The sequence below is a fragment of the Rhinolophus sinicus genome, chromosome X, assembly GCF_036562045.2.
Source record: "Rhinolophus sinicus isolate RSC01 chromosome X, ASM3656204v1, whole genome shotgun sequence".
Taxonomy (NCBI): domain Eukaryota; kingdom Metazoa; phylum Chordata; class Mammalia; order Chiroptera; family Rhinolophidae; genus Rhinolophus; species Rhinolophus sinicus.
The window spans coordinates 49,415,688-49,704,045 of NC_133768.1; the positions used below are offsets into that span (position 1 = coordinate 49,415,688).

Consider the following 288,358-nt stretch of genomic DNA (forward strand, 5'->3'; position numbering starts at 1 on the left):
AAGTCTCTGACACTCAATCATTCTTCCTCAGCATACTGCTCTCCTCTTAAGAGGGAAGCATATATTTAAATAGAAGTGTCTGAGGACACGATACTCCTGAGACCAATCCAGACATGAAATCACAAGAGTTTATTGTTCTTGTAAGAAGGGAAAGACTGAGATCACAATTGGGAAATTCAGTTGACTAAAGGGGCTGTATAAAGTCAAGCACTCTTTGAATATTAACTACCTAGTTCCTGAAATGTAACTGTTCAAATGGCCCTTGAGGAAATAAAAATCAATTAGAGTTATAAAAGTCTTCTGTTGCTACTCATCTGACTGAAATAATAGACAAAGATAAAAACCAGTCAAAAGTTAACACGTGTCTTTTGCCCAAAGACACATTATAGCTGTACAGTGTCATAAAATCCCTTTCTTTGAGTGTCTACTGCTTTCTCTAAATTCATAGACTATCAGAAACATCGCTGTTCGAACCTGTAACAGGAAGAATGAAATACCCCAATTCTGCCTGGAGGATTTGTTTCCGAGTCAAGGTTTGTGTGCCTGATGCTTCAAAGACCAATATTCAAGTGTCAGAGTTTGGAGTAAAGAAAAGGTTTATTGATTGATAAGGCATCAGCTCAAGAAGATGGTGATAGGGCAGTTAGAAAGGTAGAAATGAACAGGAAAAAGAGGGAACTAGCCCAGTGTCATGAGCAGGATGTGGTTATTAAAGTAGTAGTCTCACACACATTTGTGTCTTTCCACAATGTCAGACTTTATTAGAATAAAGCCATGGATCTAGTCCTACTGACTCATTTTACCACAGGCATTAACCAAGGCTCCAGCCAGAGGATAGTCTCCAATAGTCAAGATAGAGTGGTTTCACACAAGAAGGTCACATAGGTTTGCAAGCAATAGGGTAGGTAAGTGTAACAGAGTCTTACAAAAGAAGGATGAGGGAGAGTCTGGTGCTCAGCAAGAGTCCCTTTGGCACTGCAGTGAGTAGCATGGGGCATCAGGCCAGGCCGGTGAGATGGTCAGGAGGTAAGTCTTCAAGTGCTCCATCTGGGATGAGAGCCGATGCGTCTGTCAGCTCATCAGTTGAGGCTTGAGCGATAAACCTCAGAGAGCTCTGATTTTATGCTCAAGACTGTGTGCACTAGTCCAATAAAGCAGTCCAAATGGTCACACTCCACCCTCGGTTTGGAGTTATTTGGTTAGAGCATTCACTGTGTATGCCTTTCGTGTGATGCTCTGGCATGACTGTTACTTTGTGACTGACAGCTATCAGAATTATCAGAGTCCATTTTCTGTTCATAATTAATGCTCTTACAATCCGTCCCCTGATTCCTTCGTTGCCATATCACAGATGGTACCAAGGAATCACATTAGAAAGTGGAAATAATATCATGTAATAACACAAGAATATTACATGATTACATACCTATTATTACTTAGACCTGGCTTTGCAAAACCGGTGGTTACACATCAATCTGAATACAAGTTTCATAGAAAAAATTAAAAGAAAGATGCAGAATACAAATATTGCAAGTCCCTGAGTATATTTCCAAAGAATGTTTGTAATATTGTGCCAACCAGATTTGATTCAATTAATAGGGTTTCAATCAGACCAAGAGCCTTTACAAACAATATGTGTAAAAGATCTAGAAATAAGTTGCCAGAAAGAGCATGGTTGGTTTAAATCATCAAGATTGTGTTTGATTAACATGTTGGTATTAAATACTAATTGGGATTTGTGGATGTCAGTAGTTTGTTTGCCTCATTGTATTGTGTTTATTTGCTGTCATCTTTTCTGTGTGCAGAGACATGTGTGACTAATATTTTTATATGATGACTATCTTCATCTAATTCTTTCCAATATTCTGCTGACCATAGTTCCTTTCCATTTATCTTCCAATTAGCCTTTTTCCATTTGCCTGACCATATAGCAATGCCATTAGTGATTGCCCATTAATCAGTAAATATGTATATAACCTTCTGTTTTTCTCTAAGCGATTGTCTAACAGTGAGAACAATAGCAATTAATTGAGCATGTTTTGCATATTTAGACTTACTCATTTCCCTCAGGGTCATATGGTCCTTGGGTCTCAATGCTGCAGCAGTCCATTGTGTACTACCAGAGGTCACAGAGGCTGATTCATCTGTAAACCAGGCATTGGTAAGATCTTTGGACCATGAGGGACCCCATTTCCCAATGTTATGAGTATGGATTTGTTCCTCCCTCACCAATTTCTGTCCTATCAAGCTCCTTGATGAGGGCTCCTGGTTGACCCTGGGGCTTCATGTCTCTACCTTGAATGTACCATTTCCAGAATCAATTTGAATACCTGTAAATTCTTCTGGCATCATTTTGACCCATTGTTGGACTGGTAAGTGACACCTGATGGTCATGGGTGCATCACCTGTTAGTAGTTCAGTATGTCTAAAGGCTTCACAAGTGAGCCAAATGTGTTTTTCAAATGGAGAATACTTATTGAAACAGTAAGGGAACTTAATGGTCCAAAAACCAACTGGCATAAATGAGACGTTCATAGAATCTTTTTTCTATAGAGCCCAAGTACCATAGTCTTGGGTAAATAAGATGTTTAATCTCAATTTTGAGTTCTTTGTGGGATATTGAAGAGTGCTAAAGGTTTGTATGTATTCTTTGACTAGGTTAAGGACTTCCTGTTGGGGAGTGCCCCCTTCAAAATTTTCTGCTTTTCTGGTAACTGCATAAATGGGTTTTAAGATTACTGTAAGAAATGGAATGTGTTTTCTCAAGTAACCAAGAGTCCAGTCTTGCTTACTTATTGGGGTGGAAATATGTTGAATCTTATCTAAAACTTTCTGGGGTATTTTTCTGCCTTCACATGACCATGTAATGCCTAAAAATTTAACTTCAGTAGGTAAGCCTGTAGTTTTATCATAATTTACTGTCCATCCCCTGGACTTCAAGTCCTGGATTAGTTGGTCTTTTTCTTTTTCTAAAATGTCTTTATGATTATCATGAGCAGTACAGATGTCATATCTATGAGAGGATGAGACTAGAATATTTAGCTGTATAAATATGGGTTGTAAGAATAGAATGAGCTATTACTGGGATATTGAAGTAACCCTGAGGCAGTCTTTTAAATCTATATTTTTTTACCTTCCCAAGAGAAAGTATGTTCCCTAGATTTCATATGTAGGGTTATGGCAAAGAATATGTCAGACATGTCTATAGTAACATAGTATTTCTCATTGGCTTGAGTAATTTCATTAATAGCTTCCTCAGTGTCAGGTAGAGCTCCTTCTAATTTAGGTGATTCTTTGTTTAGGTTTCTATAATCTATAGGAAGTCTATAGTGTCCATGGGTTTTAATACTGGCCATATAGGGCTATAACATAAATTAGATCTAGTAGGTTCGATAATGTCTTCTTTAAGTAAATCCTGTATTTTGGAGATTTTCCTTATGTCCTCCTTTAAGAGAGTACTGCTTAATGAATGTGGTCTAGGTAATATGACTGGGTCAATCTGTACTTGTACTAGATTGCAAATTTTTTAATTCTTTAATTTCTTCAAAGGCCACCAATAATTAAAAATTTGGGGTATCAAGTCCATTCCAATTATGTTTTCCAGAATAGTATTAACATAGAATGTGAGCATTAATGGTTCTTTATTATATAGTAAGATAGAAGCTTTAATAGGTTGTGCCTGTGAAATTTCATTTCCTAATCCTATAATTCCGATACTATGGTGGTTTATATTGGGTGTAATATGATATTTAATTATTGATATTTGTGATGCAGTGTCTACTAAGAATGTTTAGTGTAATAAGTGTTGTCCTATGTGAATAGCAACATTTATGAATGGTTTGTTGTCACCGAGCAGCTTGACCAAGGCTGTCTGGGTCTGTGTTAGTTTTTTGAAAAAGATCTTCAGGTGAAGTTGGTAGTTGCCCTTTGTTGTTGTTTTGAATTGAATCTGTTACTGTTTTGGAATTGTGGTGTGTCCTGCTTTTATCTAGGATTAGCTTTGTGGCTACTGAGTATTCCTTCTGTTCTTACATCTCACAACTTCTGGTGGGTATCTAAAAAGTTTTCCATTCCCATTCGGTAAAATGAATGGGTCCCTTGGTTTGAAGTTGTAAAATGTTGGTCTAAATGGTCTAAAATGTGGTCTGTTCATAGCTCTAGGATTTTGAGGGTTTTTTTTTTTTTAAATAAATCTGGGTTTAAAGTTTTGTCTAAAATTGTTGAATTTTTGTGCATTAAAAGTAAATTTTGTTGTATTGAATGTTACTTTGTGGGTCCCTTGTAATTCTGCATTTAATCTGAAGACATTTAGCATGTCCTGCATGGTTTGTGCTGTTGCTAAAGCATTTACATAAAGCAATCTAAGATGTTCTGTCTCCTATTAGAACTGCTCTTTTTAAATCATTAGTTGCAGTTACCTGAAAGGTGTAGTATATTTTCTCTGTGTATCATATGCTAGTGCTAGAATGGCTAATTTTCCAGTGACTTTCTGTCCTTGTTGTAAATCTTTCCATTTTAAAATGTCACCAAACTTAGTAGGGTGTAAGTATGGGTGAACTCTTCTCCAAGCAATAGTTATCCAATCCCAGAGTGTCTCTACTCTGGCTGGATTGGCTTGTGTTAATATCATGATGTGTTCATTTAATTGTGGATTTTCAGTCATAGAATTAATCTGAAGCATTTTAGATCCAGATAATTGTATAGTTTTGGCTCCCAGTTTCCATATCTTGAGTAGCCATTCTAAATCTGGCATTTCTTTCTGACTATAATGAATTCTCATATTTTGTAATTCTTCCCTGGAGTATTCTGTTCCTTCAATTAATTGTGTGGGCGGCCCTTGTCCATGTCCATGTCCATGTCTATTACTGTTTTCCTGAGTACAGGTGGTCTGGTGGGGCTACCCCCCCCCCCCACAGATAAATCATAATCACTTTTTTTCCTCAGGATGAGAGTCCTAGAGTCAAATATCAGGATCTATATTTTCTATAGGCCTATTTCTTTCCTTTTTTTTTTTAACTTTTATTTATTTAAGTGTGTTTTTCCAGGACCCATCAGCTCCAAGTCAAGTAGTTGCTTCAATCTAGTTGTAGAGGGTGCAGCTCACAGTAGCCCATGTGGGGATCAAACCAGCAACCTTGTTGCTAAGAGCACAGCGCTTTAACCAACTGAGCTAATCGGCCGCCCAGTAGGCCTATTTCTTAATGACTTGAGTCCTCCTTGTGCCAGGGACTTTCCATTTTGTCTATCATTATCTATCTGAGAAATGGTGTTCAGCAATATAGCTGGAATCTAATTTTTCTCAGCCCTTGTCAATATTGGATTTACATTCCTAGGATTTTTAAAGTCTAGACTGACATCATCAATGATCTTAATAGGTACCTTCTTTTTAACAATTTCCTCAGTCGGGTACCAAGGGTCCTCTACTGGGAGATTGGCCTCAGGTTTTTTAGTTATTTTAAGTTTCTTGAATGCCTTAAACATTTTCAAGGAAGTTTAGTTGCAAGTTTATACCAGCAAATAACCTCCTGTTTTTTTCCACTTCCAGAACAGCCAGTGATATTTATAGATGTTTTGTCTTAATTTTTCTTCCTTTTTCTCAGATATTTCAAAAATTAATCTGTTCAGACTCATGTAATTGCTTTAACCAGATTGCTAAACGAATGAATTTTAATTGTAAGATTCTTAGTTTTAATGGAAGTATAGATTAGTACCTTCGTTAACTTGTCTTGTGTGAAACCTTCAGTAATGATTGAATAGTGAAAGAAAATTTTCAAAGTTAGGAATCAATAAAAGTAATTTTTTCATGGCAGAATCTTGCAGACTGCACCAATTGTCAAGAGCAGGGGATAGCTATCAAAGTAGCAATCTCAAAAATGTTCATGTCTTTCCACAATGTCAGACTTGATTAGAATAAAGCCATGGATCTAGTCCTACCAACTCAGTTTACCATGGGCATTAACTAAGGCTCTGGCCAGAGAACAGTCTACAATAGTCAAGTAGAGTGGTTTCACACAAGAGGGTCACACAGGTTTGCAAGCAATAGGGTTAGGCAAGGGAAACATAGTCTTACAAAAGAAGGATGGGAGAGTCCAGTGTTCAGCGAGAGTCCCTTCAGTGTTGGGGTGTGTAGCGTGAGCCAGCTGGTGAGACAGTCAGGAGGTGAGGCTTCAAGAACTCCATCTGGAACTGATATGGGAGCCCCCTCACTATAGAAATTATAATTCTCCTTTTCCCTAGTTTCTTAGCTCCTTAGCCCCTGGCTTTGATTATGTTTCTAATCAGTTTCTGAATCCTAGACTAAAGATTGCTCCTAGTCTGAATCACAGAATGTTTCTCACCCTTGTTTCAGATAACTACTTAAAAGCCTGTGACTTCCCAACATCCCCCAAGCCATTCTGGACCCCCAGACCAGTATACTTGTTTATTGTAAGCCTAATGTTCTTTCCAACCCATTCTTGGCCAGCTCCTGGGCAATTGATGCCACCTAAATGACTGGTTGAATGGTCACAGGCTCTATACAGCTAACGGATTTATTAATTAAAATCTACTTTTCCTCATTCAGGGGTCTTGGGGATACAGAGGATACCCCAGCAAGATTGCCAGTCGCAACCAAAGAAGCCAACATGGTCTTCCAGGCAGATCTCGAGATCCCTTCCTCTCATCTAAGATCAGATAGGGCAAGAGTGCCATGAATCCCCCAATAGGTAGGGACAGCTCTACCCCCCTGCCCAGCAGGAAGCAGATACAGAAGACAAGACCTTCTCTCCCTCAACTTCCCATTTTTTATGGGGATCATGTCTCTCAAGGGGAAAACAAGGTAGGCAGTTAGAGATAGGCATCGGGTCTCTGCATTCCTGCACGTCCAACAAAACCCACAGAATGCAACTGCCCGAAAGACCTCCCTTCTCCACCGAAAACTTCCCCTTTTCATTGTAATTATCTATCCCTATGAAAAACAAATGGGTACAAGATACCCAACTAGATTAAACCGGCCACTCACACCTGCACAGTTTTAAAAAGATGAGTTAATAGCCTCTTGTCAATCCAGGTGTCAATGAAGTGGTCCCATGCCCAAAAAGGAACAGCCATTGTAGAGAAAAACAGGATAAAAACTTCAAGTCCTTGCCAGTCAGGCCCTTTCTTGAGCCGGGACCATTGGCCCTTTGGGCCTTATTGCCTTTTGAGCCTCTCCCTTTGTTCCACCTTGAGCCCCTGGACTTTTTTGCCTTTGAGCCCCTTCTTTTGTTCCTAATAATGCCACCTTGGGCCCTTGAGCCATTCTCTACTGCTCGGGTCCATTCCTATTTCCTTGAAGTACACTATATCTTCTAATAAACTGCTTTTTCACTACTTTACCTCAGTATCTCATTGGATTCTTTGCTCAAGACACCAAGAACCTGGACACCATGCCGAGAAGGGCCCACCCTCTGGTAACAGGATGAGTGCAGGTACAGCTGTCAGCTAGTCAGTTGAGGCCTGAGCAGTGAACTGTCAGAGAGCTCTGATTTTATGCTCAAGACTGGGTGCAGTGCACCCATCTGCAGTCCAATAAAGCTCATCTGTAGTCAGATAAAGTGGTCCAGATGGCCACACTCCAACCTGGGTCTGGAGTTATCTAGTTAGGGCGTTCACTGAGTATGCCTTTCATGTGATGCTCTGGCTTCGTAACTGACAGCTATCAGAATTATTAGAGTCCATTTTGTGTTCATAATTAATGCTCTCTACACCCTAGTTAGGGGGCACCTGGCAGCTGCTTCTACTTATCAAGAAGGTATGTCGTCAAAAGAATAAGAAAAGAAAAATGCCCAAGAAGGAGGGGAAACATCCCATTTATCAGAATGTACATCCTGCTTCCCAGAACCATACATTATAGTTTTGCCCCCTTTTTAATAGGCTTCTCAAATAAATCACTGGAAATTGATGGGTTCACACTTATGCCCTAGGAAACAACCTTGGGAATAAGAAGGGAGGACTGGACACGCCAGCAGAAAAAGAGAGATGTACTACTGGAGAGGAAGAGGGGGAGACAATTCTACCCATAGAAATAAAAACCTTCACAAAACTTAAGGAGGCTGCTTCCATCAGCCTGTCTTGGAGTGTACTTGCTTACTAATATACCTTGCTTTTCTGCAACTTGCTTAATTCTGTCTCTTGACTGAATTGTTTCCTTTAAGAAGACAAGAACTGAAGGAAAATGTCGCTAACAGTAACAATTGGGGGTGCCTTCAAGCTTCCGCAAATCCATCTTAAGAGAGCCCCAAATTCTGGCTTCTTTTTGTCAAGGGAAGGGAGGAGGGTCGAAGCAAGATGTAGGTGAGGACTCTAGACAGCTAGGCACCAACAGGGATGCAAAAAATAGCACAAAATGTCTAAATCTCTTTGTTTCAGTCTGTTAACCTCCACTGCTCTGAGTTCGGTCTTGAGACTCCTACAAATGAATCTTTGATAAACAGTCATTATTTTGTACATATTTCCTCACCTCTTCAGGAGAGGCACCTTCTGACAAGGGGCTGTTTTTGCAAAATACTCAAACCTCAAGCAGAACTCCTCTAGTTAATTAGCATATCTATAGCAGGGGTTATTAGCCTGAACACCATGGGAGAAATACAGGCTGGAATTAAGGTGGAGTCATAGAGAGGAGCATTTCATTCTATTACAGATCTAAATCACATTGAGCCAGAGAAGATACTTTGTTTTCCAACTAAGGTACAGAGATTCTGATGAAGGGCTTCTGGATATAACATTCCATATTTATATTAACTTCCTTTTTTCCAAGGAAACAGTATCCTGAGTCCCCTTTGAAATTCAGACCTGATATTGATTCCTTTACACACAGTCCTGCTTTCTTTGCTCATGAAAACACTGACTCATTTGAATTTCATTTAAACTGTACCTTTCTCTCAAATCCTACAGTAATTCTATATTTTCCCTTGTGTGGTGAGATGCTCCATGATTCCTCTGGTGTATAATCTTCCTCATTTCAATGGGTCAGTAAACCTGATTTTGTCAAACTACAAGTTTGTTCTCAGTGATTCTAGACTGATTGAGCTAGAACACCCTCCATTCAATTCTTTTTTTTTTTAATTAAAGTTTATAGGGGTGACAATTGTTAGTAAAGTTACGTAGATTTCAGGTGTACAATTCTGTATTACATCATCTATAAATCAACATTGTGTGTTCCCGTTCCCATCCAGAGTCAGTTTTCTCCATTGTAGGCAAGAGAGAGTGTTTTCCCCCAACTTATAAGGACATCAGTTGGGTGATTTCCTAACTCTAAGTAGCACCAGTTTTCCACTTTATTCTTACTGACTAAAGGTCAAATTTAACTTAATCCCATTGTATAAATGCTGCTCACAGCAATCAAACTGGAGATGCTGGTAAAATGTCAAAGATCAGCACTAATCTAAAGTATTTAATCAGAATTCAGTGAGCTCTGTGTTGAGAGATAAGGCCAACATCTTAAGGACAAGGGTTTAGAAAAAGAAACGGAGAAGAGCAGTGAGAAATAATTGTTTCTCATCTTAGAGTTTTACCTTTCTTTATGAAGGTTGTCTGATCCTGAAAAACTCCCATCCCCCAACCTTCACCCCTATCAATACTGAAACTTCTCTCAATTTCCCTGATTTGTACTTCTCCATCTTCTATGTTCTCTAGTTCCATACAATGTATTTATTGTGCTCCAAAGAGTTGAAGTAAAAAATGTATTCCATTTATTTCACTTTATTTTAAAACCATCTTTTGAGATTATACTTTGTTCCTGACACTATTTCTGGAAGTATTGGATGGGAAGTAGATATGGATAACTATGATAGCTTACATTTTTGAGTACTTACTATGAGCCAGGCATATGATTCTAAAATCACTTTATGGAAATTGTTTTATTTAATCATATCACACCTGTGAGATGGGTCTATTATATACCCTATTTTATTTATGAAGAAATTAAGTAACAGAGAGTAACTTGCCAAACAGTGCACAGCCAGCAAGTAAAAATCAGGATTTAATACCAGGCACTCTGGCTCCAAACCGCATACAAACCACTACAAACACTATTTCAGCACATTATGCATTCACATAGCATAAAACTTGAATAGAATTTCCATTTTTCAAAACTGACTGGCCATATTTCAATTACTTCACCAACCAATAATTGTTGTCAAAATATTAGTTCTCAACTCTGTTCAGTTTTGAGCATTATGCAGTAAGAGGCATTAAAAAAGCCAAGGGTTTGATATTCCTGTTTAGATTATAGGTGCTTACAATATAGCTTCAAAAACGAGAATACACATGAATCAAATAATTTATTTGAATCAGTATAGGACTGTGTTACTGAAAAGCAGGCCCTTCTCGGAGCAATGTTCAGGTTGGTTTTCACACCAGGGGGTCGAACCGGTGGTGTCTGGGCAAGATTCCCAGACTGGGGGTTGAACCCAGCTCTCGTGCAAAACTGGGAATCTTAGCCACTCCAGCTTGGCTCTCACATTGGGGGTTGAACCCGGTGGAGCCTAGGTTAGATTCCCAGACCAGGGGTCGAACCCAAACCTTCGAGCAAAACTGGGAATGTTAGCCATTCTGGCTACAGGAGGATAGGCCCTCCTCGGCATGGTGTCCAGGTTCTTGGCGTCTCGAGCAAAGAATTGAATGAGACACAGAGGTAAAGTGGTGAAAGAACAGTTTATTAGAAGAAAAAGTACACTTCAAAGAGGTAGAAGCGGGCCAGAGTAGAAGGCAGTGGCTCAACGGCCATAATTAGAACAGCAAGTACACTCCAAAGAGTTTGGAGCAGGCCAAGCTCAAGAATGGGCTCAAAAGCCTCAAAGGCGCTGACTGGCAAGGACTTGGAGTTATTATCCCTTTTTTTCCTCTAGAATGAGCTGTTCCCCCAGGCATGGGACCACTTGATTGACACCTGTGATTGACAAGGGGCTATTACCTTACCTTTTTAGACTGTGCGTGTTCCTTCCCAGAATTCAGTCTGTTATAATGATATAAATGATTTCTGGGCATATGCATGATATTATAATGATGGTATAATGAAGCCCAGGTGAAATGAAGGTCGTTGTGGCCTTTACTGTACAGGTGTGAGTGACTGGTTTAATCTAGTTGGGTATTTTGTACCCATTTGTTTCCTCATAGGGGTAGATAATTACAGTGAAAAGGAAAAATTTTGGGCGGAGACGGGAGGTCTTTTGGGCAGTCGCATTCTGTGGGTTGTGTCGGACGTGCAGGAATGCAGAGACCTGATGCCTATCTCTAACTGCCTGCCTTGTTTTCTCCTTGAGAGACGTGATCCTCATAAAATATCTGTGGGAAGTTGAGGGACAGGAGGTCTCTTTCTTCTGTATCTGCTTCCTGCTGGGCAGGGACATAGAGCTGTCCCTACCTATTAGGGATTCACAGAACTCTCGCTATATCTGATCTTAGATGAGAGGAAGGGGTCTGGAGACCCACCTGAAAGACTGTGCTGGCTTCTTTGGTTGGGACTGGTAATCTTGCTGGGTTATCATCTGTATCCCCAAGGCCCCTGAATGAGGAAAAATAGATTTTAATTAATAAATTTAAAAGTGTTGGCTTAAAGAGCAGAGCTCAAAGCTATTATTGATGCAAGGTGGCTACGTAATGGAAAATCCGTCTGCTCTATGGAGCCTGTGGCCACTTAACCCGTTATTCTGGTGATGTTAATTGTCCAGGAGCTGGGCCCAGAATGGGTTGGAAAGAACATTAGTCTTCAATGATTACAATCCACAAGTATAAATCACAAGTTTTAGGATAATTATCTAAAGCAGGGGGTAGGAGATTTCTATGAGTTGGGTTAAAAACAATCTATTATTTATGATTAAGAAACTGATTTGAAAAATTATTATAACAAGGGGCTATGGGGCCAAGACACTAGGGAAAAGAAAACCCAGAGTCTCTATAGTTAGAGGCCCTCTCATCTGGCCCATATCAACAGCACCAAAACTAGGTGTACTAATGATAATCTTTATATTCTTTGTGTAGTAAGTGGTCAGATCACAGGGAAATGAGTATGATCTGAAGGAGGTAGCTAGGCTAAGTAAAAGGATCATTGAGAGGATGTGGAAGAAGGTCAATATGAGGGACTTTCTACTTTACATTTTTAAATCTGGAAATTTCTTAAGAAGTAGCTATTCACTTAGGAACTAAAGTTGTAATTAAATTTACCTATGGCTCCATTAGTTATGTTATTCTTACTATTAACAATTCTATTAATTTGCAGATCCCTTAATATATGATAGAATATTTTCAACCTTATTTCATGTGATTTAATCCTTACAATATTGTGAGGAATGTAAAGAGATGATGATGATAATTATGATCATGATCATGATGATTATCTTTTCCATTTCAAAAATAGAGTGTCTTGGGCTTCAAGAGGGCACATGGCTTTTCAAAGGCCATGTGGTCAGGAACTGGAAGAATTAGGATTTGAACCTTGGCCATTTGCCTCCAAAATATGTATCCTTTATTTTTCCCCCTATTTTTAGTCCACCAATCCAAGTATCATCATGATAGATATTAAAAAGTCTTCTATCCTATGAAAGAACTTGTCTTTATCCATTCATTCAACTATGAAATATTATCCAAAAATTGAAATTAAAGTAAACATATGGGCGGTATATCTTTTAATGTCATATAGGGCAAAGGACACCCAAGAATTACTTAGAAAAAATGAACCTAGTTTGATTCACTGTTATTGATTAAAAGCCCCAGACTTAGTAAAGTTACATGGTAACTTATAAATTTTTGTGTAGTAGAAATGCAAATAATTTCTGTGTATTAGATCAGATAATTTCAAAGGTTTTTAGTTTGATGTAGCACCACTTATTTATTTAAAAAAAAATACTGCCAAGACTGATGTCAAAGAGCTTACCAGTGTTTTCTTCTAGGACTTTTATAGTTTCAGGTCTACACTCAAGTCTTTTATCTATTTGAGTTAATTTTGTGTATGATGTAAGATAGTGGTCCAGTTTCATTCCTTTGGATGTGGCTGTGCAGTTTTCCCAACATCATTTATTGAAGAAATAGTCCTTTCCCCATTGTGTGTTAAAATGATTGGCCATATATGTGTGCATTTATTTCTGGGCTCATGTACCTTATTTTCAACCTTGCCTTAAATCTAGGTTGTTTCTCAAACATTTATGATTGTTGAAGCATCCTATTTTATTTTTAATAGCTTCCAGTAGTTGAGGGTGTGTCATAATTTGTTAGTGTCCCAAAGGGGAGAATCTCAATCAACACCTAGATTCAGGCTGATTGGAAGCCAGATCCTCGGGTAGCAACTTATGATGTATGCAAATATATACAGTCCTGTGGGACTGCAAGTGTCAGCCCTATGGCCACCAGTAGTAGGTGATCTAGAGGTGCTCACTTGGTGGCAGTTGCAAACATCAGGGATCTAAATGAGTGTATAAGCTTCTGTCTAGGAGATACCTGTGAGCTGTAGTGAGGCAGAAGGAGAGCACAAAGATGGTTTGCACCAGCCTATGTTCCCTGAGAGCACATCCCTGAGAGCACAGCCACAGATCTCTGGATGTGTGCCAAACTTAAAGCCTACTTCTTAGGCCAAAATTCCAGGACAAGCAAATAGGCTTCTTTCACAAAAATACTGGGGTATGTTTCAGTCTGCTGTCTGTGCAGAGCCCTTGGGATAGTATTCTGCCAAGAACTATCTCTATGATTGTTATAGTCCCATGGGACCCAGGAATACAAGCCCCTTTGACCACCAGACCTAGGAGATCCAGAAACATTCCCTGGAAACAGCCACAAAACCAGAGCACCAGAAGTAAAAACAGGGGCACCAAACATGTGTAAAGTTCCTCTCAGGAGGTCTCTGGGAAAGATTGCAGTCATCCGTTTGATGTGTGTTTAACTAGAAGCCTGCCCTTCAGGCTTCAGCTATGAAGATGTTAATAGGCTTATTGCACAGGAAGACTGAGCTCCTAGGTCTGTTGCCTCTTCTAGTGCACTGAAAGTGGCAGCCATTTATGAACTCTTTCCCTGTTGTTTACAGCCCTGTGGGACCAATGAGTAAATAATCCCACTGGGCACTAAAGCCAGGCAACATAGAGGTGTCCCCTGGCAGCAGCCACAAAAGCTGGGACACCAGATGTGTGTAAAAGCTTCCCTCTGGGAGTTACTTGTACTCTGGAGTGCAGAAGAGGGAGAGCAAAAATATGGTGTCCACCCTCTGGAGAAAGGTAGAGGGAGAGCACAAAGATGGTACCCATCAGTTTTTGTCCAGGACAGCATCCAAGCAAGCCCCCAAAAGTGTGTCAAATCAGATGCCTGCCCCTCAGGCCAATGCTCTAAACAAGCAAATGAGCCACTCCCACACAAAATCTGGGTGCCCATTGATTGGCTACTTCCACAATGGGCCCTGGGATGGGTGAGTCTGAGTTTGTAAGTCCTTTAAGGGCCATTTCTCAGATCACTATAGTCTTGTGGGTCTCATGGGTATGAGCCCTCTTGGTTTTTAAAGCTAGATGTTTTGGGGACTTGTTTCTCAAGTGCAGGTCTTAAAAGTTGGGGGTGAACAATGTGGCGTTCAAACCCTTCACTCCTCAGTGAGAAGATCCAGGTTTTTGAGTTATCTCCTGACTGTGGGTCACCTTGCTGGGGGTGGGATTTGTATTGAGATTGTGTCTCAGTCTCTCCTACCTGCTTTGATGTGGGTGTTCTCTTGTTTGCCTGATATGTAGGAGTCAGTCAGTCAGTTTCTAGAGTATTTTTTTCTTTCTTTTTTTTCAGAGGAAGTTGTTTCATATGTAGCTGTAGATTTGGTGGGTTCATGGGAAGTTAGTTCAGGATGTTCTTTCTTTGCCATCTTGAACCAGAACCCCATTTCTATTTATCCTTCTTCACATACATTTTGCTTCCAATCTCTATAGGTACATCTTTTATGAGGTTTAGAAAATTCTTGGTCATTATCTTTTCAAATATTGCCTCTCTTCCATTTTCGTTATTCTCTTCTTCTGAGATAATATATTACAGCTTCTTATTCACTTATCAATATCTATGAACTCCTCCGTTAAATTTTTCATTTCTTTTCTGTGTTGCATTATGTGTAATTTCATTAGATTGATCAAGTTTGCTCATACTTTAACTCTGTCTAATCTGCTTTTTATCACATACATTTATTTTTTAGCAATTAATTTTTTTCAATGTTCTAAGTTCCATTTGGTTTCAAATTTGCCTGGGTATATATATAATGGGGTTGCCAAAAATATGTATACACATGATTTGTATTCATCTTTTGTTATCGGTTATATATTGAGTACTACAATTTTAATACAGTTTTTTTTTCTTTCTTAAAATATGTATAATTTTTTGGCACCCTTTGTGTGTGTGTGTGTGTGTGTGTGTGTATGAGGTCAGACAATTAGATTTGCGAATCCATCCTAGAAAAAGTGCTACAAGCCTCATTGCTGAATATCACTATGGTCACCTCTGAAGTACTCCCCTTGGGAAGCTGTGCATTGACACCAGTGCCTAGTCTACCCTTCAGAGAAATTTTGGAACTCTTTTTCTGGAATGGCCATCAGAGCTGTCATCGTATTACCCTTGATATCCTGAATGCCATCAAAATGTCTTCCTTTCAATATTTCCTTTATCTTCAGGTAAAGAAAGAAGTCATTGGGGGCCAGATCAGGTGAGTAGGGAAAGTGTTCCAATACAGTTATTTGTTTACTGGCTAAAAACTCCATGAAAGACAGTGCCATGTAAGTTGGTGCACTGTCATGATGCAAGAGCCATGAATTGTTGGCAAAAGTTCAGGTCATCTAACTTTTTCACGTAGCCTTTTCAGCACTTCCAAATGGTAAACTTGGTTAATTTTTTGTCAAGTTGGTACAAATTCATAATGAATACTCCCTCTGATATCAAAAAAGTTTAGCCACATTGTTGCAAGACATTCACAAACTTAATTATCAGACCTCGTGTGTGTGTGTGTCTGTGTGTGTAATACATATAATTTTGTTGCTTACCCATTTTTAGATATCATTTCATCTTGCATTTCATGAAACAGTTCATACACAGGTATTTTATAATGTGTATTGACTTCCAACAACTGAAGGAAATCTTTGGGACCCTGTATCTGTTGTTTGCTTTTTATTTGTTGACACTCATTCATAATGGTTTTGTCTTTGTGTGTTTGTGACCTTCTATTGTGAGCTCATATTTTATTCGTCTTTATCTGTGAGGCTCCAAGGAGTTTAAATTGAAAATACTTTCCTCCTTCAAAGATTTGCTTTTGTCTCTTTGCGTGCCAGAATACACTATTAACCTGGGACCACGTTAGCTCCTTTTTGGGTATGCGTCTTAGCTTAATGCCCATAGCCTCAAATTCAGCTCCTCTGTTTGATGCTAACCCAGAGTTGGTCTCCTGATCTATTTCAGTGCTGATAATGATATTTGCCATCATATTTAAGCCACCTTTCTTCTTGCTTGTTTTTATCTGCTCTAGTTTCAGCTTACCCTCATTTTAGCTAGCGGGGAGTGTGCCTCAAATTTTTCTCTTATTTTCTAAGTCCAGCAATACATTAAATCTCTGTTTTATTTAAGATCTAGCTGATGCATTGTGAGAAAGCCCCTCAATGTATCTAGTCCATTATTGTATTGGAAAGTCTTTTCCCATTCTTTCTTCAACTCACTAGAATCTGGCTTTCTGCTCTCACCTTTTATCTGAAGCCAAATTTAACAAACATTTGTCCTTGTCAGCATTTTATGTTCTATCCACCCTTGATTCTGTCTTAGTTTCCTTTGCAGGTTCTTCTTACATAATCCGTCCCTTAAATGTTGATGTTCCTTGGGGTTTTGATCTTAACCTTTTCCTTTTAAGCCCACACACTTTCTAAGATCAATCTGATGCATTTATGTGATTCCAGCTACCACCTATGTATTGATGACCCCCAGATAAAATCTATATATCCAACTACCTGCTGTACTTGAATATTTCATAATTATATTCAACATGTTAAAACTGAATTTATCATCCTGCCTTTATACTCTGAACTATTCCTCTCTTCTGCATTCTTTATCCAAGCTGCACAAATCAGAAACTAGGCCATCATTCACAATGACTTTCTCTTGAAGCTTCCACATTCAATAAATCACCAAGTCTGACTGTTTGTACATCTCTGGATCCATTTACTTTTCTCTAGCTTCAATGACACTGTTCTAGTACAGACAAATCATTCTCATTTTTTGCTTAGAGTATGGTGACAGCCTATTAACTGGTTTTTCTGCCTATCCTCTTGAACCCTCTCTTCCCCACTACCCAACTCGGCCTCCATACTATGGAGAGAAATCTTTCTAAAACCTTATCATGCCATTTTGCTTAGCAATGAGTAGACATTGATTATAGGGTAAAGTTCAAACTTTTCCAAGGTCCTTCAACATCTGGTCTCTGCCTATCATCCATGCTCATCTCTCTGTCACACTACATTCCCCTTCCCTGGCTGCCATAATACTTGAGGAATATTAAATTACTTTGCATTTGCTCAAACATGATCTCTTAACAGAAGTGCCTTTGTACTTTTCCTCTCTCTCTATGGTCCCTTTACTTGCTTTCTCCAATTGCTTGGGGAAGGTGCTCCCATAACACCTGGTATTTATCTTTAGTAGTGTATATCTTATTGCACTGTACATGTTCTCTGTCTTCTTCATTAATGTGAGCTCCTTGAGGATGGTCTATGTCTTATTTTTCAGGACCTAAACATACTAGACATTCAATAAATGTTTGCATGAAGAAAGCAGAACAAAGCTAACCTGCAGCCTTACCTTTATTTCCACACTGTACCGAGAAAGGGGGAAAAAAAGAATGTACAAACAGTTCAAAGCCCTCTGGCAAGCTATCAATTCTACTTCCAACCTAAATGCATGAATTTGTGTGGTATATATTAATCTCAGTACATTGCTCCTCTCTAATTAGCTACAAAGAGTTCAATTAACATTATCCTGGAGTGCCAAGAATACTAAAGGTATGGAACTATAGACCTTGTCCAACTCTTATCAGTATTGGAAAGGAACAGAGTTTTGACAACTGTTTACTTAAGAGGTTCTGGTCCAATCTTTTAGTTTCTACTTTAATTTGTTTCTTCTGATTATAAAATAGAGAGGGGTTATTAAAGTTGCTTAAATGTGAATTTTGTAGACCTAAAATTTAACCTAGTGAATTTTCTAATAATGAATATTGTTTTATTATGAAAGCAAGGTGACAATTTATACCATGAGGGAGGGAAAGGGTGGTCAGTGGCCCCCTCTTTTTTTCTGCTTTTCAATCTTTCTACTGCTTCCATCTACTGTTCTGTCTGTACTGTTTGTATTTGCATTTTAGCATTAACTAATATCCCTTTGTATCCCCAAATGCCACACTGCAGGAAGGGATCTGGATATTCCGACTTCCCTGTCCAATATTCTTTCCACTACATGACATTTGTTGTCAAGTAGGGCATAATCTTCACAACTGTAGATCCCATTATTGCTTATCTTTGCAGCATTTCAATATTTAGAGATTATAAATTCTCTAAGGCAAATAATAATAGACTGTCAGAACTGAAAAGGCTGTGGGAGCACAGCTAACCCAGTGGTTTTCAAATCATGTTATTCCCTATCTTAGCATTCCAGGGAAGTGACTTGGTGGTAAGGGTAGAGGTAATGGGACTTCCTCCTCACCCCACCCCCACAAATGCTCTCACCTCCTTTATATATATAACCTGTTTAATTGCTTTTATAAATTTTAATTATTTAGGTTCTAAGCAAGATTCTTTTCATATGAGATTTTGCTGACAGCAAAGATTCTACTCCTTAAAAGTTCAAAATCTACTTTGCAGATGAGAAAACTAAAGCTCAGAGAAGTTTAGCCATGAGCCAAAGATCACACAGCTAGTAAGTAGCAGAGAAAGTTCTGCCTGATTCCAAGGCCCAAGTTGGCTTCTCAGAATATGAAGTTCCTTATAATGAAAGAATAAATCCAGCTAGTTAACACTAATGAAAGATCAGAGGACTTTTTTTAAAATTGTGGTAAAAAAAGAGGACTTTTAAAAAATTGTGGTAAAATATTCATAACATAAAATGTACCATTTTAACCATTTTTAAGTGTACAACTCTGTCATTAAGTACATTTACAATGTGGTGTATCCACTTTGTATCCATCATTATTTCCAGAACTTTTTCATCATCCTAAATAGAAAATCCATATTCATTAAACAGTAACTCCCCATTCTCCCCTCTATCCAACCCCTGGAAACCAACATTTATTCTCTATGTCCATGAATTTGACTGTTCTAGGTACTTCATATAAGTGGAATCATACAATATTTGTCCTTTTGTGACATGACTAGTTTATTTCATTTATTTATAGCATAATGTCTTTAAGGTTCATCCATGTGGTAGGATGTGTCAGAATTCTCTTCTTTTCTAAGGTTGAATAATATTACATTGTGTAAATACATATATACATATACATATAATACATATAACATATATTTACACACATATAATACAATATGTATACACACACACTGGGGGTGCCAAAACAATGTATGCACATGATTTGTATTCATCTTTTGTTATCGGTATATATTGAGTATTACAATTTTAATACAGTTTTTTCTTTTCTTAAAATGTGTATACATTTTTTGGCATGGTATGTGTGTGTGTGTGTGTGTGTGTGTATCACGTGTTGTTTATCCATTGATCCACCAATGGACATTGGATTGTTCTCACTTTTTGATTATTGTCAATAATGCTGTTATGAGTGTTATGAGTACAAATATGAGTCCCTGCCTTCAATTCTTTTCGGTATACACCTCAGACTGGAATTGCTGAATCATATGGTATTTGTATTTAAATTTTTGAGGAACTACCATACTTCTTTCCACACTGAAGTCTTTTTAAAGCAATGGATTTTAAATTCAAACAATATGTTTTCCAAATAATTTATTTACCACTACCAAAAAGATTTTCCTTCTATGTTAAAATGTTTTTTCATAAAACCTTGTCTATAATCAAGAACACCTTATGAGGTTTTATCACTGCTTATACTGAAAATTATGTTGCTCTCCATAGAGTTTCAATGAGTTGAATTTCTTGCTGACAGTTAATGCTGAGATTTAGAAGTCCTGTGTTGTCTATGAAGGCATGTTTCTTTGGAATCTCTTCCTTTTTATCTACTTTCCCTAATTTATTTTGACAAGTCCCTAATGTAACAGCAATTCTGACACTTATTTAAGTGTATTTGCCTCCAAGAGGTGGATGAATAAAACTAATTTATCATGCTATTTCCTTGGAGTTGCTCCTGATCAATTAAATGCCCTCTTCTCAGTGTTAAGTCCTCAGGCTTCCTGAAGCATAATTTTCAACATCTAAAATATTTCACTTGATCTATTAATAAATTGAACTGAATGATCAACTTATAGTATCATGTCACAATGTCTCTTTTACCTGAAGTGAATCTGTGGTACAGATAAAATGTTGTCCATATTTTTTTTTAATTAAAGTTTATTGGGATGACAATTGTTAGTAAAGTTACATAGATTTCAGGTGTACAATTCTATATTACATCATCTATAAATCCCATTGTGTGTTCACCCAGAATCAGTTCTCCTTCCATCACCATATATTTGATCCCCCATACCCTCATTTCCCACCCCCCCACCCCTTTACCCTCTGGTAACCACTAAACTATTGTCTGTGTCTATGAGTTTTTGTTTCTCATTTGTTTGTCTTGTTCTTTTGCTGTTTTTGGTTTATATACCACATATCAGTGAAATCACATGGTTCTCTGCTTTTTCTGTCTGACTTATTTCGCTTAGAGTCATACTCTCAAGATCCATCCATGTTGTCACAAAGTTCCTATATCATCTTTTCTTACCGCTGAATAGCATTCTATTGTGTATATATACCACAACTTCTTTACCCATTCATCTATCCAAGGACATTTTGGTTGTTTCCATGTCTTGGCCACCATAAACAAAGCTGCAATGAACAATGGAGCACATGTGTCTTTATGTATAAATGTTTTCAGATTTTTGGGGTAGATACCCAGGAGAGGGATTGCTGGGTCATATGGTAATTCTATTCGTAATTTTTTGAGGAACCTCCACACTGCCTTCCATAACGGCTGCACCAGTCTGCATTGCCACCAACAGTGTATGAGGGTTCATTTTTCTCCACAGCCTCTCCAACACTTGTTACTATTTGTCTTGTTGATGATAGCCATTCTGACTGGGGTGAGGGGATATCTCATTGTGGTTTTTATTTGCATTTCTCTGATGATTAGTGATGTTGAGCATTTTTTCATGTGTCTATTTGCCATTTGTATGTCCTCTTTGGAGAAATGTCTCTTCAGGTCCTCTGCCCATTTTTCAATTGGGTTGTTTGTTTTTTTGTTGTCGAGTTTCATGAGTTCCTTGTATATTTTGGATATTAGCCCCGTATCGGAGGCACTGTTTGCAAAAACCTTCTCCCATTCAGTTGGTTGCCTCTTTATTTTGTCCATGGTTTCTTTTGCTGTGCAGAAGCTTTTAAGTTTCATATAGTCCCATTCGTTTATTTTAGCTTTTACTTCCATTGCCTTTGGAGTCAAATTCATAAAATGCTCTTTGAACCCAAGGTCCATAAGTTTAGTACCTATATTTTCTTCTATACAGTTTACTGTGTCAGGTCTTATGCTTAAGTCTTTGATCCATTTTGAATTAATTTTGGTACATGGTGACAGATAGCAGTCCAGGTTCATTATTTTGCACATTCTCCCAGCTATCCAATTCTCCCAGCACCATTTATTAAAGAGGCTCTCTTTCCTCCATTGTATGTTTTTAGCTTCTTTGTCAAAAACTATCTGTCCATATTAATGTGGTTTTTTTTTCTGGGATCTTAATTCTATTCCATTGGTCTACGTGTCTGTTTTTCTGCCAATACCATGCTGTTTTGATTATTGTAGCCCTGTAGTACATGCTGAAGTCAGGGAGTGTGATACCTCCAGTATTGTTCTTTTTCCTTAAGATTGCTTTGGCTATTCGGGGTCTTTTGTGGTTCCAAACAAATCTGATGATTTTTTGTTCTATTTCTTTTAAAAATGCCATTGGGATTTTGATGGGGATTGCATTAAATCTCTATATTGCTTTGGGTAATATGGCCATTTTAAGTATGTTGATACTTCCAATCCATGAACACGGAATGTCTTTCCATTTCTTTGTCTTCAATTTCTTTCAAAAATGTCTTATAGTTTTTAGCATATAAGTCCTTCACATCCTTGGTTAAGTTTATTTCTAGGTATTTTATTATTTTTGCTGTAATTGCAAAAGGAATTATTTTTTGTATTTCTTTTTCTGAGATTTTATTGTTAGTATATAGTAATGCAATGGACTTTTGTACGTTGATTTTGTAGCCAGCAACTTTACTGTATTCGTTGATTGTTTCTAATAGCTTTTTGGTGGAGTCTTTAGGGTTTTCTATATATATAGCACCATGTAGTCTGCAAAGAGTGATAATTTAACTTCTTCTTTCCCAATTTGGATACCTTTTATTTCTTTCTCTTGCCTAATTGCTCTGGCAAGCACTTCCAACACTATGTTGAAAAGCAGAGGTGATAGGGGACAGGAGTATTACAATTTTAATAGTTGTTTTTTTCTTAAAATGTGTATGCATTTTTTAGCATCCTCTGTACATTGATTTTTGTATCCTGCAACTTTACTGTACTTGTTTATTGTTTCTAATAGTTTTTGTTTTGGTGGAATCTTTCGGATTTCTATGTAATGAATCACGGCATCTGCAAAAAGTGACAATTTAACTTCTTCATTCTCAATTTGGATGCCTTTTTTTTTCTTTCTCTTGCCTGACTGCTCTGGCTAGGACTTCCAATACTATGTTGAACAACAGTGGTGACGAGTGCATCCCTTTCTTGTTCCTGATTAAAAGAAAAGCTTTCAGTTTTTCACAATTAAGTATGATATTAGCTGAGGTTTTGTCATGTATGGCCTTTATTATGTTTAGGTACTTTCTTTCTATACCCGTTTTATTAAGTGTTTTATTCATAAATCAGTGTTGTATTTTGTCAAATGCTTTTTCTGCATCTAGTGATATAATCAGATGATTTTTTATCTTTTGTTTATGTGGTGTATTATACTAATCAATTTGCATATGAGTATGTTGAACCATCCTTATGTCCCTGGAATGAACCCCACCTGATTGTGATGTGTAATCTTTTTAATGCATTGTTGTATTCAATTTGCTATAATTTTGTTTAGGATTTACCCATCTGTATTCATCATAGATATTGGTCTGTAATTTTCTTTTTTTGTGTTATCCTTACTAAGTTTTGGTATCAGGGTAATTTTGCCCTCATAAAGTGAGTTAGGGAATATTGTTTCTTGTTCAATTTTTTGAAGAGTTTGAAGAGGACAGGTATTAAATCATCTTTGAATGTTTAGTAGAATTCTCTAGTGAAGCCATCTGCCTGGTCTTATTCTTTTGGGAAGGTTTTAAATGATTCTTTCAATTTCCTTACTGTTGATAGGTCTATTTAGATTTTCCTGTTCTTTGTCATTTAGTTTAGGAATGCTATGTATTTCTAAAAACTTTTCCATTTCTTCTAGGTTATTGAATTTGGTGGCATATTCTCCTTCATAGTATTCTCGTATGATCCTTTGTATTTCTGTGTTATCCATCGTAAGTTCTTCTCTTCCATTTCTTATTTTGATTATTTGTGTCTTTTCTCTTTCTACCTTAGTGACTGTAGGCAAAGGTTTGTCAATTTTATTAATCTTTTCAAATAACCAGCTCTTTGTCACATTAATTTTTTCTATTGTCTTTTTGTTCTTTATGCTATTTAGTTCTGCTCTTTTATTATTTCTTTCCTTCTGCTGACTTTGGGTTTCTTTTGCTGTTCTTTTTCTGATTCTTTAATATGTAATGTTAGGTTGTGTATTTGGGATTTTACTTGTTTCTTGAGATAGGCCTGTAATGATATATATTTCCCTCTTATTACTGCTTCTGCTATATCCCAATAATTCTGATATGATGTTATTTCACTCTATGTATCTTTTGATCTCTACTTTTATTTATTATTTGACCCAGTCGTTCTTTAAAAACATGTTGTTTAATCTCCACATATTTGTGGTTTTTCCCACTTTCTTTTTGCAGTTGATCTCTAGTTTCAAAGCCTTGTGGTCAGAGAATATGCTTGGCATGATTTCAATCTTTGTAAATTTAGTGAGGCTAGCTTTGTGTCCCAACATATAGTCTATCATTGAGAATGTCTCATGTGCACTAGAAAACAATGTATACTCTGGTGTTGTTGGATGAAGTGCTCTGTACATGTCAATTATGTCCATTTTGTCTACTGTGTCACTTAAAGCTGATATTTCCTTATTTATTTTCTGTTTGGATGATCTATCCATAGCTGTCAATGATGTATTTAGGTACCCTACTATAATGGTGTTTTGATCAATTTGTCCCTTTAGTTCTGTCAGTATTTGCTTAGTATATTTTGGTGCTCCTTGATTGGGGGCATACATATTGATGAATGTTACCTTCTTGTTGTATAGTCCACTTTATCATTATGAAACGTCCACCATTGTCTCTTGTTCCTTTTTTTATCCTTAAGTCCACTTCATCTAATATAAGTATGAATACACCTGCTTTTCTCTGGTTACCACTTGCTTGGAGCATTGATTTCCACCCTTTCACTTTGAGTCTGTATTTGTCCTTGTAGCTGAGATACATCTCTTGGTGGGGTGCATATGGTTGGGTTTCATTTTTTGGTCCAAACTGCTACTCTGTGACTTTTTATTGGTGAGTTCAGTCCATTTACATTTAGGTTGATTATTGATATGTGAAGATTTCTTATTGCCATTTTATCTTTTTTGTTTTCTTCCAGTGTCTGCATTGTTTCTTTGCCTTTGTGTTACTGTCTGTTGTTTCAATTTGGTGGTATTCCATGATTTTTCCCTCCGTTTCCTTTTTTTTTATGTTATGTGTCTTAGTTCTGGATTTTTTTGAGTGGTTACCATTAAGTTCATGTAAAAGAAAGTTTCATAGATACAGTAGTCCTTTTTCTTCAGCAAGCTTTTATCTCCATTCTTTGCAAATTCAGGCCTTTACTTCTCCTCGTTTATGTTTTTTTTTTCTTGTTGTCACAAATTATCCGTATTTATGCTGTGAGTTGATTTCTGAATTGCAGTAGCAAGTTGTCTTCTCTCTTTTTTAAATAAATGTTTTAATCTTCTTTAGTTTTAATGTTATGTTTAAGTGTAGGGGTTGTCGTTTCCTGCTTCTGTCTGTCTGTTAGTAATCTTGTTCATGGTTTTGTGTACTTTTGACTTTTAGTTTGAGGTCGAATAGCCTCCTTTAGTATTTCCTGTAATGCAAGACTTGTAGTACAAAATTCCCTCTGTTTCTGTATATTTGGAAAGGTCTTTATTCCTCCTTCATATCTAAATGATATCTTTGCTGGATATATTATAATTAGCTGGTAATTTCTGTCTTTCAATAGTTTGAATATTTGATTTCAGTCTCTCCTTGGTTAGAGAGTTTCTGCTGAAAATTCTGATGATAACCTAATGGGCTTTCCTTTACAGGTTACCATCTCCTTTTCTCTGGCTACCTTGAGAATTCTTTCTTTGTCATTAATCTTTGACAGCTACAATATAATTTATCTTGGAGAAGGCCTCTTTGGATTGAGGTAACTGGGTGTTTTGTTTGCTTCTTGGATTCGAGCATCCAGTTCTTTCCACAGGTTTGAAAAGTTCTCACCAACTATTTGTTTGAATAGATTCTCTGCCTTTTTCCCTCTCTTCTTCTTCTGGTATACCCATTATTCTCACATGGCTTTTTTCTGATGGAGATAGATAGTTCTTTCATTTCTTTCAATTCTCAAGTCGCTCTCTTCTTCCATCTGCATCATTTCCAGATTTTGTATCTTTGATATCACTAATTCTTTCCTTCATCTGGTCAGCTTTATTTCCTAAGCTGGCTATTTCATTCTTCATATTTTTTACTGAGGTCTTCAGCTCCATAATTTCTGTTTGGTTCTTTTTTAAAATTTCAATCTCTTTTGTCAAGTATTCATTTTGTTTGTTGATTTAATTTCTTAGTTCATTAAACTACCTATTTGTGTTTTCTTGCATCTTGAGTTTTTTTCTGAAATGTAATCTTGAATTCTCTGTCACATTTAAGTCATGCATTTCCATGTCTTTAAGTTTATTGTCTGGAGATTTTCCTTTTTTTTTTTTTGAGCTGCCTTGTTACCTAGGTTATTTATGGCAATTAATTAATTACTTCTCTTCCTGGCATCTACAGGAGTGGATTTTGCAGCAGGTTGATATGAACAGGTCTTTCTTTTGCTTTCTCGTAGATGACACTAGAGCGTTTTCTCTCTTGCGCTGCTGTGTTTTATTTTCTCTGGCACTGTTCTGGCTTCTTGCACAGTGGGAGATTTCCTGGGAAGTTGGGCTTCTCCTCTGTGATCAGGTCTCCTCAGTCTCAGAGCACCTCCCCCGTGTGAAGATGTGGTAGGCAACGGGGTCAAGCATCTGAAAGTCCAATGCTGCCCTTGCAGCCTGATGCAGTTTGTGTGTCTCAGCAGCCCTAGGTGACCCTGCAGGGATCAGTGAGGAAAGGGGGGGGGGCAAGTTGGGCTGGGAAATGTGGCAGTTGTATTTATAGATCTGAGCAATGGTGCCTGCCAGCCCATAGCTGCCTTGCCCCCACAGCTCCTTCTCTGTCACCGGTATTAGCTGCACTGTGTGTGGGCAGCTTAGGAACTGTCTTTCCAGTTTTCAGGGCTGTAGTTATTCTGCTCTTTAATCCAACACTGCTATAGTTTTTTTTCTGGGGCCTGCTGTAAACGCTGGGAGGGTGTGGGGAAAGGGAGCTCTGGAAGGGTGGGGGGAGGTGGCCAGGCTCCCTGGCTTTGTTTCCTGCCTGGCAGTGAGGGCCATTGCATTTCTGTGTTCAGTCTTTGCCCCAAGGTCTCTACCCCAATAGCTGGGCTCAGCTGTATTATATGCCGATCCGTCAGGCAGGATTGCAGGCCACAGAAAGTACACCTACAGACTCAATCCTCCCCTCTCCAGGGACCACAGCGAGCTCCAGGCTGCATCCTGGTCTCAGTATTTCCCCCTTCCCTCTTCCTCTGTTCACCGCAATTTGCCCACCTTCAGATGTTTCCATGCATGGATGTCTCAGATGTGTTTGTATGTTGCATAGGGAATCCTTTGTTGAATTATAGCTGTTCATTTTGTTGTAACTTGCAGGGGAAATTTCAAGGACCACTGGTTATGCAACCATGTTTTTGACCAAAAGTGGTTAGTTTTGATGAAGATAAATTTATCTTTTTTTTTTTTTTTCTTGGTTGCTTATGCTTTGTGTCCTATCTAAGAAACTATTGCTTAATCTAATGTAACAATTATTTATACATAGCTTTTCTTCAGTTTTTATAATTTTAGCTTTACCTTTAGGTCTTTGATCCATCTTAATTTTTGTATGTGGTGTAATGGTCTAACTTCATTCTTTTGCATGTAGATATCCAGTTGTCTTAGTACTATTTATTGAAAGCACTATTCTTTCCCCCATCGAATTGTCTTGGCAGTATTGTAAAAAAAATAATTGATCATAAATGTATGGTTCATTTCTGGAATCTCTATTTTATTCCATTGATTAACATATTTATATATAAATATCAGCACTATAGTCTTACAGTAGCTTTTAGTAAGCCTTGAAATTGGGGAGTGTGAGTCAGGCTGTGGCTATTTTGGTTCTCTTGCATTTCCATAGGAATTTCTTAAACTTTTTTGGGGAAAAAAGCCAGTGGGGAGTTTACTAGAGATGGTGTTGAATTTATAGATTGATTTGGGTGTATTGTCATTTTAATATTGTCTTTCCATTTATTTAAGTCATCTTTATAGTCATTAAACGAAGCTTTGTAGTTTTCAGTGTACAGGTCCTGTATTTCTGTTGTTAAACTTATTCCGAAATATTTTATCCATTTTGATGCTATGGTAAATGGAATTGCTTTGATTTTATTTTTAGATTCTTCAGTGATAGTATCTAGGAATATAACTGATTTTTGCATATTGGATTGTGTGTCATGCAAACTTGTACTCGTTCATTTGTTCTAATGCTTTTTATATGCATTAAGATTTTCAAAATAATGTAATGGGCAAATAAATTTTTTTCCCCACTCTGGACGTCTTTTATTTTTTCTTAACTAAATGCCCATATTTGGACCTGCAGGAAAATGTTAAATAGATATCCTGTCTTATTCCTGATCTTAAGGGAAAAGTATTCAGTATTTCTCTATTAAGTATGATATTAACTGTGACTTTTTCATAGATGCCCTTTATCAGATTGAGGAAGTTCCCTTCTATTTCTAGTTTGCTGCATGTTTTTATCAAGAATGGGCGTAGAATTTTGTAAAATGATTCTTCTAACTCTAATAACAAGATCATGGGATTTTCATTTAATTCTGTTAGTATTCTATTACACTGATTTTAGATTTTAAACCAAACTGCTTTCCTGGGATAAATCTCCCTTGATCATGGTGTATGCATATACATTTTTATGTTACTGGATTTGGTTTGCTAGTTTTTCTTTTGTACCTATACTCAAAGAATATTCGTCTTTAGTTTCCTTGTGATGTCTTTGTCAGAGTTTGGTGTCTGTGTAATACAGACCTCATGAGTTGGAAAGTATTCCTTTCTCTATTTTCTGCAATAGCTTTTGAGGTGTTCATTTTTTCTTTAAATATTTGGTAGAACTCACCAGTGAAACCATCTAGAATTGGGGCTTTCTTTGTGGGATGCTTTGACATTGTGAATTCAATTTCTTGTCTTAGTTCAGGCTGCTGTAATCAAAATACCAGAGACTGGGTAGTTTAAAAAGCAAACAGTTCTGGGGACTGGGAATTCCAAGATCAATGTGCTGACAGATTCATTATCTGGTGAGGGTTCTCTTCCTGGTTTGCACATGGCTGTTTTCATTGTACCCTCACTTAGAGTAAGCTCTAGTGTCCTTCTCTGTCTGTCTCTCTCTCAATAATCCCATCATGGGGGTGCCACCCTTATGACCTCATCTAAACCTAATTACCCCCACCCCAGGCCCTCACCTCCTAATAACATCCACTGACGGTTGTGGTTTCAACATATGAATTTTGGGAGACACACCATGCAGTCCATAACACTTTTTATAGGTCTATCCCAATTTTCTATTTATTGTTAGTCAGTTTTGGCAGTTCGTGTCTTTCTAGGGATTTGCCCATTTCATGTATGTTAATTTGTTGGTATGCAGCTTGTTATGGACTGAATTGTCTCCCCCCATACGTTCAGGATTTTGAACAAATTTTTTCCTACTTGCTGTTTACACTTAAGGACCATTTCCAAAGGTTTTAATTGCTTTTTTAAAAAGTAGTTTTCATTAGTTCCACTGAGAAGTCAGTGGAGATTCTCACATTGTCATGCCAGAAGTCAATCCTTTTAATTACTCTTTTACACTTCCTAAATTGCATTTTGTAAACTTTCCTTCATGAAAATTGAAACCTCCTAAGACAGTTCACATGGGATATTTGTCTCCAAATAAATAACTGTAACCAGTAGGATCCAGGGTTTATAAAGACTCTTAAAAAAAAAAAATCAAGCCTCCAATGGAAGTGTTTTAGAGATTAGGAAGATCCATAAAGGATAAGCAAAAAATTTAAAAGAATTGAATCAGAAGGACCACAGAAATAATTTAGTGATCAACTTCAGCCTTGTACAGCTGAAAACAACTGAAACCAAGGGGAAAAAAAGAACTTGGTCAAAGCCACTCAGCAAGTCTCTGACAGAGCTAGGGCTAGAACTAGCCCAACGGGACACTATTATTACATGTGTAAACTCTGCCATTTATTATCAGTGTGATCTCTGTTTTCTATAACTGTTTCCTTATCTACTAAATGGGGCTAATAATACCTTTCTAGTAGGGTTGATCTCTCAAGAAAAACTATTACTAATACAGCAAATCTGACACTAAAATCGCACCATCATCACCAACAATTACTTGCAGCTCCCTCCCTGAAAAGCAAAACTTATGTGGGGAATTCCCCTAACCTGTTTCTGAGCCTACTGTGTTTGAAGGCATTTGACACCCAAACCCTGAACAGTAAGGGATTTCATTCCTCATATATTCTCCAAACCCCATTCTTCTCTCTCCTCTAGATCTCAAAACTTCCCCTTAGTTTTCCTTTCTCCTCTTACCCTGCACCATAATGAGAATACCTGACCCAGGTCAGGCTACTTCCACCTAAGCACACATTGTCAAGCATACAGGCCAGGCCATAGAATGGTGTCCAACCACAGCACAAAGCTCCAACCCATATTTCTAGATTATATTCTTCTAATACAAATATTAGAGTAGGTATAAACAGTTAGCCAAAACTGAATTGACCTAGCTAGAAAAATAAACTCTCCTATTTTGAAGGCCAGAATAAAGCAGAACTGATTTGCTAGAAATTAGGCAGCAAGCCCAGGGAAAAATAATGTGCTCTATTTTCTACTCCTTTTCTGTTTGATTTTTATAGCCATCTTTGTTGACATAAGAGCTCAATAGTCTTATCAGTTAGAAACCAGCACTTCTGTTCCATGGATGATCAGAATGAGTGGAAGGTGATCAGAAAAGATGGCACTGTAAAATATGAATGAGACCAATGTGAATGACAGGAACCACATTCAACTTGGACAGTCTCAAGGGCTTTTCAAAATCCCATTCCTTAAGACTAAAGGTGGCGGAGGGTGGGAGGATGATCTACCATGTAACAAACACAAGTACTTAGTTAAATTACTTTAAACTCCCCCCCCCCAATAACCACGTACACTATACCAGAATTGTTATAAAATTCAAATTACCAGGGGTTCAGATTCAGTTTTACTGCATCTATAAGGCTACTCAAACTTCAACTACACTCTGCCCCAAAGTCTTAATGAGGAAATAACTCTAAATCATTAAAATTATATCAAAGTAACTTAAATCAAGCAATTTGAAATGTTTTCGTTTCTTCATGTATTTACTACAAAACTTATTCTCTGAAGAGAATCATAAAGATGCTGAGCAGGCAAGCTGACAATTCAAAATTTACAAATTAGTGAAATGATACTAGTTTCATGAAGTTGTTTTTAAAAATTCTCCAATATCAAATTAAGTTTTGTTAATAATTAATATCTAAGTTAAAATTATCTGTTTGTAATCTCCAGATGAAAGGTAACTTTATTAAGGCAATTGGCACAGCAAAGGAAAGCATCCTAAAGATACAAAGAAAAAAAAAGTTTCCTTAAAACTTTCGGAAAACACTGACACCATAAAAAGTTCATTTTATTTAATGTTATATTTGGTTTTCCAATAAGATGTAGCATAAAATATCCTTTAAGTATTTATATAAAAGACCTTAAGAAAGCAACCGTAAGTGTATGGGCTTAAATACCCCAAGAAAATGAACTCACAGTTTCAATATATTGGTTTCAGTTTAATTTGTACATGTTTGGAAAGGAGCTTTAAATCGTCAGAGGCACGTAATTGGAAAAGAGAGTTGAGAGCACTTTGTTCTTGCCCTTCTCAACTAGAAAAAAAGTGATCTTCTGAATACCTCTGTAGTATTTGTTAAATATTATTTACTTTTTCTATTTAAAAAACCTAGCAGGTGAAGTCAGAAAACAAAGCTTGCTAATAGCAAATTTTTAATGTACACTTTTATATTTTTAAAGTGGGTTATCCTTAATCAAACATACAACTAAGCACAAATACCAAAAAATAGATCTCCACTTCAATATCCAAATATTGTGAAAATTTGGGCTACTTTCTTAGCCCTAAGATACAATGCCAGAAGACAGAGATAATAGTTTTTCTAAATACCTTATTTCTTTCTTCAAAATACACAGACAGTATATGTATAAAACATGCAGTCCAGTCTTTGGCCAACTTACTTACCTTGAACTACGTGAAGTTCTTGCCATTTGCGAAAATTCTGGGTAACCATATATAGTTGCACAAGTAAGATGAATGTTTTTGTTAGGGATTTCAGTTCCTGGCTCAAAGTTACCTCTCACCTTACTTCTCTCCCCACTTACTTACATTGAATTAAAGCACCATTTATAATATAACTAAACCTCTGTGGGCAATTTTAATATAAATAAAAATGCCAGAGATTCATAGCTCAGCTGCTAAAATTTATAAGCCATAGACATCACAAATCTATTCATTTCAAAAAGCTGTACAAAACAACTGTTGACTAAAGCTTAGCAGGCTGTTATTTAATTCACCAAACAGCCCACTTTTAAAATGTTAACATATTTATTACCTAAAAGTGACCCAGAATATCTGCAATGACTAAGGCCAAAAAAAAAAAAAAAAAAAGTGCCTTAATTTTCTCTGATACTGTGTTTCCCTGAAAATAAGACCTAGCCGGACAATCAGCTCTAATGCATCTTTTTGGAGCAAAAAATTATAGTAAAATAAGACCAGGTCTAATCTAATCTAATCTAATCTAAAGACCGGGTCTTATATAATATAATCTAATATAAAACCGGGTCTTATATTAATTTTTGCTCCAAAAGACACATTAGAGCTGATTGTCTGGTTAGGTCTTATTTTCAGGGAAACAGGGTAGTAGGGAGCACAAGAAAGAAGAAAGGACCCAAGAGTTACATGTTATAATCTCTGAAGCTGGTTAATGAAAAGGTAACTCCATATTTTTTTTGTCAATTTATCTCCAGTACCTGAGTTAAGGCATAAAGCAAGAGTGCAACTGATTCCAAACAACTTGGAATTTTATTGTAAACATCCCATAAAGAATGGCAACAAATTAGTCCAGTTTTTTTTTTGTCTTTGAAGATAATTGCTTATAATGACCGATATTTGCCAAACAAAACATCTTTTATAAACCAAGCCAGTTTAGTTTACCTTTCTTTACTGAATTTTAGTTTAATGGACATTTTGTCCATGTAAAACATCACATCAATTATTAACTGTTCTTTCATCTTAAAACTTATGGATACTAAGAACAAACATAAGGTACAGTTTTGTTAATACTTTGTAAGAGATTACAAAAGACAAGGATGGTAAGTTACAAGACAAAGAAATAAATTACTGATTGCCATCACCACAGTATTGTTTAAAGAATTAACATTTGTAGTACTGCCTAATGTGCATCTGGTGACATATGTAAAAACACATTTCCCAACTGGGTTTCTAAATATTTTTGTATGTGATTTTAAAAGTCAATTACCAATGGCGACTTTAGTATGTATGTATCAATAGCCTTATTTTTCAGAAAATACTTATCATGCCTTTATATGTCAAAGTTTCATATTCTAGACTTAAGATAGGTATAAGAATAACAAATGGACACACATATAAATAAACACATCTTAACTCTAAACTGCAGGGCCTTTCTACTGTACTTCTATCAATGAATCATAAATTGCCAGTCTTGTTGAAGTGTGCTAAATTAGGTAAAGTCTTCATTGCAGAAAGAGAAGTGAGGGTAAAAGCAGGAGAGGAATGATGAAAAAGGAAATCATCAAGGATAAGGCTACATAAGAAATAAATGTCAAGAAACCTGAGGGCACTCCACATTCCACAAAATACAGCACCATGAAAAAATTTTCAACTTCATATTAGAATTCAAACAAAACATGATAAACTTGGTAATTAAAACTTGGTAAAGAAACTTCACTAAGAGGTAAAAAGAAAAAAAAAAAACACATGAAAACATTTACACACTAATTTTTAAAACAAGTCTTAAAAGTGATCTTAGAATATTCTATTTTCAACAAAACTTTCACAAACCTCATGTACCACAAAAATGTTGGGGGTTGGGTTAACATTTAAAACAATGAACTTTAAATGTCAAAAGTTCCGTTCCTTCCCCCCAGAACTAAAAGGCATCGAAATATACTAAAAATTATACAAGATGTAAGTCTCCTTTTTGTGGATGTGAAAATTCCAACTTTAAAGATAAGTACCAGTTGGTAAATGTGCATAAAATAACTTCCAAGATATATAAGCAAGTAATAAGGTGTTTATCACTACCACAAACATACACATTTCGAAAAATGCTCAAAAAAGTTTTTATAAAAAAGTTACAGGTGGCATTCACATCTTTCTCTTTAAATCACTGTTATTTTCTGAGGAAAATCTATAGGATTACAAAAAAAAGATAAATCACTCAAATTTATTTCAAAGTATTGGAAGGCTGAGTTAGATATCTGAGCACACAGTTGTACGCATGAGATTTACAAATTTCACTCTGGGAGAAACAAAGTGCTACTTGGAAGAATTCTAGCACAAGCCTGATTTCTGGGAAGGGAAACAGAAAAAGAAATAAATGAAGGGCAAATTAAATGAAAAGAATAGAGGGATACATGTACACAACAAAACCTAGATTGTTTATCTAGAAGGTATAATGAAATGGATGATCAAGCAGTATATATACAAGATAAGTGCTTTACAACAGAGGCAAATAATTGGTAGACAGTGAACACAGCTGTCTTCCATACAATATATTCTTTTTTTCTGAGATAAAGTGTGTTAAGTTGGAAAAAAAAATCTACACACACACACATGCGCGCACGCGCACACACACCACACATAAATTTAGTCAGTAGGCTAACAGGGTAGTGAATGTTTTGAAGCGCATCTGATTGCTGAAGAGATACATACAGCAAGCCATAGAAAAAACACATTAATTCTGTTTTCTACGCAGATACACATGCTAAGATCTTAAAGCTGGGAATTAAAACATTATTACCATTCATGAGAAATGTTATAGTTCACTGACTATTAATATCTAGCACAGGATTTGGCTTATACATCTGAATGCTCTCATGGGCCTAAACATAAGTGTTTTTTTCCTTAGCAATTCACTTAAGATTTAGACTTTTCTTCAACAGTCTTAGCTCATTTCCTACTTGCTTTGCTATGGCTGAACCCAGATCTTATTTAGGTGTCAAGGGCCTCTAAAAAAATTAAAGCAATAAAATATTCAATGCAAGACAAATCACAACACATTCACAGGAGGCAGTGTTACAAAGAAAGCAAAGTACAAATGGGGGGGGGCGGTAATCCAGATATAAAAGTAAAAATACTATCTTCCAAACTTTTATTTTCACACTTATTAAAATAATTTGCATGCAAACAGAAAATTATCTGTTTGTTTGTTGTTGTTGTTTTTTTTTAACAAATGATAACTATGCTCATCTATCATACTCTGGTAACTAACTCTTTAAATCTTAATAACTGAAATCAACATTACAGCAAAACGCTGTCACTAGTATTTTCACAGTATTTCACTACATATAAAATATGCTTGAAAACGTCTTTAGCCTTCTTATTCTAATTATCTAAACCTAGAAAAGCTTGACATTTGGGGAATAAATGTGGCATTTTTATTTTTCAAAATAAATTATAAATAAAGCTTCAGACAGCTAAAATCACACAGATGGCAATTCTTCTACATTTCAAAGAGGTCAGCTCTCCATAGAAGAATGTCAACAAAAATTTTCACACTAAAACGATACATGTGATACACATTTGGGTACATCCATGAATTTAAGTAACTTATTATTTTGATTAGGGTAGGCCAAAGTGTTATTGATTCCAGGAAAACACAGGCACAAATTTAATCTATATGCCCAAAAATACTATTTTAGTGAATAACTAAAATAGTACATTCTAGCAAAAATCAAATATGGACATTTTTGAATCTGTACTATGGTTAAAAGCGGCAGTCGAGTTACAACCAGAAGTAGTTTTGGTTTAGTGGAAAAAAAGACTACAAAAAAAAAAAGTCAGCTTGATCTACTGTCCAGTTAACAGAAGTTAGTGCCATTAACAATTCACAACAATACTTTCTTAAAGCCTGAACATCATTTCTACTGCAAGTGAAAAAATTTTTAAAGATGTTAGTCCAAGAATAACCCCCACCCGACCCAACCAAAAAAGCAAAGTTATGTGTGTACTCCTTCCTCTGCACGTAAGGAATTTCAGATGCATGAAATGATTGAAAGCATGAGACGAACACATTAGCTTAAGAAATATCCTGGGATTACTAGGCATACATTAATAAGTTTTGTTTATCCCACAAGTCTAAGCATAGCAAATCTGATGTTACAAAAACAGAGATCAATATATTCCCTTCCACCTCAAAAATCTATGTATCTAACAAATTAGCGAATTTGCAATCTCTCAAATTTGAGGAGTAAAATTGAATCTGAGAATTCAACCTTACTTATGGAACCATGTGCACTCTACTGCTATAAACAAGACCGTAAGGTTTTTAAAGAGTTTTTTTCCTTCCATCTATAAAATAATTCAAAATATCAGTATGTAATGCAATTAGGTTCTTTTCTGAAAGAGTATAACAGAAGAACCTTTTGGAATGGTATGAGCAGAACCGATTAATGTTGATTCAAAATGTTAGCTAGCCAAAATATTCCAACTCAAACTAGGTGCTTTGTTACATTTTAAAATTCAAATGAAAACCAGTCACTCACAGCTATTAAATTGTGATAGCAGAGACATATAAGCAGTAGCCCAAGTCTACTTACATAAATATGTTCTAAGAAGTCTAATGTAGAGCATACTATGCTTATAAAGTTTAATTACAACTATTAATTTGAGAGTCCATATGATTATTAACAACCTCTCAGCTTATAACTTATGAGTATTCATTCCCACCAAGCTTGTTCTAGTTCTTAGTCAGTAAGGAATAACAGCATCTGTTTTCCTTAACGTTCCCAGTAGTTGTAGTTATAGAGGTAGCTGAGCTACTATTCAAAGTTACTCTTTGTGGATGAGGACTTTTCAAATGGTTAAGTTATCCTTTAAGCTACACAAGTTCTGTTAATGCAATAAAATATAACAGGGCAAAGAAAATGGATGCAAGAAACTTCTGCATTTGGCACCTTGTCTATATCAATACCTCAAGTACTCTTTTTTAATAAAGTTAATGCACACATCAGGACACACCACAAAGATTTGCTACATATTTACAAGGCACCAACCCTTTCTCACCTTTAACATGAATTAAGCAAATCAATAAAAAGCATATTAAGATCCCCCCACCCCCAAAAAACTGTAGTATAAATATATACTTCAGTTCAGTACAATTAATGAAAGTTTGGCCTGGGAAGAGTAAAATAATCCAGATCGTTCTTACAATATAGAAACTGTAAACATTTAATAGCTGCCTTTAGGATTGGTGTATTGTGCAAAAGTTATTATTACTGGGTACAGGAATCAAAATGGCAAAAACAAACTATATAAAACTCTGTAAGAAGGTGCTATACTTCTGTGATAGAAAAGCAAAAGAGGGATATTCTATTGAGATAAAAATGTCATGCTACTCTTAAGAAGCTGAATGCTCCTTTACTGTAGTAAATCTGTAGTGTGTGTGTGTGTGTGTGTGTGTGTGTGTGTGCACAAATTTTTTTTTTTAAATTTAAGGCCTAATGAGTAAGGCTTGTCTGAACAAATGAAGTGTGGAGATCAAGTCTTGAAACAAATGTATACTGGCATAATGGAAAAGCACCAATGTGAAAGGAAGCATAAGTCCCCACACAACTTGCTTTGTAGGTTTCCTGGGTAATTCCCTGCAGTAGAAGGCCATTGAATTTTTAAATTATTCTAAATTTATTAACTGTTAATAATTCCATCCCATGAGATGGCTAACCCTGGCTTTTTCTGTCATTTTCCGCACTCTGCCTGATCTGGATGTACCAAGATTCAGGGGATCTTCAGTGGAAACAAAATTGTCATTATCGGAATCATCATTATATAAAACAGTCCTCCTGCCCTGGTTTCTAGTTTTAATTCGAGGCAGTCTACTGAAACGTCCTGAAAACATGGTATCAAATTCGTCATCTGCAACACGTGCTCGCTTGGCTCTGGTGGTTCCTCTGGAAGCACCTCTTCCTCCTCTCCCTCTCCCTCTCCCTCTCGTGCCACCTCCACCTCTTCCTCGACCCCCCCGCCCCCTGCCACCTCTTCCTCTGCCTCCTCTACTCCACCTGCCCCATCTGCCCCATCTGCCCCTTCCTCCTGTGCCTCGCGTCTTCCAGTTTCTTTTTCCATTGGCATATTGCTTTCTGAGTTTTCTTTTAGGCCTGGTTTGTATGAATTTACTATAGTCATGGTCTCCATCAATGTAATCTTGATCTGTTCTGGAAGTTGATTCAGAGTCAGAATCAGAACCACAGGTACTTTCAGAACTTAAACTGGATCCTAACTCTCCACTCTCAGAGGAGGATAAATGTGACTTCTCTTTTGTTTCTTTTTTCTCTTTATCTTCTCTTCCCATGCTTTCATCTTCTTCTGATGCACTAAGCAGTTTTCTCTTGATTCCTGTCCGGAGCTCTCTGCTATCACCATTTGCAAGGGGTCCATCAAGGGATTGATCTAAATCAAGATGAATGATTTTTTTAAAGTTAAGCTTTGACACTGGTAAACTAGTTATTCAGTTCAAAAGTAAAATAAACAGTCTATCTATCTATATCTATATCTATATCTATCTATCTATCTATCTATCTATCTATCTATCTATCTATCTATCTATGTTCATGGGATGTAAAGTACAGTATAACAGTATAGGGAATATAGTCAATGGTATTATAACAGCTATATAGATATATATGATGTAAGAGGGGTAATAGACTTGGGGGATGTTATCACTTTGTAAGGGGTGTAAATGTCTAATTATTACATTGCTTTGTACATCTGAAACTAATAAAACAAAAATTTAATGCCCAAAGATATATGGAGTAAATTCATGGAGAGTGTTAGAGTATGAATTTAAATCTGTTCGAAATGGAAGATACTAAAGTTCTGATTTTTGTCTGATTACTTTTTTGGGGGGAGAGAGAGTGTGCAAGGATGTTGGTGGTGAGATAGCTAGGCAGAAATTTTAAGGTCTTGAATTCTAGAAAGAATTATCTGGGAACATATATCAGAATAATTTCACTTATTCATTCGACAAATATTTACTGATTATCTACTACAGGCCAGGCATTGCATGGAGCTTGAAATAGGGCAGTTATGAGACAAAGTCCTTGCTCTCTGAATTTATATTTCAGTAGGAAATGTTTGCTAGACAATGAAGTGAACAAATAAATAATATAATTTCAAGTAATAATACATGCTATAAAGAAAGAGGCTAAACAAAAGAGTGTGAATGTATGTGCAGGGTATTTTATATAGGAAAGACTTTTCTGCAGGGGTAGTATTTGAGAAAAGAACTGAATGAAGTGAGATCTGGGGAAAGTATTCCATCAAAGGAAATAGAAACCCAGTATAACTAGAGTGGAAGAGAAAAAGAGGAAGTAGTGGGAGGTGATTACGAGTGAAGGGTTTTAAAGCTGGAGAATGACAGGATCTGATTACATTTTTAAAAGAGTGCTATGGTTGGTGTATAGAGAACAGATTATAGAAGGGAAGGATTGGAAGCAGAGACCAGTTGGGAGTTCATTGCTAGTCTGGGTAAGACACAATGAAGGATGTATCAGTAGAGGTGTTGAGAAATGACTAGATTTGGAATGTTTCCTTCTAGAGGAGCCACCAGAACCAACCTTTATTTTTAAAGTTTGAACTTACGGGAATAGCTGATGGATTGGAATGTCAAGTGCTAAGCAAAGAATGAAGGTCAATTTCTGGGTTTTATAGCCTGAGCAACTGGGTGAATGTTAGATATTTTGCTAAGTTGGAGAATGCTATAGGAGGAAAAGGTATGGGCAGGCTGGCAGAAAAACCAAAATTCCAGTTTTAAATACTAGAGACCCACATAAAGACATTAAAAAAAAGAAAAAGCAAAAAAGCAGGTAGACAGATCAGTCGAGAGGCTCAGGGGAGACTCAGCTAAAGCTAGAGATATAATTTTGGAAATTCTCAGTAAAAAGATGACATTTAGGGTCAGGAGAACTGAGAGACCTCATTGAGAAAGCAAGTAAAGTGAGAGAAGGTAGCTGAGGACTGAAACTTGAGATAGTCCAACATTTAAAGATAAAGAACAGGCAAAGATAATTGAGAACGAATAGCCAGTGAGGTAGGAGGAAAAACAAAGAGAGTAGACTGGAAGGAGCAAAGCTTAGGGTTGTATGGTAACCATAGTTATAAGATTAATCTAATACTCTTGGTGTTATGGATTGAAGTGCATCACGCCCAAAATACATTATGTTGTACCCCTTACCCCCAATGTGACTGTATTTGGAGATAAGGCCTTTAAGGAAGTTTTTAATTAAAGTGAAGTCACAAGGGTGGGCTCTAATGTATTAGGACTGGTGTCCTTGTAAGAGGAAGACACACGAGTGCTCGCTCTCTCTCTCCCTGTCTGTGGGTGCACAGAGAAAAAGCCACGTAAGGACACAGCGAAAAGGCAGCCATCAAAAAGCCAGGATAAGAGCCCCCACCAGACACCAACCCCGCTGGCATCTTGATCTTGGAGTTTGAGCCTCCAGAAGTGAGAAAATAAATGTCTCTTTTAAGTATATGAAAAGGTGTTCAACATCTCTAATCATCGGGGAAATGCAAATCAAAACCACAATGAGGTATCACCTCACACCTGTTAGGATTGCTAGTATCAAAAAAATAAAAAATAAGTGTTGGTGAGGATGCGGAGAAAAGAGAACCTTGTACACTTCTGGTGAAAATGTAAAATTTGTATAGCCACTATGAAAATCAGCATGGAGGTTCCTCAAAAAATTAAAAATAGAACTACCATTTGATCCAGCAATCCCCCTTATGAGTATGTATCTAAAAGAATTGAAATCAGGATCTTGAAGATATATCTGTACTCCCTTGTTCATTACAGATTATTCAAAATAGCCAAGATATGGAAACCATATACATATCTCTTGTCTGTCTGTCTGTCTGTCTGTCTGTCTGTCTATCTATCTATCTATCTATCTATCTATCTATCTATCTATCTATCTATTGCTGGAGGACATTATGTTAAACAAAATAAGCAAGACACAGAAAAAGAAATATTACATGTCACTTATATGTGTAATCTAAAATACAGTCATGCACTGTATAATGATGTTTCAGTCAATGATGGACCACGTATATGATGGTGGTCCCATAAGATTGTAATGGAGCTGAAAAATTGCTATCGCCTACTGACATTGTAGCCGTAGTAATATCGTAGCACAACACATTACTCATGTATTTGTGGTGATGCTGTTGTAAACAAACCTTCTGTGCTGCCAGTCATATAAAAGTATAGCACATATAATTATGTACAGTATGTAATGCTTGATAATGATAATAAATGACTTTGTTACTGGTTTATGTATTTATTATACTATGCTTTTCATTGTTATTTTATAGTGCACTTCTTTTTACTTAAAAAAAAAATGTTTGCTGTAAAACCACATGCCATGATAAACCAGCAGCAGTCTTAATCCATCTTGTGTTCACCGTGTCTCTTGATTACCTCATTTTCTCTTGTGCTTGATTTGATCTTGTGTTGTTTTGAACAGTAACATGCTGTATAGGCTTGTAGCCTATGCCATATAGCAGGTGTGTAAGTGCGCTATACCATGTAGGTCTGTGTAAATAAACTCTATGATGTTTGCACAATAACAAAGTCATTTAAAGACGCATTTCTCAGAACATATCCCTGTAGTTAAGCACTGCATGATTATAGTCATGCTCACAGAAGCAGACTAAGATGGTGGTTGCCAGGGGTTGGGGGAGGGGAAATAGGGAGGTATTGGTCAAAGGGTACAAAGATCCCAATATTCAGAAGAAGTAAGTTCTAGATATATAATATACAGCATGGTTACTATCGTTAATAATACAGTATTGTGTATTTGAAATTTGCTAGGATAGATCTTAAATCTTCTCAACATACACACACAGTAACCACGCAGAGGTAATGGATATGTTAATTAGTTTGATTGTGGTGACCATGCCACAATGTATTGAAACATCAAGCTGTATACTTTAAATATATATAATTTTTAAATATATATAATTTTTAAGGTCAATGATATCACAATAAAGCTGCTAAAAATAAATATCTGTTGTGTAAGCCACCTAGTCTATGGTATCTTGTGACAGCCCAAACTAATAGACTAGGTTAGAGACTAAGGTGATAGCAATAGGAAGTGTAGATAAAAGATTTAAGTGGTTTTAAAGAGCTGTGGAATTTACAAAACGTAGCAACTGACTGGATATGAGGGGTCAGAGGAGAGTCAAAGAGCATTGCAAAATTTTAGTTGGGTGACTAGGAAGATGGTGGTACCATCAAGTAAAATAGTGAGTGCAGAAAAAGAAGCAAACACGAGACAGAAAGATGAATGATAAGCACCCAAGGAAAATTTTTTTTTAGGAAGCACTTGGAAATGAGATTGGTAGAATAAACAGATACTAAGGCTAGATATATGAATTTGGAGTCATCAGCATAAAGATCACTAACGTAGCTGTCAGAGTCCTTTATTTGTAGAAAACAACAAAGAAAAAAAAAACAGAAATAAAAAAGGTGGGAAACTCTGCATATAGGAGGCAAGTAGGGCAAAAGAAAAGAACAGAAAATATAGACATACAGGAGAAACACAGACATAGGAGAATCAATAGACTATAGAAGCCAGGCAGTAGAGTTCCTAGGGGATGTCGTCAACAGCATGCAATGATACAGACTCTGGTTGGTCACTTAAAGATTACTGGTGAATCTGGAGAGAACAGTTTCTGGAGAGTGGTGGAGGCAGAAGCCAGACTGTAACGGACAAAGGAATGTTTATATGTAAAGAAAATAAAGACAGGAAGTATCAGCTACTCTTTCTAAAAGCTTGACAGTGAAGGAAAGAGCAAAGAGAAGGAAATAGCGTGAATATGTAATGTGCGGCAGGATTAGAGAGAGTAAAGACAAAAATTGGGGAAAATAAAGTCAATAACTATCTTAGAGTTATCAGATATGTTTCAATATTTCTCACGTTACCAATATAAAATACATCTTTGGAGAGTCTATTTTTGAGTTATTTGATACTTCAATAACAATGGATAAGGTACTTAATATTTCATTAAAATTTATACAAAATAAAAATATGTATTCCAATAGAGCTATCTATAAAAGCATAGTAACTATTCGCAAACTTCAAATAGATGAATGCATTAGAACTTTCTTTGAACATGGTCAAGGTTCATAAGATAGGGCTAAGTATAAAAAGAAAGTTTGCATAAAAAAACTGATGCCCACTGACATGGTCCAAAATGAAAGCATGTGATAATGAATTATTAGGTCAGTGATTTATTTTTAATCAGTGAAAAATTCTCCTTAAATGAAAGTTATATGAAAGCTCATTACATGAACTAAAAAGAGTTGTTCTGGTTGAATGGAAAAGGCTCTTTTGAGAATTCCTTAAAGTACCTCTGCGGATTACCCAGAAACAGGCAGAGCACAGTCTGAAAGCCACTGAATTACTGAGACAGCAGGCCCCAAGGAAACAGAATATTTTAGTTATATAACTAGAAAAATCAAAGGAAGGTGGGAGAAGTAGGTGTTGACTAAAAGAAGGCTAATTTTAATTTGTCAACCCAAACCTTTTTTTTAAATTGGAGTAGGCCTTTAAAAAATGAGCCCTATTTAAAGACGATTCTGGAAAATTTTTGCCTTTGTTATTACTATGGCTTAATATATGAAAAATCCTAAATGTGTCTAATAGTCCAGTTTTTATGTGTGTGAGGAAAGATCTCTTCATTTAGTTTTTCCTTCCTATTCATTTTACATTTTGTTTTAAAAGACTAAAATATGTTTGGAAGTATTATTTGAGATCTGCTAATAATGGCCTATTCCTAGTTTTGGACATGAAACCCTGTCTCAGTCAAATTTGACAACATTAAAATCCTCATTAACTATAAGGGCATGCTAACTTTTACTACTGAAATACACCAGCTTTTACATAATTCATCTGCCATTATAAGGGAACAAAGAATGCCCTGTTTGTATTTATTTCCTACCTTGTTTAATTGGCAAAACTCTATTCCGAAATGATTTGGCTTTCCCTGGGTCATGGCTATTTCCACTTCGGCTATATCCACTGAAGCTCGATGAAGAAAACGGCCCATCCAGTTCATCATCAAGTAAATATAGTGAAAGCCCATCAGCAGCATCTGAAACTTACATTTAAAAAGGCTGTAATGTTAACATAATTATCATGTTTTTAGGAAAGTCAGGCTGTTTTTAAAACGGTATCTCACTCAGTTACTCTACTCTAACATCAAAATTGTGAGTTGTCTGAAGGAAATATGACTACTTTGAGAACAAATGTTTTATGACATCATTAAGCTTTTAAGGACAGAATGTCAGAAAAACTTGTCCAAAGAAATCACTTCTACACATAAAGAATCCTCAATTCCTACGTTGGCAAATATATTGTAGATAAGTGCTGTAATCATGAAGTTATAGAAGTAAAACTAAGAGAGTTTGAAATTCATCTATAGTCTTAACACTTTTATTTTAAAAATGAAGAAACTTAATCCTATGGCCTACTGTGTTACCCAGGACGACATAGCTAGAGAAGGAATTGAGAATAAAACACAACTTTTTCACATTGAAATCCACTGCTCTTTGTATTCTAAACCATGCTGCCTTTTCTATATCCTTAATATCAGTATTAAACTGAAATACAGAACACCAAAAACAAAAGACATATTTACCAGGAGACGAGAAAGGAGAGCTAGTCCTGGCATAAGACACTGAGGTATTCTGGTCATTTTTAGGCTGCAATTTCATTTGTTTCTGTTTCCCTTTTGGACTACAAGTAAAAATATGTAAGAATGAACACTTTTTCTATGAGCAACATGTTATGAAAGACAGTATGATACAAAATGCTTAAGCTGACCAAAAAAGAAATACCCGATAATTTAAGTGAAATGCTTCAAATTGGTAATATGACAGTTATGACTTCAATCTTTAAAATTAAAAAAAAAAAGTTTTTGGTATAGTAAAATCCACATAAACAAAGCTTTGGGTTACCAACTGCATGTTTGCATCTTTACACAGGTGCAAGATTTCTTAAAAGAAAATATCTTGGGTCTTGGGAGCCCCTCACACTATCTAATAAACTTTTAAGAAATGGGGCAATATGCACAAAATGCTTTGAGAACATAAAATGCTATATCAATGTAATATACCTAGGAGCTCTGCTACTAGATAATGAACTGCTGCTGCTTCTCAGACGTTTTCTGTACCGTGGCCTTCTCCTCTTCTGACTCTGGATTGCTGACTTATATTCAGAGATGACATTTTTAATATGACTTTCAAATAATGCAGATAATCGCAGCGTCATGCTATAGATCTGAAAACGTAGAAATTAGTCTTGTTTTACCAACTATACATTAATTATATAAAAATAAAAGGTATAAACATGCCTGGACCAATATCAGCATCATCCTTTCATAAAAAATATACATGCTCTTTCCCACAGTTGAAAAATTCCTGAACAATTAAAACAAGGTACCATTTTTAACTAAAACTAATAAAGGTTTTTAAAAGATAACATTCAATATTAGGAACGGTAGGGAAAAAAAGATTCCAATACATTTCCAGTGGGTATTTTAACTAGAACAACATTCTAAATGACAATTTGTAATATGTACCAAAAAGTGTAAAAATATACATATCCTTTGGCTAATAATTTTTACACTTCTGGGAATTTATCCTAAGGAAATATCAGAGAATTGCACACAAATAAATTATGTTCAAGGATGTTAAAGATGTTAGCCACAGCATTATTCATGTAAAATGAAAAACTAGAAACAACCTAAATCTCCAGTACTAGGACAGTAATGAAATAACATAAAACTACCATATAATTGAATGGTAGTATAATTGAATACTATACAGACAGTAAAACTTCTATTTTCTAAGAGTAATAATGACATGGAAAAATGCTCATATAAGTTAAAAAAGGCTTCAAAATATAAAGCCTACTGTTTTAAAGAATATACAAACATATGTAAGTATACAGATGTATACACATTTTAAGAAAGGAAAAAAAAACTGTATTAAAATTGTAATACTCAACATATACTGATAACAAAAGATGAATACAAGTCATGTGTATACATTTTTTTGGCACCCCCAGTACATGTAAATGTGGGAAATAAATGTGAAAAAATTATGCCTACAGAAAATGGTGAAAATTCATTTTATATGAGATGGAAGTGGGCAAGTTATATACTTACTGTGCAACTTATTTAAAAGGTAGTCAGATACCAGTGATTACAAAACACAAAATTATTATTACTATTTTTTCTCAAGATATTAAGTTCTGACAAAACAGGGAATATATTAAATGTGAGTATGTATAAATAGCTGTCACTTCCCAATATGGTTCACTATTTGTTATAATAAAGGGAACAAATATTCAGAGCTAATCTAACTATTTTATATAAATTAATACTGTCAACCACTTTTATTTCTCAAATTATTTATTGGACATATTAAAGGGTACTCAAATCACTACCTCTTCTTCACTTCACCTCTCTCTGGCAGATATAAGTATTACTAAAGAGTAAAGATGAGGCAGGTAGGAGAAAGAAAGGGGTGCTTAATTTCAGAATGACTGCTAAGTATATCTTTATACATGCCTAATAAACTGTGAGAGAAATACTGAGAATTAAACTTCAGTAACTATGTCAAAACTGTAGTACATACTTGTTTAGCAATTTTAGAACTGGTGAAAGAAAAAGCTGCCTGATATATATATATATAACTAAATGCTTAGATGATTAATCCATCTAATAATTGGTTTTTCATACCCTTGACTTTTTATTAGAGGTATAAGCTTTGGAGTTGCTGAATATTTGGCGAACATCCTTATAAAATTCCAGAGGACTACCATAGTTTCCTGCTTCCAAAGTTTCTTTCACAGTGCTGAAGTCCATACGAGTGTCTATAACACCTTGATAATCCTACAAAGAAGAATGTGTTATTAAATACACGGGTTGGGTAACAATACTACATAATCAACGGGACTGAGATTTGCATCACCAAGTCACCATGAAATAAAGAGATTGCTTTTCAATATGCCAACTGCTTCCCCCAACCTCAAACCATCCATTTAACAGAGCTCTTTTGGTGACTATGAAAAACATCAGTGGCCTGTGGGAGGGCCTTAGCCTTCACCCTGCAGTCAATAATCATATGACTCTCTCAAGGGACAGAATGGAAAATCCATAGCCAATGGCTTCATCCCTATAGAAGTCCATTGCACAAAATTCCATTTTTTGTTTAAAGGCTGAAGTAACCCCCAATTCCTTGGCAAACTGCTCAATGAAAGTAGAAGATGGGATAATTCACATATAATTAAATAGTTCTGTATCACAAATTAGCTACATATTTCCAACACAATTCCAGGTATGAAGGCATTCTACCTAAGATGTCATTAGTTGAAGGTCAACCAAATTGACCATGTCTGCGCCTCTCTCCCATCGTTTTGTTTTTTAATGAATGTGACACTTTTGCTTCATCTAAGGTCTTCATTCTCATATATTCAGAATTAGTTTGATTTTGATTAGGGGAAGGGGAAGTTTCTATTTTAACCTAAATATTTCAAGTCTACTTAAGATATTTCTAGAGTTATTATATGGAATTGAATCTGAAATGTATACCTGTATATACCACAACCATCAATAAAAAAACATGGTTTGGAGCAAAAACATTGTCAGTATGAGATTCCCTCATCCTACTTAAAATCATTACGAAGTAAAATCACCGCATTTCTCTCAAAATAGAAGCCAAAGAACCAGAAAAGGGAGCAAAAATATAAAAAGAGAAAAATATTTTTTGAAGTACGAGAAACCACAATTGCTCTTAACGTGTCTTTTTTTTTTGCTTAAATCATAAAAATCAAAAGTATATTCCAACACAGCATGGCTTATGAAACAACGATTTTCAGAGAATAAAAATGTTGGAACTTTGTGTAGTATGATAACCAAAACGCGAAGGACCCAGTCAGCCTGTTGAATGAAATCCCAGTGGAAATAATCAGCTGTAGTACAGACATAATTATATTGTGTAATATCGATGTGTTATACTCTGCTATAGTAGCTTTAGATCTATATAGTAACAAACGCCTATGCAGATGGTACAAAACACTCTTGAGAACATCTGTTGATTTAAAAAACAAAATATAAACAACCAAAAAATCAAACAAAGGTTAAAAGGGAGTGAGCAGAGATGGAAAACAGCTTGGCCAATTATAAAAGGTTTATTTGCAATATGGGGATTTTTAAAGTAAAACAATGTAAAAACAACCAGTATATATCTTTTAAGAGACTACTAGGCCTACCTCAGAAAGAGATGGATCTTGTTGTCTTTCTGGAACAACTGACTCTGAGGATTCTCCCTCTTGCTCTTGATGCCCCTATTAAGGTAAAGAAGATATACTGTGTTTCCAGACCATTACAAGAAAATATCAAAACTTGCAATACAATTATTATTTAAAGCTCAGTGACCCATAAATTGGAATTACGTTTTTTTTTACAATTGTACTTTAAGATGAAGCAATTCTACATTCACTATTCTCTTCCACCATGAAAACACAGGACTAATTTATTCTACCCAAACTCCCTAGAAACGAACAAAGCAAGCTTTGCTGAACATAATCTTGTTCATTATTTGAATAATATTTCCCAACTGAAAGCTGTGTATGTAGAAAATACTGATGTTTACTAATTTCAGAGGATGGTCTGATGTATTTCTGAAATATTGCTGTACCTTTTCTCTGTAAAACAGATTTGTTACCTATACTAAAAGGTTATTCACCATATTAGAAAAGGAATCCTATAATCTAAGTTTTTATGCTTTTATCTTTGATGAAAAGTAGTATGGTATATTGGTTACTCTAAGTGATCATATTGGATAACACTTAAATTATTAACATAAATTAAACAGGACTGACACATGTTGCCAAGAGTCTACAGTAGGTAGAAGTATATCAGAAGTTAGCAAAATGCATTAATCAAATATCCTAAATAAAAGCTGGAAGGCATCACAAAGATATTTAGATTCAAATTTAGCTTAAAAATGTGTAATTTACACACAACATACATGACAGGCATTTTAAAAAGTCATGACTAATCACACTACCCACTTTCACAATTCAAATATACACAAACAATGAAGGAAAAGGAAGAAAGAAAGGAGGGAAGGAGGGAAGGAGAGAGAAAAATGGTAGGAAGGAAGCAGGAAAGTGGCTCTTAACTAGATCTAAGCAAAGACATTCATGGGAAATTACATATTGGCAATTATTTAAACAACTGTATGCTTACTAGGTAAGAGAGATGATCAGCTGGCTGTCGAAATGGCTCTGAGTCTTCACGCTCATAAATAAGGCTCAAGAGTTCTTTGCATTGTTTTCTCCAAGCATCAGGATTACACTTTAAAGACTGTCTTCTGCCTCGGCATTTGACCTGCAGATTTTAATAGAATTATATCTAAAAGCTCTTTAATTAACTCTTCATATATATATATATTATTTGAGTAAATCCTTTGTGGTCATGATGAATGCTAGTCTTTACCACTTGATGCCTGTTTTATATGACCTCTTTTTCAGTATTTGAAAGGAAAGTTTTCCCTCAGATAGAACAAATAGTTGTCTAATTAATATAGAAGGGGAAGTGTACAACACAGAGTTAACATAACAGACTCAAGGCTGCTAATCTTTAGCAGAGCTTGCTTGCAGGATTGGACCTTGGCTGGCATCTGGAAACTTGGCATTTGAACTGTTTTCTAAATAATAACGGTGGTCTGCTGTATCTACATTGTTTGTACAAACAAAGTGATTTGTATTGAACACCTGGTTTCCGAAACTTTTCCTGTGTTTTCCTGCTTTCTGTGAGTCTAGAATCTTGGCATGTGCTAGTCAGATGGCGTTTACATAACCAGCTCCCAATAAACTCCTTAGAGACTGAGTCGCTAATCACACACATGTTGCTCCATTTCCATTGCTGGGGGAAGAGTGTGCTCTGTGTGGCCCCACAAAGGAGGGAGAGAGCATAAAGAAGCCCACATATAGATTCCCCCCCGATTTGCCTGTGTCTTTTTCCCTATGATCCAGCTGCATATCCTTACAGTATCACTGTAATAAAATTTAGCAATGAGTAACAACTGTATATACTGAGTTTTGTGAGTCTTTCCAGCAACTTTTCAAACAGGTGGAATTGGTCTTAGGGATTCCCAACACAGAAAGCTTGAAAATTTTTTCTTATCAGCAGTCCATTTATTCACTCACCCTTCTTCCAGACGAAGTACCAGGACCATCTGAATCTAAATCAACCATTTCGGTATCCTAAAATTAAAAGGGACGAGAGAAAATGTTAAGTTACATTCAAAGTCTTATAAATTGGATGAACATTTACAAAGAAGTGGCAAATACAATCACAATTAACTCCCTCATTGGAGCAGGCAGCAGAACAAAGGTTAGAGAGAGACTCACTCCAAACTTTGACTATATGTTATATACAAGCTGGAAAATATACTGGGAGAAGAATAAACAGGGTTTCTCTTTAAATCAGAATAAGAAATAAGGGGAAAAGCATAGTGATTGGTATCTGACCTTGTACCCAAATGCTAGTATTTAAACAAAACTTACATTCTATGACATGCTAATTTAACATACTATAACCATGAATTACTCATGATTAATCTTTTGCTATTTCAAGAAATACATTTCTTTCCTGTAGGGAAAATATGAACACGTATTAAAACCTAAGATTTGGCTAAGTATTCCTCTGAGGAATAGTTTTTTTAATACAAAGAGAAAGGCCCGCACACCATTATTCACCTGGTGATTGTGAAACACATAGGTAATGCCTAGGATAAAAGTAGCTCATGAGCTATTGGTACCCTTTTCTAATAAAGTTGTTGAATTACATTTCCATTTAATTTTCTATTCTAACCCATGGAGTACTACTCTGAGGAGAGCAACATCCATTCATGATAAACATTCTCAACAAACTAGACATAGTGGGAAAGTACCTCAACATAGTAAGGGCCATATATGACAAGCCGGCACTAACATTATGGTCAACACTGAGAAGCTAAAAGCTTTTCCTCGAAGACCAGGAAAATGACAAGGATCCCCACTCTAGCCACTTTTATTTAACATAGTATTGGAAGCCTTAGCTAGAACAATTAGGCAAGAACAATAAAGGTACCTAAATCAGAAAGTAAAAAAGAAAAACTGTCTCTATTAGCAGGTGGCATATTACAAATAGAAAACCCTAAAAACTACCAAGAAACCATTAGAATAAATTAATTCGTTAAAATTTCAAGATACAAAATTATACAAAACAAGTTGTGTTTCTATACACTAACAGTGAAATTAAGAAAGCAATCCCACTTATAATTGTATCAAAAAATAAAACAACTAGAATTAAATTTAACAAAAGAGGTGAAAGATCTGTATACTGAAAAATATAAGAGATTGATGAAAGAAGTTGAAGAAGATACAAATAAATGGAAACACTCTGTGCTCATGGATTATAAGAATAAATATTGTTAAAATATCCCTACTACGCAAAGCAATCTACAGATTCAATGCAATCCCTATCAAAATTACAATGGCATTTTTCACAAAATAGAAAAAAAAAAAACACTCTTAAAAATGGTATGGAATCACAAAAAAAGACTCCTAGTAGCCAAAGCAATCTTAAGAAAGAACAAAGGTGGAAGCGTCATATTTCCTGATTTCAAACTATACTACAAAGCTATAATCAAAAGCGTATGGTATTGGCAAAAACAATCAAAAGAAAACCAGACATAGATTAATGGAACAGAATAGAGAGCACAGGAATAAACCCATGCACATACAGTCAATTTACAACAAAGGAGCCAAGACTATACAATGGGGAAAGAAAAGTCTCTTCAATAAATGGTGCTGAGAACACTGGATATCCATGTGCAAAAAAATGAAACTGGACTCCTATCTTATACCATACATAAAACTTAATTCAAAATAAATTAAAAACTTGGACACGAGACAGGAAGTCATAAAACTCCCGAAAACACAGGGATAAGTTCTTTGACATTGATATTGGCAATGGTTTTTTTGTACTTGAGAAAATAAAAAGTCAACAAAAGCAAAAATAAACAAGTGGGATTACATCAAACTAATAAGCTTTTCTGTATAGCAAAGGAAACCATCAATAAAATGAAAAGGCAACCTACTGAAAAGGAGAAAATATTTGCAAATCATATTATCTGTTAAGGGATTAATATAAAAAATATATTTAAAAAACTCATACAACTCAATAGCAAAAACAAAAAACAACAAAGACAAAATCAAACAAATGAGTGACCCAATTAAAAAATGGGCAGAGGAATTCAATAGACATTTTCCCAAAGACAACATCCATACGGTCACCAAGTCCATGAAAGATGCTCAACATCACTAATCATCAGGGAAATGCAAATGAAAACCACTATGAGGTATCACCTCACACCTGTTAGAATGATATTACCCAAAAGACTATAAATAACAAGTGCTGGAGAGGATGTGGAAAAAAGGGAACCCTTATACCTTGTTGGTGTGAATGTACATTGGTATAGCTGCTATGGAAAAAGGTATGGAGGTTCCTCAAAAATTTAAAAATAAAACTACCATATGACCCACCAATCCCACTTCTGAGTATATTATATATCTAAAGGAAATGAAAACAAGATCTCAAAGAGATAAAACTGCACTCCCATGTTCACTGCAACATTATTCGCAATAGCAAAGGTATGAAAACAACCTAATTGTCTGTCAATAGATGAATGGATAAAGAAGATGTGATGTACACACAACACACACACACACACACACACACACACACACACACACACACACGAATATTATTCAGCCTTAAGAAAGAAGGAAATCCTGCCATCTGAGACAACATAGATGAACCTGGTGGACATTATGCTAAGTGAAACAGAAAGACAGAGAAAGACAAATACTGCACGGTATCACTTATATGTGGAATCTTTTTTAAAAAAAGTCAAACTCATAGGAACAGAGGATAGAAAAGTGGTTGTGAAGGGCTGAGTTGTCAGGGAAACAGGGAGAGGTTGGTAAAAGGGTACAAACTTTCAGCTATAAGATGAATAAGGTCTGAGGATCTAAGAATCTAATATAAAACATGGTGGCAATAGTTGATAACACTATATTGTATAGTTGAAATTTACTAAGACAGTAGAACTTAATAAATGTTCTCTCCAAAAATACAAAGTTCCTGAATTACTTTTTACTTTAGTTTTCTATTCTAAACCCAAGTAGAGCTACTCTGAGGATAAATTCTTACTACATGAAATCCTGAGTCAAAATGCATTCATATTGTTACCCCAATAAACTTAAATTAAAAAAACAAAACAAAAACTAAAACAAAATGCATTCATGTGAAAGGTCAGAGAAAATAATAGGCATAAAAATGATAAATTTTTCATTAGTTTCAGGATAATGATATATAATCGGCATATTTGAGTTCTTATTATGTGAATAACATTTAACTCCAAAAACACAACATTTTATAGTCACATACATTTTCATTAAAGAGTGAAAAACATTGGAGATTTACCATTTTGGAGATTAACAGTAGAAACAATATAAACATGTAAGATATCTCTGTACATTGGACACTACAATAGAATCTAACATATTTGAGTCATTCATCCCTGAGATGAATTGTCTTCCACTAAAGATTTTTGAATTCTCATTTTCATTATTGTTTCAGACTATTATCTTGGTTTTAGCTTCTATCATAGCCTCCAGTCAAAAACGGCTTTATGTACTCAGGCAGATGGCTGGGTGGGGGAATCAGGTATATGAGGGTTTGCTGACAATACTAATTTCATTTCATTAAGAAAAACTGGTTTATGTTAGCAAATTTCCATAAAGGAAATCAAACAGCAACTCTATGAAATCACTAAAACTGTATTTTGAAAAACAAAATTTTCAAATCATTACTATTTTACATGTACTGTGTAAAAAATTAATCCTTACTAAATTTCCATCAACAACCATTCTTTTGAAATATTTAATGCTTCGTCCTATTTTTAAGGGCTGTAAAATGAAGTCTTAATTTCTTATCACTGAAACCCACTAAGTTAAACAGGATGACTGGCCACCTGTTTCTGCCTGAATACTGTAGCAATATTACATTTTTGGTATATGCCATCTAAATACAGGTTAAATAATTTAATAAGATGCAGGTGTCCAGCCAGCTTTTATAAATCAGCTTCATCGCTCATAGCCAGTTATAGCATCTACATGTAATACTTACTGTACTTCAAATAACAGAAAAGGAATTCATGCCTACCAATCATGCTACATTTCTTACCTCCTCTGTATCAGTACTGTTTAGTTCTTCTGCTTTAATTTTATTATAAGTATCCAGTATATCAGTACAGCTCTGGTCCCTAAGAAATATGATAAGTCAAAATACATTTCAATGAATTAAAAAAAAATCAGAAGTCAGTCCCTATGGAAGATAAAACTGCTTCTTACCCAATAAATCGAAGTAAGACATCAGTTACAATTTTGGCTGCTTTAACTATAGGACTGTCTGGCTCATTGAAAGTCCTGGCATTATGTTCAATGTAGCGTACCTCCCACATTAATGCTGATATTCTCCTATGAAACAAAAAATACCCTCTGTTACTCTTGGTTGATACATTTAAAGTCTATTCTAGGAAAATACAACATAGAACTAAGCAGTTAATCATGATATGTCAAAGGTGTTCCAATATATGTGACTCGTATGTGTGTGACTGACGTGCACTAATAAAGGTATAGTTACAGTATCTGAAGCACAGGCAAGAACTTTAGAATTACTGTACTGCATATTAAAATTTGGAAAAGAACTGATCTAGGACATTATGAGTAAATAGTGATTTGACCAAACACAAACAAAAACAAACTGTTTTGATAAAGTCAAAAGAAGCTTTACTTTTCAGAAGAGATGAGAAGAGCAAGAAAAAAGAAACCAGGTCATAGAAAAGGACAGATTTTTATCTAGTTACTTTTGTGATATGTATTATCGAATGAAATTATACGTAATATTATAAAATACACCCAATTGGTTATATTTATAACCAGTTTATGGAATAAGTGTGGTTAGGATACAGTGGACTCTGGGGTGAGAGAGGTACCAAAAGCTACCCTCCACTGCCTTCGCATAATCACTTCACTCCCAGCTAAAAGCAAAGCAAAAAAAATAATAATCTGTCTTTTTGTATCTACATTTTGGGGTTGGTAATTAAATCTAATTAACTGCCGGTTAATACCCTAACAGATTTAAACGTGCTCTAAGTCTTTGTAGCACCTTAATTATGATAAATCCACAAACTACTTAATCTGCCTTTAATAAACTAAAATTTTAAATTTTAGTTTTTCTGTCACATGTGATTTGTACTAGTCATGACTTTCTCTCTGTACTTTATTCCATGCCTCTTCTTACCCTGGAAGACATGATAATCTAATGAATAAAGGGAAATTAGTGTTCTAAATTTTTAGAAGAAAATGTGGAGTGGGTCCTTTGAATGATTATTTTACACTATGAAAAGAAAGATCTCAGTGTATCATTATGCAAAAAGGAAATCAAAAGACATAAAATTATAAACTTTATAGTAAATGATGAAACTAAACAGACCTGTAAAAGCGATTTTCAAGTCTCTGCCTGATGGTGTTGAGGTCAGTTGGATAAGCAACTACAGTACAATACAAGGGATAGGCACTGAGATCTACTGGAACAGCAAAAGGACTGGCAAAATCTACAGTATTACCAAAAAAAAAAAAAAGGTAATTACAAAAAACATTAATGTTTCATGTTAACAAACAAAACTCATAAACAAGAAGGAATGGCAATATACTACATTTCTTAAATGATGATGATTCAATTATGCAATTATTAGGCTAATACTGGATATAATATCTATGAATTATGCATGATCCAGTGGTCCAAATGAGGTAAAACGAGACATTTAAGAAGAACTGTGTTCAACTTCAAATTTATGTCTTTTCTGGATAAACACCAAACGTCTCAAGTGATATACTTCAGAAAATACAACTAATTACATGAGTAAAATACATTACTCACTCATTGTCTTTACCAAAGAACCCATCCAAAGTCAGGCTCAAGGAATAGCTAGAGAGCCAAAATGACTCACTCAAGAAAGTAAAAGACACCTTCTACCGACCTTCACTATTATAAACCACTAGAGAACTGAGAAAGTTTTAGTCATTACTTTAACTACGCATACAGAAACATTAATACTAAATCTAGAATCACTGTGCCTCTTGAGTTAAAAGTGTACAGTGAAAAAAAAATGCATTTCCTTTTGTAGAACTTAAAATTTTGCTGGTTTTCCTTGTTCCTGTCCATCCTTCTAGTATTCTTTCACATTTACTGTACCGAGGGAAAGAAGGTGGTTGATGCCCTCAATAACCCGTTCACATTCCTCATCTCTGGAATGAGCTCCCCATTCTCCTTCCTGGGGTTTGTACAACAAAGCAGTCAGTTCCTCCTGTGACACAGGAACACCAGCACCAACTTCATCTGGAAAGGCAGCTATGTATAAGATGCAAAACCAGAAATAATTAGTTTCCAATATCATGCTATTGTCTTTTTCCTTTTAGAAGAATTATAATTCATTTTTAAAAGCATATTTAAAAAAAAAAAAAAAAAAAAAAAAAAAAAGCATATTTACTTCCTTCTGGAATTGGCTCCATATCCCAGGGGCTCATCTTTTCTCTCTCATTATTGTCCCAGCTATTAAAAAATAACAAGATACAAATCAAATTCACATGACACTTACTTTGATATACTAGCATAATTTACATAACTTCTTGGGGATGAAATTTGGAAAAGGGCAATACAATTTCCCTTAAAGTACAACTTTGTTTACATAAATGTAATAATAAACCTCTAATAGACAAAACACCTTCTACCAATATGAACCTTAGAGAGCAGTAAGTTTACTCTTTTTTACTTGGATTGTTTTAATTTTATTTTAATCAAGAATATATTCAGTATTAAGCCAGGGTGTAGAATAAAAAGATCTCTTTGGGAAATTCCTTTCAGGTTAAAAAAGTCGATTTAATACATCACTTATTTCTGTGAGATAATCTAGTTTATCCTAACAACTTAAGTATTATAACATCTTCAAATTTTTATTATTCCCTTTTGAACTGCAATATGGAGACAATAAGTCAGTATTCACAGAATAAACATTTCTTCTATCACTCTTGACCAGAAAGCTTCATTAATTAGGAATATTATAACTCTGGGATTTCATGAAAAACTAAAGTAAATGTTGTAGACAAATATCACATCCAAATATACTGCAGTCACCTCTGCCTAAAATTCACACCATTAAATAAAAGACTAGATACTATTATTCATTGCTATATTCCAGCTGTAACAATTACTTTAAACACTGATTTAATTTCAGTCTTCTTCATGAAATATCAGTCATAACTATTGTCTAAAATAGAAATACTTAAGAGAATACTTAGGCATAAAGGAGGTAGAAGTTAAGTCTTCAGTTCCTGCTTTGTTTTAGGAGGAACATTTACCTGTTTTAGCATATTGGAACAAAAAGTTTATCATCAAAATCCTTCCTTATAGGTACACTATGATTACTTCCTTACAGGTGTAGGTCTTGTAAGAGTAGACTAAGTCAGATAAAAAAAAAAAGCATTATCCCTGGTAGGGTTTATAGAAGTCCATAGTACTACAGTATTATATCAGGCATAAAAAACCATAACTGTACTTACTGAACACTGTAACACTGGAAAGAACTATCAGGATATTCTGGTTGAAAAGGCTGCTGACTCTCCACAGTCCCAAACCACCAGGCGTCATCTATTATACTGCGGAATCTATCACCTATAATGTTTTTAGAAATTCTTAAAAGGGTGCTCTTGAGAATAATAGCTCTGTTCCCACACTAAATTGCTACTTTTTCTTGAACACAGAAGTAGCATTGTAACTAGTGTTGTTAGCGGTTTTAATCTGAGTTTTCCAGATAAGTAAATTTTACATTTCACCCTCTTCAAGGATTTTGATTTCCAGGTACTAGTAATCTTTCTGAAATAAACTGCATATGTCCATGTCTTTTAAAATAAATGCTAGCACATATAATTTAACTTTTATCAATTACTTCAAATCATCATTATGCATACTCCTTCTTACACTGTATGTATGTTACTACAGTTGTTTATCTTTTTTGCTTTCAGCTTTATGCCTTTAAAAACCTCTTCATACTAGTTTTGTTTCTAAATGGCTAAAGATTACAAAACCAAACGATTGTGGACAAAATGTTTCTTCCACATAAGAAAGGAGAATTTAAAAGTATTAATAGTAAACATTTACATAGTGTTTACTCTGTGTCAGATATCATTTTAAGTGCTTTCTATATATTAACTCATTTACAGCTCACATCATCCTTATAGGTGTGATCTCATGTGATTCCCATTTTAAAGATAATGGAAGTGAGGTACAGAGGTTAAAAACTTGCCCAAGATCAAATAGCTAATGAGGGGGAAGGGAGGAATGGAGAGAGGGGAAGAGGGGGAAAGAGGGAAATGGAGAAAGAAGGAAAGGGGGAGAGGGGCAGAGAGCAAGAAAGGAGGGGTAGGAATAGAAAGAAATAGAGGTAGAGAGAAAGAGAGAGAGAGACAGAGAGACAGACAGAGAGAGAGACAGAGAGAGAGAAAACCACAATCAGTAATGGTCTGTTTTATGAGCCCAAGTGTTAAGTACTCTATTTTAGGACAACTGACATTTGATAAATTTCCTTTTAATAGATTTGTATTCTAACAGAGTAGATACTCGTAGAAGATTTAGAAGTTATATGACACACACACACAATGTGCATAAAATCACCTCAAGATAACTGAAAAGAAAATTTTAATTTAATTTTTCTAATTTGACTAACAGCTTTTTCCAGCTATATGTTAAACTAGTTTCTTTCTGTTAAATCAGATTTTAAAAAGTTACTCCACATAAAACTTAATATATTGTTATTGTGAATTCTATACTTACCAATCTGCCAGTTCCTTTCTTTGGCTTCATTATAAAACTGATGTAGCACAAGGAAGTCAATGACATCTGGCATGTCATGATACCTGTACAGAAAACAAAGTACATATGAATCAATATACAGATATAATAGTATATCTGTTACTTACTTACCTACTATCTAGGGATATGTTTAATGTGGAGACATTAAGCAAAATGGTATAAATCTCAAGGTCCCTATAAATGCCTTTAAATTAAACTCCAATTGTTTTGATTTGTTTGGGAGTATCCACCCTGCCTAACTGCTGCTACAACTTCAGTGATATAAAGACATCAATGAAGGTTCTTCAAGTTTAATATAAGGTATTTTTTTATTAAGGACTTTTTAATAAAAGCATGAATTGATGTTATTTCATCTCCCCAGATTTCAAACTCACTTTAAGAAATGTGCCATTGACTATTCCTATTATTATTAATATTAACAGAAATAAAAGCAACTAGCATGTTTCAAGCATACTGTTAGGTACTTATATAGGTTTTTCTTTTATTCCTCACAATGATCCTGAGAAGCATATTAACATTTCAATTTTACAGATGAAGGCATAAATTGAGAGAAGTAACTTACTCGTAGAGCTATACCTATATATGTATGTATGTACATATAATTAAAAGAAACAAACCAAGAATTAAACATTAAATCTTGGTCTTTAAAACTCTAAAGCCTATAGGGCTGTAGTGCTTTCTTTCCCATCAAGTCTTGTACACTGCAAAATACACAATAGGGATTAATGCGCGCGCGCACACACACACACACACACACACACACACACACACACAGCTTCTCACTTAATGGAAAAAGACTCTCCAGTCATTTTGCCTGAAATGGGGTCCAAAAATGCAAGCTTCAAGCAGCAGAGAGTAGGTGGTCCAATCTCATATTTGATTCCTACAATCTTAACAAACTCTTGTTCCTATGAGAAAACAAATAAACTATTACTTTCAATATAAATAACTGCCTAATAGTTACAGATTTCATTATTTGAACAATTTAAAGATTACCTGAATACCCACCAAATACTAGGTACTCCACTAAGTGTTAAAGGTAATAATGCATGGCTGTTGTTTTTTTCTTATTAAAATTTATTGGGGTGACAATGGTTAGTAAAATCACATAGGTTTCAAGTGTACAATTCTGTGACACATCATCTATATATTGCATTATGTGCTCACCCCCCCCAGAGTCAGTTCTCTTTCCATCACCATATACGTTACCCCCTTTATCCTCTTCTACCATCTGTGCGTATGTGGTAAACACTAAACTGTTGTCTGTGTCTATGAGTTTATGTTTCAAAGTGTCCTTTGACAGATAATTGGATAAAGAAGATGTGGTCTTGTTGCTTTGTTGTTTTCAGTTTTATATACCACATATCGGTGAAATCACATGGTTCTCGACTTTTTCTGTCTGACTTATTTTGCTTAGCATAATAATCTCAAGATCCATCTCTTAAAAAAGAAAGGAGATGTGGCATATATACACAATGGAATACTACTCTGCCATAAGAAAAGATGAAATAGTGCCATTTGCATCAAAATGGATGGATCTTGAGATTATGTGGAGCGAAACAAGTCAGACAGAAAAAGTCAAGAACCATATGACTTCACTCATATGTGGGACATAAAACTGAAAGCAACAAAGGAACAAGACAAAGGCATGCCTGTTGACCCTAAATAACAGGTTGTAATTTATTGAATGGCTCGAAACCAAGGATAAGCAACAGAATCTCCTTGGGAAACTTTTTAAATTTCATGTTCCTAAACCCTACTCTTATAGAATTCAGTAGGTCTCGGGTATAACTCAGCCATATTTTTATGTGTTTTTTTTAAACTCCCCAGGGTACTATGATGCTCTGCCTGGTTAAGAAGCACTCCTCTAGCAGAAATACAGTATGTAAGTATATGCAGGTAGGCATGTACATGGATGTTTGGGGAAATGACTTACATTTCTGAATGCCTAAAATATTATTTTACAATACCACCCTTATAGATTATTAGTCATTCTTAACTGATGACAAAACTAAGTCTGGTGGGTACAGTGATTTGGTTATAGTTCTACACTTGTATATAGCAGAGCTGGGAATGAAATTCAAGTCTTATTTTGAAGCTCAGGTTTTGTACCACACATATGATGCCTCCTATAATTTGCTAGAACCACATGGTTATAATTTAAAATAAGGAATCATGTTTTAGTCATTCCCCTGACCCTAAAACAAAACAAAACAACTCAACTTTCATCTGATTCAGAATAGATGGTAGCATTCCTGTCTCCCAGGAGAGGAATATGTAAAACTTACTTGATAAGACACTTTAGCATCTTACAACCTTAATATAATTTTTTACAAGTGTCTGAATCTTTATTTCAGTAAATACACACATTGTCTATTGTATCCTTCCTGCTAAGCATCACACGATAACCCTTCATTTACCTGAAAACCACTGTAAAATTAGTCCTTTAGTCTCGTTTAGTCAAGAAATATATGTAAATGTATGTAGAAATGATTGTGTATGTATCCCTATGTCTGTATTTATGTAAGTACATATGTATGAATGAATGAATGTATGTATAGTTACAGGTAGAAAATCCTTCTCTAAATGTGTGTGTGTGTGTGTGTGTGTATCTATTTTACTCAATACAATGTAGCTGCATAGGTTACCGTATCAAAAAATTATCCATAAAGCACCACAAATTTCTGAGCTTCTTTGGATTTATGATATTCGTTATATCCCAAAACCACCAGAACCATGAGGGTGTTTGCAGTCCACACATGTGGTCAGTTTATAGAGCCTCCAGAATGTACAAAGCTTTTGAGGAGACTATCCACACCAGGGAACTACTACTTTGTTTAAGTGTATATACACTATAGGACCTGAAGCTTGAAAGAAATTTGGTTAAATAATCAAGACAATAGGTGGCATACAAATTTTGGCAAACATAAAACATGACCCACAACACTCAGCTGTACAAGAATATGTACGGTACATCAACACATCATGTATGGTACATCAACACATCATCAACAGTGAGATATGAATGAAACTGAGAAAAAGCCTATGGGCAAGTAACTTAATTCCCTAGCTACTTCAATTGCATAGCTTATGAATTTAGCAAACTTACCCTGAGATCCATTTTATTCCATGGCTGTTTTTGTAAATTAACACTGTATATTTTTGATTTCCTTACAGCCCGCACATAAGCTTCATGCCCTTGCCTAAAATAGATAAGCTAAAACAAAAAAACATGAGCTATTAAACAGCAGTGTCCTATTTAACAACTCTGTACATCCCAATATATATTCCTACAAATGTCCTCTTCCATTTACAACAAACATACATAATTGTAATTTTGAAAAATTACTATAAGGTACTTGTTGCCGTCAAATAATGTTCCTTCAGTACTCATGCTTAAGTAGTCCGGGACTAAGTACTGTAGAATATAAACACTGCACATGCAGTCCTTTTCCCCCTAGGAGCTTCATACATTTCTGGAGAAACAGAGATTAATGACAAATGTACACAAAAACCCAACTTTATTTTAAAGTATTAATTTTTAATATGTATTCATATTTTGTATCATATTTTAAAGTTCTATATTTCAAATTGTAAGTGATATTCAGATATTAACTTTTTTTTTTAGTTTCAGGTATACAAGACGATAATAGTTAGACATTTATACCCCTTACAAAATGATAACCCCCCTTCCCCAATTAACATTTCAATAGTCAGCCTATACATTATATATACTTCTAATCAGAGACTACTAAATAATTTTAAAACAAATTAAAAATTTTCTCCCTAACATCAGAACTGGCATTGTATGGAAGGAAAATGAATCCAAGTGCTTGGTAAGACCCTTCACCTCCTTAAGACAGCATTCACTACCATATTCTGATTCATGAAAAAATAAGTTTATTTCCCACAATAACTTTAAAGAGGTGGTAGAGATAGATAAATAGAAGAAAGCAACATGAAAAATAACATACTATGAGGTTTCAAAACTATACTGACACACTCTACCAATCAACAATGTCTAAGTCAGGAGTTCTAACAGCTAAAAATACAACTAGAAAATTAAAGACTTAAATATTAGTATGTAAACACAATTGTAGGGGTAAAAAAAAAAGTTAATAGCAATCATGTTATTCAGATACCCTTTATTATGTATTTATCCCTGTACCCAACAGAGAGCAGTCTTATTAGTTCATATCATAGCGTATACAGATCCTTAACTTCCCCTATAAATTCATCTAAGATTAAACATCTCTCTTAAATTATCCCTCTTAAATCTCCATAAAAGTGGGCAATAAATACAAGAAACCATGATTTTGAATACGCCCCCAAAAAAGCTTCTTACTTTTTTTTAATACAGCATTCATCAGAGCATGTTCTACTAAAATTACCACTCAAAAAAGTGTTGCTCAAAAGCCTAATGTTTATAAGACAAACTTATGGAAAAAAAAACATTTTAATAATATCAAAAGATAATCAGCAAGTAATAGCTTATTCATAAAGCAACTAGATAGCTATCTCTGGTACAAGATTATCTATAACAAGCTACTATAGAAAGGTTTGGTGAAATTTTTATTGGTCCCAAGACTTTTAGAACCATATGCAAGGTTTTGTTCCTTTTTTTATTACAATGACAGCATTACATTCCCACTGTTAGTCTTAAATTGAAAACTGTGTGTAAGCATTCAATCACTCAAAAAAGATTAGTCAGTATATCAGATACTATACAAGCCAACTGGAGCTCAAATATTACAATGTTACCATAATTTTCATAAGAAAACGAAAAACAAAATTTTTTCACCAGATAGAATTTAAATCAATTTTTGACTGACCAATCATAAATATGGCTATGTTATTCAAGCATAGGCTTGGTAAGAAGGCCTTGTTTATGAAATGACATTCCCCTAATTACTGAAAGGGGTAATTAACCACTAGCATAGTTTCTATTGGGTTGAGCATGGGCTTCTTTAAAAAAAACAACAAAAAAAAAACAATATTAGGACTTGAGTTAGAACTAAAAATACCACTTAATTGTACTACATGGCAATTAAGATAAAAATAAAGGCAAATATTTTCAGGACTTTACATGTCAATCAGTTTATCTCAATGTTCACAGAGCATCTGCCATACTGAAGACTCTGAGCCAGGCCCAACAAAGGATGCAAAGATTAATAAGATTCAGTCACTGTCTACAAGAACTACATAATTGAGCAGAGCAGCTATAATTATGTGTACATATAACTATAATAGAATTGAGAATCTAAATGCCCTAAAGCTAATAAAGTGAGTGCTCTTGAGGTTCTAACAGAAAGGGGTTATAACATGTAACAATTACCTCATCTCCCATTTGTGGGACAAATGGGGAACGTCGTGGAATAGTATCCAAGATCCACTGAGGGGCAAACCATTCTTCGTTGGGCTCACCTGCCATAGAAACCAGTCCTCCTTTCTAAAATATAGTTCAAAAATATATAAACAATAAATATATGAACAGTAGTATCAAAATAACAGGTACTAGAGAATGTTAATAACATTAGATTATAATAAAACCTAAAATATACAAATTTTAAACATTTTCCTTTACCAATTATGTACAACTTGCATTAGTAAAATAATCAAGTGAGTTCTTAACATGTTGCTCAATTTTGGCTGACAGAAAATATGGCACTATATACTACCTAAAATTACATATTTTACTCTTTATGTCCCTAGAATACCACATGAATTCAAATACAAGTAACACAGTAACTTTTTGCCAACAAAATGGTGACAATCAAAAAGCTAATTCTGTCCACTAAAGCAACAGGCTACAGAATGCATACATAATAATTTTTTAAATTAATATTCAAAGAACTACATGGATTAAGTCTTTACTTCACCTAAATGAAATTATAGTGAGAAAAAGAAACCATCATTGGAGTCAAATAAAACTATATAAAAAAATGGAAGAAGAGCCCTACAGCATTTATCATACCCTTCCATTTTACAAGTCAAAAATGTATAGAAAATTATGACTGGTGACATGACAATACTTTTATACTATAGTGGCTTATTATTTAAAACTCTACTACATTTTAACAAACAATTGTGAACACATTTTAATTTAATAACAATGAAAATAATAAGATGGTCTAGGCTCTACTTTCGAGAATAGAAAAATTTCAAAGTTTCTTTACATTTTAAACAATTTCACTTAGTTTCTCAGATGGAATGTTATTTTTAGAGAAAAGTCAACTATTACTATTTAATACTCAAGTATCAAAGGCAAAAACAAAAAAATACAACAAAAACACCCTCTAAACTTACAAACCTTCTTTCTAGTCTGTTTAGGTTTCTTTTGCCTTTCTTCTAGTGACTTCAAATTCTCCTCCTCAGAGCTGCTGCATATTTTCCGTGTTGCCTGTCTGGTTTGTCTTTTTGGAGGTTGCAAATTTATTCCAGCATCTGCTGTCCAATCAGAATATTCACTTGATGAATCACTGTAAATAAATCAAAATTATGAATAAGAACGTTTAGAAAAAAACAGTTTTGCCTCAGAATTGGAAGATGAGCATTTTATAATCAAAAAGCATTATAAACGACATGGATCGATTATGTCCTAACTGAAGAGAAAAAAATATCAATATAGAATTTTGATCATCACCTAAGTGATTTTAGTGAAATGTTTCTAAAGTATAAATCTTAGTTTCCCATAACAGAATTTACAATTCAAAATTCCTGTATAAATCACAAAAGCTTCTTTAAATAAAAATGCTCCTTTTCACTGGAGAAGGTTAAACGTAGTTATAAAACGGAAATAAATACATATAGCCTGCCAAGATGCAGAATCTTGGATTTCCAAAAGATCTTATTTTATAGCTGAGGGAACTAAAGCCCACACTGACATGCCCTAAAAGATACTGCCAGAGCCAAGATAAAACAGCAGGTCTCTAGGCTTCCAATTCAGTTCTCTTTCCACTATAAAATACTATTTTAACTTTGGCCTTACCAAATTCCTACAAGAACATAATTACGTATTCAAACTGTCAAATAATTTTGACCAAATCAAAACTATTAACTACCTGGAGGAACTTTCACTTTGCCATTCAATAACAGGATCCTCTACAGAAGCATCACTTGTGCCAACTGTTTCATCTTCCTGAAACACAGAGCCAGCAATTGAGATATATGGTTATTAATATTTTTGTATTTATCTTATTGATATGAGACATCTTTCATTATTTCAAAGAATGAATAGACTCCTTAAAGACTCCCAAACATAACCCTCTTATATGTTAAAACAGTTTTTAAAAAGAATATATACCTTCACCAAGTTCATATAATTACTCTCCATAGAAAATTAATATCTTTTTATTACGTAAAATTTCTAACATACCAAAGTGGAATGAATGGATAACCCTTGTGTACACAATTTCCAGTTTAGAAAACTCACTTAAGTATAAATATTTATTAAGATTAGGATTCTTCCTTAAAACATAAGCATAACAACATTATTTCATTAAAAAGGTAAACATCAATTCCTAACAATGTGATTATTCTTTTCAGATCAAGATTTTCATTGGTGGGGGATAGTAGGGACATCATTAGTAAGAGTGAAAAAACTGTGAATAGTGGGAGAAAAATGGGGTACCACACATTGTCAATGTATAATTAAACCTTCATTATTTACTAACCAACTACAGTTGTTAAGAGAATAAAAGGAAAGGACTGAAGAAGAACATGAAGAAATACCTGCTACATTCTCTCTTTATTCCATTACCATGAAAAAGGTAGGTCTGAGAAAAATCATCACTCAGTAATCTCCATGACTGCTAAAGTCAACAACAACAACAGAAAACGTGCGTATTGTGCTGATGACAGTCAATCAGTTTTGGGACTGTATAACTAGTTATCCCTGTTTATATTCCACTTCTTTTCATTTCTAGGCAGATTTCCTCTCACCTTCTTCTCACTGTCCCAAAGCCAAACCTTGGCTGGCATGTTTGATACCCTGAACCAAGATAATATCTTAGGAACAAATCAGAAAAGATAGCTAAAGGAATTCAATAATCCTCAAATGTGCCTATTAAATGCCTTATTAATTAATTATCCTCTCGTAAGAAAATCATTAAAATAATTTTCTATTAAAGAAGTGACCTTAAAAGTAAACCCAATGTAATGATACTAAACTGGGAAACAAAAAAGTTACGTTGAGTAAATCATATCAGATATCTAACCTCTGAGGAGCTGTCTGAGTCTTCCTGTGCATGTGAATTTTGACATGGTGCTTGTGAATTATGCTCTATGTTAGACCGTGTTTGGTAAGTATGCTGACGCTTACGTTGCGTCCTTCGTAAAGACCGTCCACAGCTAGGCTGATAATCATTCTGTAAAATAGCAAGAAAACAAGCTTTAAAAAATCAAAGGCTCAGTGAACATACATAAATGGCCATATATAAAGCAAATCAATTGAGCAAGGGTGGGGTCGGGGTGGAGGTTAAGAGATAAGAATAAATTCCCAAGAAAAAAACACAAGATATAACCAGATTTATATATATTTAACTCACCTTTCATTAATATTGATTACTTTCCTATTTTGAAAACTATGTAAACAAATTAAGAACAGTCCTGCAAGTCTGGGCTGCAAGAATTTGCCGAATCAGAATTTACACAAACTAAGAATTACACATACACATATGATTCACAATTTATTACAGGATGAAGATATCTATGTCACATCTATGTACATATAATTTTTAATCTAATTGAGCTTCTTTAACTCTATAAAAAACTACATTTAGTAAGGTCAAAATAAATATTTAATTTTTAACAACTAAAATGTAAAGTGAAAATGATTTTATTCTAACCATTACAAATATAAAATATTATTACTGATATACCAAGTCAGAGCAACAACTCCAATATGTCATCAGGAGTAAGTACACAAGTTTAAATGTCTTATAAATCAGTCTCTATGACCAGTTTCTTATCTTACATGTAAATGTTTCTCACTTTCTATAAATAAAAATGTTTTATAGACCCAACTACCCTATTTATTAGTCTCAGACAAGTCTGATATTTAATAAATCAGCTTAGCAAGAAAAAAGAATATAAATCACGAATCTGAGTCATTCAGAATCTCTAAGAAAATGACCTTACCAAAGAACATCAAACAAGCTAATGAAATCTCAACAAAAATTAAGAATATCAGGGGGATCACTTCATAGACTGTGTCATGAAGGATCACTTCATGCCTGACCACCGTGCTATACACCTGAAGCTTAAGTACAATAATACTGAATGTCAACTACAATTATACACACACACACACACACACACACACACACACACACACACACACACACACACACATATATAGTCACAGGATATAAAGTACAGCATAAGGAATACAGTCAATGGTATTGTAACAGCTACATACGATGTCAGAGGGGTAGCAGACTGGAGAGGTTATCACTTTGTGAGGGGTGTAAATGTCTATTAGGTTAGTGCAAAAGTAATTGTGGTTTAAAAGTTTAAAAACAATTGCAAAAATCGCAATTACTTTTGCACCAACCTAATAACTAGTAGGTTGTTTTGTACACCTGAAACTAATTAAAAAAAGAAATTGGGCATCAAAATGACCCAAGACTATTTGGAGATATTCATATGATAATTACCTAAAACTGTAGTTATCAATACTGAAAAAAAAATATTTAAAATTCAGTGTCCACTACCTATGTTTTTTTTAATACAATTAAAACCATTGTAGACTTTCCAAGTTATCACACTCTTTAGGAGTTATAGTTAGATCCAGGGTCAGAACTGAACTTTCTTATGCCACCAGTTTTTCTACCTCAGAGTACTAGTAAGGGGCTTACCATGTTCCTAGTGGAGTATAGGAATCTTACTCCCTGCTTAGCAATTTATACTGGGAATATGCATCTTCCCAATGTATAGATCAGATTTTGCCCCTGTATGATTAGGTAGGCCAGGAGTGTGCCTAGGGTTTGTGTCAGCAAACTTTTTCTGTAAAGGCCCAGAGTGTAAATATTTTTGGCTTTGGAGGTCATATGATCTCTGTTACAAATACTCGACTCTGTAGAGTGTGAAAGCAGCCATAGACAATATGTAAATGAATAAGTGTGCATGGATTCCAATAAAACTTTATTAATAGGAATAGGCAATAGAGCAGATATAGCCCATGGGCAGTAGTTTGCCAACCTCTGGCCTGAGCATTTGTTTTACACTCTTATTAGTGAAACGGGTTCCCTATATGCAAACACTTATCTAAATAGTCCCTTAATACATAATAGTGACCTTTCAGAAACCTGGTATCTGCAAACATTTGCAAATAGGGTATTCCAAATTAAACTCACCCTTTGGGTAGCATAAGATGGCTTTTTCTTCTTTTCAACTGTATAGAGACTGATTTCTATGTCACCTTTCGCAGTTCTACATTCTTCCTGAATCCTAATAACAAATCAAAAGTCAAAGTAACAAAATCAAAAAGCAAGCCGATAGCTTAATCTGATAACACAAATACTTTTAAATGTAAAATTTGCCATTTTAACCATTTTGGGGTATACAATTCAGTGGTGTTAATGAGATTTACAATGTTGTGCAACCATCACTATTTTAAAAATATTTTCATCACTCTAAACATAAACTGTGTAACCATTAAGCAGTAACTTTCTATTTCTCCTTCCACCAGGACCTGTTAACCTCTAATCTACTTCCTGTCTCTGAATTTGCCTATTCTTGATATTTCATATAAGTGGAATCATATTGCATTTGTCCTTTTGTGTGTAATTTATTTTAATTAGCATGTTTTGTGGTATTATTCATGTTGTAGCAGGTATCGGAACTTCATTCCTTTTTATGGCTGAACAATATTCCACTGTATATATAATATTACATTTTGTTTATCCATTCATCTGTTGACAGACATTTGAGTTGCTTCTACTGTTCGGCTACTGTGAATAAATGACGCAGTGAACACTGTCATACAAGTATCTATTTGAGTCCCTGCTTTCAAGTCTAGTTTTAGCATTTTGACCAAAAAATTACTTCAAATTGCTCTATTGCCAGAGGGTAGCATTCAGTTCACAAATTAGTTATGTCTCCTTTTATTTATTTTTATTACTGCTGAAGAAAGAAAAGGTGAAACCAAATTAATTTTGCTACTTGTTGGCTGAGCTGGTAAAACCTTGGTTAGGGAGATAACATGATTAAAATGGATTTTATGTGTTCTCCGTCAATGTCCTTTTCTCTTTTTAAAATCTATTTCCAGTTGCTGTGGACTATCTGGAGTTGATGTTAAAGCAGATGTTAGCGTCTACAAATAAAGATAGGGATTCTAAGTTTGAAATTCATCCTAACGAAATCCTTTCATCCTACAAGGAATTTTACTTAAACGACATTTACAAATATACCCTAAGCACTGGAGTCTACTATTATCTATATTGCACTCCCAAACTGCTCAAATATCAGAACCACTGTTGAATTTTGGATTCATATATCACTGGCATATTTATTCACATATGGCTTCATATTTTTACTTAATAGTATTTGTATTCTTATCTTCTAACTTAAGATGATAAACCCATGGAAGACAGAGATCACGATTTTAATTTTCCAATATTCCTCAAACTATTTAATACAAAGGTAAGCAAGTTGAAGACATTCAATAAATAGTTGTTATAGAATGAACTAACTGAAATAAGGTGTAAAAACTAAAGCACAAATTAGCTGGATTAAAAAAAAACACCTTAGTTATTAGCTTTTTATGAAGCTCTCAATTTTCTTATGGCTGTTACCTTATTGACTCACCTACTAACCCCATGATTGAGTTCATTGACCACCACTCTTCTGCTCCATGCCATGAGATCTCGTTCAGTGGCCATCTGGCTCCTAAGAGCATTGTTATGAATTTGTCGGACACCTTCAATTTGACCACTACGTCGGAGCCCAATATTTGGAGAAGATAGGTCCATATTTGGACTTCTCAGAGCTAAAACAAACAAAAAAACATACCACTTTCTGAGCAAAGGCACCAAACTTTTCCATATCTAAGCTTTAAGTAAAATAGGAGATTCAAAGATAGTACTGCTAGACAATATTGTTATACCTTTGTTCTACATTTTCTGTACCCCATTTATGGTTTTTATAGTGTTATGAATAAAGCAGGTACTCAATAAATGCTTAAAGTTTCTATAGCTCTTTCAGTGTTTTTCAAAGCACTTTCACTTCTGTCACCTACTAAATGCTCAGCAAATACAAAAAAAGCATATTTAACCTGATTTGGTACATTCACAAATGTTTATTAGTACTAGCTCAGAAAGCACCTTTTTCATCAAAGTTCTAGCTTTATTTAGACCACCAAAATGATTCTTTTTTAAACTTATTTTTATTGAAGTATAGTTGGTATACAATCTTATATTGTTATGTTAGTTTCAGGTGTACAATATTGTCACCTGATTTGACATTTTTATACCTTACAATGTGATCACCCCACTAATTTTAGGAATCACCTGTCACTGTGTAAACATAGCATAATATTATTGACTAAATTCCTTCCCTTTTTTGCCCACCCCTCCATTCTGGTAATAATCCCTTTGGACTCTGTTTCTGTGAGTCTAGTTTTGTTTTGTTTTGGCTGTCTATTTTGTTATTTTAGAAGAAAACATAGGGAGTAAACTATTTGACATTAGTCTGAGTAATATCTTTTTGGATATGTGTGCTTGAGCAAGGAAAACAAAAGCAAAAATAAACAAATGGGACTACATAAAACTAAAGTTTCTGCACAGCAAAAGAAACTATCAACAAAACAAAAAGACAACATACTGAATGGGAGAAGATATTCACCAGTGATGTATCCAAGAAGGGGTTGATATGTAAAATATATAAGAAACTCTTACAGTTCAATAACAAACAAAAAATCTGATTGAAAAATGAGCAAAATGACATGACAAGACACTTGTCCAAAGAAGATACACAGATGGCCAACAGACATATGAAAAGATGCTCAACATCACTAATCATCAGGGAAATGCAAATCAAAATCACAGTGAGACACCACTTCACACTAATCAGAATGGCTATTATTAAAAAGTCAACAAATAATGTGTTGGCCAGGATGTAGAGAAAAGGGAATCTCTATGAACTATTGGTGGGACTGCAAACTGGTACAGCCACTATGGAAGGCAGTATGGAGATTCCTCAAAAAACTAAAAGTGGACCCAGCAATTCCACTTCTGGGTATTTATCCAAAGAATATGAAAATAATTTGAAAAGATATGTGCACCCCTATGTTCACTGCAGCATTATTCACAATAGCCAAAACATTGAAGCAACCTAGGTGTCCGCTGATAGATGAATGGATAAAAAAGATGTGGTGTACACATGTAATAGAATATTACACAACTGTAAAAAAGAAAGAAATCTTGCCATGTGTGACAACATGGATGGATCTAGAGTGTATTACACTAAGTGAAATAAGTCAGAGAAAGACAAATACTGCATAGTTTCATTTATATGTGGAATCTTAAAAAAAAACGGATTTGGTTTCAAAAATAGTAAGAGAAAAAGTGTAAACCAAAAAAAATTAACTATCAAAATTTCATTTTCTAAATTGATAAGCAATGAAAGGGGGGAAAAAGTAATAAAAATTTTACTTTTCTTTCTAATCCTCTCAAAGGGCCCTGTTAATTTATTTTCATTGTATTTTCAAATAAAACAAAAATGGAAACTGAAACATTCAACTGTTAAAATAAGCATCAGGAAAAACTAAAAAATAAATGAATATTGCAAATAGAACTAAATGGGATCCCTCTGACTAAACGGCATTTCAAATGTATCCAAAGAAATCTAGTATAGTAGTAATTCTCTCTTATCTGTGGTTCCAGTTACCCATGGTCAACCACGGTCTGAAAATATTAAATGGAAAATTCCAGAAATTAACAATTCATAAGTTTTGAATTGTGTGCCATTCTGAGTAGCATGATGAAATCTTGAACCATACCACTCTGTTCCCCTGGGACATGAATCATTGCTTTGTCTAGTGTATCCATGCTGTATATACTCCCCACCAGTTACTCACTTAGAAGCTGTTGTGTTTATTAGATCAGTTATCAGAAAGCGAGAGAGAGACCACATTTATGTAAGTTTTATTACAGTATATTGTTATAATTGTTCCATTCTATTATTAGTTATTGTTATTAATCTCTTACTGTGCCTAATTTATAAATTAAATTTTATCATATATACGTATAGGAAAAAACACAGTGTATATGAGGTTTGGCAGTATCCATGGTTTCAGGCATCCACTCGGGAACTCAGAACGTATCCCAGGCAGATAAGGAGGGTACTATTGTGTATTAAAATAAAGAATCTGTATTTCTTAGAAGATGCTAAGTCATTTTAACCACAAATGATAATGAGATTATGGCAGTGTGGTATATCTGATATCACAATTGCAAATTAATAAAAATGTTGTTTTTCTGTAACTGAAAAATAAATTTTAAAAAATTTTAATATCATCAGAAACAAATCAAAACAAAAACAACCCCAAAATAATAAAAGTACATTTATCATACCCTACTACAAATATATACATACTTACCACCATTAGCAGAATATGGTCTATTAATTGCAAAATGTGGAACATCTCCTTCGTTAATTAGTCTCAGATCTTGTTCTCTCTGTAGCTCCCTGATTATTCCATCAAGAATGCTCTCATCTTGGTCATTGGCATGTTGCCCAATTACCTGTTCTACCACCTCACCATCACCTTAATGACACCAAAGATAAAAAGCCTCTAAGTTACTTACATTTTAGTATACCCTAAAGACAGTACAAATAAGCTTAATATATACATTTCTGGACAAATAATAAAAAACAGAATTAAAATGAAAATCCAACACGTACCAAACAAAATATTTTAAAACGAACTTTAAAAAATTTTGGTATGTCAGCTTGTGTGTTTGACTTACTCAGTATCCCCAAATTAGACATTATTAAGAGGGCCTACTCATCTTAAAGAATAATTATTAAATTATTAATTTAAAAATGAATTCTCTCCATGGAATATTCCAAGCTAAAAGCTGGGAGTAGAGATTTGAGTAAGGTTTAAACAAGTTCAACCAGATACCTAAAATGTTTTGCATCTTCCTTTCATGAGAATTTCCTTCTGAAAGAAATAAAACTATGGTCTTTCAGATATTGTATCTCTTATAATACACTGAAATTCAGTGATTACTTCTGAACAAAAATTTTATTTCTATGATTTTTTTTTCATTCTTAACTACATCTTAGACCTGTTTTTTATCTTATCCTCTAGTCAGATTAAATGGTATCTAACTGAGTAGGCAAGTGATCAGGTCTTACAGGAAATCAAGTGTGATGAGTTACAGATTTTTTTCTTCAGATGTTTTTAGTTTTAACTCCTACTTAATATTCACGCTTTCCCCCTTGTTTAATATGACATCATCAAAGTAACTGTTAACATATGCATAACACCATTTCATTGTTTTACAAATCTTTATGAAAGATCATAAAAGGATTTACATTTCACTCTATAAAGGTCAGTTCAAGTCTAAATCCCCTAGTAAGAAAATAAAATTCCATTTGCAAATCAGTAACTCACTAGCTCACACCTGGAAGAAAATCTGCAAGATATGAAGGTATTCTGGTGTGTGTGTGTCAGGGGGATGGGGGTTGTGGGAAGAGGAAGTATACATAAGGGAAATATGCCAATCTAAAGCATTGCTTTGATAGAGAATAGCTTATTTTAGTGTCTTATTCTACTATCCTCCCATCATGTATCACACTTATCACTGTTTCTTCAATATACTCCAAGATTGAGTGTTATTTAAACACTTATAATCCCCCTCTCCAAAACTCAATATATTTTGCATTTCAAACATGCAGACGGGTAAATAGCCACTTCCCAGTTGGTGGCTTTTGAAATTTCCTCTTCTGGAGTCCAGTAACCATGGATTCTCAAGTTAAAATACCAATAAGCAGTGGAATTTCACCAATTGTAAAAGCTTGACAAATTAAAGTTAACACATTTAATCATTACTAGAAGTCAATACTATAAACAGCAGGATCATATGTATGTTCAGGGCACTAAGAAAGCAGGTCAACACATTCTGTTCTTGAACATGTGCTGGTTTGTCCTAATCCACTTATCTGTGTCCAGGTGAGATGAGAAAATTAATACAAGTATTAGGTAAAATATATTATAATCTACCACAGAGTTTACCAGGGGGCATATATCATAAAGAGAACAGCATCAAGTATAACATTTTGCAAAATGCTTTAAATTTCATTTGGGAGACAACATACCATTAGCCACATATCCCAGTTGTGGTATGAGTTGTTCATCTTTACAATGTTCCCGTCCTGGTACTAGCCTTTGGAATTTTGTAGGATGAGGATTTCCATCAACATCCACCAAGAATGGGGGAGGCATGAGGTGAGGAGCTTGTTGTGTTTGTTCATCTAACACATAGTTGTTGGCATCACGGATAAGAGGTCGATAATCCGTGTGGAAGAACATCTGATCTGGAATCTTTATGACAGATTTTCAGTATTTAATGTGCACAGGGAATTTATAGACAAGCACTTTGATTCCTATAACACATGCAGTTTTCAAATCAGACAACTTTTGCATCCTCTTATATTCCTCTGTTGTCATGTTTCCTCTAGGAAAAAGTGAATCACCTGATCATAATCCTACCTCTTCTCCACAAAACCCTACAATCCTATTTTATGGCCCTATATTGTGTTTCTCAAATTAGGCTAGGAAGAAGTAAAGCAACAAGAGAGTGAATAAAACTAGGTATTTTTATTTAAGTTGCAAAAATCATATAAACCTTTATAACTATTTTTCTTGCTTATTTTTATTCAAATAAGGATAGATGGAGTATAATATAAATGGTGAGGCAGGTAAATATCAATTGCATAAAGACACTCAAAGGTGATACAAGTATTGAGCGGAACTCGGTGATTCTGTGTTCTCTTCCAAGATTCTAAAATCTATTCCAAATTCACAGCTAATAAAATATAAGAAACCAATTAAGTTAATTACTAAAGTATTTTAACAAGATCAACAGTAGGTAAAGTAGCCAAGAAAATAAACATTCGATCACCAGCTGTTTATTCCTAATTTATTATTAGTACGTAGAAGATACTACCTGGTAAAGTTATTGTCCTATTACACCTAAACGGTAGTATAGAGAATATGTTCTAAGCGAAAGGATTTTCTAATGAATTTTTCTATCTACATCACCCTATATATAACTTAATAGTGACATGAACTGCCATGCCTTATGTTCTAGCAGTGATGAAAATTTTTACCAAGAAAGATGATTTTATTACTTTATATCTATTAATATATGACAACCCTTGTTAACTGGAAGACTTTGGGTTGCATAAATGATACAATCCAAAATTGAAGTTTACAACAAAAATTAAATGTACTAACCTTTTCGTAGTATTTACTACATCCAAAACCAAAAAGCAGCAAATGCCCATGAGAATCTGTGCAGGCAAAATGGTTTCCATCCGGTGAAAATTTACAATCAAACACTGCACCATGGCCTTGGCCTTCAATCTAAAATTTAGAGGAGTCACTTTAAGTCATCTTAAGAGGTAATTTTCAAATAATAAGTATGTAATAGCTTCTGCTTGCTAATATATTGGATTCTGTGATGCACCAACATTCCAATGTACTCTGGCTTCTGTAGCCAGAACCCTAATGGAATAGCAAAGCTCTGAAATAAATTATGGAGAATCAAAATACAATGGGTGGTATCAAACATTACTAGCAATAACATATTTCAAGAAGTACTAAATGAGTGACTGAGAATAAAAAAGACCTAAACACAACCACATTGACAACAGTGCTACCTCAGCAAAGTCAAAATATTATCTTCCCATCTTATATTGTGATGCAATTAAACCTTAAAATAACCATCCTAAAATTAAAGCACACAAATCAATTTTATTAACAAAAGACAGCAGGTAATATTAAAGCTCTGGATCTGTATAAGCCTATAAAAAGGAGCTCAAAGGCCAACAATTTAGAAATGTACAGTTATATCTGTTCTTCAGAGAGAGACACGAAGTTTGGAAGATATAAGCAAGCAGTCCCATCACCACAGGAGGATATTCTACTGGGAGAAGAGATAGCTCACCAGATTTTTCCAGGATTTGTATGAAATATATCTTAAGAGTATCCATATCTCCAATTCCACGTTTGCCAAACAACTTCCTGATTGCTAATTAAGCCATATGGGGTTTACCAGAGGCAGATAAAATAGTCAATTCTTTGATTCATAAATTAGGATTATAGTTCAAACATTAACCTTTATGTGAGTTTGGTTAGTGTTAGCTCAAAAAGCTTATTAAATTTGAGTTTCTAGAGTTTAGAGCTGGAGACCAGAATTTGGAACATGCTAACATGACAATAACAGGGTCACCCCTGAATGGCAAAATTTTCTAGTGGCCGCACTCTCAGGTGTTGAGTCATTCTCTGCTATTATATCGATTTAAACACAGATCACAACAGGTTTCTTGGCACTAAGTATACTTTAATTACGAAGTTGCCACATAAGAGAAGTCTGTTTTAATACGAACTAAGCACAGATTTTCCTTACCATGTTAAAATAATTCCGAATTTTGGTCCCCCGGTCAAGGTCCCAAATAAAAATGTTCCCATCATGGCCCGCTGAAAGTATGATCCTTTGATCAAACGGATGTGCTTCCAGAACAAATACTTCATCATCATGTCCCTGTGATAAAAATCAATATTAAACATGAAAAGCAACCCCAAGTATCTGGTTTATTTGGTCAAGAGATCTCTAGGGTGTGCTATCAATCTGGATCAGATTAATTCATGCACACCAATTTAATAGCACTTACTACATGGACACTACAATAAATAGTTAAGTTAGAGTTCCTTATATGTTTAAGTGCTGACTTCATAAAGTATTCAATAGACAGAAGATCTGAAAAAGTGTTGAAAATACAGTCCAGAACAGTTACAGCTCATTAACCAGGTCCCTGAAGCAGAATTCATATTACTAGGACTCTGATATTTAGAAGGCCACAGAAAATGTGACAAACAGAATCAGTTATTAACACCCAATTCTGCCACAGTGGTAAGAGACAAACCTTTATTGTCCTTCATCAAGCACTCTCTATTACTGGTATTCAAACTGTATTTTAGGAGGCCCCATGATACATTCAAACAAAGTACAGTGGTTCTGCACTTTATATACTATCTGAAAAATGGGTTTGCTGCTGAAAAAAAGTTTTAAAACCAATGCTTTGCTTATATGTTTCCCTTCTAATAAATCAGTGAATATCAGTATATAGAGATCTTAGATGAGGAGTTTGCAAAGCAAATCCAGCTTCCAGACATTTCTGCACACATAGCCTGTGAGCTAAGAATGTTTTTTTTCATTTTCAAAAGGTTGTAAAAAAAAAAACAAAAAAAGAAAGAATATGCAACAAAGACCACATGTGGCCTGCAAAGTCTAAAATATTTACTATCTGGACTCTTAAAGAAAAGGTTTGCCGACACCTGATTTTAGATCATTATTGATTTTACTTAACTCCTGGTTAGAGAATACATAATTAAGAACAGACTCCAAGTCTTAGAAAAGCATATAGTACACCCTGAAGTTGCATTTCACTTAGGAACACATCAGCATATTACATCTAAGGAGCTTCTAGAACTGATCATATATTTTGCACCTAAAAAGTGCATTTTATTCCAAATCATTATATAAAAAATGGAATAGAGTGTCCTGCCATATTACAGTTACAGACAAAAATATAGCCTATTAAAAAATAACAGCAGATTGGCTCAAAATGTGAAGAGTTAAGATGACTAGGTAAAATCCCATTACAATAAATACTGTCACAACTGAAAGTTTACCAAAATTCTTTTCTTAGTGACTACAAAAAAAAAAAAAATATTGCTTTGTTATAACAAAATTTCCTGCTGAATAATCAATTTGATATAAATACTTTCTCAAGTTCCTCACCAGTAAACAATAAAATTTTTTTGTTAAACTCTAATGACACAACTACTTCCGTGTACAATGGGAAAAAGAGGCTTTTAAATAGAGGGCTTTATATTTTGGTCATATGCCTTGGGATATGATGTAGTCACTGGATCATGGGGAACAAAACCTAGTCAAGCTCAGTAATGTCTTACGATTTATCATCTGCCCTGTTTTTATTTATTAAGCACACCTCTGTTTCCACCACTGTCACACAAATGCAAATTATCATCATGGCCCATCCTACCCTTGACTCCTACAGTATACCCAGAGTCACCCTTACTTATCTGCATTGCAATCTGTTCTCTCTACTCTGTTACTAGGATTATAAGGTATTTTTCAAAAGCATAATTCACGTCATTCCTTGGCTTTTAAACCCTTTAATGGTTTTCTACTGGTCTTAGGGTAGATCTTACAACACTCTGAATGGACTGGACCCTGTCCATTTCTCCAGTCCCATTTGATGACTCTGTTTCTACTTTCTGTGCTCCAGCCAAAAATTGGCTTTCTTTCAACTGCCTTCTACCTCAAGACCTTCATACATGCTTTTCTGTCTTCCTGGGAGGAACTCCCCACTTCCTCACATATGTAATTTACCAAATATTTTTGATCCCCTACCATGTTGAGAGAAAATAAACTAATAATAAAATATAACAAGAAGATATAAGATAGTGATAAACACTATGGTGAGAATAAAGCAAAGTGATGTAAAAAGACAAAGACTGGGAGGCCACTCTGGATCCTTTGATCAGGGAAGGCCTGTCAAGGAGGTGACATTTAGGCAGAGATCTGGGTAATTTCTACCTATTTTTCAAATCCTAACCCAAACTTTACTTCCTTAGGAAGCTTTCTAGAACCCTCCCAGACCAGGTTTTGTCATCCTATTAGAAACTTGCATTGTATTTTTTACTTTTCTTTCTTAGCATTTATTTAATTAACTTTTTTCTTCTAATAGGCTTAAACTCCAGGAGGACAGGGTTTCCTTAATTTACCATTTTTTCCTAACACTTAACTCAGTGACTGGCACACAGGAGATGCTCAATAAGTATTTGCTGAATGGAAGAACTTTACACTCCACTAAGACAAATTTGTATAACAATTGGGTATACAAATTGTTAACACAGAAAATATAAGTTCTATACCAAAACTAAGTTTGACTGTTATAAAGACTAAAAATAGTCTGTTCTAAAATTTCATCAGTAAAATTCACTGAAAACAGATGACCCATGAGTCAGCCCATGGGAAGAATACCACTAAACAGAACTCTAAATTAAGGTACTTATTAAGACAGAATTTTACATGGATTTATAAAACCAACAGCTACACCACGGCCTTTGAAACTGTGACTTTTAGAGATACAGACTTGTGCTAATACCGTGGCTGCTAGCCACATGTAACTATTAAGCATTTGAAATGTGGCTAGTCCAAATTGAGATGTTCTGTAAGTGTAAAACACACCAGATTTCAAAGACTTAGTATGAGAAAAGAATGTAAAACATTTCATTAATAGTTTTTTATATTAACTACATGTTGAAGTGCTACTATTTTGGATATACTAGGTTAAAGAAAATATATTATTTAAATTAATTCCACCTCTTGTACTTTACTTTTTTATTGTGGCTTCTAGAAACATTAACATTATATATGTGGCTCACATTATATTTCTATTGGAGTGTGCTGACATAGACAAATACTTCCTAATAAAGAATCAAGCAAACAGTAGAGGATTTTCCATATATATTAACAGAAACTTATACCAGGGAACCGGGAAACCCAGAATGAAGTAATTATTGGTTTAACAGATAAAAGGAAGAATCTAAAACTTCACTAAACAGTGTTAGGGCTTTATTTAGGAAAGAGGACTTGGGAAACATCTGAAAGATAAACTGGAAATCCACCCCAAATTAAACAAATCTTTAGAAAACTCAGAGGCCTTAGCTAATTATCTCACATAGGAGTCAAATGAGGATGTAATCATGGTATGCTACAAAGAGAACAAAATAATTGGTTTCTAGTCCCTATCACTTACTACTGGGTAAATCATAGGGCAATTACTTGGCCCTTCTCCTTAAAGTACTTATGAATCAGTAATTGAATTTAACCTGAAGTTATTCCGTACCATGATAAACTGACATCAACCATACCCATGTGATTTTCTGCTATTAATCCTATCAACTTTTCACACCACAAATATTGTAGCCTTTTACTATGGCAAATACATTTACTTTTTAAATTTTATTAAATTTCTTAAATTTATTGAGGTGACTGGTTAATAAGATTATATAGTTTTCGAGTGTATAATTCTATTATACGTCATCTGCATGGAAATACACCTTTTAAGAGGGAAAGTTACCTTTTTTTTCCTACTTCTTCCTCTTACCTCTATTTCTTACATAAACTAATCCATGAAGTTAGAATATACAGGATACCCTTGTCAAAATAAAGTTAGCTCTATCCCTAAAACTGTAACAACAACAAAAATCCCAACTCATGTTAAAAACAAAGTAACTTATATACCCTTATAATAACATAACAGATAAATAAATACCAGACCTGGAATGGATCTTGCAGTTTTCCTAACTGCTTTTAGCAACTATATCATGTGTCATAACTATTTTACAGATATGTCAACAGAGGTACCTCGAATAATTACTTCTCCAAGGGACGTAAGTCATAGAAAGTAAATTAGACTTTAAATTTCCTGTCTTCAAGAATAATGTCCTTTTTGACCATTTTAATTGCTCTAAAAACAGAATACTTACAGACAAAGTATGAAGAAGTTGCCCTGTGATTGAATTCCATACTTTCAAAAGGAAATTGTTCACTGCAGTAATAACTGTGGTGTCATAGCGATCCCAGGCCACCATAGTCACCTTAAGTTTAGTGACCTTATCTTCTCCAGATGGCAAGTTATTCCTAAACAAAACAATTTGCAGTATTCATACATTGCGAATTTTTAATAAAAGTGCAACTAAAATAGCAAATTATGACAAAAATCTCTCCAGGAGCATGCAACACTTTTTAATATAAAAATCCTAAACTATACTTTTAAGTACTGACGAAATAAAATAATAAAAGTATATACATAAGGCAATACCCATAGCTTACTTTAGGGAGAAAAAAAGGACACAAAATGGCAAAAACTTTGTAGTTAATTACACGAGACCAACAAAAAAGTGAAACTAGAAACACATTTACAAATACCTTGAAAAATAAAATACAAGGTTATGTTGGCTACTAGAAAATATGAAGAAAACACATATTGGACAGCTTATTCCCTTAAGTATTAAAATTTGTGAAGTAGGTCTTTTAAAATAACAGTAAGAGATTCGGTAACTTGATTTAATCAAATACGACATTATCAGTAACTGGCTATGACTACAAAGTCATACTGTTATTAATGGGAAGGTAATTGATTTCAGGGTCACACCCTAAAGAAACTGTAGTGTCCTAAAGAGACAACTGTATATCTTCCAATCAACAGTGAAGATGATGAAACAGAATGATTAAGTGTACTTATAATGTTTAGTAGGAATGCTAAAAATATGAAACATTATAAAGGTATCCTCAGTAAGTTAGAGAAATAGTTAACCACATGATGACATATAATAGGGATAACCTCAAAGTAGTGTGTGTGTGTGTGTGTGTGCGCGCGCGTGTGTATGACCTACAGAAAACTAAGTCAGAGAATAACTCTGTGGGCATTAGTAGAGCACAGTGATCTTTGGGTCACAAGAACCAGAATTAAATGAGTCAGCAATGTTCCTATCATCCAGTATGTTAATCAATAGCAAAAGGCAATTTACTTAGAGATTATGTACAGACTCAAACTTCACATCTACCAATTAACTCCAAACTATTTACTAATCTACAAAGATATTTTATTTTCACTATTAAATATAATTCAATAATGTAAAAGATACTATATCATATGAGAACAACTGAAATATTTAACATCCAATCTTACCCAGTCATTTTAGTAGCCATATCGAGCACTATACTCTTCCATTCTTGTTGCTGATATTGCCAAATTCTTGCTGTTCCATCTCTGCTTCCACTAACAAATCTTAAACTGCAAAGAAACAGTTAAAATACCATTACTTTCCTCCAAAAAGGAAATCACCTTCTTGCTAATTATAAAAGTAATACCTTCATCTTCATACACTACTGGGGAGAACAAAAATAGTACACTTTAGAAAAAGTTTAGCAGTTCCTCAAAATGATAAACAGAGTTACCATATGACTTGGCAATTCTACTCTCAGGTATATATCCAAAAGAAATGAAAACATAAGTCCACACAAAAACTTGTACACAAATATTCAAGACATTATTCTTAATAAGCCCACAAGTGGTAACAACCCCAAATCCATTAACCAATAAATGGATAAAAAAATTGTGTATATCCATACAATCAAATATTATTCAGCAATAAAAAGGAATAAAATAATGATACATGCTACAACACGGATGGGTATTGAAAACACTATGCTAAGTGAAAGAAGGCACTCAAAAGATTCCACTTATATTAAACGTCCAGAATAGACAAATCTATAGAGACAAAAAGTGGATTAATGGTTGCCTAGAGATGAGGGTAGGGGTGTTAAAAGATTGGGGATTGAGGGCTAAAAGGTATGGGATTTCTTTTTGGGGTGATAAAAATGTTCTAAAATTGATTGTAGTGAATGCTGCACAGTCCTATGACTATACTAGAAATCCCCGCATTTTATTATGTGCATTATATCTCAATAAAATTGTTATAAAAATACATCCATTCACCCATAATTCTATCACTGCTCATACTTTTCTCTTTTTTAAAGATGTTGATACACACTGCCAAACTATTTCCCTGAAAAGTATTTTTAACCAATTTACAATCTCATCAAAAATTGTGGGAGAGTATCCATTTTTCCTAATCCCTTAGCAATACTGGATATTATCATTCTTCATCATCCTTTCATTCTGAAATAAAAAAAACATATTACTGTTATTCTAAATTGCATTTCTTTGATTATTCCTAAAATTGGACATGTTCTAATGTGTTTATTGGCCACATAACTAATTAAGATAGTTTCTCCTTTAAGGAAAAAGGCAAGGAATTTAAAAATACAGATTCTTCTATCATGAAAAAGTCATAGCTATACAAATCTTTAAGTGTATAACTAAGTGTAATGCAATAAACCAAACTTAAAAATTATTTGAAGGGTTTTTTTTCCATTGCTAATACAGATGTCACTCTTTGTGGATCATCATTATTTACTCTCACATTTAACAAAGATGAACCAATTCATCATAATAATCACCTACTGTCATAAAAATGTTTAAAAAATATCATTGTCACTCACATAAAGTCCTTAGAGACATATATAGATACAAATTCTTGGTTAAGTAGTTACATTTTTAAATCTATTCTAGGTCAATTTTTAGGCCAGGGCAGATTATCACCTTTTTGGGACCAGACCTTTGAGAGGGTGCACGAATACCTCTATGTGATTCTGAATTTACAGACACAGGAAATATGTATCATATGAGTAGTAGAGACAATAAGTGATACAAATGTTCAGCAGAAGACAAGATGCTAAAATCTGGATCAGTAAGGAAAGGATTGAGGTAGATTATGAATCTTAAAAGAAAGATAGGACGTAGAGAAGAAAAAACAGAAGGGAGAGGGAAAATAGAGGGAAAAAGAATGGAAGGGAGAGGGAGGATTTAGGAGAGAAAGAGAAAAAGTGAAGGAGAGGTAGGATTTATAGGGGGAATAGATGAGAAAAAATGTAGGTCTAAGCCAAGTTGTAGGGAGTTCTGAATGCCAGGTTAAGACATCTGAATTCTATTCTATAGACCAAGAGGAAACACTAAAGATTTCTGAACACAGCAATGTTGATCTGGTAGAGATGGACAAGATGATGGTAACAGGCCATATAATGGAATCCTGATAAGGTGGGTGATAACAGAAACGGAAAAAGAAAAATAAACAAACAAGAAATCATTTAGAAAGGAAGAACTGATAGACTATAGGTACTACTTGGACAGGAGTTTAGAAGAGATGGGGTAAGGATGTCATCAAAAGATAGACAAGGTTCTTTCAGCCTAAATGAATGGACAGAAATAAAGTATTTAGAATAAAGGTAGCTACTTCTGAGGGAACAGAGGTAAAATATGTCAAACATCTGTTTACACAGATATGTACTATACATAATTACCTGTCTCCATTGTTACAGAACTGAACAGCAACAACTTTGTCCTAAGACATAAAACAGATTTTTGATTAGAATTTATTTGTAAAATGAATAAATTACCCTTCCCCTCAAATTCACATGCAAAAGCATCAGAGTATATTTTTTAATGCTACAATTTTCTTTTAAAAAAAGAAACCTCTAATTTTCTTTAAAAAATTAATGAAGGCTTAAACAATGCATTTAACTAAGGAGAAATACTTATCAACAGTAATTTGACACAAACCAGACACAAGCAAATCTGTTCCTACACCATAATCTCAAGAGACAGATAGTTCTAAATAAGTATTAGTTTATTATGATCCCCATAATAAAACAGCACACTAATCTAAAATGCCACTTTAAAATAACAGATTTAATAGTAGTTAAATGCATTTTCCAACTTTTTTTATTTCAGAAGAAATCATTTCCTGTCTCTCACATGGTTTATTTAATTACTTTACTAATACAATGCAGTCACCTGACAGTCTTTAGATACTATAGTTTAGATACTGCTGTTTGAATCTTCTTTTAATACAATGTGTATTATACTGATGAGAAGATTAAAGGATAAGCAAAAATGTGCATTTTCCTTCTCTTTATTCCTAGATAATATAGCTAAAATGTACTCTCAAGATATACAGATGACCAACGGACATATGAAAAGATGCTCAATGTTGCTAATCATCAGAGAAATGAAAATTAAACCACAATGAGATATCACCTCACACCTGTCAGGATGGCTATCATCAACAAATCAACAAACAAGTGTTGGCGAGGATGCAGAGAAAAGGGAACCCTTGTGCACTACTGGTAAGGTTGCAAATTGGTGCAGACACTATGGAAAATGGTTTGGAGGTTCCTCAAAAAATTAAAAATAAAACTACCTTATGACCCAGAAATTCCACTTCTGGGTATTTACCTGAAGAAATCCAAAGAACTAATTTCAAAAGACATATGTATCCCTGTGTTCACTGCAGCACTATTTAAAATAGCCAAGATGCAGAAGCAACCCGAGTGCCCATCAATAGACAACTGGATAAAGAAGAGGTGGTACATATATACAATGGAATAGCACTGGGCCATAAAAAAGAATGAAATCTTAACCATTTGCGATGACATAGATGGACCTAGAGGGTATTGTGCTAAGTGAAATAAGTCGGACAGAGAAAGACAAATACCAGATGATCTCACTTATGTGTGGATTCTAAAGAACAAAATAAACAAACAAAACAGAAATAAACTCACAGACACAGAGATCAAACTGATGGTTGCCAGAGGGGAGGGGGATTGGGAAGTTGGGTGAAAAAGGTGAAGGGATTAAGAAATACAAATTGGTAGTTACAAAATAGTCATGGGGATGTAAAGTACAGCATAAAGAATATAGTCAATAGTGTTGTAACAACTATATATAGTGTCAGGTGGGTACTAGACTAACTGGGGGAAATCACCGTATAAATTATATACATGTCTAACCACTATGCTGTACACCTGAAACTAATATAAAATAATATTTTTTTCAAATGTAACTGAAAAAAATAATTTTCAAAGAGAAGAAAATGTTCTCCATTTTAGGGAATGCTCACTGAAGTATTTGGGGATGATGGGGCAGCTTACTCTTAAATGGTTCAGTAGAGTTTCTTTATTCTGTGTTTGCAGTTTTTCTATAAGCTTGAGATTGTCTTGAATAAAAAGTAAACCAAAAAATGTACCCTCAAACAATGTACACATTCTCCAAACCACTCAATTATTGAACTGCACTTAAACTTATTTTTCAATAAAAGGCTCAAATACTAAATATCTTTGTATGTAATTATTTTTCAGTTTTTAAAAATTATTAAACTGTCTTCATATGTTCAGAGGTATCTGTGATTCATATTGTTCCATGACTTCACTGCAGTATTTGTCTGATAGATTCTGGATTCTCACTGCCAGTTGCAATAATTAGTTTTTGATGTCCTGAAAGGATAGCTTACTTTCAATGACTAACAGCTGCCACTAATTTCAACAGGGAATGTTTAAGTTTTATTACTTTTATTCTTAGCTGGGCCCCTGCAAAAACAATTTTCTTCATCCCCTCACCTCAGTTCTTTCTCATTCATTTATTACCTCCCTGTGGCATTCTGAAAACAGTCATGCTAAGACCAATAAGCTAAATTCAGCAAAAACATTTTTTTCCCAAGACATATTTGTCTTTTAATAAGTATGTAGACTTTAAAGTAACAAACAGCTTACATAGTTAATAAAATACAACAGGCTAAAAGAGGACTTTCATAAACTATTACTGTAATATATTTTTTCTTTTTCCATAGTCAAATAGAACTTATAACCATACTAAATCCAGAATTTCACACTGATCTACATTACTAAAGAGGCATGTTATCATATAGGTTTCAGCACCAATCTATATTAAATTGGGATACAGACCAGAAAAGAAGAAATAAAACCAACTTCCCAGGGGTGTTAAAAACGAAAGCAACATATTTAAATTTTTCATGTTTTTCTTACCGTATGTGACTCTAATTCAGCAATTTTCTCAGGGATCTCAGAACCCAAATAATATATTCTAATCACATGGTCAGTGCTACCTGTTGTAATAAACATTCCACCTGGAGGATTAAAAAACAAACTAACATGGTACCAAGCAACTTTAAAAGCCCCGTTTCCTTAGTTATATGCTAATTTATATTAATAAAAAAGCTTCAAGAAACACAAGGTTATCTTCTAATCATTATAGACATACTAACATTTCTCAGAAAAGTAAGTAAATTCAAAAAAAAATAAGAGAAATATTTAAAAGAAAACTATACCACTAACCCAACAAAAAACCACCAACTATACATTAAACATAGGACTTTGGATCATAAACATTAAGAGCTACACAGCCTTGAGGAATTCTTTATATTTTATGTGAAAACGTAATGTTCCAAAATTATTTATAAAATGACCTGTCTACAATTCTCTATAGTGGCTACAGCTGTTGAGTGTAAAAACTCACCTGCTTTTGGGACGATGAAAAAAATTCTACAGATAGATGGTGGTAATGTATGCAAAACAATGTGAATATACTTAATGTCATAAAACTGTATACTTTAAAGTAGTAAATTTTGTTACATTTTACCACAATAAAAAAAGGTTAACTAGCATGTGATTCTTAGCAGTAGAAAAGTACTATTTACACACTGTAAAAGTGTCTTACTTATGGAGCCACAGTCCACGTTCTCTGAAAAGTCAGGGCAGGATTTTAGTGTTGAACTGAGGGTGGAGGAGCTTTATTTTTACCAACTAAATTCTTCATTATATACAAACATATTAATTGTAAATAAGAAAAAAAGAAACCTCAAAAGCTATCACGTTAGAGTTCACAAAGGTCCATTTATTATAATATGTGATTCACATGTTTGATATGATTCCATTAAACTCAAATGTTGCCTTTTTTTCTCCACAAAATTGAAAAATATATCTTTTACAACTACGTCACTTAATATTTTTGATACTCAAAACATTCAATTTTTAAACATACCAGAACTGAAAGATGAACAAGATATCTGAACTCCAGGTCTGGATCTCTCAGTAAATTTCACTGGGCGATCTCTAAAAAAATAGTAAGATGTTTTTATTTTTCATTTAATATATAAGAATCTTAGCACACTGGATATTGACAGATTTAGCATCAATATTATAGAAACCACAAAATTTAGGCAGTCAATAAGTACTAGCCCCATCATTCAGGTTAAAAATGCATTTAACTTCATAAATACACTTTATGATATAAGTATTATTTTTATACCTTTACAGAAAAATTACCATGTCACTTATTACTATCATTAGGAGAAGTTCAAAGTTTTCTTACCAGAGTAAGAAATGAAACAAATACTCATTACCAAAATTTTGTGTGTAAATTAGTCTCTTCAACCTTGGTTTCATAAAAATTTTATTCTAAAATCTCTAATATTCAATTGAAGTAGGTATGGGTGTGTATATACACACATAAATTAATATACTTAAATACATGCACTATTAAGAATCTCAAGGTAATAAAGAAAAATGAATGTATTTGATTTTTCACAAAATTTCTAACGAAATTCTTAACTTACCTAAACTTCATTGTTTTTACATGCCATTGCCAGAAACAGATTGTTCCATCAGCACCAGTAGAAGTGAGGTATCTGGTTGTGCCTTTAGTTGATGGACAAAACTATTAAAAAAAAAAATTCTAATTAAAATAGAAAGCTTTCACGTTCAAACTTATTTTAAATAGAGCATGTTCTAAGATTATAATCACTTCAACAAATATACTTTAAATAAAATCACTTAAGAATTTCAGTTTCAAGAAATTAGTTATTTAAATATCCTAGATTAATGAATACCTTACAAAAACTTTAAATATCACAAAAAACACAAAGAAAAATAATTCAGTTACTGAATTTAGAATAAAATATTTGTAGTACTAAAAAATAATTATTTAAAAATTCAACATCACACTGTAAGTTTACTATTTCACTACTTTTAATGGAGGAAAAAACTCAGTCATTACTAGTTAAACCACTACAAATCTGCTATCTACTTACATACATAGCAATAATCATGGAATTTTTAGTTCCATATGAATAGAGCATCAGAAGTAAATCTATAATCAATGATTAGGAAGTTAATATCTAAGTATATGAGTTTTAATATTTTGCTTTAAACTGTAACTTCAATGAAGTATGATATCAATTTTGTCCTTTTTAAATTTAAATCATTTTCATTTGTTTTAAATGGATAGCGTAAACTAGGTCAAATCTCTGTTCGTATCATTGTGGAAAAAACAGATTAGAACAATATATTTAAGTTGCCAATTTAAAGGATGACTACTACCCAGATGGACCATGAATGGACTATGTAGAATTCTCAGTATTTTACATGTCCTCAGAAAAAAAACACAAACGGAAGAGCCACTGGTCTCCTGATGCCTGGGACACAAGAAAAAGTTAAAAATCAATCCACAGTCTTTAGCATGCCTGTGAGGTTTTAACATTCCAAATAAAGATAAATAAACACCTTTCATTGAGATACAGATTAAGGATCAAGAAGCATAAAATTTAAATAAATTCTGAATTCAAATGAAAAGAAAACAATCATTAGAGATATAAGTCATTTATTTAGTTTTCTTGTTTGGCAGCACAGAACTTCAAATGACTAGAGATTAAATCAAAAAAAAATTATGATATTATCCATTAAGAGTTGATACATAGTAAAGAAATTAGTACTCAGGTAGCATGCTTATATCTTCACTTCTGAGACAAAGAAGTCTGCATTAGAAAGCTTAATCCACAATGTATAGCAGGAGTATGCAAATTACAGCCAACTCCCCAAATCCAGCTTGCTCCCTGTATCTGTAAATAAAATTTTATTGGTACAGTCACCTTACACTGTTTGTGGCTGCTTTGGGACTGCAATATCAGAGTTAAGTAGTTGGAACAGAGACCAAATAGCCTACAAAACCTGAAGTATTTATTACCCGGTCTATAAATGTACCAATCTCTGATATACAGGAAACAGCAATTAAATGTGAAATAGTATAACATTATTAAGTTTGAAGGAATACTAAAACCTTTATTATCCCCATTATATTTAAATTGCTTTCAATCACAAAGGGCGCTCGATATAGCCCACTAATGTACCTTAACTGGGTTTTTGTTTTTTTTTAAATTTATTGGGGTGACAATTGTTAGTGAAATTACATAGATTTCAGGTGTACAATTCTGTATTACATCATCTATAAATCCCATTGTGTGTTCACCAATTGGGTGGTTTTTAAATGAGGAATCGTTAGAGATTATAAAAATAAAAGTACTTATATGTACATTTCTGAATACAAATTAATAGTTATTGAAGAATATAGAAAAATAGAATAAAAGCTACTTACAATCCCACTATTAACATCCACTATTAACCACTATTAACCCACTATTAACATCCATTATTAACCACTATTAACATCACACCATTCTATCTTAATTTTATTTAAAAAAAGAAACTGAAAGGATAATAATACACCACAATGTTAACAGAGAGTCAATTAGCAAAGAATAAATAAAGCATAGAGAATGTATGCTAAATGGTGATCATTAGTATGGACAAAAATGAAACTAAGGGGAGAGAGGGAGTGCTGGGCATGCAATTTACAGTATTAGAGTAGTAAGGTGATCAAAGACGGTCTCCCTGAGAAAGTAACATTTGCACAAAGTGCTTAGAAAATGAGGAAACGAACCATGTGAATATTCAAGGAAGACTATTCCAGAGACATGAAACAGCAAGAGCAAAGGCAGGAGTGTAACTAGAGTGATCTAAAAAAGCAGAGGATAGCAACTAAAGCAGAATGAGAACAGGAAACAAGTAGTAGGAGACGAGTCAAAGAGAGCAAGGGACTGAGAATCTAAGTAAGGTCTTGTGGGTCACTGTACAGACTGGCTTTAACACTGACATTGAAGGATATTGAGGGTTCTGAGCACCAGTGACATGATTTATTTCCATTTCAAAATCATTCAGGCTGCTACGCAGAGGCTAGATTGGGGCAGGAGGCAGGGAAAGGAAGGCCAGTTAGAAGTATATTTCAGTAATCTAGGTCACAGATGATTGTGGTTTAAAATAGAGTAGTATGATGGAGGTCATGAGAATTTGTCAGATTCTAGATATATTCTGAGGGTAGAGCCAATATGATTTGTTAACAAGTTAGATATGAGATATAAGACAAAGAAAAGGGTCAGGGATGACTACTCTGAGCAATTGGAAGGATGAAATTGCTATTTGTTTAGATGGGGAAAGCTCTGGGAGGAACAGATCTGAAAAAAGAAGACAGGAGTTCAATTTTAAATTTGTTGACTTTGAGATGCCTAGTAGACATTCATGTGTTGATGCCAAGGGGTAGCTGAATATACCAGTATGGAGCTAAAAGTTCCCAAGATGCAAATATGAGTTTGAGAGTCATCAGCCTGCAGATGAAATTCAAAGCCATGAGATTTGATGAGATCACTAAGGGAAAAAAAATGTGATAAAGAAGAGGTCCGTGGATCTCTGGGACACTCCCACATGTAAACAAAATGACATAGAAACTAGCATATGAAACTATGAAGGAGCCAAACAGTATCATAAACATTTTTCAGTATAAACAAATAGTAATTTTTAAATGTTGTATGAGAGTATCTCCACATTCCAGAAATAATACTTTCAGATAGGATAGTGGGAACACAAGTACCTGGTTATCTCCCAAAACAAAATCCATGAAATAATTTCAACTGATCAAAAATCTGATATAAATTTTTTTCAAATCTAACATGCTTGATTTTTTTCAAATCCAACCAATTCAATCCTTGCTAGCTCCTCATAAACAGGTAATATAGTACTTAAATAACACACATAAAAATGACTGGCATACTTATTAGCCACTAAAGAACAAAGAAAAGTAAATGGGAATAATTATCTTGTCCACAAAAGTGATATCCTTGACCAAACTATAAAAGACTGTTTCAGAAGGATTCCTCTGTTTTGCTCTCAACACAAGAAGAGGACCACAGTTCAGCTTAGTTTTATTAAATAAAAGATCTTTAGGGGGTATCCAGGACTTTCACTACCAACATCTGGTAAAAACACTTTATGAACAAGTATTTAAAAGAAGTCAGTATACTGTATGTCAAACATCAAGTTGAAATAGGAAATCACTGAAACTAAGAACAAAAATTTCCCTAATATTAAACTTCTCTATCCCTCTTTTTCTAACTCTCTGTCTAAATCTGACTTATGAGCATCTTGGATTAAATATTAACACAAAATATGCCAATATTCAAGTTAGAACCTGTTTATTATATCCTGACTAACAGGTATTAATATTGCTCCTTAAGGCATTTACAAGTCCCTCCATTCTTCACAAATATGAGATAAACAAGATGTCTCACACTGTATTTGAAAAACTTTTTCAATGACCTTTTTACATATTTCTAAAGAGAATAGATTTACGTGAAAAAGGAACTTTAAAAAATACCTGCCTGACAAAGCCCTTAAGAGACTGATGTTTTTCTGTTGCCATTCTTTATATTATCTACACAATATATTTTTAAAAAAGAGAATTCTTATCCTTCTTACATATGTCAGAGGTATTTTTTTTCCATTTTTCTCACCTGTATGGAAGTAATAGAAGCTGAATGTCCCTGAAGGACTGCAACTGGAGCACAAGTTCGAAGACACCACACTCTTACAACCTTATCACAGCTGCCTGCAGCAATAAGAGTGTTTTCATAGTTAACAGCCATGTCAGAAATTTCAGCGGAGTGCCCTCGAAGTGTAGCAAGGAGGCGTCCATCATCTGTTGCCCAAATTTTCACCAAACAGTCATCTGAACCCTATTATAACACAAAAGGACAGGAGATTTACAATGAAGCCGAAATTCACCACCCTAACAAAAGCCAGAAATACAAGAGTAGATTTTTATTAAGTTATTTCTAAGTCTTTATTTTTCAGTCACTTCTCTCCATATAACATGGATCCAGTAGCAAATATAAATGATGTCCAAATGATAGCATTGACAAAGCACTGTCCAAACTGACAATGATATTTGTGAAGGGCTTCTCAAAACTACTACCAATCCTGACAACTCAAAACATTTTTAACTCACTTTTAAGTGATTTAGCATTAAGTATCTCTGCCATTCATTCTTTCCTGAGATCTGACAGCCTTTTTTCTTAATTGCTTGAATATTTTTTCTAAAATGTTAGTGTGCTACAATTTTGTACTCAAAAGCACACAGCATGATCTGGTTAATGAAAACTGAATTTTAAAAATAGTACTAAAATCAAAGGAATATACACACAATAACTGTAATCTTCATTACTGACTGTATAGTGCAGTTTAATTATTTGACCATAAGGATGATATAATTATTAATTAAGTAGAACTGGCACCGATTATGCTAGTGACAAAGGGAAAATATACATTAATAAATATTTATTTCCCTAAAGATAGAGGACATTATAGTTTACCCATTTACTTATATAGAATGAGAAAAGATTTTCAATTTCCACTCATCTTTTCTGCATTCCTGTGTCTAAAAAGGATAAACTGTTTACAAAGCATAATTCAATGCTGCTATGAAGGCTAGCTTCAATTGTTGTAAATCTCTAATACGTTACAGTATTATAAATTTTAAACTCACTGTAAAAATTCTTCTCCCACTTCGGTCAAATGCTACGCAGTACACTGATGACAAGTGTCCCAGAATTCTCTTATGCATCTTAATGTGCTGGTACGCAGATGAAGGAAAAATATGGCTGAAGCGACTGCATCCTGTTAATTGCCTGGCAGAGGTGATATTCACTGGAAAACAAAATGGGAGATTCACTCCTTAAAACCTAAAAATGAAACCTTTGTGAAGTTAAACCATGAATATTAAGATGAAATAAATAGGGTACACACACTACAGCATTTCTACCCTGTGAGAAGTCTAAATTCCATCACACATTTCACGATTTTATGAACTCAAGTTCACTACCACAAAGCACCAAGAATACTCTTCTTTTAAATCCCAGAAGTCTGATTTTGTTTGCCTTACTATAGTTTTTAAGTATAGTTCCATTTTGCCTTTTGTGGTGCACTAGTCAAACAGACTGTCTTTAAATATATAGCTAAATCTTATATAACGTGAAATAATTTTAGAACAAAGACTGTATTTGGTTAAGTATAATACATCTTAAAAATTATATAGGGGATTTTTATGAACTCCTGTCCTACCTCCTCACACCCATCCTCCCTATATACAGCTGTCCCTAAAAATTGAAGAAGAATATAAGAGGATTTAAATACTGAAAAGAGAAAGAAAGCTATGATACCACATAGGTTATCACAAACAAACAATTCTTTGTAGGCTTGTCTATAGGTTCTCCCTTTTCTGGTTTCTGAAACTATAGGCTCTTCTTCTAGTTACCAATGAACTTTGAGGCTTCATCTCCTATGATGTCATCTTAGATCTGCCTCCATTTTTTTGTTGTTTCGTGTGTGTGTGTGTGTGTGTGTGTGTGTGTGTGTGTGTGTATTTTGTAGTTAATTTTGTTAAAAGGGAGCCAGAAGAAAACACAGGTCTCCATAATTCTCTTTCAAATACCATCTGGATTCTGTTCACTTCCCTCAAATGGAACTCCTGATCCCCATGTAAGGATTTACAACTACTCACTTGCTCTGTGAAATTCCTCCAGTTTTCCCTTATACACTGAAGATATTTGTCATCCCACACATTTTATTTTAATCAAAACATAAGATTCCTATAAGTTCACAGTCACCTTGAAGGTGACCTTTCACCATGGTACATAAATAATACAGTACAAATGATAATTGCTTTGTGTTGAAGCAAGGCAAAATTAAGGCAAGTCTTGAGTTTTAGCTAGATCAGTACATCAGAACCATTCCACAATCAAAAATATGAAACCTTTCAGTGATATAATCTTAAGAGCAATAAAGTCTTTTTTCAGGCAAAAGTAGATCCACTGGCCATTTTAAACTGACAAAAATGACAAAAAAATGAATGATGAATAGCAAAATCAACAAAACTCTGAATGCAAATCATAAGAACACATTAGAGATCTAAGTATTTATGTAACACTGAGAGATGCAGAATAAATGATGGTAGAAAATCCATAAGCATCAGTATCAGGTAAGAGGATTCCTTTTTGGCAGCTGTTCCCACCCCAATCTCTAGAAATGTCCACAATTCTAAGTTGGGAAGAGCATGCACCATAACTTTGGGACTTTAGTGATCTTCCTTCTTCAATCAAATATTTTTTACTGCTGAGTTCCTTGAAACAATTAACCATTACTTCTGCTTTGCTTTTTTCTATCTATACTTTGCAAGTGGATAGAGGAAAGAGTGTGTTACTTTAAGGCAGGGTTTCTCAACCTCAGAACTACTGGCACCTTGGGCCTTATGATTCTTCATGATAGGGATGCTATCTGTCTATTTTAGTGTTCAGTAGCATCCCTGGCCTTTACCCACTAGATGCTAGGAATACCCCATTTACCACCAAGTTACGGCAAAGCAAAAATATCTCCAGACACTGTCAAACATCTTCTGGGGGTGGGAAGAACTGCCTCTGGCTGAAAACCACTGCTTGAAGTATAAGAATAAAAAACATCAAAAAACAACATCAACAGGAAGAAAACAAAATCAGAAAAGCTACTTTGACAAGAGGGCCTAGAGACACAAGGGAAAAAAAAAACAGTGAAAGAGGGGAGAGGTCCAGAAACCTACTCATTTATCCAACAAACATCCAAGTTTCTCAGTATCCAAAGAAACACAACTAAGCATGTAAACCAAATATACTTGACCCTACTGAAAGTTAGTATCTCAGGCCCAAACTGTTCAATCAGGAACAGTTACTCAAAAGTGGATGCATCTTTATAGTATATAAAAAATAGCTTTCACTTTTAAGACTCCTTTACAAAGAAAATTAATTCAAAAGAAAAAATGGAAAATATCTGCAACAAATATGACAGTCTTAATATTTTAAAACCATCTATAAGTTCACCATCAAGATCTAATAGATGGGTGGATTAAGGAAATTAACAAATAAGTCACAATTTAGGAAATATAAATAAAAAACTGAATCACAGAAAGCACTCAATTTCTTGCCACCTATCAAAAGAAATGTAAATGAAAATAACAAGATATAATTTTACAACCAATAAATTAACATTAAAAAATTCTAAAACCTAACAGCAATTACTACTTGAAACTAGTGCACACTTGTACATTTTTAGATGCACAACATAGTGACATGATCCATTTGGAAAATAATTTTGGCAATATACTTCAACATGAAAATATGCACACCCATTGCCTGATTTCTGGAATCTATCCCACTAGGAATATAACTGATTAGCAAAAAAGAGTTACATGTACAAAATGTTTAATGGAGTGCTACTTATAATTATATGACCTAAGTCTAATGACAGGTATGTGATGGACTATACTGTAGGAAATTATTAAATAAAACATGAAAACTGCAGCAGTGTGAAAATTTTAGGAACTACAAAGCAAAAAATATAAAATATAAACTTGGAAGTATACTATGATTTAAATTATGTACGAATATGCATTCATACATGAAAAAGACTAGAACAAAACAAGAGAAATGAAACCAATTGCTTCGTGATAAAAGTATACGTAAATTTTTTTAAAATTTCACTTAACACTCAACAATGTATTCTTATATTAAGCACATGCTTTTATTAGGTTCCTCTTAGTCATTACTAACAGCTACTAGAAAAAAATTTTAATATAAGGTATGGTGCATATCTGATGGCATCATCACTGAATATTCTTTCTTTCCCATCTCAGTGATTTTTTGTTTATTCATCCAGCACCTGAGATGATAACACATTTTTCTTAGTTGTTTGGTAATGTCAACAAGCCTTAGGCTCTATATACTAAGGAGTCTGTCAACACTCTCTTTTCCATGTATTCTCCACGTAGACACTATTTTTCAGTACTACTGCTTCTTGCTTTTTTTTTTTTTTTTTTTTTTTTTTTTACATATTCACAGGGCACTTTATCAGGAACAGTTTCCTCAACTGTTAATGACTGATAACTGACTATAAAAATACAATTACAAGTAGTTCACTTTTTACCAACCCTTGAGTATTTTTCTGGAAAGAAGTGTATCTCATTCTTCTAGCATAAATATTATATAGCTCCTTTGGGAAAGGCATATGCTCAAATCATTATTCTTGATCAGTTCGATTACAGTAGTCCACTGATAAAGAATTCAAAATAGCTGTTATAAAGAAACTTAATGAGCTACAAGAAAACCCAGGAAGACAATTCAACTCAGGCATAAAATTAGTGAATGAAGGAATTCTTTACCAAAGAAAAACAAATTATAAAAAAGTACCAAACAGAAATTCAGGAGCTGAAGAATTCAACGCGTGAGATTTAAAAAATGCAATGAAGAGCGTTGGTAACAGGGCAGACCAGATGAAGAAAGAATAAGTGACTTGGAGGATAATAATATAGAAATAAATCAGTTAGAAAAGAAGAGCAAACTAAGAATTTAAAAGTGGAAAAACCCCTATGAGAGCTATTGGATTTGATTAGAAAGCAAATATGAGAGAAGAGAGGAAAAAGGGGGTAAAGAGTTTATTTAAAGCAATAATAGCTGAGAACTTCCTGATCCTGGTAAAGGACTTGGACATACCACTCCACGAAGTTAATAGAACACCCTATTATCTCAATGCAAAAAGACCTGCAAGACATATTATGATGAAAATGGCAAAAATCAATTATAAAGAAAGACTCTTAAAGGCAGCAAGGGAAGAGTGGCCGGTTAGCTCAGTTGGTTAGAGCATGATGCTCATAACACCAAGGTTGCCGGTTCGATTCCTGCATGGGCCACTGTGAGCTGCGCCCTCCACAACTAGATTGAAACAACTACTTGACTTGGAGCTGATGGGTCCTGGAAAAACACACTTAAAAATAAACAGAAGTTTAAAAACAAGGCAGTAAGGGAATAAAAAATGAAGTAACCTATGAAGGAACCCCATTAGGCTATCAGTGGATTTCTCAGCAGAAACTCTATATGCCAAGACAGTGTAGAATGACATAGTCAAAGTGTTGAAAGATAAAAAATGGCAAGCCAAGAAGATTTTATCCAGGAAAATTATCCTTCAAATACGAAGGTAGAAATAAAGGCTTTTCCAGACAAACAAAAGCTGAGGGAGTTCACCACCACCAGACCTGTCTTGCAAGAAATGCTGGAAGTTCTTTAAGCTGAAGTGAAAAGATGCTAATAAGCAACAAGAAAACATATGAAAGTAAGCACTATGGAAAAAGTGAAAAATTGACAGAATTAGAAAATTATAATTCCACATTAGAAGGGTGTGTTAACCAATTAACTACAGATTAAAGGTTAAGGAAAAGAGTATTTAAAATAACTACAGAATAAAGGTTAAGGAAAAGAAAATTAAAAATAATTACAATTAGTATAATTTGTTCATGAATACACAGCATAAAAAGAGTAATTTGTGAAAGCAAAAATGTAAAGATGAAAGAGAAAAAAGGAGGAAATTTTTATAGGTAAATGGAGATAAGTTGCTATCAGCACAAAATGGACTATTTTATTTATGAGATGTTTTATGTAAGCCTCAAACCACAAAGTAAAAATCTAGAATGGATTCACAAAATTAAAACTAGGAGAGACAGAGCATACCACCATGGAAAATCAACAATTTAGAAAGGTAGGCAGAAACAGAAGGAAAAACAATGGAGACACAAAACAACTACAAGGCAAACAATAAATTGGTAGTAGTAGGGCTTACATATCAGTAGTCACTCTAAATATAAATGGATTGAATTCACCAATCAAAAGGCAAACAATTGTTGGATGGATAAAAAGAGAAGCCAACTACAATGTGCCTACCTGAGGCTAATTTCAGCTCTAAACACATATAAACACAGGTTCAAAGTGAAGGAATGGAAGAAGATATTCCAGACAAGTGGAAACCAAAAGAAAGAAGGAATAGCCATACTTATAGCAGACAAAATAGACTTGAAGCCAAAAATAGTAACAAAAGACAAAGGTCATTATATAATGATATGGGGTTAAAACATCAAGAAGATACAACAATCAAAAACATAATGGAGCACCTAACAGAAGATAGAAATAAACAACAATATAATAATACCTGGAGACTTCAATACCCCACTATCAGCAATGGATAGGTTACTCAGACAGAAAATCAACAAGGAAACACTGGAACAGAACCATACTTTAGATCAAATAGAATTAATCACATATAGAACATTTCATCCAACAGCAGCAGAATACACATTCCTCTCAAGTGTAAAACAGATCATATAATAGGACACAAAACAAGTCTTAGCAAATTTAAGAAGACTGAAATCATATCAACTATCTTTTCTGACCACAGTGTTATTAAACTACAAAACAAAAACAAGAGGAAAGCTGAAAAATCTACAAATATGTGAAAATTAAACCACTCGTTTCTGAACAACCAATAGGCAAAAGAAAAAAAATCAAAAGGGAAATAAAAAATTATCTTAAAACATGAAACTAGAACCACACGATATCAAATTCCATGGAATGCTGCAAGGCAGCTCTAAGATAAAAGTTTATAGCAGTAAGTGCATACATTAAGTATTAAAAAATTAGAAAAGATTTCAAACAACACAACTTTACACCTAAGGGAAGAATAAATTAAGACCCAAGTTAGCAAAATGAAGGAAATAATAAAGATCAGAGAGTAATAAATGAAATAGAGACCAGAAAAACAATAGAAAGGATCAATGAAACTAAGAGTTGGTTTTTCAGATAAACAAAATAGATACAACTTTAGCTAGACTAAGAAAAAAAAGAGAAGATTCAAATAAATAGAATTAGAAATGAAAAAGACATACAAGATATTACAGAAATATATAGAATTATAAGAGACAAGTACGAACAATTATAATGCCAACAGATTAGATAACCTAGAAGAAAAGGATACATTCCTAGAAACATATAACATACCAAGACTCAATCAAGAAGAAATAGGAAATCTGAACAGACTACTAACAAGTAAAGAGATGGAATAGTAATAATATTAAATATATATATATATATATATATATATATATATATATATATATATATATATATATAAAACTCCCAACAATGAAAATCCCAGGACAAAAATTCTCAACAAAATATTACCAAACCAACCTCAAGAACACATTAAGAGGATTATACATCATAACCAAGTGTGACTTATTCCTGGGATACAAGGATGGTTTAACAAACTCAAATCAATAAATGTAATATATCACATTAATAGAATGAAAAATAAAAAAACCCAGATTATCTTAATAGATGCTAAAAAACAAAACAATACACAATTGACAGAATATAACATCCTTTTATGACAAAAAACCTTCAACAGGTTGGGTGTAGAAGGAGCATACCTCAACATAATAAAAGCCATAGATGACAAACCCTAGCTAACATACTCAAGGGTGAAAAATTGAAAAGCTTTTCCTCTAGGATTAGGAGGAACAAGGCAAGGATGCCCACTCTCACCACTCTTATTCAATATAGTACTGGAAGTCCTAGCTAGAGAAATTAGGTAAGAGAAAGGAATGAGACACCCAACTAGGAAAGGAAGAAATATAATTGTTATTTGTACAGGGTGTGATTTTGTATATAGAAAATCCTGAAGACTCAAGCAAAAAACTATTGGAACTAATCAACACAGTTAGCAAAGTTGCAGTATATAAAATCAACATACAGATATCAGTTGCATGCTTATACACTAATAATGAAACACTGAAAACAAAATTATCCCATTCATAATAGCATCAAAAACAATAAAATACCTAGAAATAAATTTAACCAAGGAAGTGAAAGATCTATACAATGAAAACTACAAGACTTAGTTGAATGAAATCAAAGATGAAACAAATAGAAAGACATCCTATGTTCATGGATCAAAAAAATTAATATTGTTAAAATGCCCATAGTACTCAAAGCCATCTATAGATACAATGCAATCTCGTATTAAAATTTCAATGGCATAATTCACAGAAATAGAAAAAACAATCCTAAAATTTGTATGGAACCAGAAAAGACCCCAAACAGTCAAAGCAATCCTGAAAAAGAACAGAACTGGAAGTATCACATTTCCTGATTTTAAATGATACTATAAAGCTATAGTAATGAAAACATCACGTTAATGGCATAAAATGAGACACATAGACCAATGAAACAAAATAGAGAGGCCCAGAATGACATCCCACATATGCAATCAACTAATATTTCACAGGGGGAGCCTAGGACACCGAATAAGGAAAGGATAGTTTCTTCAGCAAATGGTGCTGGGAAAACTGGATAAACATATGCTGCAGTGAAATTGGACCCCGATCTCACACTACTCACAAAAATTAACTCAAAATGGGTCAAACTTTAACATAAGACCTGATACCATAAAACTCCTAGAAGAAGGTGTAGGGAAGAAGCTCCACGACATTGGTCGTGGCAATGATTTTTCAAATATGACACCAAAAGTACAAACAACCTAAGCAAAGACAAGCAAGTCAAACAACATCAAACAAAGGCAAAGGGTTAATATCCAAAATATGTTATGAACTCATAAAACTCAATTAACAACAAAAAATCTGATTAAAAAATGGGCAGAAAATTAAACAGACATTTCTCCAAAGATGACATCCAAATGACCACCAGGTACATGAAAAGATGCTCAACATCACTAATCATAAGGGAAATGCAAATCAAAACAACGAGTTATCACCTCACACCTGTTAGAATGGCTATCATAAAGAAGACAAGAGATAACAAGTGTTGGCAAGGATGTGGAGAAAAGGGAATCCTTGTCTACTGTCTGTAGGAATGTAAGTTGGTTCAGACACCATGGAAAACAACATAGAGGTTCCCCCTAAAAAATTAAAAATAGAACTACCATATGATCCAGCAATTCCACTTCTGGGTATATACCCAAAGGAAATGAAAACAGGATATTGAAAAGCTATATGCACTCCCATATTTACAATATTTATCACATTAGTCACAATATGGAAACAATCTAAGTGCCCATCAGTGGATTAGGAAGATGTGATATACACAGAGTGCCAAAAAATGTATACACATTTTAAGAAAGGAAAAAATTGTATTAATTTAAAATTGTAATACTCAATACATGCCGATAACAAAAGATGTATACAAATCACGTTTGACTTCTGCAATTACAAGAGATGCTCAAAGTGGTTACCATCAGCGTAATTTTAATAGTTTTTTTCCCCTTTCTTAAAGTATGTATCCATTTTTTGGCACCCTCTGTATATATAATGGAATATTATTCAGGCATGAGAAAGGAGGGCATCCTGTCATTTGTGACAACATAGATGGACTTTAACATTATGCTAAGTGAGAGAAAACGGACAGAGAAATACAAGAATGGCAGGTCCTTGAATAACCTCATTTAGTTCAAAGCCATCTCATTATAATGTTGATGAGATGGCATAGGAACTCTTGTTTACATCAATTAGTTTATGGTAAAATTATTTTCATTATAAGTCATTTTGCTTAAATTCACGGAACCTATTGATGATCTTAAGTGAGGACTTACCATGCTGTATGATATCATTTATATGTAGAATCTAAAAAAAACCAAACTCGTAAAAACAGACAGTAAAATGGTGATTACTAGGAGCGGGGGTGGGGGTGGGGGAAGAGGACAGATGCTATTTAAAGGTACAAACTTACAATGAGTAATAAATAATTCCTAGGGATTGAATGCACAGTATAGTGAATATAGGCAACAATACTGTATTCTAATCATCAAACTTGCTGAGACTACAACTTAATCATCTCAACCACTAAAAAGCAGTGATAATTATGTAATGTGATACAGGTGATAATTATTGCCAGTGACACTCATATTACAATATATAAATGTATCAAATTAACATGTTGTATACCTTAAATGTTCATAATGTTACATGTCAAATATATTTCAACTTTTCAAAAGTGCATTACATTAAAAGGCCTTTTTTTTTGTAGAAAGCATAGGTTCAAGTATGCATTTCATTCAATCACATGAGCAGACATTTGCCCAGATACAATTAGAAATTTAATATTTCTACTTATTTTCTATGTCCTTCTGATGAAATATTCATTGTGATTTACATGTGAAATGTAACTGAGCTTTGTGCTCTGTAATTCTAGACATAAGAAGTACAGGAAACAGGAAAAACAGCTGCCTTTGACAATAAGGCAATGCAAACCTGCTATCTGCGACAACATGGATAAACCTAGGGAACACTATTCTAAGTGAAAGAAGCCAAACAGAGAAAGACAAATATCTCATCATCTTACTTATATGCGGAACATTTCTTTTTTAAGTTGAATTCATAGTGACACTAAGTAGAATGGTGGTTACCAGAGGCTGCAGTGGGGAGGAGATACTAATCAAAGGGTACAAACATTCAGTTGTAAAATTAAAAAAATTCTAGAGACCTAATATACAGCACACTGACTATAGTTAATACCGAAAATAAGATCTAGCCAGACAATCATCTCTAATACGTCAATTGGAGCAACAATTAATATAAGACCAAGTTTTATTTTAATGTAAGACCCAGTCTTATATTAATTTTTGCTGCAAAAGATGCATTAGAGCTGATTGTCCAGCTAGGTCTTATTTTCGGGGAAACATGGTAATAATGTATTGTATACTTGAAATTTGCTAAGAGAGCAGATCTCAAGTGCTCTCATCTCAAAAAAAAATGGTAACTATGGTAGGTGATGAACATGTTAATTTCTTTAATTGTGGTATTCATTTTATAATGTAGACATATATCAAAACATCACACTGTATAGCTTAAATATACATGTTTTATTTGTCCAAAATAAATAAATAAAAAAGAAAAAATGCAAACCAACACTAGTGAAGATTCTAAGAGGCTAATCACCATTTCTGAGGCCCCAGAAAGTAGTCTATAAACAACCATGTTTTGCCTTTTTCTCTTTGACCTAGTGTCCACTACGGAATTTTGCTAGAGCTTGAAAGGACTGTAAATATTAAGCTTTAGTCCAACCACTCATTTTACATGTAAAAACCTATGATCCAGGTGGTGAAGCAAGGTTTCCAAAGTCATACTGGTGATAATCAACAGCTTGAACTTGCGTCCAATGATTTTTTTTCCTTACACCACAACTGCCTCTCAGTTGGTATTTTATGTTTAAATATATCAACAATGTTTACCTCCCACAAAATAAAAGACTTTGATGGGTCTAAAGCAATGAACAGAGTGCTCCCCCTTATTTTTGTGGGTGGGGGAGGAGGATAAAAGACATAACACATAGTAATCCCTTGGGAAAATCAAAGAAACCGGAGAGTAGCTCAATAGGTACTGGCAGAATTGGCTCCGGATTTACCAATTCCCTGTATTTCGGCAAAATAACAGTAAAAAGTCAACAAAGCAACAAGAAAAAGAACAACTGGCCTAGTTTCTTCCTTATGTATAAGAATCTATAAAATAGGCATAACGCTACCTATCTTGAGACTTAAGTGAGGTGAACTTTGTATTGTAGAATATCTAGCACAGCAGGCTTAGTTCCTAATGAAGCTTAGCACCTGTTCATCTTCCCTTTTCTTCCTCTCTGGGATCTCAGTGCTCTCACATTGGTGGGATGTGAGAAAAACTGGTGGGATGGGGGAAAGGGGAAGAAGTTTGATACATATTAGATTGGTGACACTAATGGATAGTGATCTCTATGCTAAAGAAAATGATAAAACATATGCAAAAATATTACATACTTTGCTGACCAGGGTCGCCAAACAACAACAAAAAAACCCTTGTTGTATAATAAAATAAAATTTATTTAACACTTTTATGTGCCAGGCACTGTGCTAAGCACTTTATATGTTTAACTTATTTAACCCTATGAAAATTACTATTGATATCTCCTTTTTAAAGATGTGGAAACTGAGGCACAGAGGGGTTAATAATTTATCCAAAACCCCAAGTTAGTAAGTGGCAGAGCCAGCATTGAAACCCAGGCAAATTGGCTTCAGAGACTGATCTCTTAACCAATATTCTATAATAGCATTTCTGAAAATGAGAGAAAAATAAAACAAAATAATAATTTGCTGAATAGGTAAACTATGCTCTAATGACTACAACAGGTTTCACCTCAAACCTTCAATTCTAGCGCAAACCAACCCAGAACATAATTGAATCTGCCAAATCATCTAATTTCAAAACTATAATATAAAAAAGCAGGATAAAGCATGTTTAAAAAGAGATTGAAAACACCTAGAAATAATAGGCCAGCTCAGCAAGGTCACAGGAAATAAGATCAATACACCCAAATCAATTGCATTTCTATACACTAACAACAAACACTCAGAAACCAATACTAAAACCAATACCATTTACAATTACCACCCCCCAAAAAAACTGAATGCTTAGATACACACTTAACATGTGCAATACCTGTATGCTGTAATCACAAAATATTGATGAAAGAAATCACAGAAGACCTCAATAAATGGAAACATACCATGTTCATGGATTGGAAGGCTTGACATAGTAAACGTGTCAATTCTCCCAAATTGATTTATAGGCTCAATGCAATTCCTTTCAAAAAGCCTTTGCAGACACTGACAAGCTTATTCTAAAATTTATATGTACAGGAACTGGCCCTAAAATATTAAAAAACAACCTTGACAAAGAATAAAGAGGGAGGGATTATGCTTTCCAATATTAAGGCATACTATGTAACTAATCAAAACAATGTGGTTCAAGTAAGGAGATAAACACATTGATCAATGCAACAAAATAGAGGACCAAAAATAATAGATCTACACAAATATTCTTAACTAATGTTTAAACAAAGTACAAATAAAATTCAATAGAGAAAATATAGGATTTTCAACAAATGCTGCTGAAACCATTGGACATCCCTAGGTAAAAAATAATGAACCTCCACCTAAGCCTCATACACTATACAATTTAACTCAATATGGATCATGGAATTAAACATAAAACGTAAAACCATCAAGCTTTTAGAAAAAAACACAAAGGAAAAATCTTCAGGATCTGGAAGTAGGCAAAGAATTCTTAGGCTTGACAACAAAAGCATGATCCATAAAAGTGAAAACTGACATACTGGATATCACTAGAATTAAAAACCTTTGGTCTATAAAAGTCTATGTAAAGAGGATGAAAAGACAAGTATCAAATGGGGAGAAAATATTGGCAAACAACATACTCAACAAAGGACCTAGAATATATAAAGAACTCTTAAAGCTTAACAATAAAATAAAACAAATTCAAAAATTCAATTAGAAAATGGGTTAAAGACATTTCATCAAAGAGGATATACATGGGGGTGGCCTGTTAGCTCAGTTGGTTAGAGCATGGTGCTAATAACACCAAGCTTGCCAGTTCGATCCCCACATGGGCCACTGTGAGCTCTACCCTCCTTAAATATATATATATATATATATATATACACACACACACACACACACACACACACACACACGTAAGCACACGGAAAGGAAAAATGTTCAACATAAGTAGCAATGCAAATTAAAACCACAAGGAAATGCAAATTAAAACCATGATAGATCACACAACATACCTATGAGAATGGCTGAAATAAAACATCATGATCTTACATTTAAGTCTTTAATCCATTTTGAATTTATGGTGTAAGGAGGTGGTCCAGCTTCATATTTTATTGCATGTGTCTGTCCTGTTTTCCCAGCACCATTTATTGAATAGACTGTCTTTACCTCAATGTAAATTCTTGCTTCCATTGTCGTAGATTAAATTACTATATAGGTATGGATTTATTTCTGGGCTCTCTATTCTGTTCCCTTGATCTATGTGTCTTTTTTTATGCCAGTACCATGCTGTTTTGATTAATATAACCTTGTAGAATAATACTGAATGTCAACTATAATTTATGTAGAGTCACAGGATGTGGAGTACAGCATAAGGAATAGAGTCAATGGAATTGTAACAGCTATACATCACATCGGAGGGGTAGTAGATTGGGGGAGGGCAGTGATCACTTTGTGAGGGGTGTAAATCTCTGACTATTACATTGTTTTGTACACCTGAAACTAATAAGAAACAAACAAACAAACAAAAATAACACATCATGACAATACCAAATGCAGGTGAAGATGGGGAAAACCTGGATCACTCATACGTTGCTGCTGGGAACCTACAATGCTACAGCCACTCTGGAAAATACTAGTATGGTAGTTTTTTTTGACAACAACAACGAAAAAAAAACACCTACAAAAGCAAAACTAAACATGCAATTACCATATGACCCACAATTGTACTCTTGGGCTTTCATCCTAGAGAAATGAAAGCTCATGTTGAAAGAAAGGAAGGAAGGAAGGAAGGAAGGAGGGAGGGAGGGAGGGAGGGAGGGAGGGAGGGAGGGAGGAAGAAAAAGTCCTATCCACAAATGTTCATAGCAACTTTATTTGTAATAGCCGAAAGATGGAATCAATCCAGATGCCTTCCAGCTGGTGAATGGTCAAACAAACTGTGATATATCCATACTATGGAATACCACTTAGCAACAAAAAGGAATAACTATTGATACATGCAACAACTTGGACGAATGCCCAGGGAATTATGCAGAGTGAAATAAAATTATAAACTGTATGATTCCGTTTATATAACATTCTTGAGTCCAGATCAGTGGTTGACAAGACTGTAGGGGTATGTCAGGCAGGAGGTTGGTGGGTGTGGTTTATATATGGGCAACATGAGAGATTCTTGTGATGATAAAACTATCTTCACTGTGGAGGTGGATACACAATGATATAATTGTATAGAACCTAGTAACCACACACACAGACTCAAATGACTATAAGCAAAACTGAGAACACCTGATAAAACCATAGGCAATCCCTGAGTCTTACCCTTACCAAGCCTCCCAGTTTACCACCCTGGCACCTTTGCTTACGCTATTCCTTTAGCTTTATGCCTACCTCTGCCATTGCAGCCTGTCAATATCTTTCTTATCTTTGAACACATAGCCTAAAACCACCTCCTTTTTCATGAAATCTTTCTCAGTCACTTCAGCCAAAAGTAAACTCTCTTGCTTGTCACAGTCCTTTATCAGTTACTTGTGCATATCTCTGATCTAGGATTATAAGCACTTTAAAGATAATGATTAATGTCTAATACATCATACAATTACCTAGCTTAGTCCCTTGGAAGCAAAAACCATCGATGTAATTACTCTGGTGCCACCTTTCCCAAAATATCCAACCATAATTCCTACTCCTCCAAGGCATAAATTTTCCACACGAAATCAGACAAGTCTTTTGTGTCCTATGCTGATAACCTCTCATCTGGAATGTTCTATTCCTCAAGTTATAATCAGTCTTTCAAAGTTCATCTCAAAGTTTATTTATTCCTTAAAATCTCCCCTTGTTTGTCTTAATCATTTTCATCTTTCCTTCCGGAATGCTCAATACACTTTGTACTTCACTGAAATCACTTAGTCGATGTCTTCTATAGATGAGATATTTGTGCCTCTCCACCATTCACATATTGAAAATCTAATGTCCAATGTAATAATAGTATTACCCTGTTTCCCCGAAAATAAGACCTAGCCGGACAATCAGCTCTAATGCATCTTTTGGAGCAAAAATTAATATAAGACCGGGTTTTATATTATATAAGACCCGGTTTTATATTATATTATACAAGACCCGGTCTTATATTAAAATAAGACTTGGTCTTATATTAATTTTTGCTCCAAAAGATGCATTAGAACTGATTGTCCAGCTAGGTCTTATTTTCAGGGAAACACAGTAGAAGCTGGATCCTTTGGGAAGTGATTAGGTCATGAGGGCAGAGACCTCATGAATGGAATTAGTGCCCTTACAGGAGGCCTGAGAAAGCCCCCTTGCCCATTCCTCCATCTGAGGTTACAGCAAGAAAGCACTGTCTATGAACCAGAAAGCAGGCCCTCACCAGACACCAAATCTGCAGGGACTTTAGACTTCTCAAGACACCAGAACTGTGAGAAATAAATGTTTGCTTATAAGCCACCCAGTCTATGGTATTTTGTTATAGCACTCCAAAATTGCTGAGACAATGCCCTGTACTGTAATCATATTCCATCTAAATCATCCCAATCAAAGTAAAATCTTTGACAGCAAGGACTGCCCTGAAGACTTGAAAAGGCTTTGAATAAATTTGGTGTTCAATTATTTGCTGATTTAAAAAAAAAAAAAATACTTCTAGAAAGTTAAGTAATATGCATTATCGTTCAACCTTCCAAAACCATGGAGAATATAAATTCCATAGAGTCAGTAGGTTTCACAGGGAATCCTAATCAAATCTGAAAAAGTGATCAAATTTTCTTATGATTTATAAGAAAGATATCTTTTTTTATTCTCCCTGCCTTGCTAAACCTTGCCTTCTCAGTTTCTTTTTCATTGTTTTTTTATTAGTTTCAGGTGTACAAAACAACACAATTAGACATTTACACCCCTCACAGAGTGATAACCCCACAAGTCTACTACCCGTCTGACATCACACACAGCTATTACAATACCATTGACTATATTCCCTGTGATTTACTTTACATCCTGGGAATGCATTTATATATACACATATATATATATACACACACACATATATGTATATATATAAACACACATATATACATACACACACACACACACATATAATTAGCTAACATTCAATATTAATTCAATATTATTTTATATTAGTTTCAGGTATACAGCGCAGTAGTTAGGCATTTACATAATCTATGAAGTGATTCCTCCAATAAGTCCAGTACCCACCTGACACCCTACATAGTCTTTACATTATTGATATTCCCCATACTGTATTTGACATTCCCTGAGACTGTTTTGTGACTACCAATTTGTACTTCCTAATCCCTTCACCTTTATCACCCATCCCCCAACACCCCTCCATCTAACAACCATCAGTTAGTTCTCAGTATCTGAGTCTATTTCTGTTTTATTTGCTCATTTATTCTGTTCTTTAGATTCCACATATAAGTGAGATCATATGGTATTTGTCTTTTCTCAGTCTGACTTATTTCACTTAGCATAATATCCTCTAGGTCCATCCATGTTGTTGCAAATGGTAAGATTTCATTCTGTTTTATGGCAGAGTTATACTCCATTGTATATATGTACATAATTTCTTTATCCAATCGCTTATTGATGGACATTTTGGTTGTTTCTGTATCTTGGCTATTGTGAATAGCACTGCAGTAAACACAGGGGTGCTTATTTTTCTTTTGAGTTAGTGTTTTGGATTTCTTTGGATAAATACCCAGGAGTGGAATTATGGATTATAAATTAGTTCTATATTTAATTTTTTCACAAACCTCCATCTTGTTTTCCATATGACTGCACCAATTTGCAATCCTACCAACAGTGCATGAGGGTTCCCTTATTGGCCACCTGAATCTTCTCTTTGGAGAAATGTGTATTCAGGTCCTCTGCCCATTTTTGAATTGCATTGTTTGAGGTTTTTTGGTGATGAGTTATATGAGGTTTTTTTAAAATAAATTTTGGATATTAACCCCTCATCAGGCGTATCATTGGGAAATATCTTCTCCCATTCAGTAGGATGTCTTTTTGTTTAGTTGATGGTTTCCTTTGCTGTGAAAAAACTTTTTAGTTTGATGTAGCCCCGTTTGTTTATTGTTTCTGTTTCCCTTGCTGAGGAGAAAGATCAGTAAAAATATTGCTAAGGGTAATGTCTGAGAGTTTAGTTCCTATATTTTCTTCTAGGAATTTTATGGTTTCGTGCCTAACATTTGCCTATATTACATTTTTAGTTTATTTTTATACATGACATAAGAAGGTGGTCCAGTTTCACTTTTTTGCACGTATCTGTACAGTTTTCCCAGCACCATTTATTAGACTGTCTTTACCCCAATGTAAATTCTTACTTCCGTTGTCATAGATTAAATGAGCATATAGGCATGGATTTATTTCTGGGCTCTCTATTCTGTTCTATTGATCTATGTGTCTATTTTTATGCCAATACAATGCTGTTTTGATTACTATGCATAATTTGTAGCATAATTTGCTATCAAGTAGCATGATACCTCCAGTTTTGTTCTTATTTTTCAGGTTTGCCATGGCTGTTCAAGGTCTTTTATGGTTCCATATAAATTTTAGCATTATTTGTTCTATTAATAGTTCTGTGAAAAATACCACTGGTATTTTGATAGGGATAGTATTGAATCTATATATTGCTTTGGGTACAGACATTTTAACTATATTAATTCTAATTATCCATGAGCATGGTATATGTTTCCATTTACTTGTATCTTCTTTCTCTCTTCAATGTCTTATAATTTTCTGAATACAGGTCTTTTACTTCGTTGGTTAAATTTATGCCTGTTTTAATTTTTTGATGCAAATGTAAATGTGATTTTTTCTTAATTTCTCTTTCTGATAGTTCGTTACTGGTATATAAAAATGCAACCAATTTCTGAATTTGAATTTTGTATTGTGCTACTTTACTAAATTTATTTATCAGTTCTAATAGTTTTCTTGGTGGAATCTTTGGAGTTCTCTACATATAGTATCATGTCATCTACAAATAACGACAGTTGTACTTCTTCCTTCCCCATTTGAAAGCGTTTAATTTATTTTTCCTGTCTGACTGCTGTAGCTAAAACTTCCAGTACTATGTTGAATAAAAGTGGTGAATATGGGCATCCTTGTCTTTTACCTGATCTTAAGGGGAATGCTTTTAACTTTTCCCCACTGAGTATGATAATAGCTGTGGATTTGTCATAATGGCCTTTATTATGTTGAGATATGTGCTCTCTATTCCCACTTTGCTGAGTTTTTATCATAAATGGATGATGGATTTTGACAAATGTTTTTTCTGCCTCTATTGATATGACCATATGATTTTTATTTTTCATTTAGTTTATGTGGTGTATCACATTAATTGATTTGCAGACACTGAACCAACCTTGCATACCACGAATGAATCCCACTTGATTATAACGTATTGCTGAATTCAGTTTGCTACTATTTTGTTGACGATTTTGCATCTATGTTCATTAGGAATATTGGCCTATAGTTTTCTTTTTTTTTGTAATGTCTTTGTCTGGTTTTGGAATAAGGGCAATGGTGGCCTTGTAAAATGAGCTTGGGAGCCTTCCCTCCTCTTGGATTTTTTTGAATCTCAGTTTCTTATTATTGTTTTTCCTACTCTGACTTACTCTTGATGAAACACTGATAATTAATTCAAATTCTATCCAGGGCTCTCTTCTCTGTCTTCATGCTGTCCCTGCAATCTTACCTAGCCACATATGAATTACTGCCATATCTGTATCTCTAACCTTTACTTTTCACTGACTCTTATCACCTCCTCTCTACACCTACAGTAATAGCCTTCCCCTGCTTTCTCTGCCTGCCTCTGCCAGTCTGTCTCCTCTCCAATTTATCCTACACTCTGCCCCCTGAGTTATATTTTCAAAATAGAAATTCTGTCACATAATTTCCCTATTTAAAAGTATACAATGGTTCAATCTAAACTCATTAGTATAGTGTAGAACAGGGGTTGGCAAACTAAAGTCCATGGGCCAAATTCAGCATACCACCTATTTTTATAAATACAGTTTTACTAGAAAACAACCACACTCATTCATTTACATATTATCTATGGCTGCTTTCATACTACCACAGAGCTGAGTAGTTGCCACAGAGACCAAATTACACAGAAAGCCAAAAACTTTTACTATCTGGTCTTTTATCCAAAAATTTTGCACTCTTAGCATGGAGGGTTCAGAACAATTGTTCTCCAACCTCCCTTTTCAGTCTCATCTCCCACCATAAACTCTAGGTCTTTATTATAGCAAACAGGTAAGTCTCTTCTGAATAAAACCACTATTCATTTTTCAAGGAGCTATATTTGTTACAGTTAGACCTCAAAGAATACTTAATATAATGGTGGTATTTATAGATTCCCACCATGTTATCTCATGTCTTATTTAAAATGCACACAACAATGTGTAAACTATAACTGTAAACATAAATCAGAGGCTGGAAACTATTTGGGAAAGTGATAGTAAATATACGTATTATAAATATCTCAGAGCACCTACAATGGTCGACAAAAGGTTCTAGTGTGGCAATCAGGAAATATATATTACTTACTTTGTTAAGAATTTTGTGGGAGGAGCACTAGATTTGGAGTCAAAAGATAGGTCTGAGACTTAAGTTTATATATTAAAGCACCCACCATAGTTGTGAGTTAAACAATCTTTTCAAAAAGGCAACACAAATAATAGACTTTTAATCTGAGGCATTATTGTCATTATCAATATTATTATAAGTATCTGTGACCCAATATCATAATTACAAATTACATTTGCATAACATTTTAAAGGTTATAAAGTAATTCCACAGACATCTCATTTGAGTTCACAGTAATCCTGTGAAATCTGAAGGCAAGCATTTTCTTCAATTTGTAAATGAGGAAGTTAAGGCCCAAAGAAACTAAGCATCTTGCCTAACTAACATCACAGCCAATAAACAGTAGAGCCTAAGTTGAATCCAGGTCTCCTAATTCTAGTTCAATAGTCATCCCTCTTTTCAATGCTGTCTATTTAATGACATTATAGAAAATACAATCTGCTATTAGCCTGAAATAGAAAAGAACTTTAACAGCAAAAATTCTACTTATATCACTCAATATTCCCTTCACCTGCAAAAGACACTGAAGAAAACCAGCAGGGACTCTGGCATCTACTGAATTGGGTTTTATTAGAAAATTCACCAAGACCCAAAGAATATTCTAAGATGGCCACATAAGAGTTGTTAGACCACTAGTTTACCCCATTTATTTTTCATTTACAGTGGAGAAAAATCTGTATTAAAATTATTTTACACTGGTATGGAACTTTGAACTGGTGTCAGAAAATGTTTCTAGGCTAAAATAAAGGATTTTCAACAACACAGACTAAGAACAACCAGAAAGGCCCCTAAATACAATTAATAACAAATTGCTGTATGTTAACCACCTGCTTTTAAAAGATTTATAATACCACATGTTGGAAGAATCAAAACCTATCTGGGACTGAAAGAGTGAATTATCAGACAGGACTGAAAAAGAAAAAAGCAGCCCTGCAATTAATCAGGCTGGGAGGACAGACACAGATAAAGCTGGCTCTAAAGTTAACAGGAAACATTGTTTTTCCCAAGGTCATGCAGCAGTTGTAAAATATCGTAACTACTTGCTCTTTGAGTGATTATTGCTTTTCTTATGAACAATGCCCCCAGACTTGCTCTGCTATTTTCATTTATTACTGGAAGGAGATACCCAATGCCTAAACCACCCTGATTCAAGACAGAACCCAACCCCTTGATAATCCCCACTTCTTTCAATCAGTCTCAGAAGCAGCCAGAAATCCAGAACTAATCCTGGCTTCCTTCTAACCCTCCTCAGAATTCTTCAGTGGTAAACCAAAACTTATAAAAGACACTTCCTCCGCCCCCTTATCCAGAGGACTTCCAAGGTTCCTCAGGAGTGTAGCGTACTCCCTCACGATGAGTCAGTAAATCTGATTTTGTCAGACTACAGGCTTGTTCCTGGTGGTCTCTGGTTGTCGAGGCTTTAACAAGGTAACTTATTTTGAGTTACCCTACAGATTCAGCAGTTTAGTGCTGAAAAAAGCCTCCCGCCCCACACTAAAAGAAAAAAAAAAAAAAACACAAACAAAAAACCTTCTAAACATAAACCAGAAAATCACTAACCACAAGAGAATTTCACTTTCACTGCCAAGAAAGATAACTTGCTGAATTCTACTGTTTATATCACAGGAAACTTGTGATCAATGATGCTAAAAGATATAGTATTTAACCAAGACCAGGTAACTAACTACCATATTTGCTGGGAGAAAAAGTGTGTCATCAACTTGGCATCAAGCTCCAGATAAAACCAGAAGTGCACAAATTGGTGGTATTATCTGATTTTCAATGCAAATGAGTCACATAACTCTTGAGTAATTTTATCTGTCAGTTATACTCTAATAATACACTATACATAATATTCATGAAATCCTTGTATAATTTTCTAACTTTTAATTTATAAACTTTAATACAGATTATATAAAAGTAAAATATTTCCAATTCTTCTGTAAATGGCAGAAAATGATACAAGATAAAATGAATTGTTTTATGTCAAGCTAACTTCATATCCATAGACACCATAAACAATCCAGAGAGTTTAAAGGTGACTCATTATCAATAAAACACTTTGGAAAACAGCAGGTCTAGCTATTTTAAAGAATAACCTCAACCCAACTTTGCTAGGCCAGCCTTATAAAGGGAATGAAGGACAAAAGACATTACTACTAACATCATGTTTTAATATGATGCCTACAAGATCAAGAAGAAATGTTTTAAAATCCACTAAAACAACTTCAAAATAATAACGCAAAGTTTTCAACTTCTAAAAAAACAGTAGTTACACACCTACCTCAAAGATAGACCTCAGGAATGTGGGGGTAGGGTGGAGGATGAAGCAGGGAGCGGGGTGCTTTCAGCAGAAGCTTAAGATTGAATCAAAAACAGTAACAGGCTCAGCCAATAACTGCTAACCAAATAACAGTCTTAAGGCTTTATACACACAAGGCAGAAAGGACTATTGTTCATGGATTGGGCTTCTTACATCACACCCATCACCATCAAATCATATTCAACTACAAAGTTTTTCAGAAAACAAGCTGTATTTAAAGAAGGCTAAAATAATCTCGTATTAGTCTTTTCTACGAAAGTCAGTTGGTCAACATTTACAGTTTGATTTTTTAAATTTTAATCGGAAAACAGAATAACAGCATACATGCAATCTTCTGATTGGTTAAAATACAGTTAAACATATTAGCTTCTGTAAGTAGAGAGGACCACAATAGACTAAGCAAATACTCTGTAAAGCACACTAGAAAGTGATTCATGAAATTCAGTGTCAATTCTAGATTTACAATGATTAGTAGTATTTTATGTGTGAAGCTAGATTCAGGGTTTCCCAACAAAGCTCTACGAACTAAACAAATTAATATAAAGTCTTGAAAGAAGCCAGAAAGAGCAAAAATGAATTTTAATAAAACCCGAAAACTATAGTAAAAGCACAAAACAACAGATTATCTCCTTCATGGATTTGAGGCTACTATTGATCAAATTATGTCTCTGAAACCTTAACCACACAGAGTAACAGCTTTAGGCTTTAAGGCTGATGCCATTCCCACCCGTCACACCCATCCATGGTATAATTTAAATAATATTATTAAGTCCTGCAGGCTATTGGTATTCATAGTCACTGAATGCCTTATTGCTAGGATAATATTAAGTGAGATATGGCAAAAAAAACAACAAACAAAGAAAAACAAAACAAACAAAAAAACAGTATTTTTAATTCCATTCAGCCTTTTGGCAAAGTTCACTTAATATAATTTGAGAATAAATATCCTAAATCTTTATTTTACTATCTTCTTCTAAACCATTTAACCTGATTTTGTTATTATACATAGACATTTTAAATTGCCTTTTCCTCCAACTAAACAAATCTTGAGTTGTTTTACAGCTTTCCTTTGTGAACTGTAACTATAAACTTCTATTTTTCTAAGGTACAGAGTAAACTGTATAGAATACTAAAAGATTCTTTTAGAATACTTTGGTGTGTTGAAAGCAAAATCTAAAGAAATGACAAAGAATAGTGATGGAAGAAAAAAATGTTCATAATAGATTTAATTGAGAAATTCTTCATTATATTTTATATGATAATACTAAGACATATAATAAAATCCATTTTCTTTCAAATTGAAAAATTAAAATTACTAATCCTGATAGTAATGCACTATTGATTCCACAAATGGATACAGGGGCTAGAAACTCTTATGAGCTGTATAAAACCATATAAATGCCTTTAACAGAGATGCTTGTTTCCATGTGGCAGCAATTATAGTACTTCCATTCAATATTTAGTGAGCACTCACCATGCAGCACATACAAAAGATTCTGAGTTTGTAATCCAGTTCTAATTACTTGCAGGTGTGACAAGAATCCCTTGCTCCTCTCCAAATACATAAAAGTAATGACTTTGGGAGCAACTTGTTTCACTCATGCGTGAAAAAAGGAGGAAGGTGATAAGTGGAGGGAAGCAAGCAACAAAAAGCAAACCCTGACTTTGTGACCCATGGGCAAGAGATAAGAACTACATAAAATTAGGGAGGATGACAAATATTCCTGGCAAAAACCCAGTCACCCCAACCAAATAAAAAGTTTAGATTACTTTCTTTCAGTTTATATTTACATATTAAAAAGAGAAAGGTTTCCCCGCCTCCAAGTGAATTCCGGCTTTAATTGTGACATATAACCATACAATGGCCCATAAGTCAAGAGCCAATCAATGCTAAATGTAAGCTTAAGGCAACATATTAATTTGGCTATAGAAATAATGCATGCCTCCTGAGATGTATACAGTGTAAGTTACAGGCCTTACAATGTAAATTACAAGATAAAGGGGAAAAAAGGATTAAAAACAGAGTCTTATCACATCATGACCTTGACTAGCTTTAGAAAAATAAGCATATACATTTGTTCCTTGGGTATAATGTCATTCTCAAATTTAATGAATAAGCCATCCTATTACCATTTCTATGGATAATTTTATGAAAATTATTTAGAATTAGGAAATTTTCTGAAACTTTTATCATAACAGATAGTAACTACAATACTAGTTCTTCCAAGTTATTCATTTCAAATAGACATGAAATAGAATTTTTAAATTACTTCTGTAATGACAAACTAGTTCCGCAGCAGAGCTGTGTTTGTTTGAAATTTTATTTTCAATTTTTAGTGTAGCTACTACAAAATTTCCAAAACAAATACTAATATTTAAAGGGGTGAAAAAGTAACAATAGTTAGTGATTATAGTGCAAGATCTCAAACAATACTACAAATATTAATTACATATGCCCCAGGATTTCTTTGAGTATCATTAGGTATTAATACTATTTTGAATTTAGCTCAATTTTCTTTCTCTAATTTTGGCACAATGCGATTAGTCAAGCATACAGCTAATGAAATGGCATGATTTGGAGCTTAGACCTGTAATAATGTAATAGGCATCTTTGCTGTTGCCCTATAGGAATTTGGAAATTCAACCTTGGTAAACTTACGTACACATATTTAATGTATTACAGTAATAGTCTAGAGAATAGAATCTGGGAATTAACTCCCAAATTCCATCCCCATGCTCCCTCACCTCCATTTCATTAAATTGCTAAACAATATTGTTGATTAACTGCACAAAGTATGGGAACATTTGAATAAATAATCCAATATAGTGGAGAGTCCAGATAAGGTCAGAATTTTATTGCTTTTGGCCAAAGACAAGTGTAAAACTTTCATTAGAAGGAAGTGGCATAATGTGATCTTTAAAGTGAGTTAACAAAATCAAAATAGGAAAATCTAAAGGTAATTTCTAAGTACAAAAATTAGAAATATTCAAAGTTAAATTTATAAAATGAATCATTAGTCAATACATTATTACCAAATTATGCACCTATCCAGAGAGCTGCTTACTGGTTTTCACATTGTTCTAAATCTGCAGTGTCCAATACAGTAGCCATTAGCTATGTGTGGTTATTGAATATCAAATTACTCAAACTTTCAAAAATTAAAAATTTAGTTCCTCAGATACAACAGACATATGTAGCTAGTGGCTACTATTGTGTATATCATAGGATAGAACATCTCCATTACTGTAAAAAGTTCTATTGGGTAGCACTATTCTACATAAAATACAGTTAAAATGAACCCCAAGAAATAGCTGGTATAATTACAAATATACTAGATAAAATAAATAAGTGGGACATATCTATTTGTGTTAAAAATTCTATGCAAAGCAGGAATACAAGGAAACATCCTCAAACTGACAAAAGGCATCTAAGACCATACTTAATGGTGAAAGATTATCTCCTTTCCCCCTAAGATCAGGAACAAGGCAAGGATGATGTCCAGTCTCATCACTTCAATTCATCATTGTACTTGAGGCACTAGCATTTCAATAGTACAAGAAAAAGAACTATAGGGCAGACAAGATTAGAAAGGAAAAAGGAAAGCCTGTCTTTAATTGCAGACAACATGACTATCTATGTAGAGAATGCCAAAGAATCTCCAAAAAAAAAAACAACAAAAAAAACCCCCCATAAAAACAAAAAAAGAAAACAAAATAAAACAAAACAAAAAGACCTGCTATTAGATCTGGTTAGTGAATTTAGCAAGGTCAATATACTAAAATGCAAACAAACAAACAAAAAACTGTTTCTATTTACTATCAACAAACTAGAAACTGAAAATTTTAAATATACAATTTAAAACAGCATCAAAAACCATGAAATTCTTAGAGGAAACTTTCACAATAGATGTGCAAGACCAGTACGCTGAAAGCTACAAAACACTGCTGTGAGAAATTAAAGAAGAGTTAAATAAATGGAGAATTATATTATGTGCCTAGATTGGAAGCCTTATGGTTGTTAAGAAGATAATTCCCCCCAGATTGATCTGTAGATTCAACGTAATCCCAATCAAAATCCCAGTGGCTTCTTTTGTAGAAACTGAGTAGTTCTCTCTAAAATTATACATTGCAGGTGGGAATACAAAATGGGATAGCCATTTTCTAAATAATTTGGCAGTTTCTTAAAAAGTTAAACCTGCACTTAACATATGATACAACAATCCTACTACGTATTTACCCAAGAGAAATTAAAACAGATGTTCATGTAAAGATCTGTACAAAAATGTTTACAGCAGCTTTATTTATAATAGCCAATATCTGGAACAACCCAGATGTCTATAAAATTGATGAACAGAAAAGCAGACAGCAGTATATCCATACAATGGAATACTACTTGGTAATAAAAAGAAATATTATAAAACATAAAAATTCCTTTAAAAAAGTATGATACATGAAATGTCATGCATGAATTTTAAAAAATGAGGTGTAAGTGAAATCAGACAGACACAAAAGACTACACCCTGTATGATTTCATTCTGATGACATTCTAAAGAAGGCAAAAGTACAGTGACAGACTAGTGATTTCTAGGGATTGAAGGAGGGGTAGGGGATTGACTGCAAAAGACCTGAAAGAAACTTAAGGGGTGATAGAAATGTTCTATATTTTTATTGTGCTGGTGGTGTATACATGTTAAAATTCACTGAACTGTATACTGAAAGAGGGAGAATTTCTTTTATGTGAATTAGATCGTGATATACTTGACTTAATAAATAAAAGTGATATGGCTAATCCTTAATCTTTGGAGCTCTGTAAGTGTTAATCTGTTATACCAAGGAAGTATGGTATCCTCTGACCATGAAATGGTTTAGAAATAAACTGTTTGGAAGGCAAGCAATATTAACTTATGCCTGTTACATAGGCACTTCTCTCTGGGCTTTTGGTTTTTCTCCTATAAATAGGGGTTTACAACCCAATTTCCCAAATCTACTCCCAGAAAACTTTCACAATGTTAAAGGTATTCTGGGAAACGGTTTCCACTGTTGGGTTAGGAAATACTCCTCATAAGGTGACTCACAAGGCATTTAAGCATATGAAAGGCTCTGAGCAGAACTACATACATTTATTTTTGTCCACATTTTTAAACTCAGTGTTTCCCACATTTAATTGACCAAGGAACCCATTTATCAAGAAGTAGTGTTGTTAAAGTTCTTTCTAGTTCTAATATTCTTTGATAAAACTTTGAAGATTTATCTTCATGATTAAGTTTTATTTACATTGGAAAACGATAAAACTGATTGATTTTAAAGTAGCTGTGGAGAACTGTACCCTACAATGGGAAAACTGTCTCAAATCAAAATTTAAAATTTCATATTCATCTTGATTACTTTCCTAGTCAACTCCTTTTTTTTTAAATCAGGTTCTGCATTCTAAATACACTAAACTTAAAGATTTTGACTAGTATATACAGTAGTCCCCCCTTACCCGTAGTTTCGCATTCTGCAGTTTCAGTTACCTGCAGTCAACCACAGTCTAGAAATACTGAACAGAAAATTCCAGAAATAAACAATTCATAAGGCTTAAATTGCATGCTGTTTTGAGTAGCGTGATAAAATCTCACACCATCCTGATGCATCCTGCCTGGGACATGAATCATCGCTTTGTTCAGCATATTCACTGTATACACTCCCTGCCCCTTAGTCATTTAGTAGCCCTCTTGGTTATCAGATCGGTTACCAGATCCACTGTCAACTGTCCAGGTATCAGAGTGCTTGTTTTCAAGTAACCCTTATTTTACTTAATAATGGACCCAAAGCACAAGAGTAGTGATGCTGGCAATTCAGATATGCCAAAGAGAAATCATAAGCGCATTCTTTAATTGAAAAGGTATGTATGTATAGGAAAAAACACAGTATATATACATACATACATATATATACATATACATATATATATATATATATATATATGCGCCACATATATATATGCCACATATATATATGCGCGCTCCGATACTATCTGCAGTTTCAGACATCCACTGGGGTCTTGGAACAGGAGGACTACTGAACTACATAAAAATACATCTTGACTGAATTATCTCTATTGTAATAGCTCCTCCCCAAGTAACATGGCAGATTTAGGATTGTGAAAGCATCAATGCCAGGACACTAAAATTCCTTAGTAATTGCTATATGAGTAACAAAGGGATCGAAGTCAGAACAGTGTTGACCGTAGAAAACCAGCAGAAATTTGAATGTGTATATATATATATATATATATATATATATATATATATATATATGCAGTTAAAAGAATTTTTTAAAAGGGAACAGAAGAACAAAGAAACACTGAAAGCCTAATTAATACTCTAAAGGCTGCTTTTCAGCACTTCACATGTGACCACTAAAGGAAGTATAAAGCACTTCAAATAATGTTGATAATGTGGCTAAAAATATCATATCTTTTGAACATAAAGAAATGCATGCATAATGAAAGTTATTTCAATTAAATTTAATAAATAAATTATTAATAAATACTTAAGGTAAAAGTGAATACTGAAAACTTATGAAGGGTAAACAAACCCCTGTAAAATGGAAAAAAAGTTTAAAACACCATGTCCAATTACACTCAACCCAGTTGTCTACTTTTCCCAGTAACATCTAGGCTATGGAAGAGTACTGTTAGTGATATACCTCAAAGTATCCAATTTACCTTAATAACCCTTATAAATCTTTATCAATTATTTTTCTAAGTATCTTTTAAAACTACTTCTAGCCTAAATGTATTTAATCTCTAGGAGCAAAATAAGTTCTTTAAGTTAGTATCCCTGTAAAAAATTATTCTTATTTTTTCAATTTGAATTTAAGGAATACTCTCTAGGCACTGTATAAAATAATATAATTTTTAAAAGAGTGAGAAAATAGAGAAGCAGAGTGGCAGTTACTCATCTAGCCGCTTGGTTTTGCACCAGACATGTGAATTTCAGTAAACTAGAAGTGGGAAGGGTGATTTTTTGTTTTAATAAAGCTATAAAATTTATAACATTACTATAAGTTTGGCAAGCAGATATAAGCAGAATGTACTTTTGTTTCCTTCTGAAAGCTAGCTTTATATAGATCCCTGTAAAATCTTTGATCTCAGCACATCGATACGTAAAGAGACATCCATATGGTTAAAAACACCTGTAATATGTAAAAAGGAAAATGCTTCTTCTAAGAAGAAAAAATAGGAAGGAAGGAAGGAAGGAAGGAAGGAAGGAAGGAAGGAAGGAAGGAAGGAAGGAAGGAAGGAAGGAAACGGGAGGACAGAGCAGGGGAGGGGAGAGGAGGAGGAAAATTTTTTTTAAAATTCACCTTTTACCAAACCATGTTTATATTTGCTTTAAGTAAAATGCTTTAAAAAATCTACACCTACATTGAAACTCTTCAAGAACGTACGCAGTCTGTTTATACTTCAAATTTAATTCTCATACCTATTTTTTGGCTTTATAATTAGTTCAGGAAGGAACAAATCAAGAATACGTTTATAACTCACATGGACATTACTCACCCACATTTGGAGATTTCACATAATTTACAGGTAGTTCTGGAGGTCTGCCTCTATGTAGAGCTGCAAAAGCAGACCCATTCCATAGTGTACTCTTACAGTCTATACAAAAAGATTCAAAAGTTAGTCAGGGAATAGAATGGTGTTTTTTGTTTTTTTCTAACTTTACCTCAGAGGTAAATGTCTGAATTCAATTTCATTTGTTGAAATACATTTTTAACTACTAAAACCACAATGAAAAATTACATTCATATGTTTAAACATATTATAAACTACATATATCATGACTGGTAAACACCAACACCTTACTTAATATAGCATCAGGATATTTTATTTCGCAGCTGATCTAAAACTATAGTTTTTATTATTCATACATTTGAATCTTATGTAAATGTGTCATGGATTAATAAGGTTTTAAGTTTACATTGGTCCTTCTTAATCTTTAAGGCTTATCCATGACAATTCATATAAAAATGTATAAGCAGGATACGACGACGTAAGCATGCCAGATCAAACTCAGAAACATTCTTAGTTCATGCTCATGTTATGCAGTGCCTCTCAGTTGTGCCACAACAGGTAACAATATTGCATATCAGATGAAAACTGACTATGAATAGTTATAGTTTTTTGTCTTTTATATTTATATCAAAAGATTCAAACACATATGAAATATTCCAAATAATATTGTACAACTCTCTTAAAAGCTTCCAAATTAACTGACATGAAGAACTTCCTTAAATTATAAAATGAGATGTTTAAACACCAGTATCATTTATGCAACTATTTGTGAATTAGGATTTTTAAGAGCATTATGCTAATAAAACAAAACACAGAAATTAGTTGCTAGACCTGAAGTATTTATTACACTAAGAGGTACCATTAATGCCCAATTTCACTTTTTATGTTCATAAAATACTGTTTTATATATTTTGCATATTGGGGTTCCATGAAAACTTTGGGGGAAATCTGTAAAAGACTGAAAAACAGTGGAGAGAAACTATTATGGACCAGTCACTGATTGGTTGACACATTTGTTTTTAAATATTTTCAATTATAAAAAGTTTACATATCACAATTTTCATTTACTTGTTATAAAATTATTTATCAGATTAGGATGATATCAATACTCATAAAGATTAAGAATATTAAAATGTAATAGAAGAATGTTTTAAGGATTTATACCGTACTAATCGGAGCAGTGATCTTTTGAGATCTCTGTTCCACAGGATTACAGATATTTTATATTCTTTACCTCTATGTTATTCGTTGTTTTACAGAAAAGGGCTCCTCTTAGGCCCCCAAAAATGTACTTGTATACCAAAAAAATAAAAACAAGATTGGCAAAATAAAAATAAGTAGAAGAAAATAAGCATTAAGAAAAAAATGGGAACATTTACTTAACATAGAAATATGCTGCTCTCCATTCCTTCCTCTAAAAACTGTGAAAAGCTTACCTTTGGCATCCCTTAACAGAGACTGCCGACCAACACCTAGTAATGTCTGTACCCCAGGAACACTCTGAGGGATCTCCTTATCTAGTAAGGGACCAATCCGCTCACAAATTTTAAGGAGGTAGTCTGGAGGAATGTGTGCATTGGCTGCCACCTAAAAAGCATAAATAAAATACAGGAAAACAAATTAGGTTTAAAAACATTAATCTACTCAATTACCAAACTGTTCCATCATGGAACAAAGTACAATTTAAAAGACACAATCAGCAAAATAACATCTTGAATACTTAATATGTCAACCAAATTTAAGAAACAGCTACAAAACCTGAGGACATTTAAATGGACATGATAACATTTAAAGGTTTACCTTTACTATCTTGATTAAATCATTTGCTTAGCTGTTAATCTTATGAAATAAGCTCTACAAAACAGCAAAAGCATGCCTAAAATCAAAGTAGTACAAAGATGATGGGTAAACTTTACTAGTACTTGTTTATTCAGTAGTCATGAACTAATCAAGAATCAGAGGATCTAGACTGTATACAAATGATAAGAATGCAAATAAAAGGTATTACTTGCACCAAACTCTTATCTAAATCCCTTTAGGATTAACAGGACATATTTACTTAATAAAGCAGAACTGTTTTCCCCAAAGAAAGCTAACTAGTTTCCAAAAGAGTATCAAATTAATGATTTTATAATTACCATGCTCTAAACAACTAAACTGTGTACTCAGAATTCATTGCAACATTTTTTTTTAAAACACACAAGTAAATTTCTGAAGATGGTTAATAGATGTGGATAGGGATAAGACAATAAAACAAAACTGTTTTCCATTTTTTATCTAACCTAATGTTCCAGTCCCTGATGTGCTTCATACATATCTAATTATTAAAACAGTAAACAGACAAAACTAGATTATTAAAAATCCTTATTTAAAATGAACATCTACATTCTCATCTTGATGTAAGGTCCTGAATCTACTTCTGGCTACAATGCCAATTTTCATAAGTACTACAGCATAGATAGATAGATAGATAGATAGATAGATAGATAGATAGATAGATAGATAGAAATATAAATAAATATATACATGTCTACCATCACATAGGACACATAGCAATATATATCACTACCAGGTCAAGAACACCAAAAATAATAATTTTGAAATCATCCCTAATGATCACCATGAGAGAAGAGATTATGTGTGTTTTCAATAAATATTTGTTCATTGAATCAATGAATGAATAAAAACCAAAGTAAAGTCTATCTATTAGCATTATCATATGAATTCATAAAGGAAAAACCTTACATTCTCATATCAGGGTGTCTTTTTAGGAAACACGGGTCAAAAGATCTACAATCCAACATGTAATCAGAATTCTGCAAGTAACTGATTCTACTGTGATTTTCAAAAATTATTCACCGCCAATAATTATTGTAAATCCCTGCAAAAAACAATTTTAATCTACCAAAATAACTGGGCCCTGGGCAACTGTCATGATACTCAGGGAAAATTGCAACTTAACCTGATTATTTAAAATTTGCATTTACAAGGTTTAGCTTCTGGATTGGGCCAAAGGATTAAGCTAATTTTTTCATTTATTTCTCATATCTCTAGCTTTGTTTTCCAAACAAATAACTACACAGAACTGTATTTCAGTAAAATATACAGGTAATATTAAAGTCAAAGCAGCTGATGATTCAATCTAAAAACCATTTGTTATCTAGACATTGATATCCTAAAATCCTAGTTTGTAATTCATTCCCTCCACATTAGGGCATTTCCTAAACATGCCTACATGCAAACATAGTACCCCTAAAATGTACATCTTAAAGAAAAACGGCTTAAAATACTGCATATTAACATCTATAATAGCTTATGTCTTCCTACCTCCCCAACACTGTCTTGGATAGACTAGGCTTCTGATATCAACCATTAGTTTTTCATCAAGTAATGGTTATATTAAGGCTTTACATAGGATGGTACCTGATGTCTTTAATGGCATTTTCTTTTTTCTAAACTAATTTACTTTTCTTTACCCCATTATCATCAAGAGTTATTCACTTGTTACAAAATAATCTAAGTACTCTAGAAATTACAATATATCTAGCAATATGTAATCCAGAAAATGGGAATTCTCTAATATGAATTTTTAGAATTACCCTCTTAAAGAAAATCTGTCAGATTTATACCAAACTAACATCTTAAGCCTCTTGGCTACTTCATTTTATAGAAACAATGTTTGATTTTCTGTTAATTATATAAATTTTTATTAATTCCTCAGTAATAACTTAAAAACACATAATCATCGAGTTAGCAAATAAAACAAGGCTTATCAACTCCTGAATTCTCCCCCTTGAAGATCTGTATTATAAATTATTAAATAAATTTCACAAGTTTAATTTTCACCCTATACAATAGGAAATTGCTCAATTTCTAAGTAGTCCCATTCAAAAAGTCCATCCCTCTAAAATCCGTTAAAAATTGATTATAAAATAGTACTAGAGAAACACAGATTCTATCAACACAATGGCAATAACAATACTTTTGAGCTTGAACCTACTGGCTTCTCCTTTAAACATTAACAAGCTTCCAGACTATATCAGCACAATTCTTAGAATAACAGTTTCTTTTAAATCAAACTTCAGGACTTATAAGTGATAGTTAACATTAACTTTAATCCAGTTGCTTTGATTACACCTAGAATTTTTTTAAAGGTGACCTTTTTAGGCAAAAGAACTCTTAACTACCCTCAGCAATTACTTTTTTTAAGTTTTAAAAAATTCCATATTAGAATTATATAGGTATATAATATAATAAAATGTAATATTAAAAGTGTACATTAAAATAGTCTATTGAATCCATGGCTTAATATTATAAGCCACACTTTTAGATTAAACCTCAAATATTCCAATTTCAGTTATTTAACCACATTTCTCTCTTTGGAATATAATGCCCAACAAGTAACACAACAAGCACTTTGAGATCTACAGAAGAAAAGCATTCTCTAAAAGCAAAGTTCAAGAGCATAACACAAACGTCTGCATTATTCTGTAAAACAGTTCTAAGGAGTTAAATTACATAATCTTTGAATTGGAAGGATCCTTATACATAATCAGCCTAATTCCACATCTTACAGTAGGAAAAACAGATCCAGAGAAGTGAAGCCTTATGGTCACAGTGAATGGACAGGATTCTGTTTACCCTGCCCGCTCCTCTATTAGTGTCCTCTTAAGGCAGTTGAAAAATTATGAATATAATTAAAACAAAGACTGTAAAAAATTAAACTATACATTTCAATAAACTGAAAGAAATTAAATGAAGCTGAAATTACAAACCTTCTTGACAGGAAGAGCGGCTGAACTAAAGAGCAAATCTAACTACTGATTTACCACACTTTAGAATCATGACTACTGAGTGGACCTGACTACTTAGAGAGCTCACTGAGATGATCCTAATCATCATACTTAGTTAAAAGGAATCCAGTTGAATAAAATGCAAAAGGTACCTACCTAATACCAGGGGACCAGGCCTGCACCAAAAGCTACATTTGAATACTAATTTTCAGACAGCAATGATATCATTTTTACTTTGGCTTTTAGAAATAATAAGATCAGACAAGCAACTCAATTGTTTGTGTGTTTTATTTTCTAACTACACAGGTCAAATGAAAAATCAAACTGGCACCATATGCTGAAAAAATAAAATGCAGTATTTATCTGAGATTATATTTTTCAGGGGGAGGGGATAGAAGAAGTGCATGAAAAAAATTAGTCACGTGATTTTTTACATTTAGGGACAGAAAAACAAAACAGATTTGAAAACTACAGCAAGGTTTCAAATAGTATATCAATATAAGTACATTAGTATGGTACATGTCTGAGAGCCTTGATTATTCAGGCTCTAAAATTTAATAGCTGTTACTCCTGCTGGCCGTGTGGTACAGCAGAAAGGACTTAGATTTAAATTATTCCAGAATCCCCAGTTCCTACTTATGTGACCTGCAAAGTTACTCAGTCTTTCTGGACCTGAGTTTCCTCATCTGTAAAACAGGGAGTAAGGACAACCACCTCATATGATTTGATAAAAACAAAAACAAAATCATTTATTCATGCACTCATTCATTCAGTCATTTAAAGTATAGGGATGCAAATGGAAAAAGATTAAACTTTCCTAAGGAACCCAGAGTCCCACAGGGGAAACAAACAAGCAAACAGAAACCAACCAAAGCTACAAGTAACCAGAGGTTAGTACAGAGAGCTAAGGAAGCAAAGAAGCACAATACCTAATTCAGCATGGGGGTAGGGGGTAGTGCATGTCCAAATTCACACTTGAAGGCTAACTGTCTTCCAGACAAAGGGAAGAGAGGGCATTCCAGGCAAAGACAAAGGCATCCCCACCCAGTAAACACAGTCTACATGGTGACTAGCACGTATTATCTCCTCAATATTTAAGAGGCTCCTCCACAGTGTTAAGCTTAAAAAAAAAAAAAAAAAAAAAACAATAAAAAATTCTCTCCCGAGTATCATCTGATTTTGAAGGCTAAAACCCCACGTACTTGTACAAAACAAAACAAAACAAAAACAACTGGATGAAAACATTAAAAATTTGTATTTTCCTGTTATTTTTCTGTAAAATAGAAATATCTGCAATAATCTGTTATATCTTTATAATATAAGTGTTAAGCTGTAATGTTTGCTGAATTTGAAGAGTGGGGGATAGGCAGAAAGGGAAAGAAAACAGGTAGGTCTTTATATTGTAGTAATACTGTTGGTTAGCAGGGTGGGCTACAAAATGTTAAGACTAATCACTTTCCTTTGAAAATGTTAATCACTGTTCACAGCATTTCTTTTTCTCTTTGTTAGTTTTAAGACATCTTCAGGAATGAGACTGGCATAGCAATCAACCTAGACTCAAGTCTAGGGTATACTACCTCAAAAAAGCACCACAGGTACTATAACCTTGAGAGCAGATAATATCAAGACAAAGACAAGAGACTAACCTACATTCCAGAAGTTTCTCAGTAAAGAAAGATACAACACAGACCAATGGAATATAAATGAAAACCAGAAATAAACCCACATATATATGGGCAGATAATTTTTGACACAGGAGCCAAAAACATACAATGTTGAGAAAAGACACCCTCGTCAATAAATGGTGCTGGCAGAATTGGAAAGCCACGTGCAAAAAAAAATGAAACTAGATTGCTATCTCTCACCATCTTCAAAAATTAACTCAAAATGGATCAAACACCTAAACATAAGACCTGAAATAATAAATTGCATAGAAGAAAACATAGGTACTAAACTTATGGACCTTGGGTTCAAAGAGGATTTTATGAATTTGACCTCCAAAGCAAGGGAAGTAAAAGCTAAAATAAATGAATGGGACTACATCAAACCAAAAAGCTTCTACACAGCAAAAGAAACCAACAACTAAACAGAGACAACCAACAAAAGAAGATATTTCCTAATAATGCGTCAGATAAAGGACTAATATCCAAAATATATAAAGAACTTGTACAACTCAACAACAAAACAAACAATCCAATTTAAAAATGGAAAGAGGACCTGAACAAACACTTCTCCCAAGACACACAAATAGATAACAGATATATGAAAAAATGTTCAACTTCACTAGCTACTAGGAAAATGCAAATCAAAACCACAATGAGATATCACCTCACCCCTATTAGAATGGCTATCACCAACAAGACAAATAATAGCAAATGTTGGAGAGGCTGTGGTGACAAAGGAACCCTCATACACTGTTGGTGAGAATGTAATTGACACAGCTGCTATAGAAAACAGTATGGAGATGGAGATTCCTCAAAAAATTAAAAATAGAATCACCATATAACCCAGCAATCCCTCTCCTGGGTATGTACCCCAAAAATCTGAAAACATTTATTGTAAAGATATATGTGTTCTGATGTTCACTGCAGCATTATTTATGGTGGCCAAGACATGGAAACAACCAAAGTGTCCTTCGATAGATGACTGGATAAAGATGTGGCACATAGACACAATGGAACACTACTCTGCCATAAGAAAAGATGAAATAGTGCCATTTGTGACAACATAGATTTTGAGATTATCATGCTAAGCGAAATATGTCAGAAAAAGTCGAGAACCTATGACTTCACTCATATGTGGGTATAAAACTGAAAGTAACAAAGGAATAAGACAAAGAAACAAAAAAGAACAAAAACTCATAGACACAGACAACAGTTTAGTGGTTACCAGAGGGTCAGGGGGAGGGGACGGTGGTAGAAAAGGGTAACAGGGGTCAAATATATGGTGAGGGAAGGAGAAACGACTGGAGGGTGAGCACACAATGTGATACATTATAGAAATATACACTTGAAATCTATGAAATTTTACTAACTATTGTCACCCCAATACATTTAATAAAATAGAAAGATCCAGTAAAAGAACTCAGTACCAGTTTGCAGATTAAACAAGCCTAAAAAATATATATTATGAAATGCTTCACTCAAAAGTAAAGAAAATTTAACAATTAATAACTGATGGCCAGTTAATTATAAAACACCCTGGTAGATACTAAAGGGTATGAGAAAACATCTTCAACAAGGTACTTTAAAATATAAGAAATTAATTATCAATAATGTATAGAAAATAAGTCCAGGATAAAAAGAGATCAGTCAGAAGGGTTGAGCAACCCTGTAACAAGAAAACGGAAAGCCATACCTCCCACTTCTTAAAAAAGAGTGAATACATACTGAATTACTTTTCTGTAATTATAAAAATGCAAATAACAAAATATCTTCTGACATAATGATCATTTCTTGTTTAACAGAGATGTACTTCAAAACATTCATTTGGGGTTCAATTCTGACACTTTTCAAATACTCTTTTTTTAGTAGTACTGTTTTATATGCCCCTTGCATTATAAAAATTTTAGGAAAATTAGGTCGTAATAATTACCTAGCTAAAAAAACATCAGTTCTGGTGTCACAGTGCTGCAGATTTCCATTCTAGCCTTTCAATCTGTTTCAGTTTTAAAATGTAGTAACCAATTTATCTGCACAGCGTTTTCAATTAACAGAATGCATTCTCTCATATTTACCTCATTTGGTTCACAAAACAACCTTGTAAAACAGGTATTGGTTTTCATCTTATAAATAAGGAAACTAAATCCCTGATAGGTTAAGTAATTTGCCCAGGGTCACTCAGCAAGTAAAGACTATCTCCCAGACTAAATCTGATGGTCCTTTCATACTACACACAAAATGCTATGTGAGAAATGTTAAACAAGGGCATCCCTAAAATATGACACAAATACTAAATTGCCTTTAAATTACTATTTTGCTCCTTATCAAAAATTATTTATTAATCAATTAGTAATCGACATTAGTAAAACAAGAACTAAAATACACAAACTAACTAATTTCAAATTTGACAAAGGTGCTTTCAGGGCAAAAATTTTATAAGGGAACTTTACCCAACCCAAATACTTACTCTCGTACTGCAGGTCTCTTCACTTTAATACCATCTCATTTGTACTGAGATACCAGTTTTCCTAGGACTAAGGCTAAATCTCCAAAAATATTTTAATCATCGAAAGTATGTTCCTAGACCCCAAGAGTGAAAAACAATTAAGCAAGGATGAATCCAGACAAATAGGTAAACCCAACATATTATGGAAAGCAAGAATGAACACGTGGCTCAAGCAAATCAGTAGTGAAGAATACCAGTTTCCAGACATTGATTGCTCACTGCCATAATACCTTATTATCAGTTATCATTACATCCACACATGGGTTGAGCAGCACATGCTTTCTGGTTTCCCAAGATGCATTCTGTTCTTCCTAACTATGGTTGTGTGTTCATATGGCAGTTGATAAATCACACATGCGAAGATTGCTTCCACACTGAGAGATGCAATAACTACGCTACCAGGACTCAAAGATCATTCTACTGTTCTAACAGACAATTTAAGCTATTACTAGTAATTAGAGAATAAGAGCTGGGTAAGGTAAGAAAAAATACAGGTATGTCTGGAATTCAAATGCAGTGCTTTAAAGTACTTGGTGAGAATCAAATGAGATAATGTGAAAACATTTTTAAACTTGAATACATTATATGCAGATGCAAGTTCTTACAATGATACATACCATCATAGATGTATGTGTTCATTTTAAAGATAGTAGTGAACATACAATCTTAATTAAAGGGTTTTTTAAGAGCATAAAATTGTTTCAAGTCTTCTGTATATAAAATGAAGGTAATATACAATCTATGTCACTCCAAATGTAAGCATTAATTGATGCTTTCAATTCTATGGATGAAAAAAGCTGAATAAATGTGAAAATATATACCACACCTAAAGTTAGTTATGCCTTTGGTTCAGTCTTATGATAGGAGTCCCCTAAAAATGATTCAAAAATCTTAAAACATGCCTTTGGAAAAAGTTTCCAAGTCACCATTTCAATATATAAAATGTGTATGTTTACAAAAACTATTAATTTAGACACACACGCCCCCTGCCTCATTACTATGTTTGTCCTCCCCAATAAAGCTCCAAGTAGGAAGCAGTAAAATAGCCAACAATTCAAAAGGGTCACCACAAATGAAAGAACATCTGTAATTATTTAAATTATCTACCTTAAGATGAATTGTACGAAGCAGATGTATTATGTTATAAGTAAGTCATGCAGATATAAAGAAAAAGGCTCAGATCAAACTTCAGAATCACCATGACTTCAAAATTCAACCTGTATCATTATTGAAAGTTCTCAAAATTAATTTAGAATGTTTTATTTTGAATGCCATATTCAAAAACTTTACAGTTCAACATAAACTGACAAACATTTCATGTACGGACTTTTTTTTTTTAAGGCACTTCAGATCTGAATATGTCAATACTTGCCTGACAGTAGCTTTAACAAAAGAGCACCTCCCCTTGTGTTTCAAATTTTAACCAAAGCATTCAATCAAATTAAAGAAAGAACAAGGGGGATTTCTAGAATATGTATTAGGAATAGTAGTAATCAACTTATTATCCTAATATCCTTCTGGATAAATCAAGTTAAGCAGTACAAATAATTCAAGTGAAAGTATGCATATGGACAGAAGTGTAGGATTTTTTTTTCTAATATGTTTGTTTATAGTCCTTTACCTTTACATTTTGTGTTTGTATTATTTCTTTTATACCCCAGTACATTTTAAGTTTAAGAGTTATGATATAACTCAATATATCAAACTATACTACTTGTTAATACTATAAGTACAAACAAAATTATACTATTTATTAATATTTTGCCCTAAATTTCAATCCAAAACATATAGCTAAATCAAAGATCACACTGTATAAATCCATTGTCCTAATAACACTTCAAAAATATCTGCCCTCCCTCCCCCAAAATCCATCTCTTCCACAATGAAGCCACTCAAAATCAGAGGTCAGATATGTAATAGTTTCAATCAACAATACAACTGTTGAATCTAGAATCAATCTAGCACTGTCCACTCAGTTCTCAGTTACTATACTTCTTTTCCTTCTGTTCAAATTCTCACTCAGCCCTGTCCCCTCTTCCCTTACAAATAAATCTATAGGAAGATAACATCCCTAGAAAAACTGGATCCCAGTATAGAAAAATAAAAACCTAAGGGTACAGTACAAAAATTAAATTAAAAACAAAAAAGATAGACCACCTGAACTGTAATGTCAAACAATATAAGAAAATTCTGTGTATATAAAATGAAAAATATATTAAAATATTTAAAAAACTTAAAAATATAAAGGTGAAAATCAAGTATATGTAGGGATGTACAAATGGATTAACAACAATTATAAAGTAACTAAAGTTGAAACTTCAATAACAATAGGGAAATACCTAATTAAATCAACTAGAGACTACTTTCACCAATTAAAGCCACCAAAAGATGTAAAAAATATTTTTAAAAACTCACTCTAAGTAGCTAGATGGTGACACTATAAAATTAGTACAATCTTCTGGAAAGCAATCTTACAATATATATAACAAGAACTATAAAACTGAGGAGACTCTTTGATCTGATAACTCCACTTTAGGAAGATAGGGCAGGAAAAACAGCTCAATAAAAAAAGGAAACAGGCAGAAAGACTACTTAACTATGCAAAGATAAAAAACTGGAAGTAACTCAAATGCTCAACTGGAAGTTAAGTTCTAATCACAGCAGCTTAAACACAATTGAATCTTTTCTTACCTTAAAATAACAATGGCTAGTCAAATACAGACAAGCATATGTATAAGTGTTAAGTAAAAAAAAAAATAAATAAAGCACAAAATGGACTTAGATTACAACTACTTAAAATATGACTTTACAATATAAGAAAAAGAAGTCTAGTAAGCTGGGTTTTGTTGGTTTTTGTATGTGAGTGGTTAAGACTGTATTTTTAATTATTTTGGTGTTCATTTACTTTTTATCACCGTCAAGTTAATGTTTAAAAACTTTTACCTTTTAAGTATTCTTTTTCTACTTGCTGAAAATGGTCCACTTACAAAGGTAAATGAAAAATTTTCAATAAACCTCAGTATAAAACTCTATCTTCAAAATCACGTTAGTCATCAAGTGTTAAAACATACTGGTAGGCAATCTTGTTTTTGCCCCTTTTTTTGGCAGGACTTAAATTCAACAAAAAGTCTGATTACTAATTAAACTGATAATACATGCAGTTTTTTAAACATAATTTTTATCCACCTGAGAATTCTTTACTATTAATAGTACAGATGGTGAAGTTTATCCTTACCACCATCATTATACCATTTTCTGTGATTTGCAAAAAATAGGAAAAAAAATATAGATTTGGTAATAATTAACGGGGCCTCATACTGTAATTATTTAACACAAAGAGAAATGAATACAAAAGCAATTTAAATATTGTCTTCTTGCAAGCAAATTTTAAATCATTTTATTTATATTTAGAGTCTACCACACCTTCCAACTTGCTTTAACTTTGTCTGATTTTTCTCCATTTGGATCTTATTTGATGGAAAGATAGCTAAATTTAGATTTTAGTAGCATGACCCCTTTCTTTTTTCATTTCCTTCCAATTTACTGTGCCAGTGGCTAATAGAAGGGAACATCCTCCCCAAAATAAAAAGGATCACCTTTTTGTGTGTCAATGCTAAACAGAAGGTACAAGTACTCTACGAATTATATTTGTAGGAGAAACAACACAATCTAATGCCTTTGGTCCTTTACTAAAGTATATTCTATTTTAAAATATGACCACTGTTGTCTCCTTGTAAACCCCAAATTGTGTTTCATAAATCCTCAGAAAAGTCGTAATCCATAGTTGTTATTTAGTGAAAATATATGTGCACAAATGAGATTTAATGATTCGATGAGCTATTTTCTAACATGAGATATACAATGATTATGCTTTTATTCAGTACTCGACTATCTAAAACCAGCAAATCTTGAAATTCCCCCAATGCTCCCTATTTTTAATTGTGTCGTTCTTCCCAATCCCGGTTCTTCAACTCCCCTACTGAGCCCCCTCCGTCGTCCTCCACCCCCCCAAAAAAGACAGAGCCTGGCCTCAGTTCCCGTATTTCAAGCCAGGACCAACCAGAAACCAGTTTTCTTCCACTAATCCGGAACTCCGGGCTGTTACCAATGCTGTCATTGGCCAGCGTCAGTCCTTGGTACGTGCCCCAAGATAACCCCCTGGTTTCTCTCCGTTTTCCCCCTACAATGGGCCTTTCCTGATGTTTGTAACATATTCATAATCCACAGTACGGCATCTCTGATAACCAACTCACATTCTTCAAAGTTTTCGGGTGGAAACAAGCGAGGCCAAGGGGAGGGCAAGGTACCCTTTCTCCGACTCGGGAGGGGGAAGGGGCAGTCGTTCTTCGACTCGACACGGAGCTCTGGAGCAGAGCAGAGGGGTCTTAGGGGTCGGGGGCCAGCTGGGGGAACAAAGTGGGGAGGGAGCGGAGAAAGAGTTGGGGTAAGTTCAAATGAAAACTTTACTCACTAGATCCTCGAAGCTTCTTCGGTGCTCTTTCCCCTCCCAGTCTAAGCGGCGCGGAATCAGCTGGGGGACGGATAAAAGAAAGGAGGGGGGGAGCAAACGATAAAGGCCAAGCCTCCGCTCCCCATCAACCCGACCCAGCTTGGGTCCTGGTCCTCGACCCTTTGGCGTCTTTATTTCTTTTGGCCCGATAGCTGTTGCCCCAGAGCTAGACGAGTGTGTGTGTGGGGGAGGCCAAACGGTAGGAAATCTTGAAAAACCGCCTCCCACGGGCAAAAAAAAGGGGGCGAGTTCAGACCCCAGCGATATCCGCCCCTTTTGAGGGAAGAAGCCGGTTCACCCCTGTGACAACAGCTATGAGTGCCCAAATCCAAGCCTCCCTCCCGGCCCCTGCCCTTCTCCCCTGACTTGCCCTCCCCTTCCTCCAGTTTCACCCCAACCCTCCCCACCTCTTCCCCAAGGGGCTCCGTACCTGATGCTCCTCGAGCTCCTGCACTAGCACCTGAGCAAAAGGGAAACACGGATATGAGGAGCAGCTCGGGCCATCAATCCATTCCTCCCTCCCCACTTCAAACCCAGCCACTGACGGTAGTACTAGTCAAGGCCGGCCATTCCCTCACCCTCTGCGGAACCGCGCACCCCGCTGCCTCGATTTCCCCCTTCGGGACCATTCCATACGACTCCCAGATCTCCTTCTTACCTGAGCGGATTTGTTGCAGGGTCCGGACTGCAAGAATCTAGCGATCAGGTAATACAGCTCTGAGGAAGAGGGGAGAAAGGTTGAGAGGAAGGCAAAGAAGAGAAATAGAAGCTGTTTTAAAAGGAACTGACAGCCGTCGCTCTAAGCCTCCATCCCCTTGGCCCCTGGACACAGCTACCCACCGGCTTCGATCTGGGTAGGTGCCGCCGCCATCCTTTTCCCGAGGGAGTTTGGGGGCTTCGATCCGGAGGGGCTGGCGGCGGCGGGTGGGGGCGCTGCCTCTATTGTGGTGAAGCCCCCATGCCCAGGAGTCCCGCCGCTTCCGCCGCACTCCTCGTCCCAGTTTCGGTCTCTCTCGGATTCATCGCATCACGTTTCGACCCATAGATATTCTAGCCTTAGAGCTGAGGAGGCGGAGGAGGAAGGAGAGGGAGAGAGAGAAGGAGAGGGAGGAGCCGAAGTGGCGGAGGGTTGGGCGGGGGCTAAGGGGGTGGAGAGTGGAGAAGGTAAAAACTGTGTGAGGGGTTGCAGCGCTGGTTGTTCACCGCCAGAGGCACTATCGCAACAGCGCGGCATCCGCTCTCGGTGACGGCCCATGGTTGCCTAGCTACTGCTCCCGGAAGGAGGAAGGAGGGGGAGGTGCTAACTGGTGACGGACGCTCTGGCAGCCGCTGTAGAACTCGGTGGTGGCGTTCTCTTCCGTGAACTCATGAGTCGGTTGCCCTTCCTGTGAGGGCAATCGGAGCCTTTCCGGTCGCGAACCCTTCCCCTTGGCGTGATCGTGAGGAACATGTGAGGCGCTGGCTCGACTCAGCTGCTTTCTTCGGTTTCCTCCCAGCACCGAACAGGTTTTTTTGTTTGTTTGTTCGTTTGTTTTTTTGTTTTGTTTTGTCTCTCCCCCACCGAAAGGAGGCTAGCCGCTAAGGGATCTTGTGACCGAGGGAGGAAAAGGAACCCCGACTTGGTCACTTGTTTTCCTTCAAACGATTTTGTACCAGATGAAAATGCAGTACTTTACAGTCCAGAGTGCAGGGTTCATATTGTTACAGAGAAAGACCAGTTCTGAAAATGTCCCCCGATTCTAATCAATTTTGCGGGAGGAGTTTGCTGTCAGACATGAAGCATTTTACTTTTTCCCTGAAAGTTTCACAGGTGCCATATCACTCCCATTATTACAGGATAATTTTCAGTTGTCTCTTCAATTAATGCCAGAGTATTTTACATTAGCCATGTATTTTTATGTATTGCATAGCTATATGCAAAGTAGTTTTCTATAGTTTGGGGCAACATTTTTTAATTAATATATAACCCCAAACTTAATACAGTACCCACTTGCAGTATTTGGTTTATTGAAATATTAAGTGATCAAAGGACTGGTAGAGTAATTGACACACATAGTAAACTGGGTTTCCTTCCCTATGTTCTCTTAATATACTATCCCCACCTCAAGCCTTGACCAAAAGAAGTAGTTAATAGAAGCAGAACCTGATGAGACCAGAAATGCTGTCTAAGCTGCAAGTACTGTTTACATTGAAATGTTCAAATATGAAAGTTCACCTTTTAAGCTTAGGGTTGGATTATTAGGAACTTGGTTTCCTCACTCAGAGCTCAGCCATTAACCTCAGTGGGCCTAGAATTACATTATGCAGACATAGTTCTCACTCTGGCCATTTTTTTACCCTTCGGGAAGAAATAACCATACAAGACAATTGTGATATGATAGGTCTATCTTTGTCATTATGTTATAGTATTTGATAAAACAAATGTCATTAACTGAGAAAAAAGATATTGAATATATATAAGCCCTAGACAACTCATTAAAGCAGTTTAGCAAAACATCCGAGTACCAGACTGAGTATTTTTTATAGTTCAAGTATAATATATATAACATTTAAAATTTATCAAACCATTACTATGTGCTCAGCACTTTGCACACTTTACCTCGTTTAATCTTTATGATGACACTAGGAGGTAGGTTCTGTTCTTATCCCCATTTTACAGATGATAAAATTACTATATCACTTTGGACAACTCACTTAAATTCTGTGAATCTTATTCCTCATCTATAAAATATGAGTAATACTACTTGCCATGACCACTTCACAGGAATTACTATGTCATGTGAATATATTTGTATCCTATTTCAAACTTTATAGGGCATTTTTATTCCAGTGAGCACTTCAGTATCAGTCTAAGTGTAATCAGGAGAGAAGAGGCACACAGTAATTTGAATAGGGAAAGTTTAAGATACAGAATTATTAACATTAACAGGAGATTGGAGTAATGAGGGATGACCTAGTAAGGAGTAAAGAGAACTCTAAAGAATATAGGAATAGCAGATATAATAACCACTAGAGTTGAAATAGAGTAGTCTCAACACTTACCCAGGGCTAAGATCCAGCTCTTGTTGGAGAGGGCAGAGCCAGCCCAGGCTCATTCAGTGATAGGGAAGATGCTGTAATACCTTGCAGGCAGAATGATGGAACACTGCCCTCTGGAATTTCCCAAAAGCCTGTCCTCTGGAATCAGCCCTCTAGGGTGCCTGGGAAATATGTTCATAGTAAAGTTTCTCACTAGAGGCACTTTACTATAAAACCACCAGAAGGAGGTGCCAGGGGAAGCTGCTGGGTGCTACCAAAACCATGCACCACGGGAGCTAGGCAGTGGAGAAAAGCTGCACAGGCTACAGGAGCAGCCTACCCAGTAAGCACATCAGAAGCAAAACCCTTTCTTCCTGCACTGTTTTTCCAGTTCCCTCTACTGACATAGCTTCAGTTCTAGTTGTCAAAAGGAAAAATATTTAAATGGCCCAGACCCATTTTCATAGAGCGGTCAATAAGGGAGAATCTAGAGAAGATAAGCAACATGAATAAACTGGCACAACTTACCCGCTGTTTTCTTGATATAACAACTACGTTGATAAAAAGTTATTAAAATGTATATGTTAACATAAAAACTGTTCATTTGTTGTTCAGGATAAGCCTAATACTTTGAATTATTTTATTGCAATTAAAATCACCAGTCTTAACCCTGTGGCCAAGGGCTTAATTGGGAGGGGAAGGAATTTTTCATAAACTAAAGCAAATAAGGATTTACATTTAAAAAATCTGGACTGTTTACCTGATAGTATATTAGCTTTCTAGGGCCGCCATAGCAAATTACCATACACTGGGTGACTTAAAACAACAGAAATTTCTTCTGTCATAGTTCTGGAGGCCAGAAGTCTGAAATCAAAGTGTTGCCAGGGTCACACTCCCTGCAGAATCTCTAGTGGAGAATCCTTTGCCTCTTCCAGCTTCTGGTGGTTCCTAGCATCCCTTGGCTTGTGGCAGCGTAACTACAGTCTCTGTCTTCACATGGCCTTTTTCCTTGTGTGTCCCTTTGTTAAAACTTCCTCTTTTTTTTTCTTATAAGGACACTAGTCATTGGATTTCAGACCCACCCTAAATCCAGGATGAGCTCATCTCAAGAACCTGAACTTAATTACATCTGCAAAGACCCTATTTTCAAATAAGGTTACATTCACAGATACTGGGAGTTAGGACATGGATATATGTTTTGGAAGGGACACAAGTCAATCCAATAAATTATTTCTTTTGTTCTGGCCCTTTTAAAATTACATTTTAAGGGAAGATCAAGTTGAAATTTTAACAATTCTCCATAGAATGGCAAAAAAAAAAGAAAAAGAAGGAATACTGAGATGGAGGAACAAATTATATAAATAAATAGTTTTTCTCTTTTACTATCTCAGTTTTCTTAAAAAACAAACGTAATAAAATAATGTATTCCTATATTTTAAACATCACATACATTACATGTTAATATATTTTAACATTGCATATATAACAAGCATAACAAAAATAGGGGAAAAAAGAAGAGGGAATAGAACTATATAGGAGTAACATTTGTATATCTCAAAAGAACTAAGTTAGTATTAAAGTGAACTATATCCTATTAAGAGGTATATGATAAGCCCTAGAGGAACTACTAGAGAAATAAATGAAAAAATTATTTTGAAAATTTAAAAGTTACACTAGGAAATATTTAATGCAAAAGAAAGCAAGAGATGAGGAATAGAACAAAAAATACATGAGATACATAGAAAACAAAATAGCAGATAAATCTAACTACATTAATAATGACATGTGAATGGATAGGTTCCACTTCCAGTGTGAAAGCATGAAGAGCTTTGACCAGCTCCCCAGTGAAATTAGTGAAAATTATAAAAATAACCATTCAAAGTATCAAGAAATGGCCTTGATGGCATAAAACAAATAAATTAAAAACAAAAACAAACATGTATTCAAGAAAATCTACTAAAGCTTTAAGAACAGTAAAAGTCAATGGTATTTGAACCAAGACCCACTCTCTCCATCCTCCCCACAAGCTTATCAAGATAGAAACTCCACTGCAGAGTAGAACAGCCAATAAAACAGGACTCCCTCTCCCCCTAGTTCTCAGTTGAAGGGCTATCTTCTTGGGTGATACAGGATATAAGTGTTTCTCATACTTCCCCCAGCTACCTATTGCTGAAGCTATGTTCTGACCCAATGCAGCCAAGAAATAGGGGGCTTCCTTTTTTTTTGCCCAGCCCCCACTCATAGGACAAGGCTAGAATTTGGACATGGTGGCACTGAGAATACTGGGGCCTTGATCACCCTTATTCTGGGCTGTGGCACAGATGAAACATGGTGAGAGGTAAGGCTAAGAGACCTAGTCTTGGTGCCCACCTCCTACACCAAGCACTCATCTTCAAAAGCAGAGATGTCAGAGAGAAGTGTGACATTTTCCTGGCCCCTAGTGCCAGAGCTGTAGCTCAGAGATTTTACCCTAGAGGAGAAGTAGGACTTAGAAGAGAGAGCTCTGAATCTTTCCCGGAAGAAACTGACTTTATTTGCAACAGAATGTGGCAAAATCCAAACCTAAGAGCAATCTAAAATAAGAAAACAGTGAAGGTTGTGGTAAAAAGCAATTGGAAGGAAATTAGTAGATTTATTGAAATTATAGGGTAAAACTTAGGCTGTCTGGTTTGCTGGAAAGAAACAAAGGAAAGAACCCTCCTGAGGTCAGAGCAAATCTCAAACACTGACCTAGGGAAATACTCGTATGTCTTCAAAGGAGCCCAAATTAGACTGGATCATACTGTGAAGCAATTTATGTCCCGCTGCATTGTTGAAAATAACAGAGCAAACAGCAGGTAATTAGTAAAACTTACGAGTTGAGAGTGGTCAAGAAAAGAGACGAACAGAGCCCTGCCAAAATTAGTGTCATCTCAGGGTGATTTTGTGCATACTCAAGGCTGCACCCACATCAGGGGCTTCATACAATGAAGTGAACAAGCACATAACAATAACAGGACCTGGAAGGGGGAGACCAGTGCCCAAGGCTGCTAAATATAGTGTCTAAAATGTCTAGTTTCCAACAACAACAAAAAATATGAGACATGCAAAGAAATAGGGAACTATGAACCATACATCAAAAAAGGTAGCAACAGAAACTGCCTATAAAAATGACCAGATGTTAGATTTAATGGACAAAGCCTTCAAAGTAACCTTTGTAAATATGTTCCAAAAACTAAAGGAAGTCATGCTTAAAGAAGTAAAGGAAGGTATGAACAACGTTACATCAAATGGAGAACATAAATAGAGAGAAATTATATATGTATATATGCATATGAACCAAATGAATTTCTGGAGTTCAAAAGAATAGTAACTGAAGTTAAAAACTAACTGGAGGGAACAAGATTAGATTCCAACTGGCAAAATAAAGAATTAGCAAACTAAAATAAAAATAAGCAAATGTGTCTGCATTAAACTAAAAAAGCTACACAACAAAGGAAACCATCAACAACCTGAAAAGGCAACCTATTAAATGGGAAATATTTGCACATCACATATCTGATAAGGGATTAATATCCAAAAATATAAAGAACAAATACAACTCAATAGTAAATAAATAAATAAGTAAATAAATAAGTAAATAAATAAGCAATCTAATTTAAAAATGGGCAGAGGATTTGAACAGACATTTTTCCAAAGAAGACATACAGAGGCTGACAGGTACTTGAAAAAATGCTCAACATCACTCATCAGGAAAATGCAAATCAAAATCACAATGAAATATCACCTCACATCTCAGAATGGCTTATTTTCAAAAAGTTAAAAATTAAGTGTTGGCAAGGATGTGAAGAAACAGGAACCCTCGTGCACTCTTAGTGGGATTGTAAATTGGTGTAGCCAATTTCACAACATACAAATACCAAATCATTACATTGTACACATGAAATTGATAAAATGTTATGTGTCAGTTATAACTCACTTAAAAATTAACAAACTTGAAACATGGATAGAAATTATGAACTCCAAAGAACAGAGAGAAAAGGAATGAAGGAAAATGAAAGCCCCAGAGAAATGTGGGACAATATTAAAAATACCAACATACAAGGTCAGCCAATTAAGTTCGTGAACTCATCCTAGAAAAAAATGCTACCTACCTTTTTGCTGAATGTCACTATGGTCACCTTCGAAGTACTCCCCTTGGGAAGCTCTGCACTGACACCAGTGCCTAATCCACCCTTCAAAGCAATTTTGAAACTTTTCTGGAATGGCTATCAGAGCTGTCATCGTATTACCCTTGATTTCCTGAATGTCATCAAAATGTTTTCACTTCAATATTTCCTTTATCTTTGGGTAAAGAAAAAAGTCACTGGGGGCCAGATCAGGTGAGTAGGGAGGGTGTTCCAATACAATTATTTGTTTACTGGCTAAAAACTCCCTCACAGACAGTGCTGTGTGAGCTGGTGCATTGTTGTGATGCAGAGCCATGAATTGTTGGTGAAAAGTTCAGTTCATGTAACTTTTTCAAGCAGCCATTTTAGCACTTCCAAATAATAAATTTGGTTAACTATTTGTCCAGTTGGTACAAATTCATGATGAATAATCCCTCTGATATCAACATTTAGCAACATTGTTGCAACAAGTTTGCAAACTTAATTGTCAGATCTCATATGTGTGGGAGTGTAAGAAGGAAAGAAAAGTGAGAAAGGAGAGCAGAAATGAATAGAAGAAATGATGGCTGAAAACTTCCCAAATTTATTGAAAAACATTAAACATGCAGGAAGCTCAGTGAACTGCAAATAGGAAAAAGCAAAGAGATCCACAAATAGCCATAGTAAAAATTCCAAAGCCAGTGGCAAAGAGAAAATCTTGAAAGCCGAAAAAGAAAAAGGATTTCTGCCTTACAAAAGAATAAAGTTGATTTCTAATAAAAAACAATGGAGGCCAGCAGACATTGGGAAAACATATTCAATGTGCTCAAAGAAACAAATCAAATGAGAATCCTATATCAAAGAAAGAATGTTTTTAAAATGATGGTGAAATAAAGACATTGCTAGATAAATAAAAATGAAAGAATTTGTTGCTAGCAGACCCACATTACAAGAAATGTTAAAGAAAGTTATTCAACCTGAAAGCAACTGAATCCAGACATTAATTCAAATCCGCACACCAAAGAGCAATAGCAAAGATAACTCTGTGATTATAAAGGACAATAAAAGTACAGTTGTCCTCCTTTCTTAAAAATTTAATTGTATAAAACTATGTTTATAATGTATTATTTGGCCTATAACATAATGGAAATGTAATATATTTGCCAATAACAGGAAAAAGAAGGTGAGTGGGAACAAAGCTGTACTGGGCTTAGGACATGATACCATGTGGTAAATCTACAGGAACAAATGCAGAGAACGAGAAATGACCAATAATCAGGTTAATGTAACAAAATCTATATGTACTAGCTCTTATCTTACCTTTTAAAAATATAATGTAATGATTATAATAATATGTTGTTTGGATTGAAACATTTATGGATGTGATATGTTTAATACACCACAAAAGTAGTGGGGGAAGAGTGTAGAGTTATGTAGAAGTAACATTTCTCTATCTCAGCAGAATTAAGTTAGTATAAATCTTAAACTGATTTTTATGAGTTACAATGTACATAGTAAGCTCCGGAACAACCATTAAAGAAACAACTCAAAAGTATAGTGAAAAAAATAATTTAAGAAATTTAAATACTGCATTAGAAAAGATTCACTTAACACAAAAGAAAGCAGTAAAGGAACAAAAAGAGCAACACATATAGAAAACGAAAGGTAAAATGACACAATTATTGGTGGAAGTGTAAATTGGTGCAGCCACAATGAAAAATAGTAGGGTGGTTCCTCAAAAAATTAAAAACAACTATCATATGATCCAGCAATTCCACTTCTGGGTATATGTCTGAAGGAAATCACTGTCTCACACAGATATCTGCACCTCCATGTTCATAGCAGCATTATTCACAATTGCCAAGACATGGAAACAACCTAAGTGACCGTCAATAGGTGAATGGATAAAGAAAATGTGATTGATATGTATGTATATACATACACACAATGGGGTATTATTCAAAAATAAAATCTAGCCGTTTGCAACAACGTGGACGCAACTTGAGGGCCTTTTGCAAGAGAACTAGGTCAGATAGACGAATACTGTATGATCTCACTTATATGTGAAATCTAAAAAAGTCAAACTCATAAAAACAGTAGAATGGTGATTACCAGAGGTAGGGGACTTGGGGAAATGGGGAGATGTTGGTCAAAGAGTACAGACTTCCAGTTTTAAGAGAAATAAGCTCTGGGTTTCTAACTTGTTACTTTGTTAAATTATCACTTATTAAGTAGAGCCCCAGGGTTTGGGATGGTGAGCCTCAGATCAACAAAACACTACAAGGGAATTGAAATAGAAAAAATTACTACACGCAAGTCCTGGAGGAGGCAAACAGCATGCCTCAAGAGGCCATGTGGGAAGGTCAAGACAGGGTGCAGGGAGAGAGAGAGAGCAGCAGGACCTGGGACACATGCCTTTACTAGAGTCCGAGGGTGGAGTGCTTTGGAGTTCCTGGGCTAAAGCTGGGTTACTCAATTCAAAACAAAAAGAGCAGTTGTTTGGTGAGCTTTTCAGGGATTTTGTCTAGGGTACACAAGGGAAAGGCCCTAGAAGGCAATGGAGTCTCTTTATCACAGAAGCCTTTGGGAGAGTCATACTAGGAACTTAACATTTACGTGTGACTCTGCAGGCTGTTATCCAGGGCATGGACTCCTGGCAGAAGCTACCGTGTTTCCCCCAAAATAAGACCTACCCGAAAACAAGCCCTAGCATGATTTTTCAGGATGGTATCCCCTGAACATAAGCCCTAATGCATCATTTGGAGCAAAAATTAGTATAAGACTTGGTCTTGTTTTCAGGGAAACATGGTAGTGTCAGTGCAGGGGCCCTCGAGGCCACTACAAAATGCATGCCAAGGGAGTAATATTGTGGAGTAGTTTAGCTAAACTCTCAACACTGATGTACAACATTACAATACTGTATTGTACACTTGAAAGTTTCTGAGAGTATATCTTAAATGTTCTTACCACAACAACAAAATAGTAGTTATGTGAGGTGAAGGATGTATTAACCTTGTGTGATAATCATTTCACAATATATATTTGTATCAAATCATCACATTGTACACCTTAAACTTACACAATGTTCTATGTCAATTATATCTCAATAAAGCTAGGAAAAAAGTTAAATGACCAATGTAAATCCAATATGTCAACAATTCCATTAAATATGAATGAGCTAAACAATCCAGTGAAAAGGCAGATTGTCATACCAGATTTTAAAAATTACTCATCTACATTCAGTCTATAGGTGAAACATTTTTGATTCAAAGATATAAATAAACATTCAATTGATAGAAAAATTTATATCATGCAAACAGCAACCATAAAAAAGCTGAAGTGTCTCTACTAATATCAGGAGAAATAAAATTAAAAACAAAAACGTTATTAGAGGTATAGAGGAACATTTTATAATGATAGAAGTTTCAATACATTAGGAAAAGAGGTATAACAAAAACAGGTACTTAACAGCATAGTACTAAGATACATGAAGCAAAAACAGAGAAATGTAGGTAGAAATAAACAATTCAATGATAATAGTTGGGAACTTCAATACCCTATTTTCAGTAATGGATAAAACAACTGGGCAAAACATTAACAAGAAATGGAAGGCTTGAACAATACTAAGACAACCAGACCTCACAGACATCTACAGACACTCCACCCAACAATAGCAGAGTTTCCATTCTTCTCAAGTGCACATAAAACATTCTCCATGATATATTCTAGGACATGAAACAAACCTTGGTAATTTTAAAAGGATAGAAATAATATAATTTATGTTTTCTGACAACAATGGAATGAAACTAGAAGCCAATAACAAAGAAAATTGGGAAACTTACAAATATGTGGAAATTAAACAGCGCTTTCCTAAATAACCAAAGAAGAAATCAAAGGTGAATTTAAAAATTCTTTTTTAAAATTTTTATAAAAAATTATTTGAGGGGTGACCGGATGGCTCAGTTGGTTAGAGCACGAACTCTTAACACCAAGGTCACTGGTTCAATTGCCACATGGATCAGTGAGAAACAATGGCTTGAGCTTGGAGCTGAGCTGCTGGTGGGCAGCCAGTTGGCTCAGTGGTTGGTGCATGATGCTCATAACACCAAGGTCGCTGGTTGGAGTCCCACATTGGCCAGTGAAGTGTGCCCTCCACAACTAGATTGAAAAACAATGACTTGACATCCTGGAAAAACACATTGTTCCCCAATAGTCCTACCCCCCAAAAAAAATTTTTGAGTCAAACAGGATATGCTAGGAAGCAAAATCTCAACAGTTTGGGAAAAATGCTTCCTAAAAAAACTCTTAAATGAATTAAAATGAAGACAAAACACAACAAAACTTATGAGATGCATCTAAAGCAGTGCATAAAGGGAAATTTAAAGGCACAAATACCTATACTAAAAAAGAATAAATGGCAGTATTTTTTCTTATGGCTGAGTAGTATTCCATCCTATATGAAGTCTGACAATTAAGTTCACGATCTTGTTGCAATGATGTTGCTAATCTTTTTCTGATGTCAGGGATTATTCATTATGAATTTGTACCATCTGGACAAACAGTTCACCAAGTTTACTATTTGGAAGTGCTGAAAAGGCTGCATGAAAAAGTTAGACGACCTGAACTTTTCACCTGCAATTCATGGCTCTTGCATCACGACAATTTACCAGCTCACACTGTACTGTCTGTGAGGGAGTTTTTAGCTAGTACCAAATAACTGTATTGGAATACCCTTCCTGCTCATCTGATCTGGCCCCCAACGACTTCTTTCTTTACCCAAAGATAAAGGAAATATTGAAAGGAAGACATTTTGATGACATTCAGGACATCAAGGGTAATACGATGACAGCTCTGATGGCCATTCCGGAAAAAGAGTTCCAAAATTTCTTTGAAGGGTGGACTAGGCGCTAGTGTCAGAGCATAGTTTCCCCAGGGGTTTACTTCAAAGGGGACCGTAGTGATATTCAGCAATGAGGTATATAGCACCTTTTCTAGGATGAGTTCGTGAACTTAATTGTCAGACATCATATATGTACTACATTTTTATCCAATCATTAATTGGAGGTCCTTGGGTTATTTCCATGTCTTGACCATCGAGAATAATGCTGCCATGAACAAGGGGATACATATATCTTTATGGATAAATGTTTGCAGATTTGGGGGGTAGATAGGTAATTCTTTTCTTAATTTTTTGAGGAACCTCCATACTGTCTTCCATAGTGCCTGTACAAATTATAATTTTACTAATCAATGTCACACCAGTAAATTTAATAAATATAAAAAAAGAAGAAAGATCTAAAATCAATAACCTTGCCCTTCTACTGTAATACACTAGAAAAAGAAGAGCAAGTGAAGTGCAAAACACAGAGGAAGGAAATGATGAAAATTAAGGAAAAATTAATGAAATGGAGAATGAAAATGATAGAAAAACATCAATTAAAATAAAAGTCAATAGTGTAAAACAATAAACAAAACTGACAAAACTAGATGGCTTGACCAAGAAAAACTTGAGAGGACTCAAGTTACTAAAGTCAGAAATGAAAGACAAGACATGAGTGCTGAGCTCACAGAAATAAAAAGTAATAGAAAATCTTCCAACAAATAAAGCCCAGGCCCAGTTGGTTTAACTGGTAAATTCTAGCAAACATTTAAAGAATTAGTGGCAATTCTTCATAAATTCTTCCAAAAAACAGAAGAGGAAAGAACACTTTGTAACTTATTCTATGAGGTATTACCCTGATATCAAAAACAAACAAACATCAAAAAAGGGAAAACTATAGAAAATATCTCAAGAATACTGTGATGGTTAATTTTATATGTCAACTTGACTAGCCATGAGTGTCTAGATTCAACACTATTTCTGGGTGTGTCTGTTAGGGTGTTTCTGGATGAGAGTAACATTTTAATTGATCAGTAAAGAAGAGTGCCCTCCCCATTGTGGATAGGCATCAACTAATCAATTGAGGACCTGAAAAGAACAAAAAGCAGTGAAAGGAGAAAATTGCCCCCTCTCCTTTTTTTCCTATTTTACTGCTTGAGCTGGGACATATCTCATCTTCTCCTGCCCTCAGACTTGGATTTACACCAATGGCTTCCCTGGTTCTCAGGGCTTCAGATTTAGGGTGAATTACACTACTGACTTTCCTGGGTTTCCAGCTTGGAGACAGCAGATCCTGGGACTTCTCAAGCCTTAATAATCATATGAGTCAATTCCTAGAGGAACAGAATTTTATGGATGAATTTTCTGAATTGGTTCTGAAGTTTTGGAATTTTCTGTCTAGTGAGATGAGATTTAAAGATGGTAATGAGCAAGGAGCTAGGTAACTTTGTATATGATACTTTCCAACATTTTTGGAAAATTAGCAAATATAGTGATGTTGGTTGCTTGCTTCTAATGTTGTTGGACAGAATGGTGAAAGATAAGGATGAGCTCAAACATTCCAATTCACAACTCAAGAGCCACGTAAATGGCCTAAGAGCTTCTATGTGTGCCTTGATGGAAACCCTTAGCTATTGTAGCGACAGGGCTGATATTGCTGAAAATTAATGCAGAACTTCATTTTGTGATTTGCCTGAATTACAATGCAAATTGAACTCTCAGCCTCGAAGGGTGTCAACTGTTAAAGTGAAGGCATGGATTGTGAAAGAATGAGATCCAATAAAGTGGGATGAGGACATGTGGAAAGACCCTAATGAAGCTGGGACATCGGGCCCCTAAATTTTCATTAATCTTCTTTACCAGTGAAAGAGACCTCCCCACCACCAGTGGAAAGTGGCCTCTTCAACCCCAGCAGAATTGACCTCCTAACTTCCAGCAGAAGTGGCCTCCTCAACCCCCATAGAAACAGCCTCCCCATCACCTATAGCAGCAGCATCTCCACCCTGATTGGTATTTTCTACCCATTTAAGGGGATTAACCATGCATTGCCCAAGGAAATTGTGAAGGCCTCCCCTGAGGCAATTTCCATGTAAGACAATGGTAAGTCTCCTTAAGACACACCGCCACCACCACTCTTTGCGTCTAGATTTATAACTAGACCCAAGTCCCAGCAGGCCCCTACAATGTGTCCCATGAGAGTGAGTTTTCTAATTTATACAAACAAATCCAGGGATATGTGTGGGAATAGATATGAAAGTTATGGATAATGGTGGAAGGGACATAAATGTATTGGTATAGAATTAACCCCTGGTTCTTCACAGAACATGAAAGCATTCACAAGACTCTACAAGAGCAAGAAAAGACTTATTGAAAGGAAGAGAGTTCTGTTGGGAACTGGCAAAAGGAGTTTTGCCAGGGCAGAGTCTAATGGAGACAGCTGTGGCGGGTTTCTGTTTAGCTCAAGTTTTATATTTTCCTAAGCAGGATGTAGGGTGCCTGTCAGCTTGCAGGGGGGGCTGCTATTACAACTGTCTTCTCCTGGAAACTGTCCTGTTCCCATCTATGATGGATGTCAGCTTGTAGGGGGTTGCCACTGCGATTGGGAACTGCTCTGTTCCCACCCATGATGGATGTAAGGTGCTTTTCAGCTTTCAGATGCAGTGCTAGCCAGGGGATTCAGAGCCAAGCAGTTAATGTTTAAGCTCATTCCTGTTAGCTTACAAGCTCACTCCTGTTAACTCATTGCCTGTCCCATCCTGCCAGCTCACAATCCCATTCCTGTTAACTTTTTACTTGTCTCATCAATAGAGTTGGAGCAGGTCAAATTTATTGATATAGTGTCATTAAGCAGAAATTCTGTATTTAATGTTGCAGCTCAGGGAGTTAGAAAGGGCTCTAGCAGTTTGGTTTGTTGTTTTGTAGGACTAAAAGATAGCCAGCATGAGTGAATCGAAAATGCTGGACATATTTTGGTTTAATGTGGAGGAAGAAATACAAAGGATTAGGGAGATTAGAGATTAGAATATTGGAGTGCATTTTTCATTTAAGACCAACTCACCCAGTTTGGGAGGGTCCAGAAGCCATACTTTGTACCAATACTGTGAGGCATAAATTTGTGAGGGGAGCCACAGCATCTTTGAAGAGCTTTGTGATTATTGTTCTCTGTAGGCTGGATCTCACAGTAGGATTGCAGTAACTGAATTGGGAAATCTAAATGCAATGGGAATAATTGGACCCCCAGGGGGCAGAGGCCAAATGGGGTCACTCAACCACCAAAGGCAATGTGGGCATGATTATTGTAATAAACAGTAGAGTTAAAGCAGCAATCACAACAATATGACTTTCCCAGACCTATGGCATTGGATAATTAATCATGGTGTTCCTAGAAGTTACAGGAAGCATACTAAATTCTTATTTGATCTGTATAAGCAGAAAAGTTCTAGGTCAATTGAACCAAAGTCTAACCTGAATCATAAAAACAGTGTAACAGCCCCTCAGTCAATTCCTAGACTTGAACCAGTTTACAGATCCAGAAACTCTGAATGAAGAAGAGGCCACATGCCCTCAAGAAAGAACCTGGTACACCACTGTTAATCTTTCTCTCAGTCTTCTCCAAAGGGATCTAGGTAACAGTGCATTGGGGAAAAGGAAATAATCAGACCATTTGGGGACTACTGGACTCTGGCTCTGAGCTCACATTGATTCCAGGACACCCGAAATGTCATTATGGCCATCTAGTCAGAGTGGGAGCTTATGGAGGTCAGGTGAACAATAGAGTTTTAGCTCAGGTCTATTTCACAATGGGTTCAGTGGGTCCCCAAATCCATCTTGTGTCTTTTCCCCTAGTTCCAGAATGTATAATTGGAATAGATGTATTTAACAGCTGGTAGAATCCTCATACTGGTTCCCTGATCTATGGAGTGAGGGCTATTATTATGTGAAAAGCCAAATGGGAGCCATTAGAACTATCTCTACCTAGAATTGTAAAGCAAACTCAATACCACCTTCCCAGAGGGATTGCAGAGATTAATGCCATTGTCAAGGAACTGAAAGATGTAGGGGTGGTAATTCCTACCACATCCGCATTCAACTCTCTCACTTGGCTTATGCACAAGAAAGATGAATCTTGGTGAATGACAATGGATTATAAACTTAATCAGGTGGGAACTCTAATTGCAGCTGCTATACCAGATGTAGTTTCATTGCTTGAGCAAATTAAAACATCCCCTAGTTCCTGATATACAGTTATTGATCTAGCATTGCCTTTTTCTCCATCCTTGTCCATAAGATCCACCAGAAGCATTTTGTTTTCAGCTGCCAAGACCAGCAATACACTTTCACTGTCCTACCTCAGAAATATAGCAACTCTCTAACCGTTGTCACAATTTAGTTTTCAAGGATCTTGATCACCTTTCTCTTCCACAAGATATCACATTGTTCCATTACATTGATGGCATTATGCTAATTGGACCTAGTGAGCAAGAATTAGCAACTACTCTAGACTTGTTGGTAAGACATTTGCATGTCAGAGTGTGGGCAATAAATATAACTCAAACTCAGGCGACTTCTACCTTGGTGACATTTCTAAGGGTCCTGCAATTTGGCCCATATTGAGATACCACTTCTAAGGTAAAGGATAAGTTGTTGCATGTGATCCCTTCTACAACCAAGAAGGGCACAACACCTAGTGGGCCTCTTTGGATTGTAGGAGCAACATATTCCTCATTTGGGTGTGTTTTTTCTGTCCCATTTACCATATGGCCCAAAAAGCTGCAGTTTTGTGTGGGGCCCAGGACAAGAGAAGGCTCTACAACAGGTCCAAGATGCTGTGCAAACTACTCTGCCATTTGGACTGTATGATCCTACATATTCAGTGGTGCTTAAAGTATCAGTGGCAGGTAAGAATGATGTTTAGAGCATTTGGGAGGACTCTATAGGTGAATCATAGCACAGGCCTTTAGGATTTTGGAACAAGACCCTGCCATCATCTGCAGGTAGCGACTCTCCTTTTGAGGAATAGCTCTTGGCCTGCTACTGGGCCTTACTAGAGATGAAATGCTTTACCATCGACCACCAAGTTACCATGTGATCTGACCTACCCACTATGAACTAGGTGTTATCTGATCCACCAAACCATAAAGTTGGGCATGCACAGCAACACACCATCATCAAATGAAAGTAAGGTACAGCAAGTCCTCAAATAATGTTATTTTGTTCAGTGTCATTTCCATATAAAATTGATGGGATGCCCTAGGAACTTAACTCTTGTGTAAATTATTTAGCTTATGGTACAATTGGTCTCATTATATACCATTTCACCATAGTTCCAAGAACCTATTGGCAGCATTAAGTGAGGAATCACTGTATACATGACCAGGCCCAAGCAGGTCTTGAAGGCACAAGTATGTAACATGAAGAAGTGGCCCAAATAGTCATAGTCTCCATTCCTCTTACACTACTTTCCCAGATTGTACCTTACGGACTCATGGAAGTTCTATACAATCAGTGAACAGAAAAAAAAAAAGAAGACTTGAGCCTGGTTTACAAATGGTTCTGCACAATATAAAGGCGGCACCTGAAAGTAGACAACTCTAGCACTACAGACCTCTGTGAGATATCTCTGAAGTACAGTGGTAAAGGGAAATTCTCTAAGGGCTCAGAACTTTGGGGGAAAAAAACACAGCACCAAAAAAAAAAAAAAAAAAAAAAGAAGAACTTAGAGTCGTGGACCTGGTTATTCACTTTGATTGGAAGGAGTAATGGCGATAGATGTGTGATTAATACCAATTAATGGATTGTAGCCAATGATTTGTCTGGACAGTCAGGGACTTGGAAGGAACACAATTGGAAAATTGGTGACCAAAGCATTTGGGGAAGAGGTATGTGGATAGATCTCTCAATGGGAAAAACAAACAAACAAAAACCCGAAGATATGTGTGTCATGTGAATATTCACCAAAGGGTGACCTTAACAGAATAAGATTTTAATAATCAAGTGGATCAGATGACCTGTTCCCTGGATACTAGTCAGCTTCTTTCTCCAGCCACCCTTGTCTTTGCCCAATGAGCTCATAAACAAATTAGCCATGGTAGCAGGGGTGGAGGTTATGGATGGGCTCAGCAACATAATTTCCACTCTCCAAAGTGAATTTGACTACAGCCACCACTAAATTGTCCAGTCTGCCAACAACAGTGACCGACACAGAACCTCTAATATGAAGCCATTCATGGGGGTGATCGGCAAGCTACCTGGTGGCAGATTGATTACATTGGACCACTTCTATCATGGAAGGGACAGCATTTTGTTCTCACTGGAATAGCCAATTACTCTGGATATGAATTTTCCTACCCTGTATTCAATGCTTCTGTTAAAACTACATCCCCAAACTTACAGAATTCCTTATCCACAATCATGGTATATGAGTATGAGTACTCTTCCCACTTAGTAGCCCTCTCGGTTATCAGATTGACTGTCAGGGTATCACAGTGCTTGTGTTAAAGTAACCCTTGTTTTACTTAAAAATGGCCTTAAATCTCAAGAGTAGTGATGCTGGCAATTCAGATATGCCAAAGAGAAGCCCTAAAGTGCTTCCTTTAAGTGAAAGGTGAGTACAATACAATAAGATATTTGGAGAACAAGAGAAGCCACATTCACATGACTTATTACAGTATAATTTTTCTATTTTATTATTAGTTATTTCTGTTACTCTCTAACTGTGCCTAATTTATATATTAAACTTTATCAGAGATATGCATAGGAAAAAAACGTATTATAATATATATATATAGGGTGTTGGCTGGCAAAAACAGATCTCCAGAAAATCCACCAAAAGAGCAGTTTATTTGGGAAAAGGAAAGAAACAAAAACCACCACCACACTGTGGGAACACACACCTGCAACCCAGGGCTCCAGCCAGCTGCCCACGTGAAGAAGAATAAGCCCAATTCCAAGATGGCTATTCTGTTTATTAGCATCCCTCCCCTGGAAGTTACCACAAAGTTTAAGAGGAAGTCAGGACTAGAGAGTTAACGAGGGGCCCAGCTCCACCCACCACCCATAGACCTCCTAGCTCTACGGTTAAGCATTTTAAGATGCCAGTTCAGTTTTATCATCCCCCTCCCATCAAGATCTTTTATCTAAAAGATCATTGATCAACAGTCAGGTCTTCTAGTCTCAGGTTTTTCCAGTGTCCAGTCTTTTTTCCCTCGATGTCCATTCAGCCTCTTGTGGGTGTCATCTCTTACATCATGGGGAAGAGTGCATGGATTGGGAAACAGCTGGAGTCCAATGCTGACCGGCATCAGAAGCAGAGCTTAAATAGACCAAAGTTAAAGGTAGAATTAGATCATAGCAACCTAGCTTATGTGGCAAGTGTAAACCAGAAACTCAAGCTGCGTAGAGGTCACCTGTTTTGAATTTTGACAGTTTTAGTTTCAGGTCACCAGACTGTGATTTTCCAGTCAGGTTCGGTGCCTTCTTTAGGTGTCACACATGCATCCAAGAGTCTACTTCCTGTAGTTTAGCAGCACAGGATTTAGTCAACAGTACCTGGTAAGGGCCCCTGCAGCGTGAATGGAGGGAATACTTCTTGAGGTATCTTTTCCAATAAACAAAATCTCCAGGTTGCACAGTATGAATTTTTAGGTTTTTATTTCCCTGGATTACATGGTGAAATGATTGTTTGACTAAAGCATGATTATTGTTGATAGACTCAATTAAGCCTTTACAACACTGAAGTATGTCTCCTTCTACCAACAGTGGATCAAGAGAGGCAGGGGCCAAATACATAGGGTGTCCTGTAATTATCTCAAAAGGTGAAGGCTTATGAGTCCCAAAAGGAGTAGATCTGAGATTTAAAAGGATTAATGGCAATGCTTTTGTCCAAGGTATCTGAAGAGTTTCTGTAAATTTTGCCAATTAGTGCATCTTAATAATGTGCCAATTAGTGAGTCTTAATAATACCATTAGTGCATTCAACCAATCCTGAAGATTGAGGATGGGAAGCACAGTGAAAATGTAGGATTGACCAAATAGCAGACTTGCTTTAGCACCTGACCAGTGAAATGGGTTCTTGGATCATTGTGGAGTTCAAGAGCAGTTCCCCAAGCAGGAATAATCTTCTCTAATAGTATTTTAGCCACTGTAGGTGCGTTAGCTTGTCTGCAAGGGAAAGCTTCAGTCCAGTGAGAAAACATACATATCATGACTAAAACATATTTGTATCCATAAGATGGGGGAAGCTGTATGAAGTCTAGTTGCCAGACCTCAAATTGTCCATTTGGCAATTTAAAATGTCCAGAGGCAGTGCAGATAGGCTTCCCTGAGTTGTATTTAGGACAGGTGGGACACCTGAGGTAGGCACTTTTTGCAGCCTTATTATTTCCCCACCAATATTAGTGCATGAAGGATACCATTTTATCAGTTAAGCAATAGTTCAACACATGTACAGTGGTTTAAAGTGAGAATTTTAGAGTTTCTGTTAGGACTAGGTTGTTTTTTGGTCTGATCTAGAGCCCCTTTATTTACTAAACCAACAATTGTTGGATTTCCAGTCTTGTTTTTCTTCTCCAGAAGCTGATATTTGGGCTTCTCTGGCTAGTTTTTCTAAGTTATCAACTGAAGAAGCTTCTCTCAGGACCATGACAGAGGTTTGACTGTTAAGAATGCCTTTAAAAGCAGCATTTTTTTAGCAGAGATATCAGCCAGGTGATTTCTCTTTGCTTCCAAAGAGTCGAGTTTAAAATGTCCCGGAATCTTAATAATGGGTAAGGCATCAGGTAAAATTATAGCATCCAATAATTTTTGTACATATGGACAATTTTAAATTTGATCTCCACTGGAGGTAAGGAAACCACGTTGTTTCCATAGCATTCCAAAATCATGGGCAACCCCAAAAGCATATCTGCTGTCAGTATAAATGTTGACAGCTTTACCCTTTGCTAAAATGAAAGCTCGAGTGAGTGCATATAATTCAGCCTGCTGTGCTGAAGTGGCCAGGGGAAAAGGTGCTGTCTCAATGACTTCAGAAGGAGTTACAACAGCATAACCAGTACAGTACTCACCAAGGTCATTTTTTAAGTATGAACCATCAGTAAACCATGAGAAATCAGCTTTACCCAGAGGAATTTTCTGTGAGTCATCATGAGGGGTCAGGAGGTGATCTGTTAATGTCAGGCAGTCATGAGGGGCTGCCTCAGTCCCAGAAGGAATAGAAGTAGCTGGACTCAGGTTATTACAATGTGAAAGGGTTATATGGGAAGCGGTTAACAAAAGGATTTCATCAGAAGTAAGGCGGCTGATTGAAAGATGTTGAGTGTGACGAGAATTCAGGAGAGCTTTAACTGCATGCAGCACAAAGATAGTTAGAGGGGATCCCACAACAATCTGCTCTGTGGCCTTAACCAGGAGGGCAGTAGCAGGAAGCAGCTCTGAGGCAAGGAGGGTATCCCTGAGCCACAGGGTCTAGTTGTTGACTTATGGTATCCTAGGGGTTTATGTTGTTCCCCATGTTTCTGGGTGAGCACGTCAAGGGCATTTCCTTCCTTTTCATGCACAAAAGGGAAGAAAGGAATCTGGTAGTTAGCATGACCAAGAGAAGGTGGATTTATTAAACTCTCCTTCAAAGCCTTGAAAGCCATGTCATCCTGTTCCTTCCATGGAATTGGGTCAGGATGGTCATTCTTTAATAGGACACATAGAGGTTTTGACATAAGAGAAAGATTTGGGATCCAATTCCAGCAAGTAACCAACTAGTCCAAGAAAACCTCATAATTGACACTTAGTTTTCGGTCTTGGGAAACTTAGGACACCATGGAACATGTCTGGATCCAGACACAGACCTTATTCTGATATCAGATGTCCCAAGTACTGAACCTGGCCTTGGGCAAATTGTAGTTTCTCTTTAGAGACTTTGTGTCCCTTTAAGGCCAAAAGTGTCAACAAATGGATGCTATCATCCTGCAAAGAAACCTGAGAAGAAGAGCAAAGAAGTAAGTCATCCACATATTGTAACAAAGTCGAACCTTTAGGGAAAAGTATATCGTCAAAATTGGTCTTCAGAATCTGCAAGAAATAAGAAGGGCTGTCAGTAATTCCCTGAGGCATTACAGTCCAGGTAAATTGCTATCCTTCCCAAGTGAAAGCAAAAAGGTATTGGCTAGCTTCATCAACTGGATGCTAAAGAACGCACTGCATAAATCAATTAAAGAATTTGCTTCCAGTTGGGATGGATGCCAGCAGCGTATGAGGGTCAGGAACAACAGGGTGTCAAGGGATGACAGTGTGGTTTATTGTTAGGAGGTCCTGGACAAACCTCCACCTCGTCCCTTTGGCTTTCTCGTGGGTAGAATGGGAGTGTTACAAGGACTAGTGCAAGGAATAATAAGACCCTGAATTATGTCATCTTCTATTATGGGCTTTACACATGGAATTCCTCCTTACTTATAGGATATTGATTAATTCTGGGCAGAGGCTTTGAAGGATCAATTTGAACCTTGATAGGAGGTGCACTGTGAATTCTGCCAATATCAGTTGAGGGTTTTGCCCATAAAGAAGATGGTAGTTGGACCAACAGGAACCATTGATCACTGTTTTCAAATTCAGTTACTGTGCTATCAGAGACAATACAAACAAAATATGCTGAAAAGTCACGTAATTCATCTGATTGGTGATTTTGACAATTACCATCAAACTCTAACATTATTTCTCCTTTTCGAGAAAAGGATATTCCAGCATGATACTTCTCTAAGAAGTCTGCCTAATAAATAAGTAGGGACAGAAGAACTAAGGAGAAAACAATGTTCATCTCTTAAGGGACCTAGACAAAAGGGAATAGGTTCAGATACATGGACATGTTGAGGTTTATTTGAAATCCCCACTATTTGAAACGTCTTGTTACTCCGAGGCAGGGGCCGGTTTATAATAGTGGGGTTGAGCCCTGAGAGTGTAGCACCAGTGTCAATAAGAACAGTTATAGTTTCTTCCCCAATTTGAAGAGAAGTTTCTCCAAGATGATTAAGGGGAAGGAGAAAGACCGTATAGTTCCTCAGAGCCCCATCACTGGGAATTAGGAGGGCCTGAAAAAGATTGGTTAGTAGGCAGAGAGTGTCTTGTATACTTCAACTTACGGCAATCTTTTTTCCAATGTCCCTGTCCTTCCAGTAGTGGCAAAAGGTTGGCGTTTTCTGGTTTCTCACAGGGCTTTTCGTTTGCCATGGCTGAAAATCAGATGTCTTGGCGATCTTGTTTTTAGGGGGCTGATTTAGGGTACTAGCAAGCTCATTAGCTAAACTTACCAAGTCTAGAGTAGGCATAGTTCCCCATACCATCCTGGATCTCCTAACCAGGAGGGAAAGGTCTTTATTTAGCCCATTGCAAAGAGTTAAAAGTTACACGTGTGGAGTCAATATTTGAAGGAAGACAAGAATTTTCCTTAAAAGCCACCTGAAACCTATTATAAAAGTCATGAACAGTTTCGTCAGGCTTTTGTAAGTAAGTGTGAATTTTGCTGCAATCAATAGACCTTGGAAAAGCCTCAGGAATTGTTCAATGTAACTTTCGAGCAAGTTCCTTGGCTTCTTCCCAATAATTGGAGGTTTGTTTTTCAAAATCTCTTTCAGGATGTTCCCATCTGGCAATCCTCATCCAATGTCTAGCTTGGCCTTCACCAACCAACATATGGATCAACTGGTACAAATGAGAAAACCCAGGTTGATATGCTTGAATAGTGTCATGCAGGGCATCATGCGGGATCTCTGATCTCGCTCCCTTGCATAAGAATGCAGGACATGGTGAGGCCAAAAAGGAACACCCAAGGAGCCATAGATAGGGGAGCCATACCACTATATTCTCGCTGGTGGCTGGGTTGGAGACATAGGAAGCAGGAGCCACACTATCTGCAATCCACACTCTGCCACGCCACACCAGGATGCCACACTTTGTTAGCTTAGCCATGGCAGTTATATCAGTGGCTACTGGCCAACTGGTAACCACTGATGGCCAACTAGCCACAGCTGATGGCCATCCAATCACAGTTGATGACCATTTACTACCCAAGTGAGCACCATTCCACGTGAGGGCAAGAGCCTCGAAACTGCACTCCTGGTTTTCTCCCCACAAATAGTAATATCAAATTCCTCAGCAAACTTATTAGAATCCTCAGTTACCTTAGGAAAATCCTCTACAATGGCTCATTGTGGGGAGAGCCAGAAATGCAGTTTCCAGGCTCTCGCCCTCACGTGGAAAGGTGCTCACTCAGGTAGTAAATTGCCATCAACTGTGATTGGATGGCCATCAGCTGTGGCTAGTTGGCCGTCAGCTGTAACCAGTGAGCTATTGGCCACTAATATAACTGCCGTGGCTATGCTAGCAGCAAATGGGAGACTAGTGAGAAGATGGTGGCTGAGCTAGCAAGAGAGGATTGCAGTTAGCATGGCTGATTGCAGCTAGCAAGTGAAGTTGGTTGGCAGAGAGAAGTGGACGGCAGGTTGCAGATCGTGTGGCTCCTGCTTCCTGTGTCTCCAACCCAGCCACCAGCGAGACTATAGTGGTATGACTCCCCTATCTATGGCTCCATGGGTGTTCATTTTTGGCCTCACCATGTCCTGCGTTATGTGGGGAGCGGGACCAGAGACCCTGCATGACAAATGGCGCAGCGAGCAGGGTACGGCGCTGGCCAAAGCTCTCCAAAGGGTGGTGGAGCAGTTTGTGCGTATGAACACTCAGTCTCAGGAAGACCAGAAGGATCAGCAGCCGGAGAGCTGGACCCCCGTGGAGGGGTGGAAAGACGTGGACAGTTCCCCAACCAGCATAGTCCGGAGAAAGCAAAGGTCCTTGTGGCCCTGTGGGCTGGGAAGTGCTTGCTGAGGCCCTCACCCCAGGTTGGGGAGGACTTGGAGCCCTCGCCCTGTGGATAGGGCACACATTGTGAGGCTAACGCACAGCCCTGGCAAATGACTGTGGACTATGGAGAATGGGCTCCATCCCTAATTTAATGGACCACTTGACTGTTTGCTTGGAAATGTAACACCATGCAGTGGAACCCATAGATGTTTGCTTCCTGTGTCTAGACTGGCTGCGATCGAGAATATGTAAGCACCTTGCCTGTGAGCCATTATTGTTCCAGCATGGTGCCTTGAGAACCGTGGCTGTGCCCAGGAGCTCTGGCTGTGCCCAGAAAGACTGGCAGTGCCCTGAGATCCCTGGCTGAGCTCAGGGAGTCTGGCTGTGCCCAGAGAGAGTGGCAGTGCCCTGAGAGGCCCTGACTGTGCCCAGAGAGACTGGTGGTACCCTAAGAAGCCCAGAAAGACTGGTGGTACCCTGAGAAACCCTCGCTGTGCCCAGGAAGACTGGCTGTGCCCAGAAAGACTGGCAGTACCCTTAGAGGCCCTGGTTATGTCCAGGAAGTCTGGCTGTGCCCAGAGAGAGTGGCAGTGCCCTGAAAGGCCTTGGCTGTGCCCGGGGAGACTGGTGGTACCCTAAGATGCCCAGAAAGTCTGGCTGTGCCCAGAATGACTGGTGGTGCCCTGAGAAATCCTGGCTGAGCCCAGGAAGTCTGGCTATGCCCAGAGAGAGTGGTGGTGCCCTGAGAGGCCGTGGCTGTTTCCGGGAAGTCTGGCTCTGCCCAGAGAGATTGGCAATGCCCTGAGAGGCCCAGGCTGTGCCCGGGGAGACCGGTGGTACCCTAAGAAGCCCAGGAAGTCTGGCTGTGCCCAGAAGGACTGGTGGTGCCCTGAGAAGCCCCGGCTGTGTCCAGAGCACTTGGTTGTGTCCAGGATTTTGCATTCACCTCCAGGCTTCTCACATAGGGCCCCTTGTGGAAGACACTTGTCACGTAGATTGTGAGGCAAGACCCTGTAGGGGTGGAGTTGGGGGACAGAGCCAGGAATGCAGTTTCCAGGCTCTTGCCCTCACGTGGAAAAGTGCTTACTTGGGTAGTAAATGGCCATCAACTGTGATTGGATGGCCATCAGCTATGGATGGCTAGTTGGCCGTCAGCTATAACCAGTGAACCATTGGCCATTAATATAACTGCCATGGCTATACTAGCAGCAAATGGGGGGCTAACAAGAAGATGGTGTCTGAGCTAGCAAGAGCAGATTGCAGTTAGCATGGCAGATTGCAGCTAGCAAGTGAAGTTGGTTGGCAGAGAGACGTGGACGGCAGGTTGCGGATAGTGTGGCTCCTGCTTCCTGTGTCTCCAACCCAGCTGCCAGTCTATGGCTCTGTGGGTGTTCGTTTTTGGCCTCACCATATCCTGAGTTCTTATGCAGGGAGCGAGAGCTGAGACCCCACATGACACCCTGCATGACACTCGAAACTCAGCTTTTGTCCAGGGAATGTACGTAGGAAATGTGGAGTTTATTAGGATCTCTAAAGGGTTTAATCTTAAATGGAAAAGTACTCATAAGTTTTGAGGAAGAAGAGAGAGATTTCAGATAAGGTGTGGCTGGGGTTTGAGTTGAAAATGGGGGAGGAGAAAAAGGAGCAGTGGGGGAAGGGCAAGGCAGTGTTGTAGACAAAGAGCATGAGGTTTCAGGTGCCATTTTATCTCTTTTAGAATTTTTAACAGCCTTCGTTAACTTTAAGACTTTATTTTGTAAAATGACAACTGTAGATTTGCAGTCCTGTTTGGCAGCCTTAATATGCCACTCCAAATAGATATTCCATTCCTCTTTCTCAGTTACAACGCTGTTACTATCCAATTTAGTTTTAAGAAAATCAAGTTTGGGAATCTCAAAAATTCCCCAAAGTGGCCACTGATTTTCAAAATAACTCTTAATCAGATCTGTCCATTTAGTTAAGTATGTGCACGAAAATTCCCCACAGGTTTTAAACAGGTACTTGGTTGGTGTCCCTGGAGGAGGGACAACTTTAGAAGGCTTAGACATCAGAAATCCCATTTTAAACACTGGGCCCAAAACAATTCACAGCCCAAATAACCTACAGGTCTTTCAGCCTGCCTCACTCTGGAACAGTCTGATGATTGAGGATCAGGCTGAAGGCTGAAAAGCCGGTTCCAGGGAAATAGCCAACTCTCAGGGAGATAAACTATAGGCTAAGCTGGGTGGTACTCTTTCCACTTTTTCAATGAGATGGCACAGTCTAATACTGGGCAAAACTGACCAATTTCAGTAGAAATAACCTTTTTATCCCCAAAAGGGCGATAGGTGAAGGCCAGTCTTTGTCTCAAAGTGAGTGTGCTGGCGTAATAAAGCTGACTGTCCTAACTCTCTAAGTGCCGCTTGGGTTCTTTCTGGTCTTGGTATCCGTAACATTCTTGGTTCCCTGACCGGGAAACCCAATTGCGCTTGCCCCTTGAGCCACCAGTTTGGGCAAGAGTGGGCCGTAGGGTGGCGGGAGAACTGAGACGGGGCCAGGCGCGCGCTGATGATTTTGGCAGGCCCGGGACTGGTGACCTCCCGCGGGCTCCGGCCCATGACTCCCTGCTGGACCCCAGTGGAGAGAAAGGACAGACAGCCAACCAGGACATCAGACACGTTAAGGCCCCCAGGGCCCGGACCCAGTTAGGCCTGTCTAAGGGCAGAAGGGGAGCCTGATTACCTCCCGCCGAGTCCCACTTCAGACTCTATTTAGGGCCGTTCCGGAGGGCATCTTTCCTCCCTGAATGTATGTGTGTGTGCTTGGTCCTGAACGGGATTCTGTGTGGATCCATGGCCTGTCGGCTACAGAGCCCGAGTGAGCCCCAACCTGTGTTCCATGGTAACATCTTATGGCATAACAGTGATTCTTGTGGCATAACAGTGCGACTTGGCCTGGGGCTTATATGGGCACACCTTAGCCAAGACATACCCAAGGTTCCCATGAGGGACGCGGCCAGGCGGGCACCTGATTGAGACCCTTCCCTTGTCTATGCGATACCAAACATCATGGAACGGAGTCACGGGAAGCCCATGGTTCTAGACTGCATGTTAAAGAATTTCAGGACAGGTTTCGGAGACGACCGTGGGGTCAAAATGACCCCCGGATGTCTCCGCACTTTATGTGAGCAGGAGTAGCCAAGTTTTGACGTGGGATGGCCCCCAGAAGGCACTCTTGACCTCCCCACGATTCACTGAGTCTACATAGTTGTCATCGGGACCCCAGGACATCCAGACCAGTACCCTTATGTTGACTCGTGGTTGGAAATAGCCTGAACCCTTCCTCCTTGGGTACGGTTCTGCTCCAATAGTAATGGACAGTCCAGGATCTTCGTTGCACGGAACCCATGAGGCCGTGCCCAGAAAGACATGACTAAGACCAGTTACCAGGGAGACCTGGGTGAAGAGCTGCCACAACCTCCCTACACACCATGGCCAATGGTTGGCACGGCGCTGCCGCTTCCAGACACTCCACTTCAAGCCTCGGCCTCCCCATGGTCCCAACCCAACCAGTCTGGAGCCCGACTTCATAGGATTAGCAGGAATCGAGTCGGACTGAAGAGGACCGGGCTCATTCGAACTCAGCCCCCACAAGCCCACAGTTAACTTAGATGTAGGGGGCCAAACAGTGAATTTTATGGTAGATACTGGAGCAGAACACTTGGTAGTCACCACGCCGGTGGCACCGCTCAGGGACCGCAGAGTCACCATAATGGGAGCCACTGGGGATCAAGCTAAAATCCGACCATTCTGCCAGGCTCGGACTTTTAAATTAGGAGGACACACCGTGTCGCACAAGTTCCTCTACTTACCAGACTGCCCAATCCTGCTCCTGGGACACGACCTCCTTACCAAGTTAGGGACGCAAATCTCCTTCGAACTATCAGGTCAAGCCACCATGTTACTGCAGCCCCCATCAGAAGGACTTATTCTGTCTATCACCACCTCGAGGGAAGAAGAATGGAGGCTCTATGGGACCAGCAGTGTAGAACAGAACCCAGAAGCCTACAGGGCCGATTTCCCAGAGGTTTGGGCTGAAGATAACCCACCTGGGCTAACAGAACATAAGGCCCCAGTTTTGGTGGAACTGAGACCCGGAGCTCAACAATGGCTACGCCAATACCCCATCTCCAGGGAAGCTCGGGCAGGGATTAAAAAACACCTCGCCCATCTCAGAGCAGCAGGAATACTCGTAGAGTGCCAGTCACCATGGAATACGCCCCTCCTGCCGGTAAGGAAGCCTAATGGAGAATACTGGTCAATACAAGATTTGAGAGCTGTAAACCAAGCCACAGTCTCCCTACACCCCGTAGTCCCAAATCTGTATACTCTCCTCAGTCAGCTTAGTTCACCTGCCTGGACCTGAAAGATGCATTTTTCTGCATTTGGTTGGCGCCCCAGAGGCAATCACTGTTCTCCTTTGAATGGACTGAACCTGATACCGGCCGGCAGATACAGCAGACATGGACTTGGCTCCCACAGGGCTTCAAAAACTCCCTAACCCTCTTTGGGGAGGAGCTAGCCTCAGATTTAGCCATCTTCCCTTGATAACACTGCCGCACTCTATTGCAATATGTGGATGATCTGCTCCTGGCCTGTGCCACCAAAACCGAGTACCAAACCGTGACACGGGCACTCCTGTCCCACCTAGCTGAGACGGGGTATAGAGTCTCCTGGAAGAAAGCCCAGCTCTGCAGAGAACAAGTACAATACTTGGGCTTTATCATCTCCAAAGGACAGCAGGCCCTCATCACTGGGCAGAAGAAAGTCATCAATTCCCTACCCCGGCCCACCAACCGGAGAGCACTCCGTGAGTTCCTCGGGGCCGCCGGCTTCTGCCGTATCTGGATTCCTGGCTTTTTGGCAATAGCCCAGCCCTTATATGGGGCTCTAACTGGTCAAGAAAAAGCCCCCATGCTATGGACAGAAGATCAAGAACATACCTTCCAGCAGCTCAAGAGCTCACTTGGACAGGCCCCAGCCCTCGGGTTACCTGATGCTGAGAGGCCATTCCACTTATTCGTCCATGAAAAAGACAAAATAGCCTTAGACTGCTGGCCCAAACAGTTGGACCATGGCTCCGTCCCATCGCCTACCTCTCAAATAAACCAGACCCGGTAGCAGCGGGTTGGCCACCGTGCCTACGGGCCCTAGCAGCCACTGTGATTCTCATCAAAGAGGCAGACAAGCTCACCTTAGGTCAGAGACTCATAGTTAAAGTACCCCACTCGGTCACCACCTTAATGAACAGTCGAGGACCCCAGTGGCTGTCAAATGCACAGCTGACTCAGTATCAAGGGCTGCTCCTGGAAAACCCTCAGATCTCATTAGAAACTGTGTGCACTCTGAACCCAGCCACTTTCCTGCCAACCAAGGAAGGGGATCAAGAACATGACTGTGTAGAAGTTATCAATGAGGTCTGTGCCACCAGACCCAACCTCCAGGACAGCCCACACCCTAACCCGGATCTTACACTGTATACTGATGGCAGCAGCTTCCTGAGGGATGGAAAACATCATGTGGGGTATGTGGTAACTCCTCAGATGAGGTACTTGAAGCAGGGGCACTTCCATCAGGATGGTCGGCCCAATGGGCAGAACTATGGGCACTAATAAGAGCCCTTACTCTATCTGAGGGCCAAAAAGTCAACATCTATACCGACTCTCGGTATACCTTTGCAACCGTCTATATCTATGGGGCTATAAACAAAGAAAGAGGCCTTCTGACTGCGGAGGGAAAAGCTATTAAAAATAAACAAGAAATCCTTAAGCTCCTACAAGTCATTTGGCTTCCCCTGCAGATTTCAGTTATCCATTGTCGGGGCCACCAGAGGGGCAATGAGCCTTCTGCAGTCAGGAACAGGCTCGCCAACACCACGGCCAAATCAGCGGTGATGGGAAGCCCTAGTGAACTACTCTTGGTCACTGACACTACCACCATGTCCCTCCCGTGATGCACAAAAGAAGAACTCAGATGGGCAAATTCAGAAGGGGCCACCAGATTGCCACAAGGGTGGTGGCAACTGCCCGATGGAAGACTCTTCATCCCAGCCCTGCTAGGTCCTCAAGTAACCGCTGAATATCACAAGTTGACCCACTTAGGGAAAACTGCTCTCGAGGGCCTCCTAGCCAAAAACTTCTACATTAGCCGGCTGTCAGCTCTTTGCAAGTCAATCAGAGAACGCTGCCTCACTTGTGCAAAGAACAATCCAAAGTCCGGCCCTAGCCACATCCCTGGGATTCAGAGAAGCGGTACTGCACCTTTTGAGGACCTTAAAGTTGACTTCACTGATATGACGAACTGCCACGGTACTAAGTACTTGCTGGTCCTGGTCTGTACCTACTCCAGGAGGGTCGAAGCCTTCCCCACTCAGACTGAGAAGAGCCGCAAAGTAGCCAAGGTCCTCCTCAGGGAGATTATCCCCCGCTACGGGATTCCACTTTCTATCCAGTGACAATGGGCTGGCTTTTGTAGCAGAACTCCCTCAGATGGTAACCAGAGCCATGGGCCTCAACTGGAGACTCCATACAGCATACCGACCACAAAGTTCAGGGAAAGTTGAGCACACAAACCGTACCCTCAAGGAGACATTAGCTAAACTCCACCAGGAGACCTCCCTAGGGCGCGTGGACCTCCTACCACTAGCCGTCCTTTGGGCACGCTGCACCCCTGGCAAATCTGGGTTCTCTCCCTTCGAAATTATGTTCGGGAGGCTCCCTCCCCTGCTAATCAGGCTCCCTGGCGACATTCGCCAGCTGGGGTTCTCCAGCCTCCAAAACCAGACGGCTGCGCTAGGCAAGGTCCTCACAGATATACGTGCTTACATTCTGGAAAGGGCCCCCCTTTCTCTCGGGGCCCCAGTATACCCCTTTACCCCGGGTGATCAAGTCTCGGTCAAAGACTGGAAGCACGAGCCCCTCTGACCCCGGTGGACAGGCCCTCACACTGTTATTCTTGTTACTCCCACCACTCTTAAAGTTTCAGGTATCGCTCTGTGGATCCATCACACTCGAGTTAAAAGAGCCCAGCCGGAGGATGATGCCTGGATCGCCCAACCTGACCCGGCCCATCCACTCCACCTGACCCTCAAGAAACATCCCGGATGAGCCTCGCCGTCATCTGCCCATCCTCCATCTTCACTGTTATTGGACTCCTATTGTTTCTAGTCTTTGCTGGTCTCGTTGTGTCCTCCCCACCGAGCTGGTCACCACTGGAGAAGGGACTGTTAGTGTTCTACTTCCTGTTCTGGGCTGCTTGCCTCCTCTCGCTAACCTGTCTTAGGCAGCAGCCATGATTTGGCTTTTTATCATACTATCTCTTCCCCAGGAAGGAATCACGACCTCCCCTTCCTGTCCCTCAGGCTGCTGGGGAAGATTCGCTGGCCACCCAACCTTCACGAACCTTACCCTCATGCCCTCGGAGTATTACACGACAGCCTCCCTCTGCTTTGATGGATCCAAGCGCTATTGGACGGGAAAAATCACTAGCCCTAAATGCCCAGGCGCACTAGGACAACAGGCATGTTGGACCTATCTTACCCACATCGGTCACTCTGATGGGGGAAGAGTACAGGACCTGGCCCTCGCCCAACAAATCAAAGACAAGGTCCATCAGGTTGCCAACCTCTCTGTTGGGAATCACTCCCTTTACCGCGGTCTCAACCTAACCTCCCTGCAGAGACTAACCCGAGTCCCTGATACCTCGCTATTCACCCGGCACCTCCTCAACACCACCTATAGCTTGGGGGTGTCCACCTGGCTAAACACCACTAACCCTGCCCCCACCCCTGCCTGCTGGATTTGCCTACCCCTCACCCAGACCAGTTATATTGGAATCCCGGTTCTCCCTGACTGGAGCCCAGACAATGATACCAGCCCAAACAATGTCACCTACACCCTCGGGCCAGTAGCTGCCCAAACCCCGGTGGACTCCGCGCCCAACTATACCTATGTAGTTTCCCCCAGTGTCACTTCCTGGGGTAAACTACAGCCCTCCTTATGCACCCGTAACCTCTCAGTTCCCTCAGGTGCCCTTACTGTGCCTCACCTGGCATCTTTCTCCTTTGTAACGGATGTGTTTTTCACTGTGTAGACTCCAATCTCACCAATACTTGCATCCAAATATTCCTCACCACTGAGGCCTCTCTGTATACTGACCCTGAGCTGTTGGCCAGGCTTACCCCGCGCCAGAAACGAGTTGCTGCAGCCCCTTTCCTACTCAGGGCAGGCATCTTCACTGGGGTCGCTACTGGGACCACTGGGCTTGGATCCTCTGTCAGTTTCTATCACAGGTTCTCCCAGGAACTCAATGATGACATGAACTGAGTAGCCGATTCACTCACTACCCTCCAGTCCCAACTCAACAGCCTGGCAGCAGTCGCCCTACAGAAGAGGCGGGCATTAGAACTACTCACTGCTGAGAAAGGAGGCACCTGTCTGTTCCTGGGAGAAGAATGGTGTTGCTTTGTCAACCAGTTGGGGGTCGTCACTGCTAAAGTTCATGAACTCCGCGACCGCATCCAGAAACGCAGAGACAACCTCCACAGCTCTTGGGGACTCAATCCCAGCTCGTGGCCCTCTTGGCTCCTACCCCTGGCCGGCCCACTCCTCACAATCCTCCTCCTTGCTACCATTGGGCCATGCATAGTCAACGCTGTCATACGTTTCATAGAGACCTCCGTCACCTGTCGGGCTACCGCCCAGATCCTCGCCCTACGGGGTTATCACCCTCTTAGCCAATATGATGATCTCTAAGTTGTTAACACTTACGATCATCAACAGGGGGGACATGATGGAGGAACTGACCTAAAATGCTGGCCCGAGTGGAGAGAGAAGTCCCCAGCCTAAGCCCCAGCCAACTTCTGCATAGCCCAATCCACACCCCGAGCCAATCACCAGACGACATGTACCCCTTTCCCAACTCAAGGAAGTCCCCGACACAAAAACCTGCTCAAAACCTTGCTAGGGGCTCAGTCTTTGGGAAGTAACCCGCTGAGCCTGCCGGCGTAATAAAGCTGACTCTCCTAACTCTCTGAGTGCCTCTTGGGTTCTTTCCAGTCTTGGTATCCGTAACAAAAGTACAGCTTGCTTTTCCGAAGCCAATATACCACAACGAGTACCCAGACAACATAGACAAAAATAGGCCTTTAACTCAGTCACACACACACATACACACACACACACACACACACACACACACACACACACACACAGCAACAAACAAAACACACAAAAAATTTTCAAACAATTCCTGAATAAAACCTGGAGAGTGCCAGATGCAGAAGCCCATTGGCTCAGATCCAGGAGAGAACTTACCTTGCAGCCCCTAAGCCAAAGAGCAAAGCATTGGAGCTGTAAACAGCTCAGGAGGTACCTCTTTGGTTTGCTCGCCGGCTAGATGGCCGCTAGAGTTCCATTCTTCTCTGGATCCCAGATGAGCCCCCAAAATGTCAACTGGCAAAAATAACTCTCCAGAAAATCCACCAAAAGAGCAGTTTATTTGGGAAAAGACAAACAAAAACCACCACCGCAGTGAGGGCACACACACCTGCAACCTGGGGCTCCTGCTGGCTGCCCACATGAAGAAGAAGAATCCCAGTTCCAAGATGGCTATTCTATTTATAAGCAGCCCCTGCCCCGCCACCCCGGACGTTACCATAAAGTTTAACAGAAAGTCAGGACTAGAGAGTTCACAAGGGTCCCAGCTCCACCCATGCTCCTCCCAGCTTATGATTAAGCATTTTAAGATGCCAGTTCACTTTTATCAAGGGTTCAGTACTATCTGTGGTTTCAGGCATCTGCTGGGGGTCTTGGAAGGTATCCCCCATGGATGGGGATAATACTGTATTGTTAATTTTACATCATAGCATTTAAGTTATAGGATATCAAGAAAACTAAACATCACTCAAGAACTTTATCTCCTCTTCAGGGCAAGGGGTCAGTGTGTTTTTGGTTATATGCAGGATAGTTTTACCATGTTAGAAAGAATTGTGACATTGCTTTGTCATTATTTAATGATTAAATATAGTTAAAGGAGATACCAATGGGTGCCACGTTGACAAAAGGTAGACTTGTGATTAATTTTATGTGTCAAGTTGATTGTGTGAAGTAGTACCCTGGTTAAACATTATTTTTTTTGTGTCTGTTAGGGTGTTTTGGATGAGATTAACATTTGAAATCAGTGAATTCAGTAGATTACCCTCCTCAATGTAGATGGGAATCATCAAATCCCTTGAGGGCCTAAATAGAAGGAAAGGCAGAGGAAGGAGGAATTTGGCCCCCTTTTTTTTTTTTTGTCTCACTGTTGAGCTGGGACATCTCATCTCATCTTCTTCTGTCCTTGGACTGTGATTTACATTGTTGGCTCCTCTGGTTTTCAGGCTTTTGGACTCAGAATGAATTACACTACCAGGTTTCCTGGGTCTTCAGTTTACAGATGGCAGATTAAGGGACTTCTCACCCTCTATAATATAACTGTGTGAGCTAATTCCTTATAATCTCTCTCTCTCTCTCTCTCTCTCTATATATATATATATATATATATATATATATATATATATATGTGTGTGTGTGTGTGTGTGTGTGTGTGTGTGTGTGTGTATACATATATATTTTATATATTCTCTATATAATATATATCGTGTTTTCCTGAAAACAAGTCCTAGCCGGACAATCATCTCTAATGTGTCTTTTGGAGCAAAATTTAATATAAGACCTGGTCTTATTTTACTATAAGACTGGGTCTTTATAATATAATATGACATGACATGACATAACATAGCATAACATAACAACATTACATAATATAATATAATACTCGGTCTTATATAAATTTTTGCTCCAAGAGATGCATTAGAGATGATTGTCTGGCTAGGTCTTATTTTAAGGGAAACAGGGTACTATTAGTTCTGTATATACTGTATACAGAGGGTGCCCAAATGTAGACACATTTTAAGAGAGGAAAAAACTATTAAAATTGTGATACACAATATATACTGATAACAAAAGATGAATACAAGTCATGTGCATACATTTTTTTGGCACCCCTGGTATATATGAACCCTAAATATACAAATTTAGATACAAAAATTCTCAACAAAATACTAGTAATCTGAATCTAAACATATAAATAGGATTATGAATCATTACCAAGTAGGGTTTATCTCAAGAATGCAAGGTAAGTTTAACATGTGAGAAACAATGTCATGTGTTATCAATAGAATATAGGATAAAAACCACATGATTATCTCATTAGTCACAGAAAAAGCATCTGACAAAATTCCATACCATTTAATGATAAGAAAAAATCACCCAGTAAACTAGGAATAGAAGGGATCTTCTTCAGCCTGATAAAGGGCATCTGTGAAATACCCCATAAATAACATCATATTACTGAGGGAAAGACTGATCTTAGTCTTAACTAATATTAGGGATCAGGCATAAACAAACATGTCTCTTTTCACCACTTTAGTTAAACATTTTGTTGAAGATTCTACCTAGGGAAATTAGTCAAGAAAATGAACTAAAAGACATCCTATTTATATGTTTAGAGAGAAGGAATAAACAACATTCTTTTTTTTTTTTTTAAGGGGAATGGGACTTTTATAGGGGAACAGTGTGTACTTCCAGGACTTTTTCCAAGTCCAGTTGTCCTTTCAATCTTAGCTGTGGAGGGCACAGCTCAGCTCCAGGTCCAGTAGCTGTTGTTAGTTGCAGGGAGCACAGCCCACCATCCCTTGCGGGAGTCGAACCGGCAACCTTGTGGTTAAAAGGACAAGCTCCAACAAACTGAGCCATCCGGGAGCGGCAGCTCAACTCAAGCTGCCATGTTCAATCTTAGTTGCAGGGGGTGCAGCCCACCGTCCCTTGCGGGACTCGAGGAGTTGAACCAGCAACCTTGGAGTTGAGAGCCCCGCTCCAACCAACTGAGCCATCTGGCCAACTGGGAGCTGAATAGCAGCTCATTGACTTCATTCTAGTTGCAGAGGGTGCAGCTCGCTGGCCCATGCGGGAATCGAACTGGCAGCCCCATTGCCCAGAGCTCACGCTCTAACCAACTGAGCCACCTGTCCGCCCCATAACATTCTTACTTTACAGATGGCATGCTCCTGTACATAGAAAATCCTGCTAATAAATAAGTTGTGCATACCTACAGGATGAAAGATCAATGTACACAAGCTTATTGTATTACTATAAACGTTTAATGAACAATATGAAAATGAAATTTAAAAAATAATTCTATTTACATTAGAATAAAAAAGAATACAATATTTGGGAATAAATTTAGGCAAGGACATGTAAGACTTGTACACTGAAAACTATACAACATTTTTGAATGTAATTAATGAAGGCTTAAATAAATGGAAAGACATCTTATGTTTATGTATCAGAAGATCAACTTTTCAAGATTGCAACACTCCCCAAGTTGCGCTACAGATTCAATACAGTCCCTACCAAAATCCTGGGTGGATTTCTTTGCAAAAATTGGCAAACTGATTCCAAAATTCATTTGAAAACAAAATGGACCAGAATAGCTAAAACAAACTTTAAAAAGAACAGTTGGAGGACTTAAACTTCTCAATTTAGAAACTTACTACAAAGTTACTATAATCCAGACAATGTGGCATAAGGATGGACATAAATCAATAGAAAATAATTGAGGGTTCAAAAATAAACCCTCACAGTTTTAGTTAATGATTTTCAACAAAGACCAAGACAATTCAGTGGGGGAAGGAATAGTATCTTCAACAAAAGCTGTTGGGACAACTGAATATCCACATGATAAAGTATGACTTTGGAACCATAGCTTACACCATATACAAAAGTTAACTCAAAATGGATAAAGACATAAATATAAGAGGTAAAACTACAAAACCATTAGAAAAAAACATAGACATAAATTTTTGTGATTTTGGATTTGGCAAAAGCTCAAGGAACAAAGAAAAAAATATATAAATTAAACTTCATCAAAATTGAAAACTTTTGTATGTGAAAACACACTACCAAGACAGTAGAAATAAAACCTACATAATGGAAGAAAATATTTACCAGTCACATATTTTACATTAAGGGTTTAAATGTATAAAGAACTCTTAGAACACAATTAATAAAAGGTCAAATAACCCAATTGGAAAATGGGCAAAGGATTTGAATAAATACATGAAAAGATCCTCAACATCTTTATCTAAAGTCGAAATGCAAACCCAAATCATTTCATACTTGCTAGTATGGCTATCATTAAATAGATAATAATGTGTTGGAGAGAATGTGGGGAAATTGGAACCCTCATTTACTGCTAGTGGGATCATAAAATGGTGTGGCTATTTTGGAAAACTGTTTGACAGTTGCTCAATAATCTAAACATAGAGTCACCCTACAATACCACTCCTGGATGCATACCTCCCCAAATTGAAAATATATGTCCACTCAAAAAATTGTACTTGAATATTTATATCAGCATTAATCATAGTAGCCCCAACAACCCAAATATCTATGAACTGATGAATGCACAAACAAAATATGATATATCCACAAAATGAAATATTATCCCACAATTAAAAGTGAAGAAGTACTGATAGATTCAAAAAACACCACATGTACGATCCTATTGATATGAAGTGTTCATCTATTGAGACAGAAATTAGACAAGTGTTGTGCTAGTTCCACAGGACTTGAAGGAAAATGGGGGAGTGACTACTAAAGGGTGCAGAGTTTTGAAAGATTGATGAAATGTTCTAAAATTGTGATTATGGTTGCATAACTCTGTGAATATACTAAAAACCATTGAATTGAATACTTTAAGTGGATGAAATGCCTGGTATTGAATTATATCTCAATAAAAATGAATAGCTATTACCCTGTTATTCCGTGTTCTCTAGAGCCCATTTTCTGGTAATTCTTTCCTTGTTTGTTCCAACAGTATAAACATATTTGACCACATCATTCATAATCATAGACTATATAATGCAAAGACAAGGCAATCTTACAATTCTCCCCTTCAACACACGTGAAGAAAAACAATTTTGTTTAGGGACATCTTTGTTACTTGGCTCTACTGAATAAAGATTCTGTTTCAGTATTTTATTGCTCTAATGATTTATAAGGGAGCATGCAAGTTGAAATTATTATCATTATTATTATGATCATTTATTAGTTTCAGGTGTACAAAGCAACGTAATAGTTAGACATTTATACCCCTTACAAAGTGATAACCCACCCCCAACTACTACTGAAATTATTTTTTTAAATAACTTTTTAACTTACTTCTTTTGTATGTTCGTTCATCTTTCTCTAGACTCATTGTATTTTGTCCTCTGGCATTTTACTATCTACAGTTCTACTTATGAATCCTAATGTTAAATGAAGCAGAATCCCTTAAAACTAATTAACTGCTTCATGGACATTAGTTTTATTATGACCCTATCTAACAAATTAAAAGATTGAGGTTGCGAAAATGCCATTTGAGCACAAAGTGGTGCCAGTATAATGGGATTATCCATAGCTAAATTTTGTTCGCTAAGTGGCTCTGCTTCTACCCAAGGCCTCTGTGGTGTTTGTGGAGGCATAGGACAACACAGGGAGCAAGGCTACAATCATAGGTAAAGTCTGGGAAATCTGTATATTTTGTAGTGTACTCACAAACTCATTCTCTTTCCTTAGACCATCCCAAGCCTTTATGTTTTGAGATTAGGGAACCCATCTTATTCATGACTTTGTTCCTATATTTATCAGAATCCCTCATATAACTGGGGCAAACATAAATAGGAAATAAACCTTTCCTCTCCCTGGTGTCACTGGCAGAAGGGAGCCATAGTGAATTTTTTAAACCCAATCCTCCAAACAATCATCCTTCTGTGATACATTATACTTTGGGTTAATTTCACTCAGAGAGCATTGTTTCCCTATTTGACTTTGAGATATTTACCTTTTACTTAAATCATTTTGTACACCTGCGGACTGGTATATTAAGAGCCTGTGTCTATCCAATTTACCTTTACAACGATAAAAAAACAATGTCAAAGTGGAACACTCAGTGAATTATATGCTATCTTGTTTACTTTCTCTAGACATGAACATTTCAGAGAAGTAGATTAAAGTAATGCTATTTTCACCCATCCTCTAGAAGATAGTGGAGTTGGAAATATCTTTTCTGCTTTTTCTTTTTTACATGGGTGTGCACTCCTTTTCTTCATTCTCTCCCATGTGCCTTCGATGGCTACTTCAAAGGGTAACAGCATAGAAACATTGTAAAACTTGTTTTTGGACATTATTATTATTTTACAGGAACACTATATCTTGGAATGTCAGTTCCTTGAGGAAGAGATTAGATTTTTTACTGAATGTGTATAGCTTTTTCTAAATACCAGGTATCTAGTGGCTTCCAAGCTATTCTTAAAACTTATTAAGTCTTAGAAAGTTTTAACAATTACCTGCTGCTATTTCTGAAGGATAGCAGTCCAGTGAAGATTGCTGAGGTGAAAAACACACAAAAAAAAAGCCTAAATAACCTAGGGCCCTCTGTTCATTGGAAGCTTTGGATATCTTTTCACATGTAAAGAGGAAAACACAAACAAAAAAAGGCAATAAAATGAAAGAAAAGAAAGAAAGGAAGAGAGGGAGGGAGGGAGGGAGGAAGGGAGGAAGAAAGAGAGAGAGAGAGAGAGAGAGAGAGAGAGGGGGAAGGAAGGAAGGAAGGAAGGAAGGAAGGAAGGAAGGAAGGAAGGAAGGAAGGAAGGAAGGAAAGAAGAGAAAGAAAGAATGAGAAACCAGACTAGGGAGTGACAAAGGAAGCCCCTTGAAGATGTATTCTTCATCTGAAAGTTTGTCACTTGCTATTTTTCCTTTGAAAGTAGTCCATTATTTCGAAGTCAATCACATTTATCTGTGCCTCATCTCTTTTTGTTATACCTCTCCTTAGGGCATTGGACAATGTTGACTACATTCATTTTAACTTCCCAGAACATTGGCTAGTGTCATGCACGAAGTAAGAGCAATTAACAAATTCTATGCTTTCCTGGAAACAAGGTGGAAGTGTTTTAAGTAAGGCGATAGCACTTAAAAATGGTTAACGAGTAGGTTGCTCTTTGTATCTTAGTTTTAAGTATTTTAAACCTGTAAAATCATATTGCAAGTCTTGATTAAAGTAGCCATAGCAGTAATTCATAATCCCAATCATTTGTCAGAACTTCCTTAAGGGACAAATTATTATAGTTGTCTCCTCAATATTTGCTTGTGTGAAATAGTTATTAATATATTTTATAGATAACCCAGTCTTGAGTGACTGGAGTGAGAACACTAAATCTCTAATTTAAAAGCACAAGATTTTATCAGTTTGTATGGTAATGTGTGTTTGCTCATTGGTGCTGGTGTCTCAATAAACCTATGAAGATATTTGCCAAGGACTTCTGAAGAGTTAGAGTACGTTAAAAGGGATGTAGTGCAAATTACAGAAATACAACAGTAACAACAGTAAAAACGTAGTGGATTGATGGGTTGGGAATGATGTAAATAGAAATTATATAAATAAGAGCCTTATTATATTTGTTAGCTGACTTACTGTATAGACTAAAGTTCGCCTAATATATACTACCACTCAATTTATTCTCATGGGCACTGAAGAGTTATGATTATTGATCTTCAATAATATGTGAGTTATTGTATAAAAGCCTAAAGACAAAATTATTCCCAAGATTATAAACTGATTTTATTGTATTTATAACATTTCCAATTTTTGACCTATTTTACTGGTTGCATTGCAGGGTATCTACAGTAGTCTCTAAAGTTCATGTATGTAGTAGAAACCATGCAAGTTATTTTGGGGCTTTTTTTAAACCCCAGCTTTCTCTTATCACTGGAGCACACAGTTAATTGTAGTCTATCAACAACTTTTTAAAAAATCAAAGAATATTTCACATTACAAATGATTTTCTATAAATACTATATTTCATAAATAACAGTATAAACTGTAGCTTCAGGGGACTAATTTCCAAAATAAATTGTCTCTTTAATAGCTTACTCTTTAAATCAGTTTGCTTTTAATGTTATGTGGCTTTGAATTTCCATTTACCTTCCTGCAACAAGACTAATGTTTTTTTCTCCAAACTACATTTGCAAACTTTATTAGTTGCTACATGCCATCTTCATACTTTTGCTGATATTTAACCTTTCTTTATATTACAAAATTGGAAACATTTTAAAATATGTTTTTCTGATATTTTCATGTTTGCATATTGTTTCTCAGCATTTATTTTGGTATAGGATAAATATTCAATATATAATGTACTGTATGTTTCTATGTAACTTTCCTTACTATAAAAGAGTATAGTCAAACTAAATTAATGGGTATGTAGAAGATGGTATTTAAATTCTCAGTTAACTGAATAAGTATTTTTGTTCAAACCTGGCTAATTTAGATATATGAATACCACCAGTTTAAACTCCTAAAAATAGGTGAGTAAACTAGTCCCATTATCTATATTTTCAGGAACAAATCATAAAATGAATTTATAAATGAATGAATATGTATGCAAGTTTTAGAATGTGTCAGAAATATGATATTAAAAGTTAATAGAGTGATGTTAGAAACATGGTAGTATGATGAGTGCTCCTTGAAATCTCTACTGGAAGATATAACAAATTTAACAACTGTAATTCAACAAAGGATTCCCTATGCATCACACAAACAAGTCTGAGAGATAGCCAAAGCAATCCTAAGGAAAAAGAGCAAGGCTGGAGGAATCACACTACCTGACTTCAATCTATGCTACAAGGTGACAAAAATCAAAGCAGCATGGTATTGGCAGAAAAACTGACACCGACCAATGGAATAGAATTGAGAATCCAGAAATAAACCCACATATATGTGGGCAGATAATTTTTGACAAAGGAGCCAAATACATACAATGGAGGAAAAAAAGCCTCTTCAATAAATGGTGCTGGGAAAATTGGAAAGCCACATGCAAAAGAATGACACTAGACAGCTATCTGTCACCACATACCAAAATTAACTCAAAGTTGATCAAAGAGCTAAATGTAAGACCTCAAACAATAAATTGCATAGAAGAAAACAGGAACTAAACATAGGGACCTTGGGTTCAGAGAGGATTTTATGAATTTGACCTCAAAGGCAGGGGAAGTAAAAGCAAAAATAAATTAATGGGACTATCAAACTAAAAACCTTCTTCACATCAAAAGAAACCATCGACAAAACAAAAAGGCAACCAACAAAATGGAAGAAGATTTTTGCAAACAACACCTCTGATAAGGGGCTAATATCCAAAATATATAAAGAACTCGTACAACTCAACAACAACAAAACAAACAATGCCATTTAAAAATGGGCAGAGGACATAAACACACTTCTCCCAAGAAGACATAAAAAAAATGATAGACAGATATGTGAAAAAATGCTCAACTTCACTAGCTATTAGGAAAATGCGAATCAAAACCACAATGAGAGGTAATGGATAACCTCACACCTGTTGGAATTGCTGTCATCAACAAGACAAGGAATAAGTGCTGGAGAATCTGTGGAGAAAAAGGAGCCCTTATACAATACTGGTGGGAATGTAAATTGGTACAGCTTCTGTGGAAAACAATGTGGAGGTACCTCAATAAATTCAGACTAGAATTACCATATGACTCAGCAATCCCTCTTCTGGGTATCTACCCCAAAAGTTTGAAAACATTTATCCATAAAGATATGTGTACCCCAATGTTCATTGTAGCATTATTCATGGTGGCCAAGACATGGAAACAACAAAAGTGTCCTTTGATACATGATTGAATAAAAACAAATGTTACATATATAATGGAATATTACTCGGCCATAAAATTTGTGACAACATGTATAGACCTTGAGATTATCATGCTAAGTGAAATAAGTCAGACATAAAAAGTCAAAAACCATATGACTTCACTCATATGTGGGATACAAAACTGAAAGCAACAAATGAACAAGACAAACAAACAAAGAAACAAAACTTATAGACACAAACAACAGTTTAGTGTTTACCAGATGGTAAGGGGCGTAGGGAGGGTAAGTAGAAGAGGGAAAATGTGATCAAATATATGGTGATAGAAGGAGAACTGACTCTGGATTGTGAACAAGCAATGTAATATACAGATGATGTATTATAGAAATGTACACTTGAAACCTATATAATTTTTCTAACCAATGTCACCCCAATAAATTTACAAAGAAAAACGTTCATAAAAAATTTTATCTATTTGAAAATAGTTTATTGATATTTCAGGTGAATAATAGTAACTATAAAAATGCATGTTTTAACTTAAGAATAATAGCAAATTAAGTCTAATGAATGGGCAATTTAAGTCAGGACAGTCTAACTAAAACGGCCTATAAAAGTGACAAAATGACAAAATCTATTCTACCCTTTATGTTCTCCTCTGCTGTTAATGACAAATATCTCTCAGAAGTCTAAATTACTAGGAAATCTAAGATTCAGAAAAGCAAAACTGGAATGTAATATAGAAATTATTTACATTGGTTTTGTTATTCAGCCAGTTGGTCAGCCTGTTAAGTGTGATGCATTTGTTCACATTGACACGTATTTCCTCTGTAAACTATACTTTCTCTCTCTTTGGCCCTTTGCTACTATTGTTTTGGGCCTCAACTGAATAATGAAAGAAATAAGGCAAGGGGAAACCCACAAAATGGATAAGCAACACAAAGTTGATTAAAATTAGATTACTTTTAAAAATTATATTTTTTTAATGCACTGAGTCTCTATGTTCAAGAAAAACAGGTATAAATTGTTGCCATATTTTGATTAAATCAAGGAAACATAAAGCTGGAAGTAACAGTAGGAATCATCTAATCCAAACCCTGTGCAGATACAGAAAATGAAGTCAAAATTCTTAAGTGCTCAAAATCACACATCTAATTACTAGTAATGGCAGAAGCTAAACAAAGCAAGTCTCCTGACTGCAAAATTAATTCAATACATACATTTTCACTTTTGTCAGTAGTAACTGGTATTATTCTGAAAAGCATTAAATACTAAACTCTGAAACAGTAGAAATACAGATTATAAACTCCTGCACAACGATGACCAATGATAATGTGTTCTACATAGAAATCTTCTTAGCATATAGAATAACTCAAGAGTACACTAAAGACTTTCATGAAGATAGTGTTCTGGTTATAAGTATACTAGAACATATAAATACAAGTACCACAGCTTTCCATATAAATCTATTCAATTTTAGAAACAAATATTTGCATATTTGTTTTGTTTACTTATTATTTTTATGAAATTATATATATATATATATATATATATATATATATATATATATATAACATAAATGTATATATATTTAAAATGATTGGAAGGATACACAACAAGTCTTACAGTAAGAACTTCTTAGAAGTAGTATGATGAAGGAAGAAGGGAAGCTTTTTTCATTTTTTATTGTAATATTCTGCACTGTTAAAAACATTTTTATTACTGGGAGGTAAGGGGGGTGCTGGTAGATGAGGGTAAAGGGGATCAAATATATGGTGATGGAAAGAGAACTGACTCTGGGTGGTGAACACACAATGTGATATATAGGTGATATATTACAGAATTGTACACCTGAAATCATGTAACTTTGCTAACAATTGTCACCCCAATAAACTTTAATTAAAAAAGCATTTTTAACAGTAAGCATATTTGCCCTTTTAATATGAAAAAGATATTTAAAAATTATTTCAAAAACAGAAAAATCCCACCATCAAGAATCATTCACTCTTAATATTTCACCATATTTCTTTCCAACCTGACATTTGGCAGTGTTTGTTTGTAAAAGTGCCTGATTCCTGCTGTTTGTTTTTTTTTCTGTTTTGTTTGTTTCTTTCTTTTTTTCGATTCTACTGACAAGTGAAATCACATAACGTTTGTATTTCGCTGTTTGGCATACTACACTCAGTGCAACACCCTCTAGGTCTGTCCATGTTGTCACAGATGGCAAAATTTCATTGTTTTTTTTATGGCTGAGTAATATTCCATTGTGTATATATACTACCTCTTGTTTATCCACTCATCCATTCAGAGACAACCAGGTTGTCTTCATATCTTGGCTATGGTAAACAATGCTGCAATGAACATATGGATGATCACATCCCGCTGAAGTAGCATTTTGGGTTTGTTTGGATAAATACCCAGAAGTGGGATTACTTTGTCTTTGGTTATAGCCTTGTTTTAAAGTCTATTTTTTTCTAGTATAAGTGTTGCCACCCCATCTTTGTTTGTTCATTTGTTTGTTTGTTTCCATTTTCATGAAGTATCTTTTTCCAAACCTTTACTTTCAGTCTGTATCTGTCCCTTGATCTGAAGTGAGTCTCTTGCGAACAGCATATGTAAGCGTTTTGTTTTCTTATCCATTCAGCTCTCCTATCTTTTGATTGTAGCATTTAATCTACTTACATTGAAAGTAATTGTTGATAGGTATGTAGTTATTGCCATTTAATTGTTTATATATATTTTTTATTTTTTTCATCTTAAAGACATCCTTCTAAGGTTTCTTGTTTGATGGTGATGAGCTCCTTTAGCTTTTTCTTGTTTGGGAAGCTCTTCATCTGTCCTTCAATTCTAAATGATAGCTATGCGGGTAAAATAATCTTGGTTCTAATTCCTTGTTTTTCATCATGTTGAATATTTTGTGCCAATCCCTCCTGGCCTGCAAAGTTTCTGTTGAGAAATCAACTGATAGTGTTATGGGAGCTCCCTTGTAGATAACTAATTGTGTTTCTCTTGCTGCTTTTAAGATTATCTCTTTGTCTTTAAACTTTGGCATTTTAATTATGATGTGTCTTGGTATTGGCCTCCTTGGGTTCATCTTGCTTGGGACTCTCTGCACTTCCTGGGCTTGTATATCTATTTTCTTTGCCAGGTTATGGAAATTTTCTGTCATTATTTCTTCAAAAAGTTTTTAAATTCCTTGCTCTCTTCTTCTTCTTCTTCTGGTACCCCTATAATGTGAATGTTGGCACAGTTGAGCTTGTTCCAGGGGAACCATAAACTGTCCTGAATTTTTTGGAGTTTTTCTTTTTGCAGTTCTAACTGGGTGTTTTCTGCTACCTTATCTTCTAAATCACCGATTTGATCCTCTACTTCATCTAATCTGTTGATTCCCTGTAATGTATTCCTCATTTCTGTTATTGTATCCTTTGTTTCTGACTGGTTCTTTTTTACATTTTCTATCTCCATTTTTATGTTTCCTACCTCTTTGTTGAAGTTCTCCCTGAGATCAGTGAGCATCCTTATAGCTAGTGTTTGGAACTCTGCATCTGGTAAATTGCTTGTCTCCAATTTATTTAGTTCTTTTTCTGGAGCTTTGTTCTGTTCTTTTATTTGGGACATGTTTCTTTGTCTCCCCATCTTGGCTTCCTCCCTGTGTTTGTTTCTATATATTAGGTAGGGCTGCTATGTCTTCTGGTCTTAAAGTGGCCTTATGTAGTAGGTGTGCTGTGGGACTCAGGGGCCAAGTCTTTCTGGTCACTTGAGCCATGCACTCCAGGTGTGTCCCTTGTGTGGGTTGTGTGTGTCCTACTACTGTAGTTGAGCCTTGTTTGCTGTTTGCAGGCAAATAGGAGGTACTGACCCTCAGGCTCATTGGTTGTGAGGACTGGCCTTGACTACAATGGAGGAGTTGTGGGGTAGGAGCTGACCCTATGTGGGGACAGAGTCCCAGAGAGCAGTTTCCAGGCTCTTGGCCTCACATGAAAGGTGCTGGCTCGGGTAGTAGATGGCCATCAGCTGTAGCTAATTGACCGTCAGCTGTTACCAGTTAGCCAATTAGCCACTGATATAACTGCCACGGCTGCGCTGGTGAGAGAGTCAGGAGTCAAGTCGAGAAGTGGTTGGTTGGCAGGCAGAGAAGCGGACAGCAGGTTGCAGATCGTGTGACTCCAGCCTCCAGTGAGACTATAGTGCCACCAGTGAGACTATAGTGGTATGACTCCCCTACCTATGGCTCCGTGGGTGTTCCTTTTTGGCCTAGCCATATCCTGCGTTCTTATGTGGGGAGCGGGACCAGAGACCCCGCAAGCTGCCTCTCACGACAAATGGTGCAGCGAGCAGGGTCTCCTGCACGACACCCTATATAGCAGGATCTGCCTCAGTAGTGCTCTTGTACCTGCCCAGTGTGTCCCTTGAGTGTGTTATACTTGGAGGAGGCTGGATGATGCTCCTGCTCATTTCAAAGCTGGCCGCTGAGGGTCACTAGCTCCAGGTCCAAGTGGAAGGGGACCCTCTGCAGGTCAAGTTCAGCCCCAGCCAGTGCCCCACTCAGGGTCACCAGGCAGGAGCCACAAAGAAATCCACACATGGCCACTACCTGTGCCATGTTTGGAAGTGCCTTGAGAGGCCAATCTGTGAATCAAGGATGGCTGCTGCTAGGATGGCTAGTGCCAGGCTTAGGGCTTCTCAGCCAGAGGTACAGGGCATGCTCAAGCCAGGTGCTACCTGTCTGGGTTGCACAAAACTTTGAGAGACCCTAGGAAAGTCTGTAGCATGAGCCAAGACAGGTGGTTTGTACAAAAAAGCCACTGGAGGTGGCTTGGGTGTTTCCCGAAAGTTGGGTGGGGTAGGGTCTCAAATCAGCAGGGTGTGGCAAACATGCACCACCTGAGTCTGCACACCAGGAAGGGGGAGGGCTCAACAAAGAAACAATGGCCTCCACCTGCTCCTCCATCCTGGAGAAAGTTGCCCCTCCAGTCACCATCTTGAAGCCGGACAACTCAGTTTCCCCAGTATGTCCTTGCTGCCTCTCCAGCTTCTGCCCTAATGCTGGAGCTCAGAGCCAGTGATTCCATTGGTGAGTTAATCCATGTGCGGTCTCTTTAAGAGAAGTACCTGGGACTCCAGCTGCCCTCTGTCTCACTCAACCACAATCTCCGCTGTTTTTCACAACTAGAAATTATGGGGACTTCTCTCCCTGCCACTGGAATCCCAGGCTGGGGTGCGGCTGGGACCCCTCGCTTCACAGGGGGGGACCTCCACAGCCGAGATATCCCTCCCAATTTTTATTGGTCACACCTGGGTGTGGGACCAGCTTGTTCCGTGTCTCTGCCCCTCCTACCAGTCTGGAAGTGGATCCTTCTGCCTGCCCTTTGTTGTAGGGCATTGGTTTAGCAAGATTTTATGTGATTCTTTTTTTAAAAATTTTTAAAAGATTTTGTTGGGGAAGGGGAACAGGACTTTATTGGGGAACACAGTGTGTACTTCCAGGTCTTTTTCCAGGTCAAGTTGTTGTCCTTTCAGTCTTGGTTGTGGAGGGCGCAGCTCAGCTCCAGGATCGGTTGCCATTGTTAGTTGCAGAGGGCGCAGCCCACCATCCCATGCAGGCAACCTTGTGGTTGAGAGGCAGTGCTCCAACAAACTGAGCTATCTGGGAGCTCAGCGGCAGCTCAGCTCAACATGCTGTGTTCAATAATAATTGCAGGGGGTACAGCCCACCATCCCTTGCGGGAGTCGAGGAATCGAACCAGCAACCTTGTGGTTGAGAGCCTACTGGCCCATGTGGGGATCGAACCGGCCCATGTGGGAATCCAACCGGCAGCCTTCAGCATTTGAAGCATGGAGCTCCAACCGCCTGAGCCACCAGATCGGCCACTAGGTGATTCTTATGGAGGTTGTTTTGTAGTTCCGTTTCAGTTTTGATGTGGTCATGAGAGGTAAGTACAGCATTTACCTACCAAGCCATGTTGACCAGAAATCTGATTTGTGCTTTTTTTACTTGATGTTATAACATGAATGTTTGCTCGTGTACTAAAAAAATGTTTGTTAAACATCTTAATAGCTGTGTAGAATTACATTGTTTGGGTGTATTATAATTACTATAACCATTCCCTATATTTACTTTAGTTTAAACTATACTCTGTTTAGTTTCTCTCCCCCTCCTTGTTATCATAATAACTAAAGCAGCATTAAGCATCTTTGTGTATTAATCTTTGTACACATTTTGAATTATGTCCTTGAGGATAGGTTCATAAAACTAAAATTACTGGGTGAAAGAGTATGATCATTTTAAAAAGCTCTCCAAAAATAATGCCAAATTACTTTCAGAAATGTACTAATTTATACTTCCACTAATTCTAATACTCCTTCCAGCAGTGCATGGAAGTGCCTGCATCACCAAATATACATATGGTGGTTGAAATTGTAATTGTTTAGTTTTAGTTGAAATTCTTTGGTTTAGTGAAATTAAGCATTTATGACTTGTTTATTAGCTATTTAATTCATATTCTGTGAATTGTCTGAATCATCTATGTCCTTTACCCATTTATCCACTGAATCGTTGATATTTTTCTTAACAATTTGTATGAATTACTTATATATTAAGAATACAACCATCTTTCTGTCGTGTTTGTTGTAAGTTTTTTTCCAATTTTGTTTTGTTTCTTAATTTGATATATGTTGTTCTTAATGGTGGACAGTTTAAAAGTAAAATTTATCAGTGTTTTTTTCTTGTGATTTTTTTCCCATTGTTCTTCAACTTAGAAAGTAATCCTTCATCCTGAGATTTACTGCACAATCAACCTTTCTTTTCCACTAGTATTTTTAATAGTTTGATTTCTTTCTTACAGATAACTACTATGGATGAAAAAAAAGGCTTCTATGGAAAGTAACTTCACAGAATAATCTGATCATAAATTCCTAATGGGGCAGGTGATGGTGGGAGTCCTGACCCAGGCATATAACATTTTAGTAAAGCCTTTATCTTTGCCTTAAGCAAGCCATGTATATTGTTTCTGTGTATGTAGGTTAACGGACCTTTGAAATACTGGCCCTTAAGTGAAAGTACATTTTTTTCCAATTTCTTTCATATTTTTTTTAAATTAAAGTTTATTGGGGTGAAAATTGTTAGTAAATTACATAGATTTCAGGTGTACAATTCTGTAATGCATCATCTATAAATCCCATTGTGTGTTCACCACCCAGAGTCAGTTCTCTTTCTTTCTTTTTTTTAAATTTATTTTTTAAATTTATTTGGGTGACAATTGTTAGTAAAATTACATAGATTTCAGGTGTACAATTCTGTATTACATCATCTATAAATCCCATTGTGTGTTCACCACCCAGAGTCAGTTCTCCTTCCATCACCATATATTTGATCCTCCTTACCCTCATCTCCCACCACCCGCCCCCTTACCCTCTGGTAACCACTAAGCTATTGTCTGTGTCTATGAGTTTTTGTTTCTTCATTTTTTGTCTTGTTCTTTTGTTGTTTTCTGTTTTATATACCACATATCAGTGAAATCATATGGTTCTCGACTTTTTCTGTCTGACTTATTTCGCTCAGCATAATAATCTCAAGATCCATCCATGTTGTTGCAAATGGCACTATTTTATCTTTTCTTATGAAGAGACTATTATTCCATTGTGTATGTATGCCACAACTTCTTTATCTAGTCATCTATTGAAGGACACTTTCTTTGTTTCCATGTCTTGGCCACCATACATAAAGCTGCAATGAACATTGGAGCATGTATATCTTACAGATAAATGTTTTCAGATTTTTTGGGTAGATACTCAGGAGAGAGTTTGTTCAGTCATATGATAATTCTATTCTGATTGTTTGAGGAACCTCCACACTCCCTTCCATAGCGGCTAAACCAATCTGCATTCCCACCAACAGTGTATGAGGGCTGCTTTTTCTCTACAGCCTCTCCAAAACTTGTTATTAATTGTCTTGTTGATGATAGCCATTCTAACTGGGGTGAGGTGATATCTCATTATGGTTTTGATTTGCATTTCTCTGATAATTCGTGATGTTGAACATTTTTTCATATGTCTATTGGCCATTTGTATGCCTTCTTTGGAGAAATGTCTATTCAGGTCCTCTGCCCATTTTTTAAATTTGGTTGTTTGTTTTTTTGTTTTTGTTTTTGTTGAGTCCAATTATTCATGACTCAGCCTAGGAAGGTTATATGTTTCTAAGAACATGTCCATTTCTTCTAGGTTATTGAATTTTGTGGCATATAATCCCTCATAGTATTCTGGGATGATCCTTTGCATTTCTGTGGCATCTGTGGTAACTTCCCGTCTTTCATTTCTGATTTTGTTTATTTGTGTCTTTTCTCTTTTTATCTTACTGAGTCTAGCCAAGGTTTTGTCAGTTTTATTAATGTTTGCAAAGAACCAGCTCTTTGTTGCATTATTTTTTTCTACTGTCTTTTTGTTCTCTATTTCATGTAGTTCTGCTCTGATTTTTATTCCTTCCTTCTGCTGACTTTGGGTTTCATTTGTTCTTCTTTTTCTAGTTCTTTAAGGTGTAATGTGAGGTTATTTATGGGAGATTTTTCTTGTTTCTTGAGATAGGCCTGTAATGATATAAACTACCCTCTGAAAAGTGCTTTCACTGCATCCCAAAATTTTGGTAGGATGTATTTTCATTGTCATTCGTTTCTATGTATTTTTTTTATCTCTCCTCTAACTTCTTCTTTGACCCAGTTGTTCTTTAAAAGTATGTTGTTTAATCTCCATGTATTTGTGTTTTTTTCCCGCTTTCTTTTTGCAGTTGATATCCAATTTCAAAGCCTTGTGGTCAGAGAATATGCTTGGTGTTTTTTCCTCTCTTTTTAGTGTTTTCCCCCCCCTTCTTTATCCTGTATGTTACGTTTTGGTGTATAGTGTCCTATTTGTTGTAGGGTTTGCCATTTCCTGGTTCTGTCTCTTTGTAATATTACTCATGGTTTTGTATTCTTTTGTGTTTTTTGTTTGTTTGTTTCAGGTCCAATAGCCTCTGTCAGTATTTCTTTTAATGCAATATTTCTTTTAATGCATGTGTTAGAAAATTCCCTCAGCTTGTGTATGTCTGGAAAGGTCTTTATTCCGCCTTCATATCTAAAGGATATCTTTGCTGGGTATATTATTTTGGCTCATAATTTTTCTCTTTCAATAGTTGGAATATTTGATTCCACTCCTTCCTGGCTTGTAGAGTTTCTGCTGAAAAATATGATGATACTCTAATGGGCTTTCCTTTTTAGGTTACAGTCTTCTTTTCCCTGGTTACCTTGAGGATTCCTTCTTTGTCATTAATTTTTGACAGCTTCAATACAATATGCCTTGGAGAAGGCCTGTTGGGGTTGAGGTAATTAGGTGTTCTATTTGCTGCTTGGATACAAGGGTCCAGTTCTGTCCACAAGTTTGGGAATTTCTCATTGATTATTTGTTTGAATATACTCTGTGTTCCCTTCTCCCATTTTTCTCCTTCTGGTATGCCCATTATTCTTATATTGCTCTTTTTGATGGAGTCTGAAAGTTCTTGTAGAGATCTTTCATTTCTTTTAACTCTCAAGTCTCTCTCTTCTTCCGTCTGTGTCATTTCCAGATTTTTATCTTCATGTCACCGATTCTTTCCTCCATCTGGAGAACTTGATTACCTAAGCTGGCTATTTTAGTCTTCATTTCTTCTATTGAGTTCTTAATATCTACAAACTCTATTTAGTTCTTTTTTTTACAAATTTCAATCTTTTTGGTAAAGTGTTCATTTTGGTCTTTGATTGTGTTTCTGAGTTCATTAAACTGCCTGTCTGTGTTTTGTTGCGTCTCGTTGAGGTTTTTTTAAGAACTGCGATCTTGAATTCTTTGTCATTTAGGTCACATAGTTCCATGTCTTTAACTTCATTTTCTGGAGACTTTTCATTTTCTTCCTGAGGTGTCTTGTTACCTTGGTTATTCATGGCAATTAATGAATTATTATTTCTTTTCCTAGGCATCTACAGGAGTGGGTTCTGCAACAGATTGATAGGAAGAGGTCTTTCTTTAGTTTTCCAGTAGATGTTGGTAGAATGTTCTATTTTCTCTCTGACCTCAGCTTTTATTCTCTCTCATGCTGTAGTGTTATATTTTCTCTGCACTCTTTTGGCTTCTCACACAATGGAGGGGATTTCCTGGAAGGTGGGCTTCTCCTGTGTGAACAGGTCACCTGGGTGACAGGGCACCACCTCTGTGGGGAGATGTGGAGAGCTTTTGAAATTCCAAAGCTCTTCCTGCACTAGTTTCAGAGCCTGTGTGTTTCAGCGGCTCTGTTTTCCCCTTTAGATGATTTCATTTTGGTGCCTGTTAGTTTTGCCTGTCTGCTGCACAGGGAATCCTTTGTGGAATGATAGTTGTTCAATTTGTTATCAATTCCAGGGGTGATTTCAAGAGGCTTACCTCACGCCACCATTTTTATGATGTTGAACATATAGTCTTGTTGACTATCCTGTAATCCAATCCCAGCCTTGATTTCTCCTACACCCAGGTAATCTTATGTCTCCTCCTTAATTTGAAATGTGTAAGAGAAACTGCAAAATGTTATTCTCCTGGAGCATTTGAGATCATGCTCCCTGGCATATGTGTCAGTTTGGCTCAAATAAATTCTTACAGAAATTCTCATATATGCCATAAGAAGGTGGTCCAGTTTCATTTTTTTGCATGTATCTGTCCAGTTTTCCCAGCATCATTATTAAACAGACTATCTTTAAACCAATGTAAATTCTTGCTTCAATTATCATAGGTTAAATGATCATATTGGCATGAATTTATTTCTGGGCTCTCTATTCTCTTACATTGATCTGTATGTTTGTTTTTATGCTAATACCATGCTGTTTTCATTACTGTATCCTTGTATTCAAGTAATGTGATTACACATTTCATGTCAGGTAATGTGATGCTTCTCACTTTGTTCTTATTTCTTAAGATTCCAGTGGTGGTACATTTATACAATGGAGTATTACTTGGCCATAAAAAAGAACGAAATCTCACCATTTTCAACAACATGTATGGACCTAGAGGATATTATGCTAAGTGAAATAAGTAAGACTGAGAAAGATAAATGCTATATGATCTCACTTATATGTGGAATCTATAGAACAGAATAAATGAGCAAACAAAACAGAAATAGACTCAGAGTATAGAAAAACAAACTGATGGTTGCTAGATTGGAGGGTGCTGGGGATGGGGACGAGGGTGAAGGGTTTAGAAATTACAAAGTACGGTGTTTCCCGGAAAATAAAACCTAACCGAAACATCAGCTCTAATGCGTCTTTTGGAGCAAAAATTAGTATAAGACCAGGTATTATATTATTTTATATTATATTATATTATATTATATTATATTATATTATATTATATATTATATAAGATCCGGTCTTATAGTAAAATAAGACTGGAGTATCTTATAGTAAATTTAAAAAATTAATATAAGATCCGGTCTTATTTTACTATAAGATAATAAAATAAAAATTTTATTATCTTATAGTAAAATAAGACCGGATCTTATATTAATTTTTGATCCAAAAGACGCATTAGAGTTGATGGTCTGGTTAGGTCTTATTTTTGGGGAAACACGGTAGTAGTCACAATATAGTCATAGAGATATAAAATACACTATGGGAGAGTATAATCAGTAATGTTGTAAAGACTATGTAGGGTTTCAGATGAGTATTGGACTTATTGGGGGATCACTTCATACACTGTGTCAATTCCTGAACACTGTGCTATACACCTGAAGCTGAAGTCAAATAATATTGAATGTCTATAAATATAAATATAAATATAAATATAAATATAAATATAAATATAAATATAAATATAAATATAAATATAAATATAAATATAAATGATCACAGGATATAAAGTACAGTATACGGAATATGGTATTGTAATGGCTATATATGATCTCAGAGGGGAGGGGTAGTAGATTAGCTAAGTTATCACTTTGTGAGGGGTATAAATGTCTAACTATTACATTACTTTGTACATCTGAAACTAAAAAAAGAAAAAAAGTAAAATGTAATTCTCTACAGGTTTGAACTTTTTGTCCAGTAGGACTTTATTTTGTATGGTGTGAATGGATTATTTACAAAAGAGCTAACAAGTTGTTCTAGCATTATTTATTGAATACCTTTAATTTCACAATTGTGTCATACTACCTGTATCATCTATTAAAGTGTTATAATAAAGTCTATTTCTTTACTATCTGTTCTATTCCACTGATCTATCTTTTCATTCTTGTGCCAATATCAAGTTAATTTAATTGTTTTAAATTATATTAAATTTTAACATCTGAAAGACCAATCGGTGCACATATTTTTTGTTTTCCATTTTTAAGCTAATGTTTTTCATTTATTTTTTCAGAGGAACTTCAGAAACATTTTGTCACATTTTCCCTCTTTACTCCCAAATTTTATATTGGGATATAGACTGCAATTATGCTATATATGTCTTTTTTCTTGACACATTCAATTACACATTCATACTTCTTAGTGAAGTTTTCTTTATAAAGATTTTACATAGTTCCTGTTAAAATTATTATTCACTCTATAATTCTAATTCCTCTGGAATCCAGATAAAAGCATTTTGTTTTGTACCTATTATGTCTTAAGCTTTGGGCTAGATCACCATATGTATTATCAATAGGCCTCACAAGAACCCAGCATAGTAGGGTTTTATCATCTGCATTCTAGACATAAGGAAATGAAGACTCCAAGAAATTAAGTGGCTTGGCCAAGGCTACAAAGTTATTGACTGCTATTTATTTATATCTATAAATCTATATATACAGTTGTCTGTTGACAATTGTGCAAGTCCACTTATACATGGATTTCTTTCAATAAATACATACAGTACTGTAAATATATTTTCTCCTTATGATTTTATTAATAACATTTTCTTTTATCTAACTTACTTTATTGTAAGAATACAGTATATAATACATATATCATACAAAGTATGTGTTAATTATTTATGTTCTGCATAAGAATTCTTGTCAACTGTAGGCTATTAGTCAAGTTTTTGGGGAGTCAAATGTTATATGTGGATTTTCAACTGCATGACAGTGTCAGTGCCCCTAATATCCCCCCTCCCCGCACTGTCAACGGTCAACTCTGTGTGTGTGTGTGTGTGTGTGTGAGTGTGTGTATCTATTTTTCATAGCAAAGACAAGCTTTATTGTTTCTATTTGTCTGTGGACTGATTGGGGGTTTTAGGGTAGTTAATAAGATGTCTTACAGTGGAGGAAGGGGCACAGGCAGAAGCCTTAGTTCAGGGGAATTGGGTGGTTGTGCTGGTGGGATGGGCATCATAGGTCTTTCAAGCTGGGAGGCTCCTTCTTGCCATGCTTGGGTGAGTTTTTCCAAGAGATTCTGGACCAGACAGTCCTGGGGATAACCAGACTGTGGAAGTTGATGAGGTGGTGGACCATCTTCTTTAGTTTTACTTCCTACTAGGAAGTGCTTTTCCGGGAAGTGATGGAGATGGGTATATGTGTGGCTCAAGAACCCAGGGTATGGATATCCAGCAGGGCCTAGTTCAGATTCTTCTCCAGGGCCATGGCAGCTTCCTTGGCATCCAGGGTGCAACCACATTCATGTTGGGATGGCTTCTGCATGTCCTGGGAGAGAGCTTGGCCACCTACATTAGTTTTGTATTTTCAAGATACACCTGGGGCCTTCGTGTTTCTCCACCAACTCGTGGAAGAATTGCCCCACACCCTCTTGCACCACATTTCTGAGGTCAAAATACAGAAGTCCAGGGAGAGGTAGGTGTAGGAAATGAATAGATGCAGGTTGACCAGGCAGATGATAGCACTTTTGACTTTGGCAGCGTAATTTTGGAGGATCTGGGAACTTATCTGTTCAGTAACATGGAGATAAACCAAATAAAATATAATAAGGTGTTAGTTGCTCCTGGAAGCAGAAGATGGTTGAGAAGATGGTTCCAGAAGCTACAGCTGGGGTAGATGTTGGAGTGTTTGGAAACTGGAAGGGGACAGTCCTCTGGTGTTTCTTGCAGACACTGTTGGAACTAGAGATAGAGCCAAGGACTGCCTGGAGTGCAGTGTCTAAATATTTTTAAATTCTAACCAGTTGATTAATTCTGAGGCAGTGTATAAATTAAAAAGCATTTGCTATAGATTAAAGCTGTCTTGAATCAAGCTGTGTTTGGATCTAAATTCAGATACTTATTATACAATCTAGAAGCAAGTTATTTAATCTCTGATCCTCGGTTACTTCATCTATGCATTCAGGATAATGATAGTATCTACCTTCTAAAATTGTTGTGAGAACTAAATAAGATGAGATATAAAGTAGTATTTAGGACAGTATCTGGCACATGTTAAGCACTAATGAAACGTTATTCATTAATATTGGCTACATGAAAAAGTTAGATGATCTGAACTTTTTGCCAACAATTCATGGCTCTTGCACCAGGACAGTGCACCATCTCACATGGCACCGTCTGTGAGGGAGTTTTTAGCCAGTAAACAAATATCTGTATTGAAACACCTTTTCTACTCACCTGATCTGGCCCCCAATGACTTCTTTTTTTACCCAAAGATAAAGGAAATATTGAAAGGAAGATGTTTTGATGACATTCAAGATATCAAGGGTAATATGATGACAGCTCTGATGGCCATTCCAGAAAAAGTTTCAAAATTGCTTTGAAGGGTGGACTAGACGCTGGCACCAGTGCATAGCTTCCCAAGGGGAGTACTTCGAAGGTGATTGTAGTGATATTCAGTAATGAGGTATTTAGCACTTTTTCTAGGATAAGTTCACAAACTTAATTGTCTGACTTCATATAGGATATTTATCTAAGATATAATATATTCTGATTTTGTAATACTTTACAGATGAACACTTTTATGTTTTCAAATATTTATAACAACAAATGTTTTAAACGTTTATTAATTAAACAGGTATTCATCTATTAATTTCTGATAAACTCTAATTTCATTATATTAATTCAGGGTTTTTCAACCTCATCACTATTGATAGTTTGGGCCGGATAATTTTTTGTTGTGTGTGTATGCTGAGTGGGGGCTGTCCTCTGCATTGTAAAATGTTTAACAGCATCTCTGGCCTCTTACCATTAGATGTTTGTATCACCTCCCTACCCCAGTTGTAACACCAAAAATGTCTCTAGATATTGCCAAGTGTACCCTGGGAAGTAAAATCACCCTTGTTGAAAGAGACTGCAGCATTGATCCGAGATTCAGGGTACAGTGTTTTATGTTAAAGATAACCCCTGATGACCTCTATATCAATATTCAAAATAAGACCCCTATATTTGCATTTTACCAAAGGTCTGAAGATTCCCCACATGCAAGTCACAGTCACGTTTTTTACATGGTACATAATACTCAAGAAATCTTCATATTTTTAGAAATAAATGTGAAATTTATTCATTCTTTGGCATTACTTATTTTTTAATTAAAATGATATTTATTAGCTATGCATTGTAATAAGTGTTCTCCATGTATTATCGCACTTTAATTTCTATAACAACCATTAGAAGTTATTATATCTGCAGATGAGGAACGCGAGGTTCAGGATATTTAAATAATTTGTCTAAATGTATGCAGTTTGTGATATAAATGGGTTTCAAATCCAGAACTCTGTCTACAAAACCAGTGTACTTTCTATTAATCACACTAGCTGACCTTTCTTTCATCTCAGTAATTTACCAGCAGGAATGAGTTACAGAGTAAATTTTATTTCTAGCAGAAAGTTGTGGATTGAAAAGTTCCCATTTTTACTTTGGGGGAATAGTTACTAACTTTCTCCATTTTATGCCCCACCATCTCAGATTTCATGTTGTTTCATCATATAACTTACCCCAAACTGATCAATTTCTGATAACAAATAGGTTTCTGAACCAGAAGGGAAAAGAGATTGATCTCCATTAAATGCAAGTAAGTCTATAATGTTAGAAAGATAAAGACATAGTCACTCTGTGGTAAACACTTCAGTTGGATTACAGAGGTTTCAATGGTTTTGTTGATCTTTGGTCTAGTTAAAAGTAATGTATGTTTACTTATAATACAGTTTAAAGGGTAATGTGCCAGAATGAAAAAGTACTATTCTGGGAATCAGGAGATTCCAGAGGTTTTATTCCTGGTTATATCATTAATATAATTAAGACCTTGAGGAAGTTATTTATCTACCCTGGCCCTCAGGTTTTTACTTGTAAAAGGACGGGGAATAATCCACCTTATTTCTAAGGTCATTTTAAGCTCTGACATTCTGAAAATATCTGTGCTGTAGAAAATTCCTCTGAAAGAAATAGAAATTGTAAATAAAATATTATATATGACAGTATTAAAACTTCACTGTTTAAGTAAAAAGTAGTTGGTATATGGATGATAGTAGAACTTCATATTAATATATAATCCTAGAGGGGTTAGTTCTTTTGGGCTTTTTAGTTGATTGTTTTAAATTTGATTTTTATTTCACTCAATTTTTACTGAAGAAAATTTTTCTCACATTTCCTCTAGATGGTGCTCCATAGCCAAAAAGCACTTTTTAGTCTAGAAGCTATTAAGTATTCTTAGTCAAGAAAACAGTCCTCTTTGTCTCCAAATTCCGTATATTTTATCTGTCTCACAATTAATAGGATGCTGGCACTGTAAAGTATATCTATATAAGTTTAAAAATATGTTAAATATAGTACAAAGCACCATCTGTATAGAATAATACCATCTGTTGCGCTGTATACCAATCTAATTTCTCATATCTGTGTATGGCAGCCAGCCATTAATTGGTATTAAATATTCAGTATCCTGTGCTAGACAGTAGGCACATCACTTATGAAATGAAGCTTTTAAAAACATAGGACACCTCAAGTTAAATTATTTTTACACATGTTCTACAGATGTATAATAAATATTTTAAAGGCTATGTTTTACTTATATGTCATATATTTTTCTTGATATAATATTTATTATTTCACAGAAGTATTAAAACTTCAATTCTTATATAGGAAACATTCTAGATCAATTTTTTTGACTTGAATTTTAAAGTCATAAATATCTTCCAATTTAAAAACTACTATTGCATTTGATCTTTTTATTCTTAAATATTCTACCATTCTTTAGTTCTCTAGTCTCTTTAAGGAACTAATTAGTTCTGCAACTCTAATCTCCTAGTATTAGTATGATTCTCACTTTACCCCTGAAAGTCAATGATACCAATTCCTTGATTTCTCAACATATTGAGAGTACCAACTTTAATGATAAAGTGAGCTGTCTTTGAAGATTTTGTGAATGGGTTTTATCAGATAAGATTTTGTATTTAGCTGTCATTTTAAAAGAATCGCTGACTCAGTAAAATTTTTAATATAATCAACATTTAATATTTTATTTTTTGTGTGTATCAATTCTTAGTACTGAGAATTTTAAATATAATGTAATTAATTTCTTAATAGCAAACCACATAGTATCTATTTCTAAAAACAGATGAGCCAAAAAAAGGGGGGAAGGGAGATAGTAGAAGAAGGTTAAGGTGGTCAAATACAAGGTGACGGAAGGAGAACTGACTCTGGGTGGTGAACACACAATGCAATATATACATGATGTATTATAGAATTGTACACTTGAAACGTATGTAATTTTACTAACCATTATCACCCCAATAAATTTAATTAAAACAAAACAAAACAAAACAGATGAACCATGTCACCAATGGGCAAAGATCAGAAATGAATTTGGCATAAATTAAAGTTTAGTATTTTATATTTCTGAGGTTCTTTTTGTCCTGAAATGTTACTAAGTTCATGGCAATATTTGAAAATTTTATACTGTGCATTGTCTTTCTTGAGTTAAAAACATATATGTGAGAGATAATGCATTTTTCCATTAAAATAACCAATATCAAAACTGCAGTCTTCTCTAATTACTATCTCACAATGTAATTTATCAAAGGACGCTTAAATTTGTGGTGATGTGATGTCACTTAGGGAGGGCAACCAAGGCATCAGAATTTTAATACTCTCAGAATATTAGACAGAAATTTGGGGTCAGTTATAGCACTGATTTTAAAAGTAGCCCTACTTTTTAAATTTTATTTTAAACTCTTACACATTATTTTATTAAACTTGGCAAAACCATTGGTGTTTCATTCTGAGTTATGGCCATTTAAATTGACTACCATCTTGTATATATTGGAATTGGATTTTCTTTTAAATAAAGACTACAGCACAAAGATGCAAATGTTTAGAAAATATTTAACACTGGTTTTATATTAGCAGTTTGTTTGATGGACTTATTACCCCTCCTTGGAAAATAATACTATTTTTAAACAGAAAGAGTTCACAATAATTAAAGGTCACTGGACTAAAACTCTAGAGACAGATTTCAGCCTTAGTTCAGGTTTACAGATTAGGCCACGGCTGCGTGTCCATGGGCAATTGATCTAATCTCTTTATTTCACTTGCCTTGCCTGACCAACCACAAAGCATGACACACTAAACAAATCCAATATATCATTATTATAGCAAAATATTTACCCTAATTATACCCTCAAAATGCAAAGCATGCACCAATGCACCTATGATGACCACCACAGGCAGAAAAACTCTTTCTCTCTACAAAATCCATAAGATTCTCTGCTCAAACTGTGCTTTTGCCCAATCTGCGTAGATAACCTCTCAGCAGGAGTTGGCATCTTTTCAGGTTTCTTTGGCAGTTGCCACATTAAGCACTGAAGGGTAATAGTTGCACACTTGGGAGACTACCTGAGCACAGATGCTTCTACCCTTCTACCTCCAAAAAGGAGTAGTATAGCTCCATTTTCATTTAAGCTGTGCATGTACATTGTCTTATTATTCATAAACAGAGAACAAGAAAAGGAGGAAGAGGAAATGACAAAAAAAAACACCCTGTTTTTAATAGACTCGTAGAACTTCAACATTGGAAAGGACCTTAAAGTTCATCTTGTATAATCACTTTATTTTTCTTAATTTTATTCTATCTCATGCAGACCTAAGGAGATTTCTCCCTACATTTTATAAATTATATAGAGACTAAGAAGCTATCAGTGGAAAAGATATACTATGGACTTTCTAAGATGTATAGTCATATCATAAATTAAAGGTAGGAGCTTAAAATATAAATACAATTAAAATGACATGATAGCTCATAAAAACAAATGGGTAAAATACAGAAGTAAATGACAAACAAACAAAAAAACAAAATAAAGTCTGGAGCTGAGGGAATCACTGCAGTTGGTGGTTGTTATTAATTTTAATAACTGTATTGGTTATCTATTGCTTTGTAACAAATTACCCTAAAACTTAGAGCCTTAAAGAACAAGCACTTGTCTCAAAGTTTCTGTGCATATGGATTCTGGGCAGTTTAGCTGGACACCTCTGGATCAGGGATTTTCACAAGACTGCATTCAAAATATTGGCTGTTGCTACTGTCATCTCAAGACTTGGCTGGGGAGGATTTGCTTCCAGTCTCACTCATGTGATTCTTGGCAGGTTCAGGTTTTCACTGACTGTTGGATAGAGATTTCAGTTTATTTTCATGTAAGCCTCTCCACAGGGTTGCTCACAAGATAACTGACTTCTCTCAGAACAAGGGAGCTAGACTGAAGAGAGGGTACACAAGATGGAAGCCACAATTTCTCTAGAAGTGACATCCCACCCCTTTTTCTGTTAGAAGCAAGTTGTTAAATTCAGCATTCGCTCAAGGGGAAGAGATTACACACAAGGATATTGACACCAGATAATGGGGATGATAAAGGGCCTTCTTAGAAGCTGCCTACCAAGGTAACTTTTTGAATTCTATCATTTTAAAGGAGGAGGGCAAACAACTTAAAAATGTTTTACTATAACTCAGTATAGTAAATTTCAGTATATCCACAATGATTGGAAGTAAGCACAGTCTATTTAATTAGCTGAATATTTATATTTTGGTATTCCCATATAGTCCATACAGATTATTAAAGTTAAAATGTTGAGGATTCCAGTTCCAGTGAGGATGGAGTAGCTCCACTAATCACTAGACCTATCACTTACAATTTAAAAATCTGGTCATAACACATATGTAAAGTGAAATAAGTTAGATTGGCGAGGTACCTTGGCACTTGAGGAATGACAGGTGGCGAGTTAATGAAGTGGTATAAGGCAGTGCTAGTGGGCACCCTGCTCTCCCCACCTCCCATGTCACCAGGACCCAGTGTGGAGCTGAATTTCCAGCTTCCAACTAGCAACAACAAGGTAATACATTCAGTCTATGTGTGTCTTTTGATCTGAAGTGAGTCTCTTGTATGCAGAGTATGTAAGGGTCTTGTTTTCTTACCTATTCAGCCACCCTGCCATTGATTGGAACATTAAATCCATTTATATTTAAAATAATTATTGACACATATGTAGTTATTGCCATTTTATCATTCATATTTTTTATCTTTTTTTTTTTTTTTTTTCACCTTAAAGTGGTCCCCTCTAAGATTCCTTGTAATACTGGTTTGGTGGTGATGAACTTCTTTGGGCTTTCTCTTCTCTTTATCTGTCCTTCAATTCTAATTGATAGCTTTGCTGGGTAGAGTACTATTGGTTGTAGGTCCTTGCCTTCCATCACTTTGAATATTCCCTGCTAATCCCTTCTGGCCTGCAAAGTTTCTGGTAAGGAAACTGCTGAAAGTCTTATGGGAGCTCCCTTGTAGGTAACTGTGTTTCTCTTGCTTCTTTTAAGATTCTTTCTTTATCTTTAACCTTTGGCATTTTAATTATGATGTGTCTTGATGTGGGTCTCTTTGGGTTTATCTTGTTTGGGATTCTCTGTACTTCCTGGACTTGTATAATTATTTCCTTCAGTAGGTTAGGGAAATTTTCTGTCATTATTTTTTGAAATAGGTTTTCAATTCCTTGCTCTATTTCTTCTCCTTCTGGCACCCCAATGATGTAAATTTTGGTATGCTGATGTTGTCCCAGAGGTCTCTTAAACTCTCCTCGTTTTTTATTTTTGGATTCTTTTTTATTTTTTCTGTTCTGTTTGGGTGTTTTCTGCTACCTTGTCTTCTAAGTCACTGATTCAATACTCTGCTTCATCTAATCTATTGTTGATTCTCTCAAATATATTCTTCATTTCAGTCATTGTTTTCTTTATTTCTTACTGCCTCTGTTTTATGTTTTATATCTCTATTTTAATGTTTCCTATCCCTTTGTTGAAGTTCTCTCTGAGTTCACTGAGCATCCTTCTAACCAGTGTTTTGAATTCTGTGTCTGGCAGATTGCTTGTGTCCATTTTGTTTAGTTCTTTTTCTAGAGCTTTGTTCCATTTTTTAAAAAATTGGGGTATGTTTCTTTGTCTCCCCATTTTGACTGCCTCCCTGTGTTTCTATGTATTAGGTAAGGCTGCTATGTCTCCCATTCTTAGTAGAGGGGACTTATGTAGTAGGTGTGCTGTGGGGCTCAGTAGTGCAGTCTCCCTGGTCACCTGAGGTGGCTGCTCCAGGTGTGTTTCTTGTGTGGGTTTTGTGTGCCCTACTCATGTAGTTGACCTTTGGTGGTTGTTTGCATGTCGTTGGCTGGGATTGACCCTAGGACTGATTGGTTGTGAGGATTGGGCATTACTACATTGGAGGAGCTATTGTGCAGGGGCTGACCCAACAAAGAAGGATTCATTTTAGCAGCACTCTGGTGCCTGCCCAGTGTGCCCTTTGGGTGTGTTGTCCCCAGAGGTGGCTGGATATTGCTCTGACTCGGTCCAAAACTGGTCACTGGGTATGCTAGTACCAAAGCCTCCTAAGAGGGGCCTCACCACAGGCCAAGTTCAGCTGCAGCCCCTGCCCTGCCTGGGGCCACCTGGCATGAGCCACAAAGTAATCTGCAGATGGATGCTGCCTGCACTGGGCTTGGATGTACCTTGAGAGGCCCAGCCATGAACCAGGGTTGGCTGGTGTTAATGATGGACTTGGGGTTTCTCAGCCAGAGGTACAGGACATGCCAAAGCCAGATGCCTCTTGTTTGGGTTTTGTGAACATTTGAGAGATTTTAGGAAAGTCCTCAGCATGAGCCAAGACTAGCTGTTTATGTGGAAATGCCACTGGAAGTGGCTTGGGTGTGACCAGAAGTTGTCTGGGGCAGGGTCTCAGAGAAACAGGGTGAATGAATGGTGTTAGCCAGGTTGATGGAGACTCAGATATGGTGGCTGCCTGCATCTGCGTGGTGGAAGCATGGAGCACTCAACAAATAGCCTCTGCCAACTCCTCTGTCCAGGAGAAAGCTGCCCCTCTAGCACTTGCCCTGAAACCAGAAAACTCAGTTCTTCCTCTTATGTTTCTGGCATCTTTGGGCTGCTCTCCCAGCTCTGTAGGTCAGAGTGAGTGAGTCCATCAGCAAGTAAGTCTGTGCATGGGCACTTTAAGAGGAACGCCTAGGACTGCAGCCACCTGCTGTCTCACTCAGCCACAATCTTCACTGGTTTTCACAGTCAGAGTTGTGGAGACATCTCTCCCCAGCACTGAAACCCTGGGCTGGGAAACTTAGTGTAGGAGTGGGAACCCTTGCTCTCTTGGGGGGGTGTTCGCTCCACAGCAAAGATATCTCTCCTGATTTTTATTGGTCACACGTGGGTGTGGGACCAGCCCATTCCATGTCTCCACCCTTCCTAATGATTCCAGATGGCTTCTTCTGTATGTTCTCAGTTATAGGGCTTTCGTTCAGCTAGCTTTCAGGTAATTCTCAATGATAGTTTTCCTGTAGCTTAGTTGTAATTTTGATATGGTCATGAGAGGAAGCAATCAGTGTTTACTTACTCTGCCATCTTGACCAGATCTCTGTATCCCTGGATTTTGCATCACAGATTCAAACAACAACGAATGTAGGGATGGGGGGGTAGCTGTATGCATTGTTCTACACCATTTTATATAAGGTACTTGAGCTCTACAGCGGTCCTAGAACCAATCCCCTTCGGATATGGAGGGATGACTTAAATTTTGGGAGAGTAAAAAGTTATAAGTGGATTTTCAACTTCACAAGTGTTGGTGACTATAACCCTGGCATTGTTCAAGGGTCAACTCTTACAAACACCCTTGAAATGCATAAAAATATTGAAAGTCTCACCAAAGAAGTAGAAAATATAAAGAACCAAATGGACATTTAGAACTGAAAAATACAATAAATAAATTAAAAAACTGAATGGCCTCAATAGCAGAATGAATGTGACAGAGGAAGGAATCAGTCAACTAGAAGATAAAACAATGTAATTTACCTAAGATGAACAACATAGAAAAAATAGACTAAAAAAAGTGAAAGACTTATGGGGAAAACATGAAAGATATAATATTTATATCATTGGAGTCCCAGTAAAAGAAGAGTATGGTCTAGAAACTTACTAGAGGAATTACAGAAATGAAGAACAGATTAGTGATTATCAGGGAATAGGGAGGAGGGGAGGAACAGAGTGTGGTTTGTGTGACTATAAAAGAATAGCGTGAAGTGTCTCTGCAATGAGAGAATAATTCTGTATCTCAATAATGGTAATGGCTATACACATCTACACAAGATAATACTGTGCACACATATACATACACACATGACTACATGTAAAACTGGTACAACCTAAATAACATTGCACAAGTGTCAATTTCCTGACTTTGATTACATTATAGTTACTTTTGGGGAAAATGATTGAAGTGTACATTGGATGTCTCTATTAATTTTGCTACTTCCTATGAATCTATTTTAAAATTTAAACGTTAAGAACAATCCATTTCATATGAGGTCTGGCAATTAAATTCATGAACTTGTAACAATGTTGCTAACCTTTTTTTCAGAGGGATTATTCATTATGAATTTGTAGCAACTGGACAAACAATTAACCAAGTTTACTATTTGGAAGTGCTGAAAAGGCTGCGTGAAAAAGTTAGATGAAAACGATCTGAACTTTTTGCTAACAATGTATGGCTCTTGCATTACGACAATGCACCAGCTCACTGTCTGTGAGGGGGTTTTTAGCCAGTAAACAAATAAGTGTATTGGACACCCTCCCTATTCACCTGATCTGGCCCCAAGTGACTTCTTTCTTTACCTGAAAATAAAGGAAATATTGAAAGGAAGACATTTTGATGATACTCAGGACTTAAACGGTAATACAGTGACAGCTCTAATGGGCATTGCAGATAAAGAGTTCCAAAATTGCTTTGAAGAGTGGACTAGGCACTGGCATCAGTGCATAGCATCCCAAGGGGAGTACTTCAAAGGTGACCGTAGTGATATTCAGCAATGAGGCATGTAGCACTTTTTGTAGGAGGAGTGCACAGACTTAATTTTCTTCCCTCATATACTAGAATTAAGTTGTGTTTGGAACAGAGAATAAAATAAACATCAAAATTAAAGAGAAAGTTTTTACGGAAGGAAACTCACACAGAGTTGTTTATTAAAAGAAAATGTGTGAACCGGAACAACCAAAAATTTATGACATTATCAGAAACATGATTCTTAAATTCCTGTTTTATTTTTCTTTATTTTTTATCATTTGTGTACATATAGCATAGTAGATGATTTTGCCATACACTATGTATGTGACATTGGATATGCCACTGAAACTCTAAATATCTCAGCATCTTAGCATTCTTATCAATTAAATGGCAATGACAAAAGAGTAGCTATTTCACAGTTACTATGGGTATTAAATAATTAATATGAAATGCTTTCAGAGAACTATATTTAGACAAATCATTCAATAAAGTTAAGTAAAATTAAAGGTAAATATTAAACTAGCATCTGTGTTTTTCTTTGTTTCTTGCATTTGTTGCCAAGAATTTTGGAATGAAGTTCAATGCAAACTTTGAAGAATTAAATGCAGCAAAAACCAAAATACTAGAGATGTCATCAAAATGGCAGCATGAGGTGAGCCTCTGTAAACCTCCCCTGGAATTTATAGCAAATGGAATGACTATAACTCCACAAAAGACTCCCTGCACAGCAGACAGGCAAGACGAAGAGTCCCACTACTGAATTCACCTAAAGGTGGGTGAATCACGCGAACAGGGAGGAGGGAAGGGAGAAGTGCGGAGACGGAGCAAAGATGGGGCAGGACACAGCCTTAGCTCAGTGCTCTGAGCTCGCTGCATCCTGGTACTACTGCAGCGCTGGGAGAGGGAAGAACTCGCACTGCTAGGGCTCCGTTTATGGCCCACAGGGCTGAGGGGACAGCATATAACACGGCTGAACCCAACACTCACAGCAGAGAACTCGGAGAAAACACTGAGGGAAGAAGACTGAAAACGGTGTTTTAAGCCCTCACTGCCAAGCAGAGAGTGGAAGCCTTAGGCACTGAGACTAGCCGCCACCTCCCTAGCCTCCCAGAGCTCAACCCGCCCCCTCAGACCCAGTGCTAGAAGCAGAACAGTAGCAGTGTCAGATCAAAAGAACAGAATATTTGCTGTTCTGACAACTGTGGTATACAGATATAGATTTGAAGCCTGACTAATTCCAGCAAAGGGGAGGGAGCTGTGGAAGCAGGACCGGATTTGGTGGTGGTCGCCGCCATTGCTCTGGGCCACCTCTCATAACTCACCCCACCCCTGGCCCCACCTATCTGGGCGGATCCCTGCAGGAGTAAACAGAACTGCTGAAAATCACGGGCTCTGAATCTGGTGAAGGAAGAGCTTTGGAACTTCAAAAGCTCACCACATACCCACACAGACACTGCGCCCTATGACCCAGGAGAGCTATTAACAGAGGAGAAGCCCGTCTCCCAGGGAATCCCCCCATTGTGTGAGAAGCTGGAATAGTGTGGAGAAAACATAGCACTACCATGTGAGAGAGAAAAAAAGGCTGCAGTCAGAGAGAAAATAAAACATTCTACCAACAACTACTGGAAACAAAAGAAAGACCTCTTCCTATCAGCCTGTTGCAGAAACCACACCTGTAGATGTCTAGGAAGAGAAATAATAAATCAGTAATTGCCAGGAATAACCAAGGCAACAAGGCAGCTCAGAAAGAAATTGAAAAGTCTCCAGAAAAGGAACTTAAAGATATGGAAATATGTGACTTAAATGACAGAGAATTCAAGATTGCAGTTCTGAAAAAACTCAACGAGATGCAAGAAAACACAGAAAGGCAGTTTAATGAACTCAGAAACACAATCAAAGAACAACATGAGCATTTTACAAAAGAGATTGAAATTTTAAAAAAGAACCAAATAGAATTTCTGGAGATTAAGAACTCAATAGAAGAAGTTAAGAATGAAATAACCAGCTTAGGTAATAGAGTTGACCAGATGGAGGAAAGAATCAGTGACATCGAAGATAGAAACCTGGAAATGACACAGATGGAAGAAGAAAGAGACTTGAGACTTAAAAGAAATGAAAGAACTCTACAAGAACTTTCTGACTCCATCAGAAAGAGCAATATAAGAATAATGGGCATACCAGAAGGAGAAGAAAGAGAGAAGGGAACAGAGAATATATTCAAACAAATTGTCGATGAGAACTTCCCAAACTTGTGGACAGAACTGGATCCTCGAATCCAAGAAGCAAATAGAACACCTAATTACCTCAATCCCAACAGGCCTTCTCCAAGGCACATTGTATTGAAGCTGTCTAAAATCAACGACAAAGAAAGAATCCTCAAGGCAGCCAGGGAAAAGAAGATGGTAACCTACAAAGGAAAGCCCATTAGATTATCATCAGATTTTTCAGCAGAAACTCTACAAGCCAGGAGGGAGTGGAACCAAATATACAAACTATTGAAAGAGAGAAATTATGAGCCAAGAATAATATATCCAGCAAAGATATCCTTTAGATATGAAGGAGGAATAAAGACCTTTCCAGACATACAGAAGCTGAGGGAATTTTCTAATACACGACCTGCACTACAAGAAATACTAAAGGAGGCTATTCGACCACCATCAACAGGGACAATTTGTGGCAACCAAAACATAAAAGGGGAGAGTAAAGGCCTGAACCAGAATATGGGAATGGAGAAAGTAAGCGTGCTGAAGAAAATGGAATACTCTAAATATCAAACTTTCTTTTACATAAACTTAAGGGTAACCACTCAAAAAAATCCAGAACTGAAATATATACTGTAATAAAAGAAGAAACAGAGGAAACATCATAGAATACCACCACACAGAAATAATAGACAACAACAAAAAGGCAAAGAAACAATGGAGACACAGCCTTACCAGAAAACTAAAGATAGAATGACAGGAAATCCTCACATATCAATAATCACCCTAAATGTAAATGGACTGAACTCACCAATAAAAAGGCACAGAGTAGCAGATTGGATCAAAAAACTAAACCCAACCATATGCTGTCTCCAAGAGACACATCTCAGCTACAAGGACAAGCATAGACTCAAAGTGAAAGGGTGGAAATTGACACTCCAAGTAAATAGTATCAGAGAAAATCAGGTGTAGCCATAATGACATCAGATGAAACAGACTTCAGGGTGAAAAAGATAACAAGAGACAAAGATGGATACTTCATAATGGTAAGGGGACTATACAACATGAAGACGTAACAGTCATCAATATTTATGCCCCCAATCAGGGAGCACCAAAATATACCAAGCAACTACTAACAGAATTAAAGGGAGAAATTGACCAAAACACAATTATACTAGGGGACTTAAATACATCATTGACAGCTATGGATAGATCATCGGAATAAAAAATAAATAACGATATATCATCACTAAATGACACATTAGATGAAACAGACGAAGCTGACATATAGAGCACTTCATCCTAAAACATCAGAATACACATTTTTTCTAGTGCACATGGAACATTCTCAAGGATAGGCCATACATTGGGACATAAAATCAGGCTAAGCAAATTTAAGGAGATGGAAATCATACCAAGCATAATCTCTGATCACAGGCTTTGAAATTGGATATCAACTGCAAAAAGAAAGCAGGAAAAACACACAAATACATGGAGATTAAACAACATGCTTTTAAAGAACGACTGGGTCAAAGAAGAAATTAGAGGAGAGATCAAAAGATACATAGAAACAAATGACAATGAAAATACATCCTACCAAAAATTTTGCGATGCAGCGAAAGCAGTTTTAAGAGGGAAATTTATATCATTACAGGCCTATCTCAAGAAACAAGAAAAATCCCAAATAAATAACCTCATGTTACACCTTAAAGAACTAGAAAAAGAAGAACAAATGAAACCGAAGGTCAGCAGAAGAAAGGAAATAACAAAAAAATCAGAGCAGAACTAAATGAAATAGACAACAAAAAGACAATAGAAAAAATTAATGTGACAAAGAGCTGGTTCTTTGAAAGGATTAACAAAATTGACAAACCCTTGGCTAGACTCACTAAGATAAAAAGAGAGAAGACACTAATAAACAAAATCAGAAATGAAAAAGGGGAAGTTACAGAAATATAAGGATCATCCAAGCATACTATGAAGGACTATATGCCACCAAATTCAATAACCTAGAAGAAATGGACAAGTTCTTAGAAACATGTAGCCTTCCTAGGCTGAACCATGAAGAACTGGAAAATCTAAACAGACCAATCACCAGTAATGAAATTGAATCAGTCATCCAAAACCTTCCCCAAAGCCCAAGTCCGGGACAAGATGGCTTCACTAGTTAATTCCACCAAACCTTCAAAGAGGATGTAATACCAGTGCTGCTCAAACTCTTCCAAAAAATTGAAGAAGAGACAGTACTCCCTAACTCATTTTATGAGGCCAACATTACCCTGATACCAAAACCTGGTAAGGACAGCACAAAAAAAAAAGTTACAGACCAATATGTCTGATGAATACAGAGGCAAAAATCCTAAACAACATTTTAGCAAATCGAATACAACAATGCATTAAAAAGATTATTCATCACGACCAAGTGGGGTTCATCCCAGGGGCACAAGGATGGTTCAACATCCACAAGTCCATCAATGTGATACATCACATAAATAAAATAAAGGACAAAAATCATGATTATATCAATTGATGCAGAAAAAGCATTTGACAAGATACAACATCCATTTATGATTAACAAACTTAATAAAATAGGTATAGAAGGAAAATAACTTGATAAAGGCCATATATGACAAACCCTCAGCTAATCTCATAATTAATGGAGAAAAACTGAAGCCCTTTGCTCTGGCGCCACCTGGCATGAGCCTCATTTGTATGTTCTCTATGGAGAAATGTCTATTCACATCCTCTGCCCTTTTTAAAGTCAGATTTTTTTTTGGTGTTAAGTTGTATGAGTGTGAAAATATATATATATATATATATATATATATATATATATATATATATATATATATATATATGTATATATATGTATATATGTATATATATGTATATATATACATATATATATATATATGATTTTAACCCGTCAGATGTATCATTGGTGAATTTCTTCTTTTGTTTATCGTTTCCTTCACTGCAAAAAACACTTTGATTAATTACAGTTCGTTTTGTTTATTTTTTCTTTTGTTTCCCTTGCCTGAGGAGACATATCCATAAAAGTGTTTCTAAGATTGATTTCAAAGAGTTTACTGCCTATGTTTTTGTCTTGCAGTTTTATGGTTTTGTGTCTAAGTATTTAAGTCTTTAATCCATTTTGAATTTATTCTTGGTGTGAGATAATGATCCAGTTTAATTCCTTTGCATGGGTCTGTACAGTTTTCCCAACACTGTTTATTCCAGAGACTGTCTTCACCCCATTATATATTCTTGCCTTGTTTGTCATAGATTAAAGACCATATAGTCATGTGTTTATTTCTCTGTTCACTATTCTGTTCCATTGATCTATGTGTCTGTTTTTATGCTAGTGCCATGCTACAGCCATTAATGACTGTAGCCTTAAAGAATAGTTTGAAATCAGGTAGCATGATAACTCAAACTTTGTTCTCCTTTATCACAATTGTTTTGGCTAGTCAGCATTGTTTGTGGTTCCATATAAATTTTAGGATTATTTGTTCTACTTCTGTGAAAAATTACATTTGTATTTTGATAGGGATTGCATTAAATCTGTAGCTGGCCTTGTGTAGTATGGACACTTTAACGATGTTAATTCTTCCTATCCACACTATAGGATCCCATTTATTTGCATCTTTTTCAATTTCCTTCTTCAGTGTCTCATAATTTTTTAAGCACACCTCTTTTACCTCTTTGGTTAAGTTTATTGCTGGGTATTTTATTCTATTTCATTAAATGGTAAATGGGTTTATTTTCTTTATTTCTCTTTCTGGTAGTTCATTGTTGGGGCATTAAAAAGCAACCAATTTCTGAATACTAATTTTTTATCCTGACATTTTACCATATTCATTTATTACTATCTCTTCTTTTCATTTTAGGTTTAATATTATTTATTTATTTTTTAATTAAGGTTTATTGGAGTGACAATTGTTACTAAAGATACATAGATTTCAGGTATACAATTCTGTATTACATCATCAATAACTCGTGTGTTCACCACTCAGAGTGAGTTCTCCTTCCATCACCATATATTTGATCCCCCTTACCCTCATCTCCCACCCCTCACCACCCTTACCCTCTGGTAACCACTAAACTATTGTCTGTGTCTATGAGCTTTTGTTTCTCATTTGTTTGTCTTGTTCTTTTGTTGTTTTTGGTTTACATACCACATATCAGTGAAATCATATGGTTCTCTGCTTCTTCTGTCTGACTTATTTCGCTTAGCATCATACTCTCAAGATCCATCCATGTTTTCACAAATGTTCCTATATCATCTTTTCTTACCGCCGAATAGTATTCCATGATGTATATATACCACAACTTCTTTATCCATTCATCTAGCGAAGGACATTTTGGTTGTTTCCATGTCTTGGCTACCGTAAACAAAGCTGCAATGAACATTGGAGCACACGTGTCTTTATGTATAAATGTTTTAGGATTTTTGGGATAGATACCCAGGAGAGGGATTGCTGGGTCATATTGTAATTCTATTCGTAATTTTTTGAGGAACCTCCACACTGCCTTCCATAATGGCTGCACCAGTCTGCACTCCCACCAGCAGTGTATGAGGGTCACTTTTTCTCCACAGCCTCCCCAAAATTTGTTAATATTTTTTCTTGTTGATGATAGCCATTCTGACTGGAGTGAGGTGATATCTCCTTGTGGTTTTTATTTGCGTTTCTCTGATGATTAGTGATGTTGAGCATTTTTTCATATCTATTTGCCATTTGTATGTCCTCTTTGGAGAAATGGCTCTGGCTCTTCAGGTCCTCTGCCCATTTTTCAATTGGGTTGTTTGTTTTTTTGTTGAGTTTCATGAGTTCCTTGAATATTTTGGATATTAGCCCCTTATTGGAGGCACTGTTTGCAAAAAACTTCTCCCATTCAGTTGGCTGTCTCTTTATTTTGTCAATGGTTTCTTTTGCTGTGCAGAAGCTTTTAAGTTTCATATAGTCATTCGTTTATTTTAGCTTTTACTTCCATGCTCTTTGAACCCAAGGTTCATAAGTTTAGTACCTATGTTTTCTTCTATACAGTTTATTGTATCAGGTCTTATGCTTAAGTCTTTGATCCATTTTTAATTAACTTTGGTACATGGTGACAAATAGCAGTGCAGTTTCATTCTTTTGCACGTGGGTATCCAATTCTCCCAGCACTATTTATTGAAGAGACTGTCTTTTCTCTATTGTATGTTTTTGCTACTTTTTCAAAAATTATCTGTCCATATTTATGTGGTTTTATCTGTGTTCTCAATTCTATTCCATTGGTCTATGTGTCTGTTTTTCTGCCAATAACATGCTGTTTTGATTATTGTGGCCCTGTAGTACAAGCGAAAGTCAGGGAGTATGATACCTCCCGTATTGTTCTTTTTTCTTAAGATTGCTTTGGCTATTTGGGGTCTTTGTGGTTCCAAGCAAATCTGATGATTTTTTGTTCTATTTCTTTAAAAAATGACACTGGGATTTTTATGGGGATTGCATTAAATCTGTATATTGCTTTGAGTAATATGGCCATTTTAACTATGTTGTTTCTTCCAATCCATGAACATGGAATGTCTTTCCATTTCTTTGTGTCTTCTTCAATTTCTTTCAAAAATGTCTTATAGTTTTCAGCATATAGGTCCTTCACATCCTTGGTTAAGTTTATTCCTAGGTATTTTATGCTTTTTGCTGCAATTGCAAAAGAAATTGTTTTTTGTATTTCTTTTTCTGAGATTTCATTGTTAGTGTATAGGAATGCAATGGGCTTTTGTACGTTGATTTTGTAGCCAGCAACTTTACTGTATTCATTGATTGTTTCTAATAGTTTTTTGGTGGAGTCTTTAGGGTTTTCTATATATAGCATCATGTCATCTGCAAAGAGTGATAATTTAACTTCTTGATTTCCAATTTGGATGCATTTTATTTCTTTCTATTGCCTGATTGCTCTGGCAAGGACTTCCAACACTATGTTGAAAAGCAGAGGTGATAGGGGACAGCCCTGTCGTGTTCCTGAACGTAGAGCAAAGGGCTTCGGTTTTTCACCATTAATTATGAGATTAGCTGAGGGCTTGTCATATATGGCCTTTATTATGTTAAGGTATTTCCAATTTCAAAGCCTTGTGATCAGAGAATATGCTTGGTATGATTTCAATCTGATTAAATTTGCTGAGGCTTATTTCATGTCCCAATACATGTTCTATCCTCGAGAATGTTCCATGTACACTAGAAAAGAATGTATAATCTGATGTTTTAGGATGACATGCTCTCTATGTGACAATTATGTCCATTTCATCTAATGTATCATTTAGGGCTGCTATTTCGTTATTTATTTTCTGTTTGGATGATCTATCCATAGCTGTCAACGATGTAATTAATTCCCCTAGTATAATTGTGTTTTAGTCAATTTCTCCCTTTATTTCTGTAAGTTGTTGTTTGGTACATTTCGGTGCTCCTGATAGGGGGCATAAGTATTGATGACTGTTATGTCTTCTCGTTGTATAGTCCCCTTTACCATTATGAAATGTCCATCTTTGTATTTTGTTACCTTTTTCACCCTGAAGTCGGTTTCATCTGATATCAGTATAGCTACACCTAATTTTCTCTGGATACTCTTTACTTGGAGTGTCATTTTCCACCGTTTCACTTTGAGTCTATGCTTGTCCTTGTAGCTGAGATGCATGTCTTGGAGACAGCATATGGTTGGTTTTAATTTTTTTGATCCAATCTGCTACTCTGTGCCTTTTTATTGGTGAGTTCAGTCCACTTACATTTAGGGTGATTATTGATATGTGAGGATTTCCTATCATTCTATCTTTAGTTTTCCGGTAAGTCTGTGTCTCGGTTGTTTCTTTGCCTTTTTGTTGTTATCTCTTCTTTCTGTCTGATGGTATTCTTTGATATTTCTCTCTGTTTCTTCTTTTATTACAGTATATATTTCAGTTCTTGATTTTTTTTGTCAGTGGTTACCCTTAAGTTTATGTAAAAGAAAGTTTGATATTTAGACTGTTCCATTTTCTTCAGCATGCCTACTTTCTCCATTCCCATGTTCCAGTTCAGGCCTTTACTCTCCCCCTTTTTATGTTTGGTTGCCACAAATTGTCCCTATTGATGGTGGTTGAAATGCCTTCTTTAGTATTACTCATAGTGCAGGTTGTGTATTAGAAAATTCCCTCAGCTTCTGTATGTCTGGAAAGGTTTTTCTTCCTCCTTCATATCTAAGGGATATCTTTGCTGTGTATATTATTCTTGGCTCATAATTTCTTTCTTTCAATAGTTTGAGTATTTGGTTCCATTCCCTCCTGGCTTGTAGAGTTTCTGTTGAGAAATCTGATGATAATCTAATGGGCTTTCCTTTGTAGGTTACCGTCTTCTTTTCCCTGGCTGCCTTGAGGATTCTTTGTTTTTCATTAAATTTTGACAGATTCAATTCAATGTGCCTTGGAGAAGACCTGTTGGGGTTGAGGTAATTAGGTGTTCTATTTGCTTCTTGGATTTGAGGATCCAGTTCTTTCCACAAGTTTGGGAAGTTCTCATCGACTATTTGTTTGAATATACTGTCTGTTCCCTTCTCTCTTTCTTCTCCTTCTGGTATGCCCATTATTCTTATATTGCTCTTTCTGATGGAGTCAGAAAGTTCTTGTAGAGTTCTTTCATTTCTTTTAAGTCTCAAGTCTCTTTCTTCTTCCATCCATGTCATTTCCAGGTTTCTATCTTCGATGTCACTGATTCTTTCCTCCATCTGGTCAACTCTACTACCTAAGCTGGCTATTTCATTCTTAGTTTCTTCTATTGAGTTCTTAATCTCCAGAAATTCTATTTGGTTCTTTTTTAAAATTTCAATGTCTTTCATAAAATGCTCATGTTGTTCTTTGATTGTGTTTCTGAGTTCATTAAACTGCCTTTCTGTGTTTCCTTGCATCTCATTGAGTTTTTTCAGAACTGCAATCTTGAATTCTCTCTCATTTAAGTCACATATTTCCATATCATTAAGTTCCTTTTCTGGAGACTTTTCACTTTCTTTCTGAGCTGTCTTGTTGCCTTGGTTATTCCTGGCAATTACTGATTTATTATTTCTCTTCCTAGACATCTACCGGAGTGGGTTCTGAAACAGGTTGATAAGAAGAGGTCTTTCTTTTGTTTTCCAGTACGTGTTTGTAGAATGTTTTATTTTTTCTCCGACTGCAGCCTTTTTTTCTCTCTCACACTCTAGTGTTATGTTTTCTCGGCACTATTCCAGCTTCTCACACAATGGGGGTATTCTCTGTAAGGTGGGCTTCTCCCCTGTTAACAGTTCACCTGTGTCATAGGGTGCCGTGTCTCTGTGGGGATGCGGAGAGCTTTTGAAGTTCCAAAGCTCTTTCTGCACCAGATTCAGAGCTCGTGTGTTTCAGCAGTTCTGTTTACTCCTGCAGGGATCTGCCCAGATAGGTGGGGGCAGGGGTGGGGTGAGTTGTGAGAATTGGCCCAGAGCAATGGTGGCGACCACCACCACAGCTAGTCCTGCTTCCAGAGCTCCCTCCCCTTTGCCAGAAATAGTTGGGCTGTGAATGTGTGTCTGCAGACCACAGTTTTCAGAACTTCAAATATTGTGTTCTTTTGATTAGACAGTGTTACTGTTCCGCTTCTATCACTGGGCAGGTTGTGGCGGGTCGAGCTCTGGGAGGGTAGGGAACGGGTGGCTAGTCTCACTGCCTAAGGCTTCTGTTCTCTGAGGCAGTGAGGGCTTCTTCCCTCAGTTTTTTCTCTGAGGTCTGTGCCGTGATCGTTGGGTTCAGCTGCGTTATATGCTGTCCCCTCAGCCCTGTGGGCTATAAGCGTAGCCCTAGCAGTCCGAGTTCTTCCCTCTCCCACAGCTGCGGTAGTTCTGGGATGCAGCGAGCTGGGAGCACTGAGTTGGTTCTGTGTCCTGACCTGCGTGGCTCTGTTTCTGCTCTTCTTCCTTCCCTCCTCCCCTGCTCGTGCAATTTGCCCACTTTTAGGTGAATGCAGTAGTGACTCTCTTCATCTTGCCTGTCTGCTGTCCAGGGAGTCCTTTATGGAGTTATAGTTTTTCAGTTTGTTGTAAATTCCAGGAGAGATTTCCAGAGGCTCACCTCACGCCGCCATTTTTATATCATCTTTGCCATATCAATTTTGGGATAGTATTTTCTAGTTCTGTGAATAATGTCATTGGTAATTTGACAGGGATTGCATTGAATCTATATATTGCCTTAGACAGTATGGAAATTTTAAATGTATTAATTTTACTACCCATGAGCATGGTATATGTTTCCATTTATTTGTATATTCTTTAATTTCTGTCTTCAGTGTCTTACAATTTTCTGAGTACAGGTCCTTTACTTCCTTAGTTAAATTTATTCCTAAGTATTTTACTGTTTTTGAAGCAATTGTAAATGGTGTAGATTTCTTAATTTCTCCTTCTGATAGTGTGTTATTGGTGTATAAAATACAACTTATTTCTGAATATTAATTTTGTATCCTGCTACCTTATTAAATTCATTTATCAGTTCTAATAGGTTTTTGGTGGTCTTTGGAGATGATATATGGTATCATGTCATCTGCATATAATGACAACTTTACTTCCTCCTTTTCAGTTTGGATACCTTTTATTTCTTTTTCTTGCCTGATTGCTGTGGCTGGAACTTCCATTGCTATGTTGAATAAAAGTGGTGAAAGTGGGCATCCTTGTCTTCTTACTGATCTTAAGGGGAATGCTTTTAATTTTTCCCCGTTGAGTATGACATTAGCAGTGGGTTTATCATATATGGCCTTTATTATGTTGAGATATAATCCCTCTATTCCTACTTTGCTAATACTTTTTATCATAAATAGATTTTGGTTTTTGTCAAATGCTTTTACTGCATCTATTGATAATGACCATGTGATTTTTATTTTTCATTTTGTTAGTGTGGTGTATCACATTAATTGATTTGTGGATATTGAACCAACCTTGCAAATCGGGAATGAATCCCACTTGATCATGGTGTATAATCTTTTAAATATATTGCTGAATTCGGTTTGCTAATATGCTGTTGAGGATTTTTGTGTCTATGTTGATTAGGGATATTGGCCTACAGTTTTCTTTTTTTGTAATGTCTTTGTCTGGTTTTCGGATCAGAGTGATAGTGGCCTTATAAAATGAGCTTGGGCACCTTCCTTCCTTCTGGATTTTTTGGAATAGTTTGAGGAGAATAGGTTAAGGTTATTTTTTGAATGTTTGGAAAAATTCACCAGTGAAGCCACCTGGTCCTGGTCCTGGCCTTTTGTTAGTTGGGAGCTTGTTGATTACTGATTCAAATTTTTTGGGTAGTAATCAGTTCATTTAGATTTTCTGTTTCTTCTTCACTCAGCCTTAGAAGATTGTATGCTTCCAGGAATTTATCCATTTCTTCCAGATTGTCTAATTTGTGGGCATATAGGTGCTATAGTATTTTCTTAAAAATCTTTTGTATTTTCGTGGTGTCTGTTGTCACTTCTTTTTCATTTCTCATTTTTTAAATTTAGATCCACTCTTTTTCTTGATGAGTATGGCTAAAGGTTTGTCAGTTTTGTTTATCTTTTCATAGAATGACCTCTTGGTTTCATTGATATTTTGTATTGCTTTTTGGTCTCTATTTCATTTATTTCTGCTCTGTTCTTTATTAGATCCTTCCTTGTAGTCCCTTTGGGCTTATTTTGCCGTTCTTTTTCCAGTTCCCTTAAGTGTAAAGATAGACTGTTGATTTGAGATTTTTCTGTTTTCTTTAGGTAGGCCTGCATTTGCATGAATTTCCCACTTAGGACGGCTTTGTTGTGTCCCATAGATTTTGGATCATTGTCTTTTCTTTTATCTTTGGGGGAAATGCTCTAAAAATATTGATTAAATATGATTGGTCTAATGTGTCATTTAAGGCCACTGTTTCCATATTGATTTTCTGTCCGGAGGATCTGTCCATTGGTGTCAGTGGGGTGTTGAAGTCCCCTACTATGATAGTGCTACTGTCTATCTCTGACTCTATGTTGTCAATATCTGTTTTATATATTTAGGTGCTCCTTTCTTGGGTGCATCAATGTTTACTAGGGTTATGTCTTCTTGTTGTATTGATCCCCTTATTATTACGTATTGCCCACTTTGTCTTTTATTATAGTCTGTTTTAAAGTCTACTTTTTCCTATACGGGTATTGCTACTTCAAATTTTTCTCATTTCTATTTGAGTGAAATATCTTATTCCATACCTTTACTTTCAGTCTGTTTGTGTTTTTTGATCTGAGGTGGGTCTCTCTTTTTTTTTCTCTTTAAATGAAAGTTTATTGGGGCGACAATTGTTAGTAAAGTTAGATAGCTTTCAGGTGTACAATTCTGTAATACATTATCTATATTTCACATTGTGTTTCACCACCCAGAGTCAGTTATCTTTCCATCACCATATATTACACCCCATTTACCATCTTCTAGAACCCCGCTTCCCCCTTCCCCCTGACCCTCTGGCAACCCCTGAACTATTGTCTGTGTCAATGAGTATTTGTTCTTTCTGTTGTTTGTCTTGCTCTTTTGTTGTTTCTGGTTTACATATCACATATCAATGAAATTATATGGTTCTCTATTTTTGATGTCTGATGTTTTTTACTTAGCATTATAATCTCAAGATCCATCCATGGTACTATTTCATCATTTTTTACCACAGAATACTATTCCATTGTGTATATATGCCACAAGTTCTTTATCCATTCATCTAGCAAAGGACATTTTGGTTGTTTCCATGTCTCAGCCACAGTAAATAAAGCTCCAATGAACATTGGAGCACACTTGTCTTTATAGATAAATGTTTTCAGATTTTTGGGGAAGATACCCAGAAGAGGGATTGCTGGGTCATATGGTAGTTGTATTCATAAATATTTGAGGAAACTCCACACTGCCTTCCATAGCGGCTTCACCAATCTGCATTCCGACCAACAGTGTATGAGGGTTCCTTTTTCTCCACAGCCTCTCCAACACTTATTATTTGTCTTGTTGTTGATGACAGCCATTCTAACTGGGGTGAGGTGATATCTCATTGTTGTTTTTATTTGCATTTTTCTGATGATTAGTGATGTTGACCATTTTGTCATATGTCTATTGACCATTTGTAGGTCCTCTTTGGAGAAATGGCTCTTCAGGTACTCTGCCCATTTTTCAATTGGGTTATTTGTGTTTTATTTGTTGTTGAGTTGCATGAGTTCCTTGTATATTTTGGATATTAGCCCCTTATCGGAGGCACTGTTTCAAAAAATCTTCTCCCATTCAGATGGTTGACTCTTTATTTTGTTGATGGTTTATTTTGCTGTGCAAAAGCTTCTAAGTTTGATATAGTCCCATTCATTTGTTTTAGCTTTTGTTTCCCTTGCATTTGGAGTCAAATTCATAAAATGCTCCTTGAACCCAAGGTCCATAAGTTTAGTACTTATGTTTTCTTCTATGCAGTTTACTGTTTCAGGTCTTATGCTTAATTCTTGGTTCAATTCTGAATTAATTTTGGTACATGGTGACAGATAGCAATCCAGTTTCATTCTTTTGCACGTGGCTTTCCAATTCTGCCAGCACCATTTATTGAAGAGTCTGTCTTTTCTCCATTGTATGTTTTTTGATTCTTTGTCAAAAATTATCTGTCCATATTTTCCTGGTTTTATTTCTGGGTTCTCAATTTTATTCCATTGATCTGTATGTCTGGTTTTCTGCCAGTACCTTACTGTTTTGATGATTGTTGCCCTGTAGTTCAAGCTAAAGTCAGGGAGTGTGATACCTCCAGCACTGTTCTTTTCTATTAGGATTGGTTTGGCTATTCAGGGTGTTTTGTGGTTCCAAACAAATCTGATGATTTTTTTGTTCCATTTCTTTAAAAAATGCCACTGGTGAGATCTCATTGTGGTTTCTATTTGCATTTCTCTGATGATTAGTGATGTTGAGCATTTTTTCATATGTCTATTTGCCATTTGTATGTCCTCTTTGGAGAAATGTCTCTTCAGCCAAAATGGCTATCATCAACAAGAAAAACAGTAACAAGTGTTGGAGAAAAAGAAACCCTCATACACTGTTGGTGGGAATGCAGACTGGTGCAGCCGTTATGGAAGGCAGTATGGAGGTTCCTCAAAAAATTACGAATAGAATTACCATATGACCCAGCAATCCCTCTCCTGGGTATCTACCCAAAAATATCTGAAAACATTTATACATAAAGACACGTGTGCTCCAATGTTCACTGCAGCTTTGTTTACAGTGGCCAAGATATGGAAACAACGAAAATGTCCTTCGATAGATGAATGGATAAAGAAGTTGTGGTATATATACACAATGGAATACTATTCGGCGTTAAGAAAAGATGATATAGGAACATTTGTGACAACATAGATGGATCTTGAGAGTGTAATGCTGAGTGAAATAAGTCAGACAGAAAAAGCAGAGAACCATGTGATTTCACTGATATGTGGTATATAAACCAAAAACAACAAAAGAACAAGACAAACAAATGAGAAACAGAAACTCATAGACACAGACAATAGTTTAGTGGTTACCAGAGGGTAAGGGTGGTGGGGGGTGGGAGATGAGGGTAAGGGGGATCAAATATATGGTGATGGAAGGAGAACTGACTCTGGGTGGTGAACACACAATGGGATTTATAGATGATGTAATACAGAATTTAACACCTGAAATCTATGTAATTTTACTAATAATTTTCACCACAATAAATTAAAAAAATAAATTTAAAAAAAATGCCACTGGGATTTTGATGGGCATCACATTAAATCTGTATATTGCTTTGGGTAATGTGGCCATTTTAACTATGTTGATTTTTCCAATCCATGGGCACAGAATGTCTTTCCATTTCTTTGTGTCTTCTTCAATTTCTTTTTAAAATGTCTTGTAGTTTTCAGTATATAGGTCTTTCACATCCTTGGTTAAGTTTATTCCTAGGTATTTTATTCTTTTTGCTGCAATTGCAAAGGGAATTTTTTTTTAAATTTCTTTTTCTGAGATTTCATTGTTAGTATATAGGAATGCAATGGACTTTTGTATGTTGATTTTGTAGCCGGCAACTTCACTGTATTCATTGATTGTTTCTAATAGTTTTCTGGTGGCATCTTTAGGGTTTTCTATGTATAGCATCATGTCATCTGCAAAGAGTGAAAATTTAACTTCTTGATTCCCAATTTGGATGCCTTTTATTTCTTTCTCTTGCCTGATTTCTCTGGTGAGGACTTCCAACACTGTGCTGAAAAGCAGAGGTGATAGGGGAGAGCCCTGTCGTGTTCCTGAACATACAGCAAGAGGCTTCAGTTTTTCACCGTTAATTATGAGATTAGCTGAGGGTTTGTCATATATGGTCTTTATTATGTTAAGGTATTTTCTTTCTATACCTATTTTATTAAGTTTTTAAATCATACATGGATGTTGTATCTTCTCAAATGCTTTTTCTGCATCAATTGATATAATCATATGATTTTTGTCCTTTATTTTGTTTATGTGATGGATCACATTGATGGATTCGCATATGTTGAACCATCCTTGTACCCCGGGGATAAATCCCACTTGATCAAAATGAGTAATCTTTTTAATGCACTGTTGCATTCGATTTGCTAGAATTTTGTTTAGGATTTTTGCATCTGTATTCATCAGATATATTGTTAGTTTTCTTTTTTTGTGTTATCCTTACCAGGTTTTGGTATCTATCAGGGTAAATTTGACCTCATAAAATGAGTTAGGGAATATTGTCTCTTCTTCCAATTTTTGGAAGAGTTTGAGTAGGACAGTCATTAAATACTGTTTGAAGGTTTTGTAGAATTCACTGGTGAAGCCATCTAGTCCCGGACTTTTGATTTTGGGAAGGTTTCAGATAACTGATTCGATTTCCTTACTACTGATGGGTTTATTTAGAATCTAATTTTAGATTTTCCAGTTCTTCATGATTCAGCCTAGGAAGGCTATATGTTTCTACGAACTTGTCCATGTCTTCTAGGTTATTCAATTTTGTAGTTCATGGTCCTTCATAGTATTCTTGGATGATCCTTTGCATTTCTGTGGCATCCGTGATATCTTCCCCTCTTTCATTTCTGATTTTGTTTATTAACCCACGAACTGCCTTTTCTCTTTTTATCTTAGTGAGTCTAACTAAGAATTTGTCAAGTTTATTAATCTTTTCAAAGAACCAGCTCTTTGTCATATTAATTTTTTCTATTGTTTTTTGTTCTCTATTTCATTTAGTTCTCCTCTGATTTTTATTATTTCCTTTCTTCTGCCAACGTTGTGTTTCATTTTTCTTCTTTTTCTAGTTCTTTAAGGTGTAATGTGACGTTATTTATTTGGGATTTTTCTTGTTTCTTGAGATAGGCCTGCAATAATATAAATTTCCCTCTTAAAACTGTTTCTGCTGCCTCCCAAAAATTTTTGTAGGAGGAATTATCTTTCTCATTTGTTTCTGTGTATCTTTTGATCTCTCCCCCTTTTTCTTCTTTGACCTGGTCTTTCTTTAAAAGAATGTTATTTAATCTCCAAATATGTGTGTTTTTTCCTGCTTTCTTTTTGCAGTAGATATCCAATTTGAAAGCCTTGTGATCAGATAATATGCTTGGTATGATTTCAATCTTCTTACATTTGCTGAGGCTAGTTTTATCTCCCAATATATGGTCTATCCTTGAAAATGTTCCATGTACAGTCGAAAAAAGTGTATAATCTTATGTTTTAGGATGAAGTACTCTATAAATCCCAATTATGTCCATTTTTTCTAATGTGTCATCTAGGGCTGCTATTTCTTTCTTTATTTTCTGTTTGGATGATCTATCCATACCTATGAATGATGAATATATGTGCTCTAGTATAAATTGTTTTGGTCAATTTCTCTCTTTCGTTCTGTTAGTATTTGCTAGGTATATTTTGGTGCTCCCTTATTGGGGGCATAAATATTGATAACTGTTATGTCTTCTTGTTGTTTAGTCCCCTTTATCATTATGAAATGTCCATCTTTGTCTCTTATTACCTTTTTTATCTTGAAATTGGTTTCATCTGATATCAATTTGGCTACACTTGATTTTCTCTGGATACCTTTTGCTTGGAGTGTCAATTTCCACCCTTTCACTACGAGTTTATGTTTATCCTTGTAGCTGAGATATCTCTTGGAGGCAGCATATGGTTGGGTTTATTTTTTTGATCCAATCCGCACTCTGTGCCTTTTTTATTGGTGAGTTCAGTCCATTTACATTTAGGGAGATTATTGATATGTGAGGATTTCCTGTTATTCTATCTTTAGTGTTCTGGTAAGGCTGTGTCTCCATTGTTTCTTTGCCTTTTTGTTGTTGTCTATTATTTCTGTGTGGTGGTATTGTATGATGTTTCCCTCTGTTTCTTCTTTCATTACCTTATATATTTCTGTTCTGGATTTTTTTGTGTTTACTATTAAGTTTATGTAAAAGAATGTTTGATATTTAGAATATTCCATTTTCTTCTGCATGCTAAATTTCCCCATTCCCATATTCCAGTTCAGGCCTTTACTCTCCCCCCTTTTATGTTTTGATTGCCACATATTATCCCTGTTGATTTTGGTCATATAGCCGCCTTCCGTATTTCTTGTAGTGCAGTTCGTGTGTTAAAAAATTTCCTCAGCTTCTGTATGTCTGGAAAGGTCTTTATTCCTCCTTCAAGTCTAAAGGATATCTTTGCTGGATATATTATTTTGGCTCATAATTTCTCTCTTCCTTTTTTTTTTTTTTTTTTTTTTGAGTTTGACAAATTTATTGGTTGTTTTAGTAAAGACATTCAACTCAGTCGTTTCTCTCTCCCATCTTGACCTTAGGTTAATATTTCATGAGTCAAGAAATGAATATGTAGAGAGGGATGTTATTTCAACATTAACAGTAAAATGGACAAAAATGGAAATTTGCCTACATTAAAGCAAGTTAAGTTCATGTATCTTGATATAATTAAATCATGTAAGTAAGAACTCATAGTTCAATGCACATTTCCATTGTTTTACTTGGGGCTTACTCTAACTGTAAGTGCATGTGAACAAGTATTAGGAATATATACAGGCTGCTTCTCTGGAGTTATTATCCATTAAAAGAGCTGAGTTATTACCTAGTTACCACCATTAAGACAGTCTGAAGCTGCGCACAAATATAACATAGTATTTTTCATAGAAATGATTATGCTGCATTTTTCTTTTATCTATGACTTTGCCTTTAAAGATGTGTTTAACTGTCACATTAAAAAAGAATTCATATACAATACAAAAATACAAAACAAAACAAATGAAAAAAAACCTACAACACACAGCTCTAACAAAGTGGTTGAAGATTCCATAAAATGTTTAAAGATGCATTTTCTTTCTTTCTATTTTTGGTACCTAAAATGTGCTTTTGAGAGGTCACTGTTAATATGTATACACCGAAACCATGTTATTGTACTAAATAAGAATTCCTACAGTAAGTTCAAATCAAATTGGATTTCACAAGTTAGTAACTGAAAAGTTTTGACAAAGTTACAGAAAGTGCATCTTTCTCATTTTCCATGTTCACACAACACTGGCTTTTTGGGTGTTTATCTTTTGAAAAGAAAGACAGCCCAATATTTAAGCACTATGTACATTTAAAATTTTTGGTGGTGGTTTCTATTTTAAAAGCAATAGCTTCCTTATGACTTGCCTCAAGATCTGGTGGAAATGCTTAGGAACTAGCTATAACAAAAATCAAGAGAAGCACATTCAAAATACTGATTTGCTTTGGTAGCAAATAGTTGTTCTTTGAAGACTAATGAAGGTAGATAAGACCCATTAATGTGAAATGGTCTATTTCAAATACTCAACAGTTTACATAAAATTTTTAAGTTTTTTTTAAAGAGCTAAGCATCTATATCCACTGATAGCAATGCAATATCTAATTTATGACTTGAAACAAAACAAATGCCCAGTAGGCAAAAAGGAATATTGTAACTTTATCTAATTTACTTTCAGTCAATAGTCCAGTAACATTTTCTTCCCAACATAATACTCCCTTCTCTATAAGGCTGTTCCTAGGAGCCAGAAAGTTTAGTTTAAGTTAGAGAGTAATTGCTTGCAGTTTAAAAAGACAATAACTTTTTGCTTCCTTCTCAATGTGCTAATAGTTGTCTAAAATAATATGCAATTCTTAAAAATGTACCATTTTTGATTTTTAAAAATTATCCATAACCTTTGGAAGCTAATCACATGAAACTACAAAATTAGCAAATGTCTTGAAATCTGGATATAAAACATAAATTACCTCTAATTTCAAACTCTCATTTATTAGTGTACCACTCAATCTTAAAAAAAAAAAAAAAAAGGTGGCTCCAAAGATAGTCTTATGTCATTTTTTAAAAAGGAAACTGTTCCTTTTAACTTTACACCAACTCCACAGCCCAATTTCAAAACACATCATTTAATTGTCTTGGTCATGGACATTTCCAAGATGAGATTTTATATTCCACTCCCATAGCTTCTGGTTATCAGAAAACCCATGTTTTCCTTTATTGAAGGAGTTTGGTCCTGCTGATGTTGGTGTATCCTTTCCAATATTCTTTTTTTAAAAATTTTATTGCTTTCAGGTGCACAAGACAAAGCAATACTTAGAGGTTTATCATTTATATCGCTCACACTATGTGAACCACCCTCCCCCCAACCACTATCCCTCTGACATCGCACAGAACCATTACATTTCCACTGTCTCTATTCCTAATGCTGTACTCTGCTTCCTGTAACCATATATAATATATATATATATATATATATATATATATATATATATATATATATATATATATATATATTTATAATTAGCATTCATTGTTGTTCAGCTTCAGGTGTACAGTGCAGAGATCAGGCATCTACATCATCCGTGAGGTGGTCTCCCAAATGGGACACGTGTCCATCGGATACCCTACAAAATCATTACATTATTGATTACATTCCCCAAATTAATTTTCAATACCCCATGGCCATCTTGTGGTTACGGACTATTTTCTAAACCCCTAACCTTCCCCCTTATCCCCATCTCCCCGCCCATCTAGCAACCCTCAGTTTTTCCTCGATGTCTCCCAAACTGTTTCTGATTAGTTCATTCACTTATTCTTTTCTTTAGATTCCGCATATAAGTGAGATCATATGGTATTTGTCTTTCTCTGTCTGACTTATTTCATTTAATATAATGTTCTCTAGGTCCATCCATGTTGCTGCAGATGGTAAGCTTTCTTTCTTCTTTATGGCTGCGTAATACTCCATTGTATAAATGCACCACAGTTTCTTAATCCAGTCATCGACCAATGGGCACTTCGGTTGTTTCCATTTCTTGCTATTGTGTATAGTTCTGCAATAAACATAGGAGTATATAAAGATTTTTGAATCGGAGTTTTGGATTTCTCCGGACAGATACCTAGGAGTGGAATTGCTGGATCATAAGGTAGTTCCATTTTCAGATTTTTGAGATACCTCCATACTGTTTTCCATAGTGGCTGCACCAATCTGCAATCCCACCAACAGTGCACAAGCGTTCCCTTTTCTCCACATCCATGCCAGCACTTGTTGTTTGTTGATTTATTGATGATAGCCATTTTGACTGGGGTGAGGTGGTATCTCATTGTGGTTTTATTTGCATTTCTCTGATGGTTAGTGAGGTTGAGCATTTCTTCATATGTCTGTTTGCCATCTGTATGTCCTTTTTAGAAAAATGTCTCTTCATGTCCTCTGCCCATTTTTAATTGGGTTGTTTTTTTTGGAGTTGAGTTGAGTGAGTTTTTTAATAAATTTGTGATATTAACCCCTTATCCGATATATCATTGGCAAATATCTTTTCCCATTCAGTAGGATCCCTTTTTGTTTTATTGATGATTTCCTTTGCTGTGGAAAGCTTTTTAGTTTGATGTAATCCCACATGTTTATTTTTTCTCTTACTTCCCTTGCCCGAGGGGATATATCAGTAAAAATCTTACTCCGGATAATGTCTGTGAAGTTTCTTCCTATATTTTCTTCTAGGAATTCTATGGTTTCAGATCTTACATTGAAGTCTTTGAGCCATTTTGAATTTATTATTGTATATGGTGTAAAGAGGTGGTCCAGCTTCATTTTTTTTTATGTGTCTGTCCAGGTTTCCCAGCACCATTTATTGAATAGACTGTCTTTACCCCACCGTACATTCTTGCTTCCATTGTTGTAGATAAAATGGCCATATAGGCATGGACCTTGGGTTTTACTTGTTCTTATTTTTCTAGTTCTTTAAGGTGTAACATGAGGTTATTTATTTGGGAGTTTTCTTGTTTCTTGAGATAGGCAATGAGATAAATTTCCCTCTTAAAACTGCTTTCGCTGCATCCCAAAAATTTTGGTAGGATGTATTTTCATTGTCATTTGTTTCTATGTATCTTTTGATCTCTCCTCTAACTTCTTTTTGACCCAGTCGTTCTTTAAAAGTATGTTGTTTAATCTCCATTTATTTGTGTTTTTCCTGCTTTCTTTTGCAGTTGATATCCAATTTCAAAGCCTTGTGATCAGAGAATATGCTTCGTATGATTTCAATCTTCTTAAATTTCCTGAGGTTGATTTTATGTCCCAATATATAACCTATCCTTGAGAATGTTCAGTGTACACTAGAAAAGAATGTATAGTCTGATGTTTTAGGATGAAGTGCTCTATAAATGTCAATTATGTCCATTACATCTAATGTTTCACTTAGGGCTGCTATTTCATTATTTATTTTCTGTTTGGATGATCTATCCATAGCTGTCTATGATGTATTTAAGTCCCCTAGTATAATTGTGTTTTGGTCAATTTCTCCCTTTAGTTCTGTTAGTAGTTGCTTGGTATATTTCGGTGCTCCCTGATTGGGGGCATAAATATTGATGACTATTATGTCTTCTTGTTGTACAGTCCCCTTCACCAATATGAAATGTCCATCTTTGTCTCTTGTTATCTTTTTCACCTTGAAGTCTGTTTCATCTGATATCATTATGGCTACACCTGATTTTCTCTGGGTACCATTTGCTTGGAGTGTCAATTTCCACCCTTTCACTTTGAGTCTATGCTTGTCCTTGTAGCTGAGATGTGTCTCTTGGAGACAGCATATGGTTGGGTTTAGTTTTTTGATCCAATCTGCTACTCTGTGCCTTTTTATTGGTGAGTTCAGTCCATTTACATTTAGGGTGATTATTGATATGTGAGGATTTCCTGTCATTCTATCTTTAGTTTTCTGGTAAGGCTGTGTCTCCATTGTTTCTTTGCCTTTTTGTTGTTGTCTATTATTTCTGTGTGGTGGTATTCTATGATGTTTCCCTCTGTTTCTTCTTTTATTTCAGTATATATTTCAGTTCTGGATTTTTTTTAAGTGGTTACCCTTAAGTTTATGTAAAAGAAAGTTTGATATTTAGAGTATTCCATTTTCTTCAGCACGCTTACTTTCTCCATTCCCATATTCGGTTCAGGCCTTTACTCTCCCCTTTTTTATGTTTTGGTTGCCACAAATTGCCCCTGTTGATGGTGGTCGAATAGTCTCCTTTAGTATTTCTTGTAGTGCAGGTTGTGTATTAGAAAATTCCCTCAGCTTCTGTATGTCTGGAAAGGTTTTTATTCCTCTTTCATATCTAAAGTATATCTTTGCTGGATATATTATTCTTGGCTCATGATTTCTCTCTTTCAATAGTTTGAATATTTGGTTCCACTCCCTCCTGGCTTTTAGAGTTTCTGCTGAAAAATCTGATGATAATCTAATGGGCTTTCCTTTGTAAGTTACCGTCTTCTTTTCCCTGGCTGCTTTGAGGATTCTTTTTTGTCGTTGCTTTTAGACAGTTTCAATACAATGTACCTTGGAGAAGGCCTGTTGGGATTGAGGTAATTAGGTGTTATATTTGCTTCTTGGATTCGAGGGTCCAGTTCTGTCCACAATTTTGGGAAGTTCTCATCGACAATTTGTTTGAATATATTCTCTGTTCCCTTCTCTCTTTCTTCTCCTTCTGGTATGCCCATTATTCTTATATTGCTCTTTCTGATGGAGTCAGAAAGTTCTTGTAGAGTTCTTTCATTTCTTTTAAGTCTCAAGTCTCTTTCTTCTTCCATCTGTGTCGTTTCCAGATTTCTATCTGCGATGTCACTGATTCTTTCCTCCATCTGGTCAACTCTACTACCTAAGCTGGTTATTTCATTCTTAATTTCTTCTATTGAGTTCTTAATCTCCAGAAATTCTACTGGTTCTTTTTTAAAATTTCAATCTGTTTCATAAAATGCTCATGCTGTTCTTTGATTGTGTTTCTGAGTTCATTTAACTGCCTATCTGTGTTTTCTTGCATCTCGTTGAGTTGTTTAAGTACTGCAATCTTGAATTCTGTGTCATTTAAGTCACATATTTCTGTATCTTTAAGTGCCTTTTCTGGGGACTTTTCACTACTTTCTGAGCTGTCTTGTTTCCTTGGTTATTCATGGCAATTACTGATTTATTATTTATCTTCCTAGATATCTACAGGAGTGGCTTCTGCAACAGGTTGATAGGAAGAGGTCTTTCTTTTGTTTTCCAGTACTTGTTGGTAGAATGTTTTATTTTCTCTCCGACTGCAGCCTTTTTTTTCTCTCTCACATGGTAGTCCTATGTTTTCTCTGCACTATTCCAGCTTCCCCCACAATGGGGGATTCCCTGGGAGATAGGCTTCTCCTCTGTTAATTGTTTGCCTAGGTCACAGGGTGCGGTGTCCGTGTGGGTATGTGGTGAGCTTTTGAACTTCCAAAGCTCTTCCTGCACCAGATTCAGAGCCTGTATCTTTCAGCAGTTCTGTTTACTCCTGCAGGGATCCGCTCAGATAGGTGGGGCCAGGGTCGGGGTGAGTTGTGAGAGGTGGCCCAGAGCAATGGCGGTGACCACCGCCACAGCCGCTCCTGCTTCCACGTCTTCCTCCCCTTTTCCGGAACTAGTTTGCCTGCAAATCTGTGTCTGCAGTGCACAGTTCTCAGGTCAGCAAATATAGTGTTCTTTTGATATGACCCTGCTACAGTTTCTCTTGTTGCACTGCTCTGGTGGGGGTGGCGAGCTCTCGGAGGGCAGTCTCAGTGCCTTAAGAAAATAAAGGTCATATATGACAAACCGTCAGCTAATCTCATAATTAATGGTGAAAAACTGAAGCCCTTTGCTCTACATTCATGAACACGACAGGGCTGTCGCCTATCACCTCTGCTTTTTAACATAGTGTTGGAAGTCCTTGCCAGAGCAATCAGGCAAGAGAAAGAAATAAAAGGCATCCAAATTGGGAATGAAGAAGTTAAATTGTCACTCTTTGTAGATGACATGATGCTATACATAGAAAACCCTAAAGACGCCACCAAAAAGCTATTAGAAACAATCAACGAATACACTAAAGTTGCCGGCTACAAAATCAATGTACAGATGTCCATTGCATTCCTATGTACTAACAATGAAATCTCAGAAAAAGATATCCAAAAACAATTCCTTTTGCAATTACAGCAAAAAGAATAAAATACCTAGGAAAAACCTTAACCAAGGATGTGAAAAACCTGTATGCTGAAAACTACAAGACATTTTTAAAGGAAATTGAAGAAGACACAAAGAAAGGGAAAGACATTCCATGTTCATGGATTGGAAGAATCAACATAGTTAAAATGGGCATATTCCCAAAGCAAGATACAGATTTAATGCAATCTCCATCAAAATTCTGATGGCATTTTTTAAAGAAGTAGAGCAAAAAATCATCAGATTTGTTTGGAACCACAAAAGACCCCGAATAGCCAAAGCAATCTTAGAAAAAAGAACAATAGTGGGGGTATCACACTCCGTGACTTCAGCTTGACTATAGGGCTGCAATAATCAAAACAGCATGCTATTGGCAGAAAAACAGACACATAGGCCAATGGCATAGAATTGAGTACCCAGAAAAAAAACACATAAATATGGACAGATAATTTTTGGGAAAAAAAACAAATAACATACAATGGAGAAAAGAAAGCCTCTTCAATAAATGGTGTTGGAAAAATTGGAAAGCCACATGCAAAAGAATGAAACTGGACTGCTATCTGTCACAGTGTACCAAAGTTAACTAAAAATGGATCAAAGAACTAAATATAAGACCTGAAACAATAAATTACATAGAAGAAAGCATAGGTACTAAACTTATGGACCTTGGGTCCAAAGAGGATTTTATGAATTTGACTTCAAAGGCAAGGGAAGTAAAAGCTAAAATAAATGAATGGGACTATGTCAAACTTAAAAGCTTCTGTACAGCAAAAGAATCCATCAACACAATAAAGAGGCATCCAACTGAATAGGAGAAGAAATTTGCAAATAACACCTCCGATAAGGGGCTAATATCCAAAATATGTAAAGAACTCCTACAACTCAACAACAAAAAGACAAACAATCCAATTTAAAAATGGGCAGAGGACATAAACAGAATCTTCTCCCAACAACACATACAAATGGTCAACAGATATATGAAAAAATGTTCAACTTTATTATCTTTTTTCTTGAAATTTTTATAGAACTCACTGCATAAACTTGATTGTCTCTAGAGTTTTTGTTCATGTAGTTCTTCAAAAATTATTTTCAATTTATTCCATACTTATTGATTTATTAGATAGAGTTTCCAAATAAACTTTGTGTGGAACATACTTATACTAAAAGAATTATTTGATGTCTTTCTGAAATACAAATATAACTGTTTCCTTTTGTTTTAGTTAAATACAATTTTAGAGAAGTTTTAGATTTATAGTAACATTTGTGGAAATGTACAGAGATTTCCCATATTCCCCCCTACTCCTTCACATGTATAGCCTCCCCCATTATCAACATTGCTCACCAGAATGGCACAATTTTTCACCAAGGAAGAACCTATATTGATACATCATAGTCACCCAAAATCCAATTTTTTACTTGAGTTATTTGTTTGCTTGTTGCAATTTAAAAGTTATTTGTATCCTGGATAACAGTCTTCTATTAAATGTGTCGTTTACAAACATTTTCTCTCAGTCTGTGCCTTGTTTTGTAATTCTTTTGACGGTTTTTCACTCAGAGCAGAAATTTTTAATTTTAATAGTTTATCTTAGGGTTTGCTCTTGGTGTACATTCAATAGGTTTGGCTAAATGTATAATGACATATGTCCATCATTATGATATTAAGCAGAGTATTTTCACTGCTATAAAAATTCTCTTTTCCCTGCCTATTCACCTCTCCCCTCCTCAACTCTTGGTCATGACTGATCTTTTTGTTTTCTCCATAGTTTTGCCTTTTCCAGAATGTCATATAGTTGCAATCATACAGTATGTAGCCTTCTCAGATTGTCTTCTTTCACTTAGTAATATGCATTTAAGCTTCCTTCATGTATTTTCATTGCTCCATACCTCATTTATTTTTAGTGCTGAGTAATATTCCATTGTCTCTGGATGTACCACAGTTTATTGATTAATTCACCTACCAAAGGGCATCTTAATTGCTTCCAAATTTTGCCAATTATGAATAAAGCTACTGTAACTTCTATGTGCACGTTTTTGTGTGGACATACACTATTAATTATTTATTTCATGGATCATGTCTTTGGTGTTCTTTCTGAAAAGGCAACACCATACCCAAAGTCACCTAGGTTTTTTCCTATATTTTTATCTAAGAGTTTTATATTTTGTGTTTTACATATAAGGCTCTGATCCATTTGGAGTTATTTTTTATGAAGAGTATAAGTTCTGTGTCTAGATTCATTTTTGTTGTTGTTGTTTATGAATTCCAATTGTTCCAGCACCATTTGTTGAAGAGACTATCTTTGCTGCATTTTATTTCCTTTGTTCCTTTGTCAAAGATCAGTTGGGCTATATTTATATAGATCTATTTCTGGGTTCTCTATTCTTTTCCATTAATCTATTTGTATATTCTTTCATACTGTCTTGATAACTGTAGCTTTATAGCAAATCTTAAAGTTTGGTATCATCAGACCTCAAACTTTTTTCTCTTTCAGTATTGTATTGACTATTCTAGGTCTTTTGCCTCACCATATAAACTTTAGAATCAGTTTGTCAATATCCATGAAGTAACTTGCTGGAATTTTGATTAGGATTGCTTTGATTCCATAGATCAAGTTGGGAAGAACTGGCATCTTGATAATGTTGAGGCTTTCTATTCATGAACATGAAATAGCTCTCATTTATTTAGTTCTTCTTTGATTTATTCCATCAGAGTTTTGTAGTTTTTCTTGACTAGGTCTTGTATATATATATATATATATATATTTTTTGTTAGAATTTATGCATAAGTATTTCATTTTTGAGGGTGCTAATGTAAATGGTATTGCGTTTTTAATTTCAAATTTTAATTGTTGGTGAGTCTCCTGTATTTTTATTTGCTAAAGCCACCAAACGAAGTATTTAGATTATCTATTTGTGAATGAATTTCAGTATTTATAACAGGAATTTGTTCAACTATAAGCAACAGAAAACATAACTGATAGTGGCTTAAATAAATAGGCATTTGTTTTTTCTCATATAACAATAAATTTGGAGGTAGACAGATGCTGGTATTGGTTCAATAGCTCAAAAATATCATGGATAGTGGGGACAACCAAGATGGTACAGCAGGTAAATGCTGTGTTTACCTTCTCACACAACCACATCAAAATTACAACTAATCTACAAAACAACAATTATTGAGAATCACCTAAAATCAAGCTGAACTGAAGCCTTTCAACTAAGGATGTGCAGAAGAAGCTACCTCCAGACTGGTAGGAGGGGCTGGTCCCACACCCATGTGTGACCATTAAAGATTAGGAGGGCTATTTCAGCTGTGAGGGTCACCTGATCCCTCAGAGGAGCGTGAGATATCAGCCTGTTGTGCAGGAGACCATGCTCGCTGCGCCATTTGTCGTGCGGGGCGCCCCACGGGGTCTCTGGTGCCACTCCCCACATAAGAACGCAGGATATGGTGAGGCCAAAAAGGAACACCCATGGAGCCATAGGTAGGGGAGTCATACCACTATGGTCTCACTGGAGGCTGGGCCCACTGGACGTGCGACCTGCCGTCTGCCTTTCCGCCAACCGACCGACCGACGACTCCCCTCCACTCTGTTCCTCTCCTCTCTTCCGCTCTCCTCGGCTCTCCTCTTCTGCTCTCCTCAGCTCTGCTTGGCTCCTCGGCAATCCTCAACAGTCCTCAGCAGTCCTTGGCAGTCCTCCGTAGCCGCAGCAGTTATACCAGCGGCCAATCAGCTAACCGGCCACAGCTGACGGCCAATCAGCCACAGCCGAGGGCCATCCACCACCCGAGCCAGCACCCTTCCACGTGAGGCCAAGAGCCTGTAAACTACTCTCTGGGGCTCTGTCCCAACACAGCCCCACCCCAGCCCAGGGTTCCAGTGCTGGGGAGAGAAGTCCCCATAACTTTTAGTTGTGAAAACCGGCAGAGATTGTGACTGAGTGAGACTGAGTACAGCTGCACTCACAGGCACTCTTCTTAAAGGGACTGCGAGCAGACTTACCCACCAATGGAATCACTCACTCTGATCTCCAGGGCTGGGGCAGCAGCTGGAGAGGTGGCAGGGACATATGATGGGGAATTGAGTTATCTAGCTTGGAACGGGGACTGGAGAGGCGGCTTTCTCCTGGACGGAGGAATTGCTGGAGGCCATTGTTTCTTTGTTGAGCCCTCCCTCTTCCTGGGATGTGAACATAGGTGGCCACCATATCATTTGCTGCCATTCCTTCGCCATGCCCTGGTGATTCCAGACCAGGCCCTGCCCAACTTTTGGGCACACCCGGGCTGCTTTCAGTGGCTTTTTCATGTAGGCCACCTGCCTTGGCTCAAGCTGCAGACTTTCTTAGTGTCTCTCAAATATTTGTAAAACCCAGACAAGCAGCATCTGGCTTGAGTGTGTCCTATACATTTGGCTGAGCAGCCTTAAGCCAGCACTAGTGGCAGCCAGACTTGGTTCGTGGCTTGGCCTCTCAAGGTGCTTCCAAGCACAGCAAGGGAGGCAGCCATCTGTGGATTTCTTTCTGGCTCCTGCTGGGTGTCCCCAGGAGGGGCATGGGATGTGGCTGAACTAGACCTACAGTGGAGCCCCTCCAAGGTGGTCTTGAGGCTAGCGCCCCCAGTGGCCAGCTTCAAAACGAGCTAGAGCATCACTCAGCCACCTCCAAGTACGACACACTCAAGGGGCTGATTGGGCAGGCACCAGAGTCCTGCTGAGGCAGATCATGCTCTGTAGGATCAGCCCCTGCACAACAACTCTTCCACTGTAGTCAAGGCCACTCTTCACAAGTGGTGAGCCCAAGGTTCAGTCCCTCCCATTGATGTGAAATTATCAACCAAGGTTCAATGACAAAAGGAGGGCATATGCAGTTCAGAAAAGGAACATACCTGGAGTGCGTAGCTCAGGTAAGAAGAAAGATTGAGCCACTGAACTCCGCAGCACACCTACTACATAAGGCCACTCTACCAAGACCGGAAGACATAGCAGCCCTACCTAATACATAGAAACAAAGACAGAAACAAAATGGGGAGACAAAGAAATATGTCCTAAATAAAAGAACAGAACAAAGCTCCAGAAAAAGAACTAAACAAAATGGAGATAAGCAATTTATCAGACACAGAGTTCCAAACACTGTTATAAGAATGCTCAAAAATCAATCAATCAATCAATCAATCAATAAATAGTAAAATAAAATGAAAAAAGAATGATCTCAGGGAGAACTTCAACAGAAAGATAGGAAGCATAAAAATGGAGATGGGAATCACGAAAAAGTACTAGTCAGAAATAATGGACACAATAACAGAAATGAAGAATATATTACAGGGAATCAACAGAAGATTAGGTGAAGCAGAGGATCCAACCAGTGATGTAGAAGATAAGGTAGCAGAAAACACCCAACCAGAACAGCAAAAAGAAAAAAGAATCCAAAAAGTTGAGGAGCATTTAAGGAGCTTCTGGGACAATATCAAACGTACCAACATTCACATTATAGGGGTACCAGAAGGAGAAGGGAGAGCAAGGAATTGAAAACCTATTTGAAGAAATAATGACAGAAAACTTCCCTAACCTGGTGAAGGAAATAGATATACAAGCCCAGAAAGCACAGAGAGTCCCAAACAAGATGAATCCAAAGAGGCCCACACCAAGACACATCATAATTAAAATGCCAAAGGTTAAAGACAAAGAGTTAATCTTAAAAGCAGCAAGAGAAAAGCAGTTAGTTACCTACAAGGGATCTCCCATAAGACTTGTCAGCTGATTTCTCAACAGCAACTTTGCAGGCAAGAAGGGAGTGGCAGGAAATATTCCAAGTGATGAAAAACAGCGACATACAGCCAAGATTGCTCTACCAGCAAGACTGTCATTTAGAATGGAAGGACAGATAAGGAGCTTCCCAGATAAGAAAAAGCTGAAGGAGTTCATCACCACCAAACCAGTATTACAAGGAATCTTAGAGGGACTTCTTTAAGATTGGTGGGGGTCAAGGATGGGTGAAAGGGGAAGTGATTAAGAACAAATTGGTTGTTACACAGTAGTCAGGGGGATGTAGGATATAGCATAAGGAATATAGTCAATAATCTTGTAAATGTTTTAAGATTTTTTTGGGTAGATACCCAGGAGAGGGATTGCTGGGTCATATGGAAATTCTATTCGTAATTTTTTGAGGAACCTCCACGCTGCCTTCCATAGCGGTTGCACCAATCATAATACAGAATTTTATACCTGAAGTTTATGTAACTCTACTAACAATTGTCACCCCAATAAACTTTAATTTTAAAAAATAATCTTGTAATAACTAGGTATGGTCCCAGATAGGTACTAGATCTATCAGAGTGGAATGGGGTTGGGGGTAGGGTAAAAAAGGTGAAGGCATTAAGAAATATAAATTGGTAGGTAATACAGTATGGGGAATATAATCAACAATGTTGTAAGGATCATGTAAGGTGCCAGATGAGCACTGGACTTATCAGAGGGATCACGTCATAGACTGTGTAAATGCCTGACCAATGTGCTATACACCTGAAGCTGAAGTAGAATAGTACTGAATGTCAACTGTAACTAAATATATAGGTATATATAGTAATGGTATGTGGAGTAAAACATAGGGAAGATAGTCAATGTTATTGTAACAAGTATATAAGATGTCAGAGGGGGGTGGTTATCACTTTATAAGGGGTTAAATGTCTAACTATTAGGTTTCTTTGTACACCTGAAGCTAATACAAAAATAAATTTAAAAAATATCATGGGTAGTGTGTCTGTCACTCTCTTCATGATAGTTATATGACTACCAGAACATCAGGCATCACATCTACCTTTGAGAAAGGAAGTGGTGGGGGAAGAAATGGTACTTTCTATTCATGAAAGCAAAAGTTGACCCAGCAACTATCAACAGACTTCTTATTATATCATATTACCCAAAACTGATTACATGGCTATCCCTAGTTGCAAGAGAATCTGTGACTCTATCGTTAGCTTTTCTACCTTCTATATAGAAGTGGGCAGAGGAAAGAAGTTGAGAATGGATATTATATTATCCATCTAGCAGTGTCTTCTATAGAGTAATTTCTATTTTCTCTTCAAATTATCTCTTTCATCAAGATTTTTACATTTATTAGGTTAATATACAGCATCTAGCTTTACACCACCTAACATACACTGTTATAATGGAATTGTAAATTGATAAAACTTCTTTAGAAAATTGGTTGGCAAGATGGATACATGCTCTATGACTCAGAAATTCCACTCCTAGGTATACACTCAACAGAAATGCGTGTCACCCAAGTTATTCACAAGAATATTTGTAGCAACTTTATTCATAGTAATCCCAAACAGAAAATTACCTAAACTCCCATTGACAGTAAAAGGAATAAATTATGGTATGTTCATACAACAGAATCTGATATGTTCACATATTGGCCAAACTACCACTTCTCACACAAAAAATATGATTCAGTTTCACAAACATAATGTTTGATGATAGAAGCCAGATGCCAAAGAGGACACACTTTATGATCATATATATGGTGATATATTTGGCATCTGGTGATAGAAGCCAGATACCAAAGTGGACACACTTTATGATCATATATAATCCAAAAGGAGACAAAATTAATCCATATTTTTAAAAGTTGGGATTGAAGTTACCCTTGCTAGAGGTGTGGGTAATGTGTAAAAAGGAGCGTAAGAGGGATTTCTAGAGGGTTTATGATATTATGTTGCTTGATTTGGGTATGTTTAATTTGAGAAAATTATTTTAATTTTAACTTATGATTTGTGTACATTTCTATATGTATGTTATAATTTAATCTAAGTCAATAAAAACAAACTATGTGAACAAAATAAAATGAATACAGGCTAAATTGAGCCATCTGGCTGCTAGTTTCTACTTCCTAGTAACTACTTACATGAGGTAACGTTTGAAATGTTATGGTTTTCACATTTTCTTTTGATGTTTGCACATTTCCATCCCTCCTCTAGTCACTGAGCTTATTCACTATGCTTGTTTCCAAGTCAATCCTTGCACTATTTATGCCCAATTAGATTTATCCATTAAAACATTTATTTGTCTCAGTATTAATTATTTGGAGTTTTATATAAAATGATCTATCTTCCATTTTGAGTAATACCTTCTAATATTTTCTCATTGAGATTCTGAAATGCTCATCAATGAGGCCTTACAATCATAAAGTTACCATTAAACATGTAGATTCTTCTTCCTCCATGTTCATGACGTACTCCATCGGTACACATGTATTAAGAGTGGAATGGCTACATGAGAATGTAATATTTTTGGGGACATTAATTTGCTTGTGTATCTGTTCTACGATACTAGCAAGGTAAGCACTATTGCTGTAATCATCAAAGTGAGGTGACTGACTATGGCTAGAATTTTTCTAGGCCTATTCTTTCCTGTCAGCTAGTCTTTTCCCACATCCCCAGTTCTTTTCCATATTTGACTGGATGGTTGAAGATTTTGTCTTCCTCTAAGAGTTCTTTGTGAATATGAAATAACTTTAGTTACTTGTGAAAACATATATTTTACATCTACCAAGTTATCTTTCTTTTTTTTACTCTTTTTCTTTTCATTTTAATTAAAGTTTATTGGGGTGACCTTGACAATTGTTAGTAAAGTTACACAGATTTCAGGTGTACAATTCTGTATTACATCATCTATAAATCCCATTGTGTGTTCACCACTCAGAGTCAGTTCTCTTTTTATCACCATATATTTGATCCCCTTTACTCTCATCTACCACCCGCCTCCCCCCTTACCCTCTGGTAACCACTAAACTACTGTCTGTGTCTCTGAGTTTTTGTTTCTCATTTGTTTGTCTTGTTCTTTTGTTTTTGGTTCATATACCACATATCAGTGAAATCATATGGTTCTCTGCTTTTTCTATCTGACTTATTTCGCTTAGCATTATAATCCCAAGATCCATCCATGTTGTCACAAATGGTCCTATTTCATCTTTTCTTACTGCCGAATAGTATTCCATTGTGTATATATACCACAACTTCTTTATCCATTCATCTGTCAAAGGACATTTTGGTTGTTTCCATGTCTTGGCCACTGTAAATAAAGCTCCAATGAACATTGGAGCACACTTGTCTTTATGGATAAATGTTTTCAGATATTTTTGGTAGTTACCCAGGAGAGGGATTGCTGGGTCATATGGTAATTCTATTCGTAATTTTTTGAGGAACCTCCACTCTGCCTTCCATAATGGCTGTACCAGTCTGCATAAAGCTATCTATCATACTGCTGCCTCAGGAAATTGGTGTTAATCTGATATGGCATAATGTCCAGGCATGGTCTGATAAAGGTTTTAGCTCTATTTATTTGTTATTCTGTTAGCTCTTGTAGTCAGGCTGGCTTTCCCTCCCTGCCCACACACACACATTTGTAGGGGGAGAGCTCATTCTTTATATTTTGAAATGGAAATAAAAAGGGAACGTGAAAATGGAAAACAAGAGGCATTTTTTCTTATCTTCAGAAATGGTATAGAAGCAATCTAAGAATTAGAATTATCTCAGGCAACCCAATCCTAGATTTGTTGATTGTCATTATAGATGCTGCTCCCGTGTTTTATTTGGCCTGGCACTCATCCTAATTCCATCTAAGACAGTAGTAACGTAAAATAATTCCCATAGGTATGAAGTAATATTCCATTAAAAAAGGGAATCTCCAAACTTGACATAATTAAATAATTACATATTTTTAAAAATTTGAAATCATAATTCATTGTCTTCAAGCTTCCAGTGTTGTGGAGAAGTACTTTGCCATTTTTATTTCTTCTCCTTTGCATATGAGCTGATTTATATGTGGTGTGTGTGTGTGCAAGCACACATGCACACATGAGAGAGGGGAGAGAGAGAGAAGGGAGAGGAAGAGAGAATGAGATTGAGACTTGTAAACTATTAGACTGTCCTTTTAATACCTAATGTTCTAAAACTTCCAGATGATATTCCTTGACATTTTTCTTTTTTAATTCATTGTGCCGGGCACTTGATATATACTTTTTTATCTAGAAAATCAGGTAATTTTGTCCTGAAAATGTTCTTGCATTATTTTTTTGATAAGTTTTGTTCCATTGACTTATTATTTTGTAACAAATTATTCCAAAACATAACGCCTTCTGTGAATTTACAGGGCTCCATTGAGCTGTTTTCATCTGGATTCCCTCATGTGGTTACAGTCAATTGGTAGCAGGGGCTTGAGTCATTTGAAAACTTTACTGGCTGACCATCCAAAATGCCTTCTTCATCTACATGTTTGGCACCTTAGCGGTGATGGCTGAAACAGCTCAGGGTCAGCCAGTCATTTTTCTCCATACCCAGGCTTCCTCATAGCATGGTTATCTCCGGGTGATCAGACTTTTCATGTGGAGGCTGGATTCCCTCAGCACACACATTCCAAAAGTGAGTGTTCCAAGAATTAGGAAGTGGAAGTCACTAATCTTTTAAAATAAGTGGCTCTCAACTGGGGGTTATTTTGCCCCAATCCCAGGGAATATTTGGCTGTGTCTGAAGACATTCTTAGTTGTCACAAGTGGAGGGAAGGTGCAAACGGCATCTGGCTAGTGGAAGCCAGAGATGCTGCTGAACATCCTATAACGTACAGGTCAGCCTCATTTAGGAAACAATAATTCAAATTCAAATGTCAGTACTGCTGAATTTGAGAAACCATGTTTTAAAGTTTAGGCCCAGAACTAACACAGCACCACTTCTGCTACATTCTACTGGTTGAAGCAGCTATAAGCTAGAAATTTAGTCACCACAGACTGAAGCAAAATGGCTCTGGACTCAGTGATACAAGGTACAACTAAGGACAGAGGTAAGGTGTTGTTTGAAAAATATCACGATGAATTAATTGAAAGTGTATATACTAATCAGTGAAACTGTAATGGTTTTATGTGTCAACTTAAAGGGCATTTTTGGATGAGCTTAATGTGTAAACCCATTAACTTGAGTAAGAATATCGTTCCCCATAATGTGGAAGGCCTGAATAGAACAAAAAGACCAACTTCCCGAAGAAAGAGGAAATTCTCTAGCTGACTGTCTTCATCTGAATCATTGGCCTCCTTTGTTCTCTAGGCTGCTGGCCCTTAAGACTGGACCTGCAATCTCAACTCTCACAGATATTAAGCCTACTTGCTCATAGTACAGATTTAGACTTGTCAGTCTCTATAATTATGTGACTCCTTATAATAAATCTATCTACTTATGTGTATATCTATCTATATATCTATCCATTATCTATGTTCTATCTATCTATCTATCTATCTATCTATCTATCTATCTATCCATCTACCTACCTATCTTCTTTCTCTTTCTTTCTTTCTTTCTTTCTTTCTTTCTTTCTTTCTTTCTTTCTTTCTTTCTTTCTTTCTTTCTTTCTTTCGATTCTGTTTCTCTGGAAAACCCTGATTAATACAGAGATCCACAGTGCCTCTTTTTGGGTGGGATTTCGTATCATCTGTAGTCACGCTTGTACATCCAGACAGGAGTTTACATTATTCCTGTCCAGAGAAACTCACTAGCTGTAGAGTAAAGGCTCATAGAGAATGACATTGGTAGATCCTGCTCATGAAATGGCCAGATTCCTACAAATCATCCCATGGTGCTATTAATTGACAAACTCCACCCAATCAGTCTTTTTATTGTCCCATTCTTAGTTATGAGTGTCAAATGTCCTAAATCACCAGGCATTTGAGGCAGACAACAAAACAAGCCAAAATGAGGGTGAGGCAGGGTAGGGAGGGCCTTGGAGGAATTATGACAATGCAAGGAACAGAAGAAAATTTAAAACAAACAAAACATAATAAAAAAAACTGTTGTAAAATTGATACCAGAGAAAAGAGTAGAAAAAATGTTACATCAAGAAATAAGAAAAGGAGAGGAGTCCAGAAAAATGGCGGCGTGAGGTGAGCCTATGTAAAGCTCCCCTGGAATTTACAAAGAATTGAACAACAAAAACTCCACAAAGGACTCCCTGCACAGCAGACAGGCAAGACGAAGAGGCCCACTACTGACTGAAATCACCTACAGGTGGGAGATTCGCGCGAGTGGGGGGAGGAGGAAAGGGAGAAGTGCACGGAGACGGAGCCGCGCGGGCGCAGGACGCAGACCTAGCTCAGTGCGCCGAGCTCGCTGCTTCCCGGAATTACCGCAGCTGCGGAAGAGGGAAGAACTCGCACTGCTAGGGCTCCGCTTGTGGCCCACGGGGCTGAGGGGACAGCATATAACACGGCTGAACCCAACGCTCACGGCAGAGACCTCGAAGAAAAGACTGAGGGATGAAGGCTGAAAACGGGAGGGTTTGGGCCCTCACTGCCGAGCAGAGAACGGAGCCTTAGGCACTGAGACTAGCCGCCCCCTCACTCCCCTCCCAGAGCTCGCCCCGCCCCCACCTGCCCGGTGCTAGAAGCGAAATAGTAGCAGTGTCAGATCAAAACAACAGAAAATTTGCTGTTTTGAGAACTGTGAACCACAGACACAAATTCACAGCCCAACTAGTTCCGGCAAAGGGGAGGGAGCTGTGGAAGCAGGACCAGCTGTGGTGGTGGTCGCAGCCATTGCTCTGGGCCACCTCTCACAACTCACCACGCCCCTGGCCCCACCTATCTGGGCGGATCTCTGCAGGAGTAAACAGAACTGCTGAAACATACGGGCTATGAATCAGGAGCTGGAAGAGCTTTGGAACATCAAAAGCTCTCCGCATACCTACCGGGACACTGTGCCCTGTGACCTAGACGAACTATTAACAGAGGAGAAGCCGTCTCCCAGGGAATCTCCCCATTGTGTGAGAAGCTGGAATAGTGCAGAGAAAACATAGCACTACCATGTGAGAGAAGAAAAATAAGTTGCAGTTGGAGAAATAATAAAACATTATACCAACAAGTACTGGAAAACAAAATAAAGACCACTTCCTATCAACCTGTTGCAGAAGTCACTCCTGTAGATGTCTAGGAAGAGAAATAGTAAACCAGTAATCGCCATGAATAACCAAGGCAACAAGATAGCTCAGAAAGAAAGTGAAAAATCTCCAGAAAAGGCACTTAAAGATACAGAAATATGTGACTTAAATGACAGAGAATTCAAGATTGCAGTTCTGAAAAAACTCAACGAGATACAAGAAAACACAGATAGGCAGTTAAATGAACTCAGAAACTCAATCAAAGAACAGCATGAGCATTTTACGAAAGAGATTGAAATTTAAAAAAAACCAAATAGAATTTCTGGAGATTAAGAACTCAATAGAAGAAATTAAGAATGAAATAACCAGCTTAGGTAGTAGAGTTGACCAGATGGAGGAAAGAATCAGTGACATCGAAGATAGAAACCTGGAAATGACACAGATAGAAGAAGAAAGAGACTTGAGACTTAAAAGAAATGAAAGAACTCTACAAGAACTTTCTGACTCCATCAGAAAGAGCAATATAAGAATAATGGGCATACCAGAAGGAGAAGAAAGAGAAAGGAACAGAGAATATATTCAAACAAATTGTCGATGAGAACTTCCCAAATTTGTGGACAGAACTGGACCCTCGAATCCAAGAAGCAAATAGAACACCTAGTTACCTCAATCCCAACAGGCCTTCTCCAAGGCACATTGTATTGAAGCTGTCTAAAATCAACGACAAAGAAAGAATCCTCAAGGCAGCCAGGGAAAAGAAGACGGTAACTTACAAAGGAAAGCCCATTAGATTATCATCAGATTTTTCAGCAGAAACTCTACAAGCCAGGAGGAGTGGAACCAAATATTCAAACTATTGAAAGAGAGAAATCATGAGCCAAGAATAATATATCCAGCAAAGATATCCTTTAGATATGAAGGAGGAATAAAGACCTTTCCAGACATACAGAAGCTGAGGGAATTTTCTAATACACGACCTGCACTACAAGAAATACTAAAGGAGGCTATTCGACCACCATCAACAGGGACAATTTGTGGCAACCAAAACTCAAAAAGGGGAGAGTAAAGGCCTGAACGGAATATGGGAATGGAGAAAGTAAGCGTGCTGAAGAAAATGGAATACTCTAAATATCAAACTTTCTTTTACATAAACTTAAGGGTAACCACTCAAAATAAATCCAGAACTGAAATATATACTGAAATAAAAGAAGAAACAGAGGAAACATCATAGAATACCACCACACAGAAATAATAGACAACAACAAAAGGCAAAGAAACAATGGAGACACAGCCTTACCAGAAAACTAAAGATAGAATGACAGGAAATCCTCACATATCAATAATCACCCTAAATGTAAATGGACTGAACTCACCAATAAAAAGGCACAGAGTAGCAGATTGGATCAAAAACTAAACCCAACCATATGCTGTCTCCAAGAGACACATCTCAGCTACAAGGACAAGCATAGACTCAAAGTGAAAGGGTGGAAATTGACACTCCAAGCAAATGGTACCCAGAGAAAATCAGGTGTAGCCATAATGATATCAGATGAAACAGACTTCAAGGTGAAAAAGATAACAAGAGACAAAGATGGACATTTCATAATGGTGAAGGGACTGTACAACAAGAAGACATAACAGTCATCAATATTTATGCCCCAATCAGGGAGCACCGAAATACACCAAGCAACTACTAACAGAACTAAAGGGAGAAATTGACCAAAACACAATTATACTAGGGGACTTAAATACATCATTGACAGCTATGGATAGATCATCCAAACAGAAAATAAATAACGAAATAGTAGCCCTAAATGACACATTAGATGAAATGGACATAATTGACATTTATAGAGCACTTCATCCTAAAACATCAGACTATACATTCTTTTCTAGTGTACACGGAACATTCTCAAGGATAGACCATATATTGAGACATAAAATCAGTCTCAACAAATTTAAGAAGATTGAAATCATACCAAGCATATTCTCTGATCACAAGGCTTTGAAATTGGATGTCAATTGCAAAAAGAAAGCAGGAAAAAGCACAATACATGGAGATTAAACAACATACTTTTAAAGAAAGACTGGGTCAAAGAAGAAGTTAGAGGAGAGATTAAAAGATACATAGGAACAAATGACAATGAAAATACATCCTACCAAAATTTTGGGATGCAGCGAAAGCAGTTTTAAGAGTGAAATTTATCTCATTACAGGCCTATCTCAAGAAACAAGAAAACTCCCAAATAAATAACCTCATGTTACACCTTAAAGAACTAGAAAAAGAAGAACAAGTAAAACCCAAGGTCAGCAGAAGAAAGGAAATAACAAAAATTAGAGCAGAACTAAATGAAATAGAGAACAAAAAGACAATAGAAAAAATTAATGTGACAAAGAGCTGGTTCTTTGAAAAGATTAACAAAATTGACAAACCCTTGGCTAGACTTACTAAGATAAAAGAGAAGACACTGATTAACAAAATCAGAAACGTAAAAGGGAAGTTATCACGGACACCACAGAAATACAAAGGATCATCCAAGAATACTATGAAGGACTATATGCCACCAAATTCAACAACCTAGAAGAAATGGACAAGTTCTTAGAAACATATAGCCTTCAAGGCTGAACCATGAAGAACTGGAAAATCTAAACAGACCGATCACCAGTAACGAAATTGAATCAGTCATCCAAAACCTTCCCAAAAGCAAAAGTCCGGGACCAGATGGCTTCACTAGTGAATTCTATCAAACCTTCAAAGAGGATCTAATACCAATTCTGCACAAACTCTTCCAAGAAATTGAAGAAGAGACAGTACTCCCTAACTCATTTTATGAGGCCAACATTACCCTGATACCAAAACCTGGTAAGGACAGCATAAAAAAAGAAAACTACAGACCAATATCTCTGATGAATACAAATGCAAAATCCTAAATAAAATTCTAGCAAATTGAAAACAACAATGCATTAAAAAAATTATTCATCATGACCAAGTGGGGTTCATCCCCGGGGCACAAGGATGGTTCAACATACGCAAATCCATCAATGTGATACATCACATAAACAAAATAAAGGACAAAAATCATATGATTATATCAATTGATGCAGAAAAAGCATTTGACAAGATACAACATCCATTTATGATTAAAACACTTAATAAAATGGGTATAGAAGGAAAATACCTTAACATAATAAAGGCCATATATGACAAGCCCTCTGCTAATCTCATAATTAATGGAGAAAAACTGAAGCCCTTTGCTCTACGTTCAGGAACACGACAGGGATGTCCCCTATCACCTCTGCTTTTCAACATAGTGTTGGAAGTCCTTGCCAGAGCAATCAGGCAAGAGAAAGAAATAAAAGGCATCCAAATTGGGAATGAAGAAGTTAAATTATCACTCTTTGCAGATGACATGATGCTATATATAGAAAACCCTAAAGACTCCACCAAAAAGCTATTAGAAACAATCAACGAATACAGTAAAGTTGCTGGCTACAAAATCAACGCACAGAAGTCCATTGCCTTCCTATATACTAACAATGAAATCTCAGAAAAAGAAATACAAAAAACAATTCCTTTTGCAATTGCAGCAAAAAGAATAAAATATCTAGGAATAAACTTAATCAAGGGCGTGAAAGACCTATATGCTGAAAACTATAAGACATTTTTGAAAGAAATTGAAGAAGACACAAAGAAATGGAAAGATATTCCGTGCTCATGGATTGGAAGAATCAACATAGTTAAAATGGCCATATTACCCAAAGCAATATACAGATTCAATGCAATCCCCATCAAAATCCCAATGGCATATTTTAAAGAAATAGAACAAAAAATCATCAGATTTGTTTGGAACCACAAAAGACCCCGAATAGCCAAAGCAATCTTAAGAAAAAGGAACAATAATGGAGGTATCACACTTCCTGACTTTGGCTTGTACTACAGGGCTACAATAATCAAAACAGCATGGTATTGGCAGAAAAACAGACACATAGACCAATGGAATAGAATTGAGAACCCAGAAATAAAACCACATAAATATGGACAGATAATTTTTGACAAAGAAGCTAAAAACATACAATGGAGCAAAGACAGCCTCTTCAATAAATGGTGCTGGGAGAATTGGATAGCCACGTGCAAAAGAATGAAACTGGACTGCTATTTGTCACCATGTACCAAAGTTAATTCAAAATGGATCAAAGACTTAAGCATAAGACCTGACACAATAAACTGCATAGAAGAAAACATAGGTACTAAACTTATGGACCTTGGGTTCAAAAGGCATTTTATGAACTTGACTCCAAAGGCAATGGAAGTAAAAGCTAAAATAAACGAATGGGACTATATGAAACTTAAAAGCTTCTGCACAGCAAAAGAAACCATTGACAAAATAAAGAGGCCACCAACTGAATGGGAGAAGATTTTTGCAAACAGTGCCTCCGATAAGGGGCTAGTATCCAGAATATACAAGGAACTCATGCAACTCAACAACAAAAAAACAAACAACCCAATTGAAAAATGGGCAGAGGACTTGAAGAGACATTTCTCCAAAGAGGACATACAAATGGCAAATAGACATATGAAAAAATGCTCAACATCACTAATCATCAGAGAAATGCAAATCAAAACCACAATGAGATATCACCTCACCCCAGTCAGAATGGCTATCATCAACAAGACAAATAGTAACAAATGTTGGAGAGGCTGTGGAGAAAAAGGAACCCTCATACACTGTTGGTGGGAATGCAGACTGGTGCAGCCGTTATGGAAGGCAGTGTGGAGGTTCCTCAAAAAATTACGAATAGAATTGCCATATGACCCAGCAATCCCTCTCCTGGGTATCTACCCAAAAATCTGAAAACATTTAGAGATAAAGACACGTGTGCTCCAATGTTCATTGCAGCTTTGTTTACGGTGGCCAAGACATGGAAACAACCAAAATGTCCTTCGATAAATGAATGGATAAAGAAGTTGTGGTATATATACACAATGGAATACTATTCGGCGGTAAGAAAAGATGGTACAGGAACATTTGTGACAACATGGATGGATCTTGAGAGTGTAATGCTGAGCGAAATAAGTGAGACAGAAAAAACAGAGAACCATGTAATTTCACTGATATGTGGTATATAAACCAAAAGCAACAAAAGAACAAGACAAACAAATGAGAAACAGAAACTTATAGACACAGACAATGGTTTGGTGGTTGCCAGAGGGTAAGGGGAGTGGGGGGTGCGAGATGAGGGTAAGGGGTGATCGAATATATGGTGATGGAAGGAGAACTGACTCTGTGTGGGAAACACACATTGGGATTTATAGATGATGTAATACAGAATTGTACACCTGAAATCTATGTAATTTTACTAAAAATTGTCACCCCAGTAAATTTAATAAAATTAAATTAAAAAAAAAAGATCTTTAGTAGTCTAAGAACAATAAAAAAAAAGAAATAAGAACAGCATAATATGAAAAAAGCAAAATCATAGAGCAAGAAAGAGAACATGGAAATTAAAAATAAATGGAAAATTCAATGGACATCTTGATGAAAATATAAGGGCGTATCCCAGAAAGAAGAAAAAGAGAGAAGCAAAATAGGAGAGAAAATATTTATGTTAAATAGAGGATCACCCCAGAAGGTCCAACATCCATGTACTAGGAATTCTGGAAATTATACAGAAAAATGGAGCGTTATGGTGGTTAATCTCCAAAGATGGCTTCCCAGTGAATCATGCCTCCCTGTATTCATGTCCTTGTCTATTTCCCTTTCCTTGCATTTGGGATGAACTTTTTTTGACCAAAAAGAAAGGGTGAGGTGGGGTGGGGCGTGGGGTAAAGGTAATACATGGTTTCCCGTGCTAGGTTATTAGAAACCTTGCAACTTGTGTATAGGTGTCTTGGAACACACATTCTGGAGGAAGCCAGCCACCAACTACCAGCCACCTTGTAAGAATTTGGACTACCCTGAGACCACCATGCCACAAAAAAGAAAAGAAAAAAGCTAATTAGCCATGTGGAAAACCATCCAAGCTGAACAAGCTGAAGTGCTACACAGTTGATTGAAGAAGTCATCTTAAATATCTTCTCAGTTGAGTTTTCAGTTGACTGCAACTCCAGACACTGTGTGTCTATAATTGCATGGGAAAACTCAAGTGAGAACCTCCCATCTGAGTTCAATCAACCTGTATGTCTGGGTGAGTGAATTGGACACACTACATGAAAATTGGCCTCTCTGACCACCCACAAGTGCTAGCTTCTCCCAGGTCTTTATCATACTGCCTTTTAGCTACCTTATGAGTCTTCTATAGCATTAACAAAAGTTGTAATTATATAATTACTTATGTGATTAAAAATATATATTTGGTTTCCTCTGCTGGATAAGATCTATGAGGGCAAGGAAGATCCTTATTTTCTTCACAGATATAACCCCACTACCTGATGCATAACTGGTACTCAATAAATACTTATTGACTAAATAAATCAAGTAATCTAAATTGTAACACTGGTAACATCAATTCTCATTGGATTTATAAAAGTATTTTTATGAAACAAAATCCTATTGGGCAGAAATGGCTTGTGGATTAAGCCCATTTAAGAGACAGCATAACCTAGTTCAAATCCTGGAAACCATGGATTTACTGCAAGTAAACTAAACTGATTGGCCTTTGTGCCTTAGTTTCCTCATCTATAAAATGGAACTAATAGTACTTTCCTCATAGGGTTGTTATATGTAAATATGTTTTACATATATGTATAATATATATATATATATATATAAAATGCTTAAGGAAGTGCCTGGCATGTTGTAAATACTTTTATACATATTAAATATTTAAGTTATTTAACCCTTGGTAAAAATTCCTAATCTATATGAAAAAAAATAGCCTCTTAAACCACTACTAGTAAAATATTTCAAAATTATCAATCTCACTTTGTTATTTCTTTCTCTCTTCTCTAGAAAAGACACACACACACACACACACACACACACACACACACACCCTTCTCCATTATATGATCTGAAACAAAATGTCCATAAACATTGGAGTTCATTTATATTATTCAGTAAACTCCACTAAACCTGGACTGCACAATGCATTTGCCAAAGGATTAAAGGCATATGTTGTCAAATAGTATATACTAAAACAGTTTTGGTTCTTAAAGAATATTTCATCTTTTTCTGAATTTAATGCTTAATTCTTTTAAAGGGAATACATTTTGATCTATACTATTATGTGATACTTAATGTATATATGTAAAGACAATGTTCATAGGAAAAACATTTTAAAAGATTTTAAAAATAAACAATCAGAATGAACAACTCTAGTAACAGAGATAACAGGTGAGAGAAAATGAATATTACTCCATGTAAAATTGAACTTTTGTGTACTATTTTCCAAGTTAAGGAAATCAACATAATGTGAAAGAGTATATTATATTCATGAGGCAAATTATTATTAATGACAAGTCTTAAATCCACGTACTTTAAGATAAAAATAATATCTAATGTGTAAATATAACATTAAAAAATGTTTCCTGTATTTTAGAAAAGTACCTTCACAAAAGTCATTTACCTACTGTGTGGTTTAAATTTAACTTAATTTTAGCATGGGAGGCTGTAAACTGCAGCTGATTTGGTGAGGTTTTTCTCCATTCCTTATGTATTAACCAACTTTTTCCACAGTTGTTTTTTAATTTTATAAAATTTCTGCCAATAGTATCTTGAAGAAAAATAATTATTCTAAGACCAAAACATTACTGTTTGAGGATTTTAAAAACCTGATTTTTAAGATGATGTCAAGATTTATCTGTGTGATCTCATTAATAATACTTATATTATGGTTTATGAAATTAGAATCCAGCTATGACATGCACTTGTTCTGTCTCCCTTTGCTTATACCATCCCAAACACAGGTTTTTAAGTAAGGATAATGTTCAGCATGAAAAAGCATGAAACATGTTAAACATTATTAAGGGAAAACATTGATAGGCCTTGCTTTATGCAGCAGATATGCCCCTGAAGAATTGTGTATAGTAAACCCTATTTCTCAAAGTACAGCAATAGACTAAATTATACTTTTCCATCTAATTACAATGATTTCAAGGGTTGTTCCCATTATTTTTTTATTCTGTGGCCTGCCTACCCCAGCCAAATTCATGGTTATGAATGGGGCAAACACTTTAAAGTCACAACAGAAATTTTTAGACTAAAACTTCAGCACTGTATACTCAATTATTGTGATGAATTAGTGTATTAGCAAAAAACTTGTGTTGCCAATGAGATTAACAAAAGATACTTTATACAGGGGTGCCAAAAAATGTATACATATTTTAAGAAATGTTAGCTATGCTCAAGTAGTAGTTCACCATCATCGGAAGTGTCTGGATGCTGATGGTAACCACTTTGAGCACCTCTTGTATTTGCAGAAGTCACAGGTGACTTGTATTCATCTTTTGTTATTGGTATATATCGATTATTACAACTAACACAGTTTTTTCCTTTCTGAAAATGTATATACATTTTTTTGGCACCTTCTGTATTACTAAAGAAACTCCAAATGTATTTCTTGAATTTTTCTGTGGGGTTCCCTGAAGATTTTTTTTATACCTTTCTCTATTTCTCTATATCTTTAGTAAGAATTGTTCTGCTATAAATTTACAATTTGCATCCACTTTCACTTACACTGATGGTGTGCTGCTTCTATAAATCAGCATTTCCCTACTACACTCCTCCCTTCACATACTACTATTGAGCCTTTTAGAAGAGGAATTGTATGAAGCAAAATTTTGGTGCTAAAGGACAAGATCCAATTAAAACATCAAGAAATAAAACAATGTGAGATCTGGAGAAAAAAGTTTACTTCGGTATCATGGTGTGAAGGATGATCCTTCTGTATTGTACCATGGCATTGTTATATGAATATTTTATCATATAGTTAAAACAATGTCATAAAGTGAAGGTGGCTACCTACTTAACGTAAAGGGTAGGCTTTCACTTGAAAAGTTAAGATTACTCATTACCACAGTTCTTGTCACTTGGAATATTAAGGAATAAAACAGAATTGGTACTTTTATTTTAGCTTTGACAATGAAAGGGAATTAAGGTGCTCAAAAGAACAATTTCTGTGTTGGGAGTTGACTGTACATTTTCTGTGGTTGCAGAATATTGCCAGGAAGTGAGAGATCCAGGTAAGGTACCTAGAAGTTTCACCAGTCCATTCAGGTTGGTTTTGATTACTGTAGCAAGTTTTGAGAGAAGGTATGAAATGGTGCAGGGCCTGTCAGACCTGGGAAAGAGGTAGAGTCAGAGGTCTATGCTTTGAAAGTTGTACTCTGAATTTGTGTATTTCCTTGTTTATTCTTAACACATGTGAAGCCTTTTTAGAGCCAGGAAAGATAAGCAAGAAAAAAGAAATAAAGGCATCCAAATTGGCAAGTAAAACAGCTTCGATTTGCAGATGACATGATCTTATAAGTGGAAAACTCTGAAGAATCCACAAAATATCCATTAAATCTAATAAATGTGTTAAGCAAAATTGCAGAATACAAGATCAATAATCAAAAATCAGTTGTATTTCTACACTAACAACTAACAACCCTAAATGGAGATCAATTCAATTTATAGCATCAGAAAGAATACTTAGGAACAAATTTAATCAAGAAAGTGCACGACTTGTACACTAAAAACTACAAAATAGTGCTAAAATTAGAGACCCCAGATAAATGGAAAGACGTCCCATGTTCATGGATTAGAAGACATTTGTTAATATGGCAATGTTTCCCAAGTTTATCTGCATATTGATTGTGCTCCCTATCAAAACTCCAAATGCCTTTTTGTTTTGTAGAAATGAACAAGCTGATCCTAAAAGTCATATAGAACTGTATGGGACCCTGAGCAACCAAGAATAAAGTTGCAGGGCACATACTTTATGATGTCAAAACTTACTACAGTTCTTCAGTAATAAAAAGCGTGGTACTGGCAAAGAAACAGACATACAGATCAATGATGTAGAATAAAGATCCCAGAAATAAAATCAAACATCTGTGGCCCGTTGATTTTTGAAGAGTGCCAAGACCAATGGAGAAATGGTCTTTTCAAGAAATGGTACTTAGACAAATGGATAGCCACATGTAAATGAATGAAGTTGGAGCTCTACTTCACAACATATAATAAATTTAACATGAAACATATCAAAGACCTAAAAGAGAGAAAACCATAGAACTCTTTACATGGGTGTACATCTATGTGCTCTGGGGATGGGTACCAGATTCTTACATATGCCACCAAAAACACCAGCAACAAAAGTCAATAAATTGGACTTAATGTACACCTGAAATCTATGTAATTTTACTAACAATTGTCACCCCAATAAATTTAATTAAAAAAAAATTAAAACTTGTGCATTTAAAGGATACTATCAAAAATGAAAAGACAACCCATAGAATGGAAGTTTTGCAAATCATTATATCTGATAAGAGATTTATACCCAAAATATATACATCTTACAACTTAACACTAAAAAGACAAACCAAGTAAAAAATGGGCAATGGATTTGCTAGACATTTCTACAAAGAAGGTAATACAAATGGCCAATAAGCACAAGAGAAGATGCTCAACTTCATTAGGAAAATGCAAATCAAAATCACTATTTTGATCACCCCTAAACTCCCTGCTAGGATGGCTGTAACAAAAAAGATAGGCAGTAACAAGTATTGACAAGGATGTGGGAAAATTAGAACCCTCATACAATGCTAGTGAGAATATAAAATGCTGAAGCCACCTTGTGTAATAATCTGGAAGTTCCTCAAAAAGTTAAACATATAATTATTACAAGAACCAGTAGTTCTACTCCTAGATATATACCCAGGGGAAATTAAAACATACATGCACACAAAAACTTGCACATGAATGTTCATAGCAGCATTATTCATAATTGACAAAACATGGAAACAACTCAAATCAATGTAGTATATTGATGCAATATATTATTCAGTCATAAAAAGAAATGAAGTAATGATACATGCTACAATATGGGTGAAACTCAAAACATGCCCAGTGAAAGAAGGCAGATACAAAATGCCACATGTTGCATGATTCCATTTATATGAAATATTCAGAATAGGCAAATCCATAGAGACAGAAAGTAAATTAGTGGTTGTCAGGGACCAGTGTGTGTGTGTGTGTGGAGGGGTGGGGTGGTGGTGGTCTGGAATTAGATAGTGGTGATGCTTGTACAACATTGTGAATATACTAAAAGCCAATGAATTGTGTAATTTAAAATGGTGAATTTTATGTTATATTAATTTTACCTAAATGCAAAAACATTTAAATGCTTTCATGAATATCACAATAGAAAAAAGTAAGCATTATAATATCTCATTAACTATGTTTTTGGAGATATAACAAACTGCAGTCATCTTTGAAGAAAATTTTTATTAAGATGAATCCAGTAAAATTTTGTGGATACACATAATCAGAACCGCCCTTCTGAAATAGACATTTGCATTTCTTTTAAAAATGGAATTGCAATTTTATTTTTTTCCCAAACTAGTAATAAAGTTATATTTGGGAAAGATAATTCTAACTCTTAGCATTACATGAAAATAGTTCACCTTCTTTATAAAAGCATCCTAGAGAACCACAAGAACGTTTGAAGAAACTTTTTTTGGATCTTTCCACTTAATGAAATTGTCACATATATAGGAGTAAAATTAATTTCAAAATTTAATACATAACTTAAAAAGTTGAAAGTGTATTTTTTCTATATATTCTACTATTACAATCACAAAGTTTATAGATAAAGGTTTCATGTTAGGAACTTTGTGGCTAATGATCAGTATGAAGATGTTCTGAAATTCAGTTGATACTAAGGAAAAGCTGCAGTTATAAAATATTTGATAAAAATATTCATCTCTATTAACATTACAACATGGAGGTACACATTACCAAATTATTGAAACTATATAGGGCAGCTTTAAATAATACTCTGAGACTCTTCTTTTTTTCCATCTCCTTTTTTGACCTCTTCTTTTTCGGCTACTTCTTTTTCAACTTCAGCCTTGTTTTTATCTTCTTTCCCATCTCTTCCATCTTTCCTATCTCCTTTTTCATTTTTTTCTTTTCCATCTTCTTCCTGTTTTCCATCTTTGCCCTCTTTTTCATCTTCTTTCTCTTTCCCATCTTCCTCTTCATTTCCATCTTCATCTTTTTCCTCTTTTCCATGTTCCTCCCCTTTTCCATGTTTCTCCTCTTTTCCATCCTCATCCTCTTTTTCATCTTCACCCTCTTTCCCATCTTCATCCTCTTTTCTGTCTTCTCCCTGTTCTTCATCTTCTTTATCTTTTTCACCTTCAGATTCACTGCCATCTTCTCTTTCCCCCTTTCCGTCTTCACCCTGTTTTTCATCTTTCTTCTTTTGGTCTTCTTCCTCTTTGTCAACTCTTTTCCCTTTTACATCTTCACCCTCTTTTTCATCTCCATTCTCTTTTTGGTCTTCTTCCTCTTTTCCATCTTCTTTCTTTTTTCCATCTTCATCATCTTTTCCATCTTTGTCCTCTTTTGCATCTTCTCCTTTCTCTTCTTCCTTGATTTGATCTTCTCCATCTCCTTTCTGATCTTTTTCATTTTTTCCTTCTGCTGCGACTGTTTTTGTCTTTTTTCCTCCTTCTTCTTCAATATCTTCAATTTTTTCTTCTTTTACTTCCTCACGTTCTTTTTCAGGAGCTGGTGCCTATACGTATAGAGAAAAAAACAAGATTGTATTTGTAAATTTAGAATTGTTTCCCCTAAATATTTAGACAGGATTACATCTGTTTTATAGAAATAATAATACTTCCTTTACAAAAAAGTGATTTTCCCATGGAAAAGGCCTACTAAATATCACATCACAAGGAAAAATAATTCTAAGAAATAGGATTAATTAATAACTTCACACAAATATACAAATAGATATTTGGAACAATAAATTCAGGAAAACTTATTCATATAACTTCCATTATAAATATGAAGAAATAGAGTAAATACAGAAAAATGACATATATTTTATATCAGCAATTCTCAATGAGTGGCATGCATGTAAACAAAAATACATTCCTTGAAGAAATAATATATTATGTTTCTATAATGGTGAAATTTAGGTTTCCTTTGTAAAAAGCTACTTGAAAAGTATTTTGCCGTTTGTCACAGGATCACTTACAAAAGATTTTCCCTATATGCACAGGTTTGGTTTGTAGATTTCGCACTATATCCCATTTTCAGTGTTTTACTATAATACCTAAAAAAATGTGGTATGCATTAAATATGCAAAGCAATAACTATTAGAAACATTTACATAATGAGTTCTTTTGCAATCTTTAGGGCAGAGAAAAATATGATCTGGAAAAGGGATTACAAATAATCCATGTACTGACAAAGGAAATAGAAAATTAAATCTGTATTTAATAAGAGTCATTATATTAGTAGTATATCATGATCACTGGCATTGTTTTCTTAATAGCAATGCTAAGCCACTGCTCCCACTACCCATACATGTAAATCTCATATTTAAAGTTTCTTTATTCTCCCCTCACTTACATTATACTATATGCTACAGACTGAATGCTTGTGTACCCCAAAATTCATCTAATGCAACCTAATTCCCCATGTGATGGTATTTGGAAGTAGGTCTTATGGGAGGTGATTAAGTTATGAGGGTAGAGCCCTTATGAACGTGATTAGTGTCCTTATAAAAGAGGCTCCAGAGAGCTCTCTGGCCCCTTTCATCATGACAGGAGAGAAGAGTGTCATCTATAAATCAGGAAGCAGGTCCTCACCAAACACCAAAAATGCTGTTACCTTGATTTTGAACTTCCCAGCTTCCAGACTGTGAGAAATACTTTCTGTTGTTTATAAACCACCCAGTGTGTGGTATTTTGTTATAGCAGCCTGAATGGTCTAAGGCATTATAGACTGCCTCATTTAATGTTTTTCAACTTTTGAACTACAAGGCAAATAAGATTTCTTTCAGTTGCACCCATTATTAAACTTTCAAATAGACAAATCTGTTAGCATTGTAAGATACCTCTATAATTGTGGCTTCTCCATTTTCAGCATTTTCATTGTATTCTTTAACAACTTCTTCTTGCGTGGTTTCAACTATGGTTTTGGTACTTGTATCTGTGGTTTTTTCCATCATATCAGTTTTTGTTTTCATTTTCTGTCCAGCAGCACAAAATAATAAAAATAAATATAGCAATTTAACTGGTTATTGATTAAACAGCCCCAGTTGTAATAATTTATGAAAAAAAAAACCTATGAAATACCTGTATAAACTTTAAATTGACAAAATTATCACTTGACATCTTCAGTTTCATTATAAACTGAAGCAGTATTAAAAATAAATAATGTCTATGAGTTTCTGTTTCTCATTTGTTTGTCTCACCCCAATAAATTTAATAAATAAATAAATAAATAAATAAATAAATAACGTTCCTCTGATATAAATCAAAGAAATTTTCTTTTAGATGAGAAGCAACAAGTTAAAATGCCGCTCAGGGTCAATTGCCAGCATCAGGTTAGACTTTGATAAATTACCTTTCTTTGACTAGAGAAGCCAGTTTATCTCTGTCATGTCTAATAATTAGCAGCAAGGTTTTGCTGATTACAAAGCCTTCACATTGGTAATAATTAAGAGAAATACTAGTGAGATTATCAATTTAGATATACTTGAAAGAGAATACATAGGTGATTCAATCTTTGTGTCTACAAGTTTTGGGATGACCTGAATCATGATTGTTTTACCAAGAAAACTCTTTGCCTAAGTATGTATGTAATGTACTGGGTTAAGGGGCCAGAAAAATCTGTGTTTAAATTCAGGATCTGCTACTTATTTGATGTAAGGAGCAAATGATAAAATATATGTGAAATTAGTTTAGAAACTGTGAAATGCAATATAGATATGTCTTTACTCTTTTAACACATGAGAAACTGAGAGCCAAGGAGGGTAAAGTATTTTAAAGTACATGATTATATAGTATCTGTTTTATTCTAGCAATATCTTCTATTTTTAAAGGAAATAGACAGTGTTTACTATCTTCATAACCTATAAATTGAGTACCTAATTTTCTACAATAGTAACCTTGAAATGTGAAACAGAGAAAAAAAAAGAAACTTTCTCTTTTGTTGTTACTTACTATTATTACTAAAACTTCTCTTGCCCTAGTTTTAGCAATATCTTTTAGTCAAGGATTTTACAAATATGACTATAATTTACAGTTTCTTCAACCACAAAATGATGGATTTAGATGACTCTAATGTTCCTCATAGCTTTAAACTTTTGATTTTAAGATTTTAAACAATCCTTAAAACATCAATCATACCTCAGTTAAAGCAGTTGAAAGAAAGAAATGAAACTGAATTATTGTCACACATTTACACATAAGTAAATACAAATGCAGGAGGAAAAGTGAACTTAATATTGAGGCTATTCTATTTCTAATGTCTTTAGCCATAACACCAGAGCATAGAAGCCTACATATAATTAACTGTGTCCATTTAACAATAATGTACGTGAGCAAGTTCCTCCAAGATGGCAGAGGAGATAAACACTGTGCTTTCCTCCTCCCACGACCATCTCAAAATTGTAGCTAAACTACAGAACAACTATTGAGAGTTGCCTGAAGGCTAGCAGAAAAGAAATCCTATTACTAAAAATATACAGAAGCAGCCATGTTGAGACTGGTAGGGGGGGCAGAGATGCAGAACCAAATGGTCCCACACCCACGTGTGGCAGTTAAAAATCAGGAGGGATATCTCAGCTGGGGAGGTTCCCACTGGGAAGCAAGGAGTCCCAGCCCCACACAAGGCTCCCAAGTCCAGAGTTCCAGTGTCTGCCAGGATGAGAAGTCCCCATAACTTCTAGCTGTGAAAACCAGTGCAGATTGTGGTTGAGTGAGATGGAGGGCTGCTGGAGTCCCAGGCATTCCCATTAAAGGGCCCAGGCAGGGACTTACTCACTGAAAGACTCATTTTCTGTGAGCTCCAGTGTTGAGGCAGCAATTCAAAAGGTGCCAGGGACATTTGGTGAGGAACTGAATTATCCAGCTTCAGGCCGAGAGCTGGAGGGACAGCTTTCTCCCAGACAGAAGTGCTAGAAGGTACCATTGTTCCTATGTCAAGCCTTCCCCTCACTCAGTGTGCAGAGGCAGGTGGCTGCCATATGCAAGTCTCCATCAACCTGGCTAACACAGTTTGTCCTGCCCTGGTGATACCATGAGACCCCACCCACCCAACTTTGGGGCCCACCCAAGCCACTTCAAGTTGCTTTTCCATACAGCCTATCTTGGCTCATGCTGTGGACTTTCCTAAAATCTCTCCAAAGTTCACAAACCCCAAACAAGCAGTATCTGGCCTCGGTGTGTCCCGTTACCACTTGCTAAGATGCCCCAAGCTTGGCACTAGTGGCAGCTGACCATGTTTTACAGCTTGAACTCCCCCATGTACCTCCAAGCCAGCCCAAGTGGAAACCATTTGCAGATCACTTTGTAGTTCATACCAAGTGACCCTGGGCAGGGCACAGGCAGCAGCTGTCATGGGCCTACAACAGAGACCAACCAAAAGGCACCAGAACAAACATACCTCATGGCCAATTTCAGACCACACCAGAGTACCACTCAACCTCCTCCAAAAATGACACATCCAAAGGGCAAACTGGGTAGGCACCAGAGCCCTACTAAAGTGAATCTTGCTCTGTAGGGTCAGCTCCTACACAACGGCTCCTCCACTGTAGTCATGGCCAGTCCTCACAACCCATCGCCTGAGAATCAATCCCTCCCACTGATGTGCAAACAGCAACCAAGGCTCAACTACAAGAGGAGGGCACACACAACCCACAACCCACAAAAGGGACACACCTGGAGCACCCAGCTCAGGTGATGAGGCAGACTGAACCCTTGGGTCACACATGACATCTACTACTTAAGGACACTGTACTAAGACAGGGAGACATAGAAGCTGTCCCTAATACATAGAAACAAACACAGGGAGGAATCCAAAATGGGGAGACACAAAAACATGTCCCAAATAAGAGAACAAAGCTCCATAAAAAGAACTAAATAAAATGGAGACAAGCAATCTACCAGATGCAGGGTTCCAAACACTGGTTATAAGGATGCACGATGATCTCAGGGAGAACATCAACAGAGGAATAGGAAACATAAAAATGGAGCTAGAAAACAAAACAAAAGTAAGAAATAAGAACACAATAACTGAAATAAAGACTACATTAGAAGGAATCAACAGTAGATTAGATGAAGCAGAGAATCAGATCAGTGATTTAGAAGAGAAGGGAGCAGAAAACACATAATCAGAACAGCACAAAGAATACAGCATCCAAAAAAATGAGAATAGTTTAAGGCACCTCTGGGACATCACCAAGTGCACCAACATTCACATCATAGGAGTACCAGAAGGACAAGAGAATTGGATGAAATTGCAAACCTGAAGAGCAAAGAATTGAAGACCTATTTGAAGAAATACTGGTGGAAAACTTCACTACCCTGACAAATGAAAGAGACATACAAGCCCAGGAATGGCAGAGTCCCAAACAAGATGAACCCAAACAGGTCTACAACAAGACACATTATAACTAAAATGCCAAAGTTTAAAGACAAAGAGAGAATCTTAAAAGCAGCAAGAGAAAAGCAGTTAGTTACCTACAAGGGAGATCTCATAACCCTGTCAGCTGATTTCTCAACAGAAACTGTAGGCCAGAAGGGATTGGCAGGAAACATTCAAAGTGATAAAAAGCAAGGACTTAACAACCAAGGTTACTCAACTCAGCAAAGCTATCATTTAGAATCGAAGGACAGATAAAGAGCTCCCAGACAAGAAAAAGGCTGAAGAAGTTCATCATCACCAAACCAGTATTACAAGGAATCTTAGAGGGACTTAAGATGGAAAATATATTAAAAATATGAATAATAAAATTGCAATAACTACATATCTATCAACAAAAACACTTTCAATGTAAATGGATTAATTTGCTCAAATCAAAAGATAGGGTGTTAAATGCATAAGAAAACAAGACCCTTACACATGCTGCCTAGAAGAGACTCACTTCAGATTGAAAGACACACACAGAATGAAAGGGATGGAAAAACGATATTTCAGGAAAATGAAAATGAAAAAATAAGATCTGGGGTAGCTTATACTAGAAAATAGACTTTAAAACAAAGGCTATAACAAAGGACAAAGAAAGACTCAGTAATCCCACCTCTGGTTATTTATCTGAAGAAACCCAAAACACTACTTGAAGGGGACGTGTGCATCCAGATGTTCATTGTAGCATTGTGTATAATGGCCAAGATGTGGAGACAGTCTTGGTTTCTGTCGATGGATGAATGGATAAAGAGGAGGTGGTACATATATACAATGGAATATTGCTCTGCCATGGAAGGGAATGGGTGCTTGCCATCTGCGGAGGCATGGATGGACATCTAGGGTATTGTGCTAAATGGAGTATGTCAAACAAAGACAGATTGAATGTGATTTTGGTTACATGTGGAATCTAAAGAACAACATAAACAAATAAAACAGAAAGAAACTCATAGATACAGAGAACGTACTGATGATTGCTAGATGGGAGGGGGATTGGGCGGGTGGGTGAAAAAGGAGAACAGATTAAGAAGTACAAATTTGTTGTTACAAAGTAGTCATGGGGATTTAGGGTATAGCATAAGAAATATAGTAAAAAATATTGTAATAATTATGTATGGTGTCAGAGGAGTACTAGATTTGTTGGGATGATAAATGGGAGGGGGTTGGGAACAGGGTGAAAAAGGTGAATGGATTAAGAAGTACAAATTGGTAGTTACAAAATAGTCATGGGGATGTAAAGTAAAGCATAGGGAATGTAGTCAATGATATGGTAATAACTATATAGTGACAGATAGGTACTAGACTAATCAAGGGGATCACTTCTTAAATTACATAAATGTTTAACCACTATGCTGTACACCTGAAATTAATATAAAATAATATTGATGTCAACTGTAATTGAAAAATTTAAAAAGGGAGGTTCAAATTTCTAGGTATGAAACAAGTAAGTCATGGGGATGTAATGTACAGCATAGGAAATACAGTCAATAATATTGTAATAATGTGTTATGTTGTCAGATGATTGCTGGACTTATCATGGCAATCACTTCTTTAGATACATGAATATTGAGTAACTTTGGTGTACACCTGAAACTAATATAATATTGTATGTTAGCTATATTTTAATAAAAATCTTAAAAAATAATACATTAAAGGGAATCAACAGTAGCTTAGATGAAGCAGAGAATCTAATCATGATTTGGATGATAAGGTAGCACAAAACAACCAATCAGAACAGAAAAAGAAAAAAGAATCCAAAATAAATGAGGATAGTTTAAGGGGCCTGTGGAACAACATCAAGCATACCAACATTTGCATCACTGGGGTGCCACAAGGACAAGAAAGAGAGCAAGGAATTGAAAACCTATTTAAAGAAATAGTGATGGAAAACTTCCCTAACCTGGCTCAGGAAAGAGACATACAAGCCTACGAAGCACTGAGAGTCCCAAACAATATGAACCCAAACAGGCCTACACCAAGACACATCATAATTAAAATGTCAAAGGTTAAAGACAAAGAGATAATCTTAAAAGCAGCAATGGAAAGGCAGTTAGTTACCTACAAGGGAGCTCCCATAAGAATATCACCTGATTTATTAACAGAAACTTTGCAGGCCAAAAGGTATTAGTACGGAATATTCAGTGATGAAAAGCAAGGACCTAAAACCAAGACTACTGTACCCGGCATAGCTATCATTTAGAATGGAAGGACAGATGAAAACTTCTTAGACAACAAAAAGCTAAAGGAGTTCATCACCACCAAACCAGTATTAGAAGAAATGTTGAAGGGACTTCTTGAAGTATAAAAAAGATAAAAAATATGAATAATAAAATGGTAGTAACTACATATCTCTCAACAATTACTTTAAATGTAAAAGGATTAAATTTTCCAATCAAAAGACATAGGGTGGCTGAATGGATAAGAAAACAAGATCCTTAAATACACTGCCTAGAAGAGACTCGCTTCAGACTGAAAGACACACAGAGTGCAAGTAAAGGGATGGAAAAAGATATTCCTGAAAATGAAATAAAAAAAAAATTGGGGGTAGCAATACTTATATCACACAAAATAGACTTTAAAACAAAGGCTGTAACAAGAGACCAGGTAATCCCACTTGTGGTATTTTTCTGAAGAAGCCAAAACACTACTTCAAAGGGACATGTATATCCATATATTCACTGAAGCATTATTTACAATAGCCGAGATACGGAGGTAACCTGGGTGTCCATCAATGGTGAATGGATAAAGAAAAGGTAGTGCATATATACAATGGAATATTACTCAGCCGTAAAAAAGAATGAAATCTTGCTATCTGTGACAACATGGGTGGACCTAGAGGGTATGGTGCTGAGTAGAGTAAGTCAGACAGAAAAAGACAAATGCCATATGATTCACTTATATGTGGAATCTAGAGAATCTAATGAACAAACAAGAGACAGGTGATAGGAATGGCGGCAGCCAGGTGGTCTTCTTGAGTTCTCCTCCTGAACTTACCACAAATTGAACATCTATAACCCATCAAAGGACTCTCTGCTCATCACACAGAACAGCTAAGAGACTCGTACGAGGATTACTTGCAGGTGGGCAAATTGGGCGAGCAGGGGAAGAGGGAAGGGAGCAGAGTGGAGACTCAGGCTTCGGCTGCAGAGACGCAGGGGATTCCAGGACAGAACAGAGAACACAAAAGCCAGGAGGTGGGCTCTGTCTCACAGTTGATCTCTCCCGCCGAGAGAGCACGATATCCAGCGTTTGAGGCAGTAACCTCCAGCTGGGCCCTAGGTCGGACAAAGAACATAAACACCATACCTGGGCCCCTTCCCCCCACTCTTCCAATGCTACCCCCACCCTTCCAGAGACTCAAGCTGGCACCTGAACTGAGGAGTAGTGTCAGATCACAGAGGAGCCTTAGTGCTCAGGATCGGGGAAGACCCAGCTTGCAGCTGTGACCCAGGGAAGAGGCTGGGAAGAGTGTGATACTGCTGGACTGGGAGAGAGAAAACTCATCCATCCCCGGTCCCCACCTTTTCTGGCTTGCCTAGGGCAGGGCAATTACAACTGCAGAGACACTCCCAGGGGTCAGCAGTAGGCAACAGATGCAGCTCTGGGCTTTCACCAGCTCCGAAATCTCCCACCCTCCACACACACACACACACACACTCACACACACACACACACACACGGAAGAAGTCCCCTAAGATTCAGGAGACCTACGCACAGGGCTGGCTGGGTTACTCTCAGTGCACATATGTGCAGGCAAGAGCAGAAACTGCACTGATTTTCTAAAAAGTACCATCCAGACCCCATAGCCCCACTCATCTAAAACTGCAGTCCCAGGGTCACTCTGGACACCAGGTGGCCAGCTCTGCATGCACAAGACACAGAGGACTCTTTGGTACAGCAGAGGATAACCTGGAGATTACTTGTTGGGCTTAAGCCAACACTGGCCCTGCTTTTTCTGTTTTGTTTTGGTTTTTGTATTTTTGATAATTTTGCCTGGGTTGAGTGTGGGTTATCAGTTGTTTTTACATGTGAGTGTATTTGGTTTTTACTTTGTTGTTGTTCTTCTGCTTGGTGATTTGCTTTGTTCTGAAATTACCGTACACCAGGGCCCAGCTCAAGAGGCATAAGATTCAACACACCCAGAAGCCAACTCCAGACCAAACCAGAGTATTACCAGGTTTGACCTACAGGGGCACACACAGAGGGAATTCTCCACAGAAACAAGAGGCCATAGGGGCCAAACTTCATTTGAGTGGTCAACCCTCACGCAGCAGAACATCCACTGTGGGCAGAGCCAAGTCACACAACTAGTCAGCCTAGGAGTCAATCCCACCTACAGAAAAGCCAAAAGCAATTAAAGATCAACTTTAACAGGACAATATACACAACACAAGAGTCACCTTTGGAGCACATGCACAGGAGAAGAAGGAAGTGGTGCAAGTCAAATATAAAGGACACACTACATAAGATAACCCAGCAAAAACCAAGAACCCAAGGGGATCTACCTAATTTGAAGCAAACACAGAGAGTCATCCAGAATGGGGAAACAAAGAAACATATCCCAAATAAAAGAACAGAAGAAACCGCCAGAAATGGAACCAAATGAAACAGAGGTAACCAACCTATCAGACACTGATGATAAGAATATTTAAGGAGCTTAGTGACAACATAAAGAAGGATAGAGAAATCACAATGAACAACCAATTAGAACTAAAGAATACAAAAACTGAAAGAAAGAACACATATGAAGGAATTACCAGCAGGTTAGATGAAGCAGAAGATCAACTCAGCGACTTAGAAGACAAGTTAGCAGAGATCACCCAAATGGAACAACAAAATGAAAAAAGAATATAAAGCAATGAAAATAGTTCAAGAGTACTCTGGTATAACATCAAGTTCAACAACATGCACATCACAGGAATAACAGAAGCTGAAGAGAAGAAGCAAGGGATCGAGAATATATTTGAATAATGTCAGAAAACTTCCCTAACCTGGGGAAGGAAATCGACATACAAGCCCAGGAAGTGCAGAGAGTTCCAACCAGGATAAACCCAAACAGGTCCACACCAAGACACATTATAGTTAAAATGGCAAAGGTTAAAGACAAAGAGAGAATCCTAAAAGCAGCAAGAGAAAGACAGAGGGTTACATACAAGGGAACTCCTATAAGACTATCAAATGACTTTTCTACAGAAACATTGAAGGCCAGGAGGGAGTGGCAGGAGGTACTCAAAGTGATGGAAAACAAAGGCCTACAACCTAGATTGCTTTATCCAGCAAGGCTATCATTTAAAATTGAAGGAGAGATAAAGAGCTTCCCAGAAAAGAATAAGCTAAAGGAATTTATTACCACCAAGCCAGCACTGCAGGAAATATTAAAAGGGCTTCTGTAAACAGAAGAAAGATGAAAACAATCTAACTACAAATAAAAAAATGGCAATAACTATGTACCTATCAATAATCACTTTAAATGTAAATGGATTAAATGCTCCAATCAAAAGACATAGGGTGGCTGAGTGGATAAGAAAGCAAGACCCTTGTATATGCTGTATACAAGAGACTCACCTCAGATCAAAAGACACACACAGGCTGAAAGTGAAGGGTTGGAGTAAGATATTTCATGCAAATGGAAATGAGAAAAAAGCTGGAGTTGCAATACTTATATCTGACAAAATAGACTTTAAAATGAAGAATATATTAAAAGACAAAGATGGGCACTATATAATAAAGGAATCGATCCAACAAGAGGACATAACCCTAGTAAACATCTATGCACCCAACATAGGAGCACCTAAATATATAAAACAGATATTGACTGACATAAAGACAGAGATCAACAGTAACACTATCATAGTAGGGGACTTCAACACACCTCTGACAACAAGGGACAGGTCTTCCAGACAGAAAATCAATATGGAAACAATGGCCTTAAATGACACATTGGACCACTTGGATTTAATCGATATTTTCAGAGCATTTCACCCCAAAGCTGCAGAATACACATTCTTCTCAAGTGCACATGGAACATTTTCCAAGATAGACCACATGTTAGGCCACAAAACAAGTCTTGATAAATTTAAGAAAATTGAAATCATACCAGTTGTCTTCTCTGACCACAGTGCTATGAAATTAGAAATGAACTACAGGAAAAAAACTGGAAGACACAAATTCATAGAGGCTAAATAACATGTTACTAAATAATGAACGGGTCAACCATAAGACCAAGTAAGAAATCAAAAATATCTTGAGACAAACGAAAAGGAAAACACGATGACCCAAAATCCATGGGATGCAGTAAAAGCAGTCCAAAGAGGGAAATTCATAGCATTGTAGGCCTAAGCAGAGAAACAATAAAAGTCACTCACTAATCAACAGTTTATCTTCACACTTAAGGGATCTGGAAAAAGAACAGCAAAATAAGCCCAAAGGAAGTACAGGAAAGAGATAATAAAGATCAGAGTGGAAATAGTGAAATAGAAACCAGAAAAATGATACAAAAGATCAATGAATCCAAGAGTTGGTTTTAGAGAAGATAAACAAAATCGACAAACCTTTAGCCAGACTCACAAAAAAAAAAGAGAGGACCCAAATTAATAAAATCAGAAATGAAAGAGGAGAAGTGACAACAGACACCACAGAAATACAAAAATTTTAAGAAATTACTATGAGCAACTATATGCCAACAAATTTGACAATCTGGAAGAAATGGACAATTTTCTAGAAGCATACAACCTTCAAGGCTAACTCAAGAAGAAACAGAAAACCTGAATAGACTGATTACCACCAGGAAAGTTGAATCAGTAATCAACAATCTCCCAACAAACAAAAGCCCTGGACCAGATGGCTTTACAGGTGAATTTTACAAAACATTCAAAAAGAATTATCACCTATTCTCCTCAAGCTCTTCCAAAAATCCAGAAGGAGGGAAGGCTCCCAAACACTTTTTACGAGGCCACTATCACCCTGATCCCAAAATCAGACAAAGACACTACAAAAAAAGAAAACTACAGGCCGATATCTCTAATGAACATAGATGCAAAAATCCTCAACAAAATATTAGCAAACAGAATTCAGCAATACATTAAAAAGATCATACACCATGATCAAGTGGGATTCATTCCTGGTATGCAAGGGTGGTTCAACATCCACAAATCAATTAATGTGATACACCACATTAACAAAATGAAAAATAAAAATCATATGATCATATCAATAGATGCAGAAAAAGCATTTGACAAAATCCAGCAGCCATTTATGATAAAAACCCTTAAGAAAGTGGGAATAGAGGGATCATATCTCAACATAATAAAGGCCATATATGATAAACCCACAGCTAACATCATACTCAATGGGGAAAAGCTAAAACCATTCCCCTTAAGATCAGGAACAAGGCAAGGTTGCCCACTTTCTCCACTTCTATTCAACATGGTGCTGGAAGTTCTAGCCACAGCAATCAGACAAGAAAAAGAAATAAAAGGAACCCACATTGGTAAGGAGGAAGTAAAATTGTCATTATATGCAGACGACATGATACAATAGAGAGAGAACCCTGAAGACTCCACCAAAAAACTATTAGAACTGATGAATGAATATATTAAAGTAGCAGGATACAAAATTAATATATAGAATTCAGTTGAATTTGTATATACCAATAATAAAATATCAGAAGGAGACATTAAGAAAACAATCCCATTTATAATTGCTTCAAAGACTATAAAATACCTGGGGATAAATTCAACCAAAGAAGTAAAAGATCTGTACTCATAAAATTATAAGACACTGAAGAGAGAAATTAAAGAAGATACAAATAGATGGAAACACATACCATGCTGATGGATAGGAAGAATTAACATAGTTAAAATGTCCATACTGCCTAAGGCAATATACAGACTCAACGCAATTCCTATCAAACCACTAAGAACATTTTTCACAGAAATAGAAAATACAATCCTAAAATTTATATGGAACCATAAAAGACCCTGGATAGCCTCGGCAATCTTGAGGAATAAGAACAAAGTGGGAGGTATAATGAATGATACCTGACATCAAACTCTACTGCAAGGCTACAGTAATCAAAACAGCATGGTACTGGCATAAAGACAGACACATAGATCAATGGAACAGAATAGAGACCCCAGAAATAAATCCAGGTCTATGTGGTCATTTAATATATGACAATGGAAGCAAGAACTTACAGTGGGGTAAAGACAGCCTATTCAATAAATGGTGCCGGGAAACCTGGACAGACACATGCAAAAAAAATGAAGCTAGACCACCTCCTTACACCATATACAACAATAAATTCAAAATGGATTAAAGACTTAAATGTAAGATCTGAAACCATAAAATTCCTAGAAGAAAATATAGCAAGAAAGTTAGACATTACCCCGAGTAAGAATTTTACTGATATATCCCCTCGGGCAAGGGAAGTAAGAGAAAAAATAAACATGTGGGATTACATCAAATGAAAAGTTTTTTTCACAGCAAAGAAACCAACAGTAAAACAAAAAGGCATCCTATTGAATGGGAGAAGATATTTGCCAATGATATATCCGATAAGGGGTTAATATCCCAAATTTATTAAAAAAACTCACTCAACTCAACTCCAAAAAGCAAACAACCCAATTAAAAAATGGGCAGAGGACAGGAAGAGACATTTTTTCTAAAAAGGACATACAGATGGCAAACAGACATATGAAAAAATGCTCAGCCTCACTAATCATTAGAGAAATGCAAATAAAAACCACAATGAGATACCACCTCAACCCAGTCAAAATGGCTATCATCAATAAATCAACAAACAAGTGCTGGCGAGGATGTGGAGAAAACGGAACCCTTGTGCACTGTTGGTGGGATTGCAGATTGGTGCAGCCATTGTGGGAAACAGTATGGAGGTATCTCAAATATCTGAAAATGGAAGTACCTTATGATTCAGCAATTCCACTCCTAGGTTTCTATCTGGAGAAATCCAAAACTCTAATTCAAAAAGATTTATGCACCCCTATGTTTATTGCAGCATTATACACAATAGCCAAGACATGGAAACAACCGAAATGCCCATTGGTAGATGACTAGATTAAGAAACTGTGGTACATTTATACAATGGAAATCTTACCACTTGCAACAATATGGATGGACCTAAAGAACATTATGTTAAATGAAATAAGTCAGACAGAAAAAGACAAATACCATACGATCTCACTTATATGTTGAATCTAAAGAAAAATAAATGAATGAACTAATCAGAAACAGTTTCAGAGACATAGAGGAAAAACTGAGGGTTGCTGGGTGGGATGGGGGGTGGGGATAAGAGGGAAGGTGAGGGGATTAGAAAGCACAGTTGGTAACCACAAGATTGCCACAGTGATATGAAAGTCAATTTGGGAATGTAATCAACAATGTTTTAAAGATTTTGTAGGGTATCTGATGGACACTTGTCTCATTAGGGAGACCACCTTAGGGATGATGTAGATGCCTGATCAGTGCACTGTACACCTGAAGCTGAAGCTGACCAATAATGAATGTGAACTATAATTTTATATATATATATATATATATATATATATATATGTATATATGGTTACAAGAAGCAGAGTACAGCATTAGGAATAGATACAGTGGAAATGTAATGGCTGTGTGAAATGTCAGAGGGATAGTGGATGGGGGGAGGGGAGTTGTCACTGTGTGAGGGATGTAAATGATAAATGTCTAACTAGTACATTGTTTTGTGCACCTGAAACTAATAAAAATGTTTAAAACAAACAAACAAACAAAACAGGAACATGCTCATAGATACAAAGAGTATTTTGATGGTTACTGGATTGGGAGGTGGGGCTGGGAGGATGGGTAAAGGGGGGAGGGGATTAAGGGGTACAAACTAGTATAAACACAAAATAGTTACAGGGATGTAGAGTATGGCATGGGGAATATAGTTAGTATTGTAATTACTATGTATGGTGACAGATGAGCACTAGATTTATTGGGGTGATCACTTTGTAAGTTATATAAATGACTAATCACTGTGTTGTATACCTGAAACTAACATAATATGGTATGTCACCTGTAATTGAAAAATTGAAAAAAAAATGCATGTGAAAGCCCTCTGCAAACTGTAATGCTAGTTATTATTATTAAAAAGCATTACTTTGGTTACTACAATTACATGTTTTCTTTTCCCAGGAAGATGGGTATTGTTGAGTATATGATGTCAAAAACATTACATTTTACGAGTCTATTCAACTAAAAATTTGTTTTTGTCTCTTCGTAATGAAAATGCCAAAATACAGTGAACAAATAAATATCCCCTTCTCAAAGGGATTACGTGTGTCATAGAGTATAATGTAACATATTACTAACTGAACAGAAAATAAAAACAGCAAAATAATCAGCTGTGTGCTTTTACAAAACATTATTTCTGAAGAAAAGAATTTTCTCTCAATACTGCATTAATATTTACCCTTGTAGTTGATGTTCTTTTGGGCTTCAACTCTGGCATAATGGGCACAGGCATCTGCATCACAAAACAGAAGTCATGGGGGAAAAGGGAAGAAATCATAATTGAAGAAGGATCACTAACAATAAAATTCAAACTCTTAATTATGATGAATGGGTATAGTTCAAACTGAGCAGTAGAAAGAAAGCATTTCCTTGATGTTAAAGTTTTTCTCTTAAAATGTTAAAAATAAATCTTGTATTAAATATAGTATTGTCCAGGATTACCTGAATTTTAAAATGACAATTTTGCAATACAAGGGCAGCTTTTTAAAAAGGCTACTTACAGCAGACAGTCTGGCTGATCTTCTCTTTGGCTATAAGTGAAAAAACATTATCAGTTAAGAGAATTATGGATACATGAAACTAGAATTATTTATATTGTGGTGAAAATATTTAGTGTAGCATTACATAAATATTGTTATTAAAGAAGTAATTATGAACTAGATGATAAAATATCATAGTGGAAACATGTTTTGATTTTTCCCTCTTAGATTCTTCATACAGCTAAGAAAAACAAAATCCCAAATTAAACTTCAATTGCTAGGTTAAATGAACACAATGGCTAGTAACAAGCAGCATATTTAGAAATGAAAATATAGCCCTTTATTGTAGACTGACAAAGCAATTACTTTGCTTAAAAGGAAGAAACTCTCTCCATATCTTATCACAATAAGGTTCTAAATTTCAAGAAGATTGGAGTTTTCAATACCTATTACATTTCTGAGAGCTCACTGTCATACAGTATTGGTACTCATGGTAAAATATACTAACCAACATCTATTTTTCAGTTGCTTATGAGTCTCAAGTTTCCAAAACGAGTGTATTTTTTTCGGACAGATTTTAAAACTAAAGAAACTCACCTCCTGCCTCATGTCACCGTGACCTGCGGCCTACACAAAAGAGAAAAGCATACAGAAATAAGGTCATTGATATAAACATACAGACCAGAAAATACTGCTTATGGATTATAGTTGCAATATAACTGCTTATGACTTTTACCTGGATTCCCGTTCAAGTAGCTGTGTTCTTCCTAGTAGCAAGCTACATACTGCCGTCTACTAATGTGCAAATGTGCACCAAGATGCAAGTGCCTTCTCAAGACATAAGTTTACACAAATGATAGTTAATTTCACCCTTTTGTTTACATTGCATGCCCTAAAAACAACCCTTTTTAATTTTAATATCCACCTGCTATAGCCAGTGTTAAAGCCAAGGAAGTGTGGGGGCGGGCAGAATGAAGGCGAAGTTTCATGCAATTTCCCTGTTTTGTCTTATGTTTGACATGCAATTGTATTTATCTGACCCTATAAACTCTGGACTATCCTCCCCTCCAAGCTCTGCATACAAGAACTACAACCCCCACAATGCTTTGGAGGGGGGGGGACCTCTTTGTTACAACGTCAATGCGTTATTCTGAGGAACCAGCCGCGTTTTTAAAACTTCCCGCCACTACCTGCTACAAGGTTGCTGTCAGCTCTGTAAAATAGTAAGACCTATTTATTGCACAAGACTAGAAACGCGCAGTGGCGGGAATCTCAGGAAGGGGGATGGTGTTTAGAAACCACTGCTTTCCGTGTCAGCTCTCTATCCTGGGAATTATAAAACTGTTGCACGATTCATACCACAGCCCTAGAGCACTGGGGAATTTCGGTCTTATTCCTATGTTATAGAAATAGGGAAGGCGAATGGATAAACAGAAATATCAAAACATTCATAGATTGGCACAGCGTTTTACAATTTTATCAAGCATGAAACAACGTTCAATTTCACTGCTAAAGGACCCCCCCGCCTCCTTTCGCAAAACAAGCACCGAACGTGAATTTATTTCCCGTCCGTGAGGGGAGCCACGAATTTTGAAGTGAAGCTTTGCAGGATACCTGTAGCCCTTGAATAGTTCAGATCAATTCAGTATGTCTAAAGTGGCCAAATCCATGCTATCCCAACATCAATAATAGTTTACACCTTTAGACAAAGTTTGGAGAGCCCCAGGTCTCTCAACCCTAAAGTTGCTAATTACAGTGGTGAATCTTTCCCTTCTCTAGGACAGTTTGAAGTCTGCGCCGCCTAATGGCACAGGATTACCACTGCATAGCCATCTGGCATGACAAGAAGTGGAGGAGGGAAGGGGGAAAAAAGGAAAAAGAAAACGGGAAGAACAAAGGCAAATATGGGAGAAAGCCATGGCTTTCGTTCCCCCAAACGGGACGGTTCCCAGAGAAAAGCCGGAGGCTGAGGAGGAAACTGGTGCCTGGAAGTGTGGTTGGGAGAAGTGTTCTCCAATAGGGTAAGCGGAGGAAGGGGGGTGGGGTAGGAAGCGACAGCACAGCGCTATGGCTGTTTGTAATTCAGCATGGAGACACCTCTTAAGCGATTCTTTCCCTTAAACAAAACAAGTCAAAAGTGAACTACTAGTTGCATGGGAAACTATCCTAAACCTTACACCGACCGTCCTTTGCCATTCCCTCCCCTTCCACTCAATACATCTCAAAGTCGAACTAGAAGCCAAAATGCTTTTTTTTTAAAAAAAAAAAAAAGAAAAATCTCTCCCGAATAGAAAATATGTATTTCAGTCGCTAATCCCCTTTCTATCTTCCCATTTCACTTACCTTTCTTTTGGGCATTGTTGCAGCTCTCTACAGGAGATCTTAACAGTCAGCAGAAAAAAAGCCAAAAGCAGTCTCTGCCCGTTCGGAGAGCAACTGAGTTTTCAATGAACTAATTGCAGCACGACCTGGACTCGCCTCCCCCGTCCAAAAAAAAAAAAAAAATCCTTCGTATTGGCAACATTAAACACACCAAGACGCAACCAAACTACGCGAATGGTTAGCTGGAGTGGGAGCCAGATTAGAGTGACAGGCTAGCAGGCCAATAAGAGGAGGTAACCAGCCCAGGGGGCGTGGCCAACGGACTTGCCCGAAGCTCCTGTCTACGGCAGGCTCCGACCGCTGATGGGGTGGAGGAGCACGCGGACTTTGTAGACGCAAAGTGCTCAAGCATAAGACCAGCGAGAAAGCCAGAGTAGTCTTGATCGTTTTTTTTCTTTTATATTTTATATTGTAATGACAGGCTAAAGTCACTGCAGTTGCTTTCTTCACAGTCTCCCAAACTCTCCACTTTTACTTCTTCCCCTGGTGGGAGGGCGGAGTTCTTTTGAGACCCGGTTGAGTGTAGGCTCGTTTTTTCTATTACACCTTTGGCAAGAGGCTGGAAATGAACTGAGGGGAATATTCATTCCAAAAGTAGAAAAGAGTGAAGCAGAATTGTAATTGTGGTTCTGGCATGAAGAGGGTGTCAAAATGGACTGTCTCCCACAATTAGAAACAAAACTGGGAGCTGGAAGAGTAGGAGATACCTGAAGGCGGGGACACCTGATAAATAACGTTATTCCACTTGGTGGGAGTCCACCAATAATTCGATGGGACCCCCGCATGAAGTTCGTAGTAACAGAGGTCTATCCAGAGGAAAAGTGCTGATACAATGGATTTTGAATCCAAAGGTGGCGTTTAGTGAAGAGACTTGGGGAGATTCATACATGAAAATGTTTAGGACTGAAAGCCTGGACTGGAATAAGGTGATTAAGGCACTCACCTCTTTTGCAACATTTAAGGATGTGCCAAAAACTCAGGAAATTAAAGCAATTTAGATGAGTCATGCAAGTGCAGGATAGGATCCTGTCATTATTTAAAAAATTGATGTTTTGTTCATCATGGACTTTTTTGCATTAATTTACATCATTAAAATAGTGCATTAAATACTTATCTTCATTACTGAGTATGAGGGTGCCCCTTTCCTATTCTGTGCATAAGGAGCATGCCTCCCTAGCCTCGCCCTAGTCCTATCCATTTTTAAGTGGCTTTCTACTCTAAAAGAAGCTTCTATTTGCCTTCCAAAGTTATTTCCTGAGACCTAAAAGTTGTGGGAGTCGGGGTGGAAATTGGTAAATAAAGTACTTGAGGATAATTAAGGGTAAAACAGAGGATCCAGATCCCTGAAGTCCTTTCTCACAGTGCCTTGCTTTGGTTGTTGTAAAAGCTAATTGGGTTTAAAAGTGCTCCAACAACCCAAATCCCTATTCTGGGAGGTAAATCCAAAAAAGGAAATTAACTTTTTGAACAGGTACTTAAAGTTAGAATTTCACTTGTGTTCATATGGATTAAAAAATTGGAATCATCAGTTTAAAAAATAAATATTCATAGCTGCTGCAGAAGACCAAACCATCCCTTCAAACTAAAATATAGCCTAACAGAAGAAAACCACATTTTTATTTCTGCCCGTTCTTACCCAGCACCTACAGTATGGCGTTAAACATCCGTAGTATAAAATTGTTTGACTGCAGCTCAATTTCCCTCCTCCAACCTCATATTGCATTGTGTTTCAAGTAGATAAATCAGAAAGACATTTAAATTGCTTTCTTTTGTCCACAGGTATTAGTATCATCCTTAGATGTTCTAGGTGCCTCTTTTTGCCCTTACGGTGAAATCATTATTGGGTGAGACTAGATATGTTTCAATCATTTTATTTTCCAAGTGTTAGAAGGTAAGCATAAAAATGGGTTCGATATAAGGAGTGCTTCATAAGGATAAAGAGAAACATGAAGGGAACGAAATGTGTGTCAACACTGGAACATATTCATTCAACAAGTATCTATTTAGCATTATTTTGTGAGTTGGATTTTGTTTTTGTAGAGTAGCCTATGAAAATGCAAACCCTGTGGCATGAAAAGTTGCATTACATGGTTTCTGCCTTTACGAATTTGTACAACTTTGTAGGGTAAAGCAAACAGATGAACACATATTTATAAATCAAGGTTGCTTGTATCATGTAAGTGGTGCAATCTAAGTTCAATCAGAGAACAGAAGGGGACTATTGTTTAGGACTGAAAGCTTTGGAGAAAGCTTTTGCTGAGGAGGTGTTATTTGACTTGGCTCTTAACTGTTGGATAGACTGTTATATTGTAGCAAATGCAGAGGCAGAGAAACTTTGTTTTTGTTCAGGGAACAGATTGCCTAGCCCAAGTGGATAGAAACAAATGGTCATGAGGAGCCTTGGGAGGTAAAACCTAGTTTGGAAGCAAAGCAAAATGGCGCAGGTCAGATAGCTCTAAGATTCCTCTTAAAATTTGTCAGCAATTTTCTTTTTTGGTCAGTTTTTCCTCTATGCAGTCTAACCTGTTGCAACTGTGATTTATGTCTTATCAGATTGAAAAAAGAGCCATGCATGCATGCATAAGAAAATTTTCTGTGTGAAACATTTCTCTAATTCCTGACACCACCCCCCCCCCCCATGTATTCCTTTGCATCCATGAACCAGGATGGTGTTTGTACAAACCAACCTGCTCTAGGCTCTTTGCCTTTGTTAAATTATTACCACCAACAGTAGCCCAGTCTCTTCTATCTTCACCTAGCAAATGTTTACCAAATTGTTCAGACCCCAGTCAAATATCACCTCTTTGAAAAAAGCCTTCTCCAATAATTTCAGCCCTAAAAGATCCTACCTTCTTCTTCTACTATATCATTTAGATTGTACCACTCAATATGACACAAGCAAGCTTGATATTTTCCACTATCTCCCCAACAACTCAGTGCTACAACTTCAGTTACTTAAAATTTTACATACTTAGTTCCACTTGCCTATTTTCTCAGCACAGTATAGTATATACCTCCTATAGAATTCACTAACTATAAAAACTATTTTACTAAATAAATTATTCTTAGTAAAGTCTTTATTTTTATATAATTGTCAAAGTTAGACTTTTATTGGTTTATTTGTTTCCTAAAATTACATTGGCTTATTTCTCTTTTTGGATTATTTATTAATGACTATGAAAGTTGATTGCCAGACAATTCTCCAGTACTCTCTAATTTCTCCTGGGTATTAAGTATGCCTACTACCAACAGGAGTTTTAGCATGTCCATTTAGTAACCATTGAGAAATGACACAAGATGATATGAAAAATTATAGAGGAAAGGTACCAACATTAACGTGTTTAAGAGAGACTCCAAAAGAAAATATTAAGATTATGTGTTTATGAGAAAAGGGACATTAGGCAGTTAAGATAAAAATGGTCTTCAAATATTCTGTATTATTTGTAGTTAAAATTATATATATATATATATATATATATATATATACACATATATATGTATATATATATGTGTATATATATATATATATATATATATATATATGATGCTTATTAAAAGTAGCTCTATATACACTGCATGCAATGGCATCTCAAAATACTGATTGATTATTAATAGATATTTTCTTTCCCCTATTAAATTATCTTTAATTTTGGCCTCATCCATTACCATTATTATCCCCATTATATTACCAAAAATGAAGACTATCAAAAAACTACTCATTATTTTTAGCAAATAATAATTCAAAACTTCTAGCATATAATTAAAATATTGTGTTTTAAATATGTTGTTGGCTGGTATTTTTAGAAGGCAAAATAAATGGTAAGTCTACAGTGAGCCAAATATAGCAATGCACTGATTTTTGAGATTTGTTTAAGATTGATTTGAGGAATTTGCTTAAAATGATGACAGTACATAGCTGAAACTCTGGAAAAACTGTAATCCTGAGGACTCAAAGCTTCCCATATTCTATATTTATTCACAGCAGACCCGAGACTAATAAAATAATTAATGAGTGATCTCTGATAGGAAGGATCTGGAAAATAATTTTCCAATGATAGAAAAAAAAATGGGGCTGCTTGTTAAGGGAAAAGGAATATAATACAATTTTATATTTTTAATTGCAAAATTTCTACTTACTTTTAAAGTAATAATTTGAAAGAATTCTATTTTTAGGCTCAGACCTTAAAGCTTAGAGGAGACTATTAGAATTTGCCAAGTACTTGCCCATGTTTTCCTTTTTCTTTTGCCAGAAGAGTTTTCAAACAAAATTACAGATGTGCTTTTTCATCGGCTAAAAGTTATTTGAACATTTCCAACTTCCAGTAGGTATCCTCATTTACTTGAAGGGTGTTAAAGTTTCTAACTTTAGCTATAGACTTCTGATTCCCTTAAATTTACTAAATTCTATTTAATGAACTTAATTAATTTATTTTTTTTTGGTTATGGTTAATATCTGTTTTTGCATGAAATATGAGTTTTAAAATCTTAAAGATTTTGTAATACTTTACCATCAGCCTTATCATATAGAAGCATAGATATTAGTCCATAGCATATAAACTACTAAGTTGTAGATTGGGACAATTCTACAAGTTGTATGAATATTATGGTACACTAAGACAATAGCATCTTTAGTTTAAAACAATTATAATTTGGCTTTTTATATTTTAATTTAATACTTCAGGCTTCTCTCTCCTTAGAAAGCTCACTAATGCTGGTTATGCTTATAAAAATAATTTATTAAAAATAATTTAAAAGTTGATAAATGCCTCGTACTACCTATATGAGACTAGAGCTTATTTTCAAATAAAGATAGATCAGTTTTTTGGTGTAATCCAACTGTCCCTCAGTGAGGGTTGATTAGAAAACAATCACCTTTCATTGAGAAAATAGTGGCAACCTGTCAAACATGTTGTGTCAGAAACCAACATCTTCACTAATAAAAATATTTAGCTTAGTAAACTGATACCATTTTAATCACAAGCTAAAGGTAAATGCTGGATTTTTAAGATGCTCATAGAGAAATGATTCTCTTAACTTTGCATCATACTAGGGTCTCCCCCTACCTTTTTGTTTTGTTTTGTTTTTGGCTTTCATCCACTCACTTAGAGTCTTACACAGCAGATTGTTTTATAATAAGCACTATATAACCCTCCAAACTGTTTTCTTTTATTGTTAATTACTTAAAACACGTGGGCCATACTGAAGCTTGTTTAAATTTAGACATATCTAAAGTGTGATAAAAAAGGTAAGACTAGTTTTATTGAATCTTTGAACTGTAGATATGAATGCTCTGATGAAATAGTAGAACTCGAGTGAATTTTGTTTTGGGGAATTGGCAATCTGTGCCATTGTTTTTACTAACTGTATATCCCTTCAAGAGGATAAATGAATAAACAGCTGTACAACAAAGGAATTAAGTCTGAAAATGCTTCAGAGTGTACAGCAAAGAAAGAGTGCAAGAAGGAAGAGAGAAAAGATCCACTGGACAAAAACCATTAAGAAGTTATCTTTTGGGGGTGGGTGGGCAGCAGGACAGCAGCCGGAGCTGGAGTCGAAGCCAGAACCACCGTGGCTGCAAAGAATGGATGCTGGTGCAGTAATGAGGCAGCCAGTGGGTCCCGAAGCCTAAGTCTTTGTAAAGCCGGCAATGCCAAGTCTCAATGGTTGCGATGCCGAAAAACCATTAACATGCTAAAACCATCAGCTCTCAGAGTGCACATACGTGCAGAGGTCCGTGTCCCGAGACACTATTGCCATTCACTTCTCGGCGGGAAGGAGGAGGAGGAGTTCAGGAAGTATCTTGAGGGGCTGGACAATTAGAGCATTGGAAGGGGGCTTGAAGCCAAGGAAGACCTCTATCTGGCCATGACCCTGCCGGCCTTGAGGCCCAGTCCATCCTGGTAGATGGACTGTCCAGGTCCCCTGCCATTTTGCTCCTCTCCAAGAACACTGTAAAGCTGTTGGAGGCCTCTTCTCCAACAGTGCAAGTATTAAGTGCAGTGTAATTAGCAATGTCCCCAAGGTCATCTTAATCAAGGTCCTTAGCTAGTCCTCCCAGTGTGTCATCCCTTTCTCAGTGGAAAACCAGTTCTTCCTCTCCCTTGTTTTCTTCTTCCAAGTCTCTTGTCCTCTCATCCAGTGCCTCATCCTCCACCCTTTCCACTGCAAAACCCTACATGAGCCTTGTGAAATCCCTGTTGACTGAGGTGGAGACAAAGAACCCCCACACCCCCCAAGGCACAGGCACTTGATGAAGACTTTAGTTAAGTCTCTGCCCACAGACACCTCCAGGGAAGAGTCAGATACTGTGTCCTATAAACCACCTGACTTCAAGCTGAATTTACACCTGTTCAAGCAGTTCACACAGCCATGAAATAGAGGTGATGATTCCAAAGCAGCACCTTCTTCCCCAGTGACTTCTCCCTCTGATACACATTCTATTTTTTATTGTTAAAATTTATTGGGGTGACAATGGTTAGTAAAATTACAGAGGTTTCAAGTGTACAATTCTGTAATACATGATCTATATATCATATTGTGTGTTCACGGTGTTAGATAATATGGTGATGGAAGGAGAACTGACTTTGGGTGGTAAATATGCTCCTTTTTTAAAGTGCCTGAAATGGAAGCCAAAATCAAAGACACTAAGCAACACATTTCAGAAGTCATATACAAACCTTTTCAGCTCCTTAGTAAAATTATAGGGGAAGAAAATGGCAGCCATAGGCACAAAGCCTTATTTTCAAGTGCTTCAGAACTCTGTAATCTGTCCAGCTTGAACAGTCATTTGGAAAGCAATAACTGCTACAGCATCAAGGAAGAGGAGTGTGATTCCGAGGGGGACAGTGATGGAAGTGATCCCAGCATCCCCAAAAGTGACCACCCAAAGTCCACTGATGAGCCCATAAGAGAAGTAGAACTGAAAAGTTCTCAGGTGAGCAGTCTAAAGGATTTGAGCCTGAAGACAAGTTCTCCAGTCCTTGAGAAATGTTCTTTGTCTGCCTTAGTGAGCAAAGAAGATGAAGAGTTTTGTAAACTGTGCACTGAGGAACTTGATTGGAAATGGAAGGGGAGAGTAAAGTTGAAAAGCTCCTAGTTATGCCTCTCAAGCCAGAGATGCTGGCAGACAATGGTCCAGCTTTTGACAGGGACAAGAAGGTGGGCTCGGCCATGCAGCATCCAGAGTTATCAGTGAAGACATTGGGCTTCTTTATACTGTGTGTCTACGCACACCTCATCCTCTTCTCCCCTATATGTGAATGGACTCTTTCTGGGAATTGGCCAGGTATTCACGACTGCAGTTTGCATGATTTGTTTGTTTTTTTACACCACCAAGTGCTCATAAATATCACAGACTACATGAAAATCAACAACACTGGAGCACAAGATCTCTGGATATCAAAGAACCATGAATACTAAAGGGATGGATGAATGAAATTTACAACTATGATCCAGAAACCTACCATGTGACTTTGACACATTCAGTCTTTGTTCAACTTGATGGTGGAATCTTAAGACTTTCAAAGCTCAATAAAAATATATCCAGGATGGCAAGCTACCATGAAACAAAACCAGAGGTCACCTACATCAACCAGAAAATCTATGATCTCTCAGAGAGCAAGATTTATCTTGTATCTAAAAGTTTGGTTCAAAAACAAATCTGGAATAAAAATTACCCCATTTGTATCAAGCTTGGTCAACAAGGTGACTTTATGTCCAAGGCCCAGACAGATGAAAAGATTTCAGGAGAAAAGCTACCAACTGAGACAGCTGGGAGGTGAGGACCCTAAGAAGCCACCCATCCTCAGAAGGGAACAAGATCTGACCAGCAAGATCAGATATTGTATCTGTTTGGGAGAACTGGCCGAGAAAAAGAGGAGTGGTTTAGGAGACTTATTCTGGCTTCTAAGCTGAAGTTGGAAATCAAGAAGCCACCTGGTGTCCCTGGAAGTAAACCAGGGGTTTTGCCCTCACACAGCAGACACAGCAGTTCTTCGGAGCACCTGACCCACAGTCGCAGCAGCAGCAAAGGCAATGTGGAGGAGATTATATGCCAGCCAAAGCAGAAGGAGCTGGTGGGCAGTGTGCGGCAGAAGATGCTCCTGGACTATAGTGTGTTCATGGCCAGGTGTGTCCCCTAGGGTAACTGAAACCCCCAGAGGAGCCCTGTGCAGAGTGTGGAAAGCAGCCCCACAGCTGGGAAAAGGTTGCCAGAGGCTCCACCCTGAGGAGGAAGAACAGGAAGCCTGGGTGAACGCATTGCTTGGAAGAATGTTTTGAGACTTCTTAGGAGAGGAGTACTAGTCTAATGTGGTGTCTAAGAAAATCCAAATGAAAAAGCAAAACACAACTCCCCTACTTTATGAATGAGCTAACTCTGATGGAACTTGACATGGTGGTAGCTGTGCCAAAAATCCTTCAGGCCTTGTAGCCTTATGTTGATCACCAAGGAAATGTCTTACAATAGTTCCTTTCTGATGACTGTAGAGACCAAAATGAATTTGACCAAGCTAGGTAAGGAGCTTCTTGTTGAAATCCTGAAGGTTGGAGAAATTGGCAAAGAAGATTGCAGGCCCATGGCATGCTGTCTGGTGACAACGATGAGGAGCTCTCCAGTGCTGGCTTGATGACTCCTTTGACAAAGACAATGAACCAGAGTCCAGCACAGAAGACAAACCGCTTCTCCCAGGGGCCGAAGGGTAAGTTGGCGGTCATCTAACCAGTAAGACTATGAGGTTTGTTGATAAAAATACCAAATCAAAATATTTCCAAAAGGCAACAGAGACAGAGTTCATCAAAAAGAAGTTTGAAGAAGTCTCCCATACACCCCTGCTGCTAACTGTAGAAATACAAGAATGTAGAGGAACCTTGGCAGTCAGCATTCCACCTCCCCAACTGACCAAATACGGTATGGTTTCCAGAAGCCACCGTATGTAGAGCTGAAACCTCTGCCAAAACTTGGAGAGAGAGAAGTGACTTTAGTTCATGTGACAGACTAGATAGAGAAGAAACTGGAGCAAGAGTTTTATAAAGTTTTCTCATGCCAAACGTAGATGATGTTTATATCCCTTGCTCCACTTCTGGCTTCCTGAAAGACCCACTTGTGAAAGCTGCTGATCAGCTGTGATGGGTGAAGATCTGACATTTCCAGTATTATGAGATCTAGCTCAAGGTGTGGGGTTATTGGCTGCCATCTGTGCTGTAGCACTAGCCTTTCCTTCTGCCACAGCTTTTGCCTTCTGCCTGCCAGTGCCCATTCCACTGTGAGGTGTCATTCCACATGTCCAGCAACTGGTGTCTGCATTGCCTACTGCAAAGCTTTGACTCAGCAAAGGAGACAGGAAGAATCATCACAGTGGATCAAGAGGTTACAAGTGACTCACACCATGGCTTTTTTTTTTAAGTCTACTAGTTTTTGTGGCAGCAAAAGAACACATTAAGAGCAAAGCTACAACTGGAAGGCTTCCGCTTTCCTCCTCAACTCCAAAGCTTTTCCTCAGGCATACAGATCACAAATGGAACATTTTCTCACTATAACAGTTTGTGTCATCCAGCCTTCCACACACTGAGAATGTTAATGTGGTAGCATGTGGAGGGTGGAGAGTGGAATTCTGTGAACTGTTTCATTCGTGATAAAGAGATATGCATAGCAACTTACTTTCCTTTATATTAAATTGTGCATTGTGGAAGCAAGTAGCAGTAGAACATGAACACACACTATCAACTGGGGTGGGTACAGTGGGGTTTCTGTGAACATTAGGCAAAGCCATGAGATCAAACCATGCCAAGCCTTTCACCAGTGAGTTGCAATCACCTGATTCTAAAGAATCACAAATGGTTTCTGATATGAGCATATGTGAAAACATCAAACACTGCATATGATGACTGTATCAGGTTGGGCCAGTAATCCAGAGCCACCATTTTTTCTGTCTGGCACTTCCAGCATGCTCCAGGAAGCTTTGTAGAGGCATATTAGTGCTTTCTTAACCTAATTGGTTTGGGATGTTTTGTGGGTAGTTTCTTTTCTGATGGCCCAAACAGAGGTGTCATCCTGGGTTAAGACCAAAAGATTGCTCAACATCAAACACTGCATATCTCAAAACTAACATGTAATATTTCTTCAATGTTACCAACTTTAATTTGTGCATTTGTGTCAGAATGTTTAGTTTACAAGTATGGAGACTCTAATTGTATAATTTGCTTTGAGAAGTACATTGAAAATGATTTTTTTGTGTTTAAGTCTTCATCCAACATCAAAATTACATTGGGTAACTTTTGTAACTTACATATGTGGACTAAGCTAATAGTGGTTGTTTTTAGGCATTCAATATTATTTTATATTAGTTTCAGTTGTACAGCATAGTGGTTAAACATTTATATAATTATGAAGTGATCCCCTTGTCTAGTACCCACCTGGCACTATACATAGTTATTATCATATTATTGATTACATTCCCTGTGCTTTACATCCCTATGACTACTTTGTAACTACCAATTTGTATTTCTTAATCCCTTCAACTTTTTCACTAGCCCCCAATTCCCCTCCCATCTATCACCCCAAGAAATCCAGTAGCCATCTGACACCATGCATAGTTATTACAATAGTATTGACTATATTCCTTAAGCTATACCCTACATCCCCATAACTACTGTGTAACAACCAATTTGTACTACTTAATCCCTTCCCCCTTTTTTACCCACCCCAAACCCCCTCCCATCTGGTGCCCATCAAAATGTCTTCTGTATTTATGAGTTTGTTTCTGTTTCATTATTTTGTTTATTTTGTTCTTTAGATTCCACTTATAAATGAAATCATATGACATTTGTCTTTCACTGTCTTACTTACTACGCCCAGCACAATACCTTCTAGGACCATCCATGTTGTTGCAGATGGCAAGATTTCTTTCTTTTTTGTTGCTGAGTAATATTACATTATATGTATGTGTGTGTGTGTATATATATATATATATATATATATATATATATACATACATACATACATACATACATACATACATATATATATATATATATCACCTCTTCTTAATCCATTCATCCATTCAGGGACACCCACGTTGCCTTCAAATTTTGGCTATTGTCAATAATGCTTCAATGAACATATGGTTGAGCACGTCTTCTCAAAGCATTTTGGGTTGATCCAGGTTCATCTGGGTCTCCCAGATGTAGGATTACTAGGTCTTTCTTTGTCTCTTGTTATAGCCTTTGTCTTAAAGTCTATTTTGTGTGGTATAAGTATTGCTACCCCAGCTTCTTTTGTTTGTTTGTTTCCATTTTCATGAAACATATTTTTCCATCCCTTTATTTTCAGTCAGTGTGTGTCTTTGAATCTGAAGTGAGCCTTTTTAAAAAAATTAGTTTCAAGTGTACAAAGCAATATAATAGTTAGACATTTATACCCCTCACAAGATGACAACGCCTCCAATCTATTACCCCTATGACATCATATACAGCTGTTACTATACCATTGACTATATTCCTTATGCTGTACTCCACATCCCATGACCATATATATATAGCCAAAAAATGTATACACATTTTAAGAAAGGGAAAAACTGTATTAAAATAACGATTATAGCAACCATTTTGAGCACCTCTTCTAATGGCAGAAGTCAAAGGTGACTTGTTGTTGGTATACATTAAGTATTACAATTTTAATACAGGTTTTTTCCATATGTATATAATTATAGTTGATCTTCAATATTATTCAACTTCAGCTTCAGTAATATAGCACAGTGGTCAGCCATCTAAATAGTCCATGAAGTGAGTCTTTTGTCGTCAACATATGTAAGGGTTTTGTTTACTTCTTTATTTTTAAAACTTTTTTTTATTAGTTTCAGGTGCACAAAACAATGTAATAGTTAGACATTTATCATTTATATCTCTCACACAGTGACAACCCCCCTTCCCCCATCGACTACCCCTCTGACATCGCATACAGCCATTACATTTCCACTGTCCCTATTCCTAGTGCTGTACTCCGTTTCTTGTATATATATATAAACTTGTATATATATATATATATATATATATATATATATATATATATAAACTTGTATATATACATGTATATATAAACTATATACATATATAAACTTGTAGGTGACATTCATTATTGTTCAGCTTCAGCTTCAGCTTCAGGTGTACAGTGCACTGATCAGGCATCTACATCATCCCTGAGGTGGTCTCCCTAATGAGACAAGTGTACATCGGATACCCTACAAAATCTTTACAACATTATTGATTACATTCCCCAAATTGGCTTCTCTATCCCTGTGTCAATCTCACAGTCCCCCTTATTCCCGCCCCCACTCCCATCTAGCAACCCTCAGTTTTTCCTCTATGTCTCTGAAACTGTTTCTGATTAGTTCATTCATTTATTCTTTTTTTTCATTTTTTTTTATTATTTTATTAGTTTCAGGTGCACAAGACAAAGCAAAACTTAGACTTTTATCATTTATATCCTTCACACTGTGTGAACACCCCTCCCCCCATCCACTATCCCTCTGTACGTTCCCCAAATTAATTTTCAAAACCCCATGACCATGTTGTGGTTACCGACTATTTTCTAAACCTCTCACCTTCCCCTTATCCCCACCCCCCCGCCCCTCTAGCAACCCTCAGTTTTTCCTCCATGTTTCCAAAACTGTCTCTGATTAGTTCATTCACTTATTCTTTTCTTTAGATTCCGCATGTAAGTGAGATCATATGGTATTTGTCTTTCTCTGTCTGACTTATTTCACTTACCATAATGTACTTTAGGTCTATCCATATTGTTGCAAGTGGTAAGATTTCATTCTTCTTTATGGCTGTGTAATAATACACTGTATAAATGTACCACAGTTTCTTAATCTAGTCGTCTACCGATGGGCATTTCGGTTGTTTCCATGTCTTGGCTATTGTGTATAGTGCTAAAATAAACATAGGGGTGCATAAATCTTTTTTAATTAGAGTTTTGGATTTCTCCAGATAGAAACCTAGGAGTGGAATTGCTGAATCAAAAGGTACTTCCATTTTCAGATTTTTGAGATACCTCCATACTGTTTTCCACAGTGGCTGCACCAATCTGCAATCCCACCAACAGTGCACAAGGGTTCTGTTTTCTCCACATCCTTGCCAGCACTTGTTGTTTGTTGATTTATTGATGATGGCCATTTTGACTGGGTTGAGGTGGTATCTCATTGTGGTTTTTATTTGCATTTCTCTAATGATTAGTGAGGCTGAGCATTTTTTCATATGTCTGTTTGCCATCTGTATGTCTTTTTTAGAAAAAATGTCTCTTCGTATCCTCCGCCCATTTTTTAATTGGGTTGTTTGCTTTTTGGAGTTGAGTTGAGTGAGTTTTTTAAATAAATTTGGGTTATTAACCCCTCTTCGGATATATCATTGGCAAATATCTTCTCCCATTCAGTAGGATGCCTTTTTGTTTTACTGTTGGTTTCTTTGCTGTGAAAAAACTTTTCAGTTTGATGTAATCCCACATGTTTATTTTTTCTCTTACTTCCCTTGCCCGAGGGGATATATCAGTAAAAATCTTACTCCGGGTAATGTCTAACTTTCTTGCTATATTTTCTTCTAGGAATTTTATGGTTTCAGATCTTACATTTA

General features: G+C 36.4%; 2 protein-coding genes, 1 non-coding gene and 1 pseudogene across 4 annotated transcripts; 2 read left to right on the plus strand and 2 right to left on the minus strand.

The window, feature by feature from the left end:
* Window positions 1-35,199: 35,199 nt before the first annotated feature.
* On the minus strand, window positions 35,200-138,594 carry BRWD3 (bromodomain and WD repeat domain containing 3). Of its 2 annotated transcripts, none has more exons than XM_074324122.1 (41): window positions 138,356-138,594; window positions 138,174-138,232; window positions 137,946-137,975; window positions 137,477-137,536; window positions 125,482-125,632; window positions 124,031-124,129; window positions 94,564-94,724; window positions 93,533-93,754; window positions 89,471-89,571; window positions 88,897-88,967; window positions 87,882-87,982; window positions 85,362-85,402; window positions 83,128-83,232; window positions 81,923-82,076; window positions 77,748-77,882; window positions 76,574-76,702; window positions 75,433-75,658; window positions 73,706-73,873; window positions 70,915-71,095; window positions 69,462-69,555; window positions 67,323-67,472; window positions 66,168-66,244; window positions 65,417-65,585; window positions 64,442-64,555; window positions 62,216-62,323; window positions 59,890-60,014; window positions 59,068-59,150; window positions 57,798-57,909; window positions 56,729-56,790; window positions 56,434-56,589; window positions 55,672-55,792; window positions 54,528-54,653; window positions 54,361-54,439; window positions 50,274-50,330; window positions 49,312-49,452; window positions 48,330-48,404; window positions 46,798-46,950; window positions 45,169-45,332; window positions 44,692-44,789; window positions 43,993-44,145; window positions 35,200-38,439 (listed from the first exon to the last, which is right to left on the minus strand). In XM_074324122.1, exons 1-41 carry the CDS (start codon window positions 138,384-138,386, stop codon window positions 37,685-37,687), a joined length of 5,397 nt encoding a protein of 1,798 aa, XP_074180223.1. In that variant the 5' UTR covers window positions 138,387-138,594; the 3' UTR covers window positions 35,200-37,684. The 2 variants fall into 2 exon arrangements, with proteins under 2 accessions (XP_074180223.1, XP_019573107.2); XM_019717548.2 differs by having other exon boundaries at window positions 43,993-44,151.
* Window positions 98,717-98,790, plus strand: TRNAM-CAU (transfer RNA methionine (anticodon CAU)). The gene has a single exon. It is a non-coding gene; the product is annotated as a tRNA-Met (tRNA).
* Window positions 138,595-255,372: 116,778 nt separating the features above from the next.
* HMGN5 (high mobility group nucleosome binding domain 5) lies at window positions 255,373-274,938 on the minus strand. The gene is made up of 6 exons (XM_074323730.1): window positions 274,694-274,938; window positions 272,948-272,977; window positions 272,372-272,401; window positions 272,050-272,103; window positions 258,019-258,153; window positions 255,373-256,689 (listed from the first exon to the last, which is right to left on the minus strand). The coding sequence occupies exons 1-6, from the start codon at window positions 274,706-274,708 to the stop codon at window positions 255,934-255,936; spliced, it is 1,020 nt and encodes a 339-aa protein (XP_074179831.1). The 5' UTR covers window positions 274,709-274,938; the 3' UTR covers window positions 255,373-255,933.
* Window positions 274,939-280,157: 5,219 nt separating this feature from the next.
* Window positions 280,158-283,859, plus strand: LOC109437981 (testis-expressed protein 2; annotated as a pseudogene).
* The last annotated feature ends 4,499 nt before the right edge of the window (window positions 283,860-288,358 follow it).

Coding starts and splice junctions, on each gene's coding strand:
- HMGN5 (XM_074323730.1), bottom strand. Junction 258,154..272,049: donor AAAGAACATCAACTACAAGG/GTAAATATTAAT, acceptor GCTGCTGGACAG/AAAATGAAAACAAAAACTGA. Junction 256,690..258,018: donor GAGAAGCCACAATTATAGAG/GTATCTTACAAT, acceptor CTATACGTATAG/GCACCAGCTCCTGAAAAAGA.
- BRWD3 (XM_019717548.2), bottom strand. CDS start 138,386: ATGGCGGCGGCACCTACCCAGATCGAAGCCG. Junction 124,130..125,481: donor TCTGTTAAGGGATGCCAAAG/GTAAGCTTTTCA, acceptor CTTTTTGTATAG/ACTGTAAGAGTACACTATGG. Junction 64,556..65,416: donor CTAAACAGACTAGAAAGAAG/GTTTGTAAGTTT, acceptor ACTATATTTTAG/AAAGGAGGACTGGTTTCTAT.